Genomic DNA, 233217 nt, shown 5'->3' with positions numbered 1-233217 from the left:
CTACTCTGTGCCAGGAACCATTCTAAGAACTCGTGATGCGGGCAATGAGTACAATAGGCAAAAATGGTTATGGGGAGAAATATGAGTAAAATTGTTTAGTGCTCCTTCTATTAAGTAATGTATAAGTTATTAAAGTCAGACTTGCTGGTGGGAAAGCAGAAAACAGAAAACCTCAGAATTCTACCCAATACACTTTAATCTCACCTGCAAACCTGCTATTTCTTACCACTTGGAAAACATGAGCAAATCTGCTTTTTTTAAAAGAGGCTTTTAAGCAGAAGAATTTAATCGAGTTGTGTTCAATGAATACTGACTTAGCATTTTGAGTGTTTAACACAATCAGAGGAAAACCTGAGATTATATTATGAGAAAAATCTACACCACTGGTTGCTCATCCTCAGATGATATACCATCTAGTGAAAGTCCTTACTAGGGACTTTACATACCAATCTTTGTGACAATGTACCTCATTTCTCTGGAACTGCTAACACATCGTATCTATTGGTTTCAGGTATGGTTTTGTGTCTTCCTGCTCAGAAACACTTGTATCTTCTCAGTTGTTAATCTACATCTCTAGCTTCTGTGTGCAAGGTGGATGTTCTGCATTTAACATGCTTGGTGAGCGCTTCCATAAATTAGATAAATGCGTGTGATGACTCCCTTAACCTTCCCTGTGTCCCAGCTTGCTAGCCCACCACCTAACCACCTGTATCACCCATCACCTTTCCAAGTTTCGGTATATCTTTAGGATTTTTTTGGTTATTACCAAAACCTGGAGAAGTGGAGTAATACTACTGAAAGTCCTAAGTAAAGAATCTATTGAAGGATTTTTCCCGCATGCTCAGTGGCAGATGCGGGTAGCAGTATCTCCCTGCAACACAAAGAAAGGGAGACGACAGACACAATGAGAACAAAGAGCTGCTGGGTCCCAGACTAGAGAAAGAAATTGGGAATAGGCACATAATAGTGAAGACAACAAGAATTAAGATGTAAAGAAAAGCCGTCATTTTACTGCACAATTTATATACACTCTAAAGAAGGAGAGAAACAGACAGCCCTCTCCTCCTTCATTTACCCAGTATGGTCTATATACATCCAACAAGCAGTAGCCAAGCTTTTGAACCCTGTTTTCTTAGTAATAATTGTCATAAAAATCTTTGTTCTTTAAAAAGAAAGCATGCATTGAAATTTAGACATAGAAAAGAGATGAAACATTGTTTTACAATTCTAGTCTGCATTATTCTTCTGAAAAGACAAATTTGCCCTTTTCCTACCTGTTTTAAAAGTGTGAAATTATTAATGTCTAAAGAAAATTTAAATCATGTTTTTGCTTTCTCTTAATGCCCCTCTTTTTTTCCCTTCTGTGAATTGCACATGTACACACACCAGAGACACTCAAAATGCACACTGATTTCAAGTTGGTGTCCCCAGGATGCCAGTCTCTTTAACGTATAATTAAAGAGGTTGATGGTGTCAAGGTTTTAATTAAGCAGTCTTGATTTTTTTATTTTGATGCAAATTAGTAAGCTTTGTGTTTTGAAAGAAATTGCATGCTGTAGTTGCTCAACTGTAATGTTTTGATTTTAAATAAAATATGTAGGTGATTTCAGAGGTTTACAAAGAGGATATGAAAAATGAAAGTGCATGTCTCATTTAAAAGTTTATGCTTTAAGCATACATTTGATACACCATAAGGTAATGTGAAACATCCACATATCACACATTCAAAACTGGATAAAGAAATGCATATTTCTCTCTATTCATTACACTTCAGAACTATCATCACTCTAGTGAATTTTAAGAGAGCACATGAACTTATTTTAATTTGTATTTTTCACATATATTTCTAACACTGTGTATGAACATTAAATAGATCCAGCAACAGAATCGCAAAAGCACCCATAGGTTCTTGAGTATATAAAAATAATTCTCAAAGGAAATCTAGAAACAGCCTGTTATTATCCCAGTTTTACAGATGAGCTTACAAGGTTATGTTACTTGCCCAAGTTCACTCATGAAAATGATGGTTCTTAGCAGTTGCTAGTGGGCCAGAGTAAAATTTCTCCTAGAGTAAGATTCATACGTTTAAATTTTGCGATCAGTGCAGCTGACATACCCTAATATGAGCACTACATTAATTCAAGTTTATAGATCCAATTACTGCAAGAAAAGAAAATAACCTAATGTGTTAAACTAAGATCAAAGATCCCCAACTGTGTTTTCAAACTGATTTGAACCACAATGTTTGAGTGATTCTTATGCCTCTTCATGGAGATTCCTGTTTATACATACAGAATAGACTCGAACACTGCAGGTCCCACTGCCCATATGCAGTGCCTAGCACAGTGTCTAGCACATGGCAAATAAATACTCAAAAAAAATTAAAAGATAAATGAATCAATAAATAAGTCCCCAAGTTCTAGCTGGAATTTAGACAAACACATAATTAGCTATTTCCATAAACCTCATTTATCATATGGTAACAACATAGGAAGACTAGAGGCTTTCTGCAGATCCCATAATAATCAATTATTTTACATCTGACCCTGTTAATAGCCAGGAAAATACTTGCTGCACCTAATGTGTTGCATTTTAATGTAAGGAGATTATGGAAAGAGAAAACAGAAATACAAGAAGTCAGAATTTATTCAAAAAAAATCCCTGTGTGAGTTGCTCCATTCTAACCCCACCCATCTCTACTACTCATATTCATGCCCAAAACCCACATAATTATACCCTATAAGGTCACATGTGGTGGTAGTTATAATAACAATAATAGTAATAATAATCATTCTGTTGATTTGTCAAGCTATACCTGTAAGAGCCCTTTAGAATAAACACCATTACATGTCTATTATTTTCAAGTGCTAGATGAGTTTTAAGAAGGGAGTAAGAAAACAGTGTCTCCACCATCAAGACCTTATCTAGTTGGAGAAAGAAGCATATAAGCAACTAACTATAACACAAAAATTAGTGTTATGTATCATGAAGAAAATGTAAATAAACAGCATAGGGAGTGATCAAGAAGGAGCAATTTTGGCTAAAAATTTTGGGAAGGCTTCAAGTAGAAAGCAAACATTATTTCAACCAGGCACGGAGGCATGTGTCTGTAGTCCCAGCTACTCAGGAGGCTGAGAAAGGAGGATTGCTAGAGCCCAGGAATTCAAAGCCAGCTTGGGGAACATAGTGATATTTCATCTCTAAAAGAAAGAGAGAGAGAGGAGGAAAGGCAGGCAGGCAGGCGAGGGAGGAAGAGAAGGCAAGAAGAAAGAAAGAAGGGAAGAAAAGAAAGGAAGGAAGGAAGGAAGGAAGGAAGGAAGGAAGGAAGGAAGGAAGGAAGGAAGGAGAAAGAGGGAGGAAGGAAGGAAGGAAGGAAGGAATCCATTATCTCATTTGGATCTCCTCATTTAAGAGAATTCATTATCTTATTTGGTTCTCCTCATCAAGCTGTTAGGTAAGGCATCAGGGCAAGTATTGTGATATTCATTTATCAGTCTTCATGGGATGAAAACTAGGAAATAGTACCCAGCTCTAATTCTTAATCTATATCCTTTCCTCTGTGGTCGATTTGTTTTGTTTTTATGAATAGCTCACACATGTATTACTGCCATTAGAAAGAAACTTTCTACAATTTATCTTAGAAGCTATCTAGTGCTTACTAAATGCCAAGAATTGCTCTAAACCCTTTACATTTATTAAGTTATTAAATTGTCAAACAACTCCTTGAGATAATTATTCTTATTGTATAAACGAGAAAACTGAGGCACAGAGAGGTCAATTTGCCCACAGTTACCCAGCCATAAGTGGCAGAGCCAGGATTTGAAGCTAAGCAGTCTGATTTCAGAGTCCAAGCTCCTAAACTGTATTACCTCTTTTTAGGTCTTAAGCAGCACCAAGCAGAGTACTCTGCTCTGGTCTTTGTGGCTTTTAAGTAAAAACTATTGATTAATGCAAAATCAGTCAATGGAATGCCTTGAACAAAGTCTGATTCATTAACAGGCAAATATTACTGGAACTTTAAAGGTCACCAAGCACAGATTAGAAAACAGTAAGCTTCCAAGATCAACAAAGTTCCCAGTGCTAGTACAACATTTTTGACAGTACAATGGCTATTCATTCAGTGTGCATTTCTGAGCAGATGACTAAAACAGCATAAATTATCACTGTCCTATTTTGCATTTCTAGCCATTTGGATTCTTCAAATGTCAATACCACTCTTAAGAATACTCAAAAGAAACAATGTCACGACCTATATCAAACCCATACAGATCCAATACTGGTTTTGGAAATGTTTTAAAGTTCAAAATGTAAACTAAGAAAATAAAAATAAACCATCAGAGACTTTTTTCAAAATCTGAAACTTTTTTACCCAAAGCAAATAGACATTTTTGAACAAGATTTGCTCTTCTTAAAAATAAGTGCCCAAGATTACTTAAACTTTGAAAAATAATATCTTATGTAAAAGCACCTTTATTTTTCAAAATTTAACTTTACAGAGAAGAATGAATTCGGTATAATTTGAATCTAGCTGGAAAAATGTGGTAATTTATCCTACTATCACGTTGGCTATCTACTTTAAAGCTTTTGAAAATATTGGGATTTAGAATTATTTATTTTCTCATTTTCCTCAAATGTTTCTCTCATCATAAAAGTCAATGTGATCGATTTTTTTCTTTAATTGAAAATGGTTAGTTTTCTTTGATAATTTACAGAGCTTTCATAAAACTCCTCTGAAAAAAAAATTGCCATCACACCTAAGTGTTACAAACAAAAGCTAGAAATCATTTGAAAGTCTGTGTGACATGGCAGGGCAACAAGCCTTCCTGATAGTGGATCTTTTCGTTCTCATAACAGAATCTGACACAGGTGCAAGGACATGATTCTTGGAATCTAGGTAAATTGCAATGGAAGGCAGCCCACAGAAAATAGTGCACCATTCTCTTTGCCAAATCCTCACATTCTGGAAGTTATAAGTCAGTTTCAGAAAAATTGCTGCAAGTTTATTCAAAACAGACCTTCAATTAGTGCATCTTCATAGTCTGTGCAAATAATTTTCACAAAAGAGTAACAATGATATTATAGAGGGGTGATCTGTGTTTCAACTACAATGTCTCATCCTGAATCCTTCACAGAAACAATGATTATAATCCTGTCAGAAAAGGATTGGGTCATTGTGATTACAGACATGTTTTTTTTTAATCATCAGGAATATTTTTTGTTTATTTTCAGAAAAAAATATATGTGTCAATTGTCATAGAATACTTTATGAAAGCTGTGGTCGTCTTCAAATCAAAATGCAAAACGTTCAAAGATGAAAGGTTCTGGTAACTAAGGGATGGTCAAATTGGTAGGTTAAGGGAGAATTAAGACACAGGACAGTTTTCCAGTTTTATAACCAGCTGAAAGCCTCTGTTTTCAGACTCTGGGCTTTTCTTGATGGTATTTATAAGCAATTTGTATTAGTACATGGAAAACTGTGTCTGAAAGCTCTCAGATATTACTAGAAGCCTGGAGACAGAAAAAATAACAAGCAATAAAATAATCAGTAAATAGTTAAATTACTAGCTTAAAAATCAATACTTGCATTTTTTCTTATACCTCTCTTAGCTCTGGGTCTGTTTCCTTATAAAAATTATTTTTACATGTTTGTTTGGTGATTAGGCCAACAAATGGCAAATGCATATTGAAAGAAGAAAATCTAAAGTAATTCAGCTTTTAGAAGACAGAAATCCAGAGAATTACTGTGGAAGCCTAACTTGAAAATGAGGTGGTGACATCAGTTCCTTTGATGCTGCTACACTGCACATGTGGACAGGCAGAAGGATGATACAGACTCAGGGTTCATCTTCACTCCAGTGCATACGCTAAGAGAGGCTCCATCTCCATGCTTCTGACATTGCCAAGGGAAAAAAAATGATCTGGCCAACTGAATTGTAGCTCCTAAAGCTCCTGCCTAAAAGTGGCAAAAGTTCCCTCCATTCACATTTCATTTACCAAAACAAGTGACGTGGTTACAACTAACCTCAGGGGAACAGGGATATGCGATGGTACCATATGGCCAGCAGAACTGGAAATATTTCACGTATAGCACTGCCTACTACAATAGATCTTTTACATAGTATTTCTTGTTACAGAATAAACTGAAGGCTAAGATTTACCAAAAATATTTTGGGTGATTCTCATCAATTTTGTAATTTTGTTATGTGGTTGTTTGGCTGTAAGTTCTTTGTTATTGTGTCTTTGGCTCAGAGTAATATGTGTGTACATATTTAAAAAATCAATCTTGGCCGGGCACGGTGGCTCACGCCTGTAATCCCAGCACTTTGGGAGGCCGAGGCGGGCGGATCACGAAGTCAGGAGGTGGAGACCATCCTGGCTAACACGTGAAACCCCGTCTCTACTAAAAATACAGAAAAAATTAGCCGGGCGTGGTGGTAGGCGCCTGTAGTCCCAGCTAGTCGGGAGGCTGAGGCAGGAGAATGGCGTGAACCCGGGAGGCGGAGCTTGCAGAGTGAGCCGATATCGCGCACTGCACTCCAGCCTGGGCGACAGAGGGAGACTCTGTCTCCAAAAAAAAAAAAAAAAAAAAAAAAAAAAAATCTTTTACTATTGTTTCCTAATTAATTGCCTTGTAATTAGAAATTATGGTCTGTATAAATCTGATTCTTTGAAATTGATGGGACTTCCTTTGTGGCTTAGTACATTATGAATATATGGAAATGTTCAATTTGTACTGGAGCAGCAGTATGTCTACATGCTATTTGTTAGGTGCAGGGTACCTACACACATATAATAATTCATATAAATATAAATATATTTATCTAAATGTATAATATTTATATAGATACATAACTTATGTATATTTGTTTGAAATCAAATTGCCTACTTATGTTATTCAAATCTTCTGTAGTCCTACTCATTATCAATTACTGAAAGAAAAGTATTTAAATGTGCTATTATGGTAATGTATAGGTAAAAATATGTGTTTATTGTTTTACATATTTTATGCATACATGTTCATGATTTAGATATTCTTTGAAGCATCCCAATTGTTATTATGTAATGTTTCTTGTTCAATTACTTTTATCTTAAAATATATTCCATCTAACAATAATATTAATGTTGCTACTTCAGCTTTCTTTTAGGTAGTAATTTTAATCTTCGGATCTTTCTAAGTTGCTTTGTTTTAGAAGTGATTTGCATAAGGTGAATATAATTGGATTTTATCATTCAATCTTATATCTCTGTTATTTATTAGGTATTTACATTTATTGTAATAATTGCTATTTCTGAACTTATTTTTATCAGAATATTTTGTTTTCACTACACTTTGTCCCCCTTTCTACCTTTCCTTGGAGTTTTAAATTTATATATTTCATTTTTTCCCTCTGCTCATCCAAATGCTATGAATTTTATTTCTGTTACTTGCAGTTACCCTTCATTTTTTAAGAATCATGTTCAAGAATAATTTTTTCTAACAAATTTTCAATTTATGTCCTTGTGTGAATAGAACAGGGATTTTAGAATTCATTAACACTTTTTCTGTATACTTACTATTGCCTAGATTTTTACTTTCACCTCTTTTGAGGTGACACTCATACACACACAAATAGTTATTTTAACAGTAAATAAACTACTGGTTTAAAAATCAATTTATACGTGCATTTTTTCTTTTATCTCTTTCTTACTTCTGGGTGTGTTTCCGTTTCCTTTTTATAAAAGTTATTTTTATGTTTCTTTGTTTGTTTTTAGTAAGGGTCTGTGGAAAAATGTATGTATTCTACCTTCATCCTTGAATGTGCTTTAGCTAGAAAGAAAATTCTGGGTAGATAGATATTTCCCTAAGAATTTTAAAGACATAATTTTGTCTCTTCTGGCATCTACTGGTAATAATAAGTTTAATTGTAAGTCTCTATTCTCCCTGGTAGATTTTAAGAACATGTCTGTGTTTTGCTATTTCCTCCTAATGTGTCTAATTATGCATTTACTTTTATTTATCTGGTATACATTTTCTTTTTTATGGGTGTACATTTAATGAGCACAAGTGCAGTTTTGTTACATGCGTATATTTGTTTAGTGGTGATGTCTTGGCTTTTAGTGTATCCATCACACCAATAATGTACATTGTACCCATTAAGCAATTTTTCATCATCCTACCCCTTTTGGCCTCCTACTCTTCTGAGTCTCTACTTTCTATCATTCCACACTCTATGTCCATGTGTACACATTATTTAGCTCCCACTTATAAGTGAGAACATACAGTATCTGACTTTCTGTTTCTGAGTTGCTTCACTTAAGATAATGGCCTCCAGTTCCATCCATGTTGCAACAGAAGATATGATTTCATTCCTTTTTATGACTAAATACTATTTCATTGTATATATATATACCACATTTTAATTCAGTCTGTTGATGATGGACACTCAGGTTGATTCCATATATTTACTAGTGTGAATAGTACTGCAATTCCATATATTTACTAGTGTGAATAGTACTGCAATAAACATGGGAGTGTTGGTATCTTTTCCATATAATGATTTCTTTCCTTTCGGTAGATACCTAGTAGGATTGCTGGACTGAATGGTAGTTCTATTTTTAATTCTCTGAGAAGTCTCCATAATGTTTTCTGTACAGATTTTACTAATTTACTTTCCACCAACTTTGTATAAGCATTCTGTTTTCTCTACATCCTTGCTGACATCTTTTATTTTTGACTTTTTAATGATAACCATTATGATTGATGTAAGATAGTATCTCATTGTGATTTTAATTAGTATTTTTTTGATGATTAGTGATGTTAAGCATTTTTTTCACATGCTTATAGGTCATTTCTATGTCTTCTTTGGAAAATTGTCTATTCTCATCCTCTGTCCACTTTTTAATGGGGTTATTTTTATTGTTGTTGTTGAGTTTTTTGGGTTCCTTGTAAATTCTGGATAACAGTCCCCAGTTGGATGCATAATTTGCAAATATTTCGTCCCATTCTACAGGTTGTCTGTTCACTTGTTGAATATTTATTTTGCTGTGCAGAAGCTTTTAGTTTAATTAACTCGAGTTTGCCTATTTTTGCTTTAGTTACTTGTACTTCTTAGGTCTTAGTCATAAATTATTTGCCGAGACCAATGTCCAGAAGACTCTTTCCTTGGTTTTCTTCTAGTATTTTTATAATTTCAGGTCTTACCTTGGAACCTTTGATCCATCTTGAGTTGATTTTTGTATATGGTGAGAGATAGGGGTCCAGTTTCATTCTTCTGCATATAGCAATCCAATTTTCCCAGGACTATTTATCAAAAAGGCTATCTTTTCCCAGTGTGTATTCTTGTCAACTTTGTCAAAGATTAGCTGGCTCTAGATATGTGCATTTATTTCTAGGTTCTTGATTCTGTTCCATTGATCTATATGTTTGTTTTTATACCTGTACCATGCCATTTTGATTACTGTAACAATGTAGTATAATTTGAGTCAGGTATGTGATGCCTCCAGCTTTGTTCTTTTTGCTCAGGATTGCTTTGATTTTATTCAAGCTCTTTTTTGGTTCTATATGAATGTTAGGATATCTTTTCCTAATTCTGTGAAAAATGATGGTATTTTAACAGGGATTGCATTGAATCTGTAGATTGCTCTCTGCAGTATGGATATTTTAACAATATTAATTCTTCCAATCTATGAGCATGGGATGTTTCTCCATTTGCTTGTGTCATCCACAATTTCTTTCATCAGTAGATTCCCTTGTAGAGATCAATTGCCTCCTTGGTTAAATATATTCCTTTTTTTTTTGTAGTTATTCAAAATGGAATTGCCCATTTGGTTTCTCAGCTTGATCATTATTGGTGTATAGAAATGCTACTCATTATTGGTGTGTAGAAATGTGTATAGAGTTTTGTACATTGACTTTTTATCCTGAAATTTTACTGAATTCATTTATCAAATCTAAGAGTTTTTTGGTAAAGTCTTAAGGTTTCTTAGATATAAGATTATATCATCAGCAAAAAGAGATAACTTCACTTCCTCTTTTCTTATTTGAATGCCTTTTATTTATTTCTCTTGCCTGATTGCTCTGGCTCAGACTTCTAGTACTATGTTAAATAGGAGTGGTAAAAGTGGGCATGCTTGTCTTGTTATAGTTCTTAGGGGGAATGCTTTCAACTTTTCCCTATTGATTATGATGTTAGCTGTGGGTTTGTCATATGTGGCCTTTATTATTTTGAGGAGTGTTCTTATTATGCCTAGTTTGTTGAGGGTTTTTAGTCATGAAATTTGGTGTCAAAATGATACCAAATTTTATCAAATGCTTTTTCTGCATCTATTGAGGTGATCATAAGCTTTTTGTCCTTAATTCTGTTTATGGGATGAATCACATTTATTGATTTGTGTATGCCGAACCATTCTTGCATCCCTAGAATAAGCCCTTTCTGACCATGGTGTATTGTCTTTTGATGTACTGTTGGATTCAGTTTGCTAGTATTTTGCTGAGGATTTTTGCATCTGTGTTCATCACGGATATTGGTCTATAGTTTTCTTTTTCTGTTGTATCCTTGTCTGGCTTTGGCGTCAGGATGATACTGGCTTCATAGAATGAGTTAGGGGATTTAGTGCTATAAATTTCCCTCTACACACTGCTTTGAATGCGTCCCAGAGATTCTGGTATGTTGTGTCTTTGTTCTCGTTGGTTTCAAAGAACATCTTTATTTCTGCCTTCATTTCGTTATGTACCCAGTAGTCATTCAGGAGCAGGTTGTTCAGTTTCCATGTTGTTGAGCGGTTTTGAGTGAGATTCTTAATCCTGAGATCTAGTTTGATTGCACTGTGGTCTGAGAGATAGTTTGTTATAATTTCTGTTCTTTTACATTTGCTGAGGAGAGCTTTACTTTCAAGTATGTGGTCAATTTTGGAATAGGTGTGATGTGGTGCTGAAAAAAATGTATATTCTGTTGATTTGGGGTGGAGAGTTCTGTAGATGTCTATTAGGTCTGCTTGGTGCAGAGCTGAGTTCAATTCCTGGGTATCCTTGTTGACTTTCTATCTCGTGGATCTGTCTAATGTCGACAGTGGGGTGTTAAAGTCTCCCATTATTAATGTGTGGGAGTCTAAGTCTCTTTGTAGGTCACTCAGGACTTGCTTTATGAATCTGGGTGCTCCTGTATTGGGTGCATATATATTTCGGATAGTTAGCTCTTCTTGTTGAATTGATCCCTTTACCATTATGTAATGGCCTTCTTTGTCTCTTTTGACCTTTGTTGGTTTAAAGTCTGTTTTATCAGAGACTAGGATTGCAACCCCTGCCTTTTTTTGTTTTCCATTTGCTTGGTAGATCTTCCTCCATCCTTTTATTTTGAGCCTATGTGTGTCTCTGCACATGAGATGGGTTTCCTGAATACAGCACACTGATGGGTCTTGACTCTTTATCCAATTTGCCAGTCTGTGTCTTTTAATTGGAGCATTTAGTCCATTTACATTTAAAGTTAATCTTGTTCTGTGTGAATTTGATCCTGTCATTATGATGTTGGCTGGTTATTTTGCTCGTTAGTTGATGCAGTTTCTTCCTAGTCTGGATGGTCTTTACATTTTGGCATGATTTTGCAGCAGCTGGTACCGGTTTTTCCTTTCTATGTTTAGCACTTCCTTCAGGAGCTCTTTTAGGTCAGGCCTGGTGGTGACAAAATCTCTCAGCATTTGCTTGTCTGTAAAGTATTTTATTTCTCCTTCACTTATGAAGCTTAGTTTGGCTGGATATGAAATTCTGGGTTGAAAATTCTTTTCTTTAAGAATGTTGAATATTGGCCCCCACTCTCTTCTGGCTTGTAGGGTTTCTGCTGAGAGATCCACTGTTAGTCTGATGGGCTTCCCTTTGAGGGTAACCCGACCTTTCTCTCTGGCTGCCCCTGACATTTTTTCCTTCATTTCAACTTTGGTGAATCTGACAATTATGTGTCTTGGAGTTGCTCTTCTTGAGGAGTATCTTTGTGGCATTCTCTGTATTTCCTGAATCTGAATGTTGGCCTGCCTTGCTAGATTGGGGAAGTTCTCCTGGATAATATCCTGCAGAGTGTTTTCCAACTTGGTCCCATTCTCCCCGTCACTTTCAGGTACACCAATCAGACGTAGATTTGGTCTTTTCACATAGTCCCATATTTCTTGGCGGCTTTGCTTGTTTCTTTTTATTCTTTTTTCTCTAAACTTCCCTTCTCGCTTCATTTCATTCATTTCATCTTCCATCGCTGATACCGTTTCTTCCAGTTGATCGCATTGGCTCCTGAGGCTTCTGCATTCTTCACGTAGTTCTCGAGCCTTGGTTTTCAGCTCCATCAGCTCCTTTAAGCACTTCTCTGTATTGGTTATTCTAGTTATACATTCTTCTAAACTTTTTTCAAAGTTTTCTACAAGCCTACAGTAACCAAAACAGCATGGTACTGGTACCAAAACAGAGATATAGATCAATGGAACAGAACAGAGCCCTCAGAAATAATGCCACATGTCTACAACTATCTGATCTTTGACAAACCTGAGAAAAACAAGCAATGGGGAAAGGATTCCCTATTTAATAAATGATGCTAGGAAAACTGGCTAGCCATATGTAGAAAGCTGAAACTGGATCCCTTCCTTACACCTTATACAAAAATTAATTCAAGATGGATTAAAGACTTAAACGTTAGACCTAAAACCACAAAAACCATAAAAGAAAACCTAGGCAATACCATTCAGGACGTAGGCATGGGCAAGGACTTCATGTCTAAAACACCAAAAGCAATGGCAACAAAAGACAAAATTGACAAATGGGATCTAATTAAACTTAAGAGCTTCTGCACGGCAAAAGAAACTACCATCAGAGTGAACAGGCAGCCTACAAAATGGGAGAAAATTTTTGCAACCTACTCATCTGACAAAGGGCTAATATCCAGAATCCACAATGAACTCAAACAAATTTACAAGAAAAAAACAAACAACCCCATCAAAAAGTGGGTGAAGGACATGAACAGACACTTCTCAAAAGAAGACATTTATGCAGCCAAAAAACACATGAAAAAATGCTCATCATCACTGGCCATCAGAGAAATGCAAATCAAAACCACAATAAGATACCATTTCACACCAGTTAGAATGGCAATCATTAAAAAGTCAGGAAACAACAGGTGCTGGAGAGGATGTGGAGAAATAGGAACACTTTTACACTGTTGGTGGGACTGTAAACTAGTTCAACCCTTGTGGAAGTCAGTGTGGCGATTCCTCAGGGATCTAGAACTGGAAGTACCATTTGACCCAGCCATCCCATTACTGGGTATATACCCAAAGGACTATAAATCATGCTGCTATAAAGACACATGCACACGTATGTTTATTGCGGCATTATTCACAATAGCAAAGACTTGGAACCAACCCAAATGTCCAACAATGATTGACTGGATTAAGAAAATGTGGCACATATACACCATGGAATAATATGCAGCCATAAAAAATGATGAGTTCATATCCTTTGTAGGGACATAGATGATATTGGAAATCATCATTCTCAGTAAACTATCGCAAGAACAAAAAACCAAACACCGCATATCCTCGCTCATAGATGGGAATTGAACAATGAGAACACATGGACACAGGAAGGGGAACGTCACACTCTGGGGACTGTTGTGGGGTGGGGGGAGGGGGGAGGGATAGCATTGGGAGATATACCTAATGCTAGATGACGAGTTAGCGGGTGCAGTGCACCAGCATGGCACATGTATAGATATGTAACTAACCTGCACATTGGGCACATGTACCCTAAAACTTAAAGTACAATAATAATAAAAAAAAGAAACATCTTTGCATGGTAACAAATGTACTTCTAAAGCATTAGTTTTAATGGATCTGTGATGAAGAAATACAATTTATTTAATCTTGTGCTTAGGACACACAGGAGACACATACCTTAATCTTCCATAAGGATAAAATCTCTGCAGTTCTACTGAAAACTCATAGTCCTTATATAAGCTTCCTAAAACTCATCTTCCTGATATTGAAAATAGTGATATAATTCTTGTTATAATTTATTGAGTACTGGATACAAATGCTTTCATTCAATGTATTCAATAAGTATTGCCTTCCCATTTTACCAATGAAAAAATTAAAACTATATATTCCTTAACTAGCAAGTCAAGGTAAGAATTCTAAGGAAAGTATGTTGAACACTGTATCCTGTATAATAAACCATCCTGTTATTAGTAAAAAAAAAAAAAAAAGAATGAGTTAGGGAAAATTCCCTTCTTATGTAATTTTTGGGGAAAATTTCAGCAGGATTGGTACCATTTCTTCTTTATATGCTTAATAGAATTTGGTTGTGAATCTATCTGGTTCTGGGCTTCTTTTTTGTTGGAAGATTTTTTTATTACTAATTCAATCTCACTACTCATTATTGATCTGTACAGAATTTGTATTTCTTCCTGGTTTAGTCTTGGGAGGTTGTATGTTTCCAGGAATTTATCCATTTTCTCTAGATTTGGTGGGTTATGAGCATATAGTTGTGCATAGTAGTCACTCATAATATTTTGTATTTCTGGGGTATTCATTATAATGTCTCTTTTTTCATTTCTGATTATGTTAATCTGGATCTTCTCTCTTCTTGGTTAGTCTAGCTAGTGGTATATCAATTTTGTTTATCTTTTCAAAGAACCAACTTTTGTATTTTTTTTATATTTGTATTTTTTGTCTCAATTTCATTTAGTTCTGCTCTGTTCTTTGTTATTTCTTTTCTTCAGCTAGCTTTAGGTTTGGTTTGTTTTTGGTTTTATAATTCCTTGAAGTTCAACATTAGGTTGTTAATTTGTAATCTTTCTATTTTTATGTAGACATTTGACACTATAAACTTGTATCTTAGTACTGCTCTTGCTGTATCCTAGAGGTATTGATATGTTGTGTGTCTCCATTTTCATTCATTTCAAAAATTTTTAAATTTCTGTCTTAATTTCATCATGGACCCAAAGTTCCTTCAGGAGTATGTTGTTTAATTTTCATGTATTCGTATAGCTTCCAGAGTTCCTGTTGGTATTGATTTCTAGTTTTATTCTGCTGTCGTTTAGGAAGATACTTGATATGATTTTAATTTTTTTCAATTTATGGAGACTTTTGTGGCTTAATATATGGTCTGTCTTTGAGAATGTTCCATGTGCCAATGAGAAGAATGTATATTCTACAATTGTTGGGGAAAACGTTCTGTATATATCTATTAGGTCAATTTGGTCAGAAGTCTAATTTAAGTAGAGTGTCTCTTTGTTGATTTTCTGTCTCAATGATCTGTCTAGTGCTTTCAGTAAGGTATTGAAGTCCCCCACTATTATTGCACCTTATTCTTTAGGTCTAGTAATATTTGTTTTATGAATCTGGGTGCTATGGTGTTTGAAGCATACATATTTAGGATTATTTTATTCTCTTATTGAATATATCCTTCATAATTTTATAATGCCTTTCTTTTTTGTTTGTTTGTTTTTTACTGTTTTGAATTGAAATCTGTTTTATCTGTATAAGTATAGCTACTCCTGCTCAGTTTTGGTTTCCATATGTGTTGAATATATTTTTCCACCCCTCTACTTTCAATGTATCTATATTTTTAACCAATAAGATGAGTTTCTTGTAAGTAGTATATACTTAGATCATGTTTTTAAATTCATTCTGCCAATATATATCTTTTAAGTGGAGCACTTAATCCATTTGCATTCAATGTTAATATTGATAGATAAGGTTTTATTCCTGTCATATTGTTCATTGTTATCTAGTTATCTGGTAAATTCTATTTTTTTTTCTCTGTTTGCTCAGTGGTTTGGTGGAGTTCTGTCATAGTGCCATTTGATTCCCCTATCTTCCTCCTGTGATTTGTAATTGTTGTATAAGACCTGAGAGTGTTTACTTTCATGTATTTTTATAATGGCAAATATCACCTTTTTGTTTCAATATATTGGACTCCTTTAGCATTTCCTGTAGGTCCACTCTAGTGGTTATGAATTCTCTCAGTGTTTGCTTATCTGGGAATGACCTTATTTCTCCTTCATTTATGAAGCTTCTTTTAGCTGGATATAAAATTCATGACTGATAGTTTTGTTTTTGTTTTTTTTCTTTTTTCTTTTAGCACTTTGAAAACAGCATACCATTCTCTTCTGGTTTGGAAGGTTTCTAATGAGGAATCTGCTGTAGTTTGATGGGTTTCCTTTGTAGGTAACTAGACACTCGCAATTTTAGGATTTTTTTCTTCATATTGACTTAGACAGTCTGATTCCTATATGTCCTGGCAAAGTCTATTCTGCGATGTGTTTTGCTTGTGATCTTTGGGCATCCTATACCTGGATGTTTAAATCTCACGCTAGACTAGGGAAGTTTTCATCAATTGTTTCCTTAAGTAGTTTTTCTAAACTTTTTGCTTTTTTTTAATCCCTCAGGAATACCAAAGGATTGTAAGTTTTGTCACTTTATGTAGTCCCATACTTTTTGAAGGTTTTTTTTTATTCTTTTAAATACTGTTTTATTTATTTTTCTTTGACTGGATTAATTCAAAAGACCTGTCTTCAAGTTCTGTGTCTCTTTCTCCTGCCTGGTCTAGTCTACTGTCGAAGCTTTTAGAAGTATTTTGTAATTACTTCAACGAATTTTTCTTTTCCAGGAGTTTTGTTTGTTTTTTAAGATATCTATCCCTTTGGTAAATTTCTTGTTCATATTTTGAATTGATTTTCTGATTTCTTTGTAATGGTTTTCAGATTTCTCTTGCATCTCACTGAGCTTCTTTAAAATCATTATTTTGAATTCTTTATCTGGCATTTTTTAGGATTTCTTTTTGGTTAGGATTTATTTCTGGAGAATTACTGTGTTGTCATAATACCTTACTTCTTAATATGATTATTTATTTTCATCTAAACAGTTGCTTCTTATTTTTGAAATTACTTTCATTGGGGTGGGACCTTTTTTTCCTTGAGGATGTGATTATGATATATGTTGAGTAGAGCCATTTGGCATTGCTTCTGGGTGTATTCAATGGTGAAGATTCTGTATTATTTCCTTGATTATAAATAGCCATATCAGTGTGGTGGTTTATCAAATGTTGGTTGTAGTAGTGGAGTACTGGACAGGTGAGCAGCCTCATCGACTCTTGAGTACCCAGGGTGGCATGGGCAATGGTGATAGCAGAGGTCACAAGAAGCTTATCTCCTTCTCAAGTGCTGTGCATTTGTGTCAGCACATGCTGTGATGGGCTGTGCAGGTCAACCTCCAAGCCAGTAGGTAGTGGGTATTTGCAGGTAAGAGCAGCTGAAGTGGTAGCGATATGGTTTATGCTTGATTTTTGTTAACCAGGAGAAGTACTTGGGTGTCCCAGGCAATGGGCTGGGCATGGAACACTCAGTGTTCTGGGTCATGTGCTCAGCCATGGTGGGGAGTTTGATACTGGATGGAGCTGATCTTGGCAAGCCTGCACTCAGGTCCCCCAGTAGTGGTTGCAGGCACTAGCCCTGCTGGGGGGATCCGGAGGCAGTCACTATGCTGCTGGAGAAATGCCTGGGCAAGGAGCAGAGCAACCACTGCTGCACCAAAGTCCCAGGAACAGGAGCAGAGAGTGACGCTGCCACCAAGGTCAGATAAACAGGAATGAGACAGGTCTCTCCCTCACTCTCTAGACCCAATTGGGCTCACTCTCCTTTCCCTACCAATGGAGCCAGTTGGAACATTTAGTCACATGCAGTCTGCTTTCAGTCCTCAAGGCCATCCAAAGCTATAATACTCATCATCTGAGCCAAAACCATGCCTCTCAGGCAAATCTCCCTCTGCTCTCGTCCCACGAAAAGGGGGTGCCCAATTCCAGTGCCCATGGCTGGAGCCCACATTCCACTCATCTCTCAGTTATGGCTGTGGGGCCCCTCTGCTTGAAACCCAGCACTCCAATATCCAGACTGAGACTCTTATGCCAACAGCTGCCACTGCTGCTAAATTCCAGGATTCTGCATGGCTTGCTGTGAGCTAGCATCAAGAATGGCACTGTCCTGTCAGCACCCAGGCCTGAGAAGATGCTTTGGAGGCATCCCAGGGCCGTTTCTTCTCGCAGTTTCCTGGCTGCTTCCCATGTTAGCTCTAGAGCTTAGGAGAGTCAAGGTCCTCTCCCATGGCCAGGGTTGCACAGTTCTCCAGTGGAGAGATGAATCACAGAGAAACACTCACTCACCCTTTCCTGTACTGGTGATTCACTCACAGTTTTTAGCCAGACCCCACCATGCAGGCTGCCTGCCCACTTTCTCTTTCCCAGTATCTGAAATTGTCTTTCGCTTTTCTGTTGAATTCTCATGTTTCTTCTTGAATCAAATTTCACAGTATGACTCTCTACACACTATTTTGCTTCTTCCAAGTGAGTGAGACATGTTAGAAAAGCCTCTAATCTACCATCTTGGAAAAACAAAAACAAAAACAAAACTCCGGAGTGTATTTTCTGACTGCTGATGTCTTTCACCAACTCTGAAAATTCTCAGTTTTTAATCTCATTTCTTGTTGCTTCTGCCTTTTTCTCTATTCTTTTCTGCAGCGGTGGGGAGGCGGGTGGAATTTCATGGTTGTGTCTGTGTTTATTCACTCATTCATTTATTTATATCTATCTCTATATTGATATATCTTTATATCTCTTAATTAATCTTTCAAATTTTTTTCCTCTTATTCTCTCTGCTAAATTCTTGGTGAATTCATTGGTATTGCCCCTCAATCTATTTGTATTACTTTGATAATTCCAGTTTAGAGTTTGTCCAGTCTACTGAGTTGTAAAAATTACTTTTGTATGATTTCCCGTTTCCTTGAATTATGCTATCACTTTATGTATCTCTTTGTTGACTTTAAACTTACATGTTCTAAAGTATTTTTTAAATGGCACTTTTAAAAAAATTTTATTATTATTATACTTTAAGTTTTAGGGTACATGTGCACAATGTGCAGGTTTGTTACATATGTATACATGTTCCATGTTGGTGTGCTGCACCCATTAACTCGTCATTTAGCATTAGGTATATCTCCTAATGCTATCCCTCCCCCCTCCCCCCACCCCACAACAGTCCCCGGTGTGTGTTGTTCCCCTTCCTGTGTCCATGTGTTCTTATTGTTCACTTCCCACCTATGAGTGAGAACATGTGGTGTTTGGTTTTCTGTCCTTGCGATAATTTGCTGAGAATGATGGTTTCCAGTTTCATCCATGTCCCTACAAAGGACATGAACTCATCATTTTTTATAGCTGCATATTATTCCATGGTGTATATGTGCCACATTTTCTTAATCCAGTCTATCGTTGTTGGACATTTAGGTTGGTCCCAAGTCTTTGATATTGTGAATAGTGCCACAATAAACATATGTGTGCATGTGTCTTTATAGCAGCATGATTTATAGTCCTTTGGGTATATACCCAGTAATGGGATGGCTGGGTCAAATGGTATTTCTAGTTCTAGATCCCTGAGGAATCGCCACACTGACTTCCACAAGGGTTGAACTAGTTTACAGTCCCACCAACAGTGTAAAAGTGTTCCTATTTCTCCACATCCTCTCCAGCACCTGTTGTTTCCTGACTTTTTAATGATTGCCATTCTAACTGGTGTGAAATGGTATCTTATTGTGGTTTTGATTTGCATTTCTCTGATGGCCAGTGATGATGAGCATTTTTTCATGTGTTTTTTGGCTGCATAAATGTCTTCTTTTGAGAAGTGTCTGTTCATATGCTTTGCTCACTTTTTGATGGGGTTGTTTGTTTTTTTCTTGTAAATTTGTTTGAGTTCATTGTAGATTCTGGATATTAGCCCTTTGTCAGATGAGTAGGTTGCAAAAATTTTCTCCCATTCTGTAGGTTGCCTGTTCACTCTGATAGTAGTTTCTTTTGCTGTGCAGAAGCTCTTAAGTTTAATTAGATCCCATTTGTCAATTTTGTCTTTTGTTGCCATTGCTTTTGGTGTTTTAGACATGAAGTCCTTGACCATGCCTATGTCCTGAATGGTATTGCCTAGGTTTTCTTCTAGGGTTTTTATGGTTTTAGGTCTAACATGTAAGTCATTTATCCATCTTGAATTGATTTTTGTATAAGGTGTAAGGAAGGGATCCAGTTTCAGCTTTCTACATATGGCTACCCAGTTTTCCCAGCACCATTTATTAAACAGGGAATCCTTTCCCCATTGCTTGTTTTTGTCAGGTTTGTCAAAGATCAGATGGTTGTAGATATGTGGCATTATTTCTGAGGGCTCTGTTCTGTTCCATTGATCTATATCTCTGTTTTGGTACCAGTACCATGCTGTTTTGGTTACTGTAGCCCTGTAGTATAGTTTGAAATCAGGTAGCATGATGCCTCCAGCTTCATTCTTTTGGCTTAGGATTGACTTGGTGATGCGGGCTCTTTTTTGGTTCCATATGAACTTTAAAGTAGTTTTTTCCAATTCTGTGAAGAAAGTCATTGGTAGCTTGATGGGGATGGCATTGAATCTACAAATTACCTTGGGCAGTATGGCCATAAAATGGCACTTTCATTTCTATTTCGTCTAAAATTATTATATTTCCAAAGGTTTGATTTTACTTTATATCTTTCTTGGTGTTAATTTTATTTGTATATTTTAGAATGTTGCTTTTTAGATCCACCTTGACTTGGTGCCATTTTTCTCTTATCTCTCTTCCTCCTCTCTGTTTAGAGTTTTTGTGGTTGCCTCAGCCCAGCCCCTAGGACTCATAGTCCAAAACCAGATCTTTTTCTAATGGCTCAGTGGTCTTATCCACCATGATATTGGGATAGTTTGGAGCTAGATGACATGTTGGCTAGGCTTGGTCTTGAAAGTTGAGTCTGTCCTGCTGTTTTTCCTAGTACTCCAATTCTTATAAGCTATACCTCTGGTCAGCAACTGGCAACATCTTTTTTTTTCTGCCTGTTTTCCTGGGGTAGGAGAAAAAGAAAGGAGGGAGGAGAGAGACTTGCCACTCCACCCTACTTCTCCCTGCACCTGGAGACTGATATCCTTACTGCTTCTGCTGCTTCTGATACTAAGAAAGGCAGTCCTGGGGCTTCAGTCCAACATTTCTCTTAAGTTCCTCATTCTTAAAGAGTATTATCCTTTTTTAGAATTTTATTTTATGCTTTGTTCCCATGGTTATACGTTTGGACGTGGAGGTCTGTGAGTGATTCAAAGTATAAACTTTGAATGTCCTTTTGACGAGAGGCCTACACTATTTTATTATCTATTTTTAAACAAGCTAAATATTGCATCCTAACCCCATGCCACAGTAGAGGTCGGACTACGTGTTTTCTCCCACGTTACAGCTTCATTTCAACATTAGCCTCTAGTGCACACCATACACTACTTAATCAGCACGCCTCATCCTCACTCAAACAATAAGAGGAAGCTACAATGACTTTAAACTTCTCCGTCTTATACAAAAATAAAAAGATAAATTACATAAGACATTTTTCACATAAAAGAAAGATTACATTTTTTCACATTCATTCAGATATAGTGGTTTGATGTCCTGAATAAATTTGGAAGAGTGAAGTGGGCAGTGATTGCAGCTTGCCTCTCTGCTACTGCCTCCTAGAAGTTGTAGCCTCATGACTATTGTTTCCACATACTGGTTATCAGCTAGGAAAAGCCTATAAAAATAAAGCATTGGCTTACCCTCCTCCTCCCCACAAAAAAAAAAAAACACCCACTGTTTAATAGGAATTATAATGGATTTTGAAATCTAAGATAAATGATACCTCAAAAATAAACAGCGTAGAATCATACTTGTGATGTTGTTCTCCCTTTTTTCTGGCAAAGAATGGAATTGAGAAGATGAGGGAGTTTTACATTTGGACTTGTTTTAAATTTTAAGAAGCTGTTCTTTTAAATTTACCATCTGTTACTTCAATACTTCAAAGTGTCTATGGTAACTGTTCAGGGATACCAGACAGAACCATGGTGTAATTGGGTATGGCTTGACCCCTACTGTGCCTTTCTCATGGAGGAAGACCAACTCATTGTGAGTCTCATCACATTACAAGAGAGTTTCCCTGCAAATATGTTAGCCTTCTGGTTAATGCACAGCAGAGATAAGAATTAGCCATAGACATTTTTATAAGCCATTTGAATTACAAGGTACTAATACTGAGAAGAAAATTCTACCATCCTTCTGAGGTGAACCTCCATGCAAACTACAGTATTTCAACATTTTATGGCAGACCTTAAATAACACCAAGTAAATATGTTTAAGCCAAACAATTAGTCTTTGATTAAGAAAGAATGATCCAGTTTGCAGATTCCATTGTTTTCTTGAGATAGTTTTGAGTTGAAGAAATTACCAGAAATACATTGGGTTTTTTAAAACTTTTATTGTAAGTTCAGAGGTACATGTGCAGGATGTACAGGTTTGTTGCATAGGTAAATGTGTGTCATGGGAATTTGTTGTACAGATTATTTCATCACCCAAGTATTAGGTATCCATTAGTTATTCTTCCTTATCCCTCCTGCCACCTCTCTCCTCCCACACTCCACCCTTAGATAGACCCCAGTGTGTGTTGTTCCTCTCTATGTGTTCCATGTGTTCTCATCCTTTAGCTTCCACTTATAAGGGAGAATATGCTGTATTTGGTTTTCTCTTCCTGCATTTGTTTGCTAAGGTTAATGACCCCCAGCTCCATCCATGTCCCTGCAAAGGACATGATCTCATTCTTTTTTATGGATGCATAGTATTCCATAATGTATATGTAACACATTTTCTTTATCCAGTCTATCATTGGTGGATATTTAGGTTGATTCCATGTCTTCACTATTGTGAATGGGACTGCAGTGAACATACATGTGCATGTGTCTTTTTAAAATTTTTCGATTTTTTTTCTATAGGTTGTTGGGGTACAAGTGGCATTTGGTCACATGAGTAAGTTCTTTAGTGGTGATTTGTGAGATTTTGGTGCATCCAACACCAAAATAGTATACACTGTACCCTATTTGTAGTCTTTTATTCCTCACTGCCCCCCCATCCTTCCCCCAAATCCCCAAAGTCCATCGTATATTCTTATGCCTTTGCATTCTCCTAGCTTAGTTCCCACATGTCAGTGAGAATGTACGATGTTTGGTTTTCCATTCCTGAGTTACTTAACTTAAAATAATAGTCTCCAATCTCATCCAGGTCACTGAAAATGCCATTAATTCATTTCTTTTTATGGCTGAGTAGTATTCCATCATATATATATATATATCATCAGCAGTTTCTTTATCCACTCATTGATTGATGGGCATTTGGGTTGGTTCCACAATTTTGCAATTGGCATTGAGCTGCTATAAACGTGTGTGCAAGTATCTTTTTCATATAATGACTTCCTTTCCTCTGGTTAGATACCCAGTAGTGGGATTGCTGGATCAAATGGTAGTTCTACTTTGAGTTCTTTAAAGAATCTGCACACTGTTTTCTCTAATGGCTGTACTAGTTTACATTCCCACTAGCAGTGTAGAAGTGTTCCCTGATAACTGCTTCCATGAAGACATCTACTGTTTTTTTATTTTTTGATTATGGCCATTCTTGGAGGAGTAAGATGGTATCACACTGTGGTTTTGATTTGCATTTCCCTGATCATTAGTGATGTTCAGCATTTTTTCATATGTTTGTTGACCATTTTTATATCTTCTTTTGAGAATTGTCTATTCATGTTCTTAGCCCACTTTTGGATGGAATTGTTTGTTGTTTTCTTATTTGTTTGAGTTCATTGTAGATTTTGGATATTAGTCCTTTGTCAGCTATATAGATTGTGAAGATTTTCCCCCACTCCGTTGGTTGAATATTTACTCTGCTGACTGCTCTTTTTGCCATGCAAAAGTTATTTAGTTTAACTAAGTCTCACCGATTTATCTTTGTTTTTATTGCATTTGCTTTTGGGTTCTTGGTCATGAAATCCTTGACTAAGTCAATGTCTAGAAGGGTTCTTCCTATGTTATCTTCTGGAATTTTTATAGTTTCAGGTTTTAGGTCTAAGTCCTTAATCCATCTTGAGTTGATTTTTGAATAAGGTGAGAGATGAGGATTCAGTGGTTAGCCAATTATCCCAGCAACATTTGTTGAAAAGTGTGTTCTTTCCCCACTTCATGTTTTTGTTTGCTTTGTCAAAGATCAGTTCACTGTAAGTATTTGGGTTTCTTTCTGGGGTCTCTGTTCGGTTCCATTGGTCTATGTGTCTATTTTTATACCAGTACTAGTAGCCTGAGGTAGTGTGATGCCTCCAGATTTGTTCTTTTTGCTTAATCTTGCTTTGGCTATGCAGGCTCTTTTTTGGTTCCGTATGAATTTTAGAATTTTTTTTCTAATTATTTGAAGAATAATAGTGGTATTTTGATGGGGATTGTGTTGAACTTGTAGATTGCTTTTGGAAGTATGGTCATTTTCACAATATTAATTCTACCCATCCATGAGCATGGGATGTGTATACATTCATTTGTGTCATCGATGATTTCTTTCGGCAGTGTTCTTGGTTTTCTTTTGGAGGTCTTTTGCCTCCTTGGTTAGGTATATTCCTAAGTATTTTATTTTATTTGCAGCTGTTGTAAAGGGGGTTGAGTTCTTGATTTGATTCTCCTCTTGACCACTGTTGGTGTATAGAAGAGCTACTAATTTTTGTACGTTAATCTTGTGTCTGGAAACTTTGCTGAATTCTTTTATCAGTTCTAGGGGCTTTCTGGAGGAGTCTTTAGGGTTTTTGAGTTAAACGATCATATCATCAGCAAACAGTGACAGTTTGACTTTCTCTTTACTGATTTGGATGCCCTTTATTTCTTTCTCTTGTCTGATTGCTCTGGATAGGACTTCCAGGACCTCGCTGAAGAGAAGTGGTGAGAGTGGGGATCATTGTCTTGTTCCAGTTTTCAGAGGAAATGCTTTCACCTTTTCCCCATTCAGTATTATGTTGGCTGTAGGTCTGTCATAGATGGCTTTTATTACATTGAGGTATGTCCCTCGTGTGCTGATTTTGCTGAGAATGTTAATCATAAAGGGATGTTTCATTTTGTCAAATGCTTTTTCCACATCAATTGAGATGATCATGTAATTTTTGTTTTTAATTCTGTTTATGTGGTGTATCACATTTATTGACTCGTGTATGCTAAACCATCCCTGCATCCTTGGTATGAAACCCACTTGATCATGGTGGATTATCTTTTTGATATGTTGTTGGATTCAGCTAACTAGCATTTTGTTAAGGATTTTAGCATCTATGTTCATCAGGGATATTGATCTGTAGCTTTCTTTTTTGGTTATATCCTTTCCTGATTTTGGTATTAGGGTGATGCTGGCTTCATAGAATTAATTAGGGAGGGTGCCCTCTTTCTCTATCTTGTGGAATAGTGTCAAAAGGACTGGTACCAATTCTTTGAATGTCTGGTAGAATTCTGCTGTGAATCTATCTGCTCCTGGACTTATTTTGTTGGTAATTTTTAAAATACCATTTCAATCTTGCTGCTTGTTATTGGTCTGTTTGGGGTATCTCATTCTTCCTGATTTAAGCTAGGAGGGTTGTATTTTTCCAGGAATTTATCTACCTCTTCTAGGTTTTCTAGTTTCTAGCCTTGAATGATCTTTTATATTTCAGTGGTGTCAGTTGTTTTGTTTCTTAATGAGGTTATTTGGATTTTCTCTCTTCTTTTCTTGGTCAATCTTGCCAATGGTCTATCAATTTTATTTATCTTTTCAAAGAACCAGTTTTTGTTTCATTTTTTTGTTTGTTTCAATTTCATTTAGTTCTGCTCTGATCTTGGTTATTTCCTTTCTTCTGCTGGTTTGGGTTTGATTTGTTCTTGTTTCTGTAGTTGCTTGAGGTGTGACCCTAGAATGTCAGTCTGTGCTCTTTCAGTCTTTTTGATATAGGTGTTTAGGGCTATGAACTTTCTTCCTAGCACCGCCTTTGCTGTATCCCAGAGGTTTAGATAGATTGTGCCATTATTATGATTCAGTTAAAGAGTTTTTTAATTTCCATTTTGCTTTCGTTTTTGACCCAGTGCTTATTCAGGAGCAGGTTATTTAATTTCCATGTATTTGCATGGTTCTGAAGGTTCCTTTTGGAGTTGATTTCCGGTTTTATTCCACTGTGGTCTGAGAGAGTGCTTAATAAAATTTCAGTTTTCTTAAATTTATTGAGGCTTGTTTTATGGCCTATCATATGGTCTATCTTGGAGAAAGTTCCATGTGCTGTTGAATAGAATGTGTATTCCGTGGTTGTTGGATTAAATGTTCTGTATATATCCGTTAAGTCCTTTTGTTCCAAGGTATAGTTTAAATCTATTGTTTCTTTGTTGACTGTCTGTCTTGATGAACTGTCTAGTGCTGTCAGTGGAGTATTGAAGTCCTCCACTATTATTGTGTTGCTGTCTATCTCATTTCTTAGGGCTATTAGTAATTGTTTTATAAACTTGGAGCTCCAGTGTTAGGTGCATATATGTTTAGGATATATTTTCCTGCTGGACAAGGCCTTTTACTATTATACAGTGTCCTTTGTCTCTTTTAACTGCTGTTGTTTTAAAGTTTGTTTTTTCTGATATAAGAACAGATACTCCTGCTTGCTTTTGGTGTCCATTTGCATGAAATGCCTTTTTCCACCCCTTTATTTTAAGTTTATATGAGTCCTTATGTGTTAGGTGAGTCTCTTGAAGGCAGCAGATAGTTCGTTGGTGAGTTTTTATCCATTCTGTGGTTCTGTATCTTTTAAGTGGAGCATTTAGGCCATTTACATTCAATGCTAGTATTGAGATGTGAGGTACCATTGCATTCATCATGCTTTTTGCTGCCTGTGTACTTTGGTTTTTTCATTTTTGCTTTTTAACTTGTATTTGTGTTTTATAGGTCCTGTGTGATTTGTGCTTTAAGGAGGTTCCATTTTGATGTGTTTCCAGGATTTATTTCAAGATTTAGAGTTCCTTTTAGCAGTTCTGGTAGTAGTGGCTTAGTAGTGGCGAATTCTCTCAGCATTTGTTTGTCTGAAAAAAACTGTATCTTTCCTTCATATATGATGCTTAGTTTCTCTAGATACAAAATTCTTGGCTGATAATTGTTGTATTTGAGGAGGCTGAAGATAGGGCCTCAATCTCTTCTAGTTTGCAGGGTTTCTGCTGAGAAATCTGCTGTTAAGCTGGTAGGTTTTCCTTTATAGGTTACCTGGTGCTTTTGTCTCACATCTCTTAAGATTCTTTCCTTCTTCTTAACTTTAGATAACCTGATGATAATGTGCCTAGACCACGATCTTTTTGTGATGAATTTTCCAAGTGTTCGTTGTACTTCTTGTACTTGGATATCTAGCTCTCTAGCAAGGCCAGGAAATTTTTCCTCAGTTATTCCTTCAAATATGTTTTCCAAGCTTTTAGGATTCTTTTCTTCCTTGGGAACACTGATTATTCTTAGGTTTGGTCGTTTAACATAATCCCAGACTCCTTGTAGGCTTTGTTCATATTTTCTTCTTCTTTTTCCTTTGTCTTTGTTGGATTGGGTTAATTTGAAGACCTTATCTTCAATCTCTGAATCCTCTTCTACTTGTTCAATTCTATTGCTGAGACGTTCCAGCACATTTCACATTTCTGCAAGTGTGTCCAACATTTCCTGAGGTTTTGACAGTTTTTTCTTTATGCTATCTTATTTCCTGGAATATTTCTCCCTTCACTTCTTGCATCATTTTTTTTGGATTTCCTTGAATCAGGCTTCACCTTTCTTTGGTGCCTCCCTGATTAGCTTAATTACTAACCTTCGGAATTATTTTTCAGGTAAATCAGGGATTTCTTCTTGGTTTGGATCCATTGCTGGTGAGCTAGTGTGATTTTTGGGGGGTGTTAAAGAGCCTTGTTTTGTCATATTACCAGAGTTGGTTTTCTGGTTCCTTCTCATTTGGGTAGGCTCTGTCCGAGGGAAAGTCTAGGGCTGACGGCTGTTGTTCAGATTCTTTTGTCCTGCAGGGTGTTCCCTTGATGTAGTACTCTCCCCCTTTTCCTGTGGATGTGGCTTCCTGTGAGCCAAGCTGCAGTGATTGTTGTCTCTCTTCTGGGTCTAGCCATCCAGCAAGTCTACCTGGCTCTGGGCTGGTACTGGGGGTTGTCTGCACAGAGTCCTGTGATGTGAACCACCTGTGGCTCTCACAGCCGTGGATACCAACACCTGTTCCGGTGGAGGTGGTGGGGGTGAAATGGACTCTGTGAGGGTTCTTAGCTTTGGTGGTTTAATGTTCTATTTTTGTGCTGGTTGGTCTCCTGTGGGGAGGTGGCACTTTCCAGAGAACATCAGCTGTGGTAGTATGGAGAGGAGCCGGCCATGGGTGGGGCCCAGAACTCTCAAGATTGTATGCCCTTTGTCTTTAGCTATCAGGGTGGATAGAGTGGGACCATCAGGCAGGGGCAGAACTAGGCTGTCTGATCTCAGAGCTTTGTTGGGTGGGTCTTGCTGCAGCTGCAACAAGCTCCCAGGGCCTTTCCCGCTGCTTCCCCTACCCCTGTATTTCACTCGACTCTCTAAATTGACTCAGCTCCAGGTAAGGTCAAAAGCTTCACCTGCAAACTAGACCATCAGTTTCCCCAGTTGGGGGTGTGTGTTTGGAGCAGAGGATTTCCCTTTCCCACTTCCGCAGTTTGGGCACTCACAGTATTTGAGGTGTCTCCTGGGTCCTGCAGGAGCAATCTGCTTCCTTCAGAGTGTCTGTGGCTCCTTTGGGGTTCCTGGTTTGTTTTTGCGGTCATTCTGGAGCTAAAATTCACAATGACAGCCTTCACATGCTGCTCTGTCCATCTGAGTCAGAGCTGCAATCTAGTCCTGCTTCCCGTCCGCCATGATGCCCTACTGAATTTTTGCATGTCTTTATAATAGAACAATTTCTATTTTGGGGGATATATACCCAGTAGTGGGATTGCTGGGTAGAACGGTATTTGTGTCTTTAGGTCTTCGAGGAATCAGCACATTGTCTTCCACAATGGTTGAATTAATTTATACTCCCACCAACAGTGTATAAGCATTCCTTTTTCTCCACAACCTTACTGGTATCTGTTATTTTTTGACTTTTTAATAATAGCTATTCCAACTGGTATGAATGGTATCTCATTGTGGTTTTGACTTGTACAGAAATATATTGGTGATAGTGGGGTTGGTGTGGTTGCTTTGATGTGCTGATGTGTGCACTGTGGAATAAAGCAAATGAGCATTATGTTTGTGTCATTGACAACTGGTATTAATAGCATGGAAAAAAACAGATATCCACTAAGATCAATGAGTTTGACCTTAGAGTCCTGAAATAAACTGAATTGGAATATCAGTATAAGGTCATTTATCTTTTTTAATAAAAAAATTATTTTTAGTATTATCCACTGAAACGGCCTAGAGATATTGATCAACCCAATTGTAGTGAGTAACCGTGGTGGTTAGACTGTGGTCCTTTAACTATTCCACTAAAAGAACAGTGTTCTTGAAAAAAAAAAAAAAGACGCTTATTAGAGATCTAAGGTAGAAAATTTACTAGATGAGCCTGAAAATTATTATCAAAAACTAGTAGAACTATGTCAAAAGGACAGAGGAGCCAGCTTGAATAAGCTCCCAACTGTCCAGAGATGGGGCCATTTCAATATCAATAAGAACAATAGCTGTCATGGATAGAAACACAAAATATATTTAAGTCCATAGTTCAAAATGATACTTAAATACACAAATCACCTTTGGAGAATACTAAAGTTTTGACTAACGATTTTGAAAACTGATGAAGGATAAAGCTCTTATTCTACCTTTTCTATAAAAATTTAAGATAACCTAATTATTTTGAAAGAAAGTATATTTTCATAGATGTATTTTGGCTAATAAATGAAAAGGGAAAAATAAAATGAAAACAGCACATTTAGCAATGTCTAATGAATTGCCAATCTCACAAAATGGCAGTAGATATTATGCGCTTCCAATGAAAGTACCCAATATCACTGATTAAGTAGTCTTCACACATACACCACCACCACCAACACAAAACCTGAATTTGATCACATCTCAAGACATGGAAATACAGGGACTGAGAAACATGTGTAAAACAAAACAAAAAATACCATCAGCAAAAGCTCTGTAAGACAAGTGATCCAACTTCCTTCTGCTCCTCCTCCTTCTCTTCCTCCTTCTCCTCTCCTCCTCTCATCCTCCTTCTTCTGCAACAACAACAGAATTGCAAGAGGAAAAAAAAAAGAGACAGAGGAGGAACCATTATACTAAAAGAGAGGACATATCAACAATGTGTAGTGATTAAATCATAATTCACATAAGCTTAAATAAGGAGAAAACATTTATATCATGAATGAATTGTGAAATGTGAGCACTACCTGGATATTTGAGGAGATTAAGGAAATAAAGCTAATTTAAGAGATATATTGGTGATATTTGTGCCCTGTTCTAAAAACATACAGATAGTAAGTATACTATGGTAAACATATATATTAACTGCCATTGCATCAGTCTCCCGAGATTGCAGTTAAGTGACAGTAGGATAGGGATGGGAGAGTGGAGGGTGATGGAGGTGGGAAATGAAGGTTTGTTGTTTTCTTTAGCCAGAGAATAAATTATAAAGTGCATTTCAAATTTGGGTTTAATTAACTTGAAGCATCTATATGAACAGCTTAGCAAGTGAATTGGTGACCTGTTAAGGCATAAAGATCATTGAATAAGTTTCTTTCTGTCTCATTTTTCTCTACTAAACAAAATGTGTTAAAAGTTCATAGTGGCCTGGCATGGTGGCCCACACCTGTAATCCCGGCACTTTGGGAGGCTAAGGCAGGCAGATTGCTTGAGCTCAGGAATCCAAGATCAGCCTGATCAACATGGGGAAAACCCCATCTCTTAAAAAAAAAAAATACAAAAATTAACCAAGCATGGTGGTGCACACCTGTAGTCCCAGCTGCTTGGGGGATGAAGCGGGAGGATCCCTTGAGCCCTGGAGGTCAGGACTGCAGTGAGCCAAGATGGAGCTACTGCATTCCAGCCTGGGTGACAGAATGAGAACCTGTCTTTAAAAAAAGAGAAACGTTTATAATGAATTCAAGCATCTCCACATATATTAGAATTGACAGAAGTCTCAATACCTTATGAAAAAGATATATATATATATATCCATATGCCTCCATTTAAGAATTTTATGTTTGTTAAAATTTAGTAGAACCTTTAGATTTTTCCCTTTTTTCTCCTACATTAACCATGCAGTATTGAAGAAAACCATGAGAATAAAAAAATAACAAATAAAGAAAAAAAGAATTTTTAAGGCTAAATATTTTGATCTTTACACATTTTCATTTTTCTTCCTGTGTGGTATATATTTCCTTTACCATGTTAAAATATCATGGAATTAGGCACTTCATCAGTATATTCCTCTAGCACTTCTTGAACAATTCTGCCTTCACTTAATGATTGTTAAAAATTTTCTCAGGTTGTAACATCTCTAAAAATGTGGGATATTAGAACCAGAAACACAAGTATGTAAAGTGCCTGAAACACAGTTGGTGCCCAGTGAGTAGAATTACAATGATGTCAACACATTATTAATATGGGTGTACCTTTGATTTTCCCCCTTTTCCTACCCATCAGAGAAAGTCTGCATTGACGAGCCCAATTCCCCACCTCCTCTCACCTCTTAAAGGATAAATATAATTTTGTGCTAAATTTAAGCCTAAACCAATCTACTAAATAATGTGAAGAGAAAAAGAAGAGAAGGCCAGGGGCCTGTGGGGGTAGGGTGGTGGGGTTGAAGATAAGAGAAGCAGAAAAGGAAAGGGGATTTTAATAAGATGTCGAGTACGTATTTGAATCCCCTTGAGCATCCTTTGAGAGGCATCTTATAAAAGATGGAATTCTTTTTAATTATGTTTCAGGAGTCAAACTACCCTTCTTGACTGTAGCAGTGTTATGGGACTGAATCCTGAGAATGTCTGGATTTACAAGGCTTACATTATTGACATGAAAGTCGTGTAGAAGAATATTAACATTGCTCAAAGAGAGGTTTGGCCTTGGCGTAGAGTCCTGGGAGATAACTTCTAAGGCCTTGGAATGTCCTACTTGCTAAGTGTGTGTTTGTTTACCTGGCGGATTTGGACCATGGCAGATATTTTATGCTAACAATATGATTTACGGTGGGGCCTTTGGATCATACAGTATCAGTACCTCTGGAGAGGCTGGAGACTAAGGTCAGCCATACAAGTGGTCAACCATGTCCACAAGACAAAATTCTAGTAAAAACTCTGGACACCAAGGTTTGGATGAGTTTCCCTGGTTGCCCCTATGCAGTGCATATTGTCACACATCATTGCTGGGAGAAATAGGTGCTGTCCACACAACCCCACTGAAGAGAACAACTGAAGCTTAACATTAACGTCTCCTGAACACTGCCCTGTGCTCCTCTTCCCTTGGCTTATGTTAATCTGTATCCTTTGCCTATAATAAATTGTGAATATAACAGCTTCTCTGAGTTTTCTTGGGGGACCTCCCAAACTGATAGTTGTGTCAGAACTGAAGGTGGTCTTAGAGACCCCGGAACTCGGAAGTTGACGTTAGAAATGAGGATCGTCTTGGGGACCCACAAACTTTGCAGAAGTGCATTGAGAATATAGTTCTACACACAAATGTAAGATAAAAGTATTTATGGAAAAGCCTAAAAGTGAAAAGGGGAGCCACATTTAGAGGAGAACAAGTCTAGAATTGTAGACCAACAAGCTATACTTCCAGAGAAAATATTAGAATACATAGTCAAAATAGCAAAATATGGAAAATGATATAACTTCTAAAGGAGTAAATGATGATTTAATGTATTATTTACAGTAGTGATATAGTAAATTAAAAGTATGTGTAGAATGGGTATAATGCATATTAACTTTAGTAAAATTGTTATTTAGTCCCAGGGTTTGATGTTTTATTTATTTATTTTTATTTATTTATTTATTTTGAAGTTAACTTCTTGCCTTTTAATAATATCTTTGAATACAGATGGTTTCAATTCTCCAATAACAAGATGTAGAGTGGCCAAATGGTTTTTCATACATGTTTCCCTAGTCCAGACACCCAAGAGTATGTCCCTCTCTTGGGCATAAGAAAACCTAGAGTTATATTTAGGGCATCATGTGTGGTGAATAGTTGACCGAGCTGGCATGCTCACAATGACCACATTATGTTTGTCATATTTTAATCCAATACATTGATCTACTATGAACTTGTAAATAATGTGTTTGCTTTCTAGACACATTCCAGGAAGACCAGAGAAACTGACTTTTATCCATATGGAATAATCCACTGGCAAATTTCTTTTAGGACAGACCAAAGCTGATCTAGAACATAATCTTTACATACTTGGATCCTTCCCATCAGATGAGAAAGAACATCTGGGGTGAAAGTCTCCATTAGAAGAGCAATGTATGGGATGGTGCTGTGCTGACAACTGGTAGTTCCTGCCCTACATCTTTGTAGAGGACTGGAGCCCAGAGCATGCCATGGTCAACTTGTATGTTGAAGTGAAGACCTCCTTCGAGGTGTGCATGTGCTTATTACAGATATACCACGGTGCTAAGTACCCCAGGACTACAGGAAAAAATAAGAATAGATGCTGTATCCATGATCATAAGGCACACAGGCCAGAGCGCGAGCTGTGGAATCGCACAGCCTGGGTTCAAAGCCTGGCTGGGCCATGACCACCTGAATGACCTGAGGAATGGTCTCAGGCAAATTTGTAAAAAGTGGAGACCCTGACTGCCAGGGAGGCATGTGGTAAGAGGCGCATCCAGTCAGGTCAGGGCACCGCGTCCTCTCTTTGGAAACCTGCGGAGCGAGGCTGGTGGCCCTTGAGGCCACAGCAGCCATGGAGAAGGTGGGCCTGGCTCCAGGTGGCACAGAGGCACTGGAGAGGCCCCGGGGGAGCCTGGCGGGATCTGGCTGGTCCTGCGCTCTGCTTCCAGGTTCTGGCCCTGTAACCCGGGGGACAGGCTGGCCAAGACAGGGCCACTGGGTGACAGCCAGCACCTGGGCCAGGCGCCAGGCAGAAGAGCTCTGGCGGATCAGCCCCGCACCCCCAACAGCCCCACAGGGGGGCCCATCCAGGGCCACACACCTGCCCCCAGGAGCAGGACGTCCCTGAGGCTAGAGTCCAGCTGGACCGGTGGAAGGGTCTCACCCTTTGCCCTTTGACTCCTCTTGTAGGCACCCTCGCTGGGCTCCTAAGCACTCCTCCACACCCTGGCTCTGTCACCAGCCCCATGGTGATGTCATAAACTCCCAGATGCCCAGTGTGCACCCGGCCACAGAGAAGTGGGTGACTTAGGAGTATCCTCTCCACTTCTGACCCTTAGTTTCGTCTGTGCACAACTCGCTCAAAATGGGCAACTCACTAAGCGTATTTTGTTCCTGGTCCCACCGCAGGTCCTGGCCATGCCATCAGCAACCTGCTCATCTTGTCCGTGAGGGCTTCCCAGCTGGCCGGGCTGCCCCCACGGCTCCTGCACGTGTGCCTGCCCCGGGAATCTGGGGCCGTTTCCCACTCCTCTTCAACCGTCAGCGACATCTTGGGCCTTCTTTTCCAGTCAGGTGGGACAGCGACCCTATGAGGCTGTGTCTTATCCCTCGGAACACGGGCACTCCACAGAGGGTCCTGCCTCCTGTGGTCTGGAGCACCCCCTCAAGGAAGAAACCCGTGCTGTCTGCTCGCAACTCTATGATGTTTGGACACCTCAGCCCCGTGAGGATCCCTCGTCTCAGAGGCAAGTTTAACCTTCAACTTCCTTCATTAGATGAGCAGGTGATCCCAGCCAGGCTCCCGAAGATGGAGGTGAGGGCAGAAGAGCCCAAAGAAGCAACGGAGGTGAAAGACCAGGTAGAGACCCAGGGGCAGGAGGACAATAAAAGGGGCCCCTGTAGCAATAGGGAAGCAGCCTCCACCTCTAGGCCCCTGGAGACTCAGGGAAACCTCACTTCCTCCTGGTACAATCCCAGGCCCTTGGAGGGAATGTCCACCTCAAGAGCTTGACAGAAAAGAACCAGACTGACAAGGCCCAGGTGCATGCAGTGAGTTTCTACTCCAAGGGCCATGGAGTCGCCAGTTCACACAGCCCTGCTGGAGGCATCCTTCCCTTTGGGAGGCCTGACCCACTTCCAACAGTGCTCCCTGCCCCAGTTCCGGGCTGCTCCCTGTGGCCAGAGAAGGCGGCCTTGAAGGTGCTGGGTAAAGACTACCTGCCCAGCTCTCCAGGCTTGCTGATGGTGGGGGAGGACATGCAGCCCAAGGATCCTGCAGCTCTTGGATCAAGTAGGTCTTCTCCACCCAAAGCTGCCGGCCACAGGTCCCACAAAAGAAAACTGTCGGGGCCACCGCTGCAGCTGCAACTGACCCCTCCCCTGCAACTGAGGTGGGGTAGAGATGAGGGGCCCCCACCAGCTAAGCTTCCATGTCTATCTCCTGAGGCACTGTTGGTGGGTCAGGCTTCCCAAAGAGAAGGACACCTCCAGCAGGGCAACATGCATAAGAACATGAGGGTGTTAAGTAGAACATCAAAATTCAGGAGACTAAGACAGCTGCTTAGGAGGAGAAAGAAGAGATGGCAGGGCAGGTGTGGTGGCTCACGCCTGTAATCCAGCACTTTGGGAGGCCCAGGTGGGCGGATCAGGAGGTCAAGAGATTGAGACCTGAGGAGCATCTCTGCCTGCACCATCTGGGAAGTGAGGAGCGCCTCTGCCCAGCTGCCCCACCATCTGGGAAGTGAGGAGCGCGTCTGCCCAGCTGCCCCACCATCTGGGAAGTGAGGAGCACCTCTGCCTGGCCACCACACCGTCTGGGCAGTGAGGAGTGCCTCTGCCCGGCCCCCGCCCTATCTGGGAAGTGACGAGCGCCTCTGCCCGGCCGCCTCACAGTCTGGGAAGTGAGGAGTGCCTCTGCCCGGGCCCTGCTCCGTCTGGGCAGTGAGGAGTGCCTCTGCCAGGCTGCTGCCCTGTCTGGGAAGTGAGGAGCGCCTCTGCCCGGCTGCCGTCCTGTCTGCGAAGCGAGGAGTGCCTCTGCCTGGCCCCCTTACACCGTGGGAAGTGAGGAGCGCTTCTGCCTGGCCACTGCCCTGTCTGGGAAGTGAGGAGCACCTCTGCCCAGCCGCCCACCATCTGGGAATTGAGGAGGAGCACTGCCTCTGCCCGGCCTCCACCCCATCTGGGAAGTGACGAGCACCTCTGCCTGGCCACCTCACGGTATGGGAAGTGAGGAGCACCTCTGCCCAGCCGCCGCCCCGTCTGGGAAGTAAGGAGCGCCTCTGCCTCGCCGCCGTCCTGTCTGCGAAGTGAGGAGTGCCTCTGCCCAGCCGCCGCCCTGTCTACGAAGTGAGGAGTGCCTCTGCCCGGTCCCCTCACTGTCTGGGAAATGAGGAGCGCCTCTGCCTCGCTGCCGTCCTGTCTGCGAAGTGAGGAGGGCCTCTGCCCAGCCACCGCCATGTCTGCGAAGTGAGGAGTGCCTCTGCCCGGCCCCCTCACCATCTGAGAAATGAGGAGCGCCTCTGCCTCGCCGCCTTCCTGTCTGTGAAGTGAGGAGGGCCTCTGCCCAGCCGCCGCCATGTCTGCGAAGTGAGGAGTGCCTCTGCCCGGCCCCCTCACCGTCTGGGAAATGAGGAGTGCCTCTGCCTCGCCGCCGTCCTGTCTGCGAAGTGAGGAGGGCCTCTGCCCGGCCTTCTCACCGTCTGGGAAGTAAGGAGCGCCTCTGCCTCGCCGCCGTCCTGTCTGCAAAGTGAGGAATGCCTCCGCCCAGCCCCCTCACCGTCTGAGAAATGAGGAGCGCCTCTGCCTCGCCGCCATCCTGTCTGCGAAGTGAGGAGGGCCTCTGCCCAGCCGCCGCCATGTCTGCGAAGTGAGGAGTGCCTCCGCCCGGCCCCCTCACCGTCTGGGAAATGAGGCGCGCCTCTGCCTCGCCGCCGTCCTGTCTGCGAAGTGAGGAGTGCCTTTGCCCAGCCTTCTCACCATCTGGGAAATGAGGAGCGCCTCTGCCTCGCTGCCGTCCTGTCTGCGAAGTGAGGAGTGCCTCTGCCCGGCCTCCTCACCGTCTGGGAAATGAGGAGCGCCTCTGCCTGGCCACCGTCCCATCTGGGAAGTGAGGAGCGCCCCTGCCCAGCCGCCACCCTGTCTGGAAAGTGAGGAGCACCTCTGCCCGGCCCCCTCACTGTTTGTAAGGGAGGAGCGCCTCTGCCCAGCCCCCGCACCGCCTGGGAAGTGAGGAGCGCCTCTGCCTGGCCCCCTCACCATCTGGGAAGTGAGGAGCGTCTCTGCCCGGCTGCTGCGCAACCTTCCAAGTGTGAAGTGATAGCCTTGTGTGTGATCTTTCTGCCCTCCCCAAGTTGGCATTTTTGACATTAAAGTTTGCTTTTTAATTAAAAAAAAGGAGATCGAGATCATTCTGGCCAACATGGTGAAACTCCGTCTCTACTGAAAATACAAAAATTAGGCGGGCACGGTGGCTTGTGCCTGTAGTCCCAGCTACTCGGGAGGCTGAGGCAGGAGAATGGCTTGAACCCGGGAGGTGGAGGTTGCAGTGAGCCGAGATCGCACCACTGCACTCCAGCCTGGTGACAGAGCAAGATTCCGTCCTGAAACAATGTTGTAGTTGAGAACAGGATGGTCTTTTGGGACAGGAGGAACAAGAGGTTCTGGTTGCCACTCTTCAACGAGTTCTTCTTTTTCTTTGACTGTAAGATCAGATCGTTCTTGTAATTTGTAAGTCTTAGAGAAAAGAAGTCTGATTATCCAGAGTATCAGAATCCCTTCCAAAATAAGATGGTAATCAGGAGCCTCGTAAAGCGCCTGTACCATCTCCACCAGAACCCACTGCTCCATGGCGGTCGCCAGAGTTAGCCGCTTCCTTCCGGAAGGCAGGTCACAAGCACGTCCTCGGGTTTGATGTTTTAAGGCATCTCATATTAAACAGGCTCCAAGAGGACTACAAATTTAACTAATTCAAGAGTGACACATGCAGAGTACAAGAAGTAACTCACGAAAGAAGAAATCTATACAAATGCATGCTAGGACAGAACTTACTTTGCAAATGTATGGCATAAAATCAGTCCAGACAAGTAAAAACCACAAGTTAAGTAGGAATTAGCAGCGTGTCACTGTAATTCTAAAAATTAATAAAATACTGCATTATCCAAATAAGAGAATGGCATATAAGGCTAAGTGTGTCACTGTATTCCATTCTAGTGGGATAATTTTTAGATTATCATATTCATTTTAAAACCCCATATATAGTGAAAGAAATTTCAGCATGCTGGGTTCCAATCTTAGCTTTGCCACTAACAAACTGGCTATCTCATGGAAGCAATCAGAGTTTGGCCTTGCCCTAGAGCCCTGGGAGGTAACTTCTAAGTCCTTGGAATGTCCTGTCTGCTAAATGTGGCTGTTTACCTAGGACAGTCACGTCCCCAACTCTCTTCATCTTCAGATCCTGTAAATTGAGGACATCAGGCCAGAATCATACTAAAATCACCATACAGATCTTAAATCCTTTGATCAACAGGAAAAGATATTATTAAAAATCGTTGGGGAGATCGAATCACAGTACCTTTGTATGCAAAGAGATGTTTCGCAGGAGGCTATGGGCTACCACTGGCTGATGAGCTATCTACAGGGGCCAGGTCAGAGGCCCTGGCTCACAGGAATCTATAGCTGAGACTTTTACCAGCTCCCGTAGTCTTTCTTTAGTTATAAGGCCCTCATTTTAGCAGGCATGTAGATAGAAGCTACATTTCACAACCTCCCTTGGAGTTAGGTGTGAAATGGGATATAAATGGCCAATTGGATATGAGTGAAAGGAATAGAGTAGCTTCTTCATCACATCCATTCTTTTTCTCTTCTCATTGGGGCAATTATAGAGCTGGTGAGCCACGGTTATTTTGTTTTGTTTTGTTTCCTTTTTTGAGACAGGGTCTCACTCTGTTGCCCAGGCTACAGTGCAGTGGTGCGATCTTGTCTCACCGCAACCTCTGACTCTTGAGTTCAAGTGATCCTCCCACCTCAGCCTGCCAAGTAGCTGGGACTACAGGCATGTACCACCATGCCCCACTAATTTTTGTATTTTTTGTAGAGATGAGGTTTCGCTGTGTTGTCCAGGCTGGTCTTCAACTCCTGGCCTCAAGCAGCCTGCCCGCCTTAGCCTCCCAAAGTGCTGGGATTACAGGCATGTGCCACCGCACTTGGCCTTCGGCTTTGATCATGAGATACTAGCGGACGGCAGTGCAACATATATGCTTGGGACACTTTCCTGGGCAGAGCCTACTTTTGTTTTCAAGTGAGAAATATATATTTTTGAAAAATTCTATCTTGTTTGAGCCACCTTATTTTAGAGGTTTTTGCTACATCACTTAGCTCTGCCCTAATTTATATAGAGATTGGTACTAGGAATCAGGTGCTATCAAACAGGAGCCTAAAACACATGCTATTAGTTAATTGTTTTTGTAATAGGAATGAAGAAATAAATGTTGAAACTAAAAGTTTCTTGACTCTTATTATGCCATGGCAAAATATTTGGCAAAGTTCTCACTTGCCTTAGTTACCTACGAGGCCCATGCTAGAAAAAGAGATTGGGAAAACCTAGAATATTCGTATATTTTAACTGTTTCTTACTGAATGCTATGGCTCAAATGTTTGTATCCTTCCAAAGTTCGTATGTTGAAAACCTATTCTCCAGTGTGATGATATTCGGAGGTGGGGCCTTTGGGAGGTAATTAGATCATGAAGGTGGAGCCCTCATGAATGAGATGGTGCCCTCATAAAAGAGGCCACAGAGGGCTTCTTTGTTTTTCTACCATTTGAAGGCACAGCAAGAAGGTTCCATCTCTGAACCAAAAAGTAGGATGGCAGCAGAAACCAAATCTGCCGGCACCTTGATCTTAGACTTCGCAGCTTTCAAAACTGTGAGAAATAATGTTTTGCTGTTGATAAGCTACCCAGTTTATTGTATTTTGCTATCACAGCTCAAATGGACAAAGACACTGCATTTACCATGAGAGAGATGAAGTAAAGCAGAATTTAGTCAGTTCGCAAGCACAGATGCCTACATGTTGCAGTTCAGCCCTGAGACCTGTAATCAAAATTGACATTTACAGAGCATTTCAGTCAAATGTCATAGAATACACATTCTTTTCATCAGCACATGGAACATTCTCCAGAATAGACTATATCTATATCTAAAACCATATTATTTCAATAGATTCTGAAAAACATTCCATAAAATTCAATATCCCTTTATGATCAAAATCCTAAAAAACTGGTTATAGAAGGGAAGATAACTCGAGATATCTCTTATCAGCCCACAGCAAACATTATATTGAATGGGAAAAAAATTAAAAGCTTTTTCTCTAAGATCTAGAACAAGAAAAAGATGCCCACTTTTACCACTTTTATTCAGCATAGTACTAGAAGTCCTGGACAGAGCAATTAGGCAAAAAGAAAAAAAAAAAAAGAAAAAAAGAAAAGAAAAGAAAGGGCATCCAAATTGAAAAGGAAGAAGTCAAATTAGCCTTGTTCACAGATTACAAGATTTATATTTTAAAAATCTTAATGACTTAGCCAAAAAGTGGGTAGAACCGATAAATGAATTCAGTAAAGTTGCAGGATGCAAAATCAACATACAAAAAATCAGTGACATTTATATACACCAACAGCAAACAATATGAAAAAGAAATCAAGAAAATAATTCCAATTACAATAATGACAAAGAATGTAAAATACCTAGGAATTAACCAAAGAAGTGAAAGATCTCTACAAGGAAAACTATAAAACTTTGGTAAAAGGAATTGAAGAGGACACAAAATTTAGAAAGCTATTCCATGATCAGGGATTAGAAGAATTAATACTGCTAAATTTGTATATCAATATTACTCAAAACAATTTACAGATTCAATGCAATCCCAATAAAATTACCAAGGACATTATTCACAGAAATAGAAAAAAAATCCTAAAATTTATATGGAACCACAAAATACCCCAAGTAACCCAGGAATAGCCAAAGCAATCCTGAGGAAAAGGAACAAAGCTGTAGGCATCACACTTCCTGACTTCAAAATATATTACAAAGCTATAATAACCAAATCAACATGGTACTGGCATATAAACAGGCATATAGACCAATGGAACAGAACAGAGAACCCAGCTATAAATCCATACATTTACAGATAATTCATTTTCAACAAAGGCACCAAGAACAATGGGAAAGAACAGTCTCTTCAATAAATCGTGCTGGGAAAACTGAATATCCATATGAGGAAGAATGAAACTAGAAACCTATCTCTCACCATATACAAAATCAAATAAAAATAGATTAAAGACTTAAATCTAAGACATGAAATTATGAGATTACTAGAAGAAAACATTCGGGAAATTATCTGTAACATCGGTTGGGGCAAACATTTTTTGTATAAGACCTCAAAAGCACAGGTGACATAAGCATACTTAGATAAATGGGAGTACACCAAGCTAAAAAGCTTCTGTACAGCAAAGGAAAGAGAACAAAGTGAAGAGACAACCCACAGAATGGGATAAAGTATTTGCAAACTATCCACCTGACAAGAGATTAATAACTAGACTATATAAGGAGCTCAAACAACAGGAAAAATCTAATAATCTGACTTAATAATGGACTAAAGATCTGACCATTTTTCAGAAAAAGACATACAAATGTCCAATAGGTATATGAAAAAATGTACATCACTAATCTTCAGAGAAATGCAAATTAAAACTACAACATGATATCATCTCACCCCAGTTAAAGTGGCTTTTATAAAAAAGACAGGGACCAATTGATTCTGCTGCGGATGTGGAGGAAGGGGAACCCGCCTACACTGTTGATGGGAATGTAAATTAGTACACCCGCTCTAGGAAACAGCATGGAGGTCCCTTAAAAATTTAAAAATAGAACTACTACATAATTCAGCAATTCCATTATTGGGTAGATAGCCAAAAGAAAGGAAATCAATATATTGAAGAGATATCTGCACTATCATGTTTACTGCAGCACTATTCAAAATAGCCAAAATATAGAATAAACCTAAAAGCCTATCAATGAATGAAGAAAATTATATATATATACATATATATGATATTAGATATAAAAAAGAATCAGATCTTGTCACTTGCAACAACATGAATGGACCTGGAGGTCATTATGTTAAGTGAGATAAGCCAAGCATAGAAAGACAAATATCACATGCTCTCACTCATAATTGGGAGCTAAAAAAAGTGGTTCTTATGAAGATAGAGAGTATTTTGGTGGTTACCAGAGGCCAGGAAGGGTTGGCAGAAGGGGAGGATGAAGAGAGGTTGTTTAATGGGTACAAATATATAGTTAGATAGAAGAAATAAGACCTGGTGTTCAATAGATCAGTAGGGTGACTATAATTAACAATCATAAGTCTTTGTACATTTCAAAAAGCTAGAAGAGAATAATCCAAATGTTTCTCACATATACAAAAGATAAATATTCAAGATGGTCAATACCCCAGTTACCCTGATTTGATCTTTATAGGTTATATGAATGTATCAAATTATCACATGTACCCTGAATATATGTACATCTATTATCTATCAGATAGATAGATAGATAGATAGATAGATAGATAGATAGATAGATAGATAGACTGGGAGTCCAGTGATTGAGGATTTAACCAAGCTAGATGATATGGTTTTGATCTGTGCCCCCATTAAATCTCATGTTGAAATGTAATTCCCAGTGTTGGAGGTGGGGCCTGGTGGGAGGTGATTGGATCATGGGGGCAGTTTCTCATGAATGGTTTAGCACCATCCCCCTTGGTGTTGTCTTCAACATAGTGAGTTCTCATGAGATCTGGTTGTTTAAAAGTGTGTAGTACCTCACCACTTTCTTTCTTGCTCCTGCTCCCACCATGTGAGCTGCCTCACTCCCCCTTTGCCTTCCTCCATAATTGTAAGTCTCCTAAGGCCTTCCCAGAAGCTGAGCAGATGTCAGCATTATGCTTCCTGTACAGCCTATGGAACTGTGAGACAAACCTCTTTTCTTTATAAATTACCCAGTCTCAGGTATTTCTTTATGCCAATGCAAGAATGGATTAATACACTAGGAAATCCAACTGCAACTTTATGACAAAGAGCAAAAGATATCACTGTCCCTCAGAAACTCATGCAGGGCCTTCCATTAAGTGCTTTTCCTCAAACAGTGGGGATCAACTCACCTGCAAAGATCATTCAATTGAGGGAGAGAGGGATGAGCCAAGCATGGAAGCCAGTAAATAAAAGAGAAATGTCTGCAGATGGAAGAACTATGACCACCTAAGGCCTTTGCTAAGGTTGCCCTCATATGGAACTGACTAGAAGGAAATAGACTAGAAGTCTATTACATTTTTGAGCAGATTGTACTGCTTAAAAATAAAACATAAACCAGACTTACAGAAGCTATGATAGTTTGCCATTCCCTCCTCTCACCCTGAAGTAACTTTTCTGTCCCCAAACCCACACCTGTAGAAAGCAGGTCATAAAAGCTGTGCAGCCACAAGGAGGCCAAACTCTCCAACGTCCACCTCAGGTGTGACCATGGAGGCAAGCGGACAAGGGCGTCCCTCTCAGACAGCAGAACCAGGTCAAACCCAGGAACTTAATACCAGAGGAAACTTTTCATAATTACTGCCTGGCAAAATTGTTAGCTAACACAGACCACAGATTGCTAATCTCCATCCTTCCCTTTTCTGAATGAGAGTTCTCATTGTGATTATCTTGTTCCTACTCCACAGACATGTATTGGGCGCCTGGGAGGATAGATAACTCATATTTCAGTCTATAGGTCTCTGGACTGGAAGAAGTCATATCAGCACCTAACAGAGGGCACTAAGGGTCAACCAGAATTCCTAGCCTGTTAGCTGGATGGGTAATTGAATGGGACTTAGAGATGTCTTCCTTGAGGAGAGTTATGTGTGTAGGAAGAAAGGTGGACTTGGGTACTTGCACAAGCAACTCTAGAAACCGTTTTTTTTTTTCTTTTAACAGATATTGCTCTTTATTCCCAATATTCATTCTGCTTTCTTCCTTTAGTAATAGAAACTCCTTAAATGTAATGGAAACTCATAGCTAGAGACTACATTTCATTCTCTTGTGCAACTACACCTAGTCAAGTGTCCCAAGGTATGTCAAATGAGATGTGAGTGGAAATCATGTGCAACTTTTGTGTCACATCCTTAGAAAGGAAGATGGCTGCTTTCCACTCCCCATTGCCTGAATGCTGGAAAGGGGAAGCAGAGCTGGAGAGCCTGCTTTGACCTGGTATTGAAAGTAGCTTGCTAGGGGATGGTGGAGCAATAAGACAGAAGGAACCTGCATCCCTGGATGACCTAGAAACAGAGCTGCTTGCCTTCCCTGGACCACAACCTAATTCTGGACTGTTATGTGGGGAGAAAAATAAATTTCTATGTGTTTGGAGCCACTGTCTTTCTGAATCTCATTGTTATAGAAGCTTAGCCTGTACTCTACCTAATACAATATCTAACATTTGACAATGTTTACATGCCTAGCAATAGTGAAATGGCATAGAGGTTTTCATATTAATTTTTCAATTTGATTTATTTTAAAAACTATATTTTAGAGTAGTTCTTGACATATAAAAAATTGTGAAGATAGTATACAGGTCTTGTGTACCCCACACTCAGGTTCCCGTATTATTAACATCCAACATCAGTATCGTACATCTGTCATAATTGATAAACCCATTATAAACTAAAATCTGTATTTTATTCAGATTCGCTTAGTTTTTACCTAATGTCTTTTTTTTCCATTCCAGGATCCCATCCAGGGTACCATATTACATTTAGTTGTCATATCTCCTTAGCCTCTTCTTGGTTATGACAGTTTCTCAGACTTTCTTGTTTTTGATAACCTTAACAATTTTGAGGAGTACTGGGCCCTCAGTTAAGGTATTTCTGATGTTTATCTCATGATTTGACTAGAGTTATGGGTTTCAAGGATATTTATCTCATGATTAGACTGGAGTTACGCATTTCAAGGAAGAAGAATGCAGAGTTATAGGGCCACTTTTAACACATCATATTGAGGGTATGTGCCAGTGATATGATTTATTACTGTTGATGTTAATCTTGATCACTTGGCTGAGGAAGTGTTTGTCAGGTTTCTCCACCATAAAGTTACTCTTTCCCCCCTTCTTTCCATACTGTGCTCTTTGGAAGGAAGTCACTATGCACAGCTCATACTTTAGGAGTGGAGAGTTATGTTCCATCTCCTTAACAATGGGATAGCTACATAAATTATTTGGAATTCTTCACATGTGAGATTTCTGTCTTCTTCTCCATTTATTTATTTATTCCATTATTTACTTACACCATCATAGCCTCATGGATATTTATTTTATACTTTGGGTTATAATTCAATACTACATAATTTATTTTGTTGCTCAAATTGTTCGCAAGTTTGGCCATTAGGAGCTCTTTCAGTTGACTTCTCTATGTCCCTTTAACATATTCACATCATTTTGTGTGCATATGTGTGTGTTTGAGCTCTTCCTTATTTTCTGGCACTATAAGATGCTCCAGGTTTATCTTATGTACATCCTGCTCTAGTCCAAGAACCAGCCATATCACCAGAGTGCTGGTTCCTTCCATGGGGGATGGTATGAGAAATCAAGACCTGAATGCAAGATATGCTCACTGCCACTGGAGTTTCATTGCTTCTAGGCATTCTCATCTGAGAGAGCAAGGAAATACATATATGTATGGTAACTGATATAGATATTTATATACACATACCTACAAATTTGTCTATATATAACCATCTGCATCTGTATTAAACCAACATGAGTTCATACTGATAATTCCAACTCTTTTTCATTGCCACATGGATCATTCTAGCCTCCTTTGCTTGCTTATCCATAACCATCAATTGCAACAGTGAAAAGCCTGGCTCCCACAATCTGCTATCCATTTACTTAATTGTTCAATTCCAGGATACATGTATAGTGGTTTCAGAGTTGTTAACCCTTATGCCCATGGGAAAGAACTTTATCAACTAGAGTACAACGTCAGTATACAGTTGCTTTTGCCTTCAGTCTTACAATCTTTACTCATTTTCAAAGTCACTTAGGTCAAGACCTTTTCCCCCTTACCTTTTTAGTGATACTGTATCATTAGACTCTTTTGTCACATTCTGCATTTCATGTTGAAATCCCCTGCCCCTGACATCCTAAATGATATTTTTAATTTGTCTATTATTAGAGTTCATTCTTTGTACTGTAAAGTTCTGTGGGTTTTGATGAAGACATAGTGTCATGTATTCATTATTAGAGTATCACACAGAATATTTCTATTGCCCTAAGAAACTCCCTGTGCTTCACTTATTCAACTCTCCATCTGCACCACCACCCTCAACACACACACTTTCCCTGAATCCCTAGCAACCATTGATCTGTCTACTGTCTCTATGGTTTTGCCTTTTCTAGAATGTTATATAAATGAAATCACACAGTATGGAGTCTTTTTCAGACTTATATAAATGAAATCATAGAGTATGGAGTCTTCATTCACTTAGCAATAGGCAGTTGAGATATATTCATGTTTCTATAGACTAAGTAGTTTATTCCTTTTCATTGCTGAATATTATTCCATTGTATAGATATACCACAGTATGTTGAGCTATTTCTTTATTGAAGGACAACTTGATTTCTTCCAGTTGTTTATTATTATAAATAAAATTGCTATAAATATCTATGTACAGCTTTTTGTACGCATATAAGTTATCAAATCATTTGGGTAAATGCCTGGGAGGATAATTTCTGGATCATATTTTAAGACTATGTTTAGCTTTTTAAGAAACTGACAAACTGTTTTCTGAGGTGGATATCTTAGTCCATTTGTGTTGCCATAAAGAAATATCTGGCTGGGAGTGGTGGCTCACACCTGTAATCCCAGCACTTTGGGAGGCCGAGGCGGGTGGATCACGAGGTCAGGAGATCGAGACCATCCTGGTTAACACGGTGAAACCGCGTCTCTACTAAAAATACAAAAAATTAGCTGGGCCTGGTGGCACACGCCTGTAGTCCCAGCTACTTGGGAGGCTGAGGCAGGAGAATCACTTGAGCCCAGGAGGCAGAGATTGCAGTGAGCCAAGATCACGCCACTGCACTCCAGCCTGGGCGACAGAGAGAGACTCTGCCTCAAAAAAAAAAAAAAAAAAAAAGAAAAGAAAAGAAAAAAAGAAAGAAATATCTGAGGCTGGATAGTTAATAAAGAAAAAAGGTTTATTTGGCTTGCAATTCTGCTGGCTGGAAGACCAGACATCCAGTGAAAGCCTCAGGCTGCTTTCACTCATGGTAATAGATGAAGAGTAGCCAGTGTGTGAAAGATCTAATGCAAGAGAGGAAGGAATAAAAAGAGGCAGGAGGCAACAGGCTCTTTTTAACAAGCAGCTCTTGTGGGAACTAATAGAGTGAGACACACTTATTACTGTAAGGAAGACACCAAGCCACTCATAAAGGACTTTCCCCAGTTACCCAAACACCTCCCATTAGGCCCCATCTCCAACAATGGGGATCAAATTTTAACACAAGATTTGGATGGAACAACCATCCAAACTATGGCAGTGGCTATACCATTTTGCATTCCTATAACAATGAATATGAGAATCCCTATGGCTCTGAGTACTTGCTAACAATTGATATTATCAGTTTTTAGATTTTAGCTATTCTAATAAGCATACAGTAGTATCTCCTTGTTGTTTCAATTTGCATTTTCCTAGTGACAAATGTTGCTGGGCATCTTTCATATGCTTATTTGACATCTGTATATCTTCTCTGGTGAGGTGTCTGTTCAGGTCTTCTGCCCATTTTTTTTAAACTAAGTTTTTTGTTTTCTTATGTTGAGTTTTAAGAATTATTTTTATATACTAGGGACAAGTTTCTAATCAGGTATCTGTTTGCAAATATTTTCTTCCAGTTGGTGGCTTATATTTTATTCTCTTAACAATGTCTTTCACAGAGCAGAAGTTTTTAGTTTTAACAAATTTCAACTTATATACAACCATTTTTTATAGAGCATGCTTTTGGTGATGTATCTAAAAACTCATGTTGCTTTTCTCCTGTGTTATTCTAGAAGTTTTATAATTTTGCATTTTACATTTAAGTCTGTGATCCATTTTGAGTCAATCTTTGTGAAAGGTGTAAGGTCTGTGTGTAGGTTTTGTTTGTTTACGTTGTTTTTGCATTTGAGTATCCAATTTTTCCAGCACCAACACCATTTTTAAAGACTCTTTCTTTCTCCATTGAATTGCCTTTGTGCCTTTGTCAAAAATCAGTTGACTATATTTGTCTTAATATAATTTTAACCTGTTTGTGAAATCAATCATACTCAATATTTTAATGATACAAATCTAAAAGGCATAAATGAATTCTACCAAATTTCAACATCCACTTAATGATGTATATCTTTAAGGATGCATTATGAATTTATGATGACCAGCCTCTTGCCTGTTTCTTCAGCCTCATCTCTTCATGCCCATTCCAGCCTCCTAATTCCAGCCTCCTGGCAGTCTTTCTATGTCTTTAGTATTTCCTAAGTCATGCTGAAGTTCACTGGACTTAGGGCCTAAACACTTTCTTGTGGGAGACTTTCAATTCGGTTTGCCTTTATGAGCTGAAGGACCCCTAAAGCTCACAATCTTTCCTTTTGTCTTAGGAAAATAGGTAAAATTACTTCATTTCAGCTATTAAGAAAGTTATACCAAGAAAAAAGTTTCTTTCTTCCAGATGCATTATTCATATTTTAACAAAGGAAAATAACACGTTTATAAAATTCCTATGAGAAGTCTCTCCTAAATGTGAAATGATGCTGCCATACTGTTTAATGTTTCTATTTGGAAAACAGAAAGGGATATGATCCTTAGGGCCTCAGATGAGGAGTGGAAATGTCATACAGGATCCATTACTTCCCCTCAAGATGCAGGTTGGTTCAGACCTTACTTATCCCACCTTTGAAATAGTCACCAGAGCCTTCCTGGGCCCAGGTAAGCAACTTCAGCCTGAAGTCCAGGACTCACCAGCCATTTGGGTAACCCACCATGGCAGAGAATTGAAAGCAGTCTGAGTAATATCTGATTTTTGTCTTACGTGGCTCCCCGTGTAACCATGTAATAGAGGAAACTTACAAGTCTTACAAATAGAGGAAACTTAACAAATCTTTTGACTGGTCTCTGTCTCCTGGCACCTTTGAACTTCCATCTCATTACGTTTAAAAGAAGCAAGGTTCAGTTTAGCCCAGACAAATGGCCTGATTTGGGCCAATTCTAAGACATCTTCTCCTGGATGGCTTTTTCCCAGGCTGACTCCTTCCCATCATCCAGATCTGATTTGAAATATTACCTCCTCACCTGACCACTTTATTTCTAAAACTACCCCTTCACCTAGTCACTGTGTTTCACTCATTCATAAGTCTTATCAATTTCAGAATTATTGTATTAATTTGTTTTCTGACTTTCAAACTCCTCCTCCACCTCTTGCTGGCTTTAGAATGTAAGTTTCATGAGGTCAGGAACCTTGACTGTTTGGGTTATACCTGGGACCTAGAACGTAGGTCTTTTTTTAAGTTATTGAATAACAGAACAAATGAATAAATGAATGAACGATGATAGATTATAAACCATGCATTTTTTCTAAGGAATCTAGAATAATTGGGCATTTAAATGTATTTATGAGAAGAATGTATCAAAGAGAATAAAAGATCCTTTCCAGAAGGCATTTATAAGGCAATGATGATGTTCACTTTCCTCTCATACAGTGAAAACATTGAAATCACTGCCTACCTCATACATTTGAGTATTTCAGTAATATCTCTCAGAAGGCACTTTTCTTTTTTAGATGGAGTTTTGCTCTTTTTGCCCAGGCTGGAGTGCAATGGCATGATATCAGCTCACCACAACCTCTGCCTCCCGGGTTCAAGCAATTCTCCTGCCTCAGCCTCCCAAGTAGCTTGGATTACAGGCATATGCCACCATGCCTGGCTAATTTTGTATTTTTTTCGTAGAGATAGGGTTTCTCCATGTTGGTAAGGCTGGTCTCGAACTCCTGACCTCAGGTGATCCGCCCGCCTTGGCGTCCCAAAGTGCTAGGATTACAGGTGTGAGCCACCGTGCCCGGCCAGAAGGCATACTTTCTAAGCAGGACAAAGATCCAGTAAATAAGGGTCAAAATGGTGCCTCAACTTGTGTTGTGATAAAGTCAACATTCAATTCTAAAGTACACACAAAATATTCAACAAGTCTTATGCATCTAATAAAAGATATCATCTAAGAACCGGATAAGTAGCAGGAATAGATTCATAGTCATGTGATATTTGAGTTGGTGGAAACATTCAAGAGTCAATATTCTAAACCCCATAGTTTAAACAGTAGGGAATGGGCCTAAAAGGGAATATGGCTTGCCCATGTTATACACATATTTATAGGTGGCTCTGGGAACTGTTGAGCACTAGGGAATAGGGGGAACTTTAACAGCAATTTATTTACATTGTATCAAAATAACCAGCAAATTCAGTAGTACCAAAAAAAAAAACCAACATCCTTTTTAGTTGGCCATGATGTAGACCCAACAGTTACTTGTTTTGGTAGAGTTCTTTATCAAGCTGAATGTTCCAAACACTCACAATTTTCTATCATAGTAAACAAGTCAGGGAATGCACAGTAGTGATAGCTGGACCATCTCATCACTCATATCTAATAAGTAGAGTGACTGCAATCAAACCATTAAGATATACATATTACTTCTTGAATAAATTCTTATTTCTTGGCCTTATTAAAAGAGAGAATATCATTTTATACTATACTATTTCTGAGATTATTATATGTCTTTGACTTTTATTTAGAAGGATATTGTCATGATGAAGCTATTCATTCTCTTTTAGAGACATCTTTTTATTGGTGATAGAATTCAGGATCTAGTATCCCTAGATTTAGGCAATTGTGTCCAGGAACAGTGTCAGTCATTACATAATTAATAGCCTGCAAAAAATGTGAGATCTTGTAAGTTGTTTTGGGAATCTGTCACTTCTATAGTGAAAATAAACCCAGACATAATGAAGTGATCTTGATGAATCGGAAACACTTCTCTCTCCATTTCATGTCTATTCCATTTTTACAACAGCTTTTGGTTTGATTTAATACATTATTGTAGGAGAGAGGGCCCATTAAACAGCTATAGAAAAATGAGAAATGTGTTCCTTTTAGGTTTTTATACTTTTTAAATGATATTCAGATGATTTTAATTACTACAAAAGCATTCAGATGTTAATATACTTTATATGAAAGAGAGGGATACTATTTCATCCATCCTTTTCTGCAGTGAATTTCAACTCTGAGAAAATTATTTCTTTTGATCACTCTGATAGTGTATAATAAAAGAACAATAAAACATGTGGCTCAATTACCACTGCTTCTCATCAAGCATGAATTAATGAATATAAAATTATTATTAATTGTTTTTCCTGGCTCCCTTTTCATTGGACAATTATACATTGCTGTATTTTGATAAGCATTTTGTGTTTAACACTTTGTGAACCAGGCTTTAAGAGGAACAGAGGCATGAAATTATTACACAGAAGAATAATTCTTTGAATGTATTAACATTTGGAAAATACATGATAATCTTTTAATCTCCCTAGTTTATAGCAGTTTTCCACAACTGCCTTAAAACTTCTCTAGAATTCTGCCCCCACTTCCATGTTCCATACATCTTTTTTCTAGAAACAGTTGCTATATGCAATTAAATGGTTTAGAAGTTCAATTTCCCAATGTTAATTATACTAGTTCCTCACATGATTATTACATGCTCAATTTCTTCAGAAAAGTTTCTTAAAAATAAAATCTATAGCTTGAGTGGTTAAAAATAAATTAGTGCAACAGAGAATATAATAGATTGTGATCACTATAATTGACAAAATTCATGTTAGTGAATTATATTTACAAACACTTCACATAAAGATTCCATGTAACTGATAGTTCATTTTATTTTTATAAGCCTTTTGTAAATATAGTGCTATGTAATATGAGTATATATAACATACTAAAGAACATATCTTTTTAGTCCATAACCATTACTTCTAATGGATTATAAGTATACCCAGATTTTGAAATGCACACAAAGAAAATTTAACAAATAATAACATGTAAGCTATACATGTCATATTTTACCTGTTACCCATCAATCTGTTTCTGTTTTTAAAACACAGTTTTCAAACACTAAGTCTGTAATTAAACAATGACACTAAAATTAAATTGTTTATATGTCCTGCCTAGTTCAATAGGCTTAACAAACATGTATGCATATATGTTTCCAAAGAGCAAACTAAAAACTGCTTTAGAATCAAAGAATTTGGGAAGCAAAAGGAACCCTAGAAACCATTTTATCCAATGCCCCTTGTGTTACAAATAATAGCACAGAGATCTGGAAAGTTTAGTGATTTTTGAGGTCTATAAACTTTTTATGTTAACATCTTTCTGCCAAACTGTATAAGAAAATTGTTGTTAGTATTTCTTTTGCAGATGAAGAAAGCATATCTTGCTTCCTTGACAGTTCTTTGGGATGTCAATGTCTACGAATCCAAATTCTTAGAGAAAAAAAGGTGAAGAAATGAGAAACTTGGTTTAAATGGAAACCACCACTCACAGCCAACATACGGAGCAGGGATGGACCTGGCTGGAGTGTAATGCATCACTCCTTTGACACTGGAATCTGGAACCATTTGAACTTTTTATTGCTAACTCTAGCCAGAGACCAGATGGCTCTTTTTATGTGTGTGACCTTATTGAAGACAATTAGATTACTTATGCAATAACAGAATTGTTAATTTTGTACAAGAGTTGATCTTCAATGTGAAAGCTTTTCTAGATTACATATTATTAAGATAAAACTTGTAACTTTTAATTCCTTAATGAGTGCTTTTCATCTTGATTTCCTTGGGCCAGACTTATGGAATCCACTTTGCTGAAAATTAAAAGAAAAAAGACGTGCAAATTCAGTACAGAAACAAGCTCATCATTAAAATTTACAGACAATTATTCACCCAACGGGTAGTGGTAGATTAAGGATTCCACTTTTCCTTCCACTTCTGAAATAATCGCTGTGGCTTTTGGTCATACTGTGTACATGACGTACCAGATGCCTGGTATGCATATTTATGAGATGTCTGAGAGTCATCTCTTGACAACTTATATGTATTATAAAACATGCAATGCCTAGGGAGTACATATAGGGAGGAAGACATAAAAACTTCTGAGTCTTTTGGTAATCACACCCACTAAGCCACATCATGAACTCTGGGAGAATAAAAATTTTAGAGCTACCACCATGCACATCAAGACCCATTATATAACATTAGATCATCATAAGATTACTAACTCAGGAAGAAAAGTGAATATGAGAACTCTCTGGTGGAAGCAGAATATAGAAGGCAAAGCATGAATATAATTAGGTATGTTCTTGTAATTGATTCTGCAGCCTGATGGAACGTGGGTTTCTGATATTTTTTTCAGAGCATTTTCTGGATGTAGTCTCCCAGTAGCTCATTAATATCACACATTTGTCATTAAATTCCATACTTTGGATCCCAGGTAGGGGTCCCAAGTGTTCCTCTTTCATTCATTATACCAACAAGACAGCAGGAAAAAGTGCCTTTCACATAGTACCGTTGACCGTCTTCTCAATATTATTTTGGTTATTTTATCTACTTACTATTGAATCTAAAAGGAAAATGCGGATAGTAGCTTTTAAAAACCAGTCAAGTTTCACAGGACTTAATCTTGTTAATTTACCATACAATGTGCACATCTCTTAAATTAGCTTTTAAAACTTTCATATGTAGTTTATAAAAAATGTTCGTTAAAAACACAGGTCCTCAATATCCTTTTCTCACATTACATATGCTAATTAAGAGTGCAAATTATGGTAACATTGATCTTAGATGGATAAAAAACTTAAATGCTATATTTTTGTAAAACTACATAGAATTAACTAAATTTTCAATTTAAAAGTAATATTCAAAAGCATTTAATGCAATAATCAAATTTAGTTAAAAATTATACAATATTCAAGTGCAAGCATAAAATGTTATTTACGAATATGGACTTCAATTTAAACAATTATGTGAGTAGACAATAACTTTCTTGTTTGGAAAAAAATGGAAAATTTTCTAAAATAAATGACCCTTTGGTTTAGTTGTATCTATATCTAATCTGATACCAGAAGACAATACAAAAGTTGATTGATTTCACACCATTAAACAAAATACTACCATAGTATAAATATCTGCAGCTGAATTATTAACTAAATATAATTAGTAAAATGTTTTACTTTATTAAAATACATCATTTTAAATGATACCAAAAGCTCATTAAGGTTAACCAAAGTGTTAAATGCTTAGAGTGTAACACTTACCCATAATTTTAGAGTAGCAAGGTTCACAGTGTATTGTCTGTCTATAAATCCAAATACTATCACCCGCTTGTAGATTTTCCAAAGGCCGCTTGCATATTTCACACTAAAGAAAAAAATACATACATAAAGTTTCCATTGTAAATGAAATCTAGATTATTAGAGGAACAGACATCATCTCTCTACCATCGAGGCACTTTTAAGGGATGTTTATCACTGAAGTTTTCTACTTCACTCACAGTGGAGTAGATATGAATGTCCAGAAATTGTTTATGCCAAGGACAAGATGACCACTCAATATCTCAAACAAACAAACAAAAAAACACAAAGGTGCATTTATTGTTTGCTAACTTAAGGGAGAGCTAGTTATGCTGTCCAGGCACAACCTCATGGAGAGAAATAAACTGCTTATCTGACTGGGTTTGAGAAAAAGTTTATTTTGAGTTGTGCTGGTTAGAAGTAGGAAAGGGCTGACCACTGCTTCAGACCTGTCCACTGCTGATTGGCTGACCTTAAAGCATGAGGCTGTCACTGACTGGTTGGCTTTCAGAAGCAAATTCACTGAAGTAAACTGTCATTGATTAATTGGATGTGTCTAAACCAGTTCATGTGGCTCTGTATTGCTATGGCTATAGAACAATCAGTATTTTTCTAAGAGTGTGAACATGTTTGTTTTTATTCTCGGTAATATTTTATTGAAATTACATTGAAAATAGAAATAAATGATGTAAAATGTAATAAATGAAAATATTTCTATTTACCAAAAGCAATGATCAGGAGAATATTCTTGTTTAAATTTTTCTGCATAGTAATTTTCAATAAAAAACTATAGACTAAGTTTTGTTTAATTGAATATATTTCATAAATAAAAAACTTTATGTTCTCATAACTAATTATACAACCTGGAGATTATATTTTTATATAGAATTCTGTACATTATGCCCTAAAATTGGAATGTTTTGCTCAAAATGAGTTACTATATTTCTGATTGCTATGTGTCACTTTTTGAAAGTAATAGGAATAGAAGCAATCAATTGACAAAGTATTGCATTCTTTGACTGGATTTGATCATTTGTATCAACCGTAGAATGTTGCACTAGAAAGAAACCATATATTTGGCCCATAGTTTCTCCAACTGACTGTACATTAGATTAATCAAGCAGCTTTTTAAAAATACCAATGCCCAATAATCACCTCTAAGATTCATGATTTAACTGGGGCTGGTCCCCATCATTCTATTTTTTCCTCATCTCCCCAGATGATTATAATATGCAGCCAGGGTTGAGATCCACTGGTCTAGTCAACACCACATTTTACAGTTAGGGAAACTGAGGCCAAGGTAATTCAGGTGGTTGTCCAAAGTCACATGGACATAGTTACAGGCAGAGGCAAAACTAGAACTCAGGTCTTTAGATTCCCATTTACTGTTTATGCAGTTACACCAAAAACAATGATGTTGATCCACCCAATGTTATGGTTAGAATGCAAAGAAACGTCCTATGAAAGTACAAACTATGAAGCTTTAGTCTACTAATAAAAGCTTTATTAGTATTTATTGAGCCACAATTAATTACCACTAATTATGCTCTCAAAAGCAGACTGACGTTCACCTATTGTTAAACCCATTGGTCCTAATTTCATGAGGTAAGAAACTGCTAGCTTTCTTCTCAACAATTTATTTTCTTGTTTTGATTTCATCACATATTTTCTGTAATGCATAATTTAGTAAACTGTTGCAAAAACTTTTATAAAAAGAACAAGTGGGTTTTTTTCCCACAGATTTAAATCTCTAGGGTAAGAGTGAATAAATGTGTCAGTAATCAACTGTAAGCCTAAAGCCAAGATAGTAATTACAAACATTTGAGGTTTAGGCTGCAGAACTCAGAAATATTTAAGTAGTGTACTATTAATGTGGCTGACAGTGCTTCTGAAAGCTTTTGCTTCATCTCATGTATTACACGAAATTATTATTTTTATTCCAGTTATTATGCAATTTTTTATTTAATTAAGTGAAATAAACACATCCTTACCTTAAAGCAAGTAGAATGGCAGCAAATTTGTAATTCATCTAAAATCATTTTAGTTTCTACACCCAAGGGTTTTCGGCAGTAAGTGCACATATCTCTTTCAATGACAGACCTATAGAAATGTAAGCAATTAAAAATAAATTTGCCATAATACAGAAGACAGATGTATTCCCTATAAACTCACATGGCAACGGTATATTAATTTTGATGATACTTTACTTTAGAAAATTTCACAAAAAACAAGGAAAGTTTTGAGTTTACTTATTCTAGTAATAGAATTGACTCTTCTAGTTTTCTCAAAATGATATCAAATAATTAACATGAGAGAAAGTCCCAAATTATTAATTCATCAGAAATCAAGAGTAAATCTGGGTGGGACAAAGATGTTCAGTTTCCTAATTGAATTAGGAAATATCTCAAGTACTCCTCAGAAGTAGTAGAGGGCTTTTAATTATGAATTTACATATATCATGTTACAGATTACATGGAAAAATTATGCTGCAGATTAATATACATTTTTAACTCTCAGAATATTCAACAGGCCCAAAATAGAAATCCATTCAAGAGCACATAGATAAACTCACAAAATGATGAGTCTGTAGTGCCTGGGACTGTAGGGGCCAGAGTCACCCAAACACTCCTCTTGGTGCCACTGTAAGACTCAGGATATAAGGATACCTATCGTGACAAAATTTATACCCTCCAGCAAGACATAACCCCACCACAAATTTGATGGGGAAGAAAAGAGAGTTTCGTTATTTATTAAATAACAAATACTAAATATTTGTTAAAATAATGTTCAATGAGAAATGATCTGTAGATGTGATCAGCAGAATCCAAAATATCTTGAGTCACACCAGAACCTTAAGAAAGGATCCTTTTCCTTTTTTAAGGTCTTAGGACAGTCTTAAATAGCACCCTGCAGAGTATACTAGTTTCAGGATATTAGCATGCAGGCCTGACATTTCCAGAGTAGGATATGTAATGGGGTAGTGAAATTAAGCTATATTTATATAGCCCTTTATATGATATATGAAGTGCACTTTTCTCTGCACTTATATACTCACTTATTCTTCACAACATTCCTGACAAGCCACTATTATTATTTTTATCATCATTTTATTAAAAAAGAAACAGGTACAGGAGGATAAGTAACCTGCCACTATCATGAAACCAATGAGTGGAAGAGTGAAGATGTGAATGGAGGCAGCGTGGTACCAACACAATGAGTCCAAAGATCTGATGCGCTCATTGTGTTGAAATGAGTTAGTCGTACCCAGGAACCACTAATCTATTATCAAGACCAGAAGTAGGAGCAGAGAGGAGAGAGAATGGAAGGGAAAAGTAAGTGGGAGAAGAAAGGCATTACAGTAGATAAACTTTATCTAGCTTTATACTTTTAATCATTCTAGTAATGTCTTTCTAAGTCTCATGTATATAAATAAATATTTTCTGCTTTTATTTGTTCTGTACCCACTTGCTTATAGCTACCTAGCAAATATTTTCCTATGGATTATCCATAAACACACACACATATGTATGCATACACTTAAATTTCCCATTTAAGACTGTAAGCACTTCAAGAGTAGAAAACAGGTGCTCTATGTCCTTCATCCATTCCACAGGCACTGATCTAGGAGCTACAAATACAAAGAGTGGTGAGCCAGTCTCCTCTGACAAGATGCTCTTTCCACTGGGGAAACTAGATGCATGATATAACATGCATGATTGTTTCCAGGGCTTGGGTTGAAATGCACAGTGGAATACAGGTACGTGGACAGACTGAGGAGAACAGAGCCAAGAGAACCACTAACCCCTGGGGTGAAGTCAGGAAAGCCTTGTCAGAAAAAAGTGCTATCTGCATTGTTTGAAGAGGGAAGAGCTCTCAAGGTGGGCTTGGTGGGGTGGGGATGAGGGGTTGGTGGAGGAATTCCAAGCAGAGTGAACAGAACATACAAACTTGCTACTCTGGGAGGGTGTTTGGAGGGATTCAGCATCAGTGAATATTCTGCTGGAGCAGGTTCTGAAGGGCCATGGAGAATGTGCAAAAGATGTTGGACTTTATCCGGTTACATGAGAAACCACTTTAAACAGGATTGACGTGCTTAAATAAGAACTGTAAGAACATCGCCAATTTCACACATTATCAACAGCAAAAGGTTGTATAACTGACTGGTCTCATGGAGAACTGACTTCTGCGCTGATGACTAGGAAAAATTTCAAAGACATTTTAGGAATAGGGTTTAAAGTCTTTCTATTAACAGCAATACTTTTATGGAGAATGTTTTCCTCCCTCAATAATAGAAATACAAGCTCAGGAAATGCACTGATGTTGGTACTATCTTTATTAAGATCATACAGTTAGTCAAAGATCTTTTCAAAGCATTATGAAAACCTAGATCTGTTTTTTTTAATTGGCTATCCAGATGATATCTGTAGTTCTAATGCTGGTGTCAATGACTTTACTACTCAAAGAGGTGTGACTTATAGGCAAGACACTCAGCAAAGCATTGCTAATGGGCAAAATATTGGAAAAGTGACAAGAAAGGGATATAATTTTGATACTTGGTTCACCCATGTTTCCCTTAGAAAATGGAACATAGGTTCATGTTTTTTTAAAAAAAAAATTTACTGAGTACACATTAGGTACCAAGCACTGTGTTAGAAGCTGAGACTACATATGAAAATAAAATATCTCTACCCTGAGTGAGTCATATCTCCAGCCCCTGCTATAAAGAAACACCATCAGTGGAACATCAGACATTTGCATGATGGCTTGTTTACAGGGCTTGGGTTGAAATACTAATTATTTATTTTCATTTACTTCACTGGAAATCTGCAGGCCATACTCTCATAAGTGTCACCTAGGTGCCCCACTGAACATTGAATGGTAAAAGAGGATCACTAACAGCAAAAACCTGGAACAGGGCCAGTTCACCAGCACTCAATCAATACTCATCATAACTCCACTCCTGGGAACTGAGCTTGGGCCCAGAGTGGGTCACAGCAGCATATCTGCACGGCTGTTTGTAAGCCAAGAAGGCTGCAGAAAAGCACAAGAAGGGGGGATTGATGGCACAGTCTATGGATGCAATGAAGCCTAAACGCTAATAATGTGGCAGTCCTGGGGCCTCCTGGGGATCACCAGCAGCAGAGGGGCTGGCCTGGGAGGCAGCTGTAAGGCACAGAAAGGTCTTTTGATAATATGCATCAAAATCAGACAGCAGCAACAGCCAGGAAGCGAAGAAACAAATTCCTGGATGCAGAAGTTGTTACTGAGTTGCACTTTGGTCTGCCCATGCACATACATGACAAGAAACATCAGCAGAACCATCTCCAAGTACAAAGAACAGCAAGAAATATATATATATATATATATTTATTTATTTATTTATATATATGTGTGTGTGCATGTGTGTGTGTGTATATATATATATATGTGTCTGTATGTGTGTACTTTTTATGTATGGAAATAAAGACATACTCACCTATCAGAAGTTGAATAAACAGTTTGTATGTATTTTCCAGAGATATTCTCCTGATATCCATCCTTGGGTGATTTACTAGGAACAAAATATATGGACATGTGAGAATCAGGTGATTTTCCTTATGTAGATAAGAAAACACACTCACACCACCTCATGAAGCCTCATAATATTTTATCTTTGTATATGTTACAAGCCAGGATGATGTACTGACACATTTTTTTAATCTGTAGAAATATTGATACACAAGTCACCCCCAATTTGACATATATACCAAAATAAATAGAGAGTAGGGTAAGGAATACAGGAACAAGTGTGAGCAGGAAAAGAAGTCCTCATCTTTCATGAAATTTATACTTGTACCTCATCTGTTTACTAAAGAAAGCTACACAGAATGTGAAGTAGATAAAGAAAATACACAAAGCACAAACAGGGCAAGCACACAGACACATACACCATTCACAGAGAGAAACTGAGATTCTTGAACTTTTAGAAAAAGCATGCAAAATTTTTATTTTTACTTGAATATATCCAAGAAAGAATAATTTAGCATGAAAGCAAAAGAAGTATGATTTTTAAAAGTCTTCTGTTTTCTATTATGTAGATTATCCCAGCTTTTAAACACCACTATTTCCTGGAGACAAATAAAATCTGTAATGTCCTAACCAGCTGGCTCCCATAATTGCTTTCCGAGTACTTATGCTATCTGGGCATATATTAAGAATAGAAGCAATATGTTTCTTTATTTCATACAATGAGTGATAACCACATGGCTCTCACTTGGGATTTTTAAATGAGAAACCTATCTCTCTCTCCAAATTTCCTGGAGGCAGACTGCTGTCAGAACTAAAATCTACTTTATGAAACACATAATCCCACAATGCTACAAAAAAATTTGCACATGTTTATGGAGGATGCATGTCATGATTCCCATTTTATTGATGAGGAAACTTGAGACGGGAAGAGTAACATCACTAGGGCTACATGGTTAGGAAACGACAAAGAAGGATTCAACCTCAAATGTGACTCTAGGGACTCCATACTGTACCACGCTGCCTGTCAATGTAGATTTTAGGAAACTTAAGGATGTCTGAGGTACATCACCATCCTTGCTAGGTTAAGGTACAGGAGGCAACGAATCCTTTCAGAGGCTTCCGGTCAACAGACTATTAGCCTGATATGCCACAATATTAATATTATCTTTTTATAATGATGGTGCTCAAACTCTGATGCACATCAGGAACATCTGAAGAGTTTGTTAAAACACAGGTTGCTGGGCCTGAGCTGCAGAGTTTCTGATCTAGCAGGCAGGAGTGAGGCCAAAGAATTTTTATTTCTAGAAAGTTCCCAGGTCATGCTGACGATGCTGGCCCAGAGACTATGCTTTGAGAATTACTGTTCTATATGTGAACATGATACACATATGTACAGGGTATTCAGTATGTACTTTTAAAAAAATAAACCATAGTCATCATAATAAAATAAGTATGCTTTAGTCTTGGTACTTCCATGAATCAAGTTAATATTAGTTTATCCATCTATCCTATTAATTAAAAAATCTAGAGTACGATGTTTAGCAGAATATTCCTATTCTTAAATAAATCACTCATTATTCAAAAATCAATATTGTGGTTGTTTGGCATTAGTTCCCATAAGAAATTTCTTTAAAAATCAAAATGTGTTGATGTGACATCCCATAAGGATAAAAATGTGAGAGATTATTATGTAAATATAGAAAAAAAGCCTATGTTATTGTTCGCCAATATTCCATGCCTTGCCTTCACTATGATACTATTTGATATTACTCATCTTTTTATCAATTTATTTCAGATTTAGTAACTCCTTACTATTTTAAAATTTACTCTGAAGTGTTTTAACTTTTAGTTTAATTGAAAGACAGCAGAAATCACTGACTTGAACACGCCAGAGAGTGAGAATTGGATTAAGGAAAAAATCAATATTGATGTTGCATTTTACAAGGTAAATTATGCATAGGTTTGAGAAACCTTTTTTGGAAGATCGCTTACCTCCTGACATGTATTGAATTTCCTGGATCCCCATCACGACTGCCATCCACACAGAAGCTTCCCTGAATACTCTTCTCTTAGACCTCTTTGAAATGGGCTTAGCTTAACATATGGGTCATGTATACCAGCATTTGTGTGCCCCACCATTATTGTACTCCACAATTGGGACAATTCTTGTTTTATATTCCTTGAAAACCAAATGAATTATTGAGCCCTGACCTTGGTTTACATTTTCCTCAATATCCACCACTCCAAGCAGCAGATTTCAATTGAAACATCAATATCCCATAACTTGGGCCAAGATAGCACTACTCAAATTTATACCCCTTATTTTAGATTGGCAGTAAACAACAGTAGATAGAATTATTTAATTCAAGTGGAACTCCAAATTAGTATAGGAATAGTTGTGTATTTTATAAAGCTTATTTTAACCATATAGTTATATACATTTATGTGAGAACTTTCAAATGGCAACCCTATTATGTATACATGTGTTATACTAAAATATTACTGAGTTCATCTAATGACTATAATTATTTATAGCCCAAGTACATAATATCAGAAGCATTATAGAGAATTTTATATATATAGAACTCAATGTACTTATAAACGGTCTTCTATTTGAAAGAAGCACACTCTAAAACAATAGCATCTGTTATTAAACATAGATCCTCTCAAAATTACAAAATGAAGCAATATATTTGAAATAAATTTTGAATACCTATTCTCCACATATGTCCTTGTGTACACAACAGTATCCTGTGGTCCTGCCTGCTTGGCTCCAGTGTTAGAGCTGCAAAACAAATCATTTTACTTCATGATTAAAGTTTATTTGCAAGGATAATAAAAACAAGGCTATTTTCTAATTCAATGCAAAATGTAATGAATATATGTTCCTTCTGAACTATAACTTTGAAACATGAATGTTACAGTGGTATTAACACAGCACTGCAAAAATTTTTTTGTCTTCCATTTTGTTTTTAACTTCCACTGTCTTGGTTTACTTCCTAAGCATTGTTACAAAACTTGATCACTCAGTAATTCTTTTGTAGAATATGAGGATTATTTTTGAATATTTGTATAATATGTTCTAGTGTCTCTTTCTCTGATGTCTCATTCATATTTCCAAACCATAACTTTCTTCATAAACCTCAAACCAAAAGTAGACCTTAATTAGCTATCATGACAATATCTGATTTAATGAAGACTTTAGATCTACCTAAAGAATGTCACACTAATGTCACAATCATGCTTTTTTTAAATTGTAGACTTTTTAAGGGAAATCACGTTTGATAGTTTCCTATCCAGATGCCACACAATGACACATTCACTGACTCAATACTTTTGTGTAAAGCTGTTTATGCAGGCAACCCCACATAAAATTAGAAATTTCTGCATTTCGAAGAAAGGGTCAAGTTGGATGTGGGGTATTTTTATAAAACAAAGGGAGAATAGTCCTGTCATTTATTCTGCAGTTGACTGCAGTACCTAAGATTGTTCCTGGCTTCATAAGAATGGGAAGCAATTCTTGTGGACTGGTTGTGTAGAGCATTGGTGAACCCATTGACTTGGGCATCTAGCCTCAGAAAGCAAACACAAGTATTTGGCACTTCAAATCAAGGTCACTAGAAGTTTTTTGTGTTACTAAAGTTCTTCTCAATTAACATTATTTTACAATGTGAATCTCTTTGTGTTTGCCTGGCTTCTACACAGATAACACAAATGGAATGCATGTACTATTTTACTCCCTCTACGGAAACCTCTGCCTTACCTTTAAGAATAATCTATAGGTATGTGCCACATTAGCTAACATTGCCCTTTTTATCAAGGACAGAAATCATCTGAAATTGGTTCCTGTAACATTTTCACACCAGCAATGCCATTATAGAAAGCTTCCCATGTACAATATATCTAAGAATTTATCAATTGAATGAAAATGATCCAGAGGTTGCTTTGACAAATTCCAGTCTTCATTTTGTTTTTAATGGAAGGCAATATTTTGAAGATGGCAGAAGAACTCTGACCTAGATTTCTGCTAATCTAAAAATGTCATGATGCTTAACAAAATGTAGGCATATTTGCTTTTTCCTATGGAAGAGAGGAGATTCTTAATGCAAAAATAGAGAAAATTTAAGCTCCTTTTCCTCCTCCATGTTAGTAAACTCTGACATAGAAGAGACATGAAAACCTAAATGAGGGTTTAGGTCTTAATCAAGCCTTATCATTCTCAAACAGGCTGATAAAGCTCTTAAAGAAGAGGAAAGCATTTGTTCACATATTATCTCTGGCATACAGAAAACCGTCTGGTTTTAAGGCAGATGTTTCACAAAACATCCAGGTGAGCTAAAATTTTATTAAGTGATGAGAAGGTGGAATTAATATTATTAGGTTTTCTAACACGATTATTAGAACATGTCATCCCAAGAATAACAAACCTAGCTAAGAATCACTTGAAAATGTTCAGATCATATAATATACAATACAAAACCCAACTTTAAGAAGCAGACAGCGTCAAAGGACAAAGATTATGAGTGAGTTTGAAATGCATTTGCACTGTCCTCAGCAATAGAATATCAAAAATCACCAGTTTGCAAAATCCACAAACAGGAGAGATAAGTGATTTGCCAACAGTACTGTTATGGACTGAGATGTATTCCCCCAAAATTTATATGTTTAAGCCATAACCTTCAATGTGACTATATTAGGAGACAGGGTTAATAAGGAGGTAATAAAGGTCATCTGAGGTTATGGGGGTGGGGCCTTAACGCCACAGAACTGGAATCCTCATAAGAAGAGGAAGAGCTACCAGAGATATCTTTCCTTCTGTGTACAGAGGAAAGGCCATGTGAGTACACAGTGAGAAGGTGGCCATCTGCAAGCCAGTAAGAGAGGCCTCACCAAAACCAACCCTGATAGGACCTTGCTCTTGGCCTTCCAGCCTCCAGAGCTGTGAGAAAATAAATGTCCATTGTCTAAGCCACCCAGTCTGTGGTATTTTGTTATGGCAGCCCATGCTGACTAATACTGGTATCTTTTCCCAGTTGTGTTTATAACGTGATTAATGACAATGCCTTCATGGAAGATTTAATTTTTATAACTGTGAACAAAAACCAAATGCTAGGTTTGGAATGTGGGACAACAAATTCTTTGATGGATTTTGCTCCTCATGTAGACTTTGAGGATGATAATTTTAAAAAATAAACCATTATTTTGGAGTAATTTTAAATGTACAGAAAAATTCCAAAGATAACACAGAGAGTCCCTGTACACCTTTACCCAGATTCCCTTAAGGTTAATATGTAATTATAACACAGCTGTCAAACCTACAGAATTAATATTTGTACCATACTATGAACTAAACTACAGGTTCATGTCTCACTGGTTTTTACATTGGGGACTTTTTTCTGTTTCAGAATCCAATCCAGGATATCATATCTACATATCCATCATGTCTCTTTGGTCTCCTAGGGTCTGTGATAGTCTGCCAAGTCTTTGTTTTTCATGGGATAGTGATAGATTTTACAATAAAAAATGTATCTTCATGACAATAAGTTGTAAGACTAATTTTTTGTTATTTAGAACCATAGGAATAGAGTTGGAGAGATAACACTTTGGCAACCAACAAAACAGCCCATAGTGCCTTTTAAAATGCTACTGGGCCCCCTATCCAGATATTCTAATTTAACTGGTTTAGGGTACAGCTTGGTCACTAGGAACCTTTAAAGCTCTCCAGTGAGTTCCTTATACAGTCAAGGTAGAGAATCACTGCCTTAGAGGTTGGGAAGTCCAACTTCTTACTCAAAAGAGCATTGATTCTCAAAGTGTAGTCCCTAGAATAGCAGGTGATTCTGATGTACCCAAAAGTTTGGGAAACAGTGCAATAGAAGAACCTCTGCCAAATTATTCCTCTCAAATGCCTTGAATAATCCTTGTAAAGGAGAACTCATGACTCATAGCATATGTCACTTGATGGCTTAATTGTTAGGAAGTTATCCTCCATTGAAACAAATTGCTGAATTGTAATTTCCAATCAATGGTCACAGTTTTGTTTCTTAATTAAGCAATGACTCTACAAATACAAACCCAAACATTGTATTGAATCTTATAGAATTCCAAATGGATTTACACTTGAGAAAATGTTCCCAACAGTGTAAATTCACCTTGAAAATTTACCTAAAACCCTCATACACTGAGTGTGAGAATATAAAACGATATGGCTGCTTTGAAAACAGTCTAGCAGTTCCTCAAATGGTTAAACATAGAATTACTCTACAATCCAGCAATTTCACTCCTGGTATATACCTAAGAGAAATAAAAACACATTTTCACGCAAAAACTCATATATGAATGTTCATAGCAACATTAATCAAAATAGTGAATTAAAACCCAATAGTGAAACAATCCAAATGTCATCACGTGATGAATAGATAAACAAAATTGTCTGGCCACCTTATAATTATATGATTTGAAAAGTATTACAGTTCTTAAAATCTGTGAAATGGCCCTATGAAATTAATTTCACTCATAGTGACAAACCATTTAGTTTAGGGAAAGACTCTATCATTTAGAATTGAAATAAAAATATTTAAACTTATTCCTGTTGAGTCTCAGAAAAAGTACCCCAAAATGAAAGCCTCAGAAGCAGCCTCAGAAGCAAAAGTTTTTCTCTGACCTTCTCCTGCCCTCCTGTCTCAGTCTCATTCTCCGCCAAGGATAGCCAAAGAAACTAGAATCCCTCTTCCCCAAGGCAAGAATCCTTCCTTCCCCAAGGAAACCAAAACCTGTTTTCCCCAAAGCCAGCCATAAAACCTAAAATTATTACTCTACCTATCCCTTCACCTTTCTTTCTATGTAAAAACTGGCCATAAAGAAATTCTCTGACATCCCTTGCTTGACTGTAGGTCATAAGACCCCCAATCCAGAAGAACTCTGCCCCATGCCCAGAAGGAAGGAATGCATGCTCAAGAGGTTAAGAATAATCTAGGGACACAGGCCTTGCTGGCTTTCCCCACTCAGTCTCTTGCCATTAGGTCATATTATTTTTGTCCAATCATATTTCTACATGGCTCTCTGTACTTTACTGAACCTAAGTATTAAATGGACAATTTCCCCTGTATCTTTGGGTCTTCATTCTGAAGGCTCCCATCACAGGTTAAATAAATTTGTATGCCTTTTCTCTAATTACTCTGCCTTTTGGGAGTTGATTTTTCAGCAAAGCTTCAAAGGGCAAAGTGGAACTTTCCCCTTGGCTCCTACCTTCTTAATGAAACAAATTAGAAAACATGTATTTGCTTGGGCATCCAATTACGATGTAAAGTGAATACATTCATAAAATGAATCACCTTTCAGTTTAGCAGATTTTCCAGGGACTCTTATTTAGATTTTTAATTTGATTCATTAAAGTACCTGAAGAGGTAGAGTAAGCTGAAGTTACAAAGAAGCCAAAACTGAGAGGCAAAAAAAATTTTGGTTATCAAACAGAAGAGCAGAGAATAAGGAAGCCGACAGGTACAGGGAAGGGCAGGAAAAAGATGGACAAAAGCCAATACTCAGTGACTAGCTGAGTTCCATTAGTAACAAAGAACTCTAGTTAATGTCCAAGGGTTCCAAACTTCTTCAGGTCAAGAATGGACAATCTCCCAAGTGAAATCTCTCTGAGGCCCGGCAATGCCACCATTCCTGCTCTTGAAATTCCATGAAATTCCATTTCCTCATTAATCCGATTTCATGAACAAGTCCAATGGAACTGGAATGCTTCTCAAATCAAATGGGAAATTCCTTAATTTTACGTAATAATTTACTTGTAATTTTTTTTACCCCAATCACTTCCAAATAATACTTGAATGAGATTAGTTAAATGTAAGCCCAGTCCTATTCCCAAAATAGTACATGTGTTTCCAGGATAAGCAGATTCTACTGAAAATTTATCCTCCCTCATTCTCTCAAAGACTTTCTCAAGGTCACAAACAGAAGGAAGAAGATGTTTTGGGGAATTAAAGGAATGGAAAGAAACTATCTACCTGTCAGATTCAGGAACATTTTAGAGACAGTATGAAAAAGAAAAATGAGCCAGCTCTTTTCCTAGCTTTTCCATTCTCTGCAGATGAAATCGCAATATCATTTCTTTTCATAGAAAAATTAATAGAAAAGGTGACTGCACCTATGAAGGTGAAAATGGTAACCTATTGTGTTTAGTATTCCCTCATATGTAGGGGTAAGAATTGCTAAACATGGAAAAGTTAATTTTTCCTGAAGTATACAGTCTGTGACAAAAATGAAGTATAGCTCCTGTCCTAACCTTTCTTGTAATGGCCAGTAAGTTATCACAGTTTTAAAGCTATTATACCCTATGGTGTAAAGAAATTTCAAAATTAGGTCCTGTTTTGTTGCTGTGATAAATTCATGCATTCTTTTAGCACTAGGCATCCAAGGGAGAGATTCCCAGAGTGCTTTCTGCACTGCTGAGAGCTTACCAAGCAACAGTAAGTAAAAATAAATCTTCACAGCCCCAAAGAGCTTTGAATTTCCATGATGCCATTTACACTAAGCAATAGAACAGCAGGCCCTGAGTCAGAAATTCTAACAGAATAAGAATTATGTTAATTTTTCCCTATTAGCTATTAAGCACCTTGTAAATTTTTGTATTTGGACGATATATATATATATACACACATATATATATACACACACACATATACATACACACTATCCAAATTATATATTACATAATATATAATATTATATTTTATATATATAATCTTCTAAGGCTATACAATATATGCAGATGCATATAGAACTCATAAGAAAAAAAGTGAATTATAATAAGCTTTACCTTCCATTCTTGTTTTCAGACACATGAGAATTTACTTCAATTAAATTTTCCAGGTTCTGGTCTCTAAGGAAAAAAATATATATATATGATTAATTACAACATAATGATAGGAAATAAGAAAATGCTAAAACATTTAAAAATCAGTACATAATCTTAGACACAGTCATTTGTGGTCTATCAGGCTATGGGAGATTGAATATCTGACATTGAGCTATTTGATCCACACAACTCATGGATCAAACATGGAAGTATGGATTACATTGTGAAAGAGAAATAAAGAACTAACTTTTTGGAAGGTTTGGGAAATCCGATCTGAAAAGAAATCACTAATTTTTATTCACATTCAGCTCATTTTTCTTTTTTTATTGATGTATAATAGATGTACAAAGTTTCAGGGTACGTGTGATTTAATACATTCATATAATTTGTAAAGATCAAATTAGTGTACTTGGGCTATCTATCACCTTAAATATGTATCTTTTCTTTACGCTAGACTTATTCAATGTCTTCTCATCTAGTTATTTGGAAATGTACAATCAATAATTGTAAACTATAGTCACCCTACTGATCTAATACCAGGTCTTATTTCTTTTATCAAACTGTATATTTGTACCCATTAATCGACTTCTTTTCAGCTAACATTTAATGAGTACTATCTTTGTGTCATGAAGTACTGTGTTTTCACAAGGATTATCTCATTCAGATCTCACAAAAGTCCTGCAGAACAGCATCTGGAGCTCAGACAGGCAAAGTAAATTTTCCAAGGCCAATTAATTAATTTTCGGAAGAGTCAAGATTTGAGATGATGCCATCTGCCCACCTGAAATCAATTCTTAGATGTTTACCCAGAGACCTTATTTAGGCTTTGGGGATCACAGAAACAAGGGAAATCAACACAAAATTTGAATAAATAATTCATTATGTGGGGGAAGAAATGGAGTAATTTGATTCTTATATCTTGGGCTGCATTAATGATTTGACACCCTTTCATGAGATACAAGATCCTCTGGTATGTTGTTTATATACTAGGTATAACATTGATAGTTCTTTTTTTTTTCTTTTGTCATGAGTTAGGAAACGTCTTTGTTAATAGGGTAGGAGCACTGTTTAGAAGTCAAAACAATGAGACCCAGTTTTTTCCTTACTTCTGTGACCAAGTTAGTCAACCATTCTAAACTTCATTTTGCTTATTAGTCTGTTTCCACACTGCTATAGAGAACTGCCTGAGACTAGGTAATTTATGAAGAAAAGAGGCTTAATTGACTTACAGTTCCATATGGCTGGGGAGGCTCCAGGAAACTTACAATCATGGCAGAAGGTGAAGGAGAAACAAGTACATTCTTCATAAGACTTCATAAGGCTGCCAGGGGGAACCACCAAACACTTTTAAACCATCAGATCTCATGGAAACTCACTGGCTCTCATGAGAACAGCATGGAGGAAACTGTCCCCATGATCCAATCACCTCCCACAAGGTCCCTCTCTTGACATGTGGAGATGTGGAGATTATAATTTGAGATAATATTTGGGTGGGGACACAGAGCCAAACCATATCATTTTGTAAAGAAGGACACTAATGTCAAAACTCATACAACTGTGGTGAGAATGAGTAAGTTAATGTAAATAAAATTCATGGCACAATGATATGGTTTGTGTCCCCACCCAAATGTCACCTTGAATTGTAATAATCCCTATGTGTCAAGGGTGGAGCCAGGTGTAGATAATTGAATCATGGGAGTGGTTGTCCCCTCACTATTCCTGTGGTAGTGAACAAGTCCTAAGAGATCTGATGGTTTTATAAATGGGAATTCTCCTAAACAAGCTCTCTTGCCTGCCACCACATAAGACATACTTTTGCTCCTCCTTCACCTTCCGCCATGATTGTGAGACTCCCCAGCCACGTAAAACTGTGAGTCCATTAAACCTCTTTTTATTTATAAATTACCCAGTCTTGGATATGTCTTTATTGGCAGCATGAGAACAGACTAATACACACAATGACTACAGTTGTGGGTGAATTGAATAAGCATAAAAAAATAGTAGTGCTGTGATCCTGCAGTTGACACTATTGATTCCACATTTTGAGAGGCCACTTTCACATTTTTATTTCTGTCCTAAATTGTCACATCTTTGGAATTAACTGCTTTTTAAAAATCTCCCCTCTCGTGGTCCTAAATAGTGGGTTCAAATAAGGTTATTATACATGGAATCAGTATACAGACTCTCACTCACAAATATTGATAAAGATGCAAAATATGATAAAATGTTCTCATGTTTATGTGGGGTGAGATTTAATACTCTTTTTACATAACATCCAAGCCAACAATAATTGGTAAAATATGCAAATTTGGCAGCATTCCCTAGCCATACTTAAGCCTCACATTTAAAACACTAACTGCATACTTTTGAAACTGTAGAAATTAGGGTAAATTACTTTTTAAATGAGTTACAGTGGGACTATGCCAATTAATGCAGGTAAAAAGTACTAGGTTTCAGAAGTAGCTCGGAAGTATCAAATTATTGGCTCTGCAGTCCAAATGATGTAAAATTCAAAACTGAATTCTTCTACATAACTGCAAGAACTGAGTACGATAATCTCCCAGCATAAATCCTGCAAATTTAGAAATAGTGACTAGAGTCTTTGGATTTGCCTAATCCTTGAAGGTCTCCACTAATTACTAGAGCCATCTTCTTGGCATAAGGGGTCACTAAACTATCTTAACAACCTTGGCCATTAAGAGATCTTCCCCTTAATGTTTTAAGTAATACTTTACTAAATATTTGGGGATAGTGGAATAAAATTAAAGGGAATATCATGGTATTCCATGATCCAATTTCTTAGGAATGTCAAACTGGGATGGTGAGCAGTGGTAAATAGTGGAAGATCATCAGGAGGTGTAACTCTTGGGCAATTAGAACTTTGTTTCTCAAAGTGATTCCCCTTCCAGTGCTAATGCTAGAGGAACTGAGTGCTAGTTTTATAGGGAAACTGGTGGCTTTCATTACAACTTGAGAGCAGGGTCACATTACTATGGCCTAACATGGCCTTGCACATAGTAGCTGCTCCATAAATATTTGTGGAATTAATTTAAATTATCTTTTCTTTTTTGGGGAAACCTCTTACAACCTTATCCAGCTCTGAGAAAAGATATTAAAGGAACCCCAGGGGGAAAGTATTAGCCTAGACCATTAACCTTTAAGATTGTCTGGTCTGTCTATATCTAGGGACATAGTGTCCACCATATCCATGTGGAAAAAAGACCAGTAAAGCCAGTTATGGACATTTCACCTCCATCTCTGTCCATCACCCAGGACCTGCCTTACTTCACCCCTGAATGCATATATTATATTTCTTTCCTTTTTGCACAGCTCTCACTCCTGGCTTTGTTTAATTACCTTTGGAGCTTGTTCTGGGTTGAATTATGTACTCCCCCAAATTCATATGTTGAAGTCCTAACCCCCAACAGCTCAGAATGTGAACTTATTTAGAGATAAGCATCCTCAGAGGTAATCAAGTTACAAACAGTGTCTCTGTAGGAGGAAATTTGGACTCAGACACACACAGAGGGAAGACAAAGTGAGGACATAAAGTGAAGACAGTTTTCTGGCTGGGCGTGGTGGTTCACGTCTGTAATCCCAGCACTCTGGGAGGCTGAGGTGGGTGGATCACGAGGCCAGGAGTTCCAGACTAGCCTGACCAACATGGTGAAACCCCGTCTCTACTAAAAATACAAAAATTAGCTGAGCATGGTGGCAGGTGCCTGTAATCCCAGCTACTCAGGAGGCTGAGGCAGGAGAATTGTGTGAACTGGGGGAGGAGGAGGCTGCAGTCAGTCGAGATCCCACCATTGCACTCCAGCCTGGGCAAGAGGGTGAGACTCCATCTCAAAAAAAAAAAAAAAAAAAAAAGTGAAGACAAGTTTTCCACAAGCCAAGGAGAGAGGCCTGGCACAGATACTTCTCTTTTGGCCTCAGAAGGAACCAACTCCGTGGAAGGAACCAACCCTGCTGACAGCTTGATCTTGGACTTCTGCCCTCCAGAACTGTGAAACAACAAATATTTGTCTTTAAGCCACCCAGTCTGTGGTAGTTTGTTATGCAGCCCTAACAAATAAATACAGGTCTGCTTCTACCCTCACAACGTGATTACATATATTTTCTCAGCCTTATGGTGGACATCTTTAACTCCTCCTGGCTTTCAACTCCTGGCTGCTATAGATACTGCATCATCCTGGCTGCTGTAGATACTGCCCACCTGTCGCTCAACCTCTTTGTACCTTAGTTTTCATGAGGGGGAGAAAGAATGGGTTTGGATCTGAGAAAGGAGAAGAAGCCAGAATCTTAAAAATCCAACAACTACAGATAGATAACTCAAAATTGCAACCTATGCGTGCCTTCAAAGAAACACATTTCCAAAGTGGTACAGTTGCAAATCACCAGATACACTATATTATTATTTGTTTCATAACATTTTTCTTATTTTGTTAAACAGTACCACATATCAGGTTTGGTAGAGTAATATTTATTTATTTATTTATTTAAGGCTAGTCAAGTGAAGCAGTGGAAGTGGAAAAGGAACAAAGAAATCTATAACTGGTGTGAGTAGTTAGTAGTAAACACCACCGCACTCAGAGCAGCCAAGATTTTAATCTGAATAATCTACACTAATATTTAATGTAAAATAGAAAGTTCTAGAAGAAGAAAAGTACAAAATGTGTATTTACTTTGGCTATTCACTCTGATTGATGCCATCAGCTACATTTGAAGATCCAGTAAAAGAAGCACAGACTGCTCATAAGCTTTCCAAGTTAAAGGAGATAAAAATAAATTTTTGTTCTTTAATTAAGACCACATCAATTGCAGAATGACTTTTACACTGTGGTGTAAGATGAAGAACTGTGAGTCAACTGTGAAAAATAGATTTTTATAGAAATGCAGCCAAATGCTGCAGGGTTAAGCAGAGGCTTGATTCCAAACCACTTTCATGGCGGTGGTGTAGAAAGCAGGCAGACCTTACAATTTTATACGTTTATGGGCAGGTGGAATTAATTCTAAGAAAATCACCAACTTTCTGTAGTTACAGAAAATTATTGAAGAGCAAATTGTTACTGACTATTGCAACTAATAATGTTTTTTGTTTGTTTTTTAGAGACTGGGGTCTAGCTCTGTCTCCCAGGCTCGAGTGTAACGGTGCTGTCATAGCTCACTGCAGTCTCGAACTCCTGGACTCAAGCAATCTTCCCGTCTTAGCTTCCCAAGTAACTGGGACTACCGGTGCATGCCATCGCACCCAGCTAAATTTTTTAATTTTTGTAGAGACAGGGACTCACCATGCTAACCAGGCTGGTCTCAAACTCCTGGCCTCAAGCCATCCTCTCACCTCAGCCTCCCAAAGTACCGGGATTACAGGTACCTGGCCTAATAATGTTTTTAAAATGTAGACTGCAGAATATTTGGGGAGAAATGTGAGTTATCTATGAGCTAAAGCCACAGGACAATTTTTGAGTATAAGAATTTATCCATGTTATAATAATGTCATTTATTTTCTACTACCACATCAAAAACTATAACACTGTCTTATAAAGCAGGTGAAGGAAAAAAATAGAGATTCTGGGGACCCAGGAATTATGTCTCTTACTATATAACTTTTCCTAGGAGAAGCTCTGCATATGAGAAACTTATTAGCTCACTCCTAACTGTTCTTCCTTTCTCATGTGGGTGTGGGAGGTATTTATTAATAGGCAGCAATATGTTTCTCACCATACAGTTCATTTAAGTTGGTTTTATAGAGTATCAAACACATTTACAAAATTAAGAGTCTTCATATAAAAAATTTACTACGGTATTCCTTTTACGCCAGGAACTAAATCTTAGGCATTAGGCGTTAGTTCAAAAGGAATATCTGTCTTTCTGAAAGGAATAGAGAATACAGTGAAAGAACTGGTATAATTCCTCAACTTATTAACATAGCAAAATGGGCCCAACTCTTTAGAGTTTTACATATTTTTATAATTCTTTTCAGTGAGGGAGTCTTAAAGATTTAGTATTAAAGAAATTAACAGGTCCATAGAGCAGTTAGGCAATTTGGGTATTTTAAAAATAAGATGCGACCAAGAATTTCAGTGGCTCCAATTCACTATAGTTTATTGAGATTATGTCATGAGCAAAAGATAGTCATTGGCTCAAGCAAGGTGACCAGTCATAAGAAATCTGATTCTTTTCATCTTGTTTCACTCATAGGGGCTCAGAATGTCACAGCTGGAAGGCTAGACTTTCTCTAAGTGGACTCTCATAAGGCATTGATGAGTTTGAGATTTATCCTTAATATTTGCTAAATACCTAACATGTACCAGGCATTGCATTATGCATTACGGGTAAATAAATAAACAAGGCAGACCCAGTAGTTACCCTTAAAGACCTTATAGTCAAAAAGGGATGATTAAATAATAACTCCCTCAAAGGGACCAATGTTATGGGCCAGAAAAGACAGCTCGAGAACATCTAGAAGAAGCATCTGATGCACACATGGTGGGTCAGGGGGGCTTCCCAGCGCCTGAGTGAGAGACACCTAAGCTGATACCTAAAGGATAAGTAGAAGTTAGCCAAGCAATAGCAATGAAGGAGGAGTGAGGAGTATGCAAGTTAGAGGGTGTGTGGGTGGGGTTTGCTTTTGGGTGGAGAACGATAATAGACGGGAGTGGGAAAGCCCATAGATGCCAGATCATGGTGGGCTTAGAGACCAGGTTAAGGAGGAGCATGGCCATTATGCAATGGCAATGGGGAGCCACAGATGGAGTTTAATCAGAATGACATGATCAGATTTGTGTCTTAGGAAAATCACTCTACAGGGTGGCGAATGGATTGAAGGGCAGAAGGGGAGATTGGCAGCAGAGGGGCAAGTTAGGAGGCTGAACAATAATCTGGACTACAGTACCAGTGGGTATGATGAACTGTCTTGGACCACTCCCTGAGATTATTAGGTGATGCATCCAAAGTGATTGATTGATTGATTATGGGGAATGAAACACCAGAAAGCGTCAAGGTTGTCCCCAAGTTTATGTTAACAGAAATATGAAAAATATGCAATAGATAGTTAGGAAGGAACTCTTCTCTTTTTGGAATACTAAAAACTTGGGGATGTCTTAACAAATAGGAAATCCTTAAGAAGATGGAAGTATAATGCCACAAACAGTTAAGAGTATTTTTTTTTCTACTTTAGATGAAAGATGCCTTTTCTAACTATAAAGGCCTTGGTGTCACTAGATGCTTTTCAATATTCATTCAGGAGCAGAAATGTAGCATTTTAATAATCAGTCTAACACAGTTTATAGGCTACCAATAACTGAATATCTCTCTTTGACACTGGTTGATGAAAATGTGAAACTGTTACTGCTATAAGTCATGCAAATTCTTACTGAATAAATGAAAATTTTGTGCACATCTGTATTTGCTCCTAGAAGAAGCTCAAGGATGCCTGCTTACATTCTGATCAATGGCTGTAGTTTGTTCAGCCCCTAACTGTGAATTAAATATACAGCTGCTGGAAATGTCAGCAAAGTCAGATGAAAGAACTCTGATTCACTGCTGTTATACTATTAAATAATCAGTGCTTGTGTCACACTGAATTGATATAACAGTGCCTTGTGACGGTTCTTCCGACTGGGAGGCACTTTAAAAATATTCTCCTTTATAGCTGCATTAAAATCAAGAGGGCAGAATGGAGAGATTACAGATATGGGTGGCTGAACCAATTGAATGAAGTCACTTTTTTCAAATAGATGGTTCAGTCTTTCCTGTTTGTCTGCTTTGTGATAATTCTTGAACATCCCAGCGGATTCTCATCAAATCTGGCATACTACTAAAGAATAATTAGACATAGGTTAGGTTAGATTTGTGAATCAAGCCGCCATCTTAAAACCACACGATAGCCAATATTTTTAAATTTTTTTATAGTAATCATATCTGTATACGGAAAATGTCCTCTTTCTACGGATATTTCATTAGGAGTTGCTGAAATACAAACTAACTTTCTACCAAATTGGCCTCTTCTAATAAAACAAAAGGCAAAAAACTCTTCTGAGAAAGTTACCATTGTCAACAAAGCACAATTGTCAGAGGGACTGAGGGAGGAAAGGGGTTGGGAAGGGGATGTGGGAGAGAAAGTGAGAGACTACATTTTTCACTGTCAGTTATTACATAACATGGTTATTAAACCTAACCACTTTCAACATGATTGGAAACTTCCTAAAACTGTTACTGATAAAAAGAAAAATCCACCCAACAAATGCCACTATAAAGAAAGGGCTCTACTTAACAAAGATATTTCCTTACGATTCTCAGCAGGAGGGTCCACTGTTATTTCAGCTTTTAGAAAATCCGCATGCAGCAAGTGTTTTCTTTCCTCACTGTCATTTTAACAATAATCCTCCGGAATAAATACATCTGATCATACTCCTTTAACTGTGTATGAGCAGAAGAGGAGCATAGCGAATATGAAGAAAGGAAAGAAGAAGAGAGTCTGAGCTGATTTAACCACAGATCCTTTATTTTTCCTCTAGGTAATGACATCAGAAGTCCCTAAGTTTAAGTCCAGGGTGTACTTTCTTTCTTGAAAAGGTTACTTAGTACCTTTGAACTATAGTTTCTTCTTCTACAAAATAGGGTGCATGAATAGATTTCTCATGGGATTGTTGTGAAGATTAAATGTACATGAATTGCCAGTCACATCCTGGGTGCTGAAGAAGTAACAAAACAGCAAGAACAAAATATGATACTCAGATAGAAAACAAGCTAGGAGATGTAAGAGTTAGGCCAATCATGGATTACACTTTCCTCTTTCTCCTAATGGGTTCAAAGTACTTTGTCATATGTTAATTTCTTTTTGTCCTTTCAGAATATTGGACTACTATTTCCAGCAATGTATTTATTATGACACAATTTCAGGTCAGCAGAGCAATTTGGACTTCTGATACAGTGCACTCTTTTGCATTATCTATTACTTTATTATCCATTAATAAAGCAGTTTATGTGAAAGGTATCACATAGCAAATTATAAGATATCTTAAGAGTGTAAAATGGAAGCTTATGGTTAAAATTGGTAATATTTTGTGGGCCCACACTAGCTGTGGATCTAGGATTTTGAAGATCATGAATATTCTTTCCAATGTTCTACAGACATGCATTCTAATGTTTTACAGACATCCACATAAACCATTAGTTTGGTTCAACTTGTTCAAAATATCTTTTTTCCTTATTTAATTGTATTCATTTATTTCATTTCAGTCCTAAAACTCTATTTTCTGTAGACAACAAACACTAAGTTGTTTTAGTGCAAATAAGAAGCCCAGAACTAATTTCAAAATAGTGCGATTGATTTCAGAAGAGTGCAGTATGTTTCCTTGTTGACAGGAGTCACATGGGATGGGTCATAAATGTAGCCTCATTTAACACACCAAAGAAAACTAAAAGTCTTCAAAAGAAAGGCAGGAAGGAAGAAAGGAGAAAAGAAGAAAAGAAAAAAAGGATAGGAAGGAGTGGTTCATGCCTGTAATCCCAGCAATTTAGGAGGCTGAGGCAGAAGGACTGCCTGAGCCCAGAAATTTGAGACCACCCTGGGCAACTAGTAAGACCCCATCTCTAAAAAAAATTTTTAAAAATTTGCTGGGCATGATGGTGCACACCTGTAGTCCCAGTTACTCAGGAGGCTGAGGCAGGAGGACCACCTGAACCCAGGATTTTGAGTCTGCAGTGAGCTATGATTGTGCTACTGTGCCCCAGCCTGGGTGATAGAATGAAAAGGAAGGAAGGAAGGAAAGAAAGAAAAAAGGGAGGAAGGGAGGAAAGGAGTAAGGGAAGAAGGGAGGGAGGCAGGGAGGCAAGGAGGGAGGGAGAAGTTCCTACCCTAGAAACTTGTAAACATGTCAAGATAGTCAAGGTCATTTACCGATTAGTGTTTCTAAGAGCTGAAGGTTTCACTTTAATAAGATTGTCCAAGTCTTGGCTGTTTAAAAGAGAGAGAGAAAAAAGTTCAGATTAGTAATAGATTTTGGGGTTGTGCTAGGTCAATAAAGCAACATTATAAATCCACTTCATCCAGGGCAACAGACAAATAAAAACATGAATTGACTGCTTCTATATATACCTCTGATTGTTTCTGATTACTGCAGGATTTACTTTGATGAGGTTAGCAAGATCTTGGTTTCTTTAAATCAAAAAATAAAATGAAAGCAGGTTAATTTTGAAGTTCTTTCGGTAATATCATTAAGGTTATAAATCTGCTTGAAGTAATAATAAAACTTAATATTCTTTCTGACCAAAGTACATTAAAACAACATAGTTTTATTACCTTTGGTTGTTTGTGAAAATTTCAGGATTCACTTTGATGAGTTTATCAAGATCTTCTTTTCTTTAAGTGGAAAAAATATTAAAGCAACTTGGGTTAGAGATAATCACAGGTTTAAGGTAATTGGAAATGGATAGAAAGGATAATAGTATGAGACATATTATTTTAGTATTGACTAACTATGAAATATGTTTTCTAACCAATTTAGGGGATGAAGAATTATGCTTTATCAGAAGAAAACTTACTCTAATTTGATACATTTTCTTGTCAGAGCCTATCTACAAGGGCATGCTGGTTAAGTCACCACAGCAAACATCTGATAACTGACAATTGTTCATTCTTGAATGTATTAACATTATGAAGATACCAGCTGATTTTAATATTCTTATTTTTAAAATCAGGTTCATCAACTAAGGACATCACTTTTTTAAAAGATAAACTCTAAATTGAGGATTATTCTTAATATAAAGCTTAGCAAAGACAGTTCCAGCAATCCATCAAAATTGTGACTTTTCTTCCCTCTTTGATGGCTGAAAAACTGAATTAAACTCAGTTGTTCATAGTAAAATGAGTTACATACTCTGAAAACTGTCCGCTCCCATTCGAAACTCTTCCTGTTTCTCTTCTCAGCCACAGAACAGTGTTTCCTCTTATATAGTTTGCTATAATTCACTGCCTCAGCATAACCCCTTGTTTTAAGGGTGGGAAAGTAGTGATTTTTCAAAGTGTTCTTCTGAACTGATTTTAATACTTATTCAGAGAAATACATGGCAGTTGCCATGGCAAGAGACTGCAGAACTGACAAAACCTGCTTCCAGTACCATCTGGGAAACAATCTAGATGTACCTCTCACCACAACAATGCTTTTTCCTTATATAAAAATAAAATACATTTTATTCCTCAAAAAAAAAAAAAAGGATGCAAGTTTAGGGACCAAAAGAGCGTCATTTAGAGATGAATCATCAGAAGGTCTGAGAAAAGGTCTGCATTTTCTTCCCCAGCCTTCAACCTTTCAATAGAATGTTCAGGGCTTCATTTAGTTTGATTTATTCTTCATGGTTCTCACCTCTCCATAGTCTATGGAAAGGCTCTAATTGAATTTTCACTGTTTTGAGCTTTCTTCTATGATAATATTTTCAATTGAACATAATAAATTGATATCTATAAATACGAACATAATAAATTGATATCTATAAATACTATTAAAAGAATGATTGATATATTAAAACTATCCACAACATAATCTCCTTATGTAAATTGATGGCAAAATCTGTCATAAAACTAAACTGTATCAGAAAGACAACAGTCTTTAAAATGAGGTTAATTTCACATATTATTATAAAATACAAAGAATAAAACTTTGTAGAGTGGACAGTATGCTCAAAAGCCACACTTTTAAAAAAATATAAAATTAATCACAATATTGGTTAGTGTAACTACAGATAATATTTATGTGTCAGCATAATTAAGAGTAAGTAACATAAAAAAATCCACTAGAACTTCCATTTTCACTGTCCTACTGAGCACAAAAATTTAATTTACCTAATAATCTAGAACAATGATATTCTAACCACTGTTACATAAAGCCCAATAAGAAATACATTTTACATCACAGCCTAATACTGTCTTTTACAGACAGACAGCCACACACACACACACACACACACACACAGACATAAATTTTCTGAAATAATATTCTTACTACCTAAGAACTCTCATATTTTCTATTCAGTTCATTCTATTAAGAAAAAATGCTGATTGCCATTTACTAAATCAATTACAAGACCCTTTAATGAGTTGCAACCCACATTTGAGAAACATTAGCTTAGAAAACATAAATATATGCTATATTCTACCACCACTCCTATAAAGGCAACACCATGTGTTAATAAAACAAAAATCTCAGGAACAGTCCTGAATTGCCTTGATTGATAGCATCATGCAATTTTTGAAAACAACAAATATGTAGATTTTTTTCAGGCCCTAGATCCTGCAAAACATGCATGTCTAAATTTTATCCAGGAAAATGTAACATTTTTTCTCTCAAGTTACTGTTTTTATTTATTTAGCTTTAAGAATGTAGTAAAGGATACATTAGGATATTTAGGTTATTATTACTTTCATGCAGTTTAAAAGCTGTAAAGTGTTTTGCAATCATTTGCACATTTGTGCCATTGTAATCTATGAAGTATTCTTTCAAGTAACACTGTAAGAACAGTAAGAAACACGTCCTGGCCATCCCACAGCAAGAGCAACACTCCTATCTTTACAGCCTCTGCTATTTTCCAAGGCGCCTAATTAATTTTTATATATTTTAAGATCAAAGTCTGTGTGCTGTGATGTAAAGACTAGGAGTTGGGCTGGGAGTTAGAAGATCTCACAGATGACTGTGAGATTTTTGCCCCTGGTCTCAGTATTCTCATCTGTAAATGAGGAGATTGGATTGGATAATCTCCAAGGCTCTGTCCATCTCCAAACATCTCCTCCTAGGACTCCATGAATACGAATTTTACTGCCTCTGTGTTTATTAATTAGCTCTTCAATATGTCTCCTTTTTAAGAATGCAACTCATGGACAATATATTCTATATTCAGCAAGCAGTACATGAGTGCTCCAAAATGTAATATATTAAACTGACAACCTATTATTGTCTTGGTGTAACATCTCTGTGCCCCTGGTACATAATTAGCTTTAATCTATGTTAATTGCCTGCTGTTAATAAGATTGACTATGTCTACTGAATTCTCTTTTTGGCTTCCACAACCTATAATTATACCTAATGTACAAGTAATGATACCTAGTTGTAAGCTGTGAACCCAGTAGGTGCTCAGTAATTATTCACTGCCTAAGAGATCATAGAACTACTATCAGTCTTCCACTAATTTTTTCTGTGGCCCTGGTCAAATCACTTAACCTTTCTGAGTCTTAATTTCCTCTTCTGCAAAATAAATAGATTCATCTGGAACACTGGTTTTCAAAATTATTCAAACTACTGGGCCAAGATATTCTAAGGTTCATTCCCTCCATCTCTAAAATTTTACAATTTGTATATGTACCAACAAAACTTAAAAGGGGAAATTGTGAAACCATTCTTAAGATATATTTATATATAAAACAGTAATGTGTAATGATATTAAGTCTTCATTTAACCATAGACAAAAAGTGAGTTTCATTATCTCACTGACATTACTTCAAGAATTATTAAACTTTAGGTCCATAACCTTGCTGAGCACAGTAAATCTCTAAAGAATAATGAACCTCATAAAATTTCCACTGACTACCAGAAAACTCTTCTAAAATGAGGTGAATGATACTGCCAATGATTAGTCTAATGGAAGTGTCTAGGTCTTTTTTTAAAAATTAACTACCATTAATAAATTATCATCAATTTCAAAGACAAAAGTATTAATTTCAATACCACACAAAACAAAACAGCAGCAGCTCCTAGACTACCTATGCTCCTTCCTGCCCATTTGTCCAATCGCTCTGCTCAATTCCTTTACTGGAGGCTTACAGAAGAGAAAGCACCGCCATACATTGTTTCCAGCTGCCTCTCTTTCTTGCAATTAACAAATACTGAGACATCTAGGTTTCCACCTGTGATGATATTTTGAGATTTATATTCAATTTGCCCATAGAATAATTCTAAATCATTTCTATTAATTTTGGGTTTACTTAACAAGAAACACAACAAAAATCACATCCATCTCTTACCCATCAGTGTTTTTGACAGCTTTGGGGCTGACATTAATATGTTCATCAAGACCTTGTTCACTGCTAAAACAAAATTAGAGGAAATCGGCAAATTTCATACTGGCATTTCTTTTTTGTTTTGACAGGTGCAAGTCATTCAATAGAATCCTAGTGTAAGAACTCATAAGTTTACTGAGTTTCCAATTTATATATATTAGTTACCATTTTTTAATCCTCACAACAACTCAATGACATCAATATTAACACCACCGCCCCCACCCCCACCCCCACCCCCACCCCCACCCCCACAGCCTTTATAAACAAAGATATTGCATTTCAGAGGGATTAAGGCACTCCCTGGGGCCAGATACCTAAGTGACTGAGGGTGAACCAAAATTCCAACCACAGCAACTGGACCCCAAACTCCACACTCCTTTCCCCAACACCCTCCCTCTGTCTCATGTTCATAACAATCCCTTACATCCACACAATGCTTTTCACCAACATTATCTTCACAATAATTCAATGAGTGATAGCTTGGGGTTTCTCTGCCATGCTTTTATTAACTTTTGTCCAGTGTATAATGGATCTTAATTTCTCAAGAACAGAAGTAAATTCAATGTCATGCAAAAAATATTCTAATCAAGTATAAGAATATTATACTGTCAGTTTTTTCACAAGTCATTTAAATATTAATCCCTGGGTTTGTGAGAGAACAGAAAGCCAATATTTACTGATCTGTTCAGTTTTATGAACTTGTAATTTATTAACTATGAACTTATGGTTATAATCTAGTTATGCTGTTACTGTGTCAAAGGACTTTCTAAAGTAGTAATTACACAGAATTAGCTTCAATATTATAATTTTCTACAATAATATAATGAAATTAATGAAAGCAATAATAGACAGAAAAATCTATCCAGCATTATTACACATCAACTTGTTCTCATTTTTTTTCATGTCCCCTTTCAAAATGTCTTTAGTTAAATAATTAATCTTATTTTGGGGCATAAATTGGTGACTTGCTAAGAAGTCTTCAATTATCTTAATAAGTTTACCTTTTGTTTGCTGAAGGGATCACTTTGATAAGATTTTCCAAGTCTTGGTTCCTAAAAAAACGTTAAGTTTCAATAGCTAAGTCAACTAAAATCCAATAATTTGTATATTTTTTCAACCTTAATATTAATCAAATGACCTGCTAATTTAAAACTTCATCTATAAACTTTTAGCCTTATGTAAAAACAGGTGGCTACTATCAATTCATTTCTTGCATACATTTGTATATATGATAATTTAATTTAGTTTTATTTTTGTTTCTTTCACGTTAACCTCAAAGCAGAATTATTCCTAAACTCTTTATTTTACATATTTTATCTGTGTGGCAGAATTAAACCATTTAGAATATTTTCTGGAGGTTACAATGAGCGAGATAAAATATAAAATTATTCATTATTTCCATATGTTCCTTGCTCCCCTTCTTCCAAAACAAACAAAAACTGAGACTATTTGCAAAAAAAAAAAAAAAAGAAAAGAAAAGAAAAGAAAAAAGCAGTTATTTTCTGATTCTAAGTTATGCAGGTAATATAATATATATAATATAAATATGTAATATTCACACTACCCCAAGATATTAAATCAGTTCAGAATCACACTTCGTGCAAAGCTAAATTAGCGCAAGCAAGCCTTCAGTTTATATAATTTATGTTTTTATTGTAAACACTCACATAGGCATTCATAGCTCTACAGAGATGCTGCTGTTATCACAGTAATGATACCAACCCTAACACCAAAAGACCTGAATAGGAAACCTAATTTGTTATTGGATGATATGTTATATATCCTGGAGAGAAAATAATTGGAAAGACTTTTAACTAATCTTTAGGACTAATCTATAGGTTCATTTTATCATGTGTGTATCCTTCCATGTAAATTACTACATTCTATTACATTGAACTGTTTAAAATTGCCATTTTGTTGGTCAAAAATAATTGAATGTCAGCAATTTCATAAGATTCAACCTCCCAGGAAAATTTATTTGCTTTCTTCTTCACATTGAGTAGTGCTATGGGGATTTAACAATGAAGAAAAAATTGTAAGAGTAATAATAATACTAACAGATAATGTCTAATAAGCACTTGAACACTAAGTGTTTCACGAGCATGATCATATTTAATTTTTCTAGAAACTCATGAAGAAATTAACTCTTACAATCCTGATTTTACATATAAAAAAGCTGAGGCTTAAAGGAGGTTAAGCAATTTGTCCAAGACTACACAGCTAGCAAAAGGTTCTCTGAAGTAAAAAAATCTCACTACCAAGTAAAAGAAAGAAACACACAACCAAATGCAGTACATGGCAGCACGTGGCTACCAAAATACAGCCTCAAACATTATAAAGGAAAGGCCATGAATAATCAGGCCATCTTCACCTTTAGAAACTAAGTCACCTCGGGAGAGGGAAAAGGCAACTGTCTTTCACTGAATCTTAATGTGTAATGTAATTATATGGTCTCTGGATTTAGTGTCTGACCCTCAACAGTAAAAATAAAGTTGTATTAATATATGCCAAATCAGGGGGGTGGTAGGCTGTATTTCAGAATCCACTTCAACTACATTCAGATTTGATTCTCTTCACACACTCAAATAAAATACTGTGTAGTCTAGGGGTCAGCAAACTATGGCCCTCAAGCTAAATCCAACTTGCAGCCTGCTTTTGTAAATAAAGTTTTATTGAAACGCAGCCATGCCCATTTGTTCACAAGGTACTTATGGCTGCTTTCACACTATTGGCAGAGATGACTAGTTAAAAACAGAGACAATTTTGTCCCTGAAACCAGAACTATTTACTATTAGCCCATTAAGAAAAAGTTGCTGACCTCTGACCTAGTCTAAATAAGCTCTGTTTGATAGCCACATACTGTAAAATAGACTGTATTCCAATATGCAAAATAAGATAGGAAATCTGCTGAGAGAAGATATATATCTTGGTATCTTTTACATCTAACTCATGTTCAAATTCATATAACAATATACATTTACAAGCTGGTGGTTTTGTTATGCCTGTTTATTTACTTAACATGATATGTCTTAGACAAGATTCTTTCTATATAAAAGACAAATGTCATTCTTTTTTCAATGAACTGAGAATAATTTTTTAAATGACTTCCCAACTTTAAGAGCTGTTTGGGTGGTAGACAATAAGAAGAGAGGGAATACATGATGGAAGAAGAAGGAGGAAGAATTTTTTATCATATGAAGACCTTTCTTTAGGTTACTTAGATCAGGGAAATTGTTTGGGGTGATGTTTTGTCTCATGGGGAATCCCCATTAATTTTTAAGGAAATCCTCAGCATGGAACACAATCTCATACTGGTAAGAGATCATTCCTGTCTTTCAAGGAATTCTCTCTCCCATGGCCAGAGAGCCTTCAGCAAGTGCTTGAACACTAAATTTCTGACACAGGATCTGTTGATTTGGGTCCCATCATTGGTTGTCTCTATGGCGGGACAATGCAATTTATCTTTTTTTTTTTTTTTGACGGAGTCTTGCTCTGTTGCCCAGGCTGGAGTGCAGTGGTGCCATCTCGGCTCACTGCAACCTCCACCTCCTGGGTTCATGCCATTCTCCTGCCTCAGCCTCCCGAGTAGCTGAGATTACAGGCACCCACCACCACGCCCAGCTAAATTTTTGTATTTTTAGTAGAGACAGGGTTTCACCATGTTAGTCAGGATGGTCTCCATCTCCTGACCTCATGATCCTCCCGCCTCGGCCTCCTAAACTGTTGGGGTTACAGGCGTAAGCCACCGCACAATTTATCATGTTTTTAAGCTCTTTAGGGAAAAAAAAGGGGGAGAAATAGAGAGTTCCATAAACCTTACCCTTGGTTAGTTCTGTTTCTTTCAGGAGTCACTTTAATGAGGCTGTCGAGACTTTGGCCCCTTAAAAACATAGAAAATCAGATCAGTGGTAGATTTACATCGAATGGTTTCAAGTGTTTGTTAAAACAGAGAAATACTTTTATTATAAAATATTTCTTAAAATAATAAAATTAGAGATCATCTCAGAGGGCTGGGGGTTTTCAGTGTTGACTGTGAATATACATATAGGGACCTAACTAAAACTGGAGAGAAATAATGAATAAGAACTTCTAGAAAATGTTTGATGTCCCAGGCCAGGCACTCTTCTTAGTGATTTACATGATTTGTCTAATTTAATACTCACATCAATCCTATGACATAGGAAGTATTATTATTCCAGTTTCATAGAGGGAATAACTGAGACACAGAAACCTTAAGTAATTTTCCCACATGGCTACTGGTAGCAGAGCTGGGATTTAAAGCTAGGTAATCTGGGTGCAGAATGCCTGTGCCTTACCATGACACCAAACATCTATTGGAACTTAGTAACTGAATTAGATTTGGGAGTGTTGGGAGAGCTCCTCGTGCAATTTCCTCACTTTGAGGATGAGAAACTGAAGCCCAAACAGAAGTGACTAGTTTGAGCACACACAGGTAAGAGGAGCAGAGACAGGCCTAGACCCACAACTATGGGGTCCGGTCTAGTTCTCTTTCCCCTCTACTGTGTCATCCATCCCTTCTGCTTAAGAAAAAGAACAAACCAATGAATAAAAATGTCCTGTCCATCCTGGGAAAACAACTTTATTCCTGATTAGTCAAAGAGTAATTGTCTCATTGTATCAGAAATTGGTTGACCAAAATTTTTAACATTTCAGATGTGAGGTAGGCAGGGTTACACGGCTTTTCTTGAAGGATCATTGGGTTCAGCATCAGTCAGCTGAAATGATGCTTTAATTATACTTTTAGGCATTGGTTACTATGAAACAAAAAAGGGAGCTTATTAAATCTTACCCTTGAGTACTTTTTTCTGTTCCTGGATTCACTTTGATGAAGTTATTAAGGTCTTTGGAACTTCAAACAAAAAAACATAAAACATGATAAATAAAAATGGAATTAAATCAATTGGCTGTTTTGATTTAAAGGATACATGTACTCAAGATAAATTTTACTATTGAGTTTTGAGATAAATTGATACCAGTCTATGCTCTTAATTTAAAAGACTAAAATTTGTGACCTTCTTACCAATCACTGGTACACTGACGTAGTTTCTCATTTACCCCCAAAATAAAACCATATAATTAGAGCAAGACTCCATTTAAAAAAATCAGTTAATGAGTGACATAATAATCTGCCAAAAACTCTCACCTGGTTCCCCTAAGCATTCCATCTAATGCTATAGCTATAACTAAACTGTTTTGTTAATAATTTCCATTTGTAATATCCTTTTTTAAAAAATGGATTTTATATCCATTATTTCATTCATTCCTAACAACTATCAAGTGACAAAAAACAAATATTATTATTATTTTGGCATGGTGTTTGGCTCTGTCGTCCAGGCTGGAGTGCAGTGGCTGGATCTTGGCTCATTGTAACTTCCACCTCCTGGGTTCAAACGATTCTCCTGTCATAGCCTCCCAAGTAGCTGGGACTATAGGTGCACTCCACCATGCCTGGCTAATTTTTGTATTTTTTATAGAGACACGGTTTCACTATGTTGGCCAGGCTGGACTTGAACCCCCGACCTCAAGTAATCCGCCCGCCTTGGCCTCCCAAAGAGCTGGGATTACAGGCGTGAGCCACCGTATCCGGCCAAACAAACATTATGATCCTCAGTTTATAACTAAGGAGGCTGAAGCTCAGCATTCAAGGGACTTGTTCAAAGACACCAAGCTGGTAAGTAATGGGGTTCAGACTTTCTGATTCCAATCCAAAGGTTTTTCAACACATCTTCTTTCCTGAGTGCCACAAATGGATGGGGAAGGGGAAGGAGGAGAGGTAAGACATAGTCCTCACCCTTGGTTACTTCTCTTTACTTCAGGGGTCACTTTGATGAGATTATCAAGGCTCTGGCCCCTTTAAAACATTGAAGAAATGGTAAGATTGACAACACATAACAATGGTAGACTGACAACAAGAAGATAAAGCTATTTCATTAAAACTCAGAAGCAGTGTAAACACTCATTGAGATCACGCCAAGGAGTTGAAGACTGAAGATTGTGAAAGGTGACTATGCAGAAATATGTAGGGATTTGTACATCTCTGAAATTCACTGAGACTCAGGGAGACATTATTTTAGTCTCAGAGCCATTTGGCCGCTAGTAAGTATTGCACTAGGATTCTCTCTACTTTTATGCACTAAATGCTATAATTTTAGCTTTTACCAGGTGCACAAAACATTTTTGTAACTTAGTCTATATACTTGTTTCATGAAGCATTCCAGAAGGCATACTCTTTATCAACCTCCAACATGTAGAACTTTAAAACCAGCTTTGGAGAATCCATATTTTGTAAAATTGGCATTCATTAGCAGATTTTTCTATCACAAAACTGTATTAAGATTAATACACCAATTTGTTAAAAATCTATGATATGCAACCCAGTAATTGCTTCTGGTACTTATAACTGTGTGTTAGAATTATGAATTTTGACTAGCTGTTTTTGGCAACAAACAATAGGAATATTAAAATCTACAGAGTTCTGAAACATTCTGAAATGTAAGATATATCAACTGTAATATCTTACAGTAATATCAACTGTAATATAAAGCGCAACACTCTGGCTGGGCATGGTGGCTCATTTCTGTAATCCCAGCATTTTGGAAGGCCAAGGTGGGAGGATCGCTTGAGCCCAGGAGATCCAGGCCAGACTGGGCAACACAGCAAGATCCTGTCTCCATAATCTTTTTTTTTTTAATTAGCCTGGAATGGTGGTGCACACCTGTGGCTCCAGCTACTCATGTGGCTCATGTGGCTGAGGTGAGAAGATCCCCATGAGCCCAGGCTTTTGAGGCTGCAGTGAGCTGTGATTGCACCACTGCACTCCAGCCTGGGACACAGCAAGACCCTGTCTCAGAAACAAATAAAATAAAATAAAGTTCCACACAGTCATCGAAAACATTTTAGTAGTTTCTTGTTACTCTTTAGTATACCTCGGTTTCTGATCTTAGTGGAATTTTGCTTTTCTCCCTGCATCTACATGTGTTTTCTGCATACCAGTAGCAGCAGTAAATGCTGCTCTGATCTACAGAGGATGCCACATAGGGAAAAGAACATCCACAGGAAGGCCCTTTTGCACTGCGTCTCCATGCTCTGTGACCCTATTAAGGCCATGTCCAAAGCCCCAAGGTTTTGTCTATACAACATCAAAGACACAGATATTTGGAAGCAACTAGATGCTGATTCAAGTCTTTTATTTGTATCCAGATGTCTGAGAATGTGATATACAGACTCAAAGTAGCAATAATTACTTTGAACCTTTGTCATGCAAATAATGAAACAATTAGCCCCACAGAAGCAATCACTCTACTCCAGATTACTCCTTGTTCATTTCTGCCTAAATGAAGTATGTGGGATTTGAAGGCCAGTGACTGAGAAAAATAAAATTCCCGGGATGCTATTTCCAGACTTGTGTATTCAAAAAAATAACAAAACGGTAAGCATTACAACCCTCCCTTTGTGCTGGTTGTGGGGTTTGCTTTAACTATATTTTTAGGACTTGATCTCTTTAAATTTTAAATAAAGCACATAATAAAATAAGGTTATTTAAATCTCATAGTTCATAAAGTCCATAAGGACTACGCATACGCTCACACACACAGGTACATACACATCCACGTACATATGCACTCATATACACAAAAAAGCACATGTGTATATTTACACATATGCTCATGAAAACACAAGCATCGTGCATACGTATGCAATCACACATGTACAATGTACACACATGCAATGCACACACTCATGTACATGGGAAATTACATATGCATATAGACACATACATGTAGACATGCACATGAATGCACACATGCACAAAAACATTTGTGTGCATGCATACACACATAAGCATAGGCATGCCCACATATACACACACCAACATATGAAGGAAAATAAGTCCTGATTGGAAATATTATTATTTTTTCAGACAGAGTCTCACTCTGTCGCCCAGGCTGGAGTGGTGGTGGCACCATCTCGGCTCACTGCAACCTCTGCCTCCCAGGTTCAAGCGATTCTCCTGCCTCAGCCTCCTGAGTAGTTGGGACGCCCAGCTAATTTTTTGTATTTTTAATAGAGACAGGGTTTCGCTGTGTTAGCCAGGATGGTCTCGATCCCCTGACCTCGTGATCCACCCGCCTCGGCCTCCCAAAGTGCTGGGATTACAGGCTTGAGCCACCGTGCTCGGCCTGGAAATATTATTTTTAATAAAAATTAGAAAAGGAACATGGATTTTTCTTGGCAAGTAGAAATTAAATATTTGAACACTAAATTATGATGAAAATATAATTCACCTGAATCTTTATTGCTGCAACAATTACTTGTATCTACTATGTGCCCGGCACGAGAATCTTATGATCCCTCTACGGTAAATGAGTAAACTGAGGCACAGGGAGATAGTTAGCAAGTGATAGAGCCAGAATTTGAATCTAGGATTTTTGGATTCCCTGCTCGCACTGACTACCTCGGGTTACCTCCCTGAACCACCCAGGTACTGAAGGAAATCAATGTTTTCTTCTCCTTCTATGGGTTGCAAGCTTGTGCAAGCCTTGAATTCACTGGGTCGCGGTGCCTCTGACCATGCCACACCTACACAAACAGGGCAGGCATGATAGTGTGCACACCAGCTTTTCAACTAACTGAGCCTTTGCCCTCCCAACTGGGCCTGCAGGCATCCATGACACATGTTAGAATCAACAAATAATATTATGAACTGAGCTAACTGGATGGAAAGGAATTCAAGGGAAACTACATGCAATTGTTTGTTGCTGTTTCCAGCAACATGCCAACAAATTCAGTTTCAAAAATATTCCATCTGCCTTATAAGAAATAAAAAGCAAGAAGACATAAGCTCTCCAGACTTACTTGACAACTCATGGGTAAGAACAAAGCACACTTTGTTAAGCTCTTCATCTTTAAATACACACCACACTACATGCACATACACACACTACACACAAATATCCCACACACGCGCATGTAGATCATACATATACACATCCACACATGCATTTATACATACGCACACACACTTATACACACACGCATTTATACACACATGCACTTAAATCCACATACTACTGATACACATGCACATACACTCACATACACTACTTACATCTACATACATATGCACTTACACATACATACATGCACTTACATATAAACACACTACTTATATATTCACACACATACACTAATACATGTACTCACACTAGCATACAAAGAAATAAATCATTTAGTTCAGTAGAGAAGGTCAGCCCAAATTCCCATTTAATTTCTCAAAATTATTTGATAACAAACTTTGCCCAAGAATAAAATGCAGGAGATTTAGGTGTATCACTTGCACAGAATTACTTACTATGAAGTGTTTAGAGAAAAAAGAGCTCAGTTTGTTTTGGCCTGAATTCCAATTTACTGTCCTGAATACCAACACTCAGAATTCTAACGTGCTTCTAAATGCCAGACAAAGGGGAGGGGGGAACTTTAAATGTCTTACCTCCTAATATTATTATTTGTTTCAGGATCCACTTTAATAAGCCCATCAAGGTCTTGTTTTCTTTGAAAAAGGAAATTAATTTTAATGAATGATGTTAAAATATAGCACTAATCAGATGAATAATGGCTGGAAAAATTAAGAAGTGGTAATGTAAATTTTTAAAGCTCTAAAAGAAAATGAAAATATTCTCTTACAACTTGAGCTGAAGACCATTTAATGTTGCTTATTTGTTAGTAATAAATCTGATTTTTTGTTTTGTTCTCAGAATACATAAGTATATATGAAACTTGCTATTTAACAAAATCAACTTTGCCTTCAGATACATCTTGTTAGAACACTCCAAGCAGGCAGCATTGAAATAACATTAAGTTAGATTAAGTTCTACACTGGACCCAGACAGTATAAATTTCTACTCAACAAACTGGATACAATTGCCTATTCTGTTTTAAGTAGTAAGAATAATGTTGAGAATCATAATTTCATAATAACAAGAATTTAACAATATTAACTAAAAGAATAAGAATGTATGCTTTCATATAAACTCAGCTATCTACCTAGCCCAAACCCTTTTAAATATCATTTCCTTCAGAGTAGATCATGGTGAGCAAAAAAGGGCAAGAAAAAACAGCTCACGTAGTAGAAAAACTAATGATTCACTCCCCAGGGGGACACAGGCCACCCCATTAAAATACTTTGATATCATAAAAGGCAGAAGCAGAATCTAAAAGGGACAGGAGGGGAAGGCAGAAGCACTGTGATTGGGTGCCACTGCCATGTCAACACAGCTCTGAATAGGAGATAAAGTGGTGGGAGGTCCTCACTCCCCCTGTGTGTGCCAGCCCAGCCTCCCCTGGGCTGCCTCCTGAGACCACCACCCTTAGAGGAGCTGAATTACCAGAGCTCCAATGATGGCTCACTCTTGGCCATCTCTGTCATTTTGGAAATACACTTTGAAAATTTTGTCAAGACTGTGCATTCTTTAGGCACAAAGAAATTCAATTCAGTCACTTACTCTGAAGACAAATCAAAGCCCAAAATCTGGGCAAAAAGGCAATTTACTATCAAACATTAAGACAATGCTCCAAAAGTTAGTGGTTTTATTGGGGACAAGGAGGGATGGTTGTGTGGCCTATCTTTATTGTCTAATTCCATGCTAATAAAACACGATTATGAAGCTAAAAAGCCAAATTATTTTATCTTCTGATTGACACTTAACAGAAACCATAATTAAAGACATTAATTATTTTTACCCGGTGGTATTTTCATGTCCTTTGGGATTTACTTCGGTAGCATTATCAAGGTCTTCACTTCTTTAAAAAAAAAAGTTTATATCAGTTTCAAAACATTCCCATAATATTAGACACATACATCTTCTGTATTCCCAATGATTAATTCAAGCTTTTGGAGAAAATTATTATACTGACATTAAATTGGCTTTTAGTATAAAAATTGCCAATCAATAACATAGTTTAATTAATCCTTAGGATTTTATTGGGCTATATGTAAATGTAAATTTAGATCGAATATACTGTAGATTCTTTGAAGTGAAGATCAGGGCACCAGGGATTAGACACAGAAGAGAGAAGCCAAACAAAGATGTGGTGCCCTCAATATCACATAATTAATATGAGAGAAAATAACCAATATTTAGAGACATCTGTTCAGTTCTCACCTTCTGCTCGTTTTATTCATCCTGGCATTCACTTTAACAACAGATTCGAGATTTTGTCTTCTTTGGAAAAAACACCAAAACTTGTCAGTTAGGTTACAGTACAATTTTCTCTGAAATCTGTATAATCAAGAATGTCCCTGAATGTGGTGTCAGGTGTTTTCAGGACCAAATGACCAAAAAGAGCTTTGATGTAATTATCCTTAACTTACCTTTAGTAATTTCCACAATAGCATTTCATTTAAATGTGTCTAAATCAGTTTAGAAAGTCTTCTCAATGTGGCTCTCGCTGTGCAATTTTGTCCTTTATATTTCTTAATTTAAATTAAAATTTGACTCATCTCTTAATTATTTAAGAAAATATGGAATAAGAGATTATGTAGCAGGTTTTCCTGCACCTACTTCAATGTAACTCAAATCAGAGGTCCTATGAAACAGCACTCAACATATTCCTTTTGCCTACTAGGTCTGATGGGTCAAAGCAGTACAAGAGTTCACTGCCACAAAGGAAAGCATAACACTCCTATTCCTAATGAGGTAAAAAAGCTAACCTGAATAAAAAGAGCTCCATCAAGGTAGGAGATTGACTTACCCTTTCTCATTTTTGTCAGTCCTTTGATTAACTTTAATCGGACTTCCAAGGCTTTGGGTTCTTTACAACATTGGGGGAAAAGAAAGAGAAAGAGAGAGTGAGGCAAGAGCAACTCAGTGGTATATTCAGACTCTCGTAATGACAACAGCAGATTTCCCACAAGAGAATCTCATAAGATACAATCAGTGCCTAAAGGATCAGAAGTCCTTGGAAATACTGAATTCAGGTGGCTCTATCCATCATGCAAAATGCATAAGCAGCAGCCTGAGACTAAGATACCAACCATTACTCAGTTATGATGGAGTCAAAAGTTTTAACCAAGGCTTTTGCTTTCTTGGAGGTGGGTTGGTGGGAGGCTAATTTTAATACATATATTGAGATACTGTCTTATTTAAGCATGAAAATCATTTACATCGGGGTAGAAATCAATTGATCAATATTTTAAGTCTAAATACTTTGAGAATTCAGACAAGTCATTTCTCTTAAAAAGTTAGCAGATGTGTTTAAAGGGTCTGAAGTCACCTTGGTAAAGTCAAAATAACTGTTATGGTCCCAGCACTTTATATAAATGAAATAAAACTTTCACATGCTAATGATTAAAAATTATTAGCGAATATGAAAGCTAATCTCTTTAAATCCCCCCAGGCTTCCAAGTATTATGCTTTGCCATTTTCATCTCTCTGTGATAAGACTGTAGACATTTTAAGTTATTTCAATGTGAGAAAGAAGGAAGGGAAGAAGAAAAAAGAACTAGGACTTTTTCTCTACCATGCAGACAAGATCAGTTATTCCTGCACCAAAACTCAGTTGTTATCAAATTATCCCAGATTATAAATCTTTTTCCTAGCCCACAAAATGATCTACTTAAGATGCACATCCTACTTTTCCTTTTGTCTACCACTTTTGCAGAACTCTCCAAACTGTTTTTGAAAAATATCTGGAACCTCATCTATTCCTAGAAAGTTCATACAGCCATGTACAAAAAAAAAAAAAAAAGAGACTGTTTTTCAACTTCATCTATTCCACATTTGAAAAAAATCGCCTATAATATGTTGGCATGTTTACATTATAATCATATGTTATTAACAAGCCTGTGCGATGGTTACTGCCAATGCTTTTCATCATGTAGACTTTGTTAAGTGTTCTACATCATAAAGGGTTAAGAATGCATCGCCAAGATTGGTTTGGAAAGCTAAAATGCCATTCTGGGCATAGATTGGCACAGATAAATGGTTTTTAAAAATAACTGTGACAATAGAAATAATTCTCATGTTAGAAAGGCAAATTTCATGACTAACCAAATACAAAGTAAACAGCCAATCTGGAAGGCAAAAATAGTAGAGATCTCATAAATCCTTGCCCTTTGTCATTCTTGACTATTCTGGGATTTTCTCTAGTGAAATAGTCACGGCTTTGGTTTCTTTCAACAAGAAAAATAATATCAGTCATGTAAGTCAATTATCTAGTATATCAGTCAGGCTAGAACTATAAGGCAACCTCTTAAATGCTATCAGTTCAGTTACTAATCATAAATTAACCCATTTTATGATTTAAAATAAATAAAAGCATAGCTTTTCATTTAAAGGTATTTACAAATAGGTATGAAGAGATATACATATGAAATGACCCAACTAAGATTCCAACTGAGAAGTGCCTTTATACACTCTAAAGATTTCAGTGGTGGCCGGGCGTGGTGGCTCATGCATGTAATACTAACACTTTGGAAGGCCTAGGTGGGCAGATCACGTGAGGTCAGGAATTCAAGACCAGCCTGGCCAACATGGTAAAACACCATCTCTACTAAAAATACAAAAATTAGCTGGGTGTGGTGGTGGGCACTTGTAATCCCAGCTACTCGGAAGGCTGGGGCAAAAGAATCACTTGAACCCGGGAGGCGGTGGCTACAGTGAGCCAAGGTAGGGCCTCAGAGCAAGACTCTGTCTTAAAGAAAAGAAAAAGAGAGAAAGAGACTTCAGTGGTGAGGGGCTATGCTCCCAGCACCTAAATGCCTTAATATAAATGTATTTAGTTCATAAACCAACCTATTCTCCACTACTTGTAACAGCTAGTTGTGTTTCTTTCCATTTTAGATATGAAGGGCAACTGGGAGATCATCTAGGTCATATCCTTCATTTTATGGAATGAGGAAACAGAGCTCTCCAGAAATTAGACAACTTGCCCAGGGTCACCCAGATTGATGTTGGTGGCAAAACCAGCACCAAGATACACACTATCCCTGGACCCCAGTCTGAGGCTTATTCCACCAGCCTGCCTGACCCTTGTACTAAGCAGGAGGTCTCCTCCAGAAAATAGTACACCATCTGGGACTCAATCAAAATGGTCTGTCTTAATAAAATCTTACCCTTTGCCATCTTTATCTGTCCGGGTACTCATATAGATGAGACTTTCAAGGCTTTTGGCTCTGAAAACACAAAGAAATTCACATAAAAGGCTGCATACTGAAATGAAATTGTGTGGTATCTTGAAAGGTCAAATGCAATAAACATTCTCCATGAATTGCTCATTTACTCTTATTGAATGGAAGAGCAGAAATCCTTCTGGGTAATTATGTCTGAACTAAATGTACAATGCTGAGAGCACTACCCCATCTGCCAGTACATTTCCATGCCAGAGGATACAATCCCCTTGCAGCTAATGTCTGAAGGAATAAGATGAGCAATCTGCAAGGTAAGATTTTCATATTTGAGACAGATGCACTTACCTTTTCTCTCTTTCTTCTACCTTTGGATTTGCTCTGAAGAGACCATCAAGACCTTGATTCCTTTAAATGTATTGATTTTAAAAAGCCTCATCAGTGATAATGACCAATGCTTAACTCTATAAGAACATAGACCAGTTTACATCTAAGACAGGAAACAGAAGCTTGTTGGGGAAGATGAGCTACAATTCTTGAAACAGGTATATTCATAGACTCAAATTTTAAATTGTAGTGGGTCTTAGATAAAACAAAATAAAAGATATAAACTGGGGATCTGTCAATCACAATAGGTCTATAGAGGTGTTACTTGGATTCGTGGAGCATTTCTACCCTTTTAGCTTTCAAGCGTGGGTTTTAAAGTGAGCCCATGTTACAGTGATGGTCAGGACACACAGAAACCTGAATTTTCAGGCTAGGTGTAGTGGCTTATGCCTGTAATCCCAGTACTTTGGGAGGCCAAGGTGGAAGGATCACCTGATCCCAGGAGCCCGAGACCAACCTGGGCAACATGGTCTGACCCCATCTCTACAAAAAATTAAAACTTAGCCAGGCATGGTGGTGGTACCTGTAGTCCCAGCTACTTGGGAGGTTGAGGTAGGAAGATTGCTTGAGTCCAGGAAATGGAGGCTGCAGTGAGCTATGATTGTATCACTGCACTCCAGCCTGGGCGACAGAGCGAGACCCTGTCTCTAAAACGAATGAACAAACAAACAACAAAACTGGATTTTCAGGATCTCCTGAGAATGCTCTGCTGTCCTGCAACACTAGACTCAGTGGAGACCCTCAGCTGGAGCTCAGCTGAGAAGCAGCTGTGTGCTCAGACAGGGCATTTGCTCTCCTTTTGGCCGCAGTTATCACAGTCAGTCTCCTCACCCACTCACACCTGCCTGGTCTCAGCGGGCCGTAGAGTCTGTGACTCCTGATCTAAAACCTCCTCTCCTTGTAAATGAGGAAACTGAAGAGCGGCAGATTAAGTGATCATTATTGCCAGAACAGGATAGGAAAAACACATCTCGGGATCCTCTGATCAATGAATTCATTTGGCATTTCCCCGTTTTCTCCTTCTCTTTGATCACTGTTTAGTGGGTTAGTATGCAAAGTAATAGAGAGCTTGCTTACATTATACTTACCACAAACACAAGCCTTGATTATTCATTTTTCTCTCTTGGCATATTTCAAGTTATACAATTATAAATGATTCAAAACAAGAAGATACAGCCTGGGCAACATAGTGAGACCCCATCTCTACAAAAAATTAAAAATTAGCCACACGTGGTGGCACAGGCCTGTAGTCCCAGCTACTTGGGAGGCTGAGGCAAGAGGATGGCTAGCGGCCAGGAGGTCAAGGCTGCAGTGAGTTATGATTGCACCACTGCACTCCAGCCTGGGTAAGAGAGTAAGACTCTGTCTCAAAAAATAATAATAAACAATATAACATTAACTATGATAATAAAATGTTTTTTGTAATGGTTAAACTAAAATTATTCCATGATCAAACCAAATTCTGTTTACATTTTAGTTAATTAATATTTCAGGAAGAGAAAAGTGGTTATTTATATAACTGCCTTAATAAACAAATGGAGTATGAAAATCAAGAACACTTTCATATTAGTATCTTCAGACTTTAATAACCATTCATCATAACAATGAAATGATGATGATTGCTGCAAGCTTTTATTCAAGATTTGTAGGATATTTTTGACTACCCTGGTATGTGGGTCCTCATGCTCAAAGACTGGAAAAGCATAAAAAGTCACAATATGCAACTCAGTAATAAAAAATAAACATTTAAAAATCTTACCTATTCAAGCTTTTGTTCATTTTGATGAGATTATCCAATTCTTCACTTTGGGAAGAGAAAAAAATGTTTAACATTAGTAAAAAGCTTGCCCAGGGTCAAAGGGTAAATTTGCCTTAAAATGACAGTTCTCTGAAATACAACACATCCCACTTTTATCATCTGCGAAAATCCTGATGATCCTCAAAGCTCTCATCCAAAACCACTTTCTCCAGAAAGCCTTTCCTAGTCCTCTAACTGAATAGAGTCCTCTACATTTTTGGAGCCCTTGCAGCATTTGTTTTTTCTGCACCTGCTTTATGACAGTTCTGTGACTATACTTTGAGTTATAGCCATTGCACACTGGTCTCATGTTAATGCTCCTACCTCAGCACAGGCACACATATGCACACCACTTAAAATTTAGAACTGTATTTTACATCAGACACACTTCTGTGTTTTAATACAGTGTCTTTCATACAGTAGATACTTAATACCCACTTTTAATTGAGTCCACACATAGGCACACTGATTAATTATAGCATTGTGCAATGTACTTGCACACATAGCTTCTAGAAAACATTTGTTCATCAGTAAGTCTGGCTTCCTTCTTGAGCTCTGCTACTTCATTTCCAGGTCAGCTAAATTTGCTAGCCTGTTTCCACATTTGACAACTGCAAAGCCTTTTCTGGCTGCTGCTTCAGGAGCAACCTATTTAAATTCTTAGGTTCAGGAATTCTATTTAAACCACATGGGTTCAACTTTCTCCCCTAAGCGGGCAGCCTAGGTGAGGTGGGGTGGGGGTTTCACCACAGTGCTATTGGTTTCTTCCTCTAGTTCCCTGTCACAGCATGTCCTTTCTCCAACTTTTCTATTCATGACCTACCCCCGACCACACACACACACACACACACACACACACACACACACACACACACACACCTTGCCCCACCTCTCTTGCCTTCCTCAGCAAGTTTTTCTGTTCACAAATCAGTAGTTACGCATTCAAGTTTCCTCGTTAAGGACACATGGAGTACGATCCAGGACTCATCACTTATTCATTGGTGAATCTGGGCGAGTTACCTAACCTTCTGTGGACTTAATTTTCCCATTTGTAAAATGAGAATACTAATCATACCCACCTCAGAAAAGATTCATAAGCTCATGAATATAAAGTATTTAGCACAATGCCTAACAAGTCATAAATTCCTGATTAATTTGGGCCATTATAATAAATAATGCCCTGTTATTATTAAATTTTTTGTTTAATAAATGCTTGCTATACTTTTTTTTTTTTTAAGACAGAGTTTCACTCTTGTTGCCCAAACTGGAGTTCAATGGCATGATCTTGGCTCACTGCAACCTCCGCCTCTCAGGTTCAAGCGATTCTCCTGCCTCAGCCTCCCGAGTAGCTGGGACTAAAGGTGTGCACCACCATGCCCAGCTAATTTTTGTAGTTTTAGTAGAGATGGGGTTTCACCATGTTGGCCAAGCTGGTCTTGAACTCCTTACCTCAGGTGATCTGCCCATCTCAGCCTCCCAAAGTGCTGGGATTACAGGTGTGAGCCACCATGCCCAGCCTAGTAAATGCTTGCTATACTTATTTTTTAATTGCACTTAGAAACACCAAGACTTCGACTTAGCTTTTAGAGAGATGCAATTGCTAAGTCACTTATGTGCTTGAAGATGCCTGGCACGATGACACTATAGCAAGAATAGCTGCTGAGGGTAGTCCTCTTAGAGACCCTAAATTAACAGCCAGTACATAGATGAATCCTGTCAAGTAGTTTTAGGTATCAATGGTATAATTGTTGCCTGAGAATAAATACTGAAATACAAAAGTTACTGCCTCTAACAACAACAACAAAAATTAATGCTCTATCCTTGTGTGTGACAAACACTACCCAGTCCCTTGACACAGTAACCCATTACTGTTTCTTGCTTGATATTCTACCCACTAACTCTGAGACTAACAATCTGTTCATGTCCCCAAGGGAAAGAGCAAACCCACGAGTCCTATAAATTTTAGCCCCAGGCTTTTCTGACTGGCATGAGTCACAATGATGAGATTATCAGGATTTGGAGTTGCTTTATCCCAAGAAAATTAGCATAAATCATGAGAAGACACTCTGTGGCAAATTAAATAAAATGGATACTGTATTCCAAATAAAAAACTTAAGCTTTCAAAATGACTTTAAATTGATGAAAGCTTTGGATATTAAGTTTCACCATTGCATGTGTAACAAATTAAATGCTCTTAATCAGATAGCAGTAACATTCCATTTCACAAAGAGCAGCTCGGATAACTAAAGCCATTTCTACTCCCTGCGGATGGTCCAAAGAAACAATACTCTATGATGACTACCATGAACATTTTTCCTGATCCCTGTCAAGCAGCAACTTCTCTCTGTGATAAATGTACCTGGCTGTGGAATTTGAGCATTATGGCTAGGGAGCAGGGACAGGAAAGTTAAACTAACTGCCTCTCTGATGGTTTTTATTTGATTTACACCAAACCATAATTTCCCTTCAGAGTCACTCACTTATCTGTTTCTCAGATATCCCGATCACCCACCAAATCACTGTCTAATCCCTACTGGAAACAAAATATTACCTGCAACAGAAATAAATCAATAAAATTAGAGATCTAGACACTTCAATGAGGGAAGACATGGAAATGAAACATTCAGGACAATTTCTATAGACTCTGTCTGGATTCAGAGCTCCTATTTTGTTTATGAATTTGCACAGAAAAGCCAAGTGTCACATTTTCTTCTCTTCAATTCTTTTGACAGAGACTGCAATCTCTAACAACACTCTTAGCATTACTAAAATGTATTACACAAGGAATATTTTTGAGAGCTTTGCACTTAAACAATGGAATATTATGATTTTACCATAATCTGTTAAACACTGTGTACAAAGCATCATGTCACACACTGTAAATGGCAAATAAGACAAAATATCTGCCCTGAGAGACTATAGAGATGATAGAGAAGGTAACACACTTATGCAAATATCAGGAAACAAAACTGAGTATGATTCGGTTTTATAAAATATGAATAGTGCAACTCTAAGTGCTAATAGAGGCAGAAGTCACATCTCACTGGATCACTCAGGGAAGACAACAGAGAAGGTGCCACTTGATCCAGATCTTGAACAATGGGCAGGGCTTGGATGGATTGGCATGGTGGCTTGAGGCTGGAAAAGGCTACCATGTGGTATAAACAAAGCCAGAGTATTTGGAAACTACAGAGAGAAAATGGTTTCCCTTGATATGAACGTAGGATAAATATAGGAGTGAAAACAGAAATAACTGGAATGTGAGGCTGGAGCCAGGTTGGCAAGGGCTTTGAATGAGGTTATATGCCATTGAATGGGCAATGTAGATCTGGTTCAGTGATTGAGCAGAATCTTTGGAAAAATTCTGGCATTGATGGGTGATAATAGTTTAGTGGAAGGAAAGCCTGAAGAGTGTAAGTAAAGCTGAATAACTACTCTAATAATCTGTGAAGGAGTCAATGGGGCTTTAAACTAGGGGAAATCCGTGTACACATGAGGAACATTTTAGATGTTTAATTCGTGCATGCATGATACTACCTGGGGGAAGGAGAAAGAATAATCAAGAATTATTCCAGAAAGGTGAGTCTGCAGGAATTCAAGAACAGAGAAGTGAGGAACAGCACATTTGGGAAGGAATTTGGATATGACCTTGGACATCCTGAGCAGTGGTGCTAGGAGATGAGTGGAGATCTGGACCAGCAACATAAATATAGGACTGGATATTTGGAATGAGGCTTGACAGCTGAGGTCACTGGGCGAGTAAAATTGCCAGAAAAAGCAGCAGAGTTGGAAGAGTGTCCATAAATGTCGGCACCATCCACTATTCAGGAATACTTATCTGGAGAAACTGATGCTTTCTTATTTTAAATTATATACAATATACAGCACTAGGATTTTGTTCATATTTGGAACTTTTAAAGGTGTGGTTAAGCATTTTTGAAACACCAGGGAAGATAAAACCCAAGCTCAAAAGCTCTGAGATCTCACCCTTTGTCACTTCTCTGAAGTGAAGTGGCCACTTTGACGATGTTATCAAGATCCTGACTCCTTCAAAGAATGAAAAATAAATACAGGTCAATGACAGTCGAGCTATTTTTGAAGGAGCTAAAATTTCTCATTTGTTTTCAGTAAATAAAGTAAATAGTCTAGGTGGTGTTCAGGAATTACTGAGTTTAACAGAATGACAAAATGGTTCTATTATGTCAGCTCATGGCACACAGAGACACACACATCCCCCATTCACAAACACACACACACACGCACACACACACACACACGCACACACACACACACACGCACACACACACACACACACTCCCCTCTGTTATTCCACCTGGGTGTTGCCTCTGCCATCTAGTGCTCACTGAAATAACTACATTTTCTCCTGAGGACTTGTATTGCCAGCTCCCAGGTTCTATGTTACAAAAAGGACATAGAAAACAAAATCCATTTAACTGACAAGTAAACACAGAAGTGAGTTCAAAAGGTTTCCTACCAGAACCAAGCAGCATTAAGCAACAGATACAATTAATTAATTATTCCTTTTCACCCCTAAAGGGGTGAAAATGTTTGTCTTCTCAGATTCTAGAATAGGTGGAAGCACCTGAGCACATAGAGGGCTCATGTATTCCAAATCACATCAATGCCAATATCCCTGGATCATAAAAGGAACAATTAGGAAAATTCTTATAGTAATTAAGAACTGTGGGCTGGGTGTGGTGGTTCACACCTGTAATCCCAGAACTTTGGGAGGCCAAGGAAGGAGGATCCCTTGAGGCCAGAAGTTTAAGATTAGCCTGGGCAACAAAGGGAGATCCCCATCTCCACATACAAATTTCTTTTTAAATTAGCTGGGTGTGGTGGCCTGTGCGCGTAGTCCCAACTACTCAGGAGGCTAAGCCAGGAGGATCTCCTGAGCCCAGGAGTTTGAGGCTGCAGTGAGCTATAAGTTCTCTGCTGCACTCCAGCCTGGGTGACAGAGCAAGATACTGTCAAAAAAAAAAAAAAAGAAGAAGAAGAAGAAGAAAAGAAAAGAACTCAGTATCTCATAGAAGGTTAATAAGGTTCCATGAAGAAAGGATTTTGTAGCCAAGTAAGTTGGGAAATGTAACCGACTTTTGCTGATTTGGAATACACATAAGCACACTAAAGATTCTGAAAAGTTCTGTGGCAGAAAACTCTATTAAATTGTGTTTCCTAAATGTAGTGAAACACTGAACTCTTCTTTTGCAGAACATGCATTGACATCCTGTGGCACATAGAACACAGGTTGGGGAATGCCAAGAGTGGTGCTGTAAGCTCCTCAGAGCAAGGGAAACATGACTTTCTCCAAAGAAGAGAATCCATGTGATGTGTCTTTTAGAATGGCACTCTTCTGAAAGTCAAATGGAGATAATATAAAAAATGAAAAGTATATAAGTTTTAAACTTCAAAGTAATTTTTTCAGTCATAAAAATCTTTTGACTGAAAAATTATCATGTTGATAGACCTATAAAATTGCACTGTTTAAAAACTATTTTCAAAAAGTAATTTTTTTTCCTTAGAAAAGGGAGAAAAAGAAGACACATCCAGAACAAATGCTAGACTAAATAGGATGTGCAAGACAACAAGCGTAAATTAGAAGTGTAAATCGGGAGACCAGACATTTGGGGAATGCCACCTTACCCTCCCCCGCCCATGACATTTGGTGAATGTCCCTTAACAAATGGCATCAATGTGCTTCTTCCTGATGCTGCAGGAGGAGTTGGACATGCCTATGTTCAGCCAACACTAGACAAAGATTTTGTAGCACAAGTTCAACTGAACAACTGTATTTCCACCTCTTTATTTATACATCCACACCAACTATATCATAGACCTCAGAGCAGGTCCTGGGAATAAAGAGGTGAGCAAGCTTTCCTGCCTTTACTGGGTTTGATCTTATCCTGTTACCTTGTTCACACCATTTTGGTAGTTTTCTTAATGGAAAGTTTGGGATAGAATCAAAAGGAACAAAATTCTGAAACTGCCTACAAAAACATTTATTACTATTTTGGAGTCAGTTGGAAAACTGATTTTGTCTACCTTGTTATTAATTGCCTTGCATTTTTTAATGTGCTGAGAAAGCATACTTTATCATTAGTACAGTTACGTAGATATAAATAGAAATCAGTGTACCTTATATTTCTTTCAGCAGATCTGTTGGTTTCTGTATATACACCAGGTTTAGGTGGATGTATCTGCCTATATTTTCAAAGTTAAAAGATTATATCAGTCAGAAAAGAAAACACTTTTTTTGATAAATTGAAATTTATTTTTAAAAATTTATGTACAAAAAGATCAGTGTTTGTTGGAACCGTAACACTACCTGAGATAACAAACTTAAATTCTTTGGGTTGGCGGGAACTCCAGTATACTGAGTTTGTAATTTAATCTATCTTTACCGCATATTTGTAAGCCACTGGATCTATCTAGACTTATAAGTTCTAAATATGTTTATGTTGTTTTTTGTTCTCCATCAATAAAGCATTTTCATACTTATCTCTATCAGATAATGATATAACATTTTAAAATATTAATTTTTGTTATGGGCATCAAAGGGATTTTTTTCTTAAAGAATTATCCCATTTGAATACTATCAAGAAATATATTTGTTCATAAAAGGTGGGAAGAAGAGTCTATGTTTCAAGTACACCTACAACATTGGGAATGACCATACTAAGCTGACAGAATTAAATTTTATTATGTTAGGTTCTGGCACAATTTAAGACTTTTCTCTACTCTTTTTTAAAGTATCTGGTTGACCTACTTATACATTCCTACTTGTTCTCAAGAAGCTATATTCGACTATTTTTTGTACTCCTGAGGACATGTGTTAATTACACAGGAAACACTTCCATTTCATATTCTTTCATTAAAATCATCTTGCTGTGATTAAAGTAGTCAGGACTTAAAAAAACATGCAAGTTGTCCCAATTTTATTTTTTACATCATTGATAGAATAAAGAAATTTGAGTAGTAAGTTCCTGTGAAATTTAGCTTCCTTTAAATGTAAACAAGCTTGTAGCTCTAGTGATGCTGATTTTAGATTAGAATATCGGTGGTACTAAGGCCAATTAATTTTAGCTCCTTAAAACAATTCTATTCAAATTGGGATTTAATTGCTCAATACTAGAAGAGTTACAGGAAAAATAATGTAAGATTAAAAAGCTTGAGAAGATATTTTTAAGAGATCATTATAATCATCATACAAACAAAAAGTTATAAATCTGATCTATATTTTTAATTAGTTCAGTGAAGAAATATTCTCTTGACTCAATTTAAAAAATTATGCTCTCATCCTATGGACAAAATTTAAAAGGTCCTGTGCAGTTTCACTGAACAGAAATTCAAACCTGGAGTTTTAACACCTATTGCTACATAGTCCTGCTGCCCAGTCAAAACTTTGTAACTGAAGTTACTCTCTTAATGAAGAATATTTCTATAATTGTGTCTACTAAAAAGTAGTTCTATGATTGTGTCTTATTAAAGAATAGTTTCATAATTGTGTCTTACGTGGTGTCAAAAAAATCACCATCAAAGAGCAAAAATACAAAAGAAGCAACAGTAGGCAATCAAGCAGATGTAATGTAGTCAATCTTCATTGAGTTACTATTTTTTAATCTCACAATAATAATGGAAATGTGGGGTGTACATCTTGAAAAATTGTTCAAGATATATTAAACAGTTTAAATGTAACACATGGGAAGAGTTCAGATCTCTGAATTTGTTTCCAAGTATTAATTATAGAGTGACAGAGATTCAAAGCTGAGAAGCAAGTCTATTTTTCCTGATTCAGAGACAAGTCAATTAGAACATCTTTCAAAATTTGTGATAGTTTTGAAATAAATTACAAATCCCTTCAGTAAAAAAAGATTAAAGAACTACTCAAAGGTATTTGTAACATAAGCAAGGATTTGAGTGGTAACACAAAGTTTCAAGAACATCGTTCATCAGAATCTGTATCTCTTAGTGGGAAACTTAACTTGGAACAAACATGAACAAAAAATACATTTTTAATATGGTTTATATGTATATTATATGTAATACATGTCAAATACATATATGTATTTATATTTGTATATTAGGAGCAAATATATAAAAAGTCTGTGTACAAACACTTTCTGAACATGAATATTGTTCCATTTTTATCTTGAAGGCATATTTTCTTAAGACAAGTTAGCCATTAGTATTCAAAGACAAACATAAATAAACATATGTGTTGGGAAATAAAATTAGAAAAAGTTCTACAGGTGCTTCTTTAGGGAATGTGCACACAAAACATTCATGCTTTGCCCACAGCGGGTCACAGTCCATTTACTTTCATTTCCCTTGAACTTCATTCGTCAAGAAATTCTGGAGTACTAGGTCTTACCTATTATCCTGTCTCAGCTGGTTAGGAGAAGAAACAGGAGAACTGGGCTTTGGAGGTAATGGAGGGTGAACACCTGGTTCCCTTTAAAACAGAAAACAGCAGTTCATTTCACCATGGAAACATGGTAAATTTTAGCATCTATTAACTGAATGCATTTATTGCCTACATAAAAATATCCTTTTCATCTTACAATCCCCATATGTGAGGTACCTGAAAGGTCAGAATCCATGGAGCACTAAACTTTAAAGAAGTCAAATATTGAAAATATGTGTATTTTTAAAGTTTATTTAATCAGGTTCTTGAAAACCCGATCCTCTTTCACTATAGTTTGGACTATACTATGTTCTTTAAATAACTCAATATTTTGCTAGTATATCTAGCTCTAGTCATGGCATTTCAGGTCAGCAGTGCATGAGAACTGTAAATGGTCCTTGGGTATTAATATATAAGCTTCTTTGGGGATTATGTCAACTATCAGGCTGCTATGGAAATAGCAAGAAAAGGCTTTAATTTCAGAGACCTCAAGGTAGCATTGATTTGAAGCTCTTAACTAAATCTGACTTAAATATTGTCAGCACAGGCCACTTTGATGCTGACAAAGCATATATACAATCTACCGTCAGCCTAAACTTTCCAATGAAGCACCGCGGCAGTCTCTGAGTTGGCAGGACGTAATGAGGTAGGAACAGGAGATGGGCAATTATGTGCACATTTTGGATGGAGTCAGCACCTTACTAAGAGTATGTCACTCCCCTATGTTCCCCACCACTACCACCCCAGCAGTTCTCTATTTGTCCTCAACATAAACTCTGTACCTAGTGAAAGAACCCTCTGATCCTGTGTACCCTTCTGGCTTCTGTAGCAATGGTAGATAGGCATGTGGGCTAGAGTCAGGCTGCCTGAATTGCCAGCTGTGTGGTAACAGGTTAACTTGATTCTGTTTCTTCATCTGTAATAATCTTTCTAATAGGATTGTTGGGGTATTGTCAGGACTGAATGAGATTGTGCTTTTACTCAACAAACATTTATTGGTAGCTTTCTATGTGCAAGGAAGGCTTTCTGTGAGCTGGGTAATGTCCTTGTTCTCAAAGGCTTTCAATATACAAATAAATATATGTCAGAAGAAGAAAAGTGCTGTGCAAATAATAATAATAATAAAACAGAATAAGGAGATATAGACTGATGGAGTGGGAAGATTATTTTATTTAGAATGGACTGGGAAGGCCTCTCTGTCAGGTGAAATTTGAACCAAGACCTGCAGGAAGTAATAGAGTAAGCCATGAGGCTATCTGGAGAAAAAGCATATAAATACAGCCATCATTAGCTTAGAGATGGTATTTAATGCTTTAAACTGGCAGAGATCACTAAGGGAGTCAGTGTAAGTAGAGACAAAAAGAGGGCCAGGGGTTGGACTTTCAGGCCCTGCAATATTTAGAGGTCAAGAATATGAGATGAAAACAGCAAAAGAATCAGGAGGAGTGGCCAAGAAGGAAACAAGAGTAATAGAAGGGCGTGGCATCCCAGAAGCCAAGCGAGAAAAGTTTCAAGGAAAGAGTACTTGGCCATTTCAGATGCTACTGTTAATCAAATAAAAACAAGGACTGGGAAATTACCATGGTTTGGCCAACAGAGTGGTCTTTGGTCACCCTGATAAGAGCAGTTTTGATGGAACGATGGTGGGAAAACAAAAAAAATTATACGAGTGGACTTAGGAAAAAATGGGGCAGCAAGGAGATAGAGGCATTGAGGCAGTTTGGCAGTAAAGTAGGAAGACAGAAATGGGTAGCTACTTCGAGGCTGATGGATCGAGGAAGGTTACTACAGCATGTAGATATGATGATGGGAATGATCCAGTGAATCATTGATGCAGGAGAGAGAGGGGGAAATCACTAGACAGATGACTTTGAGAATTGATGGGACCTAAGGCACAGGGTGGTGGTTGATCTTAGATGGAAGTACAGAGGGCTCATTCACAGCAGCAAGAGGGAAAGAACTAGATGGGTATAGCTGGGGTATGTTCATTGACTCAGAGTGAGGAAGGTTCTCTTTTGTTTACTTCTATTTTCTCAGTAAAATAACAATCAAGATCATTGATTCAAAGCGAGGAGGTTGAGTAGGGGTTAGGACTGTGTGAGAAAGAAAGAGGGGGAGAAAATGTGTGAAATGGTTTTCTAGGCAAGCAGAAGAGTAAGTGGACCCAGGAAACGTAGTAAGATGGTGATGATGATGATGTACTATTATATGGGGTCATTATGTGCCAGAAACTTTTCTAAGCACTTTACATATATTAACTAATGAAATCCTCACTGCAATCCCAGACATAAGTATTATTCTTCTTCCCATTTTACAGATTAAAACACTGAAGCACAGAACATAAAGATAAATATCTCATGATGATGCAGCTCATAAGGGGCAGAGCTGGGAATCTGAACGAGAAAGTCTGGCTGCATAAACCCTCCACATGCTGTGCTGTCTCTTGAAGGATCCTTGGGCCATACCAATGGCTCAGTTGAGGTTAGTACTCATGGGCTTAAAATCAGGTTATTTAGCATTGTTTCCTCTTGCCATATTCAACTGGTTGGGGAGGAGGAACAGAATAGACTGAGAGTTGGATTTACCATTAGCCACGTTTACAATTCAGCCAAGTGAGTGCAACAAAGAGAATGATGGCAAGGGAGTGGAAGGGGTCTTCAAGGAAGGGGTTACAATGGGGGCTGTGGAGTTTCAGATGGGCATGGAGGGAAATGAGAATATGAGTAGTGGGGACTGTGAAAAAACTGGTAGAATTAATGGACTGGTGATTGTGATGGGGCTGAGGAATTCCTGGAATCAAAGGACTGAAGGGAGTGAGCTGGACAGAGAGAAAGCAGGAGCCAGAGAGGGAAAGCTTTGAAGTAGAAGTCTTGTAATTTTGTAGGGTATGTCGTTATTCACAGGGCAAGATCTATCAATGGCTGCAGTAGCGGGAAGAACAAGATCATCGGGGAGAAGGTCACAAAGGTGAGTGGTCGGGGAGGGGAAGGATCCTCTGCATGGATTTTGAAATCACCAAGCATTATGACAAGAGGAGGGTTTGGGAAAGACAGTGAGCCTGGTGCTGAAGTCTTCAAAGAATGAGTGTGAGTGTCTCAGAGACCTTCAGATGACTCCAACAAAGACGAGAAGCTCACAAGGGCATGGCTTCAAAGGAGATGGAGAGTTTCAGGGAGAAGGGAGTTAAAATTAACAGGAGGTGGTGATGAGAAGCAAACAAGACCCCTACCTTCATCCAGACCCTGTGATATGTCAGTTTAGAGGGAAAACAGCCCTTATTGAGAGACAGGCTGTGGAAGCAGGGTCCTCTGGAAGAGCACAACAAAAAGGTGGGAGATCATTCAGAGGGGAGGCTGAAGAGTGGAGGATTTTGGCAATGACAAATGACACGCTCAGCAAGGTGGAGTGGAAGGGTTTGAGAGCTCAGTGTGATATTAGGTTGGGTCAGGTTCAGGGAGGTACAGAGCTCTGTGGAGATGGTCCAGGTGATAAGAAATGACCTGACTGGGGTTTCATTGAGGGTCTATGGAGAGGACATAATGGAATGAGTCCTGAGAACTTTCAGCAGAGTGGTGGTGAGGCCGTGGGTGATGGATAGTGGAGCACCAAGCATGGTGGGTCTCTTGGCTCTCATGTTGATGGTGGCATTGAAGCCAGAAGAGCATGCACATGCTTGGCTTCCACACAGGAAATAGCAAGTGTCTTTTGCTGTAGTGGTTGTTGTTTTCACCCCACATGACCCCAGGGTTGCAGATGTGACAAACTCTTACCCTTCCTAACACACCCCACCATATTCTCTCCCCGCTGTGGAGCACCTCCTTCTTCCCTTCACCTGGAAATTCTCCCCTTGCCCTTCAGACTTTGGTTTAGGAGTATCTATCTCCAGTGATAGCCAAAGCCATGCTATATACATCCCTACATTCCCCCATAACAACCCTATTCACAGCACATATCACACTATTCTGGATTACACATGATATCCTGTTCCCACACTGAACTGAAAGTTCCTAAAAGGACAGCTATATCCCAAGTACTAGGATTGTGTATGGCATAAGAATGAAGGAGGAAGTGATTGGCTGAATTTCTTTGGCAGGGAGGAAATGGGTACCAAAGACGGATTTGCAACTTTCAAAATCTGTGCAAGTTTAGCTTCCTCATAAGAGAATTCCACTGTCAATCCCATTACAGAACACCTACTAGGTGCCAGGTACTTGGCTGAGTCATTGTGTTGTGTGATATTTCTGGAAGAGCAATTTACATGGAAATAGTCTTCCCATCCTGGCTTAGTGGCAGATTCTACAGTATTTTGTTTGTATTGCCACCATCTTCTTTTCTCAGAAAATATCCTTGTGTTGGGTGTATGCATCAAGTGATACAGTCTTTAGTGTATCTGTGTGGATTCATTGGTTACATGCTTTCCTTCCAGAGGCAGAGGAAAGGGGGAAGGAGGTGATCAGTCCTGGGTAATAATGAGGCTGTACAGAACACTAGATGTCTGAGGACAGGCAGGAAAGAGGTAACAAGGTGGAAAGGAGGATTACAAAAAATAGAAATGGGATGGTGCCAAGCTTTACTTATGTTACAGTCATGTTAATGACATACTCAATTTCTTCCATTTTAAAATGTCTAGGGCCTCAAAGAGGTGGGTAAATATGGGTTGTGTGGATCAGGGGAGTAGAAGTAGATCTGAAATGGTCTGGAGAATACACAGGAAAGGGAAAGATGGATGTGCAGTTATGAAGGCCAAGAAAAGCAGAGGAGCATGTTTATTTCCAAGGGTGATGCATTTATACCCCTGCTGGGCCAGGAGCCAGGCAATGCCATGTTGACTTCCATTTACCTCAAAGGAGCTTTCATTTGCATCACTGCAATGACAGCCACAGATGACAGAACTCAAGCCCTGGGGTGGGGCGGGCAATGAGAGGAGTCATTCATGTCGTGCCAGGAGCATGATGTGATGCCAAGCAGGGGGATTAAAATGCAAGAGTGAGGCAGGAAGCTGTGGCCAGAAAGTTTTGAAGAGAAGGAAACAAGAGACATTCATTGGAATGATCTTCATTGAATTCTGCTTTGAGATGCGATGTTTAAGCTTGGGTAAGTTGACTCTGGCTCTCCCCTTCACCCATCCCCAGACCCCTCAAGGGTCCTGCAGGATATATGCCACCACACTAGTGGCTATCATGATGAGCTTTCAGGAATAAAAAACGTGGATTTCATGAGAAACATGTGAACACTTGCAGACCGTAGCTCAAAGGCCAAAGCTAAAAGAAATAACACTGTAAAGAAAGCTGTCTATATTACTTCATTTCCATATGCTGCTGCAAATATCACGTCTTTCCTCATGGCTTTTTTGCATAACATGCTTGGCTCTGTAACTTCTGTTTGAGTCTGGCTGTGTGAACATGTCTATTACTGCAGCACAAATCTAGGTTGAACACAGAATCATTGTCTCTAATATTTAACTGTGAATTTTGTTTTCACTTTCTATTGTGCTTAGCCAGGGTTTCAAACTGGTCTTTCTGATGTTAAATCCCTTGTTTTTTCTCTATATCATACTGTAGACAACTAATTCTCTTCCAGGTATTTTCACTGCGAATCTATTAAAAATTGGTTGATCTGAAATATTTCCTTGCTCAAAAAGCACTTACTCCACAACTGCCCCATTCATAATGTTACGACACACAACAGTGTATGAGCCGTAACTGGGCAGTCAAAGACTAGAAAAGATGTAGTCCATGCCTTCGAAGAGCTTGGAGAATGCAAGGCACATGTTCAAAAGAATAGTTACTGTGATGATGCCTCGCTTTCTAGTGGCCAGTCAGTAAACTGTAACCTAGTAATGGAGCTTGCACTGAACTAGAGATCTAGATTCTACATTCTAGGCTAGCTTTGCCACCAACTTTCTCTTTGACTCTGGAAAAAGCTCTGTTACCCTCCAAAACTCTGCTTATTTGTCTATAAAAGGAGGAGATTGGCTCAGATCTGTGGAAGGTAAACCACTACATGAATGAGGGAGGGTGGCGCTATTGCAGGGAATCCTCAACTCCACAAGTACCTTGACGTTCATGTACTGTGCTTTTCAAAGGTATGTAGATGCTGTTGTGGTTAATAAAATTTAAATTTAAGTTGGCTCTATAAAAACATGAGTCAACTTTTATTGGTCAGTAGATACAAAGATACACAAATTTAAGTATTGCTTAAGTCATAGCAGCTTTTTGTCCTTAGATGTTTTCTCAAAGACATAAAAATATTTCAACTATTATCAAGTGAACTAAAAAAAAGTTAGCATTACTAATGAGTCTACTCAAAATGGATCACACATCGATATGTCAAACATAAAACTACAAACTTTTAGAAGAAAACAGAAGAAATTTTTGTGATCATTAGTTAAGCAAAGAGTTCTTAAACATAATACCAAAAGCATAATTTATTTAACAAAGCTTGATAAATTGGATTTCATTAAATTAAAAAAACACTTTGGCTCTCAAAAGTGCATCGTTAAGAGAATTGAAAAACAAGCCACACACTGGAAAAAATATTTGCTATTCACATATCTGACAAAGGACTTCCAAGCACAATGTATTTTTTAAAACTCTCAAAACTCAGCAATAAGTAAACAAACCAGCAGGAATAAAATGAGCAAATGATTTAAGATACTTGGGCCTGGCAAGATGGTTCACACCTGTAATCCCAGCACTTTCGGAGGCCAAGGCAGGAGGATCATCTGAGGTCAGGAGTTCGAGACCAGCCTGACCAACATGGTGAAACCCCGTCTCTACTAAAAATACAAAAATTCAGCCAGGTGTGGTGGCACGCACCTGTAGTCCCAGCTACTCAGGAGGCTGAGGCATGAGAATCACTTGAACCCAGGAGGCAGAGGTTGCAGTGAGCCGAGATCATACCACTGCACTCCAGCCTGGGCAACAGAGTGAGACTCCATTTCAAAAAAATATTTAACAGATACTTCACCAAGGAAGATACACAGATGACAAACAAACACATGCAAACATATGAAAAGGGTGTATATCATGTGTGATTCCATTATATGACATTCTGCACATAGCTAAGAGAGAAGACAGGGAGATGAGAGGACAAAGATGGGCTGCCAAGTATGAAGACAGTCCCAAGCAAAATGTTGGTCCTTTCACCCCCATCCCCCACTCCCATTGTCCTCTCCCAAACCCTACGCCACAGCATGTCCCTATCACCTATACTTCACTGTACTCAGGCCTCCCTGCCTCCCAGTCTTCTTCCTCCAAAGCCATCTTCCACTCCCCTCCACACAATGCAAGCCTCCATTCCCTCAGCATGCTCTAATTCTGCCCAGTTTTAGCAGGAAAGAAACCTGATTTATGTAATTGACACTAAGATTTGAATGACCAGAGACAGTCCCTTTAACCTGCCATGCTTCTAATTGAGGTGAAATTTACAATCTCTAGTCGATAGAACTTCCAGCAATACTAGGAGAAATTGTGAAATAATTTTTAAAAAAATCAAATTATTTGGTTTTTATGATTGGAGCAAGGTGACGTTTTTGACAGAGTGCTTGACCCTAGGTATCCTGATTCTCCTAGCTTCTTTCTTTATCCTACTTTTGAACCTAGAGCTTCCCTGCTTCCTCATATTTCCAGGAGCCCCCCCTGGCAGGGGCGGAGGCAACAGGAGCTCCAAGAGAGGGAGGAGAGGTGGGAATCTGGGTTGGGCAAAGCAGCGATGCTTTGCATTTGTTGCTCAAATGTATGAGTTACTTCAAACTAGTGTTAGGAAATCAGGGACTGTCTAGGTTGTTCCCATAGGACTGAAGAAAAAATAATTCATTGCTAAAGGTTAAGACCTTCATTTACAGATTCCGAATTAGGTTTCTCCTTGTTCTGTTCAAACAACACATTTTAAAAATAATAAACTTAAACTCAGGCTAATATTTTAATTATTTTGAATGTTTAGAATGAGCAATCTAGGCATTCAGGTAAGATTTTTAAATCACTGTATTTTGATATTTTATTGCATGTCATAGAATCTTAATTTCTACAAAAGAGATTCCAGTTAATATAAATATTTTTTGTTGTGATAAAAATAAGATGTATTGCTTTTATTTAGCATGACATCAAACTTTGTAGAGGATTTGGTACGAATAGAGTTAAAAATGTTGCAGCATAATTAGAAAGGTTACATTTTACCATTTATAGTTACAGACAGAAAAATATAACTGTAGTGCAAGGTTGCCATGGCAACTCACTTCTCAATCAGGATATTTTTTTCCTCCTCCAAGTCTACCAATCAGCTAACAGGAAGTGAAATAACCACTGTAGGAGAAGAGGTCGAAACAAATAAGGATGAGAAATTATGTAGAAAATATTTATATGGTAATTTTCCCAGATGCGTTTCTACTACTTTAATTTTATCAAATATTATTTTCTTTTCTATCTTTAAAAATGATTCCAGAAAAAAAGCACATTCATTTCTAGTGGTGGCTTCATTATTGTTCCTAAATGAGAATAATGAATAACATTCATAAATATTCATACTGTCTGTTAAGCAAGTACTTTAGTTTGGCTTTCACGAGGTTCTTAAATGAGCTTTACATGCCATTTAACCACTGAATCTCAAGTCACCTAAATACACAGTCAGAATCATTTGAATTTACCATAAACAGAATACAAAAATTTAATGGTAGGTTCTGAAATCAGAAAGAAATTCAACTTTCCAGAACTGTTATTTCTCTAGTTCCTTGTGATGCACCTGAATATTTCTCCAGATGGCTCCTATTATTCCCTCCATTGGCTCACGTCCGGCAAATGCTACCACTCTTTTAAAAGTCTCAAAAACAAGAAAGTGTTTAAGAACTTGAAAAATGAAGACATCCCCAAGTGATTGCTGACATGCTTTGCATCAGGCTTTCGGGCAGATCATAAAGCAAAAGAAGTGGGAAGAGGGGAACATGGCTCTGACCGTCTAGTAATTTTCTACATTGATGACACTTGCACTTTCTTTTGTACATATTCCAAATCTACAGCATATGGTCGGAGCTCAAATTACATAACAGCACAACATTAACTCTTAAAATAGAAACATGATATTCTAAAAGGGTTCTTAGGCTTACCACAAATTATGAGTGGATATCTGCACACAGTGTCTTACATTAAAAGACATTTTCCCACATAACATCAGATTTGGAATTACTGGATTTCATGCTACCACTAAACATAATTGATAAAGGACAAATGCAGAGAATGTCCCATGGATAGGAAGCCTATAGTTCTATGCATACAAATACACTCACATACACATGCCCATACACACCGTACCCTCTGGCACTGGAACTTCGCTCCTCCTCTCCTTTCTGCCTGGAATACCTCCATCCACACCTCCCCTTTGCATCTGGCTTACTCTTGCTTGCTGTTTAAGGCTTACCTCTGGCATTGCCTCCTTTGAGCCTACTCTACTCCAGATACAACGTCTACTGCCTCCCTCTCCACACTCCACATATTTTGTGTCTACCTTGACCTTTGTGTTTATCATACTCCCAAGGACCCTCCCTTGATGAGGGCCAGCCTTCAAGTTTAACAATCCTGGCTCAAAATGACTCCCTGGTAGAAGCTGAGTTTTCTCTCTGTACTCCTTTTTGTACTCCTGGCAGAGCCCAACAATTGTTTTGGAAAAAGAAAGAGACAGAGACAGGGAGAAACACAGAGAGGAAGAGAGAGAGGTGTTACTTAGCACGTAGAATACAGCACAACTACAAAAAGATAAATAAGATAACAGGTTGAGGGAAATTCATTGTCTAGTAGATATTAAGAAATATTAAAATCAATCTATCAATCAATATGTACTTATTGACAAACTACAATGGATAAATTAACTTGATGATTCAAAGAGTTATAAGATGATGCCATTTTGTTGATGAGTACACTGCAATAGTAAGTGATGTGTCAAAGTAATGCACAATTAATTGCTAAATGAGAATCAAAGATAATAAGCCTTCTGAGTCCAGATGACAAAAGTAACACCTTAGAGTATGAAAGCTTTCGGGAGGAAGTAAAATTCATGCCAGACTTCTTGAAGGATGGGTTGGTTTCAGATGGTAGAATCCATCGACCCACACTGCCTTCACCCTACCTACCTCTCATTACACCTTACCTTTACCATGTAACCTTAGCCCCCCAACACACCTAATGTATAGACATACATCAAAGTTCAACTTTCATTTTCTTCTCATTTAATCTTTTCTCAACAGGTATCTTCACTCTAAAGATACTACATTTTAAATCCTTGGGTTCATTCCCAAACCTAGATCTTTGGAACCTGCCTTTTACCTGAGCACACTCCTTCCTCCCCTGTAGCTGTTTATCTTTACTTGGGAATCACTGCTACAAATATATCCTGCTGGTGTCCCAGACTCTACCTGCTCAAAACAAAGCACAGTGTCAGCTGCTTAAGACCAATTAGGTACTCCCCATTCTGCTCCTATTTCTTCCCACATTGATTAGTGGCATTACTATGCTTAAAATCACCCTGGGCTTAAAAACCTAGCATTGTGTTATTTCTCTCCTTCTCCCAAATCCCACACCCCTTTGGGGACCTGATCTGTGAGTTCCCTGCTAGAAGCTCTTCCTACAACATCAGATCTCCCAGAGAATACTGATGTTCTTCTCATGCCCCCACAGTTGATCTTATGGTATGGTTATTTGTACATTCATATTCTCCAACTTTTGGGGCCATAAAGGACCCAAAGCTCCTGCCACTTTTCAGAGTTCTCTGCTCTGGGACTCCCATCATGATGCTGAGTGACACCAACTAGACATGAAAGCCCTTTCTCTGATCCCTGCTCCCCAGGAGTCCCTTCCCCCTCCTCCCTTTCTTGGTGGTGGTCTCTTTGCGGTTGCCTTTGGAGGTTCTCATGTGGTGAGTGACTCCCTCAGAAGCAAAACTTGTGAAAGCACCACCCAAATTAGGCTTGTGGTATGCCTCTGCTACCTCATGGTCATATCTTTTTTCTCCATCAGCACCCTAATCCCTGGAACTCACTGCAATGATGATTGAATAAACACAGTAAGGAACACAAAGAGGTCCATGACAGCTTTGATGTTTTAAGTGTGGGTGTGACTGAATGACTGAATGACTACACAAGAAAAATTTAATTTTAAAAAGTAGCATAGAATGCCTCTCAAAAAGTGAATATGTTGTGTTTTGTTATGATAATAAGATACTCTAAGGACAGGCTAGCGCAGGGAAAAAACAAGGACTAAACTCTCTGGCAGAAGTAGTTAACAGGAACTGGGGGGCTGGAGAGTGAAGGTGGAAGAAAGGAGTGAGGGGCTGTTGAGCAAAACAGCAGCAGGTTAAGGCCTGCAGAGAAACATCAGCCAACAAGAAATGCCCAATAATAGGGATGGCCAATATTTCATTTTAGGTAGTTTGGTGTGGGCTTCTGCAATATATTGCTACCACTCCCACCATCCCATATCTTTATTAAGACCTTATCCAAGTGGCATTTGGACACATCAAGGAAACTATAGCTGGTTTAGTGTAGAGCTGAGAGAATAGGACAGAAGTAACATAGAAGCGAAATATTGAAGGGAAATCAGATCAAAACCTGGTGATATAGTTTGCCTCTGTGTCCTCACCCAAATCTCACCTCGAATTGTAGTCCCCATGAGCCCCATGTGTCAAGGGCGGGACCAGGTGGAGGTGATTGGATCATGGGGCCAGTTGCCCCCATGCTGTTCTAGTGATAGTGAGTGAGTTCTCAGGAGGTTTGATGGTTTTATAAGTGTCTGGCATCCTCCCCTGCTTGCCTTCACTCCATCCTGCCACCCTGTGAAGAAGGTCCCTGCTTCTCCTTTGCCTTCCTCCATGGTCATAACTTTCCTGAGGCCTCCCCAGCAAGGTGGAACTGTGAGTCAATTAAATCTCTTTCCTTTATGAATTACCCAGTGTCAGGTATTTCTTCATAGCAGTGTGGCAACAGAGTAATACACATGGCCATGCCCTTTCTCACCAGTTCTAGTCAAGAGAGTATTGGAAGTTCTGGCCAGGGTAATCAGGTAAGAGAAAGAAACAAAGCATATTCGAATAGAAAGAGAGGAAGTCAAATTGTTTTTGTTTGCAGATGACATGATCCTATATCTAGAAAACCCCATCGTCTCAGCCCAAAAGCTTCTTAGGCTGATAAGCAACTTCAACAAAGTCTCAGGATACAAAATCAATGTGCCAAAATTGCTAGCATTCCTATACACCAGCAACAGGCAAGCAGAAAGCCAGTCATGAATGAACTCCCATTCACAATTGCTATAAAGAGAATAAAATACCTAGGAATACAGCTAACAAGGGAAGCGAAGGACCTCTTCAAGGAGAACTACAAACCACTGCTCAAAGAAATCAGAGAGGACACAAAAAATTGGAAAAACATTCCATGTTCATGAATAGGAAGACTCGATATTGTGAAAATGGCCATACTGCCCAAAGTAATTTAGAGAGTCAATGCTATTCCCATTAAACTACCATTATAGGAGAATGAGATGGGGGACCAGGTTAGGATGAAGAAGTATGGATTTCATTTTGAACACATTGAGTTTCTGGTGTCTTTGAGACAATGGGCAGTGGGCTACCCAAAGGCAACTCAGAGAAGAGATCTGGAGTGGATATAAATGAAGAAGTGGCGAGCACACAAATGGCTGGTGAAACCCTGGATCTGGATGCTGCTGTTGAAAGGCAGAGCACAGAACAAGAGGAGAAGAGAAGAGGGACTTGGAGCCTTTAGGAGCATCAATATTTAATGGCTTGGTAGAAAATGATGAGGAAGCTGAGGAGACTAAGTAAGAAGGGCTGAGAAATCGAAAAAGAAAGAAAATCCAGCAGAGTGTGTTGGGGGAGTGTGCTGGTTCTCGAAACACAATAAGAGAGATTTCATAAAGGCATAAAGAGTCAGTGGTGCCCTTTGAAGGGTCACAAGGTCATACAGACTGATATAAGCAAGGTCATCAGTGACTTAGGGAGAGCTGTTTCCATGAACTAATGGTGATAGGAAGCAGAAAATGGAGATGAAAAGCATCATCAACTCTTCCGAGAATGTTGGCTGAGATGGAAAGAGAGGAAGGGTGTCAGCTGAGTAGGTTTGTAAGATTAGGCTATCAAATTTTTAGGAACTACATTTTTTAAGATGAAAGAGGTTTGAACATGGAAAATGGGGAAACCAGTGAAGCAGGAATTTGATCAGAGGTAGGAGAGACAGAGGAATGTGATGAGGAACAACAGTTATAAAGCTAAAATTCTGATTCAGTCTTGATTAAAACGAAAAGAAAACATGTTCTGACAAGAAGACTTCAAAGGATAATCTGCTTGGCATATCTTGATAATTCAAAACACTCTATTGGTTATTTCCATTCTTAGCAAGAGAAGAAAGAAGACAGAAAACATCAATATCCCAGTGGCTGAAATCACAATGACCAAGAAGCAAGCTTAGAAATAAGCTAGAAGGGCCAAAGGTTTTATTTAAATTAAAAACTTTACATGCCATGTCTTGCTGTTATGAATTACAGATTCTCTTGTGAACATTTACAAAAATAGGACAAGAGACTTTCAAAGATATTCAAGTCTTAACTCCAAAATTTTGTTTGATCACCCAGGTCTGAACTCTCTTTACTGCATAACTAATGTATATCATAAATAAAATGACACTTCTCAGGAAATTTCATTTTTTCTTTAGCTATAAAATATGATAATTTTTAAAAACTCTATTTTCTCATTTCAGCTCTAGTTAACCTCACCAGCCTTGTGTTAATTACAAACATATAATTACATGTAAGTATAGATATAGATGTAGACGTAGGAATAGATATATTAATTATAAAGATAGACTAACATAGTCATAGGCATAGATATACATTTAAACAAAGGTATGATATTATGAGCTCTTCTGTTGATAAAAAAAAAAGTTTAAGTCCCTTTGGGTGTGGTTTACATTAGGCTTGTAATAGATTTTAATCAAAACACAATACAACACAAGTTTTTAATCTGAACTTGATTTCTTCCATAGTATATAAATTAAGAAAGGGACAAATGAGAGATGGGATAACCCATGGTGTTAAGGGCTACAGAGAGGTCAAGGGAGGAAATTCCAGGAAAGGACTCATTCCTGGATGACAGGGAAGTTTGATGGTCTTTTCAAGTGTGCTGCACAGAAAAAGATGTATGAGAGAAAATGAAATTTCAGGGAAAGATTAGGTGGTGAAAAAGTAAAAGCTTGCAAAATTAAGAACAGAAAAAGTGAGGGTGTCAGTCTTACGGGAAAATTCTTTTGGAGAAGATAGGAGGGGAGAGAAGGGGGAGAGATGAATACCAGTGTATTAGTGAAAGATAAAGGGAAATGTTTAACATTGAGCTATTAGCTAGTGTTATCAATCATAGTCCCCCATTTTTATCTGTTTTTGACCTATTTCCATTTTCTTTGGGCTCCTCTGGGAACAAAGATATCTTTGTGAAGCCTTTACTCCCTTTCATCTTTAATAATTGCTTCTACTTTCCAGAATTTACTAAAAAGGCTGTTTCTCAGCCCTGGGAATGTACTGGCATTAAAGGTGAGAAACAGAAGCTGTACTTTGAGCTCTTCCAAAGAAAATCACTTCAAAAATCAAAGGCATTGCTATATTGTTATTATTCTCTCCTTCCCCTGAAGGCTTGGCATGACATTATTTTCAATGCTCAAAGAGAAGTCTTTTCGTTTAGCCATTATATTAATAATCTGTGACTCTAAAAAAGGAATGGATATATAAACTGATCAACCTAGCCTAATAATCTCCTCTTTCCCTTAGTTTCAGAGCTATGGATCTGAGCCAAGAATCAGAAATAGGAACATTGTAACTCATTTCATCTTCCATGTAAATCACATCCAGCAATGCATAAATTGTCAGGGAGGGCATAGAGCCAAGTCCCATCAGCTCTGTTGAAACCGATCCACAACCTCAACAGGCATTGATAGCATGAGATGTTAATTCATGAATAATCCTTCCATGTTTTACACTGTTATATAAACAGTTGCTTTTTATAATGATATTGGAATAATGAACAATTGGAATGATGAGTTGAGGACAAAAATATGAAGTTATTTTTTAAATAAGTAATAAATATATCTAAGAAAAGTACCAGTTATTCTCTATCAAGACAAAATTGAATGGATCTTAACAATACTCAGAAAAAATAATAACTAGTTAACTCCTAGTCAACATTTTCCCCACTTAGATAGCTCCTTATATCAAAGGTATCACCCATAGCGAAGTATCTAATAACAGTCTGAGGGGAAAGAATGTTTTAAACTCCAAATGTAATTCATACATGGCAGTTCATGTAATTGGAAGTCATCTGCAGATGAGCAGGTTCTAAAATAAAACATTGTAGCATTAGGTAAATGTGAATCCAAGTTGTGACTGCTCAACATGTTCAGTAATTTGATTTAGTTATAGATAGGTAGACAGATAGACAAGCAGACAGAGATAGATTAGATAGATAGATAGATAGATAGATAGATAGATAGATAGATAGATAGATAGATAGATAGATGTAATGACAGGTATAAAAAAAGCAACTTGAGATCTTTGTGTCTATTGACCAACTACAGTTTATTTACATCCTTATAGAGCCCACTCAAATTATTGCAAAATACATGTATTTCTAAATATATCCATTACTTGGAAATGAAAGAGACATTAGAAGTCTGCACAGTAGATGAGAATTCTATAAAATAAACCAATCTAATATGAAATAAGCACATAGTTTAAAAATATTTTCTTTTCCAATAGTCAGAATTAGAAAAACTGATCCCATTGAAACATGAAAATATTCTAGAGGTTGAGACACAAAAACACCTTTGGATACCTGAAAAGTAAACTAAATAGGAGACCTGTTTTTGTTTCTGAGTTAGTGATGATATTGATTATACAGCATGATTCTTTAAAGACCAGAGTGTAGGCTCCATGTTTTGTTCACTGATATATCCCAAGATCCTAGAATAATATCTGGCACACAGCAGTGTTTATTAAATATTTATTACATTGAATTGTTGCTGGCATTCCTAGCATGGAAATTGTAGAATAAGGTGTCCTCCACCTGATCTATCATTTCGTTATAACTATTACTCTCAACAAAAAATAAAATTAGAAAATACTCATTTGTCACTTAACGTTTATGAACAACTTGCCACGCATATCCTCATCCAGTTCTCCAGGTTCTGCACAGCCTGGAGGCAGCTGGGCATCAAGAGCCCACATTGGAACCCCTGTCTGATGCCTGACTCTGTTCTCTCCCACTGTCACTGTTAAGGGTTAAGTTGTGTCCCCTCTGCCCCCAAAATTCACATGTTGAAATCCTAATCCACAATTCCTCAGAATGTGACCTTGCTTAGAAATAGGGTCATTGCAGACGTAATTAGTTCAGTTAGGATAAGGTCATACTGTAGTAGGACAGACATGATTAGTTGCTTTATAACAAAGGGAAATTTGGACTCAGACATGCACACAGGGAGAAGATCATGTGAAGATGAAGGCAGCGATCAGGTCAATGCTTGTACCAACTGGGCAATGTCAATGATTACCAGGAAACCACCAGAAGTTAGGGGAGCCCTAACAGTCCTCAGAAGGAACCAACCCTGCTGAACCCTTGATTTTGGACTTCTGGCCTCTAAAACCATGAGACAATAAATTCCTGTTGTTTAAGCCACCCAGTGGCACTTTGTGGCAGTTTGTGGCACCCAGTTTGTGGCACTCATTTATTTTGGCTCTAAGCAACCCTAGCAATCTAATACAGCCACCTACTCATTCCTAGCAGTTTGTCAGATGTCCTACCAGGGTACTTGGTAGCCCTGACCTTACTCCCACTGGACACTCTCCTGTACAGAGCTGAGAGTTCACAAGATTGCCTCCAATTTATCCCAAAACATCCACAATTACACGTTGTCAATGTCTGACATGTTCTTCCATCTAATGGCACAGCAATTACGCCTGACACCTTTCCCTTACCGTCTCCTGGTTCCTGTGCTTGAAGAGGCATTGTAACCTGGAGGGGGTGGTGGAAACCAGGACTGCCTGTTAAGAAATGACACGGTAATAAACATGGTGATTGAAAGGCTGATCCCACCCACATGTCTGAAAATAATTTGACAGTTAAAAAGACAATGAGATTATACCAAACCTTGGAAGTAAAATGAACACTATTTCATAAATGAAGTAGGAAGTAACTGTCCTATATTCTAGGCTATCTGTTCCTCCAAGTAAACCTCTTTTCTCATTTCCTTTAGCACTAAGTAACGTGGACATCTCTTTTAAAAAGAAATCTAAAGCAAATCTAGAAAATAATGACAATTGTTAAGTCTAGATAGTAAATTCATATATGTTTATCATGTTATTCTCCCTATTTTTCTGCATGTCTGAACTATTTCACAACAGAAATAACAATCTTATACTCTACTCAATATATATATATATATGTTTTATTTTTATTTTTGAGACAGAGTTTCACTCTTGTTGCCCAGGCCGGAGTGCAATGGCGCGATCTCCGCTCACCACAACCTCTGCCTCCCGGGTTCAAGCAGTTCTCCTGCCTCAGCCTCCTGAGTAGCTGGGATTACAGGCATGCACCACCACGCCCAGCGAATTTTGTAACTTTTAGTAGAGATGGGGTTTCTCCATGTTGGTCAGGCTGGTCTCGAACTCCCGACATCAGGTGATCCACCTGCCTCGGCCTCCAAAAGTGCTGGGATTATAGGCATGAGCCACTGCGCCCAGCTTCAAAATATAATTTTTTTTTTTTTTTTTTGAGATGTAGTCTCGCTGTCTCCCAGGCTGGAGTGCAGTGGCGCGATACTCGGCTCACTGCAAGCTCCGCCCTCCGCCATTCTGCTGCCTCAGCCTCCGAGTTGCTGGGACGAGGTTTCACCGTGTTAGCCAGGATGGTCTCGATCTCCTGACCTCGTGATCCACCCGCCTCGGCCTCCCAAAGTGCTGGGATTACAGGCGTGAGCCACCGCGCCCGGCCTCAAAATATAATTTTTAAAAAACTGTGAGCTAGGCGCAGGGCCTCACACCTGTAATCCCAGCACTTTGGGAGGCCGAGGCGGGTGGATCACGAGGTCAGGAGCTCAAGACCAGCCTGGCAAAAATGGTGAAACCCCATCTCTACTAAAAATACAAAAATTAGCTGGTCGTGGTGGCATGTGCCTGTACTCCCAACTACTCGGGAGGCTGAGGCAAATAATTGTTTAAACCTGGGAGGCAGAGGTTGCAGTGAGCCGAAATTGCACCACTGCACACTCCAAAAAAAAAAAAAAGAAGAAAAGAAAAGAAAAGAAACTGATAGAAAATTCTGACAAGTAAAAATATTGAAAGCATAAGTGAATATTATAGCAGCACTAGCTTCAGTTCTAACCTCAATTAGAAAGATGTCCTCACATCACTAGGTCATAATTTTAGTTGGTAGCAATGGCTAAGCAGAAAGATCAAGATATGGATGAAAACTGAAGATATTCAGATGAGAATGATATGCACTACAGAAGAAAAGGCAGACAGGAAAGCTGGATTTAAATTGTTTAAGTAGGTCTATTCTGTGAGCCGCTGCAGAACTGAACTAAGACAAGGAACGAGTCAATCAAGGCAGATTCCAGCTCAATGTAAGGAATAGGTGCTACCCAGGAGAGCAAGTCAAAGATGTGTCCCAAAATAGTGAGAGTCTTATCGATGGCTTCAGTGGCCCTGAATTATGCCCAAAATGTCGGAGGAAAGATTCTTGCACTAGATATGAGATGGAACTGACTGACCTAAAATTTCTCTTTCAAACTTAGGAATCTGATTTTACTAGGCAAAGGGTCAAGGGTCACGAAATTTGGGTTCAATGGAAAGATGAATCACATTTTCTAAGACTTTGCAGCTACAGCCAGAATTTTGTTGAAGGAAAAAACAGAATCAGTCATTTTTCTCCAGCAGCACCATGGCAAAGTCAGCCAGTCCATCAACAAACATTGAGCACCTACTCTGTACAGAGCATGGACCCAGGTACAGAAAGGGAAATTGAGAAAATTTAAAAGCACTGATGTTTGTAAATGCTTGTTTTCCATTTGCATCACAATTCATAGCCCTGGGGTTTTTTCAACATGCAAACATCTCTTTCACCATCATGTTCTGTCTCATGAAGAATATTTGGTCACCATTGCTCCAACTACTCCTCTGTGCCTGCTAATTACATAGGACTCAGCACCAGCAGAATGTGGGAGACCATGCAGAGGAGGTCGGTGGAGGAGGCAAGAATCAAACAAATACAGATGGATGTCTCCAGAAAGGGTCTTTGACTCTGCATTTGGAAGCAAGGCCAGCCCAATCCACAGAGCAGAGGCGGCATCTCCAGATACAGGCCGGTTTCAGGAGCATGGCAGCATGTGGCCCTACATTCATCATTATTTCAGGTTAAGGCATTCCCAGAAGCAGGACTCCATGAAACATGCTACCTCAAGTAGTCTGCCATTTAACATGCGAGCTCTATCATCTAAAAGATTTCCTAGAAATTCAAGGCCCTACAGGAATTGAAAACAAGACTCTCTATTTGAGAAAGAGATTGCTGGGGGAAAGAGCTGAAGTTTGGGAACAGCAGAATGTAGATGCTGGATCCCCACAAAAAAGAGGAGGAAGCTTTCTAATGCAGTCTTTCATAGTGTATCAGCAAGAGGTAGACACAGTGAGTTCATCCTACCTCTTCTTCTTTACAGGAGTAGTAGCAGAAGTGGATGCTATGGTGTTGGAGGTGTTGGCATTCAATGAACCGCCAGGTTGCCTGTTTAATGACAAGAACAACAATTAATCACACTCTCAATCTTTTTCATTTCAGCCTACCTTTGAAAAGTCTTAAATTCTACTCATATTCCTGCCTGCTCTCTGTTCATAAAATGTTTCACTTGGGGATGGAAAAACAGCCAAAAATCTTCTTCCTTAGTTGACATATTTTAGAAGTTGTCAGGTTCTCATAGAACTAGCTAAAACTAAAGGAATAGAATAAAGAAGTGATTCATAAAATGACATTAACTGTCGGAAATTCAGACAAATCAATTCTGGCGTGCTACAGATTCACATTTCTTTTATTCCTGTGATTATATTGTGACTAACTAATTATGTTGCGGTTTTTTTGCATTAGAAGAATTATTGCTTAATAAAAATTTTTAAATCATACCATCTTAAGTCTCTATCTGGCATTTATTCATATATGCAGAACCTCAAAAATGGAAGTGACCCAGGCCCATTTCAAGCACTGAGAGGTGTGATCCAGTGTATAAATTACTTTATATATAAATAGGAATTCAAAAATAAAGTAAGTTTATAAATCTGTCTGATTTGGGCTGCTTATAACCATCAGTAGTACATTCCAGGGAAAATGTGTTCCATTTAAATAGATTTTTAGCTCACCCCATGTTTTCCCAATTCAATTTTCTCTGAAGGAGGAGGCATAGATGTGAAGGGTGGGTGGGGAAGGAAGTGAGGTGTGGAGGAAGGGTTAATTATTGTGAGAGTAGAGAGAAGAAAAGTCCTGTAGGGGAAAAAATAAGGAGTCTAGATTTTAATAAAGAAGAAGAAAGAAAGGATGATCTAAGCTTTGGTGTTTGGTTAGAGTAATGATTGGCAATCTTTTTTTCTGCAAAAGTCCAGATAAGTCACATTTGAACCTTTACAGACCATTTTGGTATTGTCTTCTACTACTCAACTCTGCTAGAGCAATAGGGGCATGGCTGTATTCCAATAAAATTGGCCTGAGGTAGTTTTCCCTGGTTTTTCTTGAACACATAAAAAGAAATATACTACAATTAGAAAGAATACATACAACTTTGTTACTTCCAGTGATCTAAACATGGACATGCTCCTGGTAAGAGAGAAAGAAAGCAAAGTTTGAACAATGAAGAATGAACATTTGCATCTATTTGGAATTATTCCTGAATTTAGAGTTTTAAAAGTTAGACATTGGTGAGAGAAAGAAATAGAAAGCATCATATTTTAATAAATTTCATAAGATGATTTCATGATTTTGTCTCTTGTACTAGATTCCAAAGAATTTTTTTTCTTCTGAAAATTTAGTATCTTTTAAGCCCAATATTTTTATTTGTTGGGTTCAGTAATTTTCCTTAACAATAATAATGTAAAATTTGCATTTGCACCTATTTCATAATTTTGCCACCAGGACAACTTAAACAGAAACATAAATGTGGTAAGAATGGTGATTTGGAGCTACAAGTGCTCTTGATTCTTAAGCTAAACAACAAGGTTTTATTCTAGCCATGCACAGGAGTAATGATAGAGACTAAGAATTTACAGAAAGATATCAAGCTGGATTGAAGAATTGCAAGTACATAGGTAACACTTAGAAAAATATTATACTTGAGCCTTTCCCATAGTTAGTAGATACTGGTACCTATTGGTTAGTTGGTTATCCAAGGTATTGGCCTTATGTGTTTTAGCAGCATCATTTCTGTCTGAGATCCTTTATAAAGAAACAAGACAAAAGTCTGGATAAATATTTAAATTATCAAACTCCTTTCAGACCATTTTCATGCTAGAATAGCTTAACAACATAGCCTTTCTCTAGTAAAGAGAACTATTTTTCAAGTGTTACATTTTAGAAAATTTTTAAATAAAAAGAAACCACTTATGACAAAATCTACTTATGAGGTTGTTTTAATATAGTTTGAAATTTTATTTTATTTTTTGAGACGGAGTCTTGCTCTGTTGCCCAGGCTGGAGTGCAGTAGTGTGATCTCAGCTCACTGCAACCTCCGCCCACAGGGTTCAAGCTATTCTACTGCCTCAGCCTCCTGAGTAGCTGGAACTACAGGCACGCACCCCTACGCCCAGTTAATTGTTGTATTTTTAGTAGAGAAGAGGTCTCACCATGTTGGCCACACTGGTCTCGAACTCCTAAACTCAGGTAACCCATCCGCCTCCACCTCCTAAAGTGCTGAGATTACACGTGTGAGCCAAGGCACCCAGCCTGAAATTTTAAGTGTTATGCCTTTTGCCTGTTTGTCTTTCTGACTCATTGAGCATTTAACTCTATTTTCATTTTCATTATTTTCTAATGATATATCTTGTCAATGACAGTACTTCCTATGTCAGTAAAAGGCATCAATGAAATACTTCGTTTTTTTTTTTAAGGTTTGTGGCATAAACAATATTATGTGTTTGCGAAACACATTTTCTTTTCTTTCTGAGCAATCAGGGAGACCACATTTTCCAACCTTCATTGTAATTAAGTTGGGGCCATGTGATTGAGCTCTAGACTAAAGAGTGTGGGCAGATATGTTATCTGCCACTTCCAGACCCATTGTAAAACCTCCTGGTGATCTTCCTTGTTATTTATTCCCCCTTCTACTATGGCTTTGGTATGCATGGCAGCATAAATATGGCAGCATTAAAATATAGAAAGAACTTAGGTCCCTGAGTCACTTCATGGACTCCAGCAAATCACAATGGACTCTGATGTGTCAAGCAGTACCTTATAGTGTGTTAAACCATCTAGATTTGGAAGAGAGGAAGCAGATTTGTTAAAAAGTTACTCTACCTTGACAAATTAGTTTACTTTGACTAATACATGTAATGAGTCCAAATGATCATTAGCGATTTTAATCATTCTAATCTCATAGATCTAGAAAAGGTGTGTTCATCTGCTTCTTGAGTCAGAAAGCACAAATAAGGAAGGTTATCATTATATGCCAATGGTGGGATCTCATAACTTCGGCCCCTGTTCCTTCTTTCCTTGTCTCATACCTACTACTTCTTGCTGGTCATTTGATATGTTTTTTCTACTCTCCAGAACATCCCTACAAGGTAGGTATAATGATTTTCATTTTATAGATAAATAAATGGAGTCTCAGAGTTATTGCGTGGCTTTCTCTTGGTAACACAAGTAGAAAGTAGTCTATCTCCCAAATCGTTCACTGGGATCCAATGTCATATATTCGATTCTGTAGTATGATTGTTCCCAAAACTCATATATTAGGTTAACAGACCTTCCTTTACTCTTTAGTCACCTCTCATAGTCTCTATCATGCTACCTGGGGAATAAGTCTATCAGTGGTAATGGAGAGAACTCTAAACCACCATTCCAATATGTATGTTGATTTCTTATTGCTGTGGGAGATTAATTTTGTATTTATCCTGGAAATTAAATTTCTGTCAACTTGTGATATAAAATAGGTTGTTTTAATAAAAATCGGTCTTGGAGACTTGAAATACCAAACAATGTAATTAGCAACATGATCAGAAAAGCCGAAGGAAAAGTTATACTTTCACAATGGAGCACTAGAGGGCCTCCTAACCTAGGTTTTCCAAATTAGTTATAACCCACTGTCTCTGGATGCTACATACACATTTATTTATGTTTCTTTTGCACACCTCACATTTTACACACATAAGTATATTTTAAAGGGAACTTTTCAAATGTAAACTCAGTACTTTTCTCATATTCATTAAAACAAGTGCATCATTATTAAAATGCAAATGCACACATACCAGATATATTTGATCATCTTCCTCCTAAAATTATTTCATGTCTTACATTTTGGAGTGGTCTGTATTACAGAAGTTCAGCTCCTGCTAACAGGACTTGCCTTTCTTTACTAACCCCTGTGTTCTCTTCCTCAAATCTATTTCCACATTTAGTGCCTTGGGAATGAGCTGCCACGATACTTTGCCCAAACATACCACTAAAGTGTGTAAACAGATCATGTAATCTCTGGGCCTGCTTTTGAGGGTATAAAATGAAGGGCTTGAGCTATATTGGTGGTTCTGAATCTCAGCTGCACATAAGAATTACTCTATAAGCTTGAAAAAAAATGCTTGAGTTCCACCTCAGGCTAATTAAATCAGAATTTGGGGAGTGAGGGGTAGTAGGACCAAGGCATCAATAAAGTTCAAGAGCCCTCTCAGTGGTTCTAATTTATAGCTAAGGCTGAGAATGACCTAACTACATTGCCTGTGAGGTCTAGTCTATTTCCCACATTCCTAGGCTGTATCTCGGCTGGCCTGACATAAACGTTCAGATGCACAGCCTACAAAAGCTTAGGTTTTCCACCTTACTTGAGGCTCAATTATCTCACTTTAAAATTCATTCCTAGAAATAGGGTTTCCTTCTTCAATTAACCATCTGCAAGACCAGGATGAATGGACAGAGGTATTTTATATACCTCTTCTCTATGCACCGCTGTGGAGATGAGATCTTGTACATATACTACAAACTCATTTTTGACAAGGATGATAATTTTTAAAAGAGAAAGACCAACTCTTTAGGATACCAGCATTGATTGTCCTCTATTAGGGTGACTGACTTGAAAGCCTAGGAATAATGCAGAAGGTATATACATTTGCTACATTAATCAACACTGGCATAGTCTGAGTTTAGAATCTACTGGATGCTGTAAGTTACCATGTATTTGCTTAAAACCCAGTAGGCACCATTTTTGCCTACAATTGCAGCACATCTTTAGCTGCAGGGAGTAAACTCAACTAGCACTGGCTTGGGTACTTATGGTGCCTATTTAATAGGAGTCCAAAAGACTCCTATTAAAGATGCTAACTTTGTCCTTTACTTATGCTTACTAAGCGCCTCAACTAAATCTAAACTAAAAATTTGATTTGTGGCATTTGTACTTCAACCTGAATAGAAGTTGGCCCATTCTCCCTGTAGAGATGAGCCCTTTCCCTCCCTCCATGTAAGAAGGAACTAACAGGAGGCACACACATTGGACTCATTCTATCAGCCCTATGGAGACTCCAGTGTCAAAAAAGTATTTTCACTTTCTAAAGAGAAAGTAAAGAGCTAACGTCTCTGTCCCGGAGTGGATTGAAACTATTGTATTATTAAAATTTACAGTCTCTCCATAAAGCAGTTGCATGGACTAACGTTTTTCCACCATCAGTGTGGAAGAACCAAATGTTGGAACAAGGATTATACATATTCGCAAAAAAAAAAACCTATATTGAACTAACAGATTCTGCACAGTACCCACCCTAGCTGTACTCAAATCAGTGTCTCTAAGAATATTTCATATCAATCTACTATTAGCAAGATTTTGGAAATGCATCTAGCCAAGATTTAGTGAGATCTGAAGAAGATAATTCAATTCTTAGAGCCCTCCATCCCTGGGAATAAAATATCAGTGATTCAAACCTTATTTTGGTAAACTTTTAAATACTTCATAACTTTATTAGAAAAGGAATTTAATATGTTATGCATTCCATTTACATGGTTCAAAAGCACCTTACCTGTCCAAAGTGTCATCAGAACTGTACCGACTAATTGTAGCTTTTGGCACATCTCTCTCATTTACTTTCCTGTAGCAAACATAATTACCAAAAAAAAAAAAATCAAATCAATTACAAAAAAAAAGTTTATAAAACCTATCATACATATGGCGATATTTTGACCTATTTCAGTAGGAAATGTACATGTTACCAAGGAAAGATAGATTTGGAGTACCCAAATCTTCCAACTTGGATAGAATAAATTATGGAAAATCCAATATCCTATGCTAATAAAAGATTCTTCTCTGGCTTCTATTATTTCTAACAACAATGTAACATATTCAAATTAGGGATAAGGATACGTAAATCATACAACAAACAACACAACACTCAAAATGTTTAATAACTAATATGTACTCTTGTCAATGTTGTTTATTTCTACATAATAGGAACTCAATCTTTTATACTCAACTGTATTTTGTTTGCAGAGTTTTAGCAGTGCCATAAACCAGCACCATGGACTAAATCCATAAATGCTTTGTTTAATATTCAGCACCGTGGACAGGGTTGAAAGGGAACTTACAGGCAGAAGGAGGGGAAAGACAGGGAAGAAAGGAAAGGAAGGAAACAGGAAAAGCTGGGGAAAATGAAAAGGAGAAAGTGGGAAGTGAGAGAAAGGAAGGATAGAAGGAAAAGAGGAAGAGAGAAGAGCAATAGGAAGAAGAAGAGGAGAGACAAGGGCAAAGAGAGGAGAGCAAGACAGATGAGCAAAAATGGGGGGGGGGATTTAGAAAATAACATAAAAGAGGATAGAAGACTCAGTAGAAGGAATCGTGATCATGGAAGCAAAGGAAAGATCCTGATCAGATTGATCAAACATTTAAAAAAGCCTGTTTAATGCCTCATATAACCCTATGACATAAAGCAAGCAAGCTCTTTGGAGAATTCCCCATTATTTATTGTGTTTGTATTTCTAAGTATCATTTAAAGCCATCATATCCAAAGTATTGCATTAGAATAAGTACTAAGACTAGATACTAAAGATTTAATTTTAAGGTTGATGTGGCATATTTTCATTAAGCAACTATTTGGATGTACTCAATATAAAAAGGGCTAGGAATAGTGCAAAAAGCATATTTGCTATATTAGTAGTGGAGAAAGTAACATTTGCTATATTAATCAACACTGTTGTACTGATAAATATAAGGAAGTCTAGGATAAAATAACTATAGCTGCCATCTACACAGAGCAAGACGGATAAATCAGGTATGTACATCCAAAGACAGAAAGTAGTGAGTGCCATAAAAGAGGTTTGGGTAAGGTGTAAGGAAGTTCTAAGCTGAGAAAGCTGATTTCTAGGTATACAAACCAGAGAAGGCTTTACGGAATGAAGTGCAGTTTGAGCTGGGCCTTGGAGGGGAAATAGATGTGAACATTTTCGAATAGAGGTAGAGGGAACAGCATCAGTTAAGGCAAGAAAAAGAGTGAAGAAAAATGCCAAATACAACTCCCCCAATGTTTAATACAACCCCAGAGTGAAATCATGGTGTGGTTCACCATCGTGTGTAAATGTGTAAATGCAAGCAGGTGCTGGAGGGCCATCTGACCCCTTGCAGAAAACAGCGCCTCCCCAGACACCATCACTATGTCTCTAGGTGGCCGCTGTCTTCCTACTGCTTATCACAATAAGACATGTTTCAACATGTTATTTTCATTCTCTCCCCTCCCTCACTTTCAACTAGGATGCAAGTTCTGTGGAAGCAGGGACTTTGTTTTGTTTGCAGCTCTTAACACAGCTACTGATGCACAGGAGGCCTCCTACAGGTGCTATTTGGCTGTCATCCTTATTTGACATGTTTAAATGATCTACCAGAACATGTACATGGTCAAACTTTCCAATTGTGGATAATATGAAGGTATTATCTAAGGTGATGACAGTGTATTATTTATTTTCCTTTATTTTCAGACCCCACTCATGCCAGCTCTCTGCACACATTGTCATCTCTGCTGGAAGTGCTTCTTTCCTTGCTCCATGCCCACCAGCCAGCCTTGCCCATTTGGGAAATTTTTCCTCATAATCCTTCAAGCATCATCGCCAACACCAAAGACCACCTCCTTGGTGAGATCTCTGATTATTTAGGCAGAGTTAGTCTCCCCTCTTTTCTATTCCCATAGTGCACTCACACACCTCTACTATAGCACTTTCCGTGACAAACTTTAGTATTTTCATTTGTGGATATTTTCAGGTCAAAGATTATGTTCTATGCATCTTTGTATTCCTGGCACCTTGCACAATGCTGGCACATAGCAGGTGCTCCAAAGTGGCTGTTGAGTGGGCATCAAGGTAAAGACATCCTCTGCAGAGCAGAAAAATGACAAGTGACACCCTCTGAGCAAGTACCAGGAGAAAAATAATCTGCCCTACTCTTTTAGGGAGATTGATTCTGTGATGTTAGTTATAGGTCAAGAGGGAAATGTCTAGGGCTTACAGATTTTTGTTCCTTAAAAGACTGATATTCTACTTTAGCCACAATGCTGGCCACCATGAGGAAGGGTTCAGGAAACCAATACAATTTAAAATATGAAATAAGCATGAAAGGCATTAAGCTCTTGTTAACCTAAAACACATTGTATGTACATTAAGAATATGAAGCGTATTTCACACTTAAAAAACACAAGCATTTCTGTTCTTAAACGTTCCAGAGAAAGGTGAGTAACATAGAGGTGGCTGGACTCAAATGGTGAGCCTCTCCTTTGTTGGTGGAATCAGAGCCAGCTGAGAACCAGGCTGTGATCTTCAAAACCATAAAGACTAAGGACAGGGCCTCGGCAGAGAGTCTGCCAGATCACAGAACAGTAAATCAGATGAACTAAAGCTGGCATCAGGAAAATGAAATGGCAACTCTGTGTAGAGGGTTATAAGCTCAGCACCCTTAAAACAGGTCACAATTATGAAAAAGTTTAAAAGGGTTGACAGAAATTCATAAACAAAAGTTTCCAAAATAGACGTGTCCCAAGTGTCTGCTTAACTTTTTAAGATCCACTCCATAGAAGACATTCACACTCCCTTTCTAATTACATTTTAATGACAAACAGACACAAGCTACTAGACCAGATAAAACTTGTGTCTGATAAATAATTAGGTTCTTCTGATGGGTGTGGTTGTTTGTATGGATGTGAGTACAACTGTGTTTTGGTAAGAATATTCTCTATTTTTATCAATCTGAGATTATTTATATCATTGTGATTACTGTTTTGTCTTAATTTTTCTACTAATTTGCTTTGATCAGTCTATTTGCCACTGAGGATCAGTTCATGTTTTCCCACTAGCCCAGGAGTTTCCAAAAAGAAAGGTACTGTCCCATAAAGCAAGTGAACTCTGTAGTTGTTATTTCTGTATTTTAGACGTCCTTTCCCTAAGGTTCAGAGATATGTAATCTGGTCATGTTGCTGTTGTTGTTTGTTTGTTTGAGAAACAGGGTCTTCTTCCGTCACCCAGGCTGGAGTACAATGGCGCATCACTGCCCACTCCAGCCTCAATGTCCCAAGGTCAGGCAATTCTTCCACCTCAGCCCCTGGAGTAGCTGGGACGACAGGTGCGCACCATCACACCTAGCTAATTAATTTTTTTGTTTTTTTTTTTAGAGACAGGGTCTGGCCATGTTGCCCAGGCTGGTCTCTAACTCCTAGGCTCAAGAGATCCTCCCAACTTGGCCTCCCAAAGTGTTGGGATTACAGGTATGAGCCATAGCACCCGGCCTGATATGATCGTGTTTCTATGAGAGTCTTTTCCCTGCCTGTCAGGAGGATCACCTCAGTGGGATGCACAGAGGGTTGGTTATGTTCTGCCTCCAAGTCATGGTTCTGGAGAGGCAGAGTTTCCTTGTGGAAACCTCTGATGATATCACAGATTCTCCTTCACATGCCCAGAACATCAGGGAAAGCCCGAGGCATGCTGCAAATATTCAGCTGTCTTGAACAAGTCTTCTCTGAAAACTACCATCTTTGTGTTTCTGCTCATGATGTAACATGTCTAAACACCCACCTGTCCAATGCATCATGGGAATTATGTCGGTTGAGCACCACCCTACCGTAATTTTCATCTCTGCAAAGAAAGAACAAAAGTATGTCACATAGAAAGTTACCACAATGTTGACTAAGCACTAAATGAGAGAGACATGCGGGCGAGCTCCCAATTTTTGGCAAGGTTAATTAATCTTACTTCAGTTGTGAGAACACAAAATTATGTATCTATTTTAACCAGTCACCACTTGAAAGAGCATGAGAAAAGAAACAAGTTTGTCAGTACAAATGATCATTTATCCCATGAGGTTTCCACATGATTCAACAATGAATGAGTGTTGTGTTGTGTTGTGTTGTGTTGTGTTTTATCAGACTGTGGGAATATGAGCCCATTTACTTTATATGTATTAGAAGAGTCCTTTTTGGCATGAAGTCAAATACAAAAGCTTTCCACAAATTGTGTTTAAGTTTAAGTAAGCCCATTATGTCTGGATATGTTGGTGGACTCGACAGTTCTCCTTCATAAAATGTGGGAAACTCAGTACCAATATTTGTGGTTAAGGAGATTTATAATTCACAGGAGACCTAGCCTACTTTTAAACCATGAGAATACAGTTTGCTCTAGTTAGTTGTTAAAATAATCCTATGAATTACGCAGCGAAGACACTGTCATATCCAGTTCACAGATGAGAAAACTGATAGGGGGATTTTGTGGCTTTCCTAAGACCACAAGGTTAGCAAGTAACAGAGGTGGGTCTAGGACCCAGATCTTTTCATTCCAAATCATTGCTTTTCCTACTGGTCAACCCTACAATCGACCTTCATATGTAAAATCTCAAAGTAATATCATTCTTATTTTGTACAGTGGAACTGAAAGTACAGGCCCTTTCAGGAAATGTCAAAACACGTAGTGAAGCCTTTGGATTTGAGCCAAGGCAGAAAGTAACTGAACCTATTTCATGTCAACCCAACGAAACCTGAAATACCACATTTTTCCTGGTTATGCTCCACTAACATTACTTAACACTCTGGTACCTTTTTTTTTTTTGTAAGACAGAGTCTTGCTCTGTCGCCCAGGCTGGAGTGCAGTGGTGCGATATCTCAGCTCACTGCAACCTCTGCCTCCTCGGTTCAAGCAATTCTCCTGTCTCAGCCTCCCGAGTAGCTGGGATTATAGGTGCCTGCCAACACGCCCAGCTAATTTTTGTATTTTTAAAGTAGAGACGGGGTTTCTTCCTGTTGGCCAGGCTGGTCTCAACCTCCTGACCCCAAGTGACTTGCCTGCCTCTGCCTCCCAAAGTGCTGGGATTACAGGCGTGATCCACCACGCCCGGCCTCCGGTACCATTTTTAATGAAGCTATAAAAGAACTGTAGTAGACAATTAAATAGAAAGATAAACAGTAAAAATGAAACAATGCCAGCAAATATACACTCTCAAAGACCCCAAGAGAACTTTCCTATCTTCCTCCATATCTCTTACTGAAATTTTTGAAAGAGGAGCAGATACCAGGCATGTTTTTATCTGAGGCGGAATTATAATACACAGCCCAGAACTGGGCCGGGGGAATCAGGGAAGCATCAAAGCCAATTTTCCCTTCATTCAGTAGCTCCTATGCCATCCAAGCTGGCTTCCCTGGGTCTGGGAAGGCATGCCTGGCATAAAAGCAACATTCCTCCCAACTGTGATTTGTCTTATACATTCTATCGTCACTCGTCTGTGTAAATACTGGCAATACAAAATGTATGGTCTACATGTCACATGACACTATCACTACAGAAAATTGGAAATGCTCTGACAGAAGCAATAAATGCTGTTTCATGGAAGGAAATGATTGTTGTCCAATAGTGCTAACTCCAAAAGTTAGTGTGAGTCTCTAAATCTCTAAACACCCATCTATTTCCTTGAAATAATAATATTCAATAACAGAAATTAATAGATATTTTAAATTTAACATTCACAAGAATGCCCCTCAAATAACCATATCTGCAGAGTTTGTAGATAGTTTAGAGTAAGTATCCTATAATGCAGGATTTCCCAACTGCAGGACTATTAACCCTTTGGGTTTGATAATTTTTTGTATGGGAGCTGTCCCGTGATTTATAGGATGTTTACCAGCATCCCTGTTCTCTACGCATTAAATACCAGAAGCACTCCTCAATTTTAACAACAAAAACGTCTCCCAACCTTGCCAAATGTCTGCTGGAGGTAAAATCGCCCCTGGTTGAGAAACATTTGTGTAATGGAAAAACAATGGGCCATGTTAAAATCTCAACTCTACCACTAAATAGCTATGTGCCATTAGACAAGTTACTTAGCTTCTCTGAGCTCAGATCCCTCTTTTGTAAAATGAGGAGATATAACACCTACATTGTGTTTTATTGTAAAATTAGTGGTGCTTTATATGTAAAGTATCTAACACCAAGCTTAATAACAAAGAAATCATAAAATGTCTACATAATTTATAATACACACATAACATAATATATAACCGGACAAATACCTATTGCTGGACAAATACCTATTGCAAATCTATATTGACAATGAGGCTATATGCCTATGGCCATAGTTTTCAAATCTTTAAACCTCTCAGCTAGTAGAAGCAATGCTCAAAACAAACAAAATTTTGTTGGTTGTAAGTACTTACAAAGTATTACCATATATCCCACCTTCCCAGTACCTAGAAGTAGATGGAACTAAAATAAGTCGGTAATTTTTTAAATTTCTCTTGTACATACCAAAATTTTATATGTTAAATTTGGAATTACACTCTTTTTGTTTATTTCAGCTGATAAGATCAACAGAGCAGGATTGTCCGATCATGGATTAACTGTTACCTTTTTGGAAACTGGAAAGTCATGTTTTCTTTTCAGTTTACCAAGTAAGCACAAACATCTATCCTAGGTAATAACCAGGCTCTCTCTCAGTAATGACTCACATTCTCTTATGCATGTGGATATTTAAAATGGCAGAGATATTCTTGAAACTCTGATGTGTAACCTATTTGTGCTTACTAAGTCTTACCAAAAATTAGACCATGCAACAAAGTGTTTCAGGAGAAAAGTATTCACTTTTCAGATGAGCATTAGCTTCCCAAACAGATAATGCCTCTCTCTGCCCTTCTGTCCACCCAACACGCTCCACACCAGCTTACTTTTCTTCTTCAGGGCGTTTCTTTATCCAACTGTTATCCTGTAAGAAAGTTCTTCTTTTGTTCACCTCGTGAAAATCCTGCTGCTTCTGTGTGGTTCCCTGAGTGGTGCTCTTCATCTCTGTCAACAGAAACATGAAAGACTGGAAGATGTAATAGTGTGGAGTTGAGCGTGGGCTTGTTAACCTGAAAATCCTGAGAGGCACATCTGATTGGCCAGCATCAATCTAGGTTGGTAAGTCCAGTACTGTTTCAAAGTAGGATGCACCAGCAAGAAAGAACAGATCCCACACCCTATCACCAAAGATAACACATAAAGTTGCTCAGGTGCCAACTGAAACTGCCAGTGCCACTCATGAGGCCCCATCCAGCTCCTGGGAAAGGAGAACTCCCAGCCTGGGATAAACTGAGCCAGGATTTAGTAGGTTGGCCATTTTACCCCATAAGAAATATACCTTGGAAGCCCACAAAAGACTGTTTTTATAATACATAGTAATAGTCAATAAGTCCTGGTCATTTGATTCTAAGTAACTTAATTCTTTTATCCTGTAAGAGCCAAACACAATGAAGGTCATATTTTAAAAAAGATATTTTTATTAATTTTAAAAAAATTGAATTCCAGTTACATGACTAAAAGCTGCGGCAAGTATACTTTTTCTTAAGCCTAACTTTGCAATGCTAATTAAATTAGACTGTTGTTTCTAAGCATTCAATATCTGTATTAAAGAATTGAGATCTGTGAGTTGTTTTTCCAAAATTTTAAAGTTTTCTGAGCGAGAGAAACATCATGTACATTACCATTTCCTGTGGGAGACATTTTTCTCAAGGTAACATTGGACATGCTGCCTTCCAGTAAGGACCTAAAAGAAAAATGGGAAATAGAGAAAGCACATCAATGACTCTGAGAACCTGTAAGTGACTGTTTCATGACTGAGATTCACTTTTCAATGACAGTGACATAGTCACATGATCTGTCATAACAAATACATGATATAAAGTGCCCCTAAGAACCCAAGAGTTCATCTCTTCCAACATATTTGTTCTACAGATGGAGAAAATGAGGCACAGGGAGTTTTGTGATTCCAGTGTTGTATCATAAGCAATCGGTAGAATCAGGCCATCAGTGAATTCATTTATTCAATCAATAATTACGCATGGAGTGCTTACAGTGTGCCTGGCACTGAGCCTGGTGCTGGGGATAGAAAAATGAGTTAGACAAGTGTCTGGTCATAGTCAAGAGGGAGAGAGAGAGATTGTGCTGAACTTACAGCACACTGTGAATGCCCAAAGAAGGGCTCCTCAGCTGCTTCCTGAAAAAAGCCAAAGCAAACTCAGGAAACTGCTGTGTAATTAGAAGGAAAGCAGCCAGGCACATGGAAATCACAGACTTGGAGAAACACTGGTGATTTTAGGCAACTGCCACATGGAAAACTCAAAGTTCCTGAACTACTCTTCTGGTGTTAAGGGGTTAAGGTAACCCACAGCACCAGTCTGTCCAGGACTGATCCAGTTCCCCAGAACTGAATTATGACTTTGTGGGTCCTAGGCGCTTTTGCCTTCAGGGTCCCTTCTTATTCACACAGACATACACACACACACAAATTTAAAATTGTATCTTATGACTATGTTAGTATGAATATAATCCTGGCTGGCTTTATTATTATTATTATTATTATATCAATATTTTTCTTGTGATTGAAAGAAATTAAAATTAGAATGCTTTTGTGGATCATAAATATATTGGGGGCCTTTGTGTGCCTTAGTTAGCTCTGGGTCTTCCTGAAAGTGGGACTTTCAGTTTTCAAACCAGAAAAGTCCTGGACAAACCTGGATGGCTGGTCACCCTAGGTGGAGTATTATGTCCTTTCCAGTGTCCATCTCACCCAGACTGTGTATGGACCATAGGAGGGGCATTCAAGCTCAAGTCAGAAGAAAGTTTTAGGTCCATCTTCATCACGTTCAACGTCTGAGAATGAACCACTAACCTCCCTGCAAAATAAGGCTATTGAAACCTGCCATCTACTTCCTAAGTTGCTGTGATGATCAAATGAATAATGTACATAAAAAACTACTTTGTTAAACTATCAATGCTATTGGACTTAAGGCAGTATTATTGGACAGCTGTCTATAGCTATAATTTGGGGTTCTAAAAGCCCCCACCTCCTATCCTCTAATGTGAAAGTATTTCCTGCAACAACTTGCCATAGGACCTGAAGTGGGAAAGACACACTGCTTTGGGTCAAGGTATTATTTTCCTTGGTGTCTGTTTCTGGAATGTCAGTAGCACTGCAGAAGATCAGAGGTGGAGGCTGTAAGTGTCCAAACCAGGTTCCCCTCACCAGTCTGAAGCTTGGCAGCTACAGGCTCATGACTGCACCTTCCCTGAGGATTTGCCCTTCGCTGTTAGGCCTGACTGGTTTCACAACCTCCCCACTCACTACAACCTGCTGACTGACCCGGGATAAAAAAGGTCAGTCCCTTGCCTCAAGATAGAATCACTTCTATCCAGTGACTCGCACTTCAGAGCTGGGATCCGGCTGTAGTTCAACCAGCAGAGAGCACATCCTTGCTCGCTTCCTTCGCTGGCCTCCCCCTGCCTCGCTCCCTTCTCCTGAAAGCACAGCCTCAATAAGCCACAAGCACCCAAATGCCTCTCAGAAACGGCTTCTGGGAAACCTGACCTAAGATGTGGATTAAGAACCAATGTATTCATCATGGCCATTACCTTCACAGGGACCCGCAGCTGTTTGCTGCATGAATAACCAAGAGTCTGAAGGTCTTAGTGGAGTTAGAAAGAACTGCATCTAAGTGATGCTGTTTACTGACTGTGTCACCTTAGGTATGTTATTAGCTCAGGTCTCTTATTTGTATCATGAGGTGAAATAGGAACATTATGAGGTTCAAATATCACTAGATAACATATGTAAAGTGTCTAATTATTGCCCAGCACACAGTAGGTGCTCGGTAATTTTTAACTCCATACTTTATCACCTTGACAAGCAGAGAGCAAAGACATAGGAGAGGTACGGTTGGATGTGGGAAGGGATGGAACAGACTTGAACTTGGGCAGCTGGGCACACCGGGAGTGTCAGGGATCCCCTGGCTGGCTGTGTTTGGAGGCTGCATAGATAAACTCTGGCAAAATGAAGGTAAAGAAATACCTAAAGGCAAACTTAAAGCTCAACTAGTGACTATTTTGCCTCTGTCTGGTAGTGTGTCTCAGGACTTTTGGCTAGCCTCTTTCCTGTTTCTAAATGGGCTCTGATATATTTTTTTTCCTCTTAGCCAATAAAGACCTGGAGAGTTCTCAGCTGATTGCACTGGAATTCTCAGGTGGTCAAAATGCTGAATGCATAATTAATGATACATCTGCAGAGACAGTAAATGCAATTGTGAGACAAAAGACAGGGTATACGGAGAAAGAGTATTTTACAATTATCTGCTTATTTTTCTGTCCCTCCCAAGAGACTGTTTCCAGTGGGAATGGCCTAAATCTTTTCCTTCTATTCCCAGCATCTGGGAGAGAGTAGGTGCTCCCTGGGTGCTTGTTATTGGCCAAGTCACGTTCCTCCAAAATTCATATGTTGAAGTTTCCACCGCTAGTATCTCAGAAGGTGACTATATTTTGAGACAGGGCCTTTAAAGAGGTGATTAAGTTAAAACGAGGCCCTTGTTCTGTTCTTGATGCCACATATCTACAACTATCTGATCTTTGACAAACCTGAGAAAAACAAGCAATGGGGAAAGGATTCCCTATTTAATAAATGGTGCTGGGAAAACTGGCTAGCCATATGTAGAAAGCTGAAACTGGATCCCTTCCTTACACCTTATACAAAAATTAATTCAAGATGGATTAAAGACTTAAACGTTAGGCCTAGAAACCCTAGAAGAAACCATAAAACCATAAAACCCTAGAAGAAAACCTAGGCATTACCATTCAGGACATAGGCATGGGCAAGGACTTCACGTCTAAAACACCAAAAGCAATGGCAACAAAAGACAAAACTGACAAATGGGATCTAATTAAACTAAACAGCTTCTGCACAGCAAAAGAAACTACCATCAGAGTGAACAGGCAACCTACAGAATGGGAGAAAATTTTCACAACCTACTCATCTGACAAAGGGCTAATATCCAGAATCTACAATGAACTCAAACAAATTTACAAGAAAAAAACAACCCCATCAAAAAGTGGGCGAAGGACATGAACAGACACTTCTCAAAAGAAGACATTTATGCAGCCAAAACACACATGAAAAAATGCTCACTATCACTGGCCATCAGAGAAATGCAAATCAAAACCACAATGAGATACCATCTCACACCAGTTAGAATGGCAATCATTAAAAAGTCAGGAAACAACAGGTGCTGGAGAGGATGTGGAGAAATAGGAACACTTTTACACTGTTGGTGGGATTGCAAACTAGTTCAACCCTTGTGGAAGTCAGTGTGGTGATTCCTCAGGGATCTAGAACTAGAAATACCATTTGACCCAGCCATCCCATTACTGGGTATATACACAAAGGACTACAAATCATGCTGCTATAAAGACGCATGCACATGTATGTTTATTGCGGCACTGTTCACAATAGCAAAGACTTGGAACCAACCCAAATGTCCAACAATGATAGACTGGATTAAGAAAATATGGCACATATACACCATGGAATACTATGCAGCCATAAAAAATGATGAGTTCATGTCCTTTGTAGGGACATGGATGAAATTGGAAATCATCATTCTCAGTAAACTATCGCAAGAACAAAAAACCAAACACCACATATTCTCACTCATAGGTGGGAATTGAACAACGGGAACACGTGGACACAGGAAGGGGAACATCACACTCTGGGGACTGTTGTGGGGTTGGGGGAGGGGGGAGGGATAGCTTTAGGAGATATGCCTAAAGCTAAATAATGAGTTAATGGGTGCAGCACACCAGCATGGCACATGTATACATATGTAACTAACATGCACATTGTGCACATGTACCCTAAAACTTAAAGTATAATAATAATAAAATAAACAAACAAAAAAACGAGGCCCTTAGGGTGGGTACTAATTCAACCTGACTGGTGACCTTGTAAGAAGAGAAAATTTAGAAACACAAAGAGACACCAGAGGAAAGGCCATGTGAGGACACAGTAAGAAGGTAGCCATCTGCAGGCCAAGGAGAGAGGCCTCAGGAGTAATCCAAATCTGCCCAGCCCCCACAACTGTGAGACAATGATTTTCTGTTATTTAAGTCACCCGTCTGCGGTATTTTGTTATAACAGCCTGAGCAAACTATGGAGTCCTTATGAAAAAAGTAATTTGAAGAGTTATAAAACAGGCAAGTCATTCAAAGAGCTTTGGTCTACACTGCCCTTGATCTGTGCCCTCTTCGAATGGTCTATTGCACAGGGCAATTGCTAATAGAATAAAGATCCACTGGTTGAGCCCCTGCCCTGAACAGGGGACCCCTCAGGCATCGTCTCTCATTTTTCACATAAACTCTGTGGGTGGCTGTTGGTCCCTCCAACTCCCAGATGAGACTACCGGAGCTCAGAGAGAGGATGCAACATGTCCAAGGTGTTAAGAGGCTGCATCGGGCTTCTAAACCAAGCCACGCCCTCCTCAGCAAACAGCACTAATGCCCATCAGGAGTCACTGCAAGACTAGGCTGCTGCCCTGGTGTTAAAGTGAGAGCGGGAACAGGGATGCAGGGGTTTCCCTGGCCCTGAGCATCTCACTCCTTGGAAGTCCCATGAGCTCTGGTCAAGTGCTTGGTACCAGGACAGCCTCTCAATGAACTGCTGCAGCAAACAAACCTTTACAGGACAGCCTTCTCTGTGTATTCCCCAACATTCCTTTGGTTAAAATCATGTCCACACAAAAACTTATACATGAATAGTCATGGTAGCACATAACAGCCAAAAAGTAGAAACAACCCCAATGTCCATCAGTGGATGAATGTATACACAGCATGGCATCTCTGTGCAACAGAATATTACTCAGCATAAAAAGGAATGAAAATACTGATTCATCTTACAATGTGGATGAAACTTGAAACATTAAGTTAAATGAAAGAAGCCAGACATGGAAGAGGACACATTGTATGATTCCATTGATATGAAATGTACAGAACAGTCACATCCATAGAAAAGAAAGTGGATTAGTGTTTTCCAGGGGTTAAGGGGAGAGGTGAATGAAGAGTGACTGCTAAAGGGAATGGGGTTTCTTTTTGGGGTAAAATTAAAATACTCTGGAATCAGATAGTGGTGATGGTTGCACAATCTTGGAGATATAGATATATAATATATATATATTTTAGACAGAGTCTCATTCTGTCACCCAGTCTGTAGTGCTGTGGCACGATCTTGCCGCACTGCAACCTCTGCCTCCTGGGTTCAAGCAATTCTCGTGCCTCAGCCTCCTGAGTAGCTTGGACTACAGGTGTGTGCCACCACATCTGGCTAATTTTTTTATTTTTAGTAGACACGCAGTTTTGCCATGTTGGCCAGGCTGTTCTCAAACTCCTGGCCTCAAGCCATCCACCTGCCTCGGCCTCCCAAAGTACTGGGATTACAGATGTGAGCCACCACACCCAGCTGTGAATATATTTTTTAAAAAGCACTGAATTTTACACTTTAAACTGGTGAATTTTATGGCATGTAAATTATATCTCAACTAAAAAAAAAAAAAAACTGGCAGCAGGCCAGGCCATCTTTGAGCTGGAGAGGCAGAAAAGACACTCTTATATGGCCTGTGCGGTTTTGCCAGAATAAAATGGAATCAGATTATATTTCACAAGATTATCCCAGTCCCATCCTCATGGGCACCTCCATACACTGCTAACAATTGAGCTCTCCCTGGTATGCATCTGTATCAACTCCTAAATGTTAAACTGGTGTCTTGAGTGACCCGTGGATCATTCATCATTGTGGCCTGAAAATATGCTCTCTGACCCTGAACTATGCAAGCAGCTGTTAAACTTATACAATAAAGACAAGCAGGCCTAGGCTTCTGTGGAACTCACAAACAGAAGCCACATAAATAATATAAACACACATACTCAGGAACATCCTAGTTTAAAACTTTCTGTCTTCTGATCGGATCCTAGTTCCCATTTGTGGTTTGAAAAGAGTCACACTATTGTATAGGAAAGCAGAATGAGAGTTGCAAGGATAAAGTCAATCACAGGCAAGAGAATGTCTATATGAACTAACAATGGGGTATAGCAGATTATGTGACAATAAGAGAATGTGATATTCTACCACATTACCAAAACATGTAACCATTGGGTAGTGTGTTCTCTGTTATTTCAATTGAGCACCTGCTATTTTAAAATATATATTATATATAAAGATATACAAATGGCTAACAGGTAAAATGCTCAACACCACTAATCATCAAAGAAATGCAAGTCGAAACCAAATGAGATACCATCTTACTTCAGTTAGAATGACTATTATTAAGAAGACAAAAATGACAGATGCTGGTGGGGATGCAGAGAAAAGAGAACTCTCATACACTGTTGGTGGGAATATAAATTAGTACAACCTCTATGGAAAAGAGTATGAACATTTCTCAAAAAACTAAAAGTAGAACTACCATATGATCTGGCAATCCCATTGCTAGGTATCTATCCCAAGGAAAAGAAATCAGTATATTAAAGGGATACCTGCATCACATGTTTATTGCAGCACTATTCACAATAACAAAGATATTGAATCAACCTAAGTGACCATCAACAGACAAATGGATAAAGAAAAAAGGGTATATATGCACAACGGAACTATACACGCTGCTCATAAAGACATACCCAAGACTGGGTAATTTATAAAGGAAAGAGGTTTAATTGGATCACAGTTCCACATGTCTGGGGAGACCTCACAATGATGGCAGAAGGCAAATGACAAGCAAAGTCACATCTTACATGAGGGCAGGCAAGAGAGCATGTGCAGGGGAACTGCCCTTCATAAAGCCATCAGATCCCATGAGATTTATTCACTATCTTGAGAACAGTATGGAAAAAAACCGTGCCTCCATGATTAAATTACCTCCCACCAGGTCCCTCCCACAACATGTGGGGATTCTTACAACTCAAGGTGAGATTTGGGTGGGGACACAGAGCCAAACCATATCAGAGAGTTAAAGATGCACGCTGATGTTTATACAGACTTCCTGCCCATCTTAATGTCAACACCCTTCTTTTCCCCATTAGATCTTATCCTTAGCTTCCCTTTATGCTCCAGAACTTTCCATGTCCCTCAAACTGTCAAAAACCATCTGACCCTCCTTGCCTCAGGATCTTTCTCTCTACTAGCCAATCTGAAGTAAAATATGCCTGAACAGGTGACATCTTAATGTGTTAGCAGTGGGATAGACAGAAAAATGATTGACGGCCCTTGGGCTAGAAAGCCTCAGATTGTGTGTGTCCCCAGCTTCGTCACTCATTAGCTACTTGGACTAAGTCTCTGCTTCTGCCTCTGCAAAGAGGAAGTTATAGCAATCTTAAAAGGTTGTTACGGAAATTAAATGAGATAATGCTTTGTAAATTATAAATTCCTATAAAATCATATAAAGTATTATTATTGTTTGAACTTTCCTCCCTTCCTAGCAGACCCTAAAGGGGCAGCAGAAGCCTAGGTCAGAGGAGGACTGAGGTGGGATATGGGTAGAATACCAAAGAAAATTTAAAACACAGCAACCATCTGGGGTTTTGGCCAGAGAGCTATATACTAAGGAAGAGGCAACTGGGAAGTCCCAGGGAAAGAAAGTGGGTTTACTGGAAACTGTTCCTAGGGAGCATCCCAGAGGTTCTGGGATGAAGCCAGTGGGGGTGTTTATAGGATACCTGAGGCTAGCCATTAACAGAGAGAAAGAGGGTAAGTTCCATGAGCTTGTTCAAATGTCTTATTTCACTTGTTCTCATTTAACCGGGCCTTCTGGAGAATACCTAGCTAACAGAGGCATGAAAATATCAGACCCTATGGCAGAATGTTGGGTCTGATTGGAGCTATCCCTAAATATAAAATGATGAAGAGATACCTGTTTTCTTCTACAGAGCTCTTTGCAGGAATTTCTGATGATCTGAGAGTTGATCAAGACCTCAGCCATCCCAGCATGGTACCTAGCCCTGGGTGCAAACCTCCAGATGGGCAGAGGATGAGAGAGTGAGGGATGGAGGGCAGTGGCACTGAGTTAATTGCATAGGGTCTGCTTGCAAATCCTTCTGCACTCAGCATCAAAGCATTTTTATACTAAATCCATCATACCTTTTTGTCAACCAGTAAATTACTGAAAATATAATTAGTCTCATATGTGAAACATCATGAATTTTTTTATTTTAAAAAAAGAATTTTCATTCTTAAAGCAGTTAGTAATCATCACTATAGATTTCAGGGTAAATCTAAATTTTATTTTAAGAATTCCTCCAGAATGCCATGCCTCTCTCTTTTAAATTACAAATGTTACTCACATTTTTTAAAATGTTTAAGATTTATCTTAAATTTTTTGGGGGCTGGGTGTGGTATGTTCCAATGGGAGAGGACAATAAGGAAAGGTCCAGTCATGATGATCTGGAGATTTCCAAGTAGGGACTCGTGGCAGACAGTGATTGCATATCTGATATCCATTCTCCCCTTCTTTCTTACTGATATCTAAAGCCACATTTCTCAGGCTCTCTGAAGCTAGCAGTGACATGTTTGTAGTTCTGACTATTATAATTGAAGTGGAAGTCCCTGGGAAGAATATGTCCTTTTGTGCTCCCCCACTCTTTTCTGAAACTAAGGTGGCTTGCAGGAGGGAGGAGCAGTCTTCTTGGACCTTAGGGACTGTGGGCAATCATAGGGACTAAATTCACACACGAAAAATAGCAGAGCAGGAAGTTAGAAGGGACCCGGTTCCTTGACAGTGTCATGGAGTTGCCACAATAGCCCTGTATTATCTACCTCTGAACTTCTCCTTCCAAGAGAAAAATAAACCGCCTCGTTTGTTTAAGAGATTTCTTTTCCTTTTTTTTTTTTTTGTTGTTGTTGTTACTCAAGCCTAATGCTCTTCCTCCATGTCACTAAGCCATCGTGCAGCAAATAGAAGGTCCAAAAGTTGACAGGAGTCTACAAAAGATATGTGTGATTCTTTTACCAACAAAACATATGTGTTAAATGTTCCTAGCAAGAAGGGTCACTTGTTAAGCCCCTACCAAGTACCACCTGCTGTACCGCATGTTTTATGCACATTATCTTATTTAATCCTTCCAGGTCAGTACTATTATCTATAATTATGGGATCCCAAACCTCAGAGAGGTTAAATAACCTGCCCAAAGTACACAGTTAGAGGAAGAATCAGAAACTGCAGTTAGGTCTGTGTGACTGCAACACCAGAGCTCTTTTCAGTAAGTGATACTACATGTAACTCAAAGTGCCATGTGATATGACCCATACCAGGCACTCAGAGAAATGCCTGGAGTCCCAGATGATTGATGATCATGGGAGAGCAGGTGAGAGGAGCAGCAGGAATGAATGGCTGCCCCAACATTTCTTGATAGCTCAGCCTCAAAACTCACTCCCCAATGACCACACTGCAGCCAGAAGTGGCCTGAAGTGGCCTGACATGGTTCCTGACTGGACTCCTTCCCTGAATCTATCTCATACTGGATAGCTTGATAATGTTTCATTCTCTCTCGTAGTCCAGTGCTGGCCATTGATCAAGCTAACTGAGAAAGGAAACTATAATGTATTCTATTTACAGGTGATAATAGTTTCATAAGGATGCTGGGTTTTTCTTCTGAAATATAAATGAGTAATATTGTGGGAAATTAAATTTTTCTTATCAAAGATGCAAGTTGCCAAATCAGTGAAGGCCCCTGCCAGATGGCCCAAGCCAGAGAAAGTCTGCTCTTGAGTCTTTCTTTCCCTTTTGGCATCTCTCCTACATCTTTCACACAACCTCTTCCAGCCTCGCTGCTCTCTTCTTCTCTTAGGACCCATTGTCCATGTCACCCAAATCATCTCCTCATGCCCCCTCTTTGGGTGGCCCCAGAGCCATTTCTAGAAGCTTCCATGTAAAGCCTCTAAGGTGTAAACATTCCTGTCTCATCAACCTCTACTTCCGCAGACATTTTACTGCAGTAGTGCTCTTTCCATCTTCCCCAGGATATAAAACAGTACTTTATATATACATGGATATTTCTTTTTAGAAATAGTTCAACAATATATGTTTCTGTGAATAATATCCTTGTTAAAAATGCCCTTTTGTGGAATGGATTAGGGATTACTAGTCTCTCAAACTGGTAGTATTAAAAAAAAATGCAGCCAAATTTTATTGTTTTGTAATTCTTTAAAGGAATTACTTATTTCAGGTACTGAGGTTATCCTGAGCTTCAAATCTACTCAACACCCACATATTGACACTTTGGTAGCCTCAGTTCAGCTAACTGGATTTATTTCTAAGTGCCACATTTCAGTTTCATTCCAATTAAGTTTTTAGCTTCTCACAAAAAAGATGAAACTCTAATCTTGGCTTTTCAAAAGGCTGTTGCCAGTACATATGCCTACTGATTACAGACACCAGCAACTGTGTTTTAGAAGTGTAATATTATGAGAAAAGATGTGTGAACGCTGTCTCTCTGATGCTGGGAAGTAGGAAAACCTTTACCTATGAAGCACTGAATGCATGTGTTGAAAATTATGATGTAAAATCATAACGTCAAAGTCTGAGGAGAGAGGGAAAAAATATTTTCAATTATTGGCCCATCTTTCATTTCCTCTTTGTGGCCAAACACCAGAAACAGCTAGTTTTTATCTGCTGCCTACTGCTTCTGCCCAAGGACATTTGTCTTTAGGTTTTACATGAAATCACTCTGCTAAAGTTCTGAATCATGAAATCAATCAACTTTCGTAGCTCTTTTTGTATGCATTTGAAACTATCAGCATCTCCTATTTCTTACTTTTGTCTTCTTTTCAGCTTCTCCTCATCTCCCCATGCCCTTACTCAATTTCCTTCAGTATTTTCTATCTCTAATAACAGCACTTCCTCTGGGAGCATTTAGGTCCATTAGGTGACCCAATTGCCACTCCTCCCACCAGCCCAATCTGAGCCCCAGCTCCTCTTGTCCCAATGCCAAGAATTCCCTGAGCCAACTTTCACTTCAGTCCCCCAGCCTGATCTCAGCCCCAGCTCTTCCTGTCCCAGTGCCAAGAATTTCCTGGGCCAGTTCCCAGCTCAGCTAGAATCTTCATCATCTTTTGGGTCCTCTCAGCATAAAGACTTTAAAAATCTCACTCTTCCCTTCCCACCCAAGGACATAATGCCTCTTGGCTTACCTAACGAAGTCTTTACCACTCCCTGCTAACTTTCTCTTAAGAAAGATTGTGCGAACAAAGAAACTAAAATTGGTTAAAGAAGGGCTCATAGAGGAAAGAGAAAAGGAGAAATAAGGCAGAAAAGAAAAAAAAATGTGCAGCAGAAAGTAAATTAACAAAATAAAGGATGATGGAAGAAAAGAGAAAAAAACAAGGACTTCAATTCTGACTGCTGAGATTTGGGGTCCTACAATAATAATAACTATTTTGAGCTTATATTTTATAGGTGTTGTCTCATTTAAGCCTTACATGCCTTTAGGTTGTTACTATTATTATACTTGTTCTTTAATGAAACTTAATGATGAATGGTTTCAGTGAAGTCAGAGTCTTCTTGCGGAAGGATAGGGCAGGAGTTGGAAATGTGGGCAGTGGTCGAAATGTAGGCAGATTTCTTTTCTGGAAGGAGTCTCAAGATGAGTAGTTTGCCTGAGGTTACATAACTAGTGAATCGCCCAGTTGGGATTCAAACTCAAATCAGCCTGACGCAACAGTACCTATCTCAGAAGCCCGGGAAACAAAAAGGAGTCAACAGGAAGAAATTTACTCGACTAAAAAGTGGTGAATAAAAAAAGAACGAAATCATGTTCTTTGCAGCAACATGGATGCAGCTGGAGGTCATTATCCTAAGCGAATTAATGCAGAAACAGAAAACCAAATACCAAGTGGTTCCCCTTATAAGTGGGAACTAAACATTGGGTACTCATGGACATAAAGATGGCAACAATGGAGATCCATGGTGGAGCTCAACAGAGAAGAAGTGGAGCAGACTTTCTTTGATCACTTTACCAAAGTATCATGAGATTTACATAGAGTGACATTTGGATATTTTAACTACCCCAAAATCTTTCAATCAATTTATCAAGCTTCTAATATTTTTTATAAATTACTATCTTTATAAAAGACCAAATGTCAATAGTTGCCCAGGGCAAATCTCTTTAGTGATGGAGAATATAAAAAAGCTAAAGTAGAATAAGTAAACAAATACAGAAAAGGGGTCTAGAAAATGACACAGGGTGGCAAATCGCCCTGGTGGTATTCACTTTTGCTTCTGAAAAGGTCCTGAGGGTTTCAGGGTGCGGTAACAGTGCCAACCCCACCACTACTTGTTTCCCGGAAATCAATGAAACAGGGAAAATCCCTAGGAACTGGAAAAGGACAAATGCCATAAAACCATTTTCAGTAGAAGAATAAGAGGGGCTCTATAATTACAGATCAATAAACAGAAGCATTATCTTTTGGAAGATAAATAAAACAAACCATCAAACAACTAATTACCACCTAAAAGTACAAGAAATATATGTAAGGGGAAAACAAACAGTACTTCATGAAGTGTAAATATTAACAAGTCTATTTAAATCCATTTTTAAATAGTCTCTCAGAAACAAACAACTGTGTTTAGCCTGAATACACAGCCTAAAAGGCAATCCAAAAATCATCAGGCTGGGAAAGATTCATTTAGCCTTCTGTGATGGTTAGAAAGCAGCTATTTCTTCAGTCACACAACCTCACAATCTAAGCTTAGCATTGGGAAACTTGTTTACTGCTGGTGAAACAGAGTCCAGAATGTAGCACAAATGAAAGCCCCTACCATACAATTTTCTCACTGTTGATTCTGGGGTTTGTTTGTTTGTTTGTTGAGACGGAATCTTGCTCTGTAGCCCAGGCTGGAGTGCAATGGCGTGATCTCGGCCACTGCAACCTCCACCTCCCGGGTTCAAGCTATTCTCCTGCCTCAGCCTCCTGAGTAGCTGTGATTACAGGCATGCACCACCATGCCTCTCTAATTTTTGTATTTTTAGTAGAGACGGGGTTTCACCATGTTGGTCAGGCTGGTCTCGAACTCCTGACCTCGTGATCCGCCTGCCTCGGCCTGATTCTGGTTTTTAATACACAACCCTCACCAGCTCTTTTTCTTACAGCCCATCTTTTCTGCAGAATGATAACAGCAAGCTTTACCGTGAATAGTGGCCTATAATTATTTCATTTTACAAAAAACACTGGTCTAATATTCATTAATAAAAAGCTATCCAATAAAAGTTATCTATCACCTGAGCCCCATCAGGGGCTATTTTCAGTTCTAGCTGAAAATACAAGTTAAATGAGTAAAAACTCAAATTGTGACCACAGACTATGAGCCAAAACCCTGTTAGTTATCTTAAATACTTTACTGTATTTCATATTCACAAAAGCTCTGTCATGTAGCTGTTCTGTATCCCAACTTTACACAACATAAATCTTTCTCACTATATTTAGAATATATGTGGAAACACAAGAAAGCATATATAAAATGTGGAAAATACAAGAAAGCATAAAGAAAGGAAAAAAAAATCAGACACCTTTAATCAATCACTGTAATTTTCTTCCAGGGTTTTTCTTTGCCCATTTAGAGCCTACTGATATGCATTTTCCAATGCCATTTAAGAATATTTAAATATTTATTTTGCAGCTACAAAATATCTCATTTTATTTATCAATGTAACATCATTCCTCTGTTGTTTCTAAAAAACCATACAAAAGTCTTTCACCAAGTATCTGATTATTTTCTTTGAATGAATCCAAGAAGTGAAATTACTTGCCAAGATGTATAATTTCTAAAATATTCTTGATCCCTATTGTCGAGTTTCTTTCCATAAATCTTATAGTAGTTTATCATCCACCAGCAACATATGAGTGTCCACGCATTTGCCAGCATTTAGAATTATCATTCATTAATCTTTTTCATAATATAATAGGTGAAACTAGAATCATTTTGTTTTACTCGCATATTTTTCTTCACTTTACAGGGCATTTTCTTTCTTATTTTATAAATTATCCATTGACAATTATTATATATTTCTTACTGATTGCTCATTTTCTTTATATGTCAGGAACATTCATCTTTACTAGTTTTTCATTTAGCTTCTAATTATAAATTTTGTATCAGAAGCTTTTGATTTTGCATTCCCTATTTTTCCCTTTATAATTTCTTCCACTTTCACTCTTTAAAAGCCATCTTTGTAGACCATCCATCAATCTTCTTTCTGACCTCGAAATCCAAGCAATCGTCAAGTCCTATAATTCAACATCTCTTGTGTATCTTTCTATTTGCAAGACACCAATTCAAACTACCATAATCTCCTGACTATTCCAACGGCTTCCCAGCTACATTCTCAATCTCCAGACTTCCTCACTTAATCCACTCTCCTCCTCACTGGTGCCAAAGTAGTCATCACCTACTTAAAGTCGTTCAAGGGTGTTCCCTTTCTGTCAGGATAAAATCGAACTGTTAACAAGCCTGACAAGGCCATACCCTCCAGCCTCATTTCCCCCAACTCCCCACTCCCCACTCACACTCTGGCTTCAGCCACAGCAACTCCTTCCAGTGCCTGGGGCTCCATCCTTTTCATCACCTGTGAGCTATTGCTTATTCTATCTATGCCTGAAACACTCTTCTTCCTGAACTTCCCTCAACCCCTCATTTTCCTTCAGGAAAGACTTCCATTCACCTTCCAGATCACACATTCTATATCCTCCAGGAATCATTCTGTGATACCATCGCCACTTGCCCCACTCCTTCCTCCCCAGGCTGAGTTATGAGCCCTACTATGTGTTCAAATAGCAAAGAGTTTCCATAACATCACCTAAGACTGTCTGTGTGTGTGGCTGAATAATCTTCCCCCACCCCCAACCCACACATATACACACATACTCACACCCGCACACATTCACACATTGTACATCTTAAGAGCAGTGGCCAAGCCCATCTTCTCCACAGCTGATTTTCAAAACTTATCACAGTACCTGGTACATAATCAGTTCTAGAGGAATATTTGTTGAACAAACATGAGGTTAACTAAATATTTATTTTCTTTTAATTTTTACAATATATTTTGTTGTTTTATGTAATCTCTCTAACCCATGTGGATTTACTTTGGTAATGGGAGAATAAATCCCTTTCTCGTTGATATATGATTCATCCTTTGTCACACTTTAAATTCTTACATATTCTTAAATGTGCTTTGTGGCTATCCGTTTTCCTCAAGAAATCTGTCTTTAGTTTCTTACAATAAAAACAAGCTACTTTTATTATTGTGTTTTTCTGATACATACATTTTTAATATCTAGTAGCACAGCACCCTTCATTAACTTCCTTTTTAGAAATTCTATCAGCTATTCTCATTTATTCATTTCTTTCAGATAACTTTAAAATTATTGTCTAAGTTTCAGCCGGGTGCGGTGGCTCACGCCTGTAATCCCAGCACTTTGGGAGGCAGAGGCGGGCAGACCACGTGGTCAGGAGATCGAGACCATCCTGGCTAACACGGTGAAACCTCATCTCTACTAAAAATACAAAAAATTAGCCGGGCATGGTGGCGGGCGCCTGTAGTCCCAGCTATTTGGGAGGCTGAGGCAGAATGATGTGAACACGGGAGGCGGAGCTTGCAGTGAGCCGAGATAGCGCCACTGCAGTCCAGCCTGGGTGAAAGAGCGAGACTCTGTCTCAAAGAAAAAAAAAAAAAATTATTTTCTAAGTTTCCAAGATAAATATTCTATTGGAACTTTTGACTAAAATTGCATAGATTCTATAAAAAGAGTTTGGGAAGAACTGACATTTAAGGTCAGCTTTCACCTTTATGTCTTACTATAAAATGTTGTTATTTTTTAAATCTGGATTTTAAATTTTTCTTGTAGAGATTTTTTCTAGATTTTTATATTTTTGTGCTATTGTGAGTCATATGTTATACATATATGTCCCATTATGTAATATGCTATGTATATTATAAAATATGTATATAATATATAATTATATAATTTTATATATCTATTAATTATTCATCAAGAATCCTAATTTTTCTTTTTATCTGCTGGTGCTGTGAGTTAGGCATACTCATACATGTCACCGTTTGTCCACATGGAATCATGGTTCAAATTCAAGTCTATCTAGATTTCAGCTCCCTGCATGCATTTGTATACAAATTTCTTTTAAACTTTTACACACAGCATCTCTAATGACAAAAGAGGGAACCCTGGGGAGAACTGGGGAGAGGGCAGGACAATAGGGATAGTTTTCTCCAAAGCTTTTTAACTAAAATTAGCTCTCCATACAGACATGTGCCATGCTTATTTCATAATTTTATTGCATTTTCTAGAACACTGACACAGTCTCCTGGGATGTATATATCTCAGTTTGGAAAATATGGCTTATAGTTCACTGTCTTTCCGCAGGAGGCTTCATATGAAGGATACGTAATCACATTTTAGAGTCAGGGAAACTTGGGTCTACAGACAAAGAATAAATTATTCATATTTTTAGAGCTATCAAGTATACTATTACAAGAAGGATTCAGGATGATCAGTTCTTGTATCTAGAAGTAAACCAGTTGTCATTGAATAGATAGCTATAGCTATAAAATTCACTGTTCCAATTAAGTATCACAATAAAAGGATGACTCATGTCCTTAAAAAATTTAGTAATCAACATGAAATGAAAGTCAAGCACGTGTAGCTGTCATTTAGCAAAGCATCCATGTGAGGAAGAGCTTCTCCCGAGCTTCAAAATCACAAGTTCATGGAAAAAATCACAGTTTACCATTTGTACAATGGTAAGCTGGAAACACTTAAGGAATATAACTGATAAAGACTTTTGATTAAGGCCGGGCGCATTGGCTATGCCTGTAATCCCAGCGCTTTGGGAGACCAAGGCGGGTACATCACTTGAGGCCAGGAGTTCAAGACCAGCCTGGCCAACATGGTGAAACCCCGTCTATACTAAAAATACAAAAATTAGTCAGGTGTGGTGGTGCACACGTGTAGTCCCAGCTACTCAGGAAGCTGAGGCAGGAGAATCGCTTGAACATGGGAGGCGGAGGCTGCAGTAACCCGAGACTGTGCCATTGCACTCCAGACTGGGGAAAAGAGCGAGACTCCATTTCAAAAAAAAAAAAAAAAAAAAAGACTTTTGATTCAGAAGTGAGCTTTGAACAACTCCAGCTATGTATGCAGCAATTAATACCTAAAATCTTTATTTCAAAGTACCCAGCCAAAGAAAATGGAAAATGATCAACAAATGGTCTAGAAGCAGGACAATGACAGAAAGTGAAGCCATGTGGAACCAATAAAGATTTCCCTTGGACTGCAAGGCCAAAGATTTTATCCCTTCACTCTTAAGAAATGCTGGGAGTTGATGCCTGAACCGTATAAGATACTCTCAGTTAAACAATGTTTGCTTAATTTGACGGCTTCGTGAATTGTGTTCAGTTCATTCCACAGTATGAGCTCAGTCATTCAAAATATATTCTTTGTTTTGTTTACACAGTCCCCAGGAATATGAACCTCTCAGGTATTTCATCATAATTCTGGTAGTCTGAGAAGGCAGTCAGGTAAGCATCACCTACAGAATGGCATTCGAGGCAAGGGTGTTCTGATTGTACAGACCACAGCTAACACACATACATCAGATCCCCTCCCTGCTGAGGGGCTACTGGCTCCTGAGATGAAAATCTCATAAATATAATAAACGGCAACCCTGATTCCACAAGTCACAAGTTGGAAAACGTATTCTATTATGTCTTAGTCATACCATACACACTATAACATTTCCACATGTGCTGGGTAACCACAGTCCGTGATGGAGTGTGGCTCATTTATTGCTACTACATATTTTATGATAAAAAGCATTTGAAAAAATATTGAGAAAATTCAGTAAGACAAAAGACAAGCAATCTGGCATCGTGTTCTGGTTCTGCTACTCTGATCTTCACAAGTTGCTTAACATTTATGCTTTGATTTTCTCAACTAGAAAATTCAGGCATTAGACTAGATGGGCCTATGCTCCATTTCAGTTGAAATATTCTGTCAATTAGATCTAAGATTTATATGACGCTAACATTCCAATAAAAATTCTGGCCTGTTGTTGGCATTCTATGCATATCCTGACATTTAGGATCATCTGAATGTTTCACTAAAATTTTTACTGTTGTCATTTCTCAGTTTTCTCAAATTGATGTTTCCAATACTTTAAACACTGGAGCACCACAAATATTAGGAAGGCTTTATCTACGTTATAAACTGTGGAAGTGAAAGACAGTTTTAAATGTAATCACATTTTATGAAAAATAAAATTATCCACACTTGCTATACTTTAGTTTTCTGGTTACTATAAACACTTGAAAGCCAAGTTGTAAAATTCTTCTGTAAACCTTTGGGAAATGAGCACTGATGTGTCTAACCCCCTCTCAGACTGCAGGTGACCTGGTCAGCAATAGGAAGCCATGAGAACTCAAGTACTACAGATAGAGCCAGGTATGCTGTGGGGGCACCTCTCTGGAGGACACAGAGCTGCAATTTGCAAGCTGTGAGTGGCCCCTGCATTTGAATCCCACAGCTCTGTATCATAAATAGAAATGATGAGAAAAAACACAAGTCAGACAAGTCAGCTTAGCTATTAATTATAAAAGAAAGCTCTGTTAAAAGAACTCTTCTAGCCTTATCAAAAGTCTCCCAAAACTGGTTTTTCAGGACTAGGCTATGAATAAAGTTTGAAAATTGCCCCCATATACATTAATCACTCCTTAGGTTAGAATGCAGAATATACCATAGAGAAGTTGGCCAGATGCCCACAGATCCCTGTGAGGAACCATGTACCCTTATTCTGCCCCCACACCCTGCCTTTACTCCTTGGTACTTTCAAGTGAGAAATGGTGATTTTCTTATTCGGGGAAGATAGGGTGGAGACAAAAACCTCATAAATATAAACCTCTCTCTCATAGCTCAGCAACTTGCAATATTTTTAGCAGTAGAGAAAAAAATAAATATGACTTATTAACTATAAAGCAATATTTGAGTTCACTATTTCACTAAAAGCATCATTTATGAAAACAGAAAGATCCTTTAAAAAATGTTTGTATAGTCGCTTGAGAAAATAAACCAGCACGTGCTGGTCCCTTCACTTAAAGAATTTATTATCCTTTGTGTGGCAGGATTCACAAGCTGACAGCTCCCACCCAGAAAATCAAATAGGTGATCATTTCTGTGATGCCCACAATGTGCAAAATTGCCAAGAAGTTCAATGCAATGTGACCTAAAAGTACAGCAAGGAAGAGCAGAGCTAACAGCCAGCTGGAGGCTGTCAAAATTTACAGGAAGAAAAGACAAAGATAATACAGTAAGTTCTAATTTTAATCATTTGTAAGGAACACAGAGAAAGCTGTGCACATACAGCAGATGTATTTCTGTTTGGAAGTATAATTCAACTTACCTCTATTGAGCAGAAAATCAGGACTTTTTGGCTAACCAGCCTGTAGTGATTCCCTGGGAGGATCTGGCTGAAAGAAATGGGAACCTAGAGTTTATTCAGTGGAGTTTCAACCTCTACCTGACTGTATTAGTGAACAGTTCAGAGGTTTCTTGCTCAGCGGCTGAGTCACTCAGGGAGGAGGTGTGTGGTATGCAACAGGGTGTCACCTTGTACAAATACCAGTTGAATTAAAGCATTCTCACTCATATACCTACTGTCTTTGTTTGAATTCTTTGTTTAACTTATGGCCTTATGCAAAAAAAAAAAATACATATATACATATATATGCTCCTGTGATCACCCTTTTAACTGATATCAACAGTATGCACAACCATATCACTGACAAGGTGGCACAGGACCCAACCTATTTTGTATTCTCTTTCAAAAAATAAAATTGAAAACTCAAGATAGAAGGAACCCCCATACACCCATAGTACCTGGAAGGCAGGGGCACAGACAAGCATGCAAGGAGTATATGGCTTAAAGGAACTTTCAAGACAAACAAATTCTCAGAAACCCAGGAACCCTAGGATTAGAAAACACAAAAGAAGTCTGTTCCACACATTCTACACCTAGACTATTTTGTAAAACTATCAGAGGGAAAATACACCTAGCATGTAAGAATTCTAATCTCTATCTTATTTATCCATGTATAAAAAAATGTGAAAAGGGGCCAGGCGTGGTGGCTCACATCTGTAATCCCAGGACTTTGGGTGGCAGAAGCAGGCAGATCACCTGAGGTCAGCAGTTCAAGATCAGCCTGGCCAACATGGTAAAACCTGATCTCTACTAAAAATACAAAAATTAGCTGGGCGTGATGGCATACACCTGTAACCCCAGCTATATTAAATAACTATAACACACCATGATAAAGTCACATACAGAAATTTTCAATGCCAGGCATCGCATAGTGGAGAGAAGGAAGAACCTGGAAGGTGATGTTGATGCAGAGTTTTAAAGTCTGAGTGGACAATGATTAGATGGTCAAGAAGAAGAACCATTCATCCACTCTGGCAGGAGGAGGCAGGAGAATCACTTGAACCAGGGAAGTGGAGGTTACAGTCAGCCAAGATCACACCACTGCACTCTAGCCTAGGCAACAGAGTGAGACTGTCTCAGAAAAAAAAAAAAAAATGTGAAAAGGTTGGTTGAAACTTCTTTCAATGCTGAGGGCAGCAGTAGACCCAACGTCAAAGGCTGCTTCTGGCCAGTTGCAGTGGCTTTCACTTGCACTTTGGGAGGCCAAGGTGGGAGGATCACTTGAGCCAAGAAGTTCGAGACAAACTGGGCAACACAGTAAGAGAAGATCTCATCTCTACTAAAAATAAAAAAATCAGCTGGGTGTGGTAGTGCATGTCTTTGGTCCCAGTTATTCAGGAGGCTGAGGCAAGAGAGTCTCTTGAGCATGGGAGGACCAAGCCACAGTGAGCTGTGATCACACCACCGCATTCCAGTATGGGTGACAGAGTGAGACCCTATCTCAAAAAACAAAACAAACAGACAAAAAAACAAACAAAAAAAAACAACAAAAAACAAAGGCTGCTTCTGCTGGGAGGAAGGAGTAACAATGAAGAGCCATTCTAGGCGGAGACTCCTGTTACAGGTTTTGAAATGCACCTTCCCTAAGAGCCAAAGAGGCTTTAAAGAAGCTTAGCAAACATTGCTGAGAGAAGCCACGTCATCAGAACTTCCTGGGTCATCGTCATTCATATGTCACACCAGCAATGAACCAAATCCCCCCTGAACAACTGCTCCTGAAAACTACAACGCAGCTGAGTGACGCCCGCTGAAATCACTGTAACAAGAAGCAGAAACCCAGACTGAAGAGCAAGGCAATTGCAGTATGTGGTCATTGTGACTGGGAGACCACTTCCTTTATGTTACCTGATGTTCCCCTATTCTGGGCTGAGGAATTTGGAAATCTAAAATGTAAAATGTTCTTTCAAAGTAAAACATATATACGTGTCTATTCAGCTTTTTTATGGAATTTTATACATGCAAAATATTTTTAAAATATGCTTTAGGTTTCTGTGATGCCCAAAAATCTTGGTTTGAACATTAATATTACAAATGGTAAAGTTGAAAAACAAAGATGTGACTCAAAAGATAAACTAGAAGCGATCTTCAGCCTTAGAACTTAGCCAAAAAGAAAGAAAACAGTTTAAGAGCTCCCTTGTAGGGATAAGTTGTAATTTACATTACAGAATGTTGAAATATATTACTTCATGAAACACAGAACCAGAAAGATAAGTTTTTATCTTATAATGAAGTAAAGTGCAGCTACTCAAGTTATGGATTTTGAGCTTCCAAGCAATTATTTCTGCATGCAATTAAGGGTTTCTTTTACTTTATACACCAGACCATCCACACTGCTAAGCCAAACCAGTGTTTTTTCATTTAGAATCAAATCTCTAGTATAAAAAGGGACTAATTCTAAACCATTGAGCAAAATTCAGACCTCTTCATGCTGAGCAGACATGACTGCCTAAAATTTAAAATCTCAAATGTGAAGAGGTTGAATCAAGAATGTTTTCGGGTGTGGAGGTAGCCAAATAGCCTGAGCATTAGTTTCACTCAGGTGTTTAACTGGGAAGACTTGGGCATGCTTGGAATAACTTGGCTTCACCACACCTATTCACTTTCAGTGTTGGAGTTCTTGAGATCTCTCTAGAACCGTAAGCTCAGAAGCTGAAATGCCAAATGGGTTTTATCTCAGGTACAAACGCCAATTGATTGGTGATGGCTTCCTGGAGGAATATGTTGAGGTTTGTAAGCAAGTAGGGACTCAACAAGGGAATGTCCATGGTTAATTAGCAATATCCACCACAGGTCTTGAATGGAGGAATGTTTGCTGACCCTGTCTCATAAAATTAGATGTTGCAACATCACATTGCTCTGTCTATGTGTTATATCCAAAGAAACAATCAGCCAAAATGAGCACCGTTTTTTTGAGTTTAGGTTCACAGCAAAATTCAGAATAAACAACAAAGAGTTCATGCATACCCTCAGTGTCCCCATTACCAACATCCCACATCACAGTGGGACATTTGTTACAATTAATGAACCTGCATGGATGCATCACTAACACCCGAAGTCCATAGTTTACATCAGGGTTCATTCTTGGTTTTGTATATTCTTTGAGTTTGGAGAAATGCCTAATGACATGTATCCACCATTATAGTACCACACAGAGTAGTTTTGCTGCCCTAAAAAATCCTTTGTGTGCTACCTAGTCAAACCTCCCTCCCCGCAGCCCCTGTTAACCGCTGATCTTTTTACTGTCTCCATAGTTTTGCCTTTCGCAGAATGTCATATTGTTGGAATCATGTAGTATGTAGCATTTTCCAGACTGGCTTCTTTTACATAGTAATATGCATTGAAGTTTTCATCATGTCTTTCCATTTAAGTTTTCTCCATGGCTTAATAGTTCATTTCTTTTTAGTGTTAAATAATATTCCAAGGCCAGGCATGGTAGGTCACACCCATAATCCCAGCACTTTGGGAAGCTGAGGTGGTAGGATTGCTTGAGGCCAGAAGTTCAAGACCAGCCTGGGCAACACACTAAGATCCTGACTTAAAAAAAAATAAAATAAAATAACAACAATAATAATATCCCTTTGTCTGGATGTGCCACAGTTTATTTATTTATTCACATCACCCACTGGAGGACATCTTCATTGCTTCCAAGTTTCGGCAATTATAAATAAAGCTGGTATAAACATGCGTGTGCAGTTTTCTTTTTTGTATATTTATGTTATATTTTGAACCCAGTAATATATAACATTGTTTGGAAACTAAAAGTCTTCCTTTTCCTCCAAACCTTTCTCTCCAACAAAAAAGCAGTTATTAGTTTCTTCTGGGTCTTTCCAGAGACATTTATGCATATACAAGCAAATGTAAGATATGGATATATTATACTGTTCTGAATCTTGCTTATTTCCTTTAAGATTATATTCTGAAGATCTTTCTATATTGATTCTTCACAGTTGCTTGGTATTCCATGACATGGATAGTCCATAATCTATGTCATCAATCCACTGTTGATGGGCATTTCCATTATTTCCAAACTTCTGCTAACAATGCTGCCATCAATAACACTGTACATAAATCAACTGGCACATGTGTGAATCTGTAGGATAAATTCTTAAAAATGTAATTGCTGGGCCCATGTGTTTGCACATTTTAACTTTGGTATAGCAAATCTTGCCAAATTGCCCTCCGTAATGGATTTACCAACTTATCCTTCTTATTCTCATTTGTCTTCTTTCAATCATTTCTTCATTTAACAAGCATTAAGTACCCATAATGCTCCTAGTATTGCTTCTATCCCAAGGGAAAGGAAAATTAATGAGACCCAGTCTTGCTCACCAAGAATTTACAATTTGTTTGGAGGGACAGACATTGAATTAAATAGCTATAACACACCATGATAAAGTCATACACAGAAATGTTCAATGCCAGGCATCACATACTGGAGAGAAGGAAGAACCTGGGAGGTGATTTTGATGCAGAGTTTTAAAGTCTGAGAGGACAATGATTAGATGGTCAAGAAGAAGAACCATTCATCCACTCTGTCATCTTCTTAATGTCTTCCACATTTCCCCTTAATAGTGAACCATTCTGCAACTTTCCTGCCTCATTTCCTCTACCAAAATAGCAATTTGGCAGCCCCAGCAACCCCAGCTCCTCAGGGTGTTATGGGTCCACATTTTCTGGAGACAATCATGAGCCACACTGCAAATATAGTGTAATTCTCCTGGCTGCAGTCTGAAATAAACCATTCCATGTGGATTAGAAGCAAGAATTTTTTTTCTCCCATTGAAAAACTAAGAATGGCCAATTTTTGTAATTAAAATCTTACTTTTAAACTCAGATTATTTCATAATTTTCCTCAATTTAGTTAATTCTCCCACTTTATTCATGTCTCTTCATCACCAAATACTTAATGGTATTACATCATAAGCCCCTTGAGATCAGAGACCAGGCCTTCACATTTGTTTTTATACTAACACATAGCACAATTCTTGACTCGTATAGATATTTACTCAGACATATACATATATGATCCATATAGTAACATTTAATGTTTGTTGATTAAATGAAGGAATAATAATCATAAACAAGTGTGCATGCATAAGGGGTATTTATTGCTTACCTAAAATCTGGTTTATCTGGTTTATAAATCTGATTTTCTTGAAAGACTACAGGATTCTCTTCAATTCACCCGGAACACTCACTGATTTTTTTTTTTTTCTTTGAGACAGAGTCTTGCTCTTGTTGCCCAGGCTGGAGTGCTGTGGCACGATCTGGGCTCACTGCAACCTCCGCCTCCGGGTTCAAGTGATTCTCCTGCTTCAGCCTCCCGAGTAGCTGGGATTACAGGCATCTGCCACCACACCCAGCTAATGTTTTTGTATTTTTAGTACAGACGGTGTTTCACCATGTTGGACAGGCTTGTCTTGTACCCCTGACCTCAGGTGATCCGCCTGCCTTGGCCTCCCAAAGTGCTGGGATTACAGGGGTCAGCCACCGTGCCTAGCCCTCTCACTGCTTTCTTAAAACAAGGGAAGATTTCTCTGCATTTTACAGAGATTGCTCAAATAATAATTATCATAGCTAAACTTATTGCCCAAGGTTGGAACCCCCATCATCATTGCCTCCTGCCTCACCCGCTCCCCACTGCTTTAAACTACATCCAATTTAGTTCATCACTCAACCACTACTATCAATTCTACCTCCTAATTCAGTCTCCCTTCCACTTGATTCCCACCACTGCCTAATTCAGGCCCTCATCATCCTGAGAAAACACTGTTTTCATCACCTGTTAACTGGTCTCTTTCCAGTTCAACTCTAACCCCTGCTCAGTCAGTTAGGCTCTTTCAGGTTGTACGGATCAGTGATAAGGTCTGGAAACCTCAGCTAACGGCAGCACAGTTAAGCAGAGCAGACCCAAAGAATCCAAAATGATGATACTTCGAAGTCTACAGTTTATCACAAGAAAAAGATAAAATGTAACAACTGCATTAAAGTAGAGATAAGCATCACAGCTAGGGGTTGTCTCATAGCAAAAAGCCGGAGCCAAGGGCAAGTTCCAACTGTCCTTTCTCCACAAGGTTCTTCTCAGGATCCACTTTCTCCCTCAGGCCGAGAACCACTGACTTGTGAATGAAACACCCAAATGGAGTTTCAGCTGCAGTATCTTATTCCCTGCTGATCCCATAGACGTATCCTGCTACATGACCCTGCCTCCTGGGGTTTCAGCAGACACAAATCGTCAGTCTCACTGTTATCAATAAACAATAATGATTAGCTGGTAAAAATCAACCTGAAACTCTTGGGGTGCTTGGTTACAAAGCCATGCGACCATTCAATATGTTTCAGATCAGGGCTGCACAGGCTCATTTCACATTTCAGCAGAACAACTCAGGCTAGCTTCAGGCCTGCTAGAATTAACCTTCACATCCCAGAGGGTTTAGTATAAAGATTTAGGGGTGGTTAGGAAGACAGAATATTGTCTCAGCAGCCTTTCTTAGATCTTAAATATACAAGCTGCTCGTTACTTTGCAAAACCAACACTAGTTGGCACAAATCTGGGGACCCAAGGACAGCTCTGAGTCTCGCATGCTCATGACTCAGCTCTCTAACCTTGATTCTCTACCTGCTTCTTTCTGCCATGCTACCAGTTTATCATAGTCTCTATATGTTTCAGTTTAAATCCCCTGAGAGAGATCTGCTGAGTCAGTTAGCCACCATCCCATACTGAGTTTCTGTGGGAAGAGGTCTTGCACAGGGCCATCTCTTGGGTCTCTGGCTAGCCATAAAAGGACAGACACCTACAGCATCTCAGTTAGCTGTGACTAAAGCAACAGCACTGATGGTTTAATGCATGGTTTCCCTGAGCCTTGGAACTGCTAAAAGTGAACTACAAGCATGGCCTTGCATACAGTTGTAAATTTCTCTCCAGTAAAGGCAGTCCATTCCCTAATGCTATTTTTCCAAAAGACAGATATAATCATGTCACTCCCCATTTTCCAACCCATCATAAGTTCCCCGTGTTGCATGAAATTCAAACATTTTAGATTCATACACAACTCTGCTGTCTAATGTAGCAGCTACTGTTCTACATGTGGCTATTTAAAATTTTTATACTAATTAAAATTAAATAAATTTACAATTCAGCTCTACAGTTACACTGGCCACATTTCAAATACCGTATTGGATGGAGAAAATAGGAAATGCAGAAAGTTGGTCTAAGATGTCTTGTTAAGTCACTTTCAACTATTCCAGCCTCATCTCCCACCACTTCCCACTGTGTGCCCTAAGCTTTAACCACACCAAAATCCTTGCTGTTGCCCAAACATATTATAATATTTTAGGCTTTTAATATCTGTATTAATGCCATTCCTGTGACTTGAAATGTCCATTTCTTGTGCACTTTAGTGATCTCTTACTCACTTTCTCAGTCCCTGCAAACACAAAACCTATCTATGGAGCTTTTCCTACCATTTCGGACCCCAATCACAGCTAGCTTCCCCCTTTCTCCCTGCTCCAAGGGAACTCTGTATATTATTTTATTGTAATACCCAACTGCATTATATGATAATCTAGTTGTACCCAGCATACCATATGCCATTCTAGAAGAACTTAATAGCAAAGGCAGTTTAACTATTGCTTAAGAGTACAAATTCAGGTGCCAGATGGTCTCTGCCAATGACTACTTGAGTAACCTTTTGGTAAGTCATTTAACTCCTCTTGTCTCAGTTTTCTCACCTGTAAAACGAGAATAATAAAACAGTACCTTTCCCATAGGGTCATTGTGAGGATCAACTGTGTTAACACAGAAAAAGCACTTAGAACAGGGCCTGCAATTTTGCTAAGGTGCTACCTAAAAGTTAACTCTTAGTATAACTGTTAATACATTTTATTTATTCATACATGAGGTATATCTAAGAACAAAACCATAAGCACAATTAGTAGTTCTCCTCTTCTCAGGTACACTTACTGTGCCCAGTGGTCAAGCTCTTTAACACACAATGTTGTTGATGAATATCATTAGTTTTCTATGACTAAATGCAGGTTTTAGAAGGTATATGAAGATCCTCTCAAGAGTCAGTCCCTGGGACTTATTGATGGTTTTCTAAAAGGTTCATCATGCAGGAACTTCCGAGAAAAAAGGAACAGAATGAGAGGTGTCCCTGTGGAGTGCAGTGTTTACTTTAATACTGCGTAATTCATTTCTCTTAGATGATAACTTGTTGCTTCTTACATTCTCTTCTGTTTGATTGGCATGGCATTTTTCTCTTCTTAGACCCAATCTTTCTTCTCTTTCCTCAGTGTTCCCATATCCATCACAGCAGAGTTTTCTTTCTTGAAATCTGTTTTATCTCTCCCCTAATAATCCATGGTCGTATTAGTTTTCTATTGCTCATGTAACAAATTGCCACAAACTTAGTGGTTTATAGCAACATAATTTATTATCTGATAGTCCTGGAGGTCAAAAGTCTAAAATTAGTGTCACTGGGCTAAAGTCAAAATTTCGGCAGGGTTATTTCCTTCTGGAGGCTCTAAGGAGAGAATCTGTTTCCTTGACTTTCCCACCTTCTAGAGGTCAGCTGCATTCCTGATCCATGATCTCTTCGTGGTGTCATTTCAACCTCTTGCTCTGCCACCACATCTCCTGTCAATGACTCTGATCCTCTCATCTCCCTCTTATAAGGACACTTGTGATTATACTGGGCCCACCTGAATAGCCCAGGATAATTCTCTCATGTCAATGTATTAATTTAATCACATCTGCAAAGTCCCTTTTAACATGTAAGATAACATATTCACAGAGCCCGGACATTAGGATATGAACATCTTTGGGGGACCATAATCCAATCTACCACACCTACCATATTTTTACAATGTTTCCAAGTTTCCTATAACTTCCTCTATTTTTACAATTAAAAAAAACTAAATATTTCATTAAGTAAATGAAGTTCAAAATGCATGCAATAATTTGATTTAGTAGATAGATACAAGAGAATTCTATACTATTATGACTTTTATTAAGTTAAAGTAGGCGACATATTTAGATTGCTTCTAAAATTTTGTATTTAAAAGCCATGTAAACAAATGCTAGAAACACATGAATTCTATAGTCATTTTCTACCTTCCATTCATGAGTGACATGAACAGTATTCATTTAACAGGCATGTTTTCAAATGATCACAGGATGCTTGAGTATTGGTTGCAATGATTATGTGAGACCTGTGCCCAGCTACATCTGGGGGAAGCATACTACCTAAGCTGTATATACTACCTATGCACATATATGTACATACCTCCACATATATGTACACAATATATTTATACTTATGGATCTGTAATACATGAGATTCATACATATATAATACATATATAGCAGACCTACACACACACACACACACACGCACACACCTGTTGACAGCTCTGTGTCTGTCTCCTCTATCATAATGTAAACACCTTGAAGGCTGAGCCCTGAGCTTATTTATCCTTGAGTCTTCGGTAGTCCTGACTTAGCCAGTTCTCAGGGATTGTTTCTAGGATGAATATACCTGCATTACCATGTGACACATGAGGAAACGGGACAGAAGCCATCTGACAAGAAAATGAAATCGCCAGGCTCTTTCTTTGCCCGCTTCTCCTCAGCATCTCAACATTGAATAGACTAGGCTAGGAAAATGTGGCTCACATGGTCTCCCTCGTTTATGCTAGTGTTTCTGTTGGTATTTTCCTTTACTTCTTGCACATTCTGATGGACTGAATCTCTCAAACCACTGGGGTGTCCCAAAAGTGTGTCCTTGTTCCCTCCCCACTCACAGTATCTGCAATATCTGAAAAGCCCTCACCTCCCCCACTCACTTCCTCCTCCAGTTCACTTATTCCATCCACCCCCTTCCACCTCATCTTCAAATTGTCTCCAGTTCCTTTACTTTATATAATCAACAATAAACCCTCCAGAGAAAAGAGGAGAATTCTAGAACTTTTTAATTTTCAAGCTTTATTGTAAATTAGTGGACTATCCTCTATTGGAACAAAATTTGTGATAATTTTAATGGTATCCCTAGAAAACAGGGATTTTTAAATACTTTGGAATTGGTATACTTTATTATTTCTTTAATTTTACAATATCCCCCGCCAATACCTCATTCCTCTCTCAACTAAAAGTTATTAAAAAATAGTTGGCGTCAATAATTTGGGAGTGTGTGTGTGTGAGAGAGAGAGAGAGAGAAAGAAAGAGAGAGAGAAGCTTTGAGGTCATTGAAAATACTATGAGGTAATTTGCTCTTTTTAAATTTTTGATGTTTTTAACTTTTTACTGTTGATTTGTATTTTATTTTCCACTTATTTACTTAATATTCAGTTCTTTCAGGAAGAATAAAATGGCATATTCTTATACGTTCAGATGTCTTCTATAAAAACAAATCTTGACTTTTACCAGTTCTACTACTAAGTGCCTGATATAAAGAAAATGAGGAAAACTTAAACTAACAAACCAACCATATTCCCAAGATTGGCTAAAAAGAAACATAAAGGCCTGATTAAATTTGTTTTTATACACAAGAGGCACAACACTATAATTCAAAGGTCATTGTCTGTTTAAAATATGACAGTTACCAAACAAGGTGCGTCTTGTGCACTGCCTCCCAATCACGACAAATTTCCAAGAAACCATCAAGATTCTTGCCTACAAGTCCAATCCTTGCAAACAAAATATTTGGCTTTAAGCAAAAATTGAGACAAAAGTTGATATGAAAGCATCAAACAGAATAAAAATGTTATGAAAGCTCTTACTATTAACATGACTGATGCAACTCAGAATCAATCCTTTTTGTTTTTTTTCTATGGCTAGACATCAGCAGTTGTTTTCTTAAAGGGCCTGAAAGTCGATATTGTATTTTAGGGTTTCTAGGCCATATGCAAAAACTCCACTCTGCCCTGTCATAGCAGAAAGCAGCCATAGCCACCATGGGAAAGGAATGGGTGTGAGCAGAATGGTCTACAGTGGCCGGAACAGGCGATACTTAGCCAACCTCTGGTCTGTGCTAACCAACCCTGTCAGAACATCCCTCTCCCTTTTCACCCTCTCCCTGTGGAGGAGGGAATGCTCAGTGAGAAAAGAGTCATAAACCTGTAATTGAAACCTCATTTTCCAGAGAAGAATACTGAGACTCTGACTCCTTCGGGTGACTTGGCAAAGTTCCAATAAATTAATTAGCATGGAAGTAAGATCAGAGTTCATCCAAAATTATGGAATATTTCTCGACCATGTATTCTGTCTGATGAGCATCTAAGCACATATACCTTATCTGATTTCATTCTCATAACAACTTTCTAAAGTACTGTTATAATCTTTGTTTCACCCATGAAGAAACTGAGATTCAGAAAGGTTAAGCCACATGTCAATTTCACAGCAGGCAAATGGTACAGGAAGAGGCCAGGGCTTTGAACCCTCTGCTTCTTGCCGCCTCCACTGCTGCTGGTGCTTCTGCTGCAACACTCTTACCAGCCTGCTTTCCATTGGATGCTCTTCCATGGTCCTCTTAAGAAGCCTTGTCATGGTAGCATGTGTTTTTTTTTTTTTTCTGTGTTTAGAAGTTAATACTGGAGTTCTCACCATTTCATCTGCCCTACAGTGTCATGGGTAGAATTTTTCCTCTCAGAAACACTCACAAAACCTGACTTGTTTAGCCAGTCTAACCATAATTCTGCAATACAGAAACAGGGAGTAGTCCTTAACTTACACACCCATGGCCAACCCCATGTAGAAAGGCTGGGAAATTGAATTGTTTGATCTTTACTTATGCAACTACACTAGCCTGAAAAGACCCACAACCACAGGGCATAAGGAAAGTTGGTTGACTTGATGCCCCCTCCTACACTGTCAGACTCCTGGAGAAGCTCTGTGATTCATTCCAGTGCAGGTCTTCAGAATAAAAGACTGAAATTTCCTTTCGTTCACAGCCAAAATGTGTGATTATCTTAGAAAACTGGGCCTTCCTGGCACCCCCAACATTGCACTACATGAACCTCCCCACACACTTCACCCATCTTGCTTTCCCATAAACCCTGTCAAATGAGTAGGTGTAGAAATGTAGAAAGCAATACAGACACATGCAGTACATGCTACTTTCCTAAATTGATGTATTTCCTTATGAAGCCTTGTCAAGTGTCACAACTTAAGTCTCACCATTAAAAGAAAAAGCCATCACAGGCGAAATGGCAAATTGTGAGCTGAAACAAATTTTTCTAAATTGATGCGCTCATGTCACAGAATCAAATATTATTCTTCCTGTATCCTACATGGGAACGTAAGCCACTTTTACATGCGCATTTACTTAAGGAAAGTTTGTGTTGTCCACACACTATTATATTCATCTTCAACTACAGAAAAGGGCATACATAAAGTGCATTATCCTCAATCACTAATATCCATAAGCAGATATTCCCTCTCTGCCTTTCCTTTTCCAACCAAGGTCTATTTTACATCTGTTGAAATAGATGGGTTCCAAATTAAAAAAAAAAAAACTAAGTAGGAGAAAATTTCTGTCTCACAGCAAAAGTAATCCCCAATAGGTTTCTGATGAAGCAACTTTATAAGATCTATTGTCCTTGACTCTTTCTTCCAAATCTTTATTTCTCCCAACAGTAATGGAATGAAAATGAAATGAAAAATCTGGAGTCAAGCTGGGTAAAAGAAAAACCCATAGGAGTCTCTACTGAAGTAAGACAAGGCTCAATTAGTGAAGCGATGGGTCATACAGTCAAATCAGCAGCTTTACTATTCACAACAGCAAAGATATGGAATCAACCTAAATGCCCATCAATGATAGACTGGACAAAGATAATGTGGTATATATGCACCACGGAATACTATGCAGCCATAAAAAGGAAGGAAATTATGTCCTTTGCAGGGGCATGGATGGAGCTGGAGGCCATTATCCTTAGCAAACACAGGAACAGAAAACCAAATACTGCATGTTCTCACTTGTAAGCAGGAGCTGAACAATGAGAACACGTGGACACATGTGAGGGAAAAACACACATTGGTGCCTGTCAGAAGATTGCGGGTGGGAGGAAGGAGAGGATCAAAAGAATAGCTAGTGGATACCAGGCTTAATACCTGGGTGACAGGACGATATGTGCAGTAAACCACCCTGGCACATGTTTACCTAGGTAACAAACCTGTACATCCTGCACATGTACTGGCCAACAGGCTGTGGGACTTTTTCAGGTGCTACTTGAGTTGACTGCAGAAATTTCTAGAAACAGCGCCAATATATTTCACTGATTTCACAGAGGCAAATCAAGAAAGGTTAAAAATTATGTTGGTGAAGTCATTTTCTGTAAACAAACAAACATTTAAAAACTGCAACAAAAAAAGTATCATCCAGAAAGCCTCAGCAAAGCACTTCAGATACCTCTGGACAAATTCCTAATCATAGTAAACAAATTCTAATGTTCCACCTAGAGATTCGACTGCCCTTTGCGTAGCTGGGCAGCTTCCTGGGTCTCCCCAGGAAGGTATGCAGCACACCCAGTGGGCTGACCCACCCTTCACAGCCAAACCTGACAAGGCTGAGCAAATACACTCTCAAGGCAAAGACATTCTTTAGGGATTGTGCAAAGGAATTTGGCAGCTGTGTCTTCCCCATGAGGCGTGGCATGAAGAACAAGTTCCTCAGTTGGGGGCATAGGATCATCCACAAAGTAGAAACCACTATTAAATTGTATTTACCCAGAAATCCACATTTACATTAAAATGCCTGTAGCCTACCTTCCTCTGCTACTTTAAGATATTAAAAAAGAAGTCACTTAATACGGAACCAAGTAAAGTATGGAACTAATACAGGATACTTTGCATAAATATCTTTTCTGCTTCTCTCTTTTCTTCCTTCCTCTCCCGTGAAGCAGATGCTGGCATTCACAGTGCAGCCCAGGAACCCAGTAAGAATGACTCAAGTATGTCCTTCATGCTAGGAGGGATGATAGGCTTCAGCCCAGAACAGAGCTTCCAATAGAGTTCTTTTTCAATCCTACAAGTCACTGTGAGCAGAGAGATAATAAGGTCCTTTTCATTCTAACCCTGTTTCCACAGGCAATATTGGTCATAGAAAAGTCAAAGGCATAAGAGGTATTTGGTTCCAGCCTCTATATTTTTATCACCAGGATCCTAGTAGACCCAGGCTGAGGGCACTAGCTTTCTGTTTTGATGTGTGGTCTGCTTACTTTGGGCAGGCTCTGCCATTGAGTGATGAAGGTGCTATTGCCCTGAGTGAATCATGTAAGAGTGCAGAGGTGAGCTGCCTGTCACCCTGGGGGAAGGGCTAAGTCTTTCTTGAGTCCAAATGGGAGTCCATTGACATGGTCCCGTGAATCATCTGTGAACTACACATGACCCTCATGGATGCCAGAGTTGAGTGGGTGGAGCATTGAATAATTTTTTTGGTTGTTGTTATTTTGTTTGTTTAGCAAGGAAGGCTCTCTGACTTGTCCATGGGTTGGGGTAGATGAAATAATAGGCCAGTTCCTGGAGGCCAAAAAGGCAAGCTGAAAAACAAGATGGATGCTGGAGAAAGAAGTCTTACAAAATATCTAGGTCTTTGGGACTAGATTATTGTTACTCAGGGACAGAAACCTATTGTCTGTAATCATTTCTGTGTGTGTGTGCTGGAGACAACTTTCTTAGTGAATAGTGGTTTGCAACTTTTCCCTCTCTCTAGCCCGTATTAGAGCATTTGAGCATTGCCCACTCATCTTTATCCTCTACTACCTCTATTTCCCAGGTTGATTTTCAGGAGGACCAGCTACACAGCATAAGACCTACACAAAATGGAGAAGAAGGAAATTGATATGTCCTAAAGTCTACTGGATGATGAGGATGGAGGTGATCAAAAAGCAAGAGGGCAGGGAGAAGGATTATGAACTAGAAACAGTAATGGGGAGATAAGAGAGTGAAACACTCCCTGGAGCTGATAGGCACTAGATAAGTATTATACAAGGAGGTTTAGATTGCACTAGCATAAAAACATTTTGAGCATGTACCACCTATAGACATTTTTACTTACTTTTAATTAAATATCTGCACTTTGGTGTATTTTGTGTTGTACCAATTATCTGTGGGAAACCCAGCACTATCTACTTTCCAAGATCTTTGAACTGCAATGGCTACAAGATTAGGAACTACATTTCTCAGAATGCCTGCCAGCACAGGTTTGGATTATGTTCTGCCTGTGAGAGATACTCACACAAGCTTTTGAAAGGTAGGAGAGAAGTAGAAACCATAATATTATTCCTGAGACACTGGCAGTAAAGAGATCATGTGTGGCCGGGCACAGTGGCTCACCCTGTAATCCCAGCACTTTGGGAGGCCGAGGCGGGCGGATCACGAGGTCAGCAGATCGAGACCATCCTGCCTAACACGGTGAAACCCTGTCTCTACTAAAAATACAAAAAAATTAGCCGGGCGTGGTGGCGGGCGTCTGTAGTCCCACCTACTCAGGAGGCTGAGGCAGGAGAATGGCGTGAACCCGGGAGGCAGAGCTTGCAGTGAGCAGAGATCGTGCCACTGTACTCCAGCCTGGGCAACAGTGTGAGACTCCGTCTCAAAAAAAAAAAAAAAAAAAAAAAAGAGATCATGTGTTTTGGCAGACGGTAGATATAAGATGTTTCCTGAAACTTCCTGGCATCTTCCTGTGAATTATTTCTTTTTAGTGGTGAACAGACAACTGAATCATGGTGAACCATTTCCTGCAGTTCCTGAAATTCCCCATTTCATGAAAGGCATCAGCATTTCTGCTTGACCTTCATTCCTCCAGCCTTCTTGTTTCCTTGGCAGAAATCTGATTTGATCTTATAAAGCATAATACACAATTATAAATTAAAAAGAATAACATAAGTACTATTTTAAGTATATTATTTTACAAAGAAAATAGAAAAGAAAGAAAGAAAGAGAAAGAAAGAAAGAAAGAAAGAAAGAAAGAAAGAAAGAAGGGAGGGAGGGAGGGAAGGAGGGAGGGAGGGAAGGAGGGAGGGAGGGAGGGAGGGAAGGAAGGAAGGGAAGGAAGGAAGGAATGAAGGAAGGAGGGAAGGAAGGAAAAGAAAGAAAAGGAAAGAAATTCTGGGCCAGGCATGGTGGCTCATGCCTGTAATCCCAACACTTTGGAAGTCCAAGGCAAGAGAGTGGCCTGAGGCCAGGAGATTGAGACCAGCCTGAGCAACATCAACAAAACCCCATATCTACAGAAAAATAAATAAAAAAAAAAAGGCTGGGCAAGGTGGCACACACCTATGGTCCCAGCTACTCAGAAGGCTGAAGAGGGAGGATCTCTTGAGCCCAGGAATTGGAGGCTATAATGAGCTACAATGGCACCACTGCCCTTCAACCTGGGTGACAGAGCGAGACTCTGTTTCTAAAAAAATAAAAATAAAAAAGATGGTCCCAGATTGAAAGCACCCCAGATGCCTGACAGAAACAAACAAAAAAAATCCCTCTGAGATTCTATCACTTTAGCCTTAATTACTCCTATAATTGAAATTTTAGTTAAAACATTCAGCAATGTCAAAAAATAACTAGGCACACAGGAAACATGTCACCAGGAAAAAGAACCAGCAGAAACAAATAGCTAATCAAAATAAATACACACAGGTCTGTGACTCGAAGTATCAGTACAGATCCTAAGATAAGTATGCATAGGATGTTCAAAGAAATAAAAGCAAAATTAGAACATTTCAGCAGAGAACAGAAAATTACAAACAGTAATATAGGAGATTAGAAAGAAGTGGTGTTTGAAAAGTGAAAGAATTCTAAATTTGAATCTGTCTTTTTAGATTGTTATAGAGGTATATTTGTCAAGTTAGAAGGCTAGGACATATTTTCTTTAATAGTTCATTAACTTGATTCATAACTTATCAACATTTAGACATATGGTATGTGGGCCATCATTTGTATTCACGCCGCAGGCTTAGGAGTAAACCTGTAAAAGAATAAAATGAAAACTTCATGCCAATAAATTTGAAAATTTAAACAAAATGGAAAAATTTCTAGACCAATATAGCTTACCCAAACAGATCAACAATAACAAAACCATATATCTGAACAATTCTGTTACCATTATTAAAAACAAAAATAAAGTCAGTAATTACAAATCTTTTCACAAAGAAAAGTCTAGGTCTAGAGGATTTCATAGGAAAGTTGGGCTCATCCTAGGAATACAAGATTGATTTAACATTACAAAATCAATTAATGTGGTTTACCACATTAACAGATTAAATGAGGGGAAAAATTACATGATTATCTCAGTGAATGTGGAAAAAGCATTGGAAAAACTTCAGCATCCATTCAGTTCACTGAGATAATCATGTAAGTATGAGTGGATGGAACATTCCTCAATCTGATTAAAAGTATCTACAAATCCTCCATCAATCACAGTATTTAAAGTTCATACCTTTCCCTTTAAGATTAGGAATAAGACAAGTATGATAACTATTGCCTCTTCCAGACACCATTTTACTGGAAGTTTTAGCCAGTACAGTCAGACCTCCCAAAAAAAATTAAAAAGAAAGAAATAAAATTATCATCTCTCATGGATGATATGATTGTATATATAGAAAACCCAAAAAATCCATAAAAGTGTTTAGAATTTAAAAGAGAGTTAAGTCAGGTTTTAAAAATACATGCATAAAATAAACATACAAAAATCTGCATCTCTATATGTAAGTCACAACAGAAAAGGAAACAAAAATAGTGCTTAGAATAGCATCAAAACTATGAAACATCAAGAAAGAAATCTAACAAAAAACATGCAAGAACTCTGTGGAGAAAATTATTTAACTGTGTTGGAAGAAAGTAAAGAAGTGCTAAATATATAGCAAGATAAAAAATGTCTGACGGATTGGAAAAACTAATATTGTAATAATATTGTGGCTGAGGCTGGTAGTTATCGATCACAATCTATTTTCTTTTTCTTCCATGGTGTTAGAATGTGTTGGGTACATGGTTACCCAGTTAGAACTACATTTCCCAGCCATGTTAGTTGGGTGTGCCCATGTCATTAATTTTCCTCCCACAGAACACAGGCTGAGACCATGCTGGGCCTTACGTTATCAGACTCTTTCCTCTTCCCATTGGCTGGAGTCAGTGAATTGCAACAGCCCAACATGGCCCACACTGGGAGTTTCTGGCTTTCTCTATGTTCTGTGTGATCTAAATGGTAATTATAGATAGGCATGCATGCAAAATTTGATTGAGCTACAAAACTAAAATTTGAACATTTTACTGTGTTTGTTTTACCTCCATTATAGCAAGTTTCACAAAAAATTAACTTGATTGCAAAAGAGGGTAAGCCTGAGTTTAGCACAATCATTTAGGATGGTGGTGCAGCATTTTAGGTGAGAGATAATATTAGCATGAACTAGGGTGATGACTTGAACAGATGAAGATGAATGATTTGAAATATATTAAAGGAGTTTAAATCCATACGATCTGGTGTGGTGGATGGTGATGAATTTGGATGTGAGAGGTGAGGGAGACAGAAGCTTAGGGAAAGATTTCCAGTGTTCTAGATCTACTTAAACAAGCTGAACAAGGTGGCCCAGAAAGTATGGGTCTGGCCTGAGGAAGGAATCTCCAGCAGTTTTTCACACTTATTTGGAAAATAAGCCTGAGAGTCTCCAAGTCAGATTTTCCAAGAGCCACTCCTCCTCCATATTTCCAGGTTTACATGAAAATTAAGCAAAGCCTGAATCACACCAGAGCCTTCTATGGAAAAAAAGGAAATGAACGAACATTATTAGATTCTAAACTCTCTCGCCAAATTATCTTCTGATCTTATAATTATAAAATTAAATTTTTGCAGAATTGCAGCTGGCATGTGTATTAATCCTGAATTGTTCTCCTTTTTGGTGATTATTACATATTAGAATTTTTAAAATTGATAATAACCCATATGATTATTATTATAAGTAGCTTAATAATATTCCTTTGCATTCATAAAATCTATAAAATGGCTGGCATGAAGAAGTGACTCTGCTGTCACCAGAAATAGTTACTAGGGAAATGACATAAATCACACAATTGCATGAGACAGTGAAATCTACCTGAAAATCATACTTCCCATCAAAGCCAGCTCCCTCTAGACTGCTATTCTCTCTTCCCTTCAAAGCCAAGGGAAATTAACAGAGCAGAACATCTAGGCGCTAAGCAACAAGGACACACAGACCCAGAACACAGGCGCACCAAAGCTGCGCTCAGTCAGGGAAGCCATCCCCCATGTAATAAGGAACTGGCTCAAGAGTTTTGCTGAGGATCTGGGAGGAAATTGACTCAATCTAATGTAGCTGATGGAAATCACTGTACTGAATGAAGATGCAAGGGCAGAGAATCATTTGTTCTTACTAATAACAGCCCTGAAACATAACATGACCCACCTATCAGAGCCACATGAGTTTGTTCCCTGGGCAGTGTTTTCCATTGCCAAGGAAAGCTAAAAAGACTGTCTCCCTAAAGTCAGTCCTGAGACCACGGCTGTTACTCCACAGCTAGAGAACCAGGAGGCTCAAGGAAAAGCACCAAGAGTTTGCACTTGAAACACTCACTTTCAGCGGGTTGCAGAATTGCAGCTGGTGTGTGTATCAATCCTGAATTGTTCTCCTTTTTGGTGATTGTTGCATATTAGCATTTGCATTCAGTTTCAGCAGGTTGGCCATTGAACACAATCTAGGAAATCTCTGCATAGTAGCTGTCAGGGATGCACAATGCAGGAGACTAGGTGATGCCAATAGGGTCTGTCTTAGCAATTCTATGGGAGTGTATTGTAAAGAGCTTAAAGATGAGTCATTGAAAGGCAAATAAAATATATTTGTCTTCTACCTTTAAAAATATCCAATTCTGTCAATAGTTCTTAAAAAGCAATCAAGCAGTTAAAACAACAATCACAACAAAACCACCTTTGCAAATATTCAGTTCAGCTCCATAGATAATGTATTAGTTAATGGCTTTGCTGGGTATGTTTTAAATACTCACCATGTTAAACAGGAACTCTCTCCACCTGAGTTTTTCTGGAACTGCAACCTGTTATTTTGTTTTAATTAAAAGACATTATTTTTTAGAGCAGTGTTTAGTTTACAGAAAAAATTAAGTGGAAAGTACAGAGTTCCCAAATATACCCTTGCCCCCACCCTTAGCTGTCCCATTATTAACATCTGGTTTAATGTCGTGAATTTGTTAGAATTGGTAAGCCAATATTGATATACTGTTATTGATTAAAGTTCATAGTTCGCATTAGTTCACTCTTGGTGTGGTACAGTTCTAAGGGTTTTGACAGATGCATATCACACATCCACCATTACAGTATCATACAGAATAGTCACACTGCCCTAAAAATCCCATGCTTCACCTTCTAATCTCTCTCTCCTCTTCCCCTTAACACCTGGCAACTACTGATCCTTTCATTGCCTCTATAGTTTTGCCTCTCCCAAAATGTCATGTTTGGAATCATACAGTATATAGCCTTTTCAGACTGGCTTCTTTCACTTAGCAATATGCATTTAAGGTCCAATGGTGCAACGTTCCATTTTTATTTAGTAAGTGGTGAAAAAAAGTATAAAGTTAGCAAATTTTAAAAGAAATACTCTTGGTATACACACAAGTCATTTAAGATTTGCACTTTTCAATATGAATGTGTCAAATACAAGAAACAATAAATTTTGGAGTAAAGACTATTCCCATTCTCATGCTAAATGTATAGTCTTGGCCAACAGTAGATGGAAGTCCCATGCTGGTGATTTTGAAACTTGTTCTCTCATTAAAATAATATTTATGGAGTATGCAAGGAGTGGGAATGGAGAACTGCAAATAAATCCAGAAGTATTTTTAATAGATTTACTTATTGTAGTGGTATGAGTAAAGTGATTCTGAAACAATTTAGATCAAGCTTGTTCAACCTGCAGCCTGGGACAGCTTTGAATGAGGCCCAATGCAAATTTGTAAACTTTCTTAAAAACATTATGAAATTTTTTGGCAAGTTTTTTTAGCTCATCAGCTATCATTAGTGTATTTTATGTGTGGCCCAAGACATTCTTCTTCTTCCAATGTGGCCCAGGGAAGCCAAAAGATTGGATGTCCCTGATTTAGATGTATTATAGGATTGCACAATGAGTTAATGCATTTGTGTTGCTGAGAGTGAGAGTTCTCACAGAAGAAGGTAGGTTGTAAACTATACAGTGAGGATGGCAAGAAAGAAGCCCATGGGAGTGGATTGAAACTGAAAATATAGATCTGAACTCATAATGTCTAAAATATGTTGTATGTGTTTATGTATGTGTATGCCCACCTGTATACACATATACCTCTATGTTTGTGTGTATATATGTCTGTGTCTGTATGCATGTGTATACACACACACATTTCCTAGCTCTGTCCACTGAAAGGTTGGTCAAGAAGTAAAGATATCCCATGTGACAGTTAATATTAGGTGTCAACTTGATCGGATTGAAGGATGCCCAGATAGCTGGTAAAGTATTGTTTGTGGGTGTATCTGTGAGGGTGTTGCCAGAGGAGACTGATATTTGAGTCAGTGGACTAGCAGAGGAAGACCCACCCTCAATGTGGGTGGGCACCATCCAATCAGCTGCCGGTGTGATTAGAACAAAAGCAGGAGGAAGAAGGTGGGATAACTTTGCTTGCTGAGTTTTCCTGGCTTCCTTCCTCTTCTTGTCTTGGACGCTTGCTTCCGCTCCTTCTGCCCTTGGACACCAGACTCCAGGGTCTTCATCCTTTGGACTCTGGAACTTGCACCAGTGGCTTCCTGGGGGCTCTCAGGCCTTCTGCCACAGACTGAAGGCTGCACTGTCAGCTTCACTGGTTTTGAGGCTTTCGACTCTGATTGAGTCACTACTGGCTTCTCTCTTCCCCAGTTTGCAGGTGGCCTATCATGGGACTTCACTTTGTAATTATGTGAGCCAATTATTCCTAATAAACTCCCTTTCATATATACATATATCCTATTTGCTCTGTCCCTCTGGTGGACCCTAATACACACACACCAGTAACCAGAAGCACATCTAATGCCTAGAATTTGGCCTCTATCACTGTTCTCCACTAAAAAGAATCAAGGCTTCACTCCATGTAAACATGCTGAACTGCTAAAATACCTTAAAATTAATATTAAAATAATCTGTGCAAAGATTTGCACTACCAATTATGCTGGGAATTCAAAGATACAATGTGGTATTCACTAATTACCCACAGTGAGATAGATTCTAGAGCCAGATGATGCAAGATGAGTCTGGAACATATTATGTCTAAAAGTGCGGAAATGCTTTAAAAAAAGTGTGGGGCTTGCAACAAAGCCAAGCAATCAACTTGAAGAAACCCCTAATGACCAGGTCAGGGACAATTTAAACACCAAAATATTAAGTAGTGAATTATAAACCATTGAAAAAATATGAACTAGTGATACCAATAATTAATAAATAGGTGAGGAGAAGGAAGGTCTCTTGCTTAATGTAGAATGCTGAGTGCTGGCTGGTAAATGCAGAGGTGATGCTGAAGCTGGAAAATCACCATTTTGCAACATCATGGTAAAGACTGGATAAAGCAAGAATCATCAATGGATACTAAATCTAGGGGGATATTTTGTTGAAGACCAGAAACTTGCCATGAACTTAAACAGTGTTACCACAAATTGCTAATTCGCTTCAATGTTTTTTTCAAAAAGTTATGATACAAAGGAGAAGCTCAGCAATACCTTCACCAGGTGCTTAAAATTAACATCACTGGTGATGAACAGATGGCCTTTGCATGCCTCCCCTGAGAAGGGCACAACATCACCTGTGAAGTATTCGGTTGAAAATGTATAACTTGACTCCCTCATGAAAAACCAGCAGACCAATGAGGAATATTCCATTTAAAAGAGGAGAAGAGTATAGTCTTCAAAAATGTTACTGGCACAAAAGACAAGTAAAGGCTATGAAATATTCTAGATTAAAGGCGATTAAAGATACATGACAAATTAATGTAATGTCTGACCATAGATTGGATCCTCAATTGCAATGGAAAATGCTACAAAGGTCATTGTTGGGGCAATTGCATAAGGGCAATAGCTTGGATAAAATTACTTTATCAAAGTTAAACTTGCTGAAGTTGATGAGTGAACTGTGGTTATGAATGAAAATATCTTTTTATCATAATCACTATTATTATCTATTTCATTCATTATTTAAACTACAATAATGTCAGAATAAGGAATGTATTTAATTGCAATGTAAAATTGCAATTGACATGTAAAATCTTTTTTTATCAACAGTGTACTAAGTATTATAACATTTTCCATATTTATGTAAAATTTTCTATTTTTTCACTAGGAAAATAGTGAAACTAGTGAGCAATGCTAATTTGTATGAGGCTCTCCAAGCCAACCCTGATAATTGAGTTTAAATGTTAAGCTTACAATTTTACTAGTGCCCTTAGCTTTCCTCACAAAGAATTAATTGATTTAATTTTAGAATCTGAATGTTCTGTAATTATTCTACATTGCATTAAAGAAGTTTTCCATATTATTGTTTGACAATGTTTTGTGTGAAGAACACAAAGTAGAATTTTTTTTTCCCTTTTCTTTTTTTTTTTTTTTTGAGACAGAGTCTCGCTCTTGTAGGCCAGGCTGGAGGGGAGTGGCGCCATCTTGGCTCACTGTAACCTCTGCCTCCCGGGTTCAAGTGATTCTCCTGCCTCAGCCTCCTGGGTAGCTGAGACTACAGGCATGCACCACCACACCCGGCAAGTTTTTGTATTTTTTTAGTAGAAATGGGGTTTCACCATGTGTCAGGTTCTAACTGAGGTGCAAGGGGAGTCGGTGGGCAAGTGGCAGGTAGCTGGAAAAACACTTGAGGAATCGTAAACAATTTCAACATGGCTCTATTCTGTGGGCACCAGCAAGCCATATGTACAATGTTAGCAGGGTAATTATACCTTTTACAGACAATAGTGGCTCCAAGCCAAGCACGAGCTCATGTGGGTGATCATCTAATGTGCCTCACATGGCCTGGTTACATAATGTGTGGGGTCGTGCATCTGCTCTCCAAACACGCTGAGTAATGCTGCACCAGAAGGCCACCTCAGCCTACTCCTGACTAAAGCACAGCCATTTCCCTTACACTATGTTGGCCAGGCTGGTCTCAAACTCCTGACCTCAAGTGATCTGCCTGCCTTGGCCTCTCAAAGTGCTGGGATTACAGGCGTGAGCCACCGCACCCAGCCAGAATGATTTTTATTAGAATGAATAACATGTTCTATGTAAGATTAGCTGTGTTTAGTATGGGTGTTTTGCCTTCAATTCCACTTTGGTACTCCTTAGGACTTTGGATGAAAAACTTTCATTGTATTTTTATTAGAACTTGACTTTTTCATAAACCCCCTCACCCCCAAAAAAGAAAGAGAATATCTCTATTATTAGGAAATGCACAGTAAAATATTTTAGGGTAAAGTGATACTGGGGTAAAAAGCCATGATTTGTACAATTTATATTGGTAAAATAATGGTAAATCGTGAAGAGTCAAGACAGCAAATTACAAACAAATGACATAAAACGATGACAATAGATGAACCTGAGTAAAGGGTATAAGAGATGTTCTTAGTGTTATTCTCGTTCTTGCAACATTTTTCTAAGTATGCAGTTATTTCCAAATAAAAAATTCAAATTAAAAATCAGACTGGGTGCAGTAGCTCACGCCTGTAATCCCAGCACTTTTGGAGCCTGAGGCAGGTGGATCACTTGAGCCCAGGAATTTGAGGCCAGCCTGGGCAACAGGGTGAGACCCTGTCCGTACAAGAAATAATTTTTTAAAAACACCTGGACATTATGATGCATGCTTGTGGTCCCTGCTACTCAGGAGGCTGAAGTAGGAGGATCACTTGAGCCTGGGAGATCGAGGCTGCAGTGAGCCAACATTATGCCACTGCACTCCAGCCAGGGCAACAGAGTGAGCCCTTGTCTCAAAATAATAATAATAATAATAATAATAATAATAATAATAATAATAATAATAATGACATATGCAGTAACACCAAATATTCTTCCATGGATTCCTCATCTCTCTCCTGTAACCTGGACAACTCCTCCTGTTAGTCCTTTAAAATAATCTGCCAAGGCATTACTTCCTCTATGAATACCTTTGTCAACACTTTTCTCTAAAAAGAAACTCTTAATATACCTTTCATGTCATCTGAAATTGCATTTATACTTTAGTAACAGAGTGAAAGTAGCAGTGACTTAAACTAGACAGAAATGCATTTCTACTCCCAACTTGAGGGAGAGTCAATCCAGGGTTCTGCTCAGTAATCAGTGTCCAGAGTCCTTCTATCTTTGTTCCCTGCCATCCTTTGTACATGACTTCCATGCTTAAGATCACATCATGCTTCAGGGTGGCTGCTGGAGCTACAGCCAACACATCCACATTCCACAACCACATCACGTCCACATTCCAGCTAGCAAGCCCCAGTCATTTCTCCCCAAGCTAAGGGAACTTTTCCCCAAATTCAACCCAAAAACTTTCATTTGCATATTATTAGCCAGAACTTAGTCCATGGTCACATGTAGCTACAAGAGAGGATAGAAAAATGGGGCCTTCAGCTGGATATTTTGCCACCTGGTATAGAATCGGGTTTCTGCTATAAGAAAGAGAGGAAGAATTAATACTGGGTGGGCAATTATCAGTCTATGAACACCTCCCATTGTGATATTCACCGTTATTTTATACATCTTCCATTATGTCACATTTTCTTTGTTTTCATGTCAATATGGCAAACTACAGGACAAATTTTTAAATATGAAATATCTATATTCATGTCTAGTCCCCTGATGCTAGCTCAGGCCAGTCACATGGTAATTGCTCATGTAAGATTGAGGAAATTAAGTGAACTGATAGGCAGCCATTCGAGATATTCCAAATGAGTACAATTTACATTCCACACAAGTATCATTCAATCATGGAAGACTTTGAGAACTGACTTCTCAAAGTTTAATTTGGTTATAAAATCTGAGTTAATTTTGGTAGTGACAAAATTCCCTGATGATTATAGGTCATAGAATGTAGAAGATACCATACAACAGAAGGTTTTAACAGAAAAATATAATTCTTTTCCTCAGCCTCAATGACTCTGCCCTCTTTCATCTCTAAGTGCTGAGAGTTCCTTCATTTCAATGTTAAAACATTTAATGGTAGGTGATTTCTAACCTCATGTAACCAATCTATAAGGAAGTGGGTTCAGGAACAATTTAAATGGCATTCTCAACAATGAGCAGCATAATAGGAAATAGGAAGCAAAGATGTCAGATTTCTAAGTGACGTTTCATCTTCTCAAGCATATGATTCTTGGCAGAACCCAACCGATCTTCAGAAAGGAGAAAAAGGTCAATCTTTCTTCGTGAAAGCACTTAACTGGAAAAGAATTTTCATCCACAGGAAGAAAAAACCTTCTGTAGTTGTGCTTTTACTATGTGTCAGGCAAGTTGCCAGATACTAGAGGCAGAATGGCGTAAAAGAAAGAAAAGACCCTTAATTTTATGGAATCTTTAGCCTCATAGAGTTCTTCCAGCTAGTAAGTAGTAGAGTATGTTTTCAAAGATTGTCTGCCTTTAAAACCCACGCACTTCACTTGATCTTAGCCAAAAGGCCAGGAAGCAATAACTCACTCACTTGACCAATGTATTTTTGGATTAAGAATTAGTCCTTCTTATACATTTCTATCTTAAATTTTGGGTCTACAACCACATGAGAGCTAAAAATCCTAAACTGTTACATTCAGTACTTATGATTTCCATTGAAAAATGAAATTGGTGGTAATGGTAATTGAACTGGAATAACTTTTTTAAGTAAAACAGAATGTTCATTGATATTTTATCTCGTTTTAAGGCTCACTTCACTGAGTTCTATATAAATAAGTTACCAAAATTTTGGAGTTCTCAGATTGCTCTATGATCATCTCAACATAGCAAGCAACACTCTCAACTGCAAAGCAGTCATTTGGATATTCTTTTTCTACTTGACAGCAAAAATTCATATTCAATTTTTTTCCCTAAGTTACCCAGAAGAGTTGGCACTGTGGGCAGCCTCAGCACAGTTGCCAGACATACTGGGGGAAAAAAATTACCTGAAAGAAAAGGTGGGGCTTCAGAATAAGTAAAACAAAAGCCATGCCAAGAAAGATAAACACACACCCTCCTTTGAAGATTATTGCCAAGTGTCTTTAAAATCATGCCAAAGAAAGCATCCCATCCAGGTTTACTTCATCTCAATCTCTCCCGTTCTAACTCTAAATAAGCAGGCTGTCACTTGCAGCTCAACAATTCTGCCTTGAGCTTTAAAAAGGTATTAAAGAACTTATTGCCTGAAATCAGAGCACTGTTTTTACTGTGTTGCCTCATTCTTATCTGATGGAGAACAGTCAAGAATGGAATATAAGGCATCTGGTCACATATTTGAGACCACAAAAGATCAGGGTGGGACAACCTCACAGCACATCATGTGTTCCCCAGACGGTCCATTGAGTACCTTCTTCTTTGAGAAAAAAACAAAAGCATCCCTTACTGGTTGTCGCACCTACATTCTCTGATTAATAGGTCTATCACTATGGGAAGCTGTCCAGCCTGAAATGTGAGATCATCAAACCCTAGAAAAGCCATAAAAATATCATTTCGCTATGTATACCCAGCATTCTGCCAAAAGAAATTGTAAGTGCCTCTGAATCACTGCTCCAGAGCACCAGCCCACAGTGACCACAAAGCATATGCAGTCTCACCTAGAATGATCAGCAAGATAATAATTCTCCCTGGTAATAACTCTTGCTGTGGTTGCAAGCCCTGATCATTGTTCTCTTTTTTAAAACTAGGGGAGAGACAAATGCTCACGAGTAACTGTAAATGTGACAAAGGATGATGTCTCCAGTTCAAAAATGGACTACGTAGTCCATTTTTTATGCATTTCCCCCTTCTTAAAAATTACTATGGGTTATTGTATAACAAAATAAATTAAGTGATTATATTAAGTCATTTTAGTTAAAAATTGTTCCAACTTGAGCCTAATGCCTGCCTATGATTATAGTTTGTAGCCCTATTAAATTCAGGACCACCCCCCGCCAAGCCAAAAAAAAATTTTTTTAAAAATAAGAACTAGGCAGAAGACATGGAAACAAACACAATCACAATCATCTGCTTGGTTCTGAAATCTGAGTATGACCAAGAAGAGGTGTTTAGTGGTATTGGTGGGATAGCGAAGTACAGGGGATTCAGGACTTCATGTCCTAAAAAGAAGCAGTAGTACCCAAGTTCTAAAAGGGACAATAAGAATGTATCTAATCAATTTCTTTTTAATGAATAAATTAATTGAATTGGACATCTCCATATAAAATACCCATGCACTTTTCACTTTGGGGCACTAGAGGGAAACAAAGTAAGAAAAATAATGAAGGCTTGTGTATCAAGCTGCTAAAAGAATACTTTTTTTTTTTCCATGTTAATGAACTCTTCTGTTACTTTTGGTGGGAAACGGTATTCACATGGTAGCCTAGTTTAAAAAAATACCATTTTCGATTTGATTTCACAATACTTCAAGCCCACTTACCAGGAACAAACCTACAGCCAGAACCTCAAAAGGTCCATTATCTTTGGTTAAGTCAGAAAAAAAAAAGTGAAGCAGTAAGTCAGGTTTGAGAAGGATGCAGGTGACAGAAGCCTATTATTTAAGGCTTAATTAAATTCTTTTTAGGAAATTACTTTCCCAGTTACATGTAAGAACACATTTTTCAATGTTATGAGGGTGGGAAGAGGGAGAGGTTCAGAAAACAAACAAACAAAAAGCAGTTGGGTACTATGATTAGTAACGGGTGACAAAATAATCTGTACACCAAACCCTCAAGTAATGAGTTTACACATATAACAGACCTGCACATGTACCCTGGAACCTAAAAGTTAAAATATTAAAAAAAGAGCAGGAGGCAGCAATCCACTTCTGACTTTAGCTTCCTTTTTAAAGTGCACCAATAGGAATGTCACTGCTTTCAGAAATGGAAGAAAAAGAAGCACTATAATTTAGTACACACATTTCATTGCCATCTTCTCATAAATAAAAAGTGTTCTGGGATTTCTTTTTGTTTGTTTGTTTTTTGTTTTTTGAGATGGAGTCTTGCTCTGTCGCCCAGGCTGGAGTGCAGTGGCGAGATCTCGGCTCACTGCAAGCTCTGCCTCCTGGGTTCACACCATTCTCCTGCCTCAGCCTCCCGAGTAGCTGGGACTACAGGCGCCCGCCACCACGCCCAGCTAATTTTTTGTATTCTTAGTAGATATGGGGTTTCACCGTGTTAGGCAGGATGGTCTCGATCTCCTGACCTTGTGATCTGCCTGCCTCGGCCTCCCAAAGCACTAGGATTATAGGCGTGAGCCACTGCACCCGGCCGTGTTCTCGGATTTCTGTTGCTGATGATAATAAATATCAGGGAGCTCTTTGGGGAGTCTCCAGTCTTCAACCCTCCCTACTGTGGTCCACTTCTCTCTTCAAATGGACAAAATTTCAGGTGAAGGAAGCCTTATTTTCTAACTACTATGCCAGTGATTATTTTTAATCATGTTTTATATATGGAATATTTTTATGGTTAGTTTAATATTGAGGTGATGATAATGTTTGAATTTGAACTTGTCATACCCCTCAATTCAATCAATTTTCAAATCTAGGGATTAGTCTTACTGAAAGGAAAAAACCCCACTGGGTTCCTATAAATTTATTCAAAGCATTGTTGAAATAATACTTGATTTAAAAATGTATATATTCAATGTGTACCTGTATGTGTATGTTATAGAATTGTTTAGAGCCAGACGTTGTTAGGACAGAAAAACAAAGGGGTAAATTTTTTTCTTATGTGCACTGTCACTATAAAATGAAAATATATTTATTTTGAGTACCTCTGTAAATTTGGTATTTATTTGCAAGGCTGAATGAGTATAAACTTAGTCCTTAGTCCTTTCTGAGTCTTCAAAATCTGGAGGTTTACAAATTCAGTGGTGTTTGGTGCCTCTAAATTTTTTTTTTTTTTTTTTTTTTTTTTTTTTTTTTTTGAGACGGAGTCTCGCTGTGTCGCCGCCAGGCTGGAGTACAGTGGCACGACCTCGGCTCACTGCAACCTCTGCCTTCCGGGTTCAAGCAATTCTCCTGCCTAAGCCTCCCAAGTAGTTGGGACTACAGGTGCACACCACCACACCCAGCTAATTTTTGTATTTTTTAGTAGAGATGGGGTTTCACCATGTTGGCCGGGATGGATCTCTTGACCTCATGATCCACCCCCTTCAGCCTCCCAAAGTGCTGGGATTACAGGCGTGAGCCACTGCACCTGGCGGGTGCCTCAAAATTTTCTATATAGCAATAGACTCTGAAAAAGTAACATTGAGTAATAGTAATGACTCTGAAAAAGTAACATTGTGCTTGCTTTTTATCTATTTGCATGTTTCAAAACTTAATAGCTCTTATAAATTCTATGGGTTATTAGAATTAAAATAACAACAACAACAGTAATAATGGCAGCATTTTATCTTTTCATTTTCAGGTTTTGTGTTTGAGATACTCAACTAATAGTTACAGAAACGCAACGAGTCATGGCCTGTAGAAATTTGCCTTAAACAGAGAAAAAGATGTAACAACATATTGTAAACACACTTAACAGTGTATATAGGTATTACTAGAATGTAAGCTCCACGAGCGAGCATAGCAGCTTTTATTGCATTACTGCATGCTGTCTCCCTATCACAAGGATAGTGCTGAGCACAAGGGGGGCACTCAATTTTGGTTGAATAAATGTCAGTAAGGTTTGACCAATGGAAAATGGAAGATTTTTCCTCACTTTGAAACAGAAATCATCCCTAACAACTAAATAAAATCAACAGAAAATTTAAATTGCATAAATTCTGGATGACTCCCATATCAGCTAGTCTGAACTAGCCAGTCACGGTACCCTGGAAAATGGACTGATGACTGAAAGCCTCATACCTGACCCTATGGGAGTGGGCATGGGAGACATTGAAAAATTCAGTGGGAAAGATCATATTAAAGATTGATCTTTAATTAATTAATTAATATGATTAAAGATCATATTAATGATTTAATATGATTAAATCCCATTTTGGATATAAACCGAATTTACTCTAATTTTATAGATAAGAAAATTGATTTACTCTAATTTTCACACTGGCAGAGATGGGACTTGATCTCCATCTCTCTGAACCCAAAACTTGTGGGCTTAACGGCCCTTCTAGATTAAGAGCATTTAAGCCAAGGTTAGGAGCAATATATGGGATGCAGTAACTTAAACAGTGATGGCCTGTTTTACTTTCTCAGTAAATCCCAGAACAAACACCTAAAGTAATGAAATAGTAAAGACAGAATTAGGAAACATGCGATTTTTAGCAAGTTGGTTGGAACAGATAGTGAGATAATTACCCTGACATAGCCATATCTAAAATGCAAATGAAATACATGATGTCAAATATGTGTTACCTCAATGCTTTTCTGAGGATCTTGTCATAAAGCAGATTCTAATTCAGCTAAAATTGGCAGGGGTAGCAGGGGCAAAGGGCAAGATTCTGCATTTCTTAAAGGCTCCTGGATGGTGCCAATCAACTGGTCCACAGACCAATCTGTGACAAAGCCTTACCTGATTCTTGTTTGAAATATCAGGTAAGAACTACATCCCTCTCCTTTGCCAAATGAAGGTTTGGGACCTGAAGCTTTTCAGGTTTTACCAGCTTGAAGCAGGTAGGGCAACAGCCAGTTGTCCCTGAAATCAAATTAATCACAACAGGCCTAAAGTGAAATTTTGCAGATTAGCATTGGCGTTTAGCTGGAGTGATAATTATGCAAATATTCCAGCATACTTCTCTTTTGGTTCCCTTTTTTTAACCTGGCTTATTCCCTCAAATTCTCACCATTCAAAAAACTAGAATATAAACACCACAGTAATGGAATTTATTACAGCATAATGATAGAATGTGCTAAGAATCATGATTTTTCCATTTCATTTTGGGTTCCACTATGAAGGAACCCACTATATTTTTTATTTGATCTGTGATTCCCCATCTGCCTCCTTTTAAAGACAGCAATTCAGTTGTAGTTACATTAGTATTATTCTTTAAGCAGCATTTATTAAGGGCATACAGTGTATCAAGCTGTATACCGTTTAAATAAACTGTTTTTTATTTTCCTCAAAATAACCCTAGGTGATAACTACTACTATTTTTCCCACTTTAAAGATGAGAAAGCTGGCCGGGCACGGTGGCTCATGGCTATAATCGCAGCACTTTGGGAAGCTGAGGCGGGCGGATCACGAAGTCAGGAGTTTGAGACCAGCCTAGCCAACATGGTGAAACCCCATCTCTACTAAAAATATAAAAATCAGCTGGGCGTGGTGGCACATGCCTATAATCCCAGCTACTTGGGAGGCTGAGGCAGGAGAATTGCTTGAATCCGGGAGGCGGAGGTTGCAGTGAGCAAAGATAACGCTACTGCACTCCAGCCTGGGTGACAGAGTGAGACTCTATCTCAATAATAATAATAATAATTAATTAAAAAAATAAAGATGAGAAAACAGAGGTTTAAGGAAATACAACGCTTTTCCAAGGTAACATAACTGATAAGTCAGTGTTCCCTGAATGCAAAGCCTGAGTTCTTAGCCATTGTGCCCTGATAGTTCCTTTTCTGAAAGAAAAGAGTACAAATATTCAAATTTTCAAATTTTCTTTTGCATGTTTGTAAAAAGCAAGTTTGTGGGCCTGTTTTATAAGATATTTCCAAGCCTAGAAGGCATTTCTGGCTTACTGTGGGAAGTGATGCTACCCATCATGGACTTTATGACCAATAATCCTAAGTGTTCCTGACTTTAATTTACATGATGATTAGTTCTGACCATGTGCATGTGTGTTCCTGTGGGGAATCCCTTTACTCTGTGCCACTATCAGCTCCAAATTTAATCTGTAGCTGCAGCTGCCATGATGAGTGCCCCTGCCGCCAACTATTCCATCCTGGACTGTGTCTCTAGAATGACTAGTACACGAATACATAGTTTCTTTTGGTTGTTATTTATATGATGCAAATAGGACTTAGAATGAATCACTGAACCTCTTATTTTCTCCTGGACCATTAGGCGTTGTGAAGACATAGCTGTATCATTGGAAGCTTTCTGAAATGGGCTGAAATAGAGAAGTGGAAACCCAGAAGATAAAGAAACCCCAGTGGGACAAGCAATTCAGAAAGCTCCAAGCAATGCCCAGTAGCCCAGAACAGCATAATAGTTCAGCAGGGAGTAGCAAATGGATGTCTTAGCATCAGAGACAGTATCGGGACAATCAGGTGCATGTAAAACTAGACGTGGTTGGCATCAGAGACAGACGGTTACAGGACCTGAGAGAAAGTATGAGGGCACTTGTACCCCACAGAAATGATGAGAACTTTGGTACTGAATAACCTATTTAGTGAAGCTCAAAGCAAGAGCTTGGTTTTTTGCTTTTTTTAAAAAAGGTCAAAGTTTAGCATCAAGTAAAGGATCTGAGATGGAAAACCACTAAGTGACCTGATTCTGAGCCTCCAAATACTAGATCTAAATTTACTTGCTTAAATGTCTTCCAGCTCAGAATGGAGTTAATCCTCCAGTCAGGCCTGCATCTGGGGAATGCACTATGAGAATTTAACAAATAGGAGCTTAGGAAGTCGAGCAGATCACTAAAATTACGTCTTCTTTACTTGAACTTCTAGTTCACTGATTGAAGTAAATGAGCCCCTTTTGTAATCGTTAATACTGCGTTTAAAGAAACTGAGCAATTAGAGATGGCTGTGAAATTCTTAGATGAACATTCAAGTGCGTGTTGCATTGTATCTGTCTTGCAGGCTGACTTATAGTCACCTAGTCCCAAGCTAGCAAAGGCTTCTATTTGTCCCCAAATGTCTGGTCTCCCTCCTTTCTGGCCACATGGCTGTACAGAATGAAGAGAGGACAGTTCTCAGTTTCCTTTACCGATAGGCATTGCCCTGTGACTAAGTTCTGGCCACTGAGATGTCCGTAGTGTTGGGTTGAAGCACCAAAAAGTGTCCTTCAATGCTGGGAGCATGCATCCCTTTCCTTGTCTCCCTTTCCTTATTCCCAGGGTCTGGCATGAGAATATGATGGCTTGACTTAAAGAATGGAGACCAAAGGCCGGGTGCAGGGGCTCATGCCTGTAATCCCAGCACTTTGGGAGCCTGAGGCGGGCAGATCATGAGGTCAGGAGATCGAGACCATCCTGGCCAACATGGTGAAACCCCGTCTCTACTAAAAATACAAAAATTAGCTGGGCATGGTGGCGCATGTCTGTAAGCCCAGCTACTCGGGAGGCTGAGGCAGGAGAATCACTTGAACCAGGGAGCTGGAGGTTGCAGTGAGCCGAGATGCCGCCACTGCACTTCAGCCTGGCGACAGAGTGAGACTCAATCTCAAAAAAGAATGGAGACCACAGATAGAGAAACGACAAGACAGACAGAAGCCTGGGTGCTTGCCTGAGTGCTTGAGCACATCAAGAAACAGAACTGCCTGCCATTAAACACATGGAATGCCTATATCCAGGCATTAATGGGAGAGAGAAATTAACTTCTTCCTTGATTAAACTGCTGTCATTTGAGTTTTATTGACAGTTGCAACTAAACCCCATTCTAAGTAATTCACTGAACCATCATCTTCACAGAGGTCATAATCAATTAAAAAATAACATATTGGTTGCTTCATTGACTGACTAAGTGGTCACAGTGTCTGTTGATGTACAAAATGATGGAAATGAGGCTGAATCTGTGGAAAATCAGGTTTTAGCTAATCAGTTTCAGCCATTTAACATTCTGTTTAATGCAACACACAAGTTAAGCAGCAACATTAACATTCTCAAAATGAAGCATATTTACCTTCACCATTATTTCTTTAAGATATTTTTCACAGTCACCAAATTGTCTTATCTAGACATAACATAGACATTGAACAATCTTGATACTCCTTGCTTAGTACAAAGAGTTGTGATAAATGAGTGGAACTGAAGGGAAAAATAAGTAGGTAGGGAGCCAGGAAACTCTCCTACTGAAAAAGAAAAGTGTTCGTGGACCATAAAATGAGAAAGGTTACATTAATCTTTTTCTGGCAGCCACAGTGACAGAGTAACGATGCTTTAATCACTGGTTAGATGATTCTCTGCAAAAATGTGAAAAAAGTAAATTAACAATTGATACCCACCACCCTTCTGGGTAGCCTCTTTGTATTATTTTCTAGCACACTCAACAGTTCTTAGCTCTAATGTCTTTATGATGTCCCCTTGGCTGCCCCCTAAACACACACACACACACACAATATGATTCCATTCTCCAGATCTTTCATCTCATCTCATTAACATAATAGGAGCTGACACAGTCTTTATCTATTAGCTCATTTGACCCTATGAAATACATGACTATGAGGTGCCCTTATTATCCTCGCTTCAAAGATAAGAATGTGAGCCATAGAACTAGTAAATTGTGGAGCTAGAGTTCAAATGCAGGCAGTTTGGCTCAAAGTGAGTCTGTTCTACAGATATATCCCATTTCCTTAGGAACATTTGCAACATAAAAATGGCAGATGTTAGTTACCAGATAACATCTGCCAAGAAACACAACTCCTAAGCCTAGCTAAAATTTGTCTTTTCAAGGAGGATCAATAATACAGCGCTAAGCAGGCTAATGGAGGAATTTGGGGGGAAGAGGATGTTCTGCATCCCTCAGAAAATCTCACTCTTTAGGTAGTCAACCAAGTAGTACAAGCTGACCTTCAATTAGAATCCTATGTTTAACTATCCTTGAGCTATTAATATACAATATGGACATTAGAAAATAAGTTAATTTTGACATTTTAAAAAATTGAGATGAATAAGTTCTGCTCTACCTGAGCCTAATATATTCAAACTTTCAAATGGATTTCATTTACCCTTTTATGAAGCCCAAGTCCCTGATTTTAAGAAATTGCTGGAATTTTATTATTTCCAGCTTAGTACTGAACTGCTGTTCTTATTACCATTTATACTTCATTGTCATTTTCATTCTACCATTGATTATTTTTTCTCTGTATACAGAGAAAGCCTTTTGAATCTGGCAAATACAGACATTAAAAAGGCTTTTTAAGATGGCCAAGTGCCACATGCCTGTAATCCCTAAGAGTTCAAGATCACTCTACGCAACACAGACAGACCCCATCTCCAAAAAAGAAAAAACAAGGCTTTTTATCTATTATAATCATGACATACTCAGTTTCTGATTTCTCATGCCAACACAGTAAAGATACTGTCCAGGGAAGCTACTTCTTGTAAAGTAATATATTTATAACAAGAACTAATATTTTATAATCTATGAGATGGATTTTCTTTCTCTGTTTGCAGACGGGGAAAGTGATGCTCAGTGAGTTTTCATATATCACCCAGGATTAACCAGTGGGTGACAGCAGGAATTAGAACTCACACAAATCACCCAACTGCAACTTTGTGCTCTTTCCATAATGCTGCAGAGCCATGTCTTTGCTAGATTTAGTGGCACAATGATAGTCAGAGTAAGAAGAGATCCATGAATTATATCTTTGAGATTTTAAAGTCAATGAAAATTGCAATTCCATGTATGAAAACTCACTTTTAAAAAAATCAATGTTTCTTAAACACATTATATTCTCTGACATCTTTGGCCAATACATGTTTTTCTTTTTTTTTGGCACCAACTGCCCATCCTAGCATCTGTAGGAAACTGGGAAACTGCCTGACCACACCTGATGAGAGACAGCAGCCACATGGTGATTTCACCTCCCACCCCTGACAAGCAGGATTGTACCAAAGGAAGGCACTTCCCTAAAGGGCAACCAATCCACTGGCCTTCCAGAAACCAACACCCATGTGACCCAGCTTAAAAAGATGAACGGTGCCAAAGAAATTCCTCTCCTAAGAATGTGGGACTGAGTAGCAGCAGGGTCGGCGCCATCTTGTAGAAAGTATCAGGAGAACCATGATGGTCCACAGGGAAGCTGAAGTTATGAGGAAATAAAAATCAAACATATAAGTAATAAGAGCTACCATTTATATGGTACTTACTATGTGCTTCACATTCTTAATTTATTGACCCTGTGAAGAAATTACTGTTATTAACAGGTCCCCCCCTACCACCATTTTACTGATGAGAACACAGAGGCACAAAGGAATTAAGAAACTCATCCAGGGTCACACAGCTTAGGAGCACAAGATCAAAAGCCAGGCCCTTTGGCTTCACTGCCAAATTTAATTTCATATAAAGACAGCCTAGTATACAGACATAGAGAAGATAATAAATGACACAAGCAAAGAGAAACAGAAAGTCTCAAGAGAGAAAGATGCAGAGAGAGTGACATAGAGAGAGAGCATGCAATACCCCAAGAGGCCTCCAGTTCTCAGCTACACTTTAGCTCCTCTCAGATTCCCATGAAATCCCTGATTACAAATCACATAGGACAGCTTAAGTGCCTCTATTCCTTGTAGATAACAGATTCCTAAATAAAATAATATGATTTACTTTGATATTTTATAAATATAATACCCAAAGGTGCTAAAGTTCTAGCACTATTTATTTCTTGTCTGAGGTAACAATTGGATATCTTCTAGATTTATGATCCAATAGGACAGATAAGATAGACAAATATGGACACAAGAGAAATATTTATAATCTCAAGAATGCAATGAGATTATGATGTAGATAGGAGTTAAAGAAACTGAATAAACTCAAAACTGTTGAGCATAAATCATGAAAATCTCCTGAAGAAATAAGGCATGAACTGGGAATGTAACAGAAGATGGGACTATGTTTGCTTAATATACAACTTGAATCACAGTGGGCGGAATACTTTTTGCCTCAGTAGAGAGGAGGAAAACACATTGAGAGGATTGGATGAGAAAGTGCATGTGTGTGTGTGAGAGACAGAGAGAGAGAAAGTGTGCACACCAGCTACTAGAATGTACGGGATAAAAAGAGCAGAAAATTAAAAAAAAAAAAAAAAGCAGGTGCTGTACCACCATACAAGAAGAACCCAGTCCAGGATGATGAATTCCTATGGTCTTCTAAAAATCTGATATATTTTTGGCTGATGCTTTAGTAATAGTATTTAAAACAAAATATAACATTTTATGTTTATGAAACCACCACTAAATTCCCATTTTGTGACTTTTTTGTTGTTTTTTTTGTTTGTTTGTTTTTGAGATGGAGCTTTGCTCATGTCACCCATGGTGGAGTGCAGTGGCACAATCTTGGCTCACTGCAACCTCCACCTCCTAGGTTCAAATGATTCTCCTGCCTCAGCCTCCCAAGTAGCTGGGATTACAGGTGCACGACACCAGGCCCGGCTAATTTTTTGTATTTTTAGTAGAGACAGGGCTTCATCATGCTGGCCAGGGTGGTCTCAAATTCCTGACCTCAAGTGATCCACCCGCCTTGGCCTCCCAAAGTGCTGGGATTACAGGCATGAGCCACCGCGCCCAGCCCATTTTGTGACTTTTAATGAAATAATCAAGCAGACTTAAGTCAAATGCCTTCTTACTCAGTGTCTTCTAGCCACAGTGTGCCTTCCTTGCTGTCCCATATGCTAACACACACTAGGCATTCAATAATAAATGCATGTGGACTGAATAAACAAACATTAGCATTATCTCCTCATTCAAATGTTAGATCATATCTATAAAATTTAAAATCCCATACATAATTTTTTAATCAATTGTCCAGTGTCATGTCTTAAGAAGTCATAAAATTCTTTGATCATGTCAACCTGCTTTCTGCCTTCCCACCAGACTATCTATTCACATTGAATCATGAGCTTTTTATGATCACAAAAGAGATGTTACAATATAAATTTTTAGTTACTTAGGCAGATTAGGTTTTCCCTAAATAAAGTGTCGGCAATGCTATTTTTGCACAGAGATTCCAAATAACAGCCCTGTCCTATCTAACCTATAAATTCCAAATGTGCTGGATTTGAAAAACTATGATACCAAATATACAAACTAAAAACACTAGTAATGTAAAAAGAAAAAAGTAATCATTTATAACCACCCACTCTAAAAGCAATTGCCGTAAAATGAAATTTAGAGTCCTGTTGAGTGTGTCAAGGACCTGTATAGCAAACCTACAGAAAAAAGCCTCTTTTTTTTTTTCGTCCAGGGGATTTATACTCTCTTCATGTCTGCTAATTTATTCCAACTGCAAAAGAAAACATTCAGGATGAAAAATTATAGGAATAAAGATTCACACATTTACAAATGAGCATTAGCACATGCAATTTTTACAAAGCTTAAGTGAACTGGTAAGTACCTCTTGGAAGCTTTGTTATTATTTCAGGACAGATGAGCAGGCCAAATAAAAACTAAAAACAAAGTCAATGTCATAAGATATTTCAATATATTATAAAGCTATAGTATATAAGATATTCATATTTGCTGAAAAATATAAATATATATAAACAAACAAAACCTTGAGCATATCACAGATTTAAACCTTCAAAGTTAAAAGATTTAAATTTTAAGTCCAAGCCTTTTTTTGAAAAAGGAAGAAATCTGAAGTATTGGAAAACTTGATATAAAATCTTTTGAACACTATGTCAAACAATTAAATGAGAAACTTGAAAAAACATTTGCAGCAAATTCAATAAAGTTAATTATTTTAAAACAGATACAGATAGAGCTGCACAACGTGAAGATACTTAATGCCCAGAACTGTGCACTTAAAAATGGTCAAAATGGTAAATTTTATGGTTTATGTTTATATTTTATCACAATAAAAAATATATACATGTGTAAATTCACTAGGAAAAAAACTAAGGACCTAATATATTCATGGGAAAGAGATGGCTAGTTACTTCAAAAAATAAAACATCACTTATCAAATATTTGGGAAAGTGGTCAACCTCACGGATAATCAATGTCAAAAGCAGTATGGTCCTATGATGGTCTATCAAAAATGTATCTCCTGCAAAGGTTTTTAAGGAACTAAACCCAACCATAGGTTGTAGTCTTGTGAAATGGGTGCATTCCAATATCAGATCCCTTCCTGATGGGACCACAACCTGTCATAACATCTTTAGAAGCAATTGACATACTTTAGAAGGTATTGCCGTGGGTGTGTTGGATTGTTACTCAACAGCCATTTCTCTTATTCTAAAATAATTAGACTAAAATAGTTTCCTAACTTGCTAAACTGCAAAAGCCGGAAAGCTGAAACTCCACTTTCCAGATGCCCTGGTCGCTGCAATTCTGACATGGTTTGAGTTGGTACAAGTCAATGCCTCTTGGTGAGATTTGAGAAGCAGACATGAGGCAGAGGACTTTTTGGCTGCTTGGTATTTCTTTTGGCAACCATAGATGTAGAGGCATTTGGGTTTATGATGACAGAGTTAAGAGAACTACAGTGTCCCTTCACTGTCTTTACATAGGTCAAATCTGAGGCATCCATTTGCTGGCATGAGTTTCAGCCAGCATGGTGTGGTTCTGGATCCTGCAGTGCTGGTGGTCACTTTTCAATTCAGCAGGTGGTTTCCTGACCATTCATAAAAGAGGCATCAGTACCCTTGCTGGCCCAATTCAGAGGAAAGCATAGAGAATTATTCCTGGAAGTTCAATCTAGACTTTCTCCCCGGATTCTGTAAGGCTTTTAATATCTTATAATAAATATTTTTCTATTATTCTCCATAGCTTTGTTCTCTGACTGAACCCCAGTTGATATATGCATCAAAAATATTTTAAATGTTTATATTTGTGGCCTAATCATTCCACTTCTGGAATTTTAGCCTATGAAAATAATACTTCAGATGGATAAGGTTTGTAAGCAAAAATATGTACTATAACATTATTATTTCAACAATGGGGACTAATTAAGTAAAGCACTGTTTTCCTGCTTTTATTCCAAAAGACAATGAAAATTACGTCAGGTTTGAACAGGGGAGTGATGTTTTCTGACACGGTTTTAAAAATCATCACCCTTGTGCCAAGAACAGAATGATTATTATTTTTGAAGCCAGGTGGTGGATTCAGAGGAGTTTACTCCAGTCTTCTTTCTACTTTTGTGTACACTTGAAATTTTCCATAATAAAAATAAAAAAAAAATGTCATGCAATATGTAATGTAATACCAACTACGTTAAGAACACTCTGTGTAGGAGAAAATGTAGAAAAAAAACCTTAAAATTTTGAGGTTGTTGTTACTATACCTCATTTGAATATCTTTCCTGTGATTGACAGAATTCTAAGGACCCACAACTATATATCACTCCCTCCTCCCCGAGGGTTGGCTGGTCCTGTGAATATGATGGAATATTGTTCCTGTGATTTTATTTTGTTATATGGCAAAAGTGAAGGGATTTCACAGAGGTAATCAAAGTACCTACAATTGACTTTGAGTTCGTCAATAAGATTACCCAGAGTGGGTCTGACCTACACATGTGTGTCCTTTGACAGGGGCCTAGACCTTCCCTGAAAGGAAAGATTTCTGTGACCTTGCAGAAACAAGCCACCATGAGTTCTACAGCTGCAGAAAATGAATTCTGTCACCACAACCTTAGCTTGGAATGGGACCCCAAGCCTCCAACGAGACCATAGCCCTGGCCAACACCTTGAATACAGCCTTGTGAAACTCTGAGCAGGGGACCCAACTAAGCCATGACAAGATTCCTGACCCACAGAAGCTGTGAGATAATAAGTGTATATTGTTTTAAGCTACTAAGTATGTGGTGATTGGTCATGCATCAATAGGAAACTAACACATTTACTTTTCACTTTTCTGAATTTTCTAGATTATCTATAATAAATATGTTTATTTTATAATAGAGGAAAAAACTTTTTACAACAAAAATAAAAGAGAATTAATGTGGATAATTCAGGCTATATATTCCAGAAAAGAGAACTGACATCATTTTTCTTCACGTTATTAACAAAGTACTGCATTAAATAGGAGGAAATTTTCTCTTTGTACTTTAATGCTCTGGATCAAATCCAAAGTTACCCAGCTCAAGGCTAAAAGTGAACACACTCCGTATAATTGAACTAATGGTTTCTGAAACAAATGTACTGAAAGATAAGCCTTTGCACCATTCTTCTCTTGCTGTACTATGATTCACTGAAACCATCCTGAATAAACAGATTTTAATTTTGGTTTAGATTCCAACACCCAGCAGGCTACCCCACTGATTAATGATGAAAAAACTAAGCAGAAAGGGAAGCCATTCATGAAACAAACAATATAACCATCAATCAAGCTCACAGCTGATAATATTCAGATACTGAATAGTACTTGACTCTCTAGCACCACTCCATGGAGACCTGCTGAGCAGCTAAGTGCTTTAAAATTAATAACAAGATCAGCAGTGCAAAGGTTGATGGTGTCAATGGGGATGAGGACTCAAGGATATAATGCAGTATTTACGGATCATCCATGATGAGCTAGTTTCTCTACAATGCATGCTTAGTTTAAATCCTATATTAGGATTTAAGCTTCTATATTAGAAGTACAAATACTTCTTTCTCTGACACGCGTCTGCCTCCTGCATCAGTCGTATGGGCAAGTTAAATGGAGACCCTTGCATCTTTTGTTTTTGTTTTTGTTTTTTTGTTTGTTTGTTTTTTGAGATGGAGTCTCGCTCTGTTGCCCAGGCTGGAGTGCAGTGGCACGATCTTGGCTCACTGCAAGCTCCGTCTCCCGTGTTCACACCATTCTCCTGCCTAACCTCCTGAGTAGCTGGGACTACAGGCGCCCGCCACCACGCCTGGCTAACTTTTTGTATTTTTAGTAGAGACAGGGTTTCACCGTGTTAGCCAGGATGGTCTCGATTTCCTGACCTCGTGATCCGCCCGCCTCGGCCTCCCAAAGTGCTGGGATTACAGGTGTGAGCTACCGCACCTGGCCGACCCTTGCATCTTTTAAGTCCCTACTGGTAAATTTTTGGTTCCTTCAGCCAAGTAAAATTGTTTTCCATTACTACTTTATGTATTTGGTGTTGTGTATTACTACATTATTTATTCAATCTATGTCTACACTGGGCACCACAAGAATCCCAGCCCTATTTCCCTCTATTCTAATCCCAATTGGCTCCATGAGAAATGAAGAATTCCTCACTCCTCACCCCACCCCTAATTTATTTTTGCCAGGACATTAAATCACTACCTGACACACCATATACTTCACCTGTTAATTTTTCTTCCTCTAAAATTTTCACTCCACTAAGGCAGAAAATTTTGGTTGGTTGGTTCACTAAAATATTACCAGTCCCCAGTGTCTGACACACAGTAGGCAATCAATAAAAACTGTTCAAATGAATGAATAGATGAATGAATGGTATTCCCAGGAACTAGCTTAATTCTAGTTTAACTCTGAGCAACTGTTGTATTACCCCTAAAAGGTCTAGACATTTCTCTTTCCCAATGCACAGTCATCCCGAGAGCTGAAGGTCCCTTTGCAGAAGGCTGGAAGAAATATGCTTATGTGATATGAACACAGAGTTCTTTTTCAAGAGTACCTAGCCTTCCTTTTAGTATCTGAAAATTTAAGTTTGGAAATTGGTAAAAGGCCAACACTTTCTTATGTGGTTTGAATTTAGGTCCCTGATGGCCATACCTAGAGTCTTTGAGTTTTGGTTGATGTTAGTATTATTTTAGAAATCAATATTCTCTTGCTGGGTTGTACATATAATTTATTTCTAGGACACCTATGACTGATTAGCAAATGTCAAAGATTTCTAGGGTTAGACCATTTTGACGACACACTGACTCCCCCTCCACCTTCCCCACATCTGCCCAGACCCATTTGCGTCCAATGTTTAAGTGCTGCTATGGGGCTTCTGCCACTCTGGGATCCTAGTATCCCAGTGAAATCAGAGAGCTCATTTCAGCTGTGTCTCCTCGTACTGCATTCTAGATCCACAAAGAACATCCTCTATAGGGATTTTTTTAATGCTGGAATTCTCTTCACCAATGAATTTCTCAATGCATGCATCAACAAGGCCTTGGAGCCAAAGTTAAGAATTAAGAAATTGATGGCACACAGAAAAATTCCCTCCCACTTTCCTACATCTGTTTCATTTCTTCCTTTATGGTATAACACAAATATCTAGGCCACCACTGAGTCCAAGTTTCATCAGTTGACTACAATAAGTAACTACAATTAACCCCAGTTGAATATTGTGTTCAACCTAGTTACAATCTAGGTACCCGCACCTAGATTGTATATAGGTGAGGTGCAGGTACATATATTGACATATCGTACTTGATCTCAATCACAGTCCTCCCACTTTAGTCAACATCCTCAGAATTTATTGCCAGGTGCATCAGCCAGATTTTTGCAAATATAGCAGCAAAATTTTGTAAATTTGGGGAGTTTGATTTTAAAATAGGCTCTGGGACATGCCTACCTTGGTTGCAGGGGAGGACAGTGCACTGGCATGGGAAGATTTACACACTGAGCAACCCAACTTCTCTCACGTCTCCACCCTGTGTTGGCACCTACTTAATATCCTATGTCAGAGCCCCAACTTTGCTCTAAGAGGCTAGGAAAGGTTATACATTGATGTAAAGAAGCAACTTGGAGGACAAATCTTTGAGTGTGGGTTCCAATTCAGCACTATCTTAGAAAGTGACTAGTTTTCAGTGGGTGGCTTGAGCTGAGAGTTGAAGACTTTCAGTTTGTCATTTTCTGCCATTAAAGTGTCCATTGCTTAACTCTACAATCCTTTAATTCCTCCACACCCTTCAACCACTCTCTTGCAGCATACATTTTTCCTCCCAAACCTAGCATTCAAGGGGGTTATCACCCGAGTGGACACAAGTGATCATTTGATTAACTGTTTTGTTTTGTTTTTTCTTCACAAATTTCGATGGATGCTCAGGTTCCGTTTCTTAATATCAACCTGATTTCCAATTCCCCTTAAACCCTACCAAGACAGAGAATAAAGTACAGTTTCCCTCCTGTTTTCCTGAATATCTGTTGCCTACAACTTCTGGCACAATTTTCAGTCACAGTCAGGACTTTTAGATGCAAATAATAGAAACTGACCCTGGTTAATTAAAGCAGAAACAGAAACTATTTAAAAGATGCTGGATAGCCCATATATTCTCTGGGAGGGCTGGAGAAGCAAGCTTATGGATTTTACAGCTGGAAACAATTCCCACAGTCAAACCACAAGCGTTATCAGGTAAAGACATTGGAACTCCTGCTGGACCCAGACAGCACAGCACCTTCCAGCAGCCAGTGACCAGACCCTGGGTGCTGCTGCAGGAACTCTGCTGACACTGCTGCCTTTGGGAACCAAATATGGCTGCCGCCTCCACCCCCAAATGTTGTCCAAATATATTCTGGGTGGTGTGTGCTTCCTTGTGTCCCAGTTTCTCATAGTCTCAAGAGAAGATGGACCTGATTGGCAGAGCCCAGCCCCATGCCTTAACAGCAAGAACCCTGGAGAGGTGAGTAGCTGGATGGCATCAGAGGGAGAACATTTCCCAAACATAAAGAGTGGGTTCTGATACCTGGATGGCAAAAAAGAAATTGGTAAATCTCCATCATACTGGCTTTATGAGAAATGATAAGGTCTGTGAATATAGACAGCCCCAGTTTCAGTTTGTGTACTTTCTTCACTTTCTATTTGACATTGGGCAAGTTCATCTCTCCGAGCTTTGTTTTTTCTCGTAAGTAAAAAGGATATGAACCTTCCCTTGCAGAAATTAAAAAGTAAGTTATGTGGATAAGATAATTCAAAAAGTGAAAGCTATTACTTGAAAAGATAATTGAGATATATATAATATTTTGTGAGGCCTCATCTTGGTAAAATATTCAACTTTTCATATATTTATGCTTATTCTCCCTAACTAGGGGATCATGTTTTATACTAGTTTGTATGTTTTATACTAGTTTGTATTTCAACAGAACAGTAAACACACAGATACATACACGTGCACTTAATAAATGAACTAATATCCCAGATTATAAAATAAAATGAGAAATAGCGAACACTGATGCAAAAAACTGAAGAGGATACAAAAAAAATGGAAAGCTATTCCATATTCATGGATTGGAAGATTAATATTGTTAAAATGTTTATACCACCCAAAGCAATCTACAGATTGAATGTCATCTCCATCAGAATATCGATGACATTCTTCACAGAAACAGAAAAAAAAAAATCCTAACCATTTACATAGAACCACAAAAGACCCAGAATAACCAAAGCTATCCTGAGAAAAAACAACAAAATGAAAGGAATCACATTACCTGACTTCACAAATTACACTACAGAGCTATAGTAATCAATACATCATGATACTGGCATAAAAACAGACACATAGACTAATGAAACAGAATAGAGAATCCATAAATAAATCTATACATCTACAGTGAACTAGTTTTTTACAGAGGTGCCAAGAATGTATACATTGGGGAAAGGACAGTCTCTTCAACAAGTGGTACTTGGAAAACTGGATATCCATATGCAGAAGAATGAAACTAGACCCATATGTCTTGCCATACACAAAAATAAAATCAAAACGGATTAAAGACTTAAATATAAGACTTCAAACTATGAAACTACTAAAAGAAAACTATTGAGAAACTCTCCAGGACATTGGTCTGGGCAAAGATTTCTTGAGTAATATCCCACAAGCACAAGCAACCAAAGCAAAAATGGACAAATGAAATCACATGAAGTTTAAAAACCTCTACACTGCAAAGAAAACAGTCAACAAAGTGAAGAGACAACCCACAGAATGGGAGAAAATATTTGCAAACTATCCATTAATCTCTTGTCAATACTTTACAAGAACCCCATTCTGTGGGGTTCTGTGGGGTGTTGTTGACTACAGTCAACAATAATTTATTGTACATTTAAAAATAACTAAAAGTAATGGATTGCTTGTAACACGAAGAAATGATAAATTCTTGAGGTGATGGATACCCCATTTACTCTGATGTGATTATTATGCATTTTATGTCTCTGTATCAAAATATCTCATGTACCCCATAAATATAATATACCTACTATGTACCCACAAAAATTTTTTAAAAAAACATTTTAATGAGCGACAACAATGCTTCATTCTATAGCAGTGAATCAAAGAATATATGGATATAGGGTATGTTCCACTGCAAGTCTGAAGTGGATTTCTAGGGGGCCTCCATTGATGACTCCTTTTATGGACTGATGCTTGTGTGTCTCCAAACTTTACATGTTGAAACCTAATCTCCAGTGTGACGGTATTTGGAGATGGGGCCTTTAGAGGGTGATTAGGTCATGAGAGATAATCTTCGTAAATGATATTAGTGCCATTAAAAGGTACTGAGGTATAGTGCTGAACACCAGGTATTCTGCAGAGGCACAATAAAATTTTAAAGAGTTTATTTGAGCAAACTGATTTGTGAATCAGGAGCTCCAAACCATGAGTGGTTTGGGGGCTCCTTTGGAGAAGCATTAAAGACAGACTCTTAGAGAGTGAATACAGATGTAAAACAATTTGGTTATAGTTATACAGTTGCCTTACTATTTTGTCTATCTTGTTGGAAAGTCCCTAGTTATATAGTTATATAACTATAATTTAGTTGGCAGCTTCTGATTGTTTAGCCTTAAGTTTCATTTCTGTTTAATATAGGCATTTATAAGAAATAGCTCAAGTTAACTTTTGTTTATATTTGCAAATCAAGCCAGGTTAAGGTCAGTTACAAAGGCTAACTGGCTTTGTCTGCTCAGGGATTCTGCAGGCCTGGCTTTCTGTTTTAATTTATTTTAACAGTGCCCTTATTAAAGGGACCCAGAGAGACCCCTTACCCTTTTCACCATGTGAATACAGCACGAAGACAGTCATCTACGAACGAGGAAGCAGACTCTCACTAGACACTAAATCTGCCAGTGCCTTGACCTTGGACTTCCCAGCCTCCAGAACTGTGAGAAATACATTTCTGTTGTTTATGAGCCACCAGTCTAATGCAGTTTGTATAGCAACCTAAAAGAACTGAGACAACTACAAAATGACAGATATCTTATTCTGCATCACACTGGGCTCCAAAAGACCACCAAGTGTGAATAACCCCAACTGTACATCACTATTATAAACCACTCAATAAAAAGTTTCAACTATCTGAACTAAGTCAACCCAAGGAAAAACAAATGGCAGTATCTGCAAATAATTAGTAACAAGAGTAGTATGTTTCTTGTACGCATAAAAAAATCATGCCACTAAGACTAGCTCTGAGTTAATAGTAATGCAGTAAGAAATATTTTAAAGTATACATAATTTTCTATTTACTCATTCACAATAACGAAGAATGCATCCACTAGATAATTAACTTCCTAAAGTATAAATCTGATCATTTCCCTGTCTTCTTCAAATTCTCCACTGATTCTCAAAATAGACCCCTAGACCTATGAGAATGGAGATTATACATGAAACACAGGTAAATGAAACCTGATTTAAATATTTTTAAATTTATTTTACACTTAATCAGTGATTAAATGTAAATATGTGAAATATTTACAGTGAAAATAGTGGTTTTTTCCGACTGTCACTAACAAATATTAAAGATGCTATCCTCAACGGAAAAAACGAAAAATGGCTTCCTAGTTCTCCTACTACAGTATGACCTTGGCAAGTCACTTGACATCTCCAAGTTCAGTTCCTACATTGCAAAATGAAGAAATTGGACAACATCCTTTCCAGCTCTGAAAGGTTGTCATCTCTACTTTGCCAATGTCCACTGGCTCCATGCTCCACGCCACCTAAAGTGGGCTCCATTTCCATTTGCCTTGATCAATCAAGGCAATCAGCCACAGGAGATAAAACATAAATTGTAAAGTTGCCAATTCTGAGTCATATAAGCAAAAATAATCTAGTTACTCAGCATTTCCATAATGCTTTATTATATTTTTCAAACAATGTTTGGCCATCAATCAACACAAACCATAGTCATAAACCATAAAAGAAGACACAGAGACCAATGAAATTAATGTTGACAAAACTCACCCAACAGGTCAAAAGCAGAGAAAATTACATGTTAACATTATGAGTGAATGATCATACTGTGTGAGCCCACGCATTTCTGGTACAGAGTTGTATAACATAACAGGTAACAGAAGGACATCACAATCTGGATTGGACCTTACTTGTGGGGTCCTCTTCTCCTCTCTACCCCACTCACACTGGCTTACTTGGAGCTGGGAGGATGTCTACCTGACAGCCACGAACCACTATACTGACCCTCCCATTTATCCCTCTTTTTTACAGTTAAATAGTTCATTCACCCTCCCCTGAGCTTTTGTTATGCCTGCCAATGTTTCACATCACCTCAAATAAATCAATAATTGAATGCCCCCCTCCCCCGCCCCAGCCATCTCCTCTACTGCCATTGCCTATATGGCCTCAGCTCTTCTTTGTTCTGCTCCAGGCACACAACCTCTCTTCCCTATCACACATGGTGGATGCCTCAGAGCATCTTCCCTCCCTCCTCTGTTCCTCCTTAGACTCTGCCACCCATCGTGTATCTGCCAGCTCCATCTCTGTCACTACTCGCTCCTCCAGCCCTAGTGGCCCCCATCATGGCTCAGCCTTCCCCAAACGTGGTGCTTTATCTTACTATGTGGGACTCCCTCGGGACCTCATAGCAGCAACCCAGTGGCTTTGGCCTGGCATCCCCCAGACCCACTTCCCTCTTTTTATTAAAATCTCAACCAGGAGGAACAGAGCAAGATAGCAGAATAGAAGCCTTCACCGATTGCCTCACCTCCCCAAGCAAGGACACCAACTTATCAACTATCTACACACAAAAAATGTAACTTTATAAGAACCAAACCTCAGATGAGCACTTATAGTACCTAGTTTTAACATCATATCACTGAAAGAAGCACTGAAGAGGTAGGATAAACAGCCCTGAATGGATAAAGAAAATGTAGTACTTATATAATACTCAGCTATTAAAAAATGAGATGCTGTCATTTGCAACAACATGGATGAAACTAGAGATCATTATGTTAAGCGAAAGAAGCCAGACACAGAAAGACAAACATCACATCTTCTCACTTCTTTGTGGGATCTAAAATCAAAACAATTGAACTTGTAGAGATAGAGAGTAGAAGGATGGTAACCAAAGCCTGGGAAGGGTAAGTGGGGAAGGGGGGGATGGGAATGGGTAATGGGTATAAAAAAATAGTAAAAAAAAAAAAAAAAAAAAAAAAGAATAAGACCCAGTATTTGATAGCACAACAGGGTGACTATAGTCAGTAATGATTTAATTGTACATTTTAAAATAACTAAAAGTATAACTGATTGTTGTAACACAAAGGATAAATGCTTGAGGAGATAGATATCCCTTTTTCCATGATGTGAATATTACATATTGCATGCCTATATCAAAACACCTCATGTACCCTGTAAATATATACACCTACTATGTACCCACAAAAATTAAAATTAAAAATTAAAAAAAAAATTGAACCAGATTAAAAGTGACACTATTGGGCAGTGACCAAACCTTAATTTGGGGTAAGGAAATAACCTGTAGAATTATAAAATATAACTTTTTCTCTTAAACAATAGTAACCTACTAGGGATGACACTTCTGAAAATTAATAATTAAGTTTTTCAATGAAAATATAATGAAATCATGCTTTATTCAACAGATATTGAGTGCCTTATATGTCCTGGACATCAAAAGATGAAAAAGACATATTCTTAAACTCAGAAAGTATACATCGTGCTAAGAGAGGTAGATGTGCAAGCAACTAAACAATGATGACATAGTTGCTGAAGTAGAGGCATGATTTAGGTGGAAGAAAATACAAAACAAGGTGCTGCTCTGGCATAGCTCCACCATACATGGTATTTACTTCAAGATATTAAAATTATGGTGTCTCTGTTTCTCCCTTTAAATTATAGGCTTTTGAGGAACCAAACCATGTCTGTGACATTTTTTTATATCTCAAGCATCTAGAAAATACTATGCCTTGCATATAGTAATCACTCAATAAGTGTTGACCTGAATAGAGAATGAACTGCATTGTTACTTCTGCCTAAGACACAGGGAAGACTCATGGATGGATTTTCAGAGGAGGTAACATCAACGCTAGATTTTAAAAGATGAATTGGACAGTACTGGAAATCCTAACCCGAGCAACCAGGCAAGAGAAAGAAATAAAAGGTATTCATATAGGAAGAGAGGAAATCAAACTCTCTCTCTTTGCAGACTATATGATTTTACACCTAGAAAACCCCATAGTCTCTTCCCAAAAGCTCCTAGATCATCTGATGAACATCTTCAGCAAGGTTTCAGCATACAGAATTGATGTACAAAAATCAGTAGCATTTCTACACACAAACAACATCCAAGCTGAAAGCCAAATCAAGAATGTAATCTCATTCACAACAGCCACAAAAAATAAATAAATAAAATAAAATACTTAGGAATACAGTTAATCAGGAAGGTGAAAGATCTCTACAACAAGAATTACAAAACACTGCTCAAAGAAAACAGAGATGACACAAACAAATAAAAAAAATTCCATGCTTATGGATAGGAAGAATTAACATTGTGAAAATGGCCATACTGTTCAAAGCAATTTACAGATTCAATGAGATTCCTACCAAACTATCAATCACATTGTTCACAGAATTGGAAAAAAACTATTATAAAATTTATATACAATCAAAAAAGAGCCCAAATAGCCTAAGCAATCCTAATAAAAAGAACAAAGCTGGAGGGATCGCATTACCTGACTTAAAACTATGCTACAAGGCCACAGTAACCAAAACAGCATGGTACTGTTACAAAAGCAGACACAAGGACCAATGGAACAGAATAGAGGCCCAGAAATAAAGCCACATACCTATGACCATCTGATCTTCAACAAAGTCAACAAAAACAAGCAATGGGGAAAGGACACCCTGTTCAATAAATGGTTTGGGCATAACTGGCTAGCCATATGCAGAAGATTGAAACTGGACCCCTTCCTTACACCATATACAAAAATCAGCTTAAGATGGATTAAAAACTTAAATGGAAAACCTAAAACTATAAAAACCCTGGAAGAAAACCTAGGAAATACCATTCTGAACATAGGCCCTGCAAAGATTTCATGACAAAGATGCCAAAAGCAATTGCAACAAAAACAAAAATTGACACATAGGATCTAACTAAACTAAAATTGGCAAATGGAACCTAATGGCAGAGCAAAAGAAGCTATCAACAGAGTAAAGAGACAACCTACAGAATGGGAGAAATTATTTGCAAACTATGTATCTGACAAAGGTCTAATATCCAGAATGTATAAGGAAGTTAAACAAATAAACAAGCAAAAAACAAATGACCCCATTAAAAAGTGGGCAAAGGACATGAAGACACTTTTCAAAAGAAGATATACATGTGGCCAACAAGCATATGAAAAAATGCTCAACATCACTCATCGTTAGAGAAATGCAAATAAAAACCACAGTGAGATACCATCTCACACCAGTCAGAATGGCTATTATTAAAAATTTGAAAAATAGCAGATGCTGGTGAAGTTGTGGAGAAAAGGGCACAGATATACACTGCTGGTAGAAATGTAAATTATTTCAGCCATTGTGGAAAGCAGTCAGGTGATTTCTCAAAGAACTTGAAACAGAACTATCATTTGACCCAGCAATCCCATTACTGGGTATATACCCAAAGGAATATAAATCATTCTACCATGAAGACACATGCAGAGGTGTTCATTGCAGCACTATTCACAATAGCAAACACATGGAATCAACCTAAATGCCCATCAACAATAGAATAAAGAAAATAGGGTACATATACACCATGGAATACTACACAGCTATAAAAAAGAATGAAACCATGTCATTTGCAGCAACATGATGGAGCTAGAGGCCATTATCCATGGCTCACGCCTGTAATCCCAGCACTTTGGGAGGCCGAAATGGGTGGATCACGAGGTCGGGAGATCAAGACCAACCTGGCCAACATGGTGAAACCCCATCTCTACTAAGAAAAATACAAAAAAATTAGCCAGGTGTGGTGGCCGGCACCTGTAGTCCCAGCTACTAGGGAGGCTGAGGCAGGAGAATGGCATGAACCCGGAAGGCAGAGTTTGCAGTGAGTCAAGATTGCCCCACTGCACTCCAGCCTGGGCAACAGAGCGAGACTCCATCTCAAAATAAATAAATAAATAAATAAATATAAGAAAAGAAAACTAACAGAGGAACAGAAAACCAAATACCACATGTTCTTACTTATAAGTGGGAGCTAAACATTCAACACACATGAGCACAAAAAAAAGAACTATAGACACTGGGGCCTACTTGAGGGTGGAATGTAGTAGAAGGGTAAGGATAAGAAAACCACCTATCAGGTACTATGTTTATTACCTGGATGAGGAAATAATCTGTACACCAAACCCCTGTGACACGCAATTTGCCTATAGAACAAACATGCACACATACCCCTGAACCTAAAATGAAAGTTAAAAAATTAATGTAATTTAAAAATAGAAGATGAATTGAAATATTTTATGAAGATAAAGGACTAGGATTTGCAAAACTTTGGGAGACATAAAATAATAATTGCAATAATAACAGCTAACATTTAATATGTCAGGAATTATGCTCAGCACTTATATGCATTTTCCTTTCTTACACCAACCATGTGTCGTAATTACAGTTTTCACAGATGAAGAAACTGGGGCATGCAGTGGTTAAGAAATGAAGTCACAGGACAGGTGAGTGATGAAGCTGGGATTTGAATCCCAGGGACACCCATGATTCTCTGACTCAAGAGCCTGTGAACTAGGTAATACTACATTCTCCTCCAAAATTGTGCCAGCTCCAGTGTCACAAGCAACCCAGTACCTATGGTCACCCATTGTCTCACCGTTCCTCAGAGTGGATATCCATCTGTCCTTTCTACTCACATGACTCCACCATTTTCATGACATGACTTCCCTATCTCCCAGCTGCTCTTTTAATCTATTTCATCTTTGCTTCTCTCTGCTATTGCGTCTCTGTTCCTCCTGCTTTCTACTTCTCTCTCTCTGTGTCTCACATTCATGCTCTCCAACAGAGTGCCTCATTGTGTTAGAGTAACCATCTGTAGCCACCATTCATTGGTTTGGGCTATCCAGCACCCAACTCTTGTTGACATTCCAATTTCCTTTTGGAGGAATCTCCAACTACGTAGATGTAGAAATGGAATCCACATTCCACACAGTAGCCAATGGGCCAACGCTCTCTCTTCCTGCCCAGCCCAGCTATGGAACACACATGTCACTTGGCCTCTTCCTATCAGACAAGTGTAGAGACAGCTCTGGGCCACCCCATTGAAGAAGCAGCAGCAGAGGCAGCAAGCTGAACCTGTTGCTCCTCAGATGTAACGTTTGCTGTGCTCCCATGCACAGCCCCAAAGCACTTCGGTTTCTGTCTCTTTTCAAAGCAAGGTCCTCCAAGCTCCTGTAGATATGTGAGACACAGATATCCTTCTAGGGAATCCCGCGTTGAGGTTAAATTTGCCAGAATTATTTTCTATCGCTGGCAAACAGGAACCCAAACAGAACTCAGGCATTAATGTAGTTTTGGCTGTCATATCTGAGCTGCTTCGGCTGCCACTCTTATCCATAATCCAATCCAATGAGGCCAGGGTAGCAGGACCACATGACCAAAATCATCACAGCTTCTGTTCAAGGGGCCATTTGTGGCCTCTGTATTCTGGAGGGAACTGGGGGCTGTTATTTGGACTCTCAGAACTTAAATCAATACCCTGGGAGAAACTGAGTCATGTTTATATGTCGAGGGGATTAAGCCAGTGACCAATGGGAGATGAAAGATACATGAGAGAGAAGAGACAAGGATGCAGCAAGGGCTCTGAGGAAATGGGAGCGAGGTGGAGAGACTGGTCTCAGAAAATAAGAGAAAAAAATAAAAAAGGAGTCTTTTTGCTCTACCCCACCCACTCCTGAGAAAGGAGGTAAGGGCAAGATTGCAAAGTTAAGTATGCTTACTGAATAGAAGGAACTTGAAGGAGTTATTGTAAATAGATCCTGCTTCCTCCGTGAGGTAAGAGACAAGGGCATCTGCTGAAAGTGAATGTAGGGAGTCAGGAGCGGGGGAGGGGGAGGACTTGCAGAGACGGATGAAAACTTGGAAAAGCCACAATTAGAAACAGGGGAGGGAACCTACTGGGAACTGGCAATCAAGCTGCACTGAGGCAACTGTCTTTTATTTGCATTTGCTAATAGCAATTAGCCACTTTTTGAACAAAGACCCAGACAAAGGGAGACACAAACCTTCCCTGAAATTGTTCAATGAAAAAATCAGGGACTCGCAAACTCTAGCAAATTTCACAGAAGAACCTTTAACCTAACTTTTCAATTTTGCAATTGTACAGCTCTGGAACTTTTCAGAGGGATTTCCTTTGCTGTCCAGAAGGAAAATATTATTGAACTAAAAAATTTTGAGACAATAGAAATTTGTTAAGAAATCTGGATTTTGTCTGATTCAGTTCTTTTTGACATTAAGAGGTTGATCTACTTTGTATAGAAGAGTGTTAAAGAAAACGTAGACAAAAGGCATTTAGGACCCTTATAGAAGTATTAAGTAGTGATACATGAAAACATTTATTTACAGTGGGCTTTGTTTTCATTGATTAAAAAAAAAAGGAACCACCAAAACTGTTCTTGCTAGAATTCAAAAAGACAATGAAAAGCTCATCTCCATAGTCTCTGAGGAATAAAATAGCTTGGGTGTGGTTATGTTTGGTGATTTAGCATGCTGAGTTAATTATTTTTCTTTTCTTTTCTTGAGACAGGGTCTCTCTCTGTTGCCCAGGCTGGAGTGCAGTGGCACCATCACAGCTCACTGTAACCTTGAACTCCTGGGCTCAAATGATCCACCCATCTCAGCCTCCCGAGTAGCTGGGACTACAGGCACATGCACCACCAAGTTTGACTTTTTTGGGGAAGCGGGGATGAGTGTCTTACTAGGTTTCCCAGGCTAGTTTGGAACTCCAGGGCTCAAGCGATTTTCCTGCCTTGGCTTCCCAAAGCACTGGGATTACAGGTGTGAGCCACTGCGCCTGGCCACCAAATTAATTCTTTAAAAAATGTCCTCCCTCTGGTTTTGGCAAGCAACTGAACTCAGCTGAGACATAAATCTGTAGTCTTCGTTTTAGATTGCAGCTGAATTCATGAAGTAAAAATGTGCTTCTGACATGGTATTTTAAAAAAATGAACAACTGCTCTGTCTCAGCTGGCATGTCCTAAAAGAAGACAGCATCTGGATAAAATTCAACATAGAATTTTAGCTTTTGTGGCATTTTGAATAAAAACAGTTGGCCAAACAACTACCTATTTAAATTATTGAAAGCTGATGATTACAAATAATACTTCTGGCTGATAATTAGAGTGGAAGTAGAAATCATTCAGAATACTATGAGGTTGGACAGGATTCCAGAATTAGTTTTCCCTTAAATAGAGTGTTGCAGACAAAAGCAGTTTGGTCTTCAAAGAGCGAGTATTCTTAAACCATTGCATTCACCAATGGGGCCTATGAAGATGTGGGTTAATTTACTTAACACTTCAGAGGTTTGGAGTTTTCAGACAGCCGCAAAGATGAGGCCAAATTGAGACTAAAATTGCTCATTCTTCTCTTGTTCTTTTCAAACACAATAACATCACGTTCTTAAAAGATGACTTGCCATACAGAGCTTTTTATTTGAGACCCAACACGGTAAAGAAACAAAGATACAATCCTCTTTGTAAAACAAAATGTAATTGAAAACAGCCACTAGAGGGCAGTGAAAATACTGGGGATGTTGCACTGTAAGTCCTTTGATCAGAACCTTAAAATGAAAGCTGTTTTGCAGGATTTTGAAAGCATTTGATTGTTTAGCAAATGAGAGACCTGAGGGGTGGGGGTGGGGGTAGAAGCAAGAGAAGAAAGTATCTTCTTGATCATATTAATGTAACATTAATGGAAGACAGCACTACCACGTCTGGCCCGAGCCTTAAGGACGACAGTTGTAGGACAGTGATTCAGCACAGATGATGTAATGAGGTCAGTCCCCCAATTCACTCTGTAATTTAACCCTGCCTACAATAGATCAAGGAGGCTGGGCAACCGTAACACAACAAAACACAAATCACTGGCATTCGACCTTACAGAACATTCAAAAGCAACAGTATTGGTAGGTTGTTTGCTGAGTGTGTGTGTGTGTGTGTATGTGTGTGTGTGTGTGTGTCTGTTTAATGCAAGCAATGTCTTTTTAAAAGATTGTGAAGTCAGAATTATTACTTTTAAAAAAAATTCCCACAGCTCCATTTAACCCACGCTATTTGTGGGAGGTGAGAAAGAAATGACTCACATGATCGCTAAAATGCTTGTGAAAATGCAGATAAAATGGTGACAGACATTGAAACATTCAGCTCTGATTCTTTAAAAATCCTTGCAAAAAGAGAATTGGGCTGGAGGTAGGGAGGGTACAATCAAGAATTAATTCTAAGCACTCTACAGAATCTTAGACCTTAAAGCTAGAAAGCATTTTAAGGTCCTCTGCATCACACAATATTTTCCATATTTCCAGCCTATAATTTTGCTTTTAGCCATTTCAAAGTAGAAAAATCTCTATACTGTGCTAGTACATCAAGAAGCAGTTCTCAAATCAGCTACCACTGAATTGACTATGGAAATGTGCCTGTAGATACAATTTGAAGGGGCAAAACCAACCAAAGAATCTTTAGGGACTCTAGGCATAGGTGTAATGAATAAGCACAGAAGTCATAGCCAACCCACTTTTATTTTCTAAAGCAGAGAACTCTGGCAACCAGTGTTGTGAGTTCCGTGGATGGCATGCTGGCTCCTTGAAGGAAAAGGCTCTTAGACACACTCAAGCTTGAACGATGATGAGAAATAACCATATCCTTATTCTTCAGAGTAAAATGATTCATCCTAACTTGTTGACAGTAAAGAGAAAAAGTGTGATTCTTAGGTCCATGACAGTTTCTCCAATCATCTATCTAAAACATAGCTGCGATTGATTTATTGAACATATTTACTCATATATTTTTGCCAATAAGTACATATTTTTCATATAGGCACACAGAAAAGCAAATCATATGATCTACTGTAAGAATCCGATGAGGATTTTTGTGACCACATTTTATTCTAACCTCTTTTCTAATAATCTGTGTGACCCTGGATTTGCCTTTTTCCCCCACTTCCATACAAGATTTGCATGGAAGCAGTAGAATCAGACAAGCCTAAAATATTTGGCCACTTGGATTCACTGGGGTCATTCTACTTACTGTAAGAGACAAGAGAACCCGAATTAGCAATTCTAATATTCCTGAAGAAGTCTTCATAAGCTATAATGGTTCTGAGTACCAAAGAGGTTTTGTATACCTGGTCCAGTTACTGCAGGGAAAGAACCTAGACTATACTATCTTACTTCCAGGACACATTGTAAAATAAATCAGTCACATGCAAGGGTAAAAGTTCTGATCCTAAAGTGCCTGCAAGTTTGGGATGCTTTGGGGCCCTGTCAAAATGTGCAGTGGAATAGATTCTAGGAATTTCCCTCTGAAGCTTCCTTACTCTTTCCAGAAGAGAGATGTGTACCCTCATGGTTTCTAACTACCTTACAGATGGCCCTGACCATTTCATATTATAATTATTGTACATTCCTAAAGAGTGTGGTCATGTTACATGGGTAGCTAGTCAGGCATGAGCAGAGCAGGAGAGGGCTCCCTACCTACCACCAGTAATGTCAGGTGATCATTAGGTGATGGTCAGGTGGTTGTTAACTGTCTCTCTAAAATAATAATTGGTTGCAGCCAGTGCCAGGGAAAGGCAGTCTTCCAATATAAAGAAAAAACCTGGAACTGGTGATCAGTAGCTTCTCAATAAGATCTCAGGGGCTGGGCAAGTGGGCTCAAGCATGTGCATTAAGAAGCAAAATGGTGGAGTTTAACTGGTATATGACCCTCTAGGGTTCTAGGGGCAATCAACTGCTAAGGGAAGAATGCCTCAAGTAAGCATGCATATAATTCCAGTAAACACACCGTGCATGCTCACCTCCCAAGCGCTAGCAGGCCACTGCGCATGCCAACAGCCTTCCCTAAGGGAAGAATCCTGTGAGAAGGGACACAAGACGCTGGAAGTGTGCCAACATATAAAAACCTAAGTCAAAAGTCAACCACACGCTTGATCTTTCATGTTGCCCACTTGGCTCTCTTCCAAGTGTCCTTTACTTTCTTTTATTTCTCCTCTAGAGCTTTTTAATAAACTTTCACTCCTGCTCTAAAACTTACCTCAGGCCGGGCGCGGTGGCTCATGCCTGTAAACCCAGTGGGAGGTAACAGCATGCTGGCAGCCCTCACAGCCCTTCGCTCGCTCTTGGCGCCTCCTCAGCCTTGGCGCCCACTCTGGCCGCGCTTAAGGAGCCCTTCAACCCGCTGCTGCACTGTGGGAGCCACTTTCTGGGCTGGCCAAGGCCAGAGGCGGCTCCCTCTGCTTGCCGGGAGGTGTGGAAGGAAAGGCGGGGGCGGGAACCGGGGCTGCACGCGGTGCTTGTGGGCCACCGCGAGTTCCGGGTGGGCGTGGGCTCGGCGGGCCCCGCACTCGGAGCTGCCCGCCGGCCAGCGGGCCGGGGCAGTGAGGGGCTTAGCACCTGGGCCAGTAGCTGCTGTGCTGAATTTTTCGCCGGGCCTTAGCTGCCTTCCCGCCGGCCAGGGCTCGCTCGGGACCTGCAGCCCGCCGCCATGCCTGAGCCTCCCCCGCACTTCTTGGGCTCCTGCGCGGCCCCAGCCTCCGGGACAAGCGCCGCCCCCTGTTCCACAGCGCCCAGTCCCGTCCACCACCCAAGGGCTGAGGAGTGCGGGCGCACGGCCTGGGATTGGCAGCGAGCTCCACCTGCGGCCCCTGTGCGGGATCCACTGGGTGAAGCCAGCCGGGCTGCTGAGTCTGGTGGGGACTTGGAGAACCTTTATGTCCAGCTAAGGGATTGTAAATACACCAATTGGCACTCTGTATCTAGCTCAAGGTTTGTAAACATACCAATCAGCACCCTGTGTCTAGCTCAGGGTTTGTGAATGCACCAATCGACACTCTGTATCTAGCTACTCTGGTGGGGACTTGGAGTACCTTTGTGTGGGCACTCTGTGTCTAGCTAATCTAGTGGGGACGTGGAGAACTTTTGCGTCTAGCTCAGGGATTGTAAACGCACCAATCAGCATCCTGTCAAAACGGACCAATCAGCTCTCTGTAAAATGGACCAATCAGCTCTCCATAAAATGGCCCAATCAGCAGGATGTGGGTGGGCCCAGATAAAAGAATAAAAAGCAGGCTGCTTGTGCCTAGTGGCCACCCGCTGGGGTGCCCTTTCATGCTGTGGAAGCTGTGTTCTTTTGGTCTTTGCAATAAATCTTGCTGCTGCTCACTCTTTGAGTCCACACTGCCTTTATGAGCTGTAACACTCACGGGGAAGGTCTTCAGCTTCACTCCTGAAGCCAGGAAGACCACGAACCCACCAGGAGGAATGAGCAACTCCAGACGTGCTGCCTTAAGAGCTGTAACACTCACCGTGAAGGTCTGCAGCTTCCCTCCTGAGCCAGTGAGACCAGGAACCCACCAGGAGGAAGAAACTCTGAACACATCTGAACATCAGAAGGAACAAACTCTGGTTACGCCACCATTAAGAACTGTAACACTCACCACAAGGGTCCACGGCTTCATTCTTGAAGTCAGTGAGACCAAGAACCCACCAATTCCGGAGACACCAGCACTTTGGGAGGCTGAGGCGGGTGGATCACGAGGTCAGGAGTTCGAGACCATCCTGGCTAACATGGTGAAACCCCAACTCTACTAAAACTACAAAAAATTAACTGGGCGTGGTGGCACACGCTTGTAGTCCCAGCTACGCGGGAGACTGAGGCAAGGGAATCTCTTGAACCCGGGAAGCGGAAGTTGCAGCGAGCTGAGATCGCGCCGCTGCACTCCAGCCCCGGCGATAGAGGGAGACTCCGTCTCAAAAAAAAAGACAAAAAAACAAAAAATAAAACTTAGTTGCTCCTTTTGCCTTATGCCTTTCAGTGGAATTCTTTCTTCCAAGGAGGCAAGAATTGAAGTTGTTACAGACCCATATGGATTCACTGCAGGTCATAGTCATGTCTCACACATTTCTCAATTGACCAGGACTATCTTGCTCAACAGTAGCTGAATAAAAGTGGACTGAATGAATGAGATTGCAATGCGGAAGGTAAGCAACAGATGGGGGTCACCCAACACTCTTACCTGAGCACCTTGATTGTAATATACTCCAATCCATGATCCAGAGGCAAAACCCAGGGCTTCCACTCATTCATAGTGTCTGTGTTGACACAACCTACCCCTGCCTGATGTGCCAGCTGTTCAGCCTCTTTGCCAATGACAGTCAGCCTTGAGGTTCTTGAACACCACTGGACAGTGTTAACTGATATTCCTCAACAAGGCATCTCTCACATTGAAGATGCTATATACAAAAGGAAGGAAGTGGGGGAAGGAAGGACGGACGGACAGACGGACTAGGTGGAAAAACATTAAGCTTAGTTTCTTGAATATAGGCAGACTGCTAATGCAGGCCATTTGTCGTTCCATTCTGAGCCCTTTCTGTCTCTCCATCTTCACCCTCAATAATGCCATTTGAATTGTCCATGCAGCTCACATGATGATAATTTTGTAAAGTTGGTTGTTTTAGGAAAAGGTTGATTTCTTTGATCTCTTGTCTGGTTTGTAGCTATGTTCCTACTTATTCTTTCCAGGCTCTGCCATTCTTCGGAAATTCCTCCATGTTACAGTGTTTGTGAAACTGCTTGCACTTTGATTATTTTTAATGTGCATTTCACCAGAAACCCATAGTACTCCTGTACTGGGAGTGAATCCTGCCTGCAGTGAGTGCTGATGAATGGAGGGATGAGCTAATATAACTAAAAGAAAAGGAAAACAATTAAACTCAATGCCAAAACGAACAATGAAATGCAATTCTGCTTGTTTATTTCTTCACAGTTGGGGCAAAAAAAAAAACCCTCAAAATTTAATGCAATCAATTACTACAAAATAACACCAAAATGGTTACAAAAATAAGTATGAGGGTGCTGTCTTTAGTGTGTTTTTTTCCTTTCTTCTTTTCTTCTTTCCTTCTTTTCCTCCTTCCTTTATTGCTTCCTCCTTTCTCCTTCATTTCTGCATTTGTTTTTTCATGATTATACATGTAAGCATATAAAATAAAGCAGCTTTTCTTCTTTTGAAAGATGAAAAGAGAAATAGGAAGGGGTCAAACATCCTGCAAAAATGGCAAAAATGTAACTGAACTGTCTTCAATATATGCTGTAATACCATAAATTCTTTTGTCATGAAAAACATTTAACATATTGGCAGACATAATTCTGGTATATCAACCATGTATATTTTAAGCTTTAATATACTTTTATATATTCAACTTCATTTCCATAACTCAATATATCAAAATGTAATGGTTTCCCAACTGTAAGAATCGTTGAGGACTTTCTATATACTCTTTAAGGCTACCATGTTTTTTCTTAACATTTTAGCAAACATTTGATTACTAAAAACAGATATTCACCCATGACATCTGTGCCAGCAACCAGTTAGTGGTTCACCAAACCACTTTGCCTTTCTTCCAAGTATACTGGTGGACAATATATCATAGTTGTCTTTCCAGTTGGATGTGGCCTGTGACTGGGTATTGGTCAATGGAACCTAAATAGAAGTGATGGGTCCAACCTCCAGGCCTGGTCTATGACATCCTCCTGCCCACAATTCTTTCTCTTTTATTTCCCTTTGCACCCAATGAATGGAGAAGTCTAAGGATCTAGAGGCTAAATTGCTGCCTGGAGGAAAGCTGTCCACTGGTCAGCCAACTAGGCTAGGGCTGCAAAACACGTGACAACTTAAGTTTTATTTTGGAGTTTTAATTCCAATTTTAAACTTTGAAATTTTGAAATTCTATGTGATAGTAGTTGGTCTGTCCCAGCTAATACACCAGTCTGAGAAAACCAATGTTATTCTGAAGCTCTTCATGATTCAAGCTGGAAGGGAAAAACCAAGTGGCTGAGAATTTGTGTGAATGTAGAAACCTGCTGGTTTCTCCTCATCACTCGTCCACGAAATGCCAGACTAAAGAGAGATAGCTGTGGCGGAGATACTGTGAATATTCAATTTGGAACACATTCAGTGAGCACAAACTCTGTGCCAGAAACCAACATGGAGAGTGTTCCTCTAGTCAGTCACTACTGAGGGTGATCAACTGCTCTTAACAAACGAGTAGAGACCCAGAAAAAAACACAACTTAATAAGACAACTAACTAAAGGGCTGAGTAGGAAGAAACAACTCAGGTATAAAGAAATGGGGGGAGAAAGAGGCAGGGACATGAGAAGAAGGAGAAGGAGGTATAGAATGCAGGTAGGTAGCAAGGCTTGGAGAGATTCTTTAAGGCAATCTGGAGGTTTTGCAAGGGACCTTCAGGTCCTGCCCGGGAACAAAGAGGAAATAGTAGAAAGCACCAATCTTGGATCCAGCAGCATTTAATCATTCATTATCTAATCATTTAAGTATTTCATTCCCTCAGCCTCAGCTCTCTCTTAAAAGTGCTAGGATGTTCCTGGTTTTGCATAGACAGTTTGCATTATAGTCTCCTAAACTGGAAACAAGCTAAAAGACTGGTCAGGGAAGTAGTTTCCCATTCTTTCCCAGGCGATGCTCCATAGTTATGCCCCAAGTTACAACCTGAGTGTCTGATCAAAGTCTTAAGGGGTTTGTCACTGTTATAACTAAGCAATAGCAACCTCTGAGTCCCTTTTTTTTTTTTTTTCTGTCATAGTTAAGCACAGACCATCATGCAGTACCTTGGATTTCTATACAGTACTGTTGGTATGATATGAAAAAAAAAATTCTGCCCTAAATTTTGTTATTCTCTGGATTTGGCTGCCACTGAGCCAGGTTGAGCAATCTATTTCTCTGAAGGAAACACCCATTATTCTGGGAAAATTTAGGCACATTCCTTCCTAGAAGAGAAAGGAAAGACTAAGTGGCCTTTGGCAGAATTTGGACACCTAATTGTCTAAGAAAATGACATTTCACAATGATGAAATGCCATGGCAGTGAAAATTTTGATTTAACATCGCTCACGGTCTCCAAAAGATTCACATCTCCTTCCACATATATCACCCAACCCTGAGACCTCAGTTTGCTAATAGTCTCACTTACAGAGCTAGGGAAATTGCTTTGTCCGAAGCATCCTAGAGAATACCGCAGGCCTAGAACTGATGCTTTTATCAAGGGATAAATAGACAGACTAGAATCCTACTTTTCTCTTTTTTGAGTCACAGGGCCTTGAGCAGGTAAGGGGACTGTGACCTCTGGATCTCTATCTATAACGTTGCAGTAGTGTAGCTAGACAAGTCTCTTTTCTCCTTCACCCTTTTGACTAATTTCATCCTATCCGGTAGGTGAAGACAGATTGTTTGTATCCTCATCCTCAACTGAGGGGGTCTTTTAGCATAATATTGAGATCTTTCCTGATCAAAGGTGTTTGGGAATTCAGGAGCATTCTGACTTTTAGAATAATATGGTGGAAAATCACATGGGATGGCATACAGGGCCTGGGTAGCACCTATAATCAAACACTAATATTAACATTTTCAGTTAAATCTACAAATAGTCCCACATCAGGTTGGGTCCAGTACTGTCGCCAATGAAGTTAAAAAAACAAAGTCTTTGAGTTTTCAGAGGAGTTTGGATTTGGGAATTGCCTGCAAAGAATTAAGGAGCTCTTTACCCCTCTGCCCCCTGCTCCATAGTGGCCAGCTTTCTTCAGAGGTGGCTACAGAAGAGCTCACTTTCACCATGTGAAAAAGCACCTTACATTCACTCAGGCTGACCCAAAGGGAAGTCAAACCACTCACAAGGAAACAACTGACCCTTGATGGACTCCAGTCACATGACCGTTCCGCCATGAAATTCATTCTCACCAAAATAACCACCTCCTGCGAACCCTCCATTTTGCAACAGATTTGGGAATAAAATAAAATTAAGGAATCTTGCCCAAAGCCAAGGTATATTTAACAATAAAAGTTCAGCCTTTCCAATCCCTGCCCCGCCCAAGGTATATTTAACAATAAAAGTTCAGCCTTTCCAATCCCTGCCCCGCCCAAGGTATATTTAACAATAAAAGTTCAGCCTTTCCAATCCCTGCCCCTGCCCCAACTCATGACTTACAGGACTTCTCTGCTTATTACTTTCCTGAAACTTCCATATGAGTGTGTGCTTATGTTGTATATGCTCTCTTCTTTAACCTCAACACAATGTTAAAAATACTTATTAAAAATTACTTACTATTCTTTGTAAGAATTATTTTAATCATTTTATGTATGAAAAATTAAGCATTTATGAAAATTTATCTCAAAACTTATGTAATAACAGATTAATCATAAAAAGGGGATCAAGGCTGGGCGCAGTAGCTCACGCCTGTAATCCCAGCACTTTGGGAGGCTGAGGCAGGCAGATCAAAAGGTTAGGAGGCAGGCGGATCACATGGTTAGGAGATCAAGACCATCCTGGCTAACACGGTGAAACCCTGTCTCTACTAAAAATACAAAAAGTTAGCTGGGCGTGGTGGTGCATGCCTGTAGTCCCAGCTACTCAGGAGACTGAGGCAGAAGAATCCCTTGAACCCGGGAGGTGGAGGTTGCAGTGAGCCAAGATCGCACTGCTGTACTCCAGCCAGGGTGACAGAGTGAGACTCTATCTCAAAAAAAAAAAAAAAAAAAAAGGTGAGGGGATCAAAAGGGGAAAAAAATTAAGGTGCTCTATAGTCTATCAAAGTATGTCTAGGTGTGTCAAGCCGTGTCTTTTACCATCGTCTTTTACCATCTTTTCTTTCTCTTCTCTCCTATCTTTTACTATCATCCTGGGAAGAAAAAAAAACTGTTTTAAAATAAATCTCATGCAAATTTTTGAATGAGAATCTGAATTTTAAAACACTTGACGATTGTAACTTTTCTTTTAAAAAGTAGAAAAATTATTCTCACTTCAGTAGTATTGGCTTGAAATTTTGACACATAAAGGTATTCATGATTATTTTTATAACAGAAAATGGAAAAATAAAAAACTTTTGAGACACTATCAATCTATTTTATGCACCATAAAAAGCAAAAAAAGAGTAAGGTTTCATTAAATATTTATAAATGGACAAGAAGTATATTATAAATCAAAGGGATTCGCTTTAGCAAATAATAAAATATTTTATAAGTATCTTAAAGTTAATGCCCAAATGTATATTTTAAAATATATTTAGTAATAAAAAGCCATGCTAATATTGCACCTTTAATGTAAACCATCATGTAGACAATCTTCCAAATGGCAGTTTTCAAAGATTGGAACATAATTTTTCTTCATCTACCTTCTATATTTGTAATTGTAAAACAAATCCAAGATGTAATTAGCTGTAACTCTATTTTATCTGAATTCAAAGACACAAGATGTTTCTCAAAGCCAGTGGCCTACCAAGAGCGAGATCTTAATAGAAGCAAAAACGAGTTGGTAACATTTTATTCCACATTAAAATACCAGAAACACAGAACTCTGGGGAACTGAAATTATTTCCCTCTTAAGTTAGGAAAAGGAATAAATATGAAGATGTAGTTGAAGTCATTTTAAACTCTTTCTGTTCTTTTTAAATTTAGTATTATACTTGTGGTGAAATATGTGTAACATATATAATTTGCCATTTTAACCATTTGTAAGTGTGTGGTTTTGTGGCTTTTAGTACATTCATCACCACTATCCACCATCCCAAAACTTTGGGAATAACTTTTTCATCTTTCCAAACTGCAACTCTGTAGCCTTTAAATGATAACTCCCCATTCCCCACTCCCCAAACCCATGGCCACCTCCATTCTACTTTCTGTCTCTATGAATTTCACTATTCTAGGTACCTCAAATCAATGAAATTATATAGTATTTGTCCTTTTGTGTCTGGTTTCACATTGCATGCCTTCAAGTCTCATTCATGTTGTAGCATTTCAACATGTGTCAGAATTTCCTTCCTTTTAAGGCTGAAAAATATTTCATCTTATGGATATAACACATTTTGTTTATTCATTGATCTGGCTGTGGACACTTGGGTTGCTTCTGCTTTTTGGCTGTTATGAATCATGCTGCTTAAACTTTCTTTAATAAAACCTTTTCTTATATAACATTGGCCAGAAAAATTTCTCAGCAAGATTATAACTGACACCCTTTGCCTTGAAATCTATTCAGCCTGGGATGAAACTCCACATTGCTAAGTAATACAAGAAGTACCTTCTCAGAAGTTAAATGTTGTTTCATTAGTTGAAAAGTATACTTCTCTCAATCACCTTCCCTCCCAATCACTAAACTTAATTTTAGAATTTGTGTAACATAGAAATTGTAATGCGCCATCCCCTGTTGTTACAAAGTCTGTGCCTCTGAAAGGTAGCAACCATTAGTGGAACTCACCAAGTTAGGAATAAGAACAGAGAACAAATCTTTGTCTCCTAATTTTCCAAGGAATTAAGTTGACATCAACTCTGTGGATACATGTAAGCTTCAGAATCACGACAGTTCAAATACCCAGTGGATTCTAGGACGAATCTAGGTCTCTGTGAGCCCCACATAAGGAGGCTTATTATTAAGAGTTCATCTTAATATGACCCCTTGTAATGAAGTTTTGAAGGACAGACTCCCAAAAATTGTATCATAGAAGATGTTATATAGAAGACATCTTAGAGCTCATCTTGGGCAATTTCTCATTTTATATCAGACCAGGAAGCCGTACTTTTCCATCGTAGCAAATGGCCACCCTCCTTAAATCATTTTTAAGAATAGGGAGGGAGATTAATCAATTAATAACATCCCATGTCTTACTAAAAGGAAGACCCTAGCATAATGTAATGGTTTTCATGGCAGTTCACTAGCAAGTTATTTCATATTTTCAAGCTGCAGTGATTGGGTGCCATAAATCCAAACATTTCATCTCGGGAACTGCTATTAAAGTGGATGTGTTTATCAAAGGCCAGATCTTCTTGATAGCTTGCCTGATTGAATGCCTCCTGGAAGTGAACAATTCATGTGAGAGAATCATCACATTGTTCAGTAATACGATTATCATTTTGCAAGTCTAGGGCTGTTTCGTTTCATGAAAATTAGGCTGCCCTTCTCACACTCGCCTTTCCTTCCAATCACCATCTTAAATATTGCCACTCAATGTCATTTCCTCATGAAGGCACAGAGAATAACTTTTGGATTTCATACTGTAAAGAAATTGTCATAAAACGCCCTACTGTTGCTACTAAATTTGTGCCACTCAAAGGTGACAACCCTGTCATCTGTTTCAAAATACTGTGCTCAGTCTCTCAAACAATGTCACATAAAATGTAAGCCAAAGGAAAAGAAGAAAAGATCATTCATTCATCTTGTTTGTCTGGTAAAGGATTCAATCATTGCAAGGAATGCTGAACAAACAGGTTTTTCTTGGGGGAGGGGGGATTCTTCACAATTCCAAATTTACAAAATCAATAAATTAGAAAAAGTGTTATTTATCTGTCAAAGGAATAATTTTTTTAACATATGGGTTCTCTGAGCCTCTATTCTGCCTTTGGAATATTGCATGATTGCATTTCATTGACAGAACATAAATTATACCCAGTACACCAAAATCAAAGTGCTTCCAGCCCTGTGATACTTGGGAGAGTGTATAAAAGTGTGAAACTAGGCTGGGTACGGTGGCTCATGCCTATGATCCCAGCATTTTGGGAGGTCAAGGCAGAAGGATTGCTGGAGGGCAGGAGTTCAAGACCAGCCTGGGAAACAGAGAGACCCCCCGCCCCCACCATCTCCACACACACAAAATAATTAAAATTAGTTGGACCTAGTAGGATGTGGCTATAGTCCTAGCTACTCAAGAGGCTAAGGCAGGAGGATCGTTTGAGCCCAGGAGTTCAAGTTCGAGGCTTCAGTGAGCCATGATTACATCACTGCATTCCAGCCTGGGTGACAGAGAAAGACACTGTCTCTATTTTAAAAATAAAACAAAATAAAAATAAAAAAGCATGTGAAAATAAATACCAGTGGTGCATGTGTGTGTATATATATATATGTTATATATACATATGTATAATATATTCATGTGAGATACACACACACACACACACACCCCTTTAATAAGTTGGGCAGAAAGTTTTCCTTTGCTGCTTTTCAAGTGTTCTAGCCTGAGGCCACATCATTCATACAGAGTGCTCCCTGCATGGAATCATCTGTAGCCTCTCCCATAGAAATGATTATAGCACTGATTTGTGAAAGATCAACTCTTGCTTTACTCATGAACCCTCTTTTTAATGTTGTCACAGTTATTCAGCAATACATAGTTCAAACAAACAAAAGAAGATAAAAATAAGCCAGCTAAGCCTGGAAATTCAATTTCCCATTTCTGAATTAGATGAAGAAGGCTTTTTCCTCAGACTTTTTCTAGGGCAGCCAGCTGGCTTGCGTTTCATAAGCCAGTTCCAGCATGCACTCTTGTGTTTGCATCTGAGTAGTTTGTGATTTAACAGTATTTCTTGAATATACACCCTAAAGAGAAAGAAAGAGAAACCACCATTATGTCTCTGGATGAACACACATCCTAATTAGTTTCCTGAGCACTTATTAAGCAGCAGAAACTTTACATACATTTATGTACATCAGTAAAATAAATATGCACGGTGAATATTATTATCCTTGTTTTATCAAAAGAATTTCAGGAAAAATTAAATATCTTGTAAAACTCAAGCTCCAATATAACAACTGTTGATGTAGAAACACATTACAAGGGCCAGGCGTGGTGGCTCACACCTGTAATCCCTGCACTTTGGGAGGCCGAGGTGGGCAGATCACCTGAGGTCAGGAGTTTGAGACCAGCCTGGCCAACAAGGTGAAACCCCATCTCTATTAAAAATACAAAAATTAGCTGGGCATGGGGCGAATGCCTGTAATCCCAGTCACTTGCGAGGCTGAAACAGGACAATCACTTGAACCTGGGAGGCAGAAGTTGCAATGAGCCAGGATCGCACAACTGCACCCCAGCCTGGGCAACAAGAGTGAAACTCTGTCTCAGAAAAAAAAAAAATGACAAACAGATCCACAAGTTCACTTGAGTAAGTAAGTGCTGAAAGGATGGAAAGGGAGAGTTGGGTAAAGGAAGATATTCATAAAACCAAAAGTTGCTGAAGCAGATAAGTTGCCCAGGTTCTTTTAAAGAGCAAAAACATAACATTTCTATAAAATTCTTAAACTAATGCTTTGTTACACTTCAAACATAGGTCTAAATTATCATCCATTTGTGCTTTCTAACGTGCCAATTTTTCTTTAATGATAGACCATATTATACACTAAGTTTTTGATACCATACACATCAAAGCTCCAAGTGAATTAAGAACCTATGACTATATAATCACTTTTGAGGAAATTTTGATGTCAAAAAGTGGCTCTATGTTAACAAGGAATTAATGTGTTATGACCAGAGTTTATAGGGCTCAAGCCACTGCAAAACATAAAGCTCACTTTGCATAGTATAGGTACTAACACTCCCAGGTTCTTGCCATTCACCAAATTTATAGACTGGCCACAACAGATCACTGACCAAATTTTCAGTCACTATAGTTCTGCCATACTGAGAGTGGATCCAGGCAATGCAAGTAGGAAATTGAACAATAACCTGGTAAATAGGACAACTAATTTGGAAAATTTAAGGCAAAACTGCTTGTTCACAAGCAGGAATTTTGTGAGGCCTCAACTGCTTTCTTCATGTCAATTATATGCACCCAGCTTTAGTGTCCTTCGATGCGTTCAATTTTTTGAAGGCATGTGCAATGTTAAATGCAGGTCCTTGCCTTGAAAATAAGTTTCTGATATGAGAAAAATAAGCTTAATAAACAATTGAAGCTATTTTTAAAGGTAAAAATTGTTTCTTGCTTGAAAGGACAGCAACTCCCCAAAATGTGTTTAAGGGTAAAACTTTTGGAATCTTTGACTCAGATTTTCCAAGCACTAGTCTATTACCCAAATTTCAAAAGACTTAATCTTTCTTCATAAGGAATAGTATTTGATATTACTGGGTTCATGTCATTCAGACATTTATGTCCTAAGCAAATCAAAGACCTAGTTATGCAGATTCATCATTACCTGCTTCTGTGTGTCACCACCAGGTTTCAGCAGGGCTCAGCCAAAGGACAGTATTCCATTGTCTCTCTAGTTCATCTCTATAGTTTTCATTTCTAAAATAAAAAGGTTGATCTAAGTTTTGTTTTAGATTCTTTTCAGCACTTACTGTTGGCTAATTTGCAGCATGAGTTTGACTACAAAGACTTTAAAGCCAGAATAATAAATCCTAAGCAAAACAGATCTAAGGCAAGTTATTTTGGTGTTATATAGGTACGATTTTTGTAGAAACAGGGTCTCACTATGCTGTGGTGAGTGATAATTGCACTACTGCACTCCAGCCTGAGTGACAAAGCAAGACTTTGTACGATTTTAAAGGCTGGGTAGCCGTCACTTATTAGATTGGAATTTCTGTCATGGAATTTTATTGCCCGCCGGAAACCACCAACCTTGCTTCCAAGTGGAATAAAATGTGGTTTAGGTGAAGGTGGTAATGAATGCAAATCTCATGACCTAAGGTAATAGTTCTTAAATATCTCCATTCCTGTTTTGTCTCCAGTAATTGTAACCACATTGAATATGGCCTCAACTTAACTTTGGCCACATCCACATGGAGAGCTTTTTTTTCTTTTGAGACAAAGTCTTGCTTTGTCACTCAGGCTGGAGTGCAATAGTGCAATTATCGTTGACCACAGCATAGTGAGACCCTGTTTCTACAAAAAAAAAAAAAAAAAAAAATTTAATTAACCAAGCATGGTGGTGCACATTTGTAGTTCTGGCTACTCAGAAGGCTGAGGCAAGAGGATCACTTGAGCCCAGGAGGTCAAGGCTGGGAGTGAGCTGTGGCTGCACCACTGCACTGCAACCTGGGCGACAGAGCAAGACCCTATCTCTAAAAACAAAACAAAAGAGCAAGAACTATCCTGTTCTTTCTTTCCCCACAAACCTATGTCCTCACACTCACTAGGCATGTTCACTCAATGGTCTTATATGAACAAAAGTCCCAACACTGAAAACATATTTTAATTGCTTTTACTTCTTTTCTAATCTCTGAAATAGCCATTTAAATGTTCTGTACATTATTTCCTACTCACCAATGCCACTAAATCTCTAAATATGACCTCATGAAGAAATATGTAAGTAAATTTAAAGATTTTCCACATTATAAATTTCATTTCAACGTGTATTATAATTGTGAACTTCCTTTGATCCAAATATGAACTTAAGCAAGTGACATTCACCTCCAG

General features: G+C 38.5%; 2 protein-coding genes and 1 long non-coding RNA gene across 21 annotated transcripts; 2 read left to right on the top strand and 1 right to left on the bottom strand.

The window, feature by feature from the left end:
• The first annotated feature begins 34350 nt into the window (after window positions 1–34350).
• On the top strand, window positions 34351–38083 carry LOC101143315 (putative UPF0607 protein ENSP00000383144). Its single transcript, XM_004054621.5, is given in 2 exon segments — window positions 34351–34937; window positions 34940–38083. Coding segments are annotated over 2 exon segments (1023 nt in total). The 5' UTR covers window positions 34351–34543; the 3' UTR covers window positions 35569–38083.
• A 13480-nt stretch (window positions 38084–51563) lies between these two features.
• Window positions 51564–220926, bottom strand: SCEL (sciellin). Of its 19 annotated transcripts, none has more exons than XM_055359652.2 (34): window positions 220068–220555; window positions 160638–160704; window positions 140853–140914; window positions 140058–140175; window positions 136927–136986; window positions 132903–132971; window positions 129055–129123; window positions 128470–128508; window positions 127351–127431; window positions 124632–124697; window positions 107590–107670; window positions 105354–105419; window positions 103185–103244; window positions 99159–99203; window positions 97361–97420; window positions 97001–97060; window positions 94639–94698; window positions 94050–94106; window positions 93628–93687; window positions 92378–92437; window positions 88679–88738; window positions 87677–87736; window positions 86687–86746; window positions 83868–83918; window positions 82831–82893; window positions 79120–79179; window positions 78916–78975; window positions 78718–78774; window positions 68775–68837; window positions 62664–62735; window positions 59919–59993; window positions 56434–56542; window positions 54407–54509; window positions 51564–52957 (listed from the first exon to the last, which is right to left on the bottom strand). In XM_055359652.2, exons 3-34 carry the CDS (start codon window positions 140893–140895, stop codon window positions 52941–52943), a joined length of 2064 nt encoding a protein of 687 aa, XP_055215627.2. In that variant the 5' UTR covers window positions 140896–140914; window positions 160638–160704; window positions 220068–220555; the 3' UTR covers window positions 51564–52940. The 19 variants fall into 19 exon arrangements, with proteins under 19 accessions (XP_055215627.2, XP_055215626.2, XP_055215625.2 ...); XM_055359649.2 differs by having other exon boundaries at window positions 51565–52957; window positions 94050–94109; window positions 220068–220561; XM_055359651.2 differs by lacking the exon at window positions 160638–160704 and having other exon boundaries at window positions 82831–82890; window positions 94050–94109; window positions 220068–220559.
• On the top strand, window positions 90242–96994 carry LOC134757014 (uncharacterized). The gene is made up of 4 exons (XR_010130610.1): window positions 90242–90316; window positions 92403–92522; window positions 94513–94621; window positions 96729–96994. It is a non-coding gene; the product is annotated as an uncharacterized lncRNA (long non-coding RNA).
• Window positions 220927–233217: the final 12291 nt, after the last annotated feature.

The sequence above is a fragment of the Gorilla gorilla genome, chromosome 14 (assembly GCF_029281585.2).
Source record: "Gorilla gorilla gorilla isolate KB3781 chromosome 14, NHGRI_mGorGor1-v2.1_pri, whole genome shotgun sequence".
In the NCBI taxonomy this organism is placed as follows: Eukaryota; Metazoa; Chordata; class Mammalia; order Primates; family Hominidae; genus Gorilla; species Gorilla gorilla.
This window is presented reverse-complemented; position numbering and strand designations above follow the sequence as displayed.

Excerpts from the sequence above, each read along its gene's own strand:
- SCEL (XM_055359648.2), bottom strand. The coding sequence starts at position 140,895 with ATGTCCAATGTTACCTTGAGAAAAATGTCTCCCACAGGAAATG. Across the intron at positions 97,061-97,360 it reads GTAGAAGAAAGAGAGAAAAG|AGCCAAAAGCCTTGAAAGTC; the intron begins GTAAGTGCATCT and ends TTGTGTTTTCAG. Across the intron at positions 79,180-82,830 it reads GCTGTCAAAAACACTGATGG|AAAAGAAGATCTTGATAAAC; the intron begins GTAAGAGATGGA and ends TTCCACTTAAAG.